This window comes from Vidua chalybeata, chromosome 5 (assembly GCF_026979565.1).
Source record: "Vidua chalybeata isolate OUT-0048 chromosome 5, bVidCha1 merged haplotype, whole genome shotgun sequence".
NCBI classification, from domain to species: domain Eukaryota; kingdom Metazoa; phylum Chordata; class Aves; order Passeriformes; family Viduidae; genus Vidua; species Vidua chalybeata.
Genome location: NC_071534.1, coordinates 15,948,755 through 16,237,112, shown reverse-complemented (window position 1 = coordinate 16,237,112; position 288,358 = coordinate 15,948,755). Strand labels below are relative to the sequence as shown.

The 288,358-nt window shown below is 38.1% G+C and overlaps 7 protein-coding genes and 1 long non-coding RNA gene across 15 annotated transcripts; 3 read left to right on the top strand and 5 right to left on the bottom strand.

The window, feature by feature from the left end:
* Window positions 1-67,113: 67,113 nt before the first annotated feature.
* GAS2L3 (growth arrest specific 2 like 3) lies at window positions 67,114-82,834 on the bottom strand. Of its 2 annotated transcripts, XM_053943106.1 has the most exons (10): window positions 82,817-82,834; window positions 79,849-79,901; window positions 77,586-77,632; window positions 76,464-76,632; window positions 75,957-76,075; window positions 75,120-75,261; window positions 72,497-72,560; window positions 71,680-71,818; window positions 70,719-70,826; window positions 67,114-70,000 (listed from the first exon to the last, which is right to left on the bottom strand). In XM_053943106.1, exons 3-10 carry the CDS (start codon window positions 77,601-77,603, stop codon window positions 68,624-68,626), a joined length of 2,136 nt encoding a protein of 711 aa, XP_053799081.1. In that variant the 5' UTR covers window positions 77,604-77,632; window positions 79,849-79,901; window positions 82,817-82,834; the 3' UTR covers window positions 67,114-68,623. The 2 variants fall into 2 exon arrangements, with proteins under 2 accessions (XP_053799081.1, XP_053799080.1); XM_053943105.1 differs by lacking the exons at window positions 79,849-79,901; window positions 82,817-82,834 and adding an exon at window positions 78,950-79,026.
* Window positions 82,835-83,375: 541 nt separating this feature from the next.
* NR1H4 (nuclear receptor subfamily 1 group H member 4) lies at window positions 83,376-119,727 on the bottom strand. 2 transcript variants are annotated; one of them, XM_053942959.1, is made up of 10 exons: window positions 119,659-119,727; window positions 114,323-114,463; window positions 105,914-106,276; window positions 100,486-100,638; window positions 96,585-96,718; window positions 95,949-96,047; window positions 95,297-95,396; window positions 94,200-94,346; window positions 85,306-85,419; window positions 83,376-84,235 (listed from the first exon to the last, which is right to left on the bottom strand). In XM_053942959.1, exons 2-10 carry the CDS (start codon window positions 114,405-114,407, stop codon window positions 83,997-83,999), a joined length of 1,434 nt encoding a protein of 477 aa, XP_053798934.1. In that variant the 5' UTR covers window positions 114,408-114,463; window positions 119,659-119,727; the 3' UTR covers window positions 83,376-83,996. The 2 variants fall into 2 exon arrangements, with proteins under 2 accessions (XP_053798934.1, XP_053798935.1); XM_053942960.1 differs by having other exon boundaries at window positions 100,498-100,638.
* Window positions 119,728-136,877: 17,150 nt separating this feature from the next.
* Window positions 136,878-161,424, bottom strand: SLC17A8 (solute carrier family 17 member 8). Of its 2 annotated transcripts, XM_053943125.1 has the most exons (12): window positions 161,309-161,424; window positions 154,162-154,414; window positions 151,959-152,077; window positions 148,487-148,601; window positions 147,930-148,017; window positions 145,983-146,069; window positions 144,928-145,067; window positions 143,305-143,454; window positions 140,711-140,843; window positions 139,333-139,443; window positions 137,862-137,989; window positions 136,878-137,262 (listed from the first exon to the last, which is right to left on the bottom strand). In XM_053943125.1, the coding sequence occupies exons 1-12, from the start codon at window positions 161,407-161,409 to the stop codon at window positions 136,924-136,926; spliced, it is 1,764 nt and encodes a 587-aa protein (XP_053799100.1). In that variant the 5' UTR covers window positions 161,410-161,424; the 3' UTR covers window positions 136,878-136,923. The 2 variants fall into 2 exon arrangements, with proteins under 2 accessions (XP_053799100.1, XP_053799101.1); XM_053943126.1 differs by lacking the exon at window positions 143,305-143,454 and having other exon boundaries at window positions 161,309-161,409.
* Window positions 161,425-172,805: 11,381 nt separating this feature from the next.
* Window positions 172,806-205,319, bottom strand: SCYL2 (SCY1 like pseudokinase 2). The gene is made up of 18 exons (XM_053943858.1): window positions 205,223-205,319; window positions 201,970-202,172; window positions 197,935-198,092; window positions 193,908-194,052; window positions 193,136-193,285; window positions 192,305-192,526; window positions 191,336-191,452; window positions 189,850-189,975; window positions 188,229-188,405; window positions 185,940-186,062; window positions 184,567-184,680; window positions 183,988-184,120; window positions 182,090-182,208; window positions 181,382-181,482; window positions 180,770-180,836; window positions 180,558-180,644; window positions 179,339-179,458; window positions 172,806-178,745 (listed from the first exon to the last, which is right to left on the bottom strand). Exons 2-18 carry the CDS (start codon window positions 202,144-202,146, stop codon window positions 178,095-178,097), a joined length of 2,787 nt encoding a protein of 928 aa, XP_053799833.1. The 5' UTR covers window positions 202,147-202,172; window positions 205,223-205,319; the 3' UTR covers window positions 172,806-178,094.
* A 165-nt stretch (window positions 205,320-205,484) lies between these two features.
* Window positions 205,485-226,956, top strand: DEPDC4 (DEP domain containing 4). 4 transcript variants are annotated; one of them, XM_053943861.1, is made up of 10 exons: window positions 205,485-205,576; window positions 206,549-206,975; window positions 207,497-207,651; window positions 208,178-208,364; window positions 209,900-210,126; window positions 210,959-211,101; window positions 211,298-211,423; window positions 212,636-212,714; window positions 225,574-225,746; window positions 226,658-226,956. In XM_053943861.1, exons 1-10 carry the CDS (start codon window positions 205,492-205,494, stop codon window positions 226,697-226,699), a joined length of 1,644 nt encoding a protein of 547 aa, XP_053799836.1. In that variant the 5' UTR covers window positions 205,485-205,491; the 3' UTR covers window positions 226,700-226,956. The 4 variants fall into 4 exon arrangements, with proteins under 4 accessions (XP_053799836.1, XP_053799835.1, XP_053799834.1 ...); XM_053943860.1 differs by lacking the exons at window positions 225,574-225,746; window positions 226,658-226,956 and adding an exon at window positions 215,042-217,261 and having other exon boundaries at window positions 207,500-207,651; XM_053943859.1 differs by lacking the exons at window positions 225,574-225,746; window positions 226,658-226,956 and adding an exon at window positions 215,042-217,261.
* Window positions 219,007-228,409, bottom strand: ACTR6 (actin related protein 6). Its single transcript, XM_053943863.1, has 11 exons — window positions 228,245-228,409; window positions 226,977-227,094; window positions 225,277-225,345; window positions 223,825-223,948; window positions 222,929-223,064; window positions 222,785-222,841; window positions 221,999-222,097; window positions 221,756-221,834; window positions 220,889-221,060; window positions 220,178-220,316; window positions 219,007-219,424 (listed from the first exon to the last, which is right to left on the bottom strand). The coding sequence occupies exons 1-11, from the start codon at window positions 228,310-228,312 to the stop codon at window positions 219,295-219,297; spliced, it is 1,191 nt and encodes a 396-aa protein (XP_053799838.1). The 5' UTR covers window positions 228,313-228,409; the 3' UTR covers window positions 219,007-219,294.
* A 134-nt stretch (window positions 228,410-228,543) lies between these two features.
* On the top strand, window positions 228,544-229,115 carry LOC128788664 (uncharacterized). The gene is made up of 2 exons (XR_008431156.1): window positions 228,544-228,712; window positions 228,889-229,115. It is a non-coding gene; the product is annotated as an uncharacterized LOC128788664 (long non-coding RNA).
* A 3,811-nt stretch (window positions 229,116-232,926) lies between these two features.
* Window positions 232,927-281,423, top strand: BLTP3B (bridge-like lipid transfer protein family member 3B). Of its 2 annotated transcripts, XM_053943856.1 has the most exons (21): window positions 232,940-233,137; window positions 245,972-246,134; window positions 247,235-247,273; window positions 249,750-249,841; window positions 251,201-251,390; window positions 254,330-254,470; window positions 254,990-255,160; window positions 256,422-256,602; window positions 257,978-258,061; window positions 260,196-260,378; window positions 260,477-260,595; window positions 262,312-262,453; window positions 263,199-263,392; window positions 265,732-267,230; window positions 267,701-267,876; window positions 269,175-269,311; window positions 270,018-270,168; window positions 274,093-274,349; window positions 276,491-276,599; window positions 277,488-277,657; window positions 278,311-281,423. In XM_053943856.1, the coding sequence occupies exons 1-21, from the start codon at window positions 233,094-233,096 to the stop codon at window positions 278,434-278,436; spliced, it is 4,368 nt and encodes a 1,455-aa protein (XP_053799831.1). In that variant the 5' UTR covers window positions 232,940-233,093; the 3' UTR covers window positions 278,437-281,423. The 2 variants fall into 2 exon arrangements, with proteins under 2 accessions (XP_053799832.1, XP_053799831.1); XM_053943857.1 differs by lacking the exons at window positions 274,093-274,349; window positions 277,488-277,657; window positions 278,311-281,423 and having other exon boundaries at window positions 232,927-233,137; window positions 276,491-276,562.
* The last annotated feature ends 6,935 nt before the right edge of the window (window positions 281,424-288,358 follow it).

Genomic DNA, 288,358 nt, shown 5'->3' with positions numbered 1-288,358 from the left:
ATTACAAGGTTTCAGGACTTTGTCAAAACCCTATAAATGTTTTATTTGGCCATTCACAGTGAATAATTTAATAATTTCTAAGTATTTCCAATTATTTCCTTGGAACAGCTTATAGAAGAACAAATTCTTTTGTGTCAATTCATAAAAACATAATACAGAAAATGTTCTTTCAGGAGATGTAGACTTGGCTGATACTCAGTCCTGTTGTCAGAAATCTTCATGAATAGATTGCAGTATAGCCAGTATATTATGAACCTTGTATGCCTTATATTGATCATGGATAACTCTTTGTCGTGGGAGTTTGGGGGAGCCAAACTGAAGGTGAATGGGAAAAAAAGAATGAATGAGTAGATGAATCATTCACAATTCTTTAAAGAAAAATAAATATAAAGATGTCAATTAAGAGGATATATGCTGTAATGGAAATTGGAGTTTCTGAGAGATTATGCTGTTTTTCAACAGTTACACTTGCACAAAGAAATCTGGGGGATTTTTTTTAAGCAGATAAATAAAATATTTGCAGAAGTGCCTGAATTTTCATTTTAAGTTTTAGCAATCAGAGAAAAAAATGGAAGGACCAGCTGGCAGAGGGAGTAAGAGAAACATCAGCAGTGCCAAGCTTTCCTTGGCTTCTTTCCCTTATAACCCGTGGCCTTTCTCTGCAAGCACTGTTCTCCCTTGCCAAACAGTGTTACTCACCAAAGCAAGTTGTAAATTTTAGAAGGAAAAAACCAAAAAGGCAATGTCAGGAAGCCCTTACTGAAAGAAAAAAAAAAAAAAAAAAAAAAAAAAAAAAAAAAAAAAAGCAAGGTGAGTCCCTACTGCTGTAGTTAGGGGAGCAGAGGGACAACATAGTGGTGAAATACCACGCTTTCCACTGTGTTTCAGCACACTTCATGGATCAGAATTTGTTTTGCTATTGAGTAAAGGTGAGAAGGAGCTCTGCTGAATTATGGTGCCACTGCTTTAAGTTCTAAAGAGATAAATATATTAAATATATTTAATATATATATAAATATATATTATATATATATAAATATTAAAATTGATTTAAGTTTCCAGCTGATTCAAGTTGCTACTGGTTTTCCTCAGTCCTGCCACAAATACATGATCTGCTCAGAGTATACAGTAGGGTCACCTGGCATTCAAAAATACTGTACTGAAAAGAATATAAGCAGTATCAAAATCTAATAATCTCTTATGCATTAAGAAAGACTTCTCTTTTCCAGTAGTTGCTGCTAAGTTACTCATAATAACATCATTTTAAGTACCTCCATGGTTGCTATCTAGATGCCTTTCCAGCTGGGTGAAGTTCTGCACTGAGTATTATATTCAATATTAACAATAGCAAAGTATTTTTAGCGTTTATTTGTAGCTTGCCTGCAATTTTTACTGCAACCCTTTCTCTTTTTATCCAAATTTCCTATTATTTTGGGCTTTCTTCTGAGTCCAACATCCAGATAAATTAAATTGCTATAAGACCATAGAGTTGAGAAGGCGTTTTGGAGCAGTACAGAATAAGCAAAACATAGGGGAGGGTCGAAACCCAATCTACAGCCCATGGTTCTGTCAATAGGAGCAGCAGCTGATGCACTGCCCTTGTCTTGGGGCACACCTGGGAACAGTCCTGTGGCACCTGGGAACAGCCTGTTTCTGCCTTCACTGGTGGGACTGTCAACTACTTGAGTCACAGTCCACTTGCTGACAGCAGCTGCTACACTTGGACCCTCAAAGCCACGACCCGAAAGTAATTTGTTGTTAACATATAAAAGATAGGACTTTCAGAAAGTAGTCCTAACAGCATTTGCTACAGAGGGATAAGGAAATTCCATCCACTGTGCTGTCCCAGCTACTGCTGATTTTGTCTCCAGTTTCTAGAGATCTGCTTTGGGCATCAGGTCAGCTTACTCAAATATGGGTGAGCAAGGACAAAGGACATAGTGAATATTTGGTACAAAAAACAGCAGGCATTTTCCAACTAGCCTAGGCCTGCAGCATCTTGCAGCAGGAACAGCCAAACAGAAAACACATTTGTATTTTTGTTTTTTCTGCTTCTTAATTTACAGCCTGGTTTGGTGAGTAAACCCAGCACATTCAAAGCTCATTTCTATAAGCAAACAGATACAAAACTGGGAGAAGCAGTTGACTCCCTTGAGGGCAGGGAGGCCCTGCAGGGAGACCTCAACAATTTAGAGGGCAGGGCATCACCAGCTATATGAAGTCCAACAAGGGGAAATGCTGGATTCTGCAGCTGGGATGGGACAGACAGACTGGGGAATGAGACACTGGAAAGCAATGCCAAGGAAATAGACCTGGGGGTCCTGGTTGATGGCAAGTTGAACATGAGCCAGCAGTGCCCTGGGAGCCAGGAGGGCCAACCCTGTCCTGGGGGACATCAGGTACAGCATCACCAGCTTGGGCAAGGGAGGGGATTGTCCCCTCTGCTGTGCACTGGTTGGCCTCACCTCGAGTGCTGTGTGCAGTTTTGGTGCCACAATAAAAAAGATACTAAGAGAACATTGAAACGAGGGCAAGGAAGATGGCGAACTTTGAGGGGAAGACGTATGAGAAGCAGCTGAGGTTACTTGCTCTGTTCAGCCTGGAGAGGAGGAGACTGAGAGCAGACTGCAGCTTCCTCAAGAGGGGAAGAGCAAGGGCAAGCACTCTTCTCCATGGTGACCAGTGACAGGACCCGAGGGAATGACCTGAAGTTGTGTCAGGGGAGGTTTAGGCTGGGTATTAGAAAAAGGTTTTTCACCCAGAGGGTGTCTGGGCACTGGAACAGGCTCCCCAGGGAAGTGGTCACAGCACCAGCCTGACAGATCTCAAGAAGCATTTGGACAATGCTTTCAGGCACACAGTATGACATCCTGACCTCGGGATGGTCCTATGCAGGGCCAGGAGTTGACTTCAATGATCCTTGTGGGTCTCTTCCAACGTAGCATATTCTGTGATTCTTTGAACATGGATCTGTTACACCAATCCCTAAAATTGACACCAAAGTTGCAAAGCAAATGCAAAAGTATTTCCTGAAGAATTCCTTGTCTGTGAGAGGAATTGATGCTGCTCTCCCAATACATGCTGCAAACTAGACAGGTAGGTATTAGCCCTACCTTGCTATTTACATTGAAGACAATGGTCCATTTCCCCTAAGACCCTCTAGCCTCATGGACTTTCCATATACATTCATAAGTCAAATTTTTCTTTCTTAGAAACTGACTCTCAGCTTAAAACCTACAAGTCTGATAAGGCCCTGGGTAACCTGTTCCAGCATATTAACTCCCCACAGGAGTGTTGCCTTCATATGTAGAGCAGGACAGACCAATGCCCACAGCAAAAGAGGCACCATAACAAAAAGCAGAAACTCAGAATTTCCATTCACAGTGCCAGGCAGCAAGGGTTCTGTATATTATCTCCCATCACGTCCGTCTTTTGAATAGGCTTGGTCTTGCAGACTCATAGACACATCAGTAATCTTGGCTAACAAAAAAGCAGAGAAAATAGTCACATGTAGAGGAAATTGCAAGCTCAAGCCCATTATTTACCAAAGTACACAGCTGGTAACAAAATCAGTCATTTTTACATTCATGAAGAAGGCCTTTAAGCACCAGGCCTGCTGATATTAATTTTTTTTTAAATTTTCATGGACTCAGTTTATTTCTTTGAATCGCTTAGCTTTTGAGACTAATTAAATAATAAAAATGTTTTGTTTGCAAAATTGCAGCATGTTGCTCTCACACAATGCGAAGAACCAGATGGGTATTTGTTTGGTTGCTAAAGTCAGTAGTTGTTTTTTGTCTTGCTTTTGCTTAAGAAACTTTTAATATTTAGGACACAGGTTTTTTCAGCCTAAATTTGCATAAGTACTTATTTTCAGACTATAAACTAGGTTTTTGATACCCTCATTACAGAGTTAACCTCTTTCTTGCAGGATAACTCTTAGTGTTTGTCTCTCTTGGGAAAAAGATAATTTATTTAATTTCCAAAGATACAGACCTGAGAGCATTGTTTTTCTAAAATGCTGTCTTAATCAAATAAAAAAAAAGACACCTCTGTTGTTTTCAAAGGCATTTACCAAAATAAACATTTATCCACCTGTTCTTCAGCCTATAGTTTTTACAGTGCTAACACACCAGTGCATTGAGAGAAAAGCCCCGCAGTGTGATGGTGATCCCTGGAAGTACAAATGAAAATGAATACTTTCAAATCAGTATTTGGCATCTGGTATTTTTTGACCAAAGAGTCATAAAAAATTCTTACTCCTGAGAAAAGATGGGAAAACATAATACATGTCTAATGTGAACATAAGAATATAAGAATAGGTGAGATACCTTGTGGACTTTCTAACAACTTATGGTAATCATATTTTTAAAAAGACATCAAAGAATTACTTCAACCTCATGAAATAATGCCATAGAAAGACATACTGCTTTTGTTCCTAGCATTAATCAATCTTAGAGACATATTTGACTCAGCCCCCACAAGAACTGAATATCTTAGAGGCTTTAATGGGTTTACGCTTGTAAAGAAAACATGAGACAGAAAAGTTCCTTGCTTACTTGCGCTGCTAAATGCACACAACCTCAGTGATTCCCCCTTTGGTCACCCTAGAAGAATATGTCCAGAAACATCTACTGTGAAGACCTGTCCATGCAACTTTTTTGAATGTATAATTTTCAACCTATAGATGTAGCAAAGTGAAAATAAATTTATTCAGAAAAGTAGAAAAATTCAACGTTGCCATGCTAATAGCTCATCTACCACAAGAGTCAGTCACAGTCCCACCAATGGAATTAAAGCAGTTCTTGACTCTCAGTTTTAGTGTTATCAGAATGTTAATAAACAAGTACACTTGATCTTACTAGAAATATTTAGCTAATTCTTTGGAATTAACTAAATTTATTGGTGCTTCTGTGTTCAAATAATCCATGGGTACATGTGTGTTTGTATGTCTGTATGTGCAAAACTCCACTTGAATTTTTGATCATTGTCTTTCAAAAACTGTCCTGTATTTCACATTTTTCTTCAACTGGAACCAGTATATTTCCTGAGAAGCCAGGCGGTTCCCTTGAGAACACACTGCATGTCAGGGATGGTGTCAGGACTTGCAGACATCACTTGAAAGTCTGCAGAGGAATTCTCTGTCCATACACATTTCAGCTGTGTTTCTTCTGTTTCTCCTGACCTTATACTTACTTCTGGATTCAGGTGTGGTTTGAAGGATGAATATCAGTGACAAAATTGCTACAGGATATTATGAGTTTGGTATACAAAGCCTATTTCTCGACAGCTCCTTCCCTGTCATCACTGAACATTTAAATGAAATGTGATTAGACCCACAAACAATAAGAAATGTTGGGTGACACTCCTGAAAAAGACCCACCATAAATGGCACAAAATGAAGGCTTAGACAAGAGTCCAAATGCAAAGTAAAAGACTGTCAGCAAATTCAATAGGATCACTGCTTTTCGAGTTTTGCTTGTGCATGTAACTGTGTGGATCCCCACAGACATTTAGATTGGGCAACACATTAAAATCTGGATTTGTTTGCTTTGGGTACCCCTGGTTTCTACCTTTTAGGATCATTTCCTTATCAGTGTGCATGTATACTCAGCAAGAAAAGCAATGTCCAATGTCTCAATCTTACAGGTGCACATAAAGCCAAGTAGAAACTCAATATTTTCTGAGAAGCTCACAGTACATTGCCAAGAGGACTCTTGTTACATCAATAGTGGATGTAATCCAGATTCAACCCCATCTTCTTTTTTGTTATTTTAATGAAATTCTAATTTCACAAGGCATAGTCCAGTTGAGAAAGTAAAGAATTCCTCAATTTTTCTTTTCTGGGCTCCAGTTCAGAAAACAGGAACATAGAGAGGATCCCAATTTTGCTATCTCTTTATTTTCTTTCAGCATTGTCCTTCCATTTGATGATGCATCAGCAATTAGCATTTTGGAAAAAAAGGAGAAAAGCGAAGGAAAAGACATCTTTTGAATTGCTCGATGTTTTCATTATGTTCTGCAGTCTGGTAGCTCTTCAGAAGTAGTAAATTAGCCTGCAGCACTGATTTTTCCCAAGACACCTCTATTACTTTGAATTTGCATCCTTATCATGTATATTATGTATGCCTGTGCGTCACTGTGCCTGAATTAGACTACAAGTTCCTTGTGACAGAATACCTTATTCTGTTCATAGCACTACATTCAATTTTGGTGCTCAAATAATAAAGTTAGCATAAGGAACATTATGGCAAGCAGAATCAACTAAAATATGCCTAATGCAAGACTGACTACGGGTCCAAGAGCTACTAGACAAAAATTAATAGGCAGCACAACCTGAGGTTCACAGCTGAAGACTTCTAAAATTACCCCCACTGACTGGATGATCATTTCTTTCCACAAACACACGTTGTGGGAGCTCTTCTATTAAGGGACAGCAACTCTTTCGAAAATAACTTCCCACATAGAAGTACTTATTCTGAGTTCCTACTAATTCATTACTATCTCCACATTTTCCCGGCTCTCTGCAAGGTTGATGGGGAGAGAGGGGTGACATCCCACCTTGTGGCTGATTTTCAGAAGGAAAGCAATACCCCCTTTGTCACTCACTCAGGAGCTTGTAGGTTTCCATTTGCAGTTCAGTGCAAGGTAGCAGGAAGGAAATATCCCAGGGCTAAGCTCCACGTAAAAGAGAGTCCTTCAAGCTTATGCAAATATGGGACAGTTCATATGAGCTCTGTTATCTTTTCCTACTTCCTCTGTCTTGACTCCTGCCCTTCTGACATTAAGAACTGCTGGTTTGAAGCCACTGGATCAATAACAGGGTTTTGGCTCATTTTAGATCCCTTACATGGACAATATTCTGAGAAACAAGCACCAACAACGGCAACAGCACAAAATTATTCCTACGTCCTGGATCAATGTGTTAGCAATTTTGCAAGTTCTGACAATGAATGCCACATGGGATAATAGACCTTGTCTTTCAGAGAAATAAACTATTCATCTCAAAGAGTAAAAAAGGCCTAATTTTCTTAGGTATCACCATAGTATGATGCTAATCATACAACCTATTATATAACCATAATTTATTCTGAAGAAGCTTCACTCTTCTTTATAGCATTAAGAGCAGTCCATTGCCAACCACAATGATGTAAATGAATAAATAATCTGATTTAGCAGTTTCTGCTCCACTTTGTAATATCCAGAGATTTGCTTAATCTACAGTGCTGACTTGATAGTCTCAAATTTTCCATCAGGACCATGGTTTTTGAAGGTAAAGAGATGTTCTGTAACTACACTGCTGTGTATTACATTACCATTACCCTAAGCAGTGACTGGGATTACTGAAAATGTGCAGAAATAGAGGAAGGAAATGGTATTTTCTGTCTAATTAGTAGTTTTATTCTATTTGCACTGGACAGCTCTCCATGTATGGTTTGTTTCCCAGTGGTGCTGACTCCTTTTTTTCATTAAGTGTTCTTCTGCATAAATATCTTACAAGCTCTGCCTTCCTGGCACAGCTGTTGCTGTCCTGTCTATGACAGAACTGGATGCAGCCTTCTCATTTAGCAAAATGATTTTTTTTAAAATTTATGCCTGTGTAAAGTTTTTATGCATGCTGCAATAATTACGGAGGAAGCACAAGCTGTATTACATGGAAGTAATTCCTTGCACCTCACCAAACACAGAGGAGTCAGGAATTTAAATAGCTGGAAGGATGCATTCTCATTTCCCAGCAATGTTTCCTGCTCTCTCTTCACCTGCTCCTGTGGCTTGCCTGCTTGGAGCTGAGCAGAGCACAGGGACAGGAGAAGGAGCTACATCAGCTGCAAGGTGATACAGCAGTTGTTTCAATGACAGCAATCCTTTCAAAATGGAGATCAGAGCTTAATCAGCAAATAGCTAGTGACCTGGAAAGTCAGGTAATTTAGTGCTTGGCTGCAAGATGAACACTTAATTGAAGCCTTATCAAGTGCTTGCAGAATTTACTCCCAGAGTTTACAAGCAGGCTCAAATGCCCTGTGAAGCAAAAGGGATTGTTGTTATCTTACACCATCCAAACCAGTTGACTTGCATTTCTGAAGAGCCATACAATCCAGATGGAAATAGATGGGGTTTCCTCACACTTTTCTGCTTTCTCCTGCTGTCAGAATTTCCATTGATATCCAATTTGTCACAGACTAAGCACTGCAACATAAGCAGCAAAGCTTGTCTTGAACTTGAGCAATGTTCAAGTTCTTGAGACATGCCAATATCCATGCAGCTCATCAGTTCTTGGTTTAAACATGGCTGCAGCAGAATAAAAACCATCAGTCTGTTTCTCTTCTACCACTAGGAAGGTGACCTCCAGCCTTGGGCAGGCTTCAATGCACAATCAAGCAGCAAAAAAAAAAAAAAAAAAAAAGAACCCAGTGGACATGTGCTGATAATTACTTACTCTGTTAGGCCTACTCACTCTTCTTGTGGACTGGCTTAGAAAACTGGTCTTTGCACTGTGGATGCTTTCATAGGTACTGCCATAATGTCTCCAACTATCTTTGCCTCTAGGATAACACATTAAAACCTCCAAATCAGAAAAAGCAGGAGGATAAAAATCTTGTACCATTTTTCCTGGAGCTTCAACACAGGTTTTTTTTTGCCACAACTATATGTGGGGGGAAAAAGATTTAAAGCATAACTGAGTAAATGCCTCCTTACTTTACTGCCCATAACTCCCTTTTCTTGATGCCTTGTCAAGGTTTGACACAAGACGAATCACTTCCCAGGGAAGATGTTTTGTTTGGAAATTTTGCCAGCGTTTCTTTGCTGATCAGCAAGCAAGGCTTCAGAAAGACGAATATAAAAATCACCAACTGTTATCCAAAACTGAAACATATGTTTATCACATGTGCTATACTCAACTGGAAGCTGAAGATGTGCTCCTTTGTTTGCTCACCCTTGTAAGTATATAAAGAGAAATCAGCTAGCAGCTAACTGCGCCACGTTCTAAGCGATTTTATTTTTGTGTGTGTGCATGCACTGATAAGAGTCCTGAATTTAATTTTTTAATTGACTTTGGGAATGAATAAGAAATGTTTTGAACTATCCCCCAGGGTAGCAGCACTCCCCTGTGGAATAGAGCCCTGTCATCAGTGCTTTCAACCAGAAATGCCAAATGTCAACTATGAGAAATGCCAGGCTTTGCAGTGGTCTTGACCAAACTAATCATAAATCAGTTCTTTCACCTCTACATCATCTGAAAAGTACAAATAGGACATAACTTGGTGCTGGCTGCCAAATGGAGATCAGTAGTGATGGAGGGGATCACTGAGCAGGCAGGAAAGTAGCTGGTGCTGTGCCCTGCAGAGCGGGCAGAGGCAGTGGGTTAAAGCAGAAGGCAGAAATCCTTGCTTGCTCTTTGCTGGTGCTGACCAAACAGAGGCATCTGCTAAGTCAGGTATCAAGAGGCTAGTACAAGAACTGGGAACTGTTGCTCTGACTATTTTTACCCTTCTTCCAAGCAAAGAACAGCATTTAAGAAAATCCAGACTAATACTTTGAATGTTTCCCCTTGTAAAGACAGGAATCCATTTACAATTTAGCAATAGGCTTCACCTGTAAAAGACTTGTTTTGTACATGACCCTGGATATATTCTCCATAATACAACAGTATGATGAAGACAGCTTTAAATATCTTCCTCAGCAAGAATAGTGTAGTAATGGAGGTCTTAGCAACAATATGGACATGAACACCACCTGACTGAGTGAACTTGTAAGAACAACTCAGATATTAAGCTGAAAGTCAAAACAAAACCACATTTTCTGGAGATTCATTAGTTTTAAGACATCATTAAAATCTTGTGGCCTTTCCTTATGATTCTCTCAAATGTGAATTATTGTAGTAATGGATGAGAAACTACACTTGCAGCTCTTCTGAAACTTCTGCTGTTCTTGCAAAATACACAGTCAATTTAGTTTACTGCACTGGATTAGAGATAAACCTGCTGATCTTAAGAAGCGACCTTCAATTTCTTTTTATCAGAAGCTCAGGAAGTCTTGGATGTCATTGGTTTGACAGCATGGCAGAGCATTTCTCTTACTCATTTGCAAACGTAAGTAAAAATGCACTAAAAGTGAGGTGATAAACTCCAGTTTAACTCAAGGATTGTGCTCGGCGCAGCATCCAGTGCTGAATCTGCACACTACATATTGCTGCATCACCAGTGACCTTCTTCTGACTCTCATTCCCATAGCCCACTGCAGATGCTAAATTCTGATCAGGTACAGCTATTACAGATAAACATGCCTGTAGGCAGATAATTAAACTAAACTTGTGCTATTTCCCGCGCAATTTAGAACCAAGTTCTTTTCAATGGAAATTTACAACTCCCAATTTAGACATTTATCCTCTATTTTCAAGCTTTGGCTGATCCATCCTTCAAACCTCTCCCACATAACAAACTTTATTTTACACACAAGAAGACATGAAGGACTGTCTATGCTTCGGTCATCATTGTAGCATTCACCACTAATGAGTGGTGAATGTGTTCTTCTTGTGATTCCACACAAGAAGAACAAGAAAAGCTGCACCTCTCCCACCTGTGCTGCTCATTCCTGTATGGATCTGGTGCAGCTATAGCAGTGTCTGTTACTGAGCCTAATCAGCAAAGCTGTAGTAAGGCCCAAGTGATTTGACCAAAACTCAAATAGCAAAATATTGGCAGAATCAGATAGAAGGTTCCCATCTTTCAGATATGCTATGCTGAGATCAGCCCCATACATAATTTTCTGTATCTCTCCAGAAAAAAATTAAAATAAATGAGCCATTAAATAATTGAGGAGAACCTCAGTGATTCACTAAAGTTCCAAATACTGATCAAATACTGTAATGGGGAATTGATCTAAAGAAATCTACTAGCAATGCATTTTGGTGAAAAGGTAGCCCAAAAAAGCTCATACTTACAATTTGTTATCTTCCTGCAACTACTGATATATTAGGATGGTTTTGTCATCATGCTGCTACTGACACAGCTTTGTGCTGTTTAGTATGACTGTGGTATTAGTGAAGAAGTTTTGCTCAAGTTGATGATGAATCCAGCAGCAATGTAGACTGTCTCTGTGTTCATTGTCTCTGGGAAACAGCACTCAAATAAATTATCTCAACACAACACAAATTAGACAGAGTGGGCAGACATCCACAAGCCAGTGCTTTCTCCCCTAATCTGCAGCCTGTGAAGTGTCCCTGCAGCTCCTCTGGATCTGGGTTTCAAGAACAGAGTAAGGAGTCTGGCTGCTTTGCACTGCAGCTTATCAGAAGCAAACACACACTGCAAAATCCATTGAAACTGATTCAAATAGTAGAAATTTTTTCCTACACTTAGGGGTGGATTTCTGAACAAGAGACAATTTACTGTACCTATAGTTGGATCTCCCTGGCAAGACTCCTTGATTGTTCCATATATCACATCCTAGTGGGTATAGGATTTCCCTCTAAAATCCTATACATCCATTATGTCCCACATGAAACTGCATTAAGCAGTTCAAAAATTCTTCTATCGCTACTTATATTCCTTGCCTAAATCTCAATATTTTGTTTTCTCTTTCTTTTAAAAGTTGCAAACCAGGATTATATACATGGCAATTTTGTTTTCAAATTATAATTCCAAATTATTTCTTTAAGTCAAAAATAAGTCTGAAAAAAAGCAGTTTCTACCAGAAGTGCTCTGTGAACAGGTAGAGAACTACAATTCAATCTAGATTTTCAAGAATACTCCCTTAAAAATTTGTAAGATACTTCATCTTGAAGTTAGCATTCATATTTTATGTTTCCTATACTGTCTTGATATGATTGTGAAAAGGTCACAGTGTGGGAACTGCAGTATTTTAAAAAACTCTATAATTGTCTTCTACTTCTCTCCTTATTTTAGTTCATTCACTGTGTAAGGGAGATATAAAAATGCATAAGTTCTGTCCAGATACTTTAAGATGTTTATGGAAAGAAAACGTTTTTTAATTACTAGCTTTATGACACTTTTTTAGTGTCAGATTTGCCCCTATGTATTTATTTTCACACCAGTATAAAATAAACTGAGAAAGGAAATCCAAATCTTGTTTAGGACAATATTGAAAAAATTACTATGTGGCAAAAAACTTTAAAAAGAGTGCAGCTTCCTGATGAAGCTAAATTATGTTCAAATTAATTCTGTGCAAATTGAACCTGCAAGTTTTGTGCAGGTTTACAGAGGATCTGCACTGACCCTGCCTAGTTTGCATGGTGCTTTTGCCCATGCTAAGGTAGCTTCCCCTGTGGGTTCTCAGCAAATGTTAAGAATGTTTTAGCTAAGCATGGTCAGCACCAATAGGTCTAGAGATGGAAATCTTTTATCTCATTTTCATGCTGTGGTAGAATAATCTCTTTTTTTCCCTTCCAATTTCCTTAAAAATGTTCCTCAGAGACCCCACTGTTACAAGCTCACAGATACGACCATGGCAAGAAACACTTTCCACTTCAATCCTGAATTAAGCATTGGGACTATGGTTCATCTCTGGAAACTGCAAAATGAATGACTGTGGGCTAAATCAGATCATCTCTGAACATTGTCACACCTGAGGTTTCTGCAGTAGAAGCACATTGACTTAAGCCCACTGAAATTGTGTCCCTTCCAGCTGGGAAAGCGCCCAAGGCGAGGATTGCATGAAAACTTTTAAGGTTAGTTTTTGTTAGCAATCCAGAAGCATGTAGGTTTTAGTCCAGAGAAAACAGAATAATTGCTCTTCTCCATCAAAAATTATAACATAGGGTGTCCACAGCACAGAGGACAGCATCAATAAAGTTATCAGTGTGTGAACAAAATTGTCAGGGTCTTTATCTCCAGTGACCAGAACACACATCCAGCAATTCTCCTAGCTAGAACAAAGGCACTCTTTCTGTCTGCAAGTGAATGCCTCACAATAAAAATGAATTGTCAAATTAAGCTGTTGATTAATTCAGGGCTATTTCTATCCAATGATCCTGAAATAATACTATTAAAGCAGAAAAGTAGCTTTTTTCTTTTCTTAGTTGATTGTTCAATAGACTTTAAGAAAGAAATTGTTAATTTCTAGCAATTTAGCCTTCAAACTCAATGTAGAATTTAGAAGCTATAAAATCCATGAGTCTTCTGTGATTATAACATGAAGATTTAGACAATTTATTTGACTAATTACTTATTTTTTTGTGCTGACTTGAGTATGACTCTAAAAGAGAAAAATGTACATCAAGAAGAAGTTAGAGCTTTAAAGCAGTGAACAATGCAATTTTCATTACATTATAGCCTATCCTCATTCACACATTCCACAATTTTTCTGTGCAAATTCTATATCTAAAATATATTCATAGCCTATTTCATTATTCTTTACCTTCAATTCCCTTTTAAAATAAACCACATTTTTTCCTAAAGGAAGAGAAAGGGAAAAAAACCTCCCCTCTCAGCTTGTTATTTATTTTTTCAACCCTGAGGAATAAAAAAGTCTATTTAAACACAAAATGATACAGCATTGATTTTTATAGCCTTATACATTGTTCCTACATCAGGTAACTGCTTGTTTGGACCATCCCTGTATGGACCAGGTATCCTGCCTCTGTACTCCAGAGTGTCCAGGAGGCTGGATGATCTATGGAGTGAGACTAAATCATCACCATGAATAACTGCTAATAAACATCACTAAGTGACCTTTCTGCTGCAGGCAAGAGAATTTTCAAAAAAAACCCAACTCTGCTTGTTTCCCAGGTACCTGACTTGAATGCCCGAAGAAAGATCCAGATTCAAGTTCTCTACATCTGTACTGCTCACAAACTGCAAACTATGCTGAGAAAACTCTTGACCCTGCTGCTCCTCATCATTCACACTTCCACTTGTTACTGTCATTCACTTCTGCTGCATTAGCAGCATCATTCCTTTTCAAACACCAGAAATTAGAATTAGTCAAAAAATTGCATAGAAATGAGGAGATAGTTCATGTCTCAGCTCCACAAAGGATTTCTATCAAGACAACCATTCATTGTCCAAACCAGACACAGAGCTGCTCAATCCTTGCCCCCTCTGTACCAGCTGCTGTGCTGACCTCAGTATTTTATGGGACTTTCTGTAAGAAATGGAGATTTCTCTCTCAGGACTTTGATATTACCCAAAACAGACTAAAGAATGATAGAGCTTAGAAATCTGTACAAGGCACAAAAATTATTCAGTTTCCAACAGGGTCCAAGGTCCCACAATCTCAGGTGCTAGACATCACATGCTTTTAAAAAAACCAAAGATGTCTTGTCTCAAATGATTACTATCTTTGTCTGAAAGAGAAAAAATGAGCAAAAGAATGAAACTAGGGGATACTTAACGTGCCAAGCAGGAATGAGACAAAGCTCATTTGTTCTCACTCACTCCCCATTACTGTTAATTGCATGGATAATTTACTAAAACCTTCAATATGCTGTGCTCTATAAAAACTGATACCCATCCATTAAGGAAGATGTGACTACAATCAAAAATATTACATCAAGCTAGGTTTGAATTTTAAACTTTTTTTTTTTTTTTTTGCTTGTTAATTTATTCTAAAATCAACCAGACAGGTATCAGTGTATGCTGCAAATTTCAGCTACTGGAGTACTGTTGACTACAGATTAGCAGCAGCTTCTCCCTCAGCCAGGCAATACTTTTGCAAGAATGAAAATGGCAAGCATGCATTTTTACTTGTAGTTGATTTCCCAACAAACTGCAGCACTGGATTCTTTCTCACTCACTTTTTCAAAGATTTTCAATTACATCAATTCCTACTGACACACAGAAGATCTGCAATATGTCTTGCACGACTCCATTTTTTGAAAGCACCTGTCTCTGAATTATTTTATCGCACTTGCAGTCTGAGCTTGCTCAGCAAAATGGCAGCACTAGACCCAGAGGATTAACATTGCACCAAAGTGCTCAGCATCTAACAGGGCTGTTAACAGGGTAGAATATTAGTGGTGTGTCAGGCTTTTCATATGAAGAGTAAGGAAAAATTTCTCCAGACTTTCACAAAGCATGAAATTCAACCCAGAGGTGACCCTTGGCTTAGCTATTGAAGGTTGCAAAGCTGGCTTGTCCTAAATCAGCTGATAAATGCCTGCTTATGCTGAAAGGAAATGGTCTGTGTGGGAAAATGAGCATATTATGTATATCCTTTAGAGTAAATCAATAAGTCTCTAATTTCCTTGACACAGAATTAGATGCTTAGTGCCTTAAAGCTGCTATATAGAGTAAATAAACCTACCATCTTTCTCTGCATACTTCTATTTATACAAACAGCTCCCTCCACCTCCTGAGCATTAGTATTTTTGGCTTACAATTGTTAATGTGATTACATGTAAAAGCATTGAAATTATGCATTCAAGTTACACTTCTAGGTGATAAACAATGATTGGAGGAGCATCCTTAGTACTGTTTCCTAAGTTCTGCAATTCTTTGGTTTTGGCTTCAGAGTATATTCAGCCCATAATAGTCCCCCTGATATATCTCAATCCTAAAAGTAATTAAAAGAAATTATTGTAAAGCATGAAAAATTAGCTCATGATTTTCCTTCAGCTGAAGCTAGAGTATGGTGTATACTGGACCCCAACAGAGAGACCAGTTTAGGCCCTTTCCTGGGATTATGCATTATTCTTGTTCTTGCCCTGGGACAGCAAAATGCAGGTGACAAATCACCTCAAAGCCACAGACATTGTAGGGTGCCATGATGTGACATCTTCCTGCCAACAACACTCCAGCAGCATTTAGTAGGCAATTGCTAATTCAAAATTTGCATTCCTGTAGCCTTGGCTCACTGGCCAGATGCTGGCAAAGCTTCTGAAGCAGGACAGTGTCCAGGCTAGTTTCAAGGGCACATGAGCAAAGTATTAGTTGCTTTACACACAGCCCTTAAGACAGAAGATTTTTTGGGGGGGGGGGGGGCTTGATCAATTGCAATTTTACTACTTGTGTAAAGTCCTTTGCTAAAACTATTTTAATGAGAAGGAATGAAAACGCTTCCACAATTTAACCGGATTTACTTATAACACTGAAACTGTAAAGATAGAATTTGTGCTCACATAATACTTAATCAACATCAATTTTTCATTTTAAAAAGCAGCTTTAAAGTATTAACCACATCAATGAATATGCTATAAAATCACTAACCATGCATATACAAACACAGATGCCTCAAGATTTGAAATGCCATTTCTGACTTGGGAAATCTGCTCAGGCGAATTTAAAAGCATCTTTATTGGAAATTCAGAGGGAGAACATTAGGTTTAGGATGGACATTATGACGTTCTTCACAGAAAGAGTAATTGGGCATTAGAATGGGCTGCCCACAGAGGTAGTGGAGTCACCATTGCTGGTGGGAGGTGTTTAAGAAAAGACTGGATGTGGCACTCAGTCCCGTGATCTGGTTGACAAAGTGGAGGTAGGTCACAGGTTAGACTTGATGATCTCCAAGGTCTTTTCTAACCTGATTCTGTGAATATCTATCTATCTATCTATCTATCTATCTATCTATCTATCTATCTCTGAGAGATGGTTATTACTGTAAAAAAATATAAGATTACCTAAAGTTATAGGCTGCCTAATTATTTTTTTTTTTCATTAGCAATAGATGTGGTGTATTTTTCCCCTCTTACAGCTCAAGGGCATCACTGTAATGGTAGAAGAGTAGAGACCTTCTCTCCCAGGGTCTCACGGCTAGCAGATGTCACATCATGAAGGAGGAGGAATGTCAAGAAAAAAAGGTCTGGCAGTAGAGGACACTTAGTTCCATTAAAATGCCATGAACAGGGAGTTTTGTAGCAAAAGATGTACTTCCCACTTCTGACAGTTCTATCAGCCCTGGAATGTCAACCACAGCTACCAAGCTGACCCCTCACTATGCTCAAGAGAAGGAAGATGAAAATTGAAGCTCTCAAATACATTACACATACAGCCAATTTTTTCTCAATATCAGAGGATGAAAATACTGGATTTTATGAAGTCTTTTAAAATATTTAGGTGTTGACATGTAATACAACTATATCAGAAGGCTGTTGAATTTGCAGTGTCAAGTGCCTAAGAAGTGCCAGGATTAAGGCTGCATCTGTGAAATACACTCACCACTTCTGTGCTTATGCAACATGATATGAGTTTTAATTTCAGACCACACAGAAAATTTTATCCTCAGTGTGTACTTAGGATGGACACTTCTGTGATAAGCATCAGCTCCACCTGGCCTCTGCCCAGTCTCTGTGCACAGGAAAAGCCATACAGAAACACGCATTGAAACTGCATGAAGACAAAGGTTGGTCTCAGGATCAAAGAATCTGGGTTTTAATTTGAGGTACTCAACTGCATATCTTCCTTTGCTTTCTATGCTGCTAAGGAAGGGACTTCAGAGGGAGTATTTCACTGTCCGAGCACCCAGCAGACAACACCAAAGTTATGGTACTCATAGCTGCAGTCAGTGACCACTGAAGCCTTATTTTGATTATATAAAATACTATAATGTGATAAAGACATGAAAAAAATCATGCCCTTGATGTTTCACGTTTAGGACCCTAAGCTAATGAGCATTTCTCCCTTTTACATCAAAAACCTCAGCTCCATATTTACAAAGCAGTAAGAACAGATGACACCAAGAACGGAAATAATATCTTCTCATATCACAGTTTCCATGAAGGATAATTATTTGCCATTTAGACATTAGCAGAAGTTTTGGTGATTGCAATAAAAATATAAATATCAGGAAATATTTGGTTTTGGTTTGGATCATAGACAGAATGAAATACTTCACATGGAAAATAAAAAGAAACCAAGGTAACTCAGGGAAAACACCGCATGCGAACATATGACGGAAGTCTCCAGGATATCGCATAATACAGCCAACCAATATTCCAGCATTTAATAATTTTTAAATGCTCAAAGCTGCCTCCTCCCACAGTATTCAGTAAAATAAAACTAGCAGTGCTAGTATCCAAGAGTACAATGAAGTACTCACAAAGCCATACCCAAGGTTTAAAGCTGATTGACAGGCTTACAGATGTTTCGAAAAGTGCAGTTCAAAAGATGTTAAGTGCTGACAGCGTGGCCTCAGAACACGTTTTCCCCTGGACTCCATTCAGCAAACACGACATATGCTTGACAGCAGTGAAAGAGAAATGCACCAATTGCAAGTTACTTAGCCTGGAGTGCACTGCAATCAGAGCACATCAAAAACTAACCAGGCGTCATGGTATGCCCTGGAAACAAACAACTGGAATTTTTAAACAGGCAGTGACAAGCTGCAATGTTATCAAAGCTATTTAGCAAATATCCTAAATATTTCTCCACACCCTGTAACAATACAATTTTGTCTTTAAAAAAAAACTTTTATTTTAAAATAAAACCTTTCATTTTTTAAAAAAATCTTTGAGGTCCCTTACTTGTTTTAGAAACTAGAAGACTGAAAGTTTCTTTCTTTACCTTATGTATTTGAATGTAGCTTATTTAGAATTATCTGTTAATATTAAAATTTTCACTTCCACTATATTGTTACTCTGGGAAAACAGGCTAGCCTGGGATGGGCAGGGGACTGGCACAGGTTTCAGGAGTCCTGGGTTGAACTAAGACATATACCTGTGTGATCTTGAGTGAGGCACTTAAACAAGTTCCTGTGCAGTAATTGCTATGCTATCATATGATAGCTGAAAGCATATAGAAATTCCCAAATGCAGTTTCTTTCATCACAACCTGATTCTGAAGCAAAATGTCATAAAGAAAACAAAACACCCACAAACAAACAAACTAAAAACAACAACAACAAACCAAAAAAAAAAAAAAAAACCAAAAAAAAAAAACCAAACAAAAAAAACCCCAAAAAAACCCAACAAAAAAACCACCGAAACAACCACCAAACCCCAGTGGATATGTGCCACATCCATCTCTCTTTTTTCTTCCCTTGTCCCTCCTGGAACTGAAAGGGAGTACATGTCCTGAACCTATCTCCCTTCTCAACTTAGAAGCAGAGGTGATACCCTTCAGCAACCAACCTCACACAAGGAGAATCAGGACAAGCACAGACCTATTATGCCTCCTCACTGCAACATATATTAAATTTCAATTCAAGCAGTGCATCTTGTAAGGTAAGGAAGTGGCTTAGTAACACTGAAATCTGAGCTCCCACTTCTGCATTGTCATGTCACCTTTAACACCCATTGCATTGTTTCACAAACAATTCACAGAAAGTTTTGTCTGCTGTTGCAAAGAATGGTGACCTGCAAAAGTGCTGCTGAAGTACCACAATTCCATGGTCTGAGTTCATAGTTGCATTAAGGCTCAAAACTTTAACCAAAAAACAAACACCAGTATGTAAGTGGGACACCTGGACACAGTCTGGAGGAGCAGGTAAAGAACAGAAGGAGCAGACAGAGAAATGCTGGAGGCAGAATGGAGCAGAGCTTGGAAGAGGGTCAAAGGACAGGAGGTCCAGCAAGAAGCAGAAGCACAAAGTGCAGAATTGTAAGAAATAAGATCAGACACAGAAGCTGAAATATAAGAGGCAGAATTAAAACCGCAGGAAGAGAGTTACATGAATGCTGATCTTACTGAGTTTTACAGGAAGCAACTGGATAATTTAGACCTAAATTTTGTCACAAAACTTGTGGTATATTAACATAATGTACTAATCACAAAACAATTGAGCAATGTTAGTTTTTAGGTAAAAAAGGAAAATATTTTTCTTACGTAAGAATGCATATATTTTTGCAGAACTATTCCAGGTGACAACAGTGCAATGAGAAGTTACAGTAACAACTTCATCATGGGACCCTGAGTACTGATGGAAACTTGTTTGTATCATCAGAATTGTACCATAATATATTAATCAGAATAGTTCAGAGTCTATAATTATTAGAAATATAAACTACGCAAACATCATGAAGCATGCTGAAGTAGAAGGCTATCCAATCATTTGCCAAGGCATTTCTGAAATCCAAATCACAAATGCTACACTATAAAGGAAAACAGGGAAATTCTGTCTATGGTTCAACAGCAATTTCAGTATGATCAGTTAGAAAGAACTTCTTATGCGTAGGCTCATCTGGTGGTTATCATAAAGAGACAGAGAATAGAACAACTATTAGCAGCACTCAGCATCATTCAAAACAAAAATGAGTTTCTGGGTAGAAACTTGACTACCCTGTATTTAATTTAAATGGGATCAGGAATTTTCACCAGTCTGGAAGAGTTCATTTAAATGGCTTAGGCTAGAAAATCAAATGCTGCAGATGTTTCTCTGGGAACAAAGGACAACAAGAAATTAGAAGAGGTAATACTTTTCCTTCCCCTGAGGGCAGAGGAGCATTTAACTTAATTCATTTTCTCCCCCTCATCTAAAATAAAGAATTTTTATGGCAATAACCTCAAAAACACTAAACATAAACCAAAGCAGCAATGTCTGCATGAAACTGCAGAGAGGTTGAAATAACTCAGAACAGTATCACCTGCTTAATTCTTCTTTGCTATGGTTCTTTTATCTCAGATTCCACAGCTACAAAATATATTATATTCCTGCTAGATTAAGGAAAAGAGTATTCATGTTAACAAGGCTGACATTTTACTTGACTCTTAAGTTCCAGACCTTTTGTCCTGCCAAACCTGTTTGTTGTTGTCTTTTGCTCTCGATTTTTCTATGCATGCTTCACAATATATTGGGACTGCAGACCAAGCTCTTAGAAAACACTGTCTTTAGAAAGAACAGTATTTGCATTTCCCTAGACACTGAATCAGAGCAGTGCTCTGCCTAGATGAAATTCAGCACAGGATGGCAACTAGCATGGTTATAACCCTCCCCACCCCCCCAACACAAAAGAAAACCAAAACTAAGGAAAATATGATGGCAAATCTATATGTAAAAAGGCAAAAAAGTACATATCAGGGGAAAATAGTGGAGAAAGAGTGACACAGAGAACTGAGAAAGAGTGACACAGAGAACAAACAAGAAAAGATTTGAATTGAGGCTGGGGGATAGATGAACAACATGTACAGAGGTTGTATGTCTAGCAGGATACATAAACAAATACCAATGGACTTCACAAAGCTCTGGATTTAAACTGGCATTTTACAGGGAGTGGTTTCCCAAGAAGTATCAAGCCCATTTAGAAAAAGTCTCCAGTGGTCTAATACACCATGTATAAAGTATTATGTTTAATTTTAATGTAAAACCAATTTCTTCAAAGAAAATTATCTGAAATGGGAATATATCTCCTGCTGATCCAAAACAGCTAATCACCAAGCCAGCTAATCACCAGCTTTTCCATAAAGTAAACTGGCTCAGAGGAGATTCTGTCTTTCTCTTCTCAAGTGATTTTGTTAATTAACTTCCTCATCCAAAAATGAAGGGATGCAGAAAAATTTTTCTATATTTGAAGGCTGTAAGCACTATATAAAATAGGCGATTAATGTCAATATTGCAGGGGGTTGCAACAAGAACAAATGGACAACGGTAGAAAAGCTGTTTTGATACAGGCTCTATTTTAATAACCTCCCAGCACTAGTGACATAAACCCTATAGATAAATTATACAGAAGCCTACTCTTCCTAGCTTCATATTAAACAGCAAGAATTTTCTAAAGAAAATTAGGACATATCTTTTAGACATATTTCCAATCACCCTCTGGAAGTGCAAACTTTTGGTATTCTTCCTCTGTAGAGAACACAAGAAACTCATCTCCCATGATCATCATCAATACCTAAATAATCCTGGAATCTTAGAACTCACTTATGTCCAGAGAATGCATTCAGAAGATTTAATTTGTTTATCTTTCAAAAAATACTTATCTACGGTAGTATGGGCTTTTGAGAGACCAAGTTGTCCAAAATTCACGGACAGCAAGCCTCCCTTGGGACAATCAGATTGCAAATGCTGAGTCTGGAAATCTCTGGATTTATGTTCAAAGTTCACCATTTGGTGGGAACTAGTCTTCTCTCAGAGCTGAATTTGGAGGCCAGACTGCTGTAACTCTTCCTGAAGTCATAAAGGGAAACTGTTTTGAAGGATTGGTCTTGTAGCATTATTAGTATCTACATATAGCTCTTAGAAATGTGAGGCTTTTCTGAAAACATTCTCTCAGATCTGTGCTTTCCTAGAGTAGAATCCATGCAAATGCAAAGAGCTGCACGCCATCAGCTCCCTTATTTGGGGATCTAATTGCAGCTTTAGTGATATTCATCTTGCTCAGGGTGTTTTTCACCTTAAGATTAAAACACTTGCATTGCCTGCTCCAGTGCCAAGATCCCTTCTACTAGAATACTGAAGAACTAACCCATAACTCCTAACAAAACTGTTATTTGTCCTTACAATGAGAAGGTCTCGATTCTAATAGATTCCAATCTCGATTCCAATTTCACATTACCAGAATGAGAACACCTAATATTGGTCAAGTCAAACAGGCCTAGTGCTGCTCCATTGTTACCACATTGAGACTGGAATAACACAATTGTGACTTCTGCTATGCAGGAGAAAGTTCTGTAACACACAGAACACCTCTCACTTTATTGTCCAGTGTTTCCTATGCAGAAGTTACATAAGAACAAACCTGCACAACATGAAGTGAAAGACCATTGTTTCCATGAAGCATCAGACAGATCTACACAAAGCACTATGCACTTGTACAAAAGCAGAAAATGCAATCCCCTCCCGAGATATGACAGGCACAGGATGCAAGCACTTATTAAGAAGGCAGGAGACTTATGCACAGGAGACACAGAACACACATAACAATGTCTGAAAGCTAATCCTTCCCCACAGACATAGAGAAAGCATGTAGCACGCACACACCCCCTGCCTAGTACTTCCCCGAAGCACTAAACTTCTGACAGATTATGCAGTACAGTGTTCATACACAGGATTTCCAAACATTCATAAACTGCAAAAGTAGAAACTGCACTGAAGAGAGCTCACCCATTAAAGCTGCAAAACATATAGAGACAGGTTTGTAATACCTGCAACATTAGAGTTACAAAGTCCTTGAAATCATCCTGGACAAAATCTGCAGACTAAGTGGGATAATAAGCCCAGGAACACCTTTAATGTTAGCTCTATGAAAGAGGGAGAAAGCCTAGAAGGTGCAGTCGGCTTTTGATTATTCATGTGGGCTCATTAGTGGGTCAGGATGGATGAAGAAACAGCTGGGTTAAAGCATAATTGATACAGCATGAAAAAAATCACCAGCCAGAGTGCTGCCCGGTACTGATGACTTCAGCTCTGCAACATGCTTATCTCAGTGTTACTTTCCAGTCTGGGGCAGAGAGGGAAGTTGGAGCATGGCTAATTCACTGCCTGAATTCTTCAGCCAGTGATAATCAATAACTGTCTGCATAAGTTTTGTCAGAAAGGATGTGAGCAGATGGAAAGCATAAAATTACTGAAAAATGAGTAAGCTTTCTGTAAAAACATACCAATTTATATTCCCAACATAAATGTATATTTTTGAGTATTTGTGGAGTAAAAAGCTTTAAAAAACTTGCTTCTGTAGACAAGTGGATGAAGAATGCATATTGATCATATACAAGAAAAAAATGCAATGACTTCATCAGACCATTGGGTGATTTTGGCTGGCTAAGGAACAGAGCTTTTTTTTTTTTTTTTCCCTGCAGTTGTTTTCTATGCAGTCTTCAGCCACCCTGCAAAGGAATTAACATGACACCACGCTGTGAAACAAGGAAGTACTATGCATGCATTCCCTATTAGAGCATTCACAGAATTCCCAAGAAATGAACAGCACATCTACCTACTTGAATTTCACGTAATTTGGGGGATTTCACTCTTCTCTATACCTCTCAAGACTGTTACAGAGGACTGCATCTTTATTTTTCAAGCCTTTAGCCTGCAAGAAGCTGTGCTGGCAAGGATTTTAGATGCATAGACTTCTCTGTTGCAGTACACAGATGTTAGGTGCCAAATGCAAACATCCCATTGCAAGCTCATATAGTTTAAACTGGAAAAAATACTTTAGGATCATTTTCTTCTCTTTCTTTTGCCTCAAGGTTATTGAAAAAGCACATTTAATTATGTGCTTTGGCTTTTAAACTTTTATTGGAAAAAACAGATATGATTATGCACTTATGTTCAAAATTAGATTTTACAAGATTATTTTACTTAAACATTAGTAATTTTTGAGTGACAACCACACGTCTGATAAATTGTTGGGTAGGAATGTAGATTATTTTAGGGCAGAGGAATATCTGAATTTACAATAATATTTTAAAACATAATAGCATGCAGTTCTGTAATTAACTGTGAGGTCTTCAGGATATTTTAAGTGGTGCATGCATTTTGCAAAACCTCTTGTTTTTGAGGTTTACAATAATTTTATATGGAGAAAGTGGTAAAAAACTCCAAGTTCAAGTGCATGCACAAAATTACTTTTTACATTTAATCAAGAAAAGCCTAAGCCTAATTCCTCCAAGGCAATATCACAACCTGCAGGTTGTGCAGGGTCTCAGGACTGCTTCTGTGTATGTGTTACCAGGAGACCTGCATATCTTCCACAGCAAAAAGTTTCCTTGCTGCTGTCATAGTGCCAGCACTCTCTGAAACTGGAAGAGAACCAACTCAGGCACCTTCATTAGTGATATAAAAGAGTTAAGTAACACATAGACCAGTCATAGTGCCAAAGTCTTTCTGTAGTAGACAGTGGGGAAGGCTGCTCTAGAGGTAAATGTTTTTGGGCAGTTCCTGGAGCTGCACAACTGCCAAAACTGGCCTGCTCCCAACCAGAGTAGGAGGTTTGCAGCATGTCCTCACTGCATCAGTGAGAAGCGAAACCAGGCTCAGGATCAACTGCACCAGTGGGCTCTACATGATGCCAAAACACAAGATCTGATGGGGGAGATGACTCAGAGCACTGAGATCTGGGTTATGTGCTGGCCATTGCTGCTTGTTCTGAGGGCAATGCAGCAGGTACCTCACTGCACCATGAAGTCCTCTACTTGCAGACCTGGGTAAGCCTTCTCCTTCTCCCAGTGCCTCTTGCCTAACCCGGGCTTCCCCCTCCCCCACCACACACATACATGCTTATCAATACAACGGGACATTACACCCAAGCACAGAAAAGAAATTAAGGGTATTGAAAACAACGACAGTGTTCTAAAGTTTTTACTCATTAGGGAGGGAAAAGGAGGTACACAGACTCTGTTCAACTAATCAGCTCATGTGAAGCAAACTCTCTGAAATACAGGATAAATCAGGAACAAAATTGTTTTATTAAGTCACAGTGTAAGCTATATTAAACCAAGGAAAAAAATCCCAGACACCAGCATATTGCTTGTTAAACCCAGAAAAGGCAATGCAGAGACAGAATAAAAGCTTTATTCTTGTCCTACCTCAGTAAAACAAAGGTATAAGAACACATCTCCTCTTTGCTCTGCTTGAAGTCAGACCACCCTGTGACAAGTTTGAGCCAGTGTTACATCTATCCCTTCAGTGGACCTTTGAAGATGTAGCAGAGTCTTTATTATTCCTGCAGTCTGTAAGGGCTATGCATTAGTCAATCCACATAATGAACCCACAGCATGAAACACATTTAAGTTAAAAGAAATACTTTCGTAGTTCTCTCATACCAAAATCAAAGGAAAACATCTATCTACCAGAAACTGCATATTTGCTTTACTTTAAGAAAAACCAACCAAAACTAAGGGCACAGTTTACTATGGTCTAAATAACAACCTTTCCTATTTATAAAATCAGAGCTGTTAAAATAGCTTAGAGCACAAATTAAGCCAGAACAGATTTTCAGACATTTAAAAGCATTTTTTTTTTCTACTGCAGAGATGTAAAAGCACTTCAAAAAGCTAAGAATTTGCAACTATATAGGGATGAGGGCTATTAGGTTGCCTATTCTGTAACTTGTCCCAGCTAGTGCGCACTTGTAAGATGCAAAAGGTCCAACTTAAAAACACCTGATGACATAGGCATATATAGAAAATGCTGAAAGAGCCCATCTGTCCCATGCCAACGACAGCAAATATCAGTTCAAGCCACATGTGTGCTAACACTTGAACACTGAGGGGCTTCAGAGTTTTCTAGGTGGCTGCTCAAGCAGGAGATATCTGTGCCCTCAGTGCAAGGATACAGACCTAGAGAAACGAGCCAGTCACCTTTACCCAATCTTTATTCCAGTTCCCCAGAAATGCATCCCGTTGGCAATCGGGAGCAAAGGCTCAAGTCTCCCGTTTCAAGGACAAAAAGGCAGTACTCAGCTTGCAGTCAGTACTTCAGTGCTCCGGGTCAGAGGAGGGAAAGAGCAAAATAAAGAGAAAACTTGTATTTTACTTAGCCAGTATCTGCTATGAAGATGCTGAAAATTATGACGAGATATTAAGTGAAGGTCACGAGGCTTATCTAAGACTATAGGGAGAGAAAAACAGATGGGGAAGGGGGAGGGAGAGGGAGAGAGGGAGAGAGCACGAGCACTGCAGCAAAGAAGCTACGCTCAGCCAATATATGCTGGCACTTACCATAAAAATAGAAAGATCCAAAGAGAATCAGATTAAGGATCCTTTTTATCTCTCTTCAGTAGAAAGATTCCCACATGAAGCTCTGAACACAGCTGTCCAGGGGAAAAGCAAGGTAATACGATGATACACAGAAAACACTAACACACGAACGGTAAGTCCTTTCACAGCCTTCGAAAACCTGCAAGCAGTTTGTGCCGAAAAACCAAAGGTAAGAAGTCTGAAGACGACTCCTACATAACACTGCAGCCGAACCAGGCTGCTGGATTTCCAGTCACTCACACCGCACTGTTTTCATCCTCATCTTCTCACCATTACTTACATCCTAGAGGTGGGCTTGGGGGTGGGGATAAGAGATTTCTCCTCCGAGTGGAAAGGATCACAGAAGCGGCATCAGCATTTGTAATCAGTCGCTGGGAGCACCCAATCAGAGGACCTGAGGGGTGGCAGCGTGACAGCTGTCCAAGGCAGGGCAGCCCGACGCGACAGCTGCCAGCACAGTCCTGCCTCGCCTGGGATCACTGCGGGGCTTCTGTGCCAGAATTTCTGCACCCACAGGCAAACGAAGTGCCTTCGAGCACTGTGCCTGCTCCTCCGAGCAGCAGCGCTCAGAAAGGCACAGGCTTCTCTGCTTGCTGCTCTGACGGGCGGTTTGCACGTCTCTGCAGTCCTACAGAGGCAAGAAAAGTTTGGAGGTTTGAATATCAGTGTCATTTACCTTGTGATTTTATTACCTGGTACCTTGCCTATATAAAACGTACATTAATCGTTGCTTCCTCTTCAAAGGTATCTTTTTGAAGGAAAAAGAAGTCTGTAAGAGATTTTACAGGGTTGTCCCGTTGCTGTGAATGGCCTTGTTCGAGCCAGTGCTGGTTTTGACATGACATCACAGACTCCACACAGCATCAAATCCACAGAAAATACACGAGCAAAGTTCCTCTCCCTGAACCTGTCAAGATGACAACTGGATTAAATGTTTTGCTGCTTTCTACCATACTATTTGATGCCAGAAAAGATTTAAAAAAAAAAAAAAAAAGACAGACCTCTACTTAATTTTCAGTAATGATATCTAGGATCGGGGAAGAAATATTCCTATGGTATTTAAACCATTGAACCAAGTCAACAGTAAAGTGATGCAGTCAGATTTAAAGCTGCTAAATACTGTAATTTTCAAGGGATGTTCCTGATTCTAAGATACAAGAGACTGCATTTGACTATGGGGGAGAAATTATTCTGATCCAGCTCACAATGCAGTCCTTAGTGGAGGAAACCTAACTACAGCAAGGAAATTCGTGTTTACTTAAAGTTGACACTCTGCCAGTATAAAAAGTTTGATGCTTACCTTTTCAAAACATTTTTAGAACAGTCAGTCCTGAATTTTTGCTGTATCACAAAGTAATCATGAATATCATACATCTGATATTCACATTTCAAAAGATGAAAAGGCCATGTGGTGTAAGGGGGGAGCATGGGGAAAACAGACATCAAAGCGTTCGCAGCAGTGCTACCCATATTACTTGATCAGTATCAGGTACTTGTAGATCACACTAGGTAACAACATAAGCCCATCAAGGAAAGAGGAGGCCTAACAACAACAACAACAATAGTTTTAAAAAGTAGTAAATCACAGCTTCTACATTTTGAAGCGCAGACTATAAATGTAAAGGCCAATTTAATACAACTAATCTGTTCCAAAATTTTTGAAAGTGTAAATATAGTGCAAGAGCATACAAATTCCACTAGCAATAACAGCAGAACACTAGGCTGTCATCCCATATTGGTCAGAACATATTACCTTTCTGTATATTTTCTTTTTTTTCTCTTTTGTTTTGGTTTGATTTAATCTTTTTTTCCAAGGGGAAAATCTTTTCCCCTTGGATGACAGGACATTGGAAGGCCCATTACTTTCTTACATTTTATTTAGGTTTTAATTAGCTGATTTCATACTGTCAACAGGACATGCGTGATATTTATTCCTCCCTTTTCATAAACATAATTAGCCCAAAAAACACGAGATCTGCTCAAGAGGAATTAAGTACAGGTGAAGGCAGATTAAAAGAGTAAATGACAAAGGAGGGCAATTACCATTTCCAACTAATGTACTAAGATATATACAGATAATAACACATATATAGGTAACCAAAATTAAAAATATAGCCAATATAGGAGCGAACATGAGAAAAGAAGGAAGCAGCAAAAGAAAACACATTTAAACTCTACAGTAAGCTTTCAAAACAGACTGCAATGCTAACTGAAAGATTACTACCTGGCACCTGTGAATGTTCCCAAGCCCAGATCTCGTGGCTGGTGTTGAGGAGGGTGAGGAAAACAACAACTTCCTGCTAACTTAATCTTGCCTGAAAATAACTTAGGAAAATCAGCTCTTGGTACTGCTCAACTTGAACATCCTTCAACTTTCTGAATTTTCTATTTTTGTTATGCATTAAATTGAAGTGCTTTCCGTTATCAGCTTTTTAACCTCTATTTTGATCTATTGAGAATTGCCAAAAATCCCTGCTTAATTGTCATATTGGTAAATGTAGATGTTTTCTGATCTTTTCCTCTGTCACGTGGCTCCTTTGCAATTTTTCAGGACCTTTTTTTAGCTCAATTAGGAATTTAAACAATTATTTTGAAGTACTATAAAAGAAGTTATCTTTCTACTTATTCTAAAATAATTGGTGGTTTCTAATAAGAAACTTTTGAGTGAGCATTGGAATGAAGTATTTCAAGTTATGATATCAGTTTTCCCTTTAAACACAGAACAGAAATATTTACTGAATATTTCTGCTTTTAACATTGTCATGGAAAATTCTGCTTTTCTGCATCAGAACTCTAACAAACCAACACGTTTTGAATAAAAGTTCAACTCCTAACATATTTTTATTTCCATTTATAAGAGAAACTTTATTTATTTTCTAGTGAATTAAACATGCAGTAATATTCATGGCTGTCTATACAGCAATGTTTTTTCTATTTTATCCTTTTTATCTTACAGTTATGAAATTAATATCATTTTATTGTTAAGACTTCATTCTTCAAAATATCATTTCCTTGGAAAACATAAAATGTTCTTAAATGACTTCCAGATAAATTAAAAAATCATAATTATAAAAAACTGACTTCATTTTTCAAATCTCTTAGCCATGAAACAGGAATTATCAATGTCAATTCAAGAAGAAATTTTATCACTCTCTTTTTCAAGAAAAGTGGGTGGTCCACAAGCTTTTGCTCATGTTGCTGCTGAATCATTTGAAATTGCATAAGGGAGGTTCTGAACAACACATGTATATGGAAAGGAAGACAAAAAGTATGATGGACTTCAATAAAAATGTATTAGTTCAGCAAAATCAAAATGACCATTAATAATAAAAAAATCCATACAGCCATTTCTGAAGTACTAAAAATATCAAGATAGAGGAAAAGAGAATAAGTAATCATCTAGAAAGACTTCCATTCCTGCAGTGTAAGTTTAAATCTAATGCAGATGGGAAGCAGTACAGAACTGACAAGACTGCGTGGAGAGAAACGGCTGCTGCTCACTGAGGCATCTTTCATTCTGGTAAGAGAGCTTCTAAGACCTTTGCTGTAACATTTTTTTTGAAAATGGAAAAAACCAAAAAGCAAACAACAAACAAGCTTTTCAATGATAAAGTCAACCCTCTGGCAGAAAAGCTGTTCATAAGAAACCTCCAAAACCTCAAAAAAACCTCACCAAACCAATGTCTCTTAGTCATCTTTTGGCTGAAAAATCAGTAATGGCTCTGTCTGCATTCCAAAGATTTTATCTAAAAGGAATTTATCTAGGAAATAGTAGCAAGATGCTATTTAGGGATTAGGAATTGTATTGAATGTCATATATGAGAGAAATGGCTTCATTGTGGTTATCCATGCACCCACATGTGGCTTATGTACCCACATTTGTCAAACAAAAAGAAAAAAACAAACCCAAAAAGATCCACATCAAAACACCTCAACATTCTACAATTTAGGAACAAAGAGACAGTGAGAATGTTCTCCCCACCTTTTCTCCTCCTTCCTAAAGGGACAGTAAAATCAATGCCATACAGAGGTAGCTGAGTTACACAACTCATACCAAGAGCACCATTACCAGTTCCAATTTCTACAATATCATCTGTCTTCAACTCAGGACCTCACAAGAAGACTTTCCATAAATCAAGTAAGAAAATTATAGACAGGTAGTATTTCTTAAAGCATAAAGAACAGGTTTTGTTAAAGCAACTTCAAGGGGACTCTAGCAAATCAATTGCCGTCTGCAGCCCAAGCTTGTAGGTATAAGCTGTAAACAAACATAGACCAACAAATGGAAGTTTTTATTTAAAGTTGTTCTTTAAAAAAGAAAAAAATATTAAATATTAAATTATTAAATTCATAACTCCATATTAATTATATTTTGTACCATGAACCCTAACAAGAAACAAGTGCCATAACATATGAAACAGTTAAAGCACTCTTAACAGATTCCAATTTAATGGTACAGAATATTCCATTCATTTCTAGCTATTCCCTTAACTAAGTAAATTAAAGTCATAACAGCAAAACAAATTTTATGATAGCCCTAAGAAAACTACCTTTGTGAAAGTTTTTAAGCACTGAACTGCCAGCAGTAGAAGATGGTGAGATAAAATAGTTGGTAAAGACTCAGAAATAACAGCAAGCCTTTAACAAAGCAAGTAAGAAAAGTTACATATATATATATATATATATATATATATGTATTCTTCATATATGGACCATGCAGATCCCTTTCAGACTGTAGACTAGAGAGGAGTTGGTAGGACTTTTCTAGCCTGCAAGGAAACAGGCAGGTTACATCAGGTCACACAGGATGGAGAGGCTGAGATACTGAGGTCCTGAGAGGAATAAGGGGAAAAATGACATCTAGAAAGCAGGGAGCCACCTTGCAGGAACAGACAGGCCCCCAGAGACCTATAAGGGCTCTCTGCCCACTCTTAAAGAAGGTGTCCTAGAGCTGTGTCAGATCTTTAGTTAAATTGCAGGTGACCATATACTAATCCTTCAACTTCTTGGAAGTAAAACATGACCTGAAGTAAATGCTGAAGCAGAGAGGAAGGACCCAGCATGGGTAAATGATCAGAGCAGCCCAAACAGGGCACCCCCTGGTAAATTGTACCCTGTATCCAGGTGTACTGCTGGTTCAGCGACACTGTTTCATAGCAGCATCCAGACCTACTTCTAATACAATTTACAAACTAGATGGTGAGAGGATTTGCAAACAAAACATTAAGAATGTAGCACAGGGATATGGGGGAGAGCATTAGATATCATGAATAGGCCACTGAGATTTGAAGTGCCTTTAGGATCAGATGCCCTGATGTGATGCACACATGTGACAGATATTTGAGAGCTTACAATAGTAGAGAGTGCTGCTGAGCATTTAAACACTTGACATTCACTGCTGACCTTTAAGATGTTTAAATAAAGAATAATTTAAAATAAAACATAATAATTAAAAATGCATGATCTCTGTGAAGAGACAGAGTTTTATTAACTTCTGGTTTGAGGTTTACCATTCCCTTATTAAATAGTAGGAATTAATCTCTTTTGAAACAATAAAAATCTAAACTGAACTAACCTGTTCCTGATATAGGAACTGGACAAGATGATTTCAAGATGCCTTCTAACCTAAATTACTCTACAGCTCTAAAACTCCCCACCAAACTTCAAGAAAAATCAACCAAGGAAATTGCTCAAATAGAAACAAACAGCAGCAAAACTGTTAGTGATAACCACTAAATAATAATGTCCACTGGTGAATATACACACACATATGCACATCATAATCAAAGAGCCTGAATTCCTTTAACAGGTGTTTCAGGCAGAATCAAGAAAAGAAGAGATTTTTATATTGAGTTCTTTCTCCCAGCAAGGAGAGAAGTTTCAAAAGTTGGCTGATCAGACTCTGAAAGTGACTCCATGTGATGCTGACCTTTTAAATACCACCACACCTACCAAGGCTGGGGTGAGTTCCCAATAACTTACTCTCCTTTATTGAAGTTTAAAGGAGTTTTTCTTCTACAGAAAAATTTTAAGTGCATCTTACAAATAATAATGGGATTGTTAAGTGATCTTTCAGAAAGTTATTTTTTAAATTAACTTTCTACCTAATTAGCTGGTTCAGTATTTCAACCCATTCAGAAGCACAGACCATTTTCAGGCATCAACCATTAAAATGTTGGGTATGAAACAAAAACAAAATAACCACAAAATTGATTATTTATCTGAGCTTTCCAGGTTTTCATGAATTTTTAATGTAAGAAAAAGAAATTCTAGAAATGTCACCATTAATAATCCTGTTGGGTCTCTACAATACCAAAAGCAAAAGGGAATGAAAATAGAAATCCTTAAGTAGTGTACATAACTGAAACTATACTTGCAAATGAATCTCTTCAGGACACATTCATAAATACTGCCAGCCACTGACAACAGTAATTCAAAACAACCTTTTAATAACAGCTTGCCTCCCCCTGTAAAATGCCTTGCAAAAGGAGCTCAAAAGAACTGGGCTCCCACCAAGAAATAAATCTTACCACATGGCACTTAGGACCTAATGTAATGGACAAAACGCAATAAAATTAGTATCTATTTGTGACAAACTCAATATTTTGTGTGTATTTACTGATTACTATGCCTGTCTATCCTGACGTGATACATAAAACCTGTGAACTAATGTACACAATATTTTTTAGACCACTGTTGATTCTCCAGTGTAGAAAGAGCCTAAAAATGTCAGCACAATGGTTTCTTCAGCTTGGCAGGTAAACTGAATAGAGTTTATTATAGAGTGAGTTATAGTGAGGACAACAAGACAAAGGTTTTCTGCAATATTTTTACAGATTGTTCTGGTTTAGTTAAGTGAAGAATCTTTATGGGACAGTGTTAGCTATTTTGACTGAAACAAACAGAAGTGCTTTATTTAGTTCTTGCCTTACTAAACCCTTGTATTGATTTCCTCTCTTCTCTGTTAATTTAGATGCATTTCCTTTTTTTTTTTTTTAATTGTGAAAAAAAAATTTAAACAATTTAATTTCAAAACTGTTTTTCCAATTTTCAAAATATATTTTTGTATGAGAGACTCTCTGTATGAAGAGTGTCTCTGTAGTGTAACACTGTGATCTGCCATCCAACTTCAACACCTATAATGGAAGCTCAGTGGGAAATTAGTAACCTCAGGACACCTAGAAGCCAAAGGTGCAGTAAAATAGCTCCTACACATAACAACAGATCTGCTGCTTAGACACACAGGACTAGCCTAGCAAGTTCTGGGAGATCTGCCGTGTATCTAAATTTTAATCTAGGGGGAAAAAAGCACCCAAAATACCAAAATTTTGGGAAATATCAGTATTTCCCAAGTGGAACACCCCCGTCTGAAAGCATGAGGAGCAAAAAGGCACTGACATTGCAACAGTTTTCCTTGAATAATACCATTCACTAGGTTTGATCTGTATTCAATGTTTCAGTTCCCATTTCTCCTCTACATACACACACACATCCAAATCCCTTCTAGTAGAAAACTTATAATTTACTATTTTCTTATTATTTTCGTTGTAACTGCTGTTATATTTAATTTAAAAATATTTCACCCACTCTGGAGTGCTTTCTCCTTTGTAGTGAAGAAAAGGAAGAAGTGCTTGCTGGCAAAATGGAAGACACCTACACATTGATGTGCCAGCCCTGGAAGACAGAAAAAGCACCAAATCCTACACAGGATCAACAGGAAGATTCATGAAAAAAATCCACGTGTAAGCCAACAAAGCTGTTCCTGTAAGGGCCTACAAAGAATTGATATTGATATCTGGAGCTAACATTGCTTAAGTCTTAAGCAAGAGTTGCCTGAGACCCCCATAAATTATATGCAAGGAAAGAAGATTCAAGGGACTTGAATATCCCTGGTGAAAAAAGCTGTTGTGTTACTTAGAGATTTGATAACTGCTGCTATGACATGAAACTACGACTGGATGGAAAGATTGCTGACTTAGGTGCTGATGACTCTGCTGTTAAAGCATCATGCAAGCAGCAGTGTCCAGCTGGCACTAATGATACATCACAACACTCCATCTGCAGCTCCCCATGCACGCTGTGGGGGGAATGTCCTGTGCAAAGTACAAGAGATAATTAGGCAAGAGAGGCTAGAAATACAAACCAAACAAACACTCCTTGCTTATTTTGCTACACTCTCAGCCTCCCCAATACTACCAAAGAATGATGAATGACCAGTGCACACACAGAAGTATTAATTTCCATTTATTATTATGTTTTTTTTCAAATTGAATATTACTATCATCTGTAGAAAACACTGTTTGAAACACTCCTGAAAGCAGGAGTAGGTTTTGTGTGCAGCCATGCTCTGGTTCCCTTTTCCTGTCATCGCCTGAGAAAAGCTCTTTGAAATAAAAAAATTCTCCATATTGACTTTTTGACATGCTCCACGCTTCCTAGAGACACAGATTCAGAACAGCAGTTTTCAAATGTTGCTTTGTTTCTGTTTAATTTTTCTATACAAGAGCTATTTGAGTGCTATTGCAGCCTTGAAAGAAGTAATGGTTTGGTAATTCAGATTAATCTCCACTTCCACACTAAGCAATGACCATCAGGAAGAAAGTGACTTAAGAAAATAGGATCACCACAAGTAGCTGTAGAGCAAGAGGTAATGACAAGGCAGAAAAGAGATCATTTTTCACCTATGCATATGGAACACCAAATGAGACTGATCAATTGGCTGAAATAATCTATGACATGAGAAAATAAATGATTAATATCAACTTTTGCTATAAAGCTCTTTTTTCTTTCCTTGCACCTTCCTTCCTCACATTTCTGTCACTTTGTTGCCTGGGGCTCAGAAAGGAAGATTTTGTTAAATTTCCATAATGCAGCAGAACCATTAGTCTCATAGTCATAGACTCAGGAAAAAAAAAATTGTTAAGTTTACAGGGAGTAAAATTGTTAAGTGTACAGTTAAAGTCAGAAAAACAACTTACATTTATGATTTCATATGTCCCCAGGACAATGTGGGGGTCAGGCTGTCCTGATTGCTGCCACTATAGAGTGGACTGCAAGAAAGTGAGATGGGTTTTGCTCCCCTGTATCTTCCAATTTACCCTTGGTTTCCCTTCAGAGAGCTAGATCAGGCGATAAATTCCTGACTAGATGAAACACCTCAGTTTTCTTGTCCCAGCAGGGATCTGACTAGAGCAATAACAGAACAACCCACCATCACCAAGTCAGGTCAGTGAGGAAGGTGACTGCCCATGCTCTGCTCTTTGGCTGAGCAGAGCTTTCTGCCCCTTGCATGTGCCTGCGTCAAACAGCTGCTTTTGTCATCTCTGTCTGGGCAGGTGGGGGAGTGAGCTGAAGGAGTCTGCCATGGGTCAGCCTGCAGCTTTCATCACAGCAGTGCCAGGCTCAGGTCACCTCAAAAAGCACTGCTGCTCCTTTTCCTGCACAGTCCCTCTTGCCATGCCTGCCCCCCTGGCTGCTCTGCTGAGGCAGCAGCACATTCCCGAGGGAAAAGGGGCTGCAAACCACAAACCCCACTAAGGAGATCCCAATGGCTGTGCCAGAACAGCACAAGTGAATCCTCAGTGCAAAAATCAAATCCTCTCAACAGACCAGCATGGAAGCAAAGCAATTACAGCTTCCACACCACCCTCTTCAAACATGACATGAGGCACCCAAGAAAAGATTGAGCTGGTTTTCCACAACCTCTGCTTGTGAGGACACACTAGTATCTTCCAGACAGGAAGATTTCTCCCTGTAACTTGGCCTCTCATGACACCAGTCCTTAAACTGTCCTTGCAGCTTGGCAGAAGGTGTCCTTTTTACCTCCCAAGTGGCTGCCTATACATACCGACTGTAATTGGAGGAGTAATGTACATTAAGTTTGCCAGCTTCACTGGGATTCATTTTTAATAACGAGATTGAAAAGGTGAAAGCAGTACAATTTTATTCTGTCAGAACCAAAAGCTTGTTTCTGATCACAAATTTGCAGAGGAGAACAAAAGGACCAAACCTATTTTATAAGATGACAGAACCTTCCCAGAGCTATCACTTGAAATTCCTGAAGCACTTTTTTTGCTGTAGGGGGAAAGAAATGGGATAGCTGCATTCCCCTAGAGCTGAGCCCTGTGGGCATTCCAGGGGCTGCTGCATCAAACCACTTTCCTCCTGCCCAAGCAGAGCCTCCCAGCTCCCATATCCACATTTAGTGGCAGCTTCCTGACCTTCTGTTGTTGTTCTCATCTGCTTTTTAACAAGCAGCAAAGCCACTCCTGGCTTCTTTTTCCTTAACAAGTAGAGCTGCCATTTCCCAAGTTTTATCCCCAGACTCTAGAATATCAAAGTGCAGGAGTGAGGTCTCTCTTGGTCCTCCAGGCCCTCTGATCATGGAGTGCCATCATGCTCTCTAATACATTTCTCCAAGCTTAGGTAACTTTTGAGGTATTTTCAGTCCCCTCAGGACCATCTCACTTTTTGATAAATAACAAACCATCTGGAATATTTGTTGCATGCTTGCCTTACAAATTTTTCCATTTTCAGTCTGCTTTCAGCCCTCCACTGGGATCAACCACATTGAAGAAAAAAAAACAAAAAAAACAAAAAAACATAGGAGACAGATCTGGCCTATAAAGGAAGACTTCCAGGTGTCCCTTTGACTCCCAGTTCAGAGAAATTTGTACTCATAGTGGAGACTAACATTCTCAGCACACCTACCTTCGCACACTGTGGAGTCAACCACAGAGTTTCTCAGCTGAAAATTGTTATAAAATACATGAAGAGGTAAAAACCTTCTGAAGCTTCAAAGAGGATGTCAATCATCAGAAGACTTGAGGATTTTTAAATTCATATGTTTCTGCAGCAGCATTGCAGAATGTCAATGTTTCTCAAGAATAAATGTATGAGACTGTTAAGTCCAACCTCTTGGCAAAAAGTTGTGGAATCAGTAAAACTACTTTGTTTCTATTTCAATGAAGACTAAATTATTTCATTACTTCAGCTGCCAAAGCAGTTTTTATAAAGAAAACCTCCCAGAAGACTCCAACTGGCAAGTTTCCTTACAACTAGGAAAGGTGCACTCTGAGGTCATCTGCACAGACAACCAAATCCTGTCCCTGGAGTGGCATCAACCACCCTGACCATTTGAGACTTAATTGATCAAAACATTTGAATGTCAAACCTAAAGCTCATGAAAGCACCACTAAAGTAAAAAGATTGCTTGTATGCTAAAAAATACACATTAGCTAAAATATTTTGCTAGGTCATCCATCATGGTCCCAGCAGTATTTATGATTAATTAGCTTATTCCACTTTTAAAATGCAGGGCCTTTACAGAGGACTGACTGGAAGGTCTAGACCTTAAAAATATGCCTATGTTTTAATTCAGTTACAAAAGCAAAAACAACTATTTAAATAACTTAAAGTAATGTAAATGTGAATAATCAGATATTAGTATTTTCAGACTGGTTTACTAACACATTTACAGTGATTAACCATTTACTTTTTCCAGAAGTGCTCTGTATAAAGATACATTAATACAGAAAATTAGCCCAGCTTACTAAATTAATATATTTGTCACCATCATAAAAAATCCTACATTTATTAAGCAGGAGCTATTTTACCTTGTAAAAGCAAGGAATAGATTGAAAATATTTATGAATTTAACAAAAATCAGTGTTTTATATGCAACAAAACAAATACTATTGCTTATAGAGCTGGAGGGGCTTTTTTGTTTCTTAAAGACAGCCATGCACAGGATCTGCAGAGTCAAATATTTATTTGTCATATAAATGTTGAAACAAGAATTTTTAAATGAAATACCAAAATATCAAAACTGCAACTAATTGCAGTTAACTAAATGCAACTGTGCAAACAATTTCTAGACACTGACATGCTTGGAGTGTTATGCATTGTTAAGTTGCTTCAAAATCTAAATCAATGTAAAACAATATTAAGAAAAAATACTTCTACTAAGACCTTCAAGTCTATGCCAAGTCTCCTCAGTTGCCAAAGAAAATTTTAAACAGTATGCCTGAAAGAAAATATGAGGCTTTTTTTCTCTGAGCCAGACTCTCCTCCATATATGCTATACTTTGAAGAATTAGGAAACAAGGTTCTATAGTCTTCCACTAAAAAAGGTTCTATCAATAAAAGTAAAAATATGTCTGATTACTCTTGAGATAGAGGACATAGGGGCAAGTCATTCTACAGAACCTCAACAGACCCTGTCAACTTCAAAAGAGTAACATGGCAAAATATTGGAGTACTTTCCACAGCTAAAGAAGGAAGATGAGACTTTGAACGTCCACAAGATATAGTGAATGTAGATGCAGTTCTGATCGGAAATATTACCACCTGACCAGGAAATAATACATTAAAAACCCCTTATATTAAATTAAAAGTAGTAAAGCATAGTATTCAAACTATAGTATAAAGAATTAAGATATAAATTAAATAAATTTTGGTAAAGGAATAATAGTTGATAATAAAAATTCCTTATTTAAAGAAAAATATATTAACGGTCACACTTACATGTATGAACATTTAGATTTAATTTTTTTCACAGTTTGTTTTACTATTGTTTTAGTATTCAGTTAAGTTGCTCAAAATAAGAATGAACAGTGTGTTCATGATGCAAGAACATTATCACTTGCTTGCGAGTCTTAGGACAATAGAATGACTGCATCTGAAAAGATGCACTGAAACTACCTCAGTCCTGGATCAGTTCTCCTATATACATAAGTCCCTTAAATGAGAATTTCCCACTCCTATGAAGATGACCTTACATGATGTTATTCTGAAGTGTCTCAGAAGCTGTTTTACTGAACCTTACATCAGTCAATCCCCCAATTTTTGTGTAAAACCATTTTTATTCAGCCATTACACGTTCTTCTGGTTTAGCTTTCAAATATTCACTGCCTGATTCATATACCCGAGCTCAACTGAAAAATTTCAATAATATTTTTAATAAATCTTTTAACACAGCACAAAATTCAGAGTTGCTAAGTTATACAAGATGGTGGTTCTGGACTAAGCCCACATTGTGCATGAATAACTTCACTGAGATCCTGAGACTGTGCTGGATGTCTGGATGTTTACGAATGCAGAGGAATTATTTCTGCAAATGTCTGGTTTTAGGCACTGCCTTATTCACAGAATTTTGGACATATTCTTTGAAGCAATTGGCCTTTAAGCTTGATGCATGTCCAAAGGGTTGTTAAGTCTTGAATTCCTTTGCCATCATTTTCATTTGCATGTTCTAGCCTTATATAAAAACCTTGTTTCAGCAAAATGGATTCCTATTTTGCTGAAATAAGTATTTTTCCTGTACTTTAAAAGCAACTATTTTACAGCTTCTTCCTTTCTATCTTCTAAAAAGTAAATTGTGGAGCAGAAGAGGATGCGAAAGAATTTTTAAATATGTAGATTTTTGTTGTAATCAGAACTCGGTACAAAGTACTACCAGATATACAACCTCTTCATCAAAAGCCTGGTTTCCACGGTGACCAGCACATCGTCTGCTGGTTTGTTTTAGTTTTTAAAAAAACTTGCATTTTAATGTCACCCATCCCCAAAATTAGGATAGAAAATAAGCTTAGAGAAATGTGATTTTTTTTTCCCTACAGTATCTAAACCAAACTGAGGACTTAGATGCCCACACAATACCAGCATAATGCGTCATCCTTTTTATCTAAAGCTCACTCATCCAACACAGGTACTAGTAGCTACTGACAAAAATCAGTACTCTGACAAAAATGTTCATCAAGGATTTTTTTTAAGCCGTATGGATGACAGTGACAAGCAGGTGAACCACTGCACAAGCTCAATGTTTTTAAACTGTGTAGGAACATAACCTAAAATTTGGTGTGCTGGATCAGGCTAGAAGCCTTCTAGTCCACTGGCTGAAGCATTGTGCTCCCAGTAATAGCCAGAGGTCATAATTTCTGCCACCTTTATAATTAAAAGTGACTACTTCTTCCCTCACCCTATGAACAGAACTACTGCATCCCCTCAGCCATGAGAGAAACCCCATTCTAACCAGACATAACTTAAAACCAAGTTGAGTTCATGATTTTCTATATATACCAAAATAGTTGATTTTTACTTTTGCTATTTCCACTTGGCTTATACAGTCAGTTCCCCACTTGCTACTCATGGTATTCAGTATAAAGATAGATTAAAAAGCCTTGTGCCTCATCTCCCTGCCTGGGAAGAAATGCCTATCACTGGACCAGTCAGATGGTCTTGTCCCTTTCTTGTCCCTAGTCACTATGTGTTTATGTAATAATCAACATTAATATAGTATAGACACTGTCTATTTCTCTCTGCGAATTTCATCCTCTATTCAGCTGCCCAGCACATTCAACATTTAATTCAATCCCACATCCTATTTTTAACAATGACTCATTTAATTTCATCCTCACCCTCTTGCAGTCTCAGTTCAAGACTATTATATAACTCAAACCAGTAAAATATACAGCTACAATTTTTTACTGTTACAGCGTCATTGCTTATAATTTCTGCCAAAGATGCCTTTTCTTTTAATGCAACATTGGATGTTTATTAATACAGGTTGTCAACAACCAGCTGTACTGATAACAAGAGATAATACTTTGTTTAACCTGCTAACTTGAAGATCACCTAGAGACATCTGATTTCTGGTTTGACTTGATAAACACTACCTTTGTGATCATGCAGAATAGTTGAATAATGGCTCCACCTTTCTGTTTCTTTCTCCCTTAGCTACTATACACAGAATGGCATAGTGTAATAGCTGCCTAAGGAAAAAATTAATAATAAAATCCTGTTTTCAGCAAGCCTGAGGTATAGCATGTTCTTATCTTTATGCATAGACCTGCATAAACACTCTCCCTTCTCCCACAAAATGAATCTCCAAAAATTTATTTTCACTCTTCAATATTTTCACCTTAAAAGCTGAAGTGCTTCAAGGATATGAATGACAGTATTTTTGGCAAGGGAGAAAAAGGCACCCAGGGGAAGCACTTAGAAAAATAGGAAAGAAATATGTAGGTATTTCTGCATGAGGTGTGTTTGCAGGTTTTAGTCCTGATGTGGAAAAGATTACTGGGCTTTGAGAACTTGTCGTTTGAAAAGCAGCAATTACTTCTGTAACCCTAGAGTGATGTCTGATACGCACCTCATTTTTTTTCTATGCAGACAACAGATAGTCAAGTACGCATTTCAGATTACTGCAGCTTTATTTCCAGGATAGAAGGGAAAAATTATGTAGGAAACAATGGACAAAAGGAAGCACAGACAGAGAAGAGAGAGAGCAGTCGTATATTTGAATAGCAATTTTTTTTATGATAGGTTCAATTACCTTATGCTGCAGTGCGAGTCTTTCCATTGATTCTAATGGAGTTTAAAAAAAGTCCTGACTTGTTTAAACCTTAATCCTGATAAAACTCAGGATTAAGAGGGCTCCAGCAGCCTGGCAATCAGGATTCAACTAGAAGCAAGTCAGTAGACGTAGGAATTCTGTCCAAGAGTTTTTTTTTTGCCTTTTGCAATGAATGCTACTTGGTCTTCTCAACCAAAAGACATGGCTTAGATATAAATGCCATGGCAGAACTGAAAGCAATCAGACATAAGCACTAAGGAGCAAATATTCTACTGGACACCAGATCAATATCTGCCAAATAACCCCTCTGCTTATTTGTTATAGGAAGAGGCTCCCAGCTAGAAGTTAGCCACGGACCAGCTCTCTGGAGTGAGGCGATCCACTCTCCCCTTGGCCCTCAGCAGCAGCCTGCCAGCTCCATGAGCATCTTCCATCCTGAGAGGTACAGGCAACACTGGCTTGCTGTGCTTATCGTCTCAGTTTGAACCTTTCCATTTCCTAAAGGCACAAAGGAAGCAAAGCACCTCACCTGTGATCCAGGCATGGGAAACCGCAGGAAGCGTGAGAGGAAAAGCTACATACATGGAGCTTCCTCCAGCCATCACCTCCGCAGAGCTGAGCAGAAGCAGGCTGAGGGCAAGCAGAGATGCATAGCTGGAAGCTCCTTTTCCCTGGAAATGCTACAAATGAAGAATGAAAAATAGGTAGAAAATGAGGAACAAATTCACAGTATGTACACAGAACAAATAGGTGGGCTGGAAGGAGAAGGAAAAGAGGAAGAGATTTTTGGAGGTATACAATTAGGGGAATGACTGAAGATGAAGAAATGTAAAAACAAACATTAAAAATGAGCAAAAAGGGAAATACAGAAGTTGAAAGGGTAGACAGGATGGCATTTTTCAAACTGGTAACTCCAGTTTTTTTTCCTCGAACTTGATTACTCTTCTTTCAATGAGGGAAGTGATGGGACACAAAGCTTGGTTACCTTAAACCAAGCTTTAAAGACAGGGGGGAAAGAAATAAGGGCTTTACTGGAGCTATTTTACATAGTTCATTCCATTTCAGTTATACAGCTCCTGCTCTCTGTCTCAGTCTTGTGCTGCAGTGCTACGCACGAACGCTTCCCACTTGACATCTGAAACTCTTGACACATCCTTTCTCTTTTAAAGGATCAAGGCTTCATTATCCACAGAAAAATGAAACAACACATTTTAAAAATTGGAAAAAAATAAGGAAAACACATTAGATATTTGGGGTTTTTTTTTTTTTTTGGTTCATGCTCTTTGACGTGACTATCAAAAGTTGATTTATTATAAAGTTGGGGGTTTTTCATAGTTCTCCTGCTCAAGGATATATCAGTTACTTACATATAGAACACTTCAAGGTTTAACTGTGTTATATTCTCTAATGAGAAATAAAATAAAAAGCATTCTATTGTTAGACCCTTAATTTCTCTGGAAGTAAAGTTGGAAAAGTCCTATTTTGATTCTGTGAAGTTAACAAGCAGATACTTAAAAATAATTTTATGCTTATCTTTTAGTAGTGTTTTGGTTATAAAATATGCAAGATAAGTACACTGTTCACAGGGAAAGGCATGTCATTGACAGGAGAATGAAACAGATTGCTGTTCACAAACCCTTCTTTGATTTAAAGAACTAATTAAACATTTCCTTCTTTCACTAAGCCTTGAAGATCCTCTAGCACTAGAAGGCTGCAACTGGAAGAGTGGTATGAAGACACATCTTTAGGTAAAAAGCAGTTCTTCAATTACTGATTCAAACTCCATCCTAACCCTTTTCTTCATTATATGACTAGCTTACGAAACCAAAATACTGCCCAGAGAAAAAGAGTCTCCATGAAATCTGATATTCAAAATAATTCTTATTGCCCCAACGGTTCTCAATGGACAGTGCAGAAATATATTCAAGAAAAAAAAATTAAGGCAATCAAAAAGAATTGAATCTTATAAATCTAACTCTGTGTTAGCTAAGTGGTGATGTGAGGAGGGAATTACAGTCCCTCATCACATCCTCCTGTGATGTGTATTACAGTCGAGGGACTGAGTTTAGGTTAACACAAAGCACCAGCTGTAAGCAAACAGGGATAACATCAGATTCCTGCTTGAACTTGTGCAACGATGTGCCAACCTCAGACCAGCAAAAAGGGCAAATATCCACATTGTAGATAAATAGGAAGGCCAGGTCTTGCAGCTAGTTTCAAAATTAGCTCAAAGAGAACGCAGGAGGATAAATGCACTTCCAGCTCTAAAGATGCTCTCTGAAGACAAGTTTGAAGCACACTGGTACAACAGTTCAGGAGGCACGTTCTAGCATTGCCAGTTTTAAATGCCTTGAACCAACAGCATGATCAGTGCTGGCTGGCATTTCCAAATACATTTTTACAGGAACTACCAGCTCATTGTATTTAGGCAGATTTTAGTTTCTCAATCATAAGTGGTAAGAATAATTAGAGAAGCAGATAAATTGATCTCCATGGCACAACTATCAAGTTCATTAAGCATCTACTTCATTGCTTTGCTGGATCAGAATCAGGAAGTTCAGCAGCTTCTAGACTTGAGCCTACAATAATGTCAGAAGAGTACAGAAGTTTCACAGGTTTTATTGTCTTCCTTTTAAACATGAGTGTTTTAGAGTGGTCTGTGCACTTAATGTCAGCCAGAATTTTGAGTAAACAATATTACACTTTGAATCATAAAAGCAATTCTACTGGTAACCAGAGTTTTGAAACTGATTAAGTACATGCACTTAGATATTTGGAAGTATAGGTTTAATGGCACTCTCTGTCCCAAGAGTCAGCAAGGACATTCTTTGTAAGATCCTAATTTATCATATTAATTGAATGTAGTATGCATTTCAGCCATTTCGGGTATAAACTTAAACACATTTAGTCTCATTTTATTAAAAGGAAAAATGCATATGCTGCATTTCAGAAGCAAAAGATGACATAGCACTGGAAGAAAGGCATTCCGTAGTGCTTAGCACTTCCAAAAGTGCACTCCTCTCATTCTTGAGAAAAGTAGTGAATCATTGCCTTTAACAGTGAAAGATTCTGCTGGTGGCTGAATGAAAGAATTAAGAAGGATAAGTCTCCCCTCTTCATGGCCACAATGATTCATGAACAGAGGCATGATGCTTTCACTGGCAGACAGGAGAGAAGGGTAGGGAAGGCAGGCTGTTTTCAGGGCAACAACACAAGTTTATGTAGTTGTCAACTGAACTTCATTATTTCTTAGATTCAGCTGACTACAGAGTTCTCAAGGAGCATTTTTGCTAACAGTGTTTTTCCTCTTTATAAACCCCACCAGGAGATCTCTATTAGACTGCAATAAAGTGCAGAAACCTGTCTCTCTTTCACTCCTTTCAAGATGCTGTACAGAGAACACCAAGCCAATCTCCAAAAACGGTCCATCCCTTGATGCAAGCACAAAAGGAAAACAGGCACAGAAGCACAAGCAGTCAGCAACACTGTGGGCACAGCAGATTTTGTCCTTAAAAATTCAAGTGAGGATTCTAATCAGAGATAACAAAGATGTGTTTTCTTTCTACTTCTCAATTACATCATTTCATCAAACACTCTGCAACTGAAAGCCAAGCAAAAACGGGTTACAACCTCAGAATTAACCATCATCCTTCTAATTCCTTTCATTCCCTCTTTCCCTCCAATATACTAAGAATGCTTAGGACTTTTTAGCAAAAATCAATGCTTAACCGCAAACTGCAACCTGAAGTGATCCACTGACTTTATTGCTTTAACTTGTTTGCAGGTTAATACACGCCAAACTCCATGGAAATTTTGTCTGGTTACACCCAGGCTGCATATTCTGCTAAATCTCTCACAATGCCTTTAACCACAGTAAGGAGTGTCAGCACCATCTTGTGGCTTTCACTTTTGTACAGAATCCCCAGGAGTTGGTCAGTTTATGACCTCTCCATATCAAGACTTGCAACTGGAACACAAACTGTATGAATTAAAATAAGGAGTTGCATCTCTAGGGTCACTGTGCAGTTTCCTCAGACTCTGAAGGCTGCTGGTCAGGATAATAGAGGATAATGAAGGGTAATGAAGACTGATGTATCAGATGCCTATTCTTCAGACTCAGCTATTGCCCCACATTATACAAACATTAGATTATTAAATAAAGAGAAACCTACTGCTTGGTTTTTCTTTCTTTAAATGGCTTTTGTTTTGCGAGTCTAAACACAGTAAAATTGTTTTACTCTCTTCTCCCATATTGTTTTCGTAGATTTTCCTCTGCTTAAGCTCCAGTAATTTCTACTCTTGTTGAAAATAAGCAGTCAGTTTAGGTAAAAATCTTCTATCTCTCCCTCTGTAGCAAATACTCCACCTGAAACATCCCAGACCTCCATTTGTTTTTTTCATAGCTGCAGTCCACTTCCAATTGGTAGCTGAATTTATCTTGCTCTGCTTTTTTTTTGCTGAGGATTTACAGTTTACTGGAGAAAAAAAAATCCTGCTATTCACAGTAGCAAAACCTGCACCATTATTTTGCATAACTTTTCACAATTCTGTTCCCAAAAGCCATCCATTTCTTCCTGCCTGACATTCTGAATATCCTTTGCAGTTATGACGTCTCCTACCTTAGACTCATCAGCACATCTCATCAATGCACTCCTCCTTTCCAGGCAAAAATCCTCCATAAAAATATTAACCAGGTTTCCAAACCAGTACTGGGAAAACTCCACTATTCATCTTCCTCCTCCCCTCCCAAGACTGTTGTCATGTCCCCCTCAATCATTGCCTTATTCACATTATAATTCTTCTAAGTATCATTTTTCTTCAGGGGAACAAATAAATTCCTAGGCAGACGAATATAACTCCTTTTACAGAATCCAGTTAACATTAGATCTACTTCCTTTGCATCTACCTTATCAAACAGATTTAACTGGAATCCTGTACCACACTAGAAAGCAGGCAATGTCACAAATTATGTCTTTATATAGGTTTTCACTGTCATCACACAATTTAAAACTTAAAAGCTGCTCAAGACAGCTGCAGAATCAAAGAATACATATAAGTATGCACTTGTCTACAAATCAAGAAATACATATATAAATAATTTTATTTTTGCCTATGTCAAATACAGCATTCACAGCAGGTGCAATGTCTTGCAGTGTAGTAACAAAAGGCAAAGATTTCATGCCATGATTGCATATGCAAAATAAAATGAAGAGGTCACAGGAATTAATGTAAATAAAAGAGGGGACATGAGCTGTAGCCAGACTTCCAATAGATTTGAGGAATAAACCTGGAACATTCTTTCAGGTTTACCTTATGGTTGCAAAAGTTGTGTATTATGATCATCATATTATTTTTTCCCAAAGTGTGTGTCTCTGTCTAACTGTAAGACAGGCCCAAATGCATCCCTGAGAAGGGTCCATCTTGAGTCCTCTCCATTTTCCCTGTCTCTGCTGTCAAATACAAGCTCTCCTGAAATAGCTCTGTTCTGGACATTCACACACAAGGGACCAGGCCCAGACCAAGGAAAATAATATAACTGCCTACTTTACTTTTCAGTTGCTTTGCTGGGATTTAGCAGCCTAAATGCATTTTAGGGATTATTCCATTAAAGTAAGGATGGAAAAAGGTCCCGTAACAGTGAAGAAGGGCAAATAAAGTAGTTCAAGTAATTACAGTCCAATCAGCCAAACATCAATATTTGAAAAGAGATAGTGACAAACTAGCAAGTAAGCAATAAATCAAGCTGTCTTTAACCACCTTGAAGAAAACAAGATGATAACAAAGAGTTAACATATTTGTCAGGAACAATTCATGGCAGATCGATATAATTGCTTTCAAAACAGCTGATCTACCATACAAGGGGACAGGTCCCTGTAATGAGCAAACAAGAGAAATACAGTCCAGATGAAGGTGCACTAATTCCAAGTCAAAGCAGTTGAATGAAATTATTCAGATTATTATTGGGAAAATGGGAATACATTTCAAAAAGGCACAGATTTCTTGTTATATCCAGTATTTTAATGAATTATGGTATTTTGTATTTCTTTAAAATTTGTAGCTGACATAAATTTGACAGGTATTGATCAGCTCCTGACTCATTTCTACCCAGTGCAAATCTATTCATCTCAATCCAGCTGGTGTTGTCTATCAAATCTTCTGTATATTCTGGAATATAGTGTTCAATGTAATTAAGCATTGAATAATCATCATAAGAAGAGACAAAGTTAATCAATAGGAACTCCTCTTGACTCAGCTAAAAACCAATATGCATTTATGAAATATTTACCTTAATGACCTTCCTCTCTGGTAGTCCCTCACAAAGTTTTCAGGTTAGAAAATGAGCAAAGAATAATTCATGTTTTGGCTCATTCTAAACAGAAGCCTGGCTTTTATTAACCAGAGCAATCCTCTCAAAACCCCATTATTTCAAATCATAACTAATACTAGAAATTTTAAAATTTCCTTACACAGTCCATGAAATTGATTCATTCTAGTGTCTATTATACTCCTATATCCAAGGACAAAATTTGACACTACTCTGTAAATTATCTAGCATTGCAAAATGCTACAAAACAGCAAAAGCAGTAAATTGAGACTAATGTTTCAAGTAGGATGCAAAGCACCCACTAAAACCAGCTGCAGATTTATCTCTTTCATACTGTGTATCAGAATACATGGAGGTTTTTTACATCGTTATCTTATTTTGAACATTGAAATCCAGCTCAGACATTGCCATGCACAGTTTGTTACAAGATCCCAAACATGCCCTGTTCAAATGGAAGCTGACAGAATTTTTCCACCATCAGTAGTTAAAAAAGAATTCTTTTGAACTATAATGTGTGCGTTGAGTGCATTATATACTGGTGGTTTAGCATAGTTTGTTTATTAAAGAATTTTCTACTAAAATGTTATAGAGAGTTTAATTGTAAATGCACAGATGAGAAGCAGCACAGTAAGCCTGTGGCATTCTTCTGCATTTCAAGTTTTTGTAAATGATCTGATCAAGTAGTCTTGGAAATAAATGAGCATGGATATAACTTTAAGATTTACCCTGCCTCATTAATCTGTCTCTAAGTTACCCTCTGTCTTTTCAAGAATTCCCCCATTTCAGCCAACACTGTACTCCTGCCTGAGCTTCCACAGAAGTGGTGCATGCTGCAAACAAGCTTTTCATCCATGGCAAGACAGACCCTGAAAACTGATGTAGTTTAAAACACTTGAGGAATCTTTGCATTAGTAATGTTATAATGAAGCCCAGGGATAGGGTTTAACACTGGAGTTAGAGACATGACATGCAGCCTTAAGGAGTAGCTGCTGACACAACACTGTTCTATCCCTGAGCAGTGATGGTAAAACACCCTGGTTACATGTAGTACCCTCTACCCTGCTGCAGGATTAGATTTTAAAATTAGATGTTAAAAAATCCCATAGTTTATAAATTGTTTCATTGGATAAAGAAATTAAGATATGAACTATCAGGATGAAGAATGTATCTTCTCATGCTAGAAGTTGTACTTTGAAGCAGCAACACCACCCTGCCCTGCTGAAAATGGACATTACTTGAGTGCTAACCTGCACTGCCACCTGAGTGGCACCATGCTGCCATGCTGCTTTTCAGTATGACATTTTCATAAACATCTCAGTGTGAACTCTTCAAAGACCTTACAGCTTCTTAAATTAGGGTGAAAGTTAGGGCATTTGTATTTGGCTTGCTAATATAATATCCTAATGATGTCTTTGGCTATATGTATCCATACTTTAGAACTGGGAAATTGTTCTGCAATGCCAACAGGTTCTTATCAAGTTTTACTACTGTTTTATTATACTACTACTATTTTCTTTTATTTTAAATTAACACTTCTTCCCTTCTCCACATCACCTCTAGGTGTCAAGTGCCTCCTCACTTGCCACCTCACTGTCCCAAAACCACTTCAAATTAAAACCAGAGTTGTCACTCATCACGTGGAAAAAATATTAAGTGTCTCACAGTATTTGTATTAGTAAAACAGATGGTAATGTAAACCAAGGTGCAAATTGAGCCTCCAGAATAGGCTTATATATAAGTAGGCTTATAGTTACAGAGTTAATGCAATCAACCTTTCACTGAAGAAGGAGGTGCATATTTGCACGGCTCTTAACTGGAAGCAGAAAAAAAGGTAAATAAATGAAAGCCACAACATTTAACCTTCCTGAAGCTGTTCAGCATTTGTCCTTATGCTCTGCTTAGCAAGTGTCACCATCAAAGCAGATATTAGGAATGGTACTTGAAGTGCTGGGACCTGGATTCCAGCTGCCATAAGCATCCAGACAGGTTCAGAAGATGAGCCATTAGATCAGAAAGTTCTGGGAAGGGACAAATGGGTTTTGATTTGATTTCAGCACCACCACAGAGTTTCAGGCCCATTATTTTTTGGCAATATGCAAGTAATGTCTTCATCAGTTACACTAAATTACATTAATGTACTGCAATACTTAAAATGAAAACAGCAGTAATACAAACCACAGTAATATACATATTTGACTATAATTTTTACTACAGATTATATTCAGCCACTGTTGCCAGCAATTATTACAATTTTAAGAACTAGATCAGCACTAGGTATTCATACCAGCTCTCGGTACAAATAGAATATTCAGACTTTTCAGAATATTTAGACTTTTACAGGATTTTGCCTTTCAATACTGGATCTACTAATGCCTCACTCTCCATTTATGCCATTCTTTTACCTGGCACCTAGGAAGAACCTTCTAATTCTTCACTCAGTAACACAGCTTAGGCAGCAGCAATTAAAATCCTTTTACAGGGGTTCAGTTAGGAAGCATATAGATGAGAGACTCATTGATAGCCAGAAAATTTCACTGAGCTCATGACCCACTTCCTATCATCATTGTCATTAAGAGCTCAGAGACAAATGCAACCAGACTGTGGGTCAAGTGACTTGTCCTAACATCATAACTCTTCATCAGCTGTCATCTTTCCATCAGACCCTGAGACCTCCAAACCTCAGTAGGAAAGAACACCACCAGTGATCAGCATATTGCTGTTGCCTTGGATAGCTTCTGATAGCCTTTTAACAGGTTGGGAGCATAAGTGCATTCCCATGGATCTAAGTGGATGTCCCTATTTTGTGATTTGCCAGGTGCTAGCAGCATTTTGAACACAACAGACATATGAGGGCATCCTCCATCATGCAAAGTTTTATGACAGGCACAGAAGAGACTGTCCTCAAATGTCTCCATATGCTAACATGGATGCACCCTTCATCAAACAGCTGGCCTACCAGTTCCAACGAAAACGTACACGAATGGTATTATTGCTTAATAAACCCTTATTGTGCACACACCCTTTCAGGATGTTTCTGTGATCTGATCCTTATTTAGAAGCAATCAAAGCACTCTGGCAGTAGAAACAGCTGTTTATATTGACCATGAAAATTTCTGATCAAACTAAGCTTGGACACATGAAAAACAAAGAATCACTTACCTGTGGAGTCTTGACTCAAAGTTTCTTGACTACTACTGTTGTAAGAAGGTACTGGAGTGATTGAAAGTGATGCTGGACAGGACAATGGACATGAGAAGTCATTCTGTGTAGCAAAACATTGAGACATGGGCACACAGGCATCTTCAGAGACAGTGAGACCGAGTTGAGGGCTCCCATACACACACAGGTTTTTCCAGCGAAGCAGTCCTATTGCAAGAGGGCCAACAGCTTCAGAACCTGACAATAAACACCTGGAGTTAAAACCTCTGTCCTTGTATTGTACAGCTTGTAATTTTGGACAAGGAAGCTATAGCAAGTTAATACTTGCTCCTGTTTTGATCATTAAGTTTGTCTGTCCCCTGGAAAAGAACGCCATATTTTTTTCTGGTCCACTATCAGTAATGTTCTTAAATGCTGGTGTAATGCTGAAAGAATACTTTCATTATGTGGCCTCCTTGTACTGAACAAGATACATTTAACATGAAATAAACCTTCTAATTTCTGTGAGAATTCACAGACTGTGGTGGTCTTGCTCATACATGGATTTCTGCAGGAACTCACACATTACAATCTGTAAGTTTCTCAAGTAAAAGTGGAAATCACATTGAAGTTTTAATTTTTTCCTTTTTTTTAATCACCAGCTTGCTGTGATTTTTTTTGACCCCTGTAAGGTTCAGACCTCGTGGAAATCAGGAAGTGGGAAGCAGCCATCCCACTGTAACAATGCACTTCTCTGTTCTTATGCTATGGTCCTCAGCAATTCTCTTATCTAGCAATCAGTGATTTAGGATTTCTTCTATTTCAGATTTCCTTTTTGCACTTTCTGAAGATTCATATTCCATCTTACTAAAAGATGGATATGACTGTATATGACATCATGACACAAAACCATAGGGCTTATTATGACACTGTACCACAAGACTGTGGAGGAGAGATACCCTGAAGAGATAAGTCTGCTGCACATGATATTACCTCTTCTGCTTCACCAGCATCCCATATACAGCAGCATCCCATATATACATATATCCCAAAATACAGAAAAAGAAAAAAAATACCTATAACTGCAAAATAAGGGGACTTCTATATGTCTCTCCTACAAGTAGTTTCTTACTTTTTAACGCTCATGTTTGTGATACTTGCAAGACTAGCAGCATCTGAATACAAAATGTCCCATCCACAAAACTGGACTTTCAAATGCAGACAAATCAAACCTGTGATGGTTGCACAAGCACCAACAGGCCATTATGGCAACACTCACAACAAGACTACAAGTCTGATGTAGTCTTGGCTGCTGCATCAAGCCAGGACTGAAATACATCACAGAAACTCAGACCTCAGTCATGATCATGCAATGAATTCCTGAATTCACCTGCAGAAAACCAAGTGACAGCTGAGCAGGCCTGAATGGAACTGGTGGCTCAGAAGTGGCTCATAAGTTCTGCAAGAGCAATATGAAAGTATCTAATGCAGGAGTCATTCCACTTGCTCTTACCACATTTCTGTCACTTACTGTAACTGAGCATCAAACTAAGCACCTGAAGAGCAGCAGCTGTCTAATTCTAGATCCCTTAAAAGGGAACAAAAGAACAGAGATTTTTCATCAGTTGTCTCAGAAGAGGAGCCTCTAGGAGTAAGGAAATAATCCCCTTTAAATAAGTGTGTGTGCCCTCAGAGTTATTTGAGTTTCCCACTAGACAGACAGACCCATACATCAAGGACCTTCAAGTGTGTCCACTCCAGAGAAAGAGCTCAATGTCACTGCAAAATTTCAGTGAACTGTAGTAAAATAATGTTCAAGACTAGACAGTATTGCAGTAGACATCACATTTAAAAAAAAAAAGCTCCATTCTCCTTACTTTCATCTTTTCTTTTATATAAAATGTTGGCTCATGGCTTTTTTTAAACATAAATTGATGGATTTTCTAGGGAGTTAGCTGCCAATATATTTTTCTATTTCTCTTACAATCATTCAGCACATTTGAGACCATCAATTTTACTGAACATGGAGTTTTGCCTGGCTAACTTAAAAGGACACAGGTTTTATTCAGCTTTCCTACTTGTAATTTGGGTGTGTTTTAATACAGATACCCACAGACTAAAGACTGTGATTATCCCATAGTGCTTGACTGCTTTATCATGATGGTTCAGGAAAACGGGAGCATTAAAATATATCTGAGTACACAGGATATGAAATTTATGGCTGCTTTTAACTGTTGATAAATTAATGAAAATAGGCATAAAGATTTATGTTCAGATTTTTTAAATACCCTTGCAGTCACTCCTTTGTCTAGTTTAATTTCCTGCAAACATTGATTTTCACTTTTACCAATAAAGAGTCATTACACAAACTCATTTGCCAGTACATGGAATTGATCATTTCTATGGGGGAAAAAACCAAAACACAAACAACAACACAGATACATCACATCAAAGAGACTTTTAGTTGTCTTATTTATCTGTTCACTACTGCAAGGCCATTTTGCCTACACTAAAACCACCAGCCTAATTTTCATTTTTATCTGTAAGAGAGCATATGCTGCAGCTGTAAGCATAATACACACAGAATCTGATGCTGAAAAACTAAGCTAGACTATAAAAAGTTCATAAATAGAACAACTCAGCACTCTTGAGTGAATACAAGCTATCCAAGTTTTTGATTTTGTTTAATCTTATTAGTCACATCAGTAAGGAACAGCTTTCACTGTAACCACTTCTAGTAGCCACATTAAAATAAATGTCTAAATAAAGCAACACATATAAAACACATATATGTGTATATATCAATGATATATATGTGTACCTAGATATGAAAATGTATATAAACACACACATACCCACAAAGGCATGAAAGTGTATGTATGAGAAGTGAATGTAGTTTTAAATTCTTGAATTGCAAAGCCATAACTGTTCTGTTTGCAGAAAATTTTAGTTTCAATTGGGGGTTTCTTTGGAAGGGGGGAAAAAACTCCTTGAACATTTTCCACTCAAAACAAAACGAGTCACTTGAAAAAGTTGTCAGAGTTCAAAGACATGTCTGTCAAGGTAAGTGCAACACCAGGGATCATTGCAAAATGCAAGGAATGTTGGCTAACCCTGCAGCAGTACAATAATGTGTTTAACTGCATGATCCATGCAGAGGCTGTTTCTGCCTGTTTTTTCAACTGACAGCAAACCAGCAGCTGAACCAGAAGAATCTAAAAAAGAGACTTTTGCTGTGGTTCCATACCTTTTAAGTTGTACCAAAAATTTCAATCTTATAACAGCAAGGAAAGCAGTATATAACTCCCAACAGAACTTCACAACATCAAGGCAGGGAAAGGGTTGCCTGAGATGAGCTGCAGGAGACCCTTTAGCAGCCTAATAGAATCGAGGTTAAAAGCAAGAAGACAGCTATGAATCCAGAGAAAATGTTCCAGCCACAAGCTTAATGCCATTCCCAGGTATTTGGATATGCTTTGCAGATAAACAAACGCATGCATCCTCTATTAGCAATATAGAAATTAAATTGCATACCTTGGAACAATTTTTCCAAGTGAAGAGGACTGTAAGGGGCTTGATAGTCCCTCAGAGCATTGCAGAGGAAATGGCCTGAAGAGTAGACCTTAAAGCTGAAACATGGATACAAACCTGGCTACCCTAGTCCCCCAGGTTTTCCTGTCAGGCATCCACTTTTTTTGCACTTGTTCCACTGTTACACAGGTTTCCCTTTCTCTCTGCAGTTTTCTCTGAAGTGGTGGATTTGCATCTCTGAGTTTTCTCTCTGCTGGATTGCCCCCAGCCTTGTTCTCTCACAGACAACACCACACTCAAAAATTCTCCCCAAAAACCTAAACTTTTATATGTCCTCTTGAAGCAGTAATACTCAAAAACAATCCCCTAATGCTCCTCTTACCCCACAAATGCAGTAATGCTATACAGCAAGCACATAACTCCGTAAACTCCTGCTTCTGCCTTATAACGTAACAAGCCAAAACAAAGAGATAAAAAATAACATACCTTGCACGGTCCATGCATTTGCCCTACCTGGGCTCCAGGCTGAGTTTGCTGCAGAGTGCCAGCAGACTGTGTGTCGTGACCTGTGCACCTCCAGCCCGCCTCTGTTTCCTGGGGTCCTGGAATCCCCCATCCTGCTAGGATGCTTCTTTCTGCTGCTGCCCAGCCGGCGCCTCTCACCTGTGCTCCTGCTGCCTCCTGAAGCCTGTATGGCACAAGGTGGCCACATGTTAGAAGGGCAGGCTTGCCATTCAAAGGCTTGGTTTTCTTTTTTTTTTTCTTTTTGTTTCCCCTCCCTCCTCTCCTCTCTTCTCCCACTTCTCCAGCTAATCCTGATCTTCACAATCAGACACACCTTTCCCCTCCTGCAGCTGAAGTGGAGCAGGAGCTGCTGTTCTTTCACATGGCTGCTGCTCCAGTCACGCTGCTCCACAGGGAAACAGTCTCCCTCAGGGAATTTGGAACTGAAAAAGGCACAAACGCATTTACAAAACTCACATATATTTATTCACTTAACTCCCTCTTGCTGCTAAAGCCTCCCTGAGCTGTGGTGGTAAAGCCAGACACAGCCCTTCCATAGAGAAATGAGGCTGCTGCAGGGTGGGACAAATATATCTGCACAAAAGATCGGACATTAAAAGGAAGTGTTTACATGGGGAGAAATATACACACTCTAACAAAACAAATCTAAGTCCAAGAGACTTCACTGGCAAGTTTTACTGCTACAGTTTTTCCACCTGAGACCCTGTCCCACCTCACCTGCTCCTGTTCAGAGCAGGAGGCAGAATGTCCAACAGATTATCTGGGCCTGAGGTTTTACTGCAGGTCAGCGGCCAGCCAGCTCCTCTCCTTGACTGATGCCATGGGAGGCAGACTGTGACCACCCGAGTCACACACCCTGACACTTTGCTCTAAAAGCTTAAGCTGTGAGTGGCCAGCATGCAACTTGCTGGAAACTCCTGAAGGTCCCAGACTATCCCACTTAACCCCTGTAACAGTAACCTGAAATGCCTCAACATGCTAGGGAGGCAAAGCAGGACACCCCTTTTCTCCCAGGGTAAAACTCCCCTAGTTGTATTAACTGCTCTTTTTAGCCCAGGAATCTGATTAAAAGCTCTGCAGTGCAGGGAAGGAGGGCAGAAAAGAGACAGGACCAATCCTGGCATCAGAGCTTACCTTGCTGCTTGCTTGGCTTGCTTATCTGGTCTGAAATACTGCATAGGGTTACCTGCTCTGGAAAAGGTTCTCCAAATTCTCTGACCCTTCAAAGAGGTTAAAGGATTGAGACATCTCATTCCCAAATTTTGCTTCCTTTTTTGAAATAATCTGTTCTGAATAAACCACTTTATTAATTTCTTTCCCTTTAAAATATATATATTGGGAATAGATGACATATAGCTAACATGGCAAAAAAATTCACAGTAACAAACTCAGAGTACCTGTTCTCAAATAACCCCACCCCCCCAAACTATTAAGTCTATATCAGCATTTCCTAGTCTTGCATAATTCTGGTATGTTTATAGGTATATTTAGCCAAATGGGACAACAATAATTGCTTTCAAGAAATTCTGTTCCAGCTAAGCATATTTGACATTCACACACAGCATAAAACTGAAAGTGCATATGTGGGATTTTTTCAAAGTTTAGGTTAAGCAGAAAAACAGCTTTTTGCTTTTTATTATCTACGTGTGCCCCAATTCACACTTTTCAGCTTGACCTCTCCTTGTCCAGGTTTCAAATACTGGTGTTAGCTGGTAGACTGGCTAACACATAACCAGATACAAAGAGCATGTTATATTAACAGGGATTTGACATGACTTAATTATTTTACATCTTAGCAATCACTCTATTCTTTCCCCTTTGTAGAAAGGGAATTATTCTTTAGCTGCCATTCCTTGCAGAAGATAATGCTGCCAAGGGTGAGCCAAACCTTCCATGGCTGTTATTAATTCATATCTGGATTTGACAAGAACTGATATTTATATAAACTTTTAGTAGAAAATAAAAACACATATACATGAAAGTATTCTGTGCAATGTGTTCTCACATTGCATCAGCTGGCATGTGAGTAAATTCCTTTGGTTCATGTCAAGACTATAGATACACATCCAAGGACAGAAATTTGCACTCAACCACAGAAAAGATGCAGACCGTGTCGTACAGCAGAAGGGCATATTCTCACTGCTTAGCTTCACTTAGCTGCTTTAGGAGGTGAGCCTCCCTAAGTTTCTCCCGTAAATGAAGAGAGAAAGATAAACTGGAGTAATCTGTAGTAAGATCAGAAGTCTAGTCTGTGAATAATTCTTGATAAGAGCTTTACTCTTATTTACCATTATGTAATGATACAGCACAAGGAAACTAGATACCTAATTTAGCTGGCTGAATTAGTTTCCTGAAGTAGGAAATGTAAACCATGACCCACTGTATCCATTTTGTCATCCAGTCTCCTTCCATTTTTTTTTTTTTTTTTGGATTCAATAAGCACTTAAGAGTTTATTCCGGGGAGGCAATTCCACAAGTGTGTTGTCTGCTTCTGTGGGAAAGAGCAGTACCAGCCTCCACTACCACAGATTATCTTCCCCTACACAGGGGATGCATCAAGATCAAGACAGATTGTAAATCATAGGCAGATGATGGAGATCACACTGGCTCTCTACAGGTCAAGGCAAAAATAATAAATTATTAAGGACAAGGTATTGCTTCCACCTGTCTCACTGCAGAGCAGTGGGTAGAACACCTGGCAGAGCCAGAACACACAAAGCGCTAAAAGCCACAAGGGGTTTCCTTGTCTTCTTACCTAAGGATTTTGAGACTGCTTCCTGTGGAAGGAGAGAGTGTAAATAACAGTTTTGGAAATATCTAAAAGAAAACAAGACTTTTGCTCTGCTTACACATAGAAGGATCTATGTCACTAACAAAAGCCTTGATCTTCAGATAATTGCATCAGGCTGCTTATCTGTCAGATAACTTCAATTTGATTGAGAGCCCTTGCTGTGACTTTTCATGTTAGTGCAATAAAATACACTGCTATGGATGTCCACTTCATCAGTGGTGTGGTTGACAGGATGGATTTTTTTTTTTTTAGCTACACAAGATGAGGTAGGAGCACTGCAAATCACTGCTTTAGACATACCATAGCAGAGGGGCTGGGGAGAGTTGGAGAATACTGCATGGGAAACAGATTTAATTCACAACAATCACTTATATTTACACTAGGGACTACAACATCATTAAAAATCCCCACTGCAGTAAAAGCCCAGGAGAACAATGACTATAAACATCTTTCCTGAAAAAGCTTGATGCAATGCACTGAAGGCCAAACTCTAGCAGAAAGTATTCAGTGCGGAACCTAGAACTCCTCAAAATGAGGAGTTATGAGTTGTCCCAGTAGTGGACAATAAAATTTTAAGTAATTATTAATTTAATTTTTAAAAAATACATACTGGTGACATATATTGGCATTTTAATGAAAAGACAAGTAGCTCAAGAAGAGACTGGCTTGCTGCATTCTACAGCCTACACAGGAAGAAGTCTTTAAGCTTAACAGCTTCTCTTCCTATCAATAACAGCTAACATTCCAGATGAATAAAATGTAAATAAATCTAAATCTTTAATTTTTGCTATGGAAGTGGAGAATGAAAGATCAGACTTCACAGCAGCATGAAGTTCACCCAGTCCTCTCCATTTAACCAAGTTTTCATATCTGATAAGGGGAATTCTGTTCAGAAAACAGCTTTGTTGCAAGTGCTAACAAATGGATAACACAGAGTTTGCTATAGTCCGTGACAAAAAAATAATTGAGAGCATCAATCACAATCTATTTGGAAAACCTCACTGTGTATTAGATGCAAGTTACAAATGTCTCTTCCTAACTCAAACATTCAGTCAACGGGGTGAAGACTGAGTTGCAGAGTGCCAGCTGCCTGAAATATGTAACCAACATCATCATTCACCAAATGGGTCCTGTCCCAAGAGCCTTGGCATCATAGGTCTCACCTTTGTCTGAAAGTGTGCACGTTCAGAGACACACAGGGGCTTTGAATTCCACAGTAGGGTTTCCTCATTCAAGACACAAGAGACAGAAGTACAAGTTAAGCTTTTAAAGAGAGACCTCTGCTCTGCAAGCAAAGCAGACTGAGTTAAGCCTTCCCATTGCACAGAGTAGAACAAATCCTCTCCTCAGCTCTGTAACTTTTACCAATTTCCTGTCTTACACAGACTCCACAGAGACCTCCACAAGCTCCAAAGTCGATGTTGCCTCCAAAGGCCCAGTATGTCTGCCCCACCTTTGCAGATGCTGATGTTGGAGTGTAGGGTAACCTTGCTCCTCTGCCAGAGGAATATACTCTGAAAGCAGTGGGCTCCATCAGGTGCCACCCAGGTTTGTCAGAATAAAATGAACAATTAGATAGGTAGTAAATGGAGAAGCTTAGTTTTCATTGTCACTGGGTAATGCAGTCTTACTGAAAACTTCATAGAAATTTGAATGATTATTCTCTTTTTCTGAACTCACACCTCACTTCAGCACATAGCCACACAAAGACTCCTAATGTTTTTACTTCTGTTTCAAAACACATATTTCTGTCCTGTTATTTAATTATTTAGCCCTTAATAACTGAGTTATAAGTAGTTTTCATTGTCAAAAAAATCAAAGGATTGTTTTCTGGTTCTTGGTATAGGATTATGAGCAAAAGAACAAGTGCAAAAATAGCTGCTTTCAATTTAACTCTCATTTATTGTTACTGAATTCCACTTGTTGAATTGAATGGCAAGCATAGGTTTTTACTGCATTTTATGAGGTTGCTCATTAAGGTACATTTTTGCAACTTCTTGGGCTTGAGCTTAGCTTAAGGATCCCGTTGGCTTGAGTACAGCTTGAAAATTTATGCTGTATAGGAATAAAGCATGCAGACAGAGAGCCTGAGCCTTGTTTCCTTCCAAAGAGCCTCTCAAACACCACTACATATCCAGGTCCTCTTAAAACACTGAACTCACTTTGCTTTGCGAGACATCACTACATCTCATGATTGTCTTGTACTTTATGAACTGCAGAAATCTGTGAAGATTCAGGCAATGCAAGAGCACATGCCCTTGAATTTTTATGAGCCTATGCAGAATCAGATTTTATAGAGAGCAGTACTTGTTCAGCTAAAACCAAATGCTTTATTGTCACAATACCACTTCATTGTTTTTACAGACACTGCAGTATTTTACAAAACACACATTTCTAATTTGGTTTTTAAAAACTCCTTTGTGGTTATCTGTGTGTCAAGGGAAAGGCAAACTAAGACAAACACGACCACAATTCATTATCTACTAGAACATTTGGTGATGAGAATTTCTCAAGAAGAGCATTCACAGAGAAGTAAAAAGCTGAGCTGAGAATAAGAGTGAGCTCACCTGCAAACCTTGCTTCAGAGATCTTACTGAAGCATCCAGCACTCCAAAGGCAAAGTTCCTGTCATCCAACCCACTGGCAGTCACCTAGTCACCAGGTTGTTCTTGGTGAAAATGTCTTTATTTTTGGGAGATAGATACAGCTTTTTAATCTTCCCAGTGTCAATGCTGCCTGTCCCAAGATGCAGTTGAGGTGGTTGTAGGTTGTGACTGGAGATCTGGGGGTGAAGAGGGAGAAGGCAAGGCCTGAACAATGCTGTTGTAGGAACTTCAGCAAAGGTTTTTGAGACCATAGGTATGACTTCATGACAGCTCAATATAATTTCCTTATTGGGGGAGGGGGAAGCAGTAAAATACCTAAATTAAATTTATGTGCTTTTTTTTTTAAGGTTTATTAAACCCTCCTAACCCAATTCTTGGAAAATCAATCACACAATGTCTTTTTGTGCAGTCACAGCAAGAGTGATACTCTCTCACAAATTACAGTTCTCCAGGCACCTGTTTCCATTAGAATGTTCACAAGAAGTTTGTTGACCAAGGTGGTAGTGACAGGCTAAGAAGATAAATAATAAAAAATGGTAAATAGTGAAGCATCAACTGTATGTTGTATGCAGTTAGTCTTTCTTCATTGTTTTCTTCCCTTCACCTTTGGCATTATACTGTTAGTTTATAGCCCAAACCCAGCTGAATAACTCAAACACTGTTTGAACCAAGCTATATCTTTCACTAGTACAAGCACCTATTTTTGCTTGATTTGAACAGGAGCACTTGTGGTGGTGACATGGAATAGAATAGCTAAATAGGAATGTACCTATGCCATTAATTTAGTTCAATGATACTTAGTGTAGTCCAGAACTTGTGGAACAGAGAGACTTTTGGTTTCATTCTACAGAACAACATACAAAATGGTCAAAAAATTTTGGAGGCAGATATTATAAGTTTAGGAAATTACAGAAAAAAAATAGTCAGAATTGCTTGTAGCTCCTAAACTCAGATCCCTTACATGCATTTAAGATGGGATGAGCTGTAAATTCCTGAAGATTAGTTCTGCATCCTTGGGAGAGGTAGATGGGGAACATGTTGAAGGAATACAGGAACGCTGTATGGTTTTCTCTTGCTTCAGATAAAAAAATTCTCTCTCTAGGAACAGAGAGATTCTATGTCCTCTTTTTTCTTTCTATGTCGCTGCATGATATTAGACAACTGAGATAAGCTCACTGTTTCACAAAGAGCTACTTTACTTTCTTGTTGTAAGTGTCTGACTTAAGCCCATTACTCAAATTTGCAATGTTGCTGAAATTTCAAAGTTATTCAGACCGGTATCATCACACTATCACACTAACTATTTTGAAGTGCAAGTTAATTGACTCAACTGAATGGATACTTTAATCTCAGTGACTTTCAGCCCTGATTTTCCTCAATTTTAAGGAGATAAGCCTCAAGAAACATTCAGGTGCTGGGATAAGATCCTGCAAAGACCCATATGACAATGATTCACTGTCTTCAGCACAGGCTAGAAAATAAGCACTGATGTGCAGAGGGAATCCCCAATACTGAACAACTGCTTATGAAGGCAGAGCTGTCTCTTCTACAGGCTGAGTGAAATGGTATTCTGATGAAATCATAATTGATAAAGGGCATGTGTGTCAAAATGATAGAATCATAGAATGGTTTGGGTTAGAAGGCACCTTAAAGACCATCTAGCTCCAATGTCCCTGTCACAGGCAGGGACATCTTCCATTAGACCAGGTAGTTCAAAGCTCCATCCAGCCTGGCCTTGAACACTTCCACAACTTCTGTGAGCAACCCGTGCCTCACCACTCTCATAGTGAGGAATTCCTTCTGAGCATCCAGTCTAAACCTACCTTCTTCCAGTTTAACATCATTACCCCTTATCCTATCACTCACTACATGCCCCCGTAAAAAGGCTCTCTTCAGCTTTCCTGAAGGCCCTCTTTAGGTACTGAAAGGCTGCAATGGGCTCTCCCCAGAGCCTTCTCTCCTCTAGGCTGAACAACCCCACCTCTCTGAGCAAGTCTTCATAGGAGAGGTGCTCAAGCCCTCTGATCATCTTAGTGGCCCTCCTTTGGACTTGTTCCAACAGGTCCATGTCCTTCTTATGCTGAGGCCCCAGAGCTGAGCACAGTACTCCAAGTATTCCATGTATGCTAGTGAAACAGTTGCACTTACCCATCTGAATTACAACTTTCTCTAAACTGCGAATGTTTGACTTTACAGACCTAATATGTTACTTTTACACACCAGTGTAAATGGACTGTGACTTAAGGACTCAAATCTTGGGGAAACTCATGGGGTTTTAAGAAGGAAATCACAAAGAAACTTCTTAATATTTTTCATTAAACAATTAAACCCATCCATAATCTAGCAGACATTCTTATGGCCATTGTCATGGACATCACTAAAAATGCTCTTCATCAATATATTTGTAAATAATTTGACCTAGCAAAATATCCTACTACAGCTAAGAGTGTTTTAAAATCCAGACTATACAACTATGCAGTCAGAAAAACCTCCCAAATCTAATGTATTATACGGGAGCTTAATACCAGGACTATAGATATAGATACCAGACACAGATATTTAGTTTGATGTTTAAATAAACTCATTCTGCTGCTCTTTTCTTTGGATGCAGCAATAAATAATATCATGGTACTTCAAGGGTCAATGCTGCAATGTGTACACAATAAAAGCAATTTATTATAGTTTTGTTTCACAGGTGTCTATAGAGCAGTGTATTCAGCAAAAAGGAAAAAAGAAGCTGTGAAGCAGCATATTGTTCATCAGGATGACACATCACAGTAATTATTTCTGTTCTTCTGGGAATATAGGTTCTGCTACAAGGCACTTTTTGTTACAGCAGCAGTGCTTCAGAAAAGTAAATAATAATAATGCTTATATAAAAGTTCAGCAAATTAGAAGATTCTCAACAATTACTTTTATATTAAAATGCAAGAGGTAAAGTATATGCTTTCACTGTAAAGATGCACGTAACTGACTTTAACATGGTTCTTATGAGGTGCCCTGAGTATTTTTACAAACACTAATGCATTCCACTTTTCCTGAGTGAATATCCTAACAGGGTGTTTGAGGAAGCATGCAAGTTTGGCTTTGTTTAGTAGGACCTCAGCTTTGAGCAGCACTTTCTGACTCAGCACTAAAGGCCAATTTTACATCAAAGTTCTATGCTGCAATCTTACCTTCTAAAAACTCTTAGCACAACAAATCTGTCAATACTTTCTGCCTAGCTACATTCTTTGGAGGAATGGCCAGCTGCTCCCATTCTGTAAGGTTTTTCTTCCATCTGGAACAAAATGCTTCACACAAAATGCCACAATAGCATTGCTTTAGACATCAGTACCCCTCCCCAAGTAGAAAGCCGTCCACTGCTGGCGCTCCCACCAGGTGACACACCTGAAAGTTCATTTCTCAGTTAATGGAGATTGCTGGCTAGCTAGATGTGAACTGTGAGCAGATCTCACCCCTCAAATATTTTAATGTTTTATTTTTTATTAAAATGTCTGAAAGGTATAGGTGTTGAATTTATTTACATTTCAGACAATTTATTTTTCAAAACTTTTACTACGGAAGTGATCTTCAATCTTGGCTTTTAAAGAAAATAATGAAAACGAGGTTTTCAAGAATGTGTTTGCATGAAATGGTCTTATAGCATTAAATGTCTCTTGCATTACTTATTTCATGCCAAGTCTGGATTTTTCTAGCTAAAAGTTTTATTTGAATCAAAGAGAAAAGTTTTGCCCATGTATTTCTAGAGAAGTTAAGGGGTTTACATTGCCAGAGTCGTCTCTGTAAAATTAACAGACACCAGATGAACCCATAGAACTCACTCACTTAACAAACAGATTTCAGCTTCCCTGTAGGGAAAAAGAAAAGGAGCTGCATAGTTTGATGTTTAAAGTTATGAGTGCTTCAAGTTTTAGAAGGAAAACTGCCCTGAAATTTACCATAGATTGATAGATAAGACAGATAGATAGATATGATTAGGATATATAAAACAGGGTTAGGATACTTACTTGAGAAAAGCTTGGACTGCCTTTGCATTTTATTGGCCAGCTGTAACAGCATCTCAAAAAAAAAAAAAAAAAAAAGCTGCAACTAACACCTATGCAGAGCTTGGTCCTGTAGGAAGGAACAGCAGACAAAGGCAGGCTTTGAAAAGAGTTCTAAAAAAATCAAATAGTGAGGGGGAAAAAATAGTTAATTAGGTGGGCCCAGTGAGAACATCCAATTCTCCACTCAACAAAACTAATTAAATTTCTGTCATTAATGGCAATAGACAGAGAGACAGATCTTTTGTTGACAAGATATAAGCAGGGAAAATATGGCACACAGGTGCTTTATATTTCAAGTAGAGCTGCAAACACAACTTTCTGGTATATCTGAAGCTACTTAGGCTCATTCCTAGAGGAGCCTAGGAAAGGATAGGATGCCCCTTCCACACAATTAGTCACACTGACAACAGGGTCAGAGTAAAAATGTCTTGAACTCCAAACAAAGCAATGGATTAGATTATTGCAGCTATTTATGCCAGAGATGGAATCTACTATTTATGTGGTGGCAGAGGAAAAACATGAGCCTTCTGAAATACATTCTCTTTCCCTCCCTGCAAAAAGATGGCAAAAGAAACATAAAAACATGCATATAAAAAGGTGCAGTGTATGTTTATTTTAAATAAGTACTCATACAGAGGACATCAATATCACATGGAGAATTCAGTCAGATTCTTGCTCCAAATTATCTTTCCCTCACAAAAGGTAATATAAACTGAAGATTAGACTTGCTATTTGGCAACAAACATTGCAAAAATAGTATGTATTTCCATTAGGATGTACTTTGTTACACCTTCTTGGATCACCTCATATTACATGACTATGCAGTTGGCAACTACAATTTCCACAGAAGTTGGATCACGCTCAAATACACTATTTTTATAATAAAACCAAACCAAGTCTACCCATGTGTAACTTCAGATTAGCTGATTAAAGTTTCAGCTGTAAAGTTTCAGTTTATGCATTTTTATTTCAATTTTGAACTTTAAAATTCAGTTTATTACATGACATCATATATCACAAAGATGAAGATATTTGCCTCATTTTCTCTGTAGTTCAGAAAGGTAGATGTTGAAGTTGCCTTACACCGAGATCCAAGAGCTTCAGTGTTTAAACTGATGCTAAGAACCCTGTAAATGGTTTAAAAGGTGCTGTGGGCTGACCCCAAATCAGCAGCCAAGTGCCTGTGCTGCTGCTCACTCCCCTTATCTCTCCTCCCCTCCAGCGAGATAAGGAGAGAGGAGCAGCAAAACTCACTGGCTGGGATAAAGAGTTTAATGAATGAAGAAAAGATATGAAAAGTAAACCACCAAAGGCAATCCTTCACTACTCCCACAGACAGACTGATGCCCAGCCAGCTGGCAAACACCCACCTTAGAAGCCACACAACCTGCATGCCCTTCTTTCTCTACTTCTTCCTTGTTTTTATTGTTGAGGTGATGCTTTATGATATGGAATAGCCCTTTGGCCAATTCAGGTTGGCCAGTTCCCAGCCACGTCACTCCCAATCTCCTGCCTACTCACTGTGGGGGCAGAGAAAAAGAAAGACTTGACCCTGGAAGGGTCGTTCAGCAACAGCCCAAACAACACCGTGTTATCAACATGGGTTTAGATTTTAAATCTAAGACACAGCCCCATATGGGATGCTATGAAGAAAGCTAACTCCATCTCTTCCAGACCCGTTACAGAAAGAAAATCCCAAGAAGTCAGCTATTAATCTGCATGAGATATATCACATGTAACTCACCATTTGGAAGCCCAAAAATAAAAAGCAAGTCATCTACTGTAAAATGCTTTCAGCATATGAAACCATGTGCCAGATTTATCAAACCTGACAGGAAACCACTATAGTCAATACTCTGCCTAACACTGTAGCAGTGGCTTTGACCAGCGTACATATAAAACAAGCAAGCCCAAGGCCTTCCCCAAACATACAACTTTGTATGGGATCTTGTGGGACTTGTGTCCACATTATCAAAACAGATCTGTTTTCCTCTTACAGTTTGGATATTGGCATCTACTGCTTACTCCCAGCAGGTTGTGAGCAGTATTGTACAGTAGATATGCATAAATAGAATCATAAATTAAATAAAATAAGCTAACAAGGTGCTCGGAAAAGCAGCTCTATGACTCTGCCACATCTCATGAGAACTCACTTTATGATGTTTGCTTACTCTAGTTCCAGGGTAAAAAAAAAAAACAAAACCAAAAAAACCCAAAAAAAACCCCAAAAAAACACCAAAAAAAAAAAAAACCCAAAAAACCCACAAAAACAACAACAAAAAAACAAAACAAAACAAAAAACCAAAAAACCCTTAACAACAGAAGCTAAATATTCCATGGAACTCTTCTTTTAAAAAGACTTCCCTGTTCCACCATCCAGGAGCCTCTATGGCAGTGACATCCACTCCTGCCCATAAATAGACTGGGAATGGAGGCCAGAAGTGATGGTCTGTGGAAACCACCAGTGTGTCTTCAAAGACCTTCAGAGCTCCTCAGTGTCTGGAGGGACAACTGTTCATTAACCCAAAAATAACTCCAACAGCACTACTCCCAAAGACAGCAGCTTTCAATCTACCATGAAGCTCACTTCTCAAGGGTAAAGGTGTTGAGCATCACAGATGTTGGACCCACTGAAAGACTTCAGGAGCTGGGTGTAAACAGTGTATAGCTTTCTGGCACTTTAACATGTTTAAAGGCAAATGCAGACTATATTCCTCTTTGGGAAATGACTTCTCCAGAGAGCGATAGAGGAGAGCCAGGAAAGAGGTCTCCATAAATAAAACAAGAAAGGCCACTGCAGACTAGAGTGCCAACAAAAATTAACCTGTAGCACAGAGAAAAGTATTTAGCAATTCAGACTTAAATGCAAAGACCACTCCTGCAGAGCAGCAAAGTTATGCCAGAACAGGTCAGTGCTTGCAGCTCAGTGTTGCTGCAGCAGGAGCTGTTCTGGGGCTCCAACCCAGGAGTAGGAGCTGGTGTGGGGCTCCAGCCCAGGGGAAAGTGTCTTCCCTAGAACTCAGGAGCATCTCTCCATGCAGCAAGAGCTTTCTAGGAAAGCTAGTCAGATTTGAACATGGACCAAACAAGGTTTTCTGACCTGGGTTTTAAAAGTAATAATGCTCACTGGAGAGTTCTGTTCTCAACTTGAGAGGCTAAGGCACAATGAAAGTGAGCAGTCAAGGCCATGATTGTCGGTGTCCAATTTAAAACAAACCAAGCTCCACTTCCAAGTGAGCTGAATCCACTTTAAGGTATATGAACACTGATAACAGCATCTGTCAAATCTAAACAGGACTAGGACTAGAGAATTCTTCTCTTTCCAAAACCTGTGACCTAGATTTGGGCTCTGGGATACTAGTGAACAAAACCCACAGTTTTGTTTGAGGTATTACAAATTTTACAGCTTGTGCACAGCTCTGTTGCTTGCCACACACCTCAATGCAGATGTGCCAGAACCACCAGAGTTCTGCTGCATCAGCCTTAATTCCCCTTTCCTCTCCCACACTTTTTTACAGCAGATCAAGGATATTTGCCATTCCACAGTGCCACACAGCAAGTAAGCTCACTTCTAAACATATCCAAATAGAAGTTTCTAAACTGCAAAATAAACACAGTTCTTACAGTAAGTTAGGCAGCAAAAGGCAGGTTATACCTAATATTTCATATTAAATAGTGTTATTTAACTTTTTTCCCCTCATCCCCAGTGCAGCAGTTACAAGAGGCAGTGTTGAACAAAACAGACTTCCACAGAAAGTAACAAATTAGTTTACTTTCTGGGCTTTTTAGTCCCTGTCATAACAAAATAGTGATCATCTTGCCTGCTCTTCATAAGAGGACCTTTTGATGCACCAGGTGTTCCTTTGTTATATGTCTGCTCCTTTGGGAGTGGCTTCTTGGCTGCTGGGGCTGAGCTTTTGTTTATTTGCAAGCTTTTGGTTGAATGCTGACCTTTTGTGGAAGGCTGTGCTGGCTTTTTGGTCACTGCTGCTTTGGCTGAAGTTTGAGGAAGCCGTACAACAGACAAAGGTGTGCGTTCAGCAGGTTTGGATAAAGAGGGTCCAGCCTGAGGGGGATTACTGGCATTTGGCTGCTTGCTGCCAGCTGATGACACATTTTTGCTTGTAGGTAACAATGGAGGTGGTGACTTTGATGCTTTGCTAACTGCAAGGGAAGGTGCAGAAGCAGAAAGCTTTAGCTCAGAAACAGTCTTCAAGTTCCTTGCTAGGTGAGAAGTTGTTTGTGGGGCTTTCTGAGGATGCTGAGATCCAGCACCTGACATCTGAATATCATTTTCAGAAGGTTTTGCAAGGAGTTGCTGAGAATGTGCAAACTTGGCAACAGCACGCAGATTTGTAACTGGCAGCCGAGCAGCCCTGGGAGCAGCTGAATTTGCCTTGGTTTTAGTGACAGATACAGGTTTGCATTTAGCAGGGACACACTTCTGTTTCGAAGTGGTTGTTCCAGCAGCCCCAGACAAGAGAGATGGTTGTTTTTTAGAGGGTGAGATGGCATGATGGAGTGCTGGTGCTGGGGAACCCTGAGGCAGGGCAAATTTCACCTTGGTAGCATCAGGGGACCGAATACGTTTGCGTAACGTTTCAGAGGGAACAGGAGCTGTTCTTGTTCCTGCACATGAAGAACTTTTGCTTCCAGGCTGTGAAAGAGCAGAAGTTGGTGAGTTGCATGCAGGAGACACCAGTTTCTTTGAGGTGCCAGCTAATGGTTTGAAAGAAGACTGCACACCTGTTGCTGAGGAGCCTTGTAATTTGGACCTGACTGTTGATGACTTGGCAGTGGAAGATGGGGTCACTGGCACTCTTGGTGATGCCAGGGCAGGGGACTGAGGATGTTTAACTAAAGCCTTCTTGGCACTGACCCCAAGACCTAAAGCAGGAGCAGGAGTTTTTGATGGCTGCTTTTGAAACATATTGACAGCTGACATTGGGTTCATAAGAGGAGGCTCCTGATTTCTAGCTGACAAGCTGGGGACACTGTCACTGGTGACCCCTTTCTGAAATGCCAGGATTTTTTGTTCCAGAGTTGCAAACTGAAGCACTCGGCATGGATCATATTTGAGCAGAAAACCTTGAAGAGTGTCCCAGCCTCCACCAACACGTACCATCACATGCTTGCCATGTAGCATCTGAGAATGGGGAAGGGGTGGTGAGAGCAGAACAAGAAGAGAAATTCTTATCTTTTAGTTTTCTTCATCTTAGATTACCACCTATTGAAATTGACTAAAAATGCACTTCCTTTCTAACAGAGAAACATTTTAAAACAGAAATTATGTGATAAACAAGGTTTTTGCTTCCCGATTATTTTATTAGTTAGCTTCTCCTGCAGAGATAGTAATTCTGTGTCAGGAAATAATGGAAATATCTTTACAGAAGACATTTTAACCATTCTGTAAGAATCTTGGTTTAGTATACAGAGTTCTGGGCAAGGGTTTAATTTAAATTATGGATGTCGTTGTAACACAAAGTCTTATGATTGCTGACGAGAGCACTCAACTACCCCGCAAATTATAAACCCCAAGAATCCAGGTTTTGAACAAGCAACAACATTCTCAGGATATTCTATGGCATTATCCTTATTTATGTTGCAAGTCATTTCTGAAATTTTAGAGACACCACAGAGAAACATTATCTTAGTTTAGTGTGGCTGTAAAATCAATGTTTGTGGATCAAAAATCTAAAGAATTGAGTAATTACACCTATTTAGAATAAGGGATTGAATGTCAAGTTGTCCCAACCTAAATAATTCTGTAATTCTAAAACAACTCCATAAAAATGAGGTATTTCACTTAAAAGCATTTATCTCCCCAAAATAAATATAAATTTGAGTTCTAAAAAACTACTTACTCGTATGAAGAGTATTTTATCTCCCAGCCTGTAACGTCCCTCTGACAAGTATTCAATTGAAAATCGATGGGAACAACTGCAGGGAGGATCTTCTGCTATATGTTTTACCTAGTTATTAAATTGAAAGCATTTGTTAGATTCTGACAGAAGCACAAGTTTAACCATTTATTGAGTTAATCTTCTATTAAGATGGAAGACCCAAGAAGGAAACCACTGAAAAAAGGGGAAGAGAGTCCCCAAATAAATGCTGGGTTAGAGAAGATCTGCCTCTAAGAGCCACTCAGAAATGCAACAAATTGGAAGGGTGAGACTATTGCCAAGAAAGAGAAATAGTGAGTTTTCAGAGAAAGTAAGGATCTTGTGGCTGACATTCCCAAAGAAACAGAATTTTTACATTACAACACAGAGGATCTTTAAAACAAATGAATTTTTAAGCAGAATAGGAAAATTGTTCATCATTTCCTCTGGACCAGTTCACAAGCTGTACAAATAATTTCCTTTTCTGCATACATATTCATTTCTAATTGGTACAGCTACAGAGGTTTGATTTAAAAGTCTTCTTTCAAAAGAGTTTCGTCAAAGCCTACTTTAACATCTGATGAAGTTTTATGAAAAGATCAAATTGAAGAGAAACATTCATTGCAGTCATAGAATATTGACACCAGAAAAATTGAATGAGAGCATTTCTTAAACATTTCTTATGTATAAAGAAGCAAGGAGAAGGAAGAGGAGAAAGGAAATCAATGTAGGTTATGTGCACTCCAAAACATATAGAATAGCATTTTATTTACATTTTCAAAACAAACCAAACAAAATTGATAAAAAGATGTGCATACCCTTCTGTTTGAGGAGGCTCACACATATTCAATGAAAAACAGCCTGTCCTTACTGAGACAGATCATACAAGTTCCAAACTCAGTTTAATTTAAAGCCCATATCACACTAAGCAAGTAGCACTTACTGCCTCGTGTAGCTCCCCATGGTGACAACATGACTTTGGTGTGCTAAGAGGTGATGGTGGCCCAGAGGTCATCAGCAGGGTTTCTTCTAGCTCAATTTCCTTCTCTAGTTTTACAAGTACAGGAGGTTCAACTCCATACCTCAAATACCAAAGCAGAGTGTTTAATTACTAATGTAATAAAGAAAACAAAAGGAAATTGATCACAATAAACTTGCAAAATTATAAGTGGCTTGACAGACAAGGACATCTGAATCAATAAAAGGAGTAATTGCCTTGTTAATCCAAAGTGAAGGAGCACCTCTGAGTTTCTAGCAGAAGCCCTTCCTAAGGTAGCCTTGGTGTTATCACAGGATGCAGTACAAATACTGCCAAAACTACACAGTTGAGGTCACATCCAATTTAGATAGACTATCTTAAAGCTTCCAGCTCTGCACTGGAAATAAATTAAGTCTACATTTAGATAATAAAGAGATACCTTTCAAAAAGCTGAAAAATTTAAACCCTTAAAATCATACTTAATGCTCAGTGAATTCTTCCAAGAGGTACACATTATCTATAAGATGAATGTATAACTTAAACACGCAGCTATAGAAACCAGCACGGAACAGCACCTCTCCAAGGAATGGGTCTGATAAATATTTGAAAAAATATTCATATTTTATGACTGTCCTAGAAAAGCTACTCATTACTTTTTGCACAGAATTAACATCCACTGCATTGCACTTAACAGCTGCAAACAGTGTCCTATCTTTGTCCTAGCTTTTACTTAGTAGGATGTGTCCTTCAATTTCTTGTTGGGAGCGTGTGGATCACGTACCCAGATACAATGCGCCCAATTTCCAGCAGACAAAGATACACTTGTCTTGGATCCTTGTGCAACACTAAAAGGGAAGAGAATAAAGAGGAGTTATAGTTCATATTTATTGCAAGAGGCCTATGCAATTAGGTATAGCCAAGAGAAGAGAAGATAAAGTATCCATGACTATAAATTTCCATCATCCTACCCAGAGGCAGGGTACATTATCATTGACAAAGCACTACATGCTTTACAACTCTAATTTTCTATTCCGTAAAGTCTTTAAACCCATCCTGGCACTCCTGAAACCACTCTTCTCTTCCTCCTAAGAGAAATATATTTTATGATCTTCTTTCTTGATGAGAATAGGAAAGAAAGAGACATTAATGCTTCCCTTTTCCTATTCCCAAAAGCAATATCACAGTCTTAAAGATGCAAAGCACTTAACAACTACAAAAAGGAAAATACACACATCTGTTCATGATCATGCTTACAGACACATCTAGGTACATGCACTCTGGAGGTTACCATCCACTGGAGTATACACTGCAAGGGCTCTAGCTCACAAGTGCATGGCTACACAGCCAGTCAGCCTGAGTGGTTTTAAACCTTGTCTGGGAAAGAACAATCTGGGTGACTGTTACCAGAGCAGTAAGCAACAGATGTTTTCTTATCACTACTTCAAAAGTTCCAGCTCTTTATTTACAGATGAAATCCAACATATTTCTGATGTTCAATTTGATATTTAAAATGCCTTTGCTTTAAATGTGTTTCCTAAAGTATAATCCAAATATGAAGTAAGATTTTCTTGTTTACATAATCTACTCCTGTTTCTAAGTCTGCTTTTTAAAAGATTTGATTATGAAGGGTAAATCTAGAATAGAAAGTTGGCACAGCCGTAATCTAAAAGCTACTTTTAGAGGCCAATTAATCTATTTTTAGTGTATGAATATGCATGTGCATATGTGTGTGTGTATTTGCCAGCTGTAACAAAAGTGTTTCAATTTGCTTGAGTCCAAAAGGGAAAAATCCAAATATATCCCTAGCAAAGATCAAGACATTTGTTTTGGCATGATGTCAAAGGGCACCCCATGATGCCTACTCTTCCTTTCTGCTGTCTGAGAAGCGTCTTGATTTATTTCCTTCCCAGTCATCTACACTTTTCAGGAGGTGCTGCTAAATGTACCTGATGGGAAAAAGACAATTGTCAACTTATCCTTCCCCTGTTTCATTCATGAAGACTGGCTTGAAAGTCTGATGGAAAACATCAGTGGAAAGAATGTTTCATCTAGGAGGCTGCAAGTCTGCTCATTTCAACTGCCAAAAAGACTCACAGAAGATATTTATGCCACAAAGCAAGCTTGTGTCAAGAGTTACAGACTTCAAAACACTTCTTTGCAATGAGTGAAAGCCACAGTACTAGGAAATCATGTCTGCTTATCTCAGAGAAGCTAAACAGGTTCTAGTTACTTGTCCACTTACAGGAACAACATGTTTAAGCAATACAATTCATACAAGGAACTAAAAAAAAAAATTAAATTAAAGTGTTATTGTAACTCAGTTCTACTCTGTATTTCCTGGCACTGACAAAACATACACTCACTAATTAATCAAAATGAGACATGCAAATGATGGAGTTTTCTCAACTGGTTTAAAAGATGACTTATCCAGTAGAGATGCATGTGCAGTCCGTGAATGTAACAGCATTTAATAGAACAAAGACTTCAAAATACAGTAAATATTATGACATTTACATATGATTATTGAAAACAAAGATAGTTCTCAGTTTTTTGCTAGTATGCGGACAGGCCGATATTTTGCTTACTAAAAAAAAAAGCCAAACAAAAAACAGAATTTGGCTTGCCATAGAAAGTTTTGTATTAATTAATAAATCAATTAAATTTGTATCAATTAATAAAAATTAATTTACATAATAGCTGGTAGAAGAGCATTTCCTTATTTATTATGTGAAGAAAGTATAATCCTCTTGACTAGCAGTCAAAAAAGTTTTATTCCATCGTATCAGTCTAGAAGATGCTATACAGCATCAGTTGTGCACTGGGGCAGGCATAATCATAGTTGGCAATATTTATTTTTATTACTATCTTCCTAAATGGGAAAATCCAAATGGTTTAGAGTAATGTTGTGTCCTGAAGTAAATGTTAATTACCAACAGGCTGTTGCCACTTCAGACACAATGCCCTGATGTTACCAAATGTAACCATCTTGAATGTATTATTCTGAGGGATTTTTGCAAGAAGAATGGCTGTAATACCAAATAAAGGATCTTATTGTGAGTTGACTCCATGGCCCTGTGGTCTTCCCACACACAGAAAGTGAAACCACACTCTCAGTGGTTCTTTTTACTGAAGAAAAACACAGTATTTTGTTGCACAGCTCTCAGTCCCCACTTCATCCCACACAGTAACTTTCAGAAGTTTAGAAAAGCATCATGCAAGTTATATTAGTCATTGAGCTGATTTTTAAAGGCTTTTACTTGGACACTGCCTTAAAATAAATAAAAGCTTGCACGACACACACAGAGTCAAGAGAAAAAGTTCAAAAGTCTATAACAAGGCATCTCCCTGACCAGGTAGTGATTCATACAAAGATCAAAGCAAATCTTACAAAAAGAGAGAGTTACCTAAGCCTTCAGATTCAAAGAGGTATGTCTCATCAACTCCAATAGCTCTACACCAGTTAAGAAAGTTGGCTGTATTATCTCTGGCAAAAAAAGATCCTGATGGAGCATCCTTCTTACATGGAACTTTTCTCATAGGAAAATTCTGGCAAGAGAAGAAAACAAAAAGTACATTGTACACATCAACATTGCCAACAGAATTCAAAGCATATTTGCAAAGGAAAATACACCCTAAATTCAGAGTACAGAAACAGTTGTAACTATTTTGTGTTCACCTCATTATGTAGTCAATGAGAAAAGCTACACTAATATAGAAGGCATTCTACTTTATCTTTGTGAATAGTCACTGAGTGAGCAGTCCTTAGTTCTGCAGCCAAAGTAAGAGAGACTTCCTTGAGATTCACATTTCAGCTAAGCACTGCCTCTCAATGGAAACACTGAAGCCCATCTCCAGGTTCGGACACTTTTATGGCTGACCTGTACACGTGAGTTCAGCCACCACTTTCTGGCACAAAACATACCAAGTGCCAATGGATGTCTTATTAAAAACCCACACTGGTGTCAGGGGAACAAACTCCAGGCTTGAACTAGATCTTCCTCTGGCAAGACTTCTACTGAAATCAAACTAAAAACCTAGAAAGGACCTTAGGATGTGGCTAAAAAAGCAAGTAATTTGTTGGATGAGTTTATCCATCTATAAAGCCACTTTGTTGTTAATCAGTCTCTGGATACACAGCATACAAAACACTTTGGGAAGCCTCACTCACCTGCTTTCCCTGTAACTACTACTTAAAATTTAGGGCTTTATAGATGTATTTAAAAAATCATGATACAACTCACCCTTAAGTTGTTTGTGTTACAACATTTTTTAACTGTGTTTTGAAGAACATTGATCAACTGGCAAAGCAGTACCCCATTATCAAGTTCTTCTAGTAGTTGTTCTGCTTTGACTTCCATTCCTTTAAGAAAAAGAAGGTCAATCTTACAGTTACTCCACAGAAGGTAAAGAAATTTCTTATGAACTTAAAGACAACTCAAATAGCATTCCAGTGTTAAAGAGTGAAAAATAGAAGAAATATATAAGTGAAATTAAATATTAGTTTAATTAGATTTTAATTAGACTAACAAGATTCAGAAATAGAAATTAGAATTATTAACTGTGCAACCCTTAAGAGGTGGCAGCTAATAAAACTGAAATCAAAGCATGCATTTTAGTGCAATTCTCCCAGCCATTCAAACTCAAATACATCAGATCTTAATAGTACTATAGATATTACATGTCAGTGCTGGCTAGAGTATTGGAAGCACTTTGAAATTAATTAGAGACTGATTTATTTTTAAGCTCACCCAGCAAGCCAGACAGCCAAATGGAGAGATCTTCTTGCATAGGCACCAAAGTGGCTTCGTGCCGCACAGATATCCATTGGTCATACAGGCACACATCTGCCAGGCCCGGCCCGTGCCTCGGAGTCAGAGGACTTCGGGGACTCAAGGGAAGCTCATCTCCAAACCACACCTGCAGAGAGTTCAGTAAGCTGAAGACAGGAAGCTCTAATATTTGCAGTCAGACGACAAAAACTTGTGGCTCTGAATTAGAATAAAAAACTATTATTCAAAGAGTGTTCACTTCCCTTTCAACACATAGAGCAAACCAACAGAGCAGTGAAGTAGTTCTGCTCTTGTTAGTAACCCCTGCATCAATATACCACTGCATTTCTTCTCTTGACTCCCTTGGATTTAAAATCACATACTTTCCTGAATACAGAATAAAGACAACATGCATTAAATGCTTTGGGGTTTTTTTAACTCAGCACATTTTAAGTCATGAAAGCTGCAAATTATCATATAATTTACTACAGACTACTAATTTCTTAATCAAACATTTCAGAGGCATTTTGTGCTTAAATCATTAAAAAATATAGCATTAAAAGATGAAATGTTCTCATGCAAGGACGTAGCACAATTGTTGAACACAAATACTTAGCATTTCTCTTCAGAACTGTGTATCTTGTAAATGAGAGGTAACTTACACTTCAAGAAAAGGACCACACTGAAATTTTTTTAAGAAAAGTTTCCAAAGACAGAATCTTTCTAGCATTCTTAACTATTTCCCTTCAGATCAGTGTGTCTGTAAAATATATTTTGCTTAACTGATTAACTAGAATATAAGGTTATTAAAAAACCACTTCTTAATCATGATGGAAAATTTTCAATAATCTCAGGCTCTGACTTCAAAACCTTCTTAGCTAACAGCACTAAGAAGTGAATGGGTCACCTATCTGATAATAGCAGTGGGTTATCCTTGTCACATTGTTCCTTGGAAAAGGGGCAAATTACTACCTTTTTTTTTTTTTAATCAGAGGTAACTGGGGAATCTCGTATTCCATCTGCTTCAGGGTAGACTTCAGTATTAAAAAAAAAAAGTATTGTACATGTATTCAGGATTTAAACACTTCAAAAGGCGTTTACCTGAACTGCATTCTGCATGGTCACCTGTTTTACATTAGTTTCTCCTCCTAGGGAAAAAGAAGAGATTTTTATTACAGTCTCTCATGCTTTCATGAAAATCCTGAGAAAAACCCATTAGCGCTGTTTTGGAAAAATAAGTCTCATAGGAAGGGAAGGGGAAAGAGGGAAATATCTTAGTAGCTAAAGTTTTGATCCAGTATTCAGTCAACTTTAGTTGTCTGCCCTTAGATAAAAGTGCAGTTATACAGCAAAAGTAGCAACTTTGTATGCATAAACAATGCTCCAAAGTTGGCAATATTTTTAGGAGCTGTATGACATTTATTTTGTCAAAGAGTAATACACACACTTCAAACCATTCTTGGATTTAACACAGTTGGCTCTGATTTTTCCTTCCAAGTTATCACAAGTGTATCTCGTACATGTGTGCAGACAGATATATGCACCCTGAGTTTACATTAAATATTTGGAAGATCATGAAAACCTTAAAACAAAGAAATAATTCTGATGAATAAGATTTTCTCTTACAGAATCATAGAATGGTGTGGGTTGGAAGGGATCTTAAAGATCATCAAGTTCTAGCATAGACATATGTTTTAATAAATCTTAGTTGGGATTGTGACTTTGCAGGCAGAATGCATGCACCAAGTTTTCAACAGAATGCTGCAAACTATTGCAGCAATATAGTTATCTGTACAAATCTCTGGCAAAATGAACATTAAGGAAACTTTGGAGACAAACCAGTCAATGCTTTCTCTCCTGAAGCTAACACTGTATTTTCCAGCAATGCTTTCAACCATGGGAAAATCCAGCACAAGCTCTACACTGGGCTAATGATTAGTAAGTCTTTCCCTGGAGGCTCCAGGTCTAAAGATGTGCAGCATTGCCAGGCTAGCTGCATGCATGGGTACAGAGGGTATTTCTCCATAATAATTTTCCAGTGGTATTTTACAATGTCAGAAAGTTCCTATCTGTGTCTTGAAACCTGTTAAATACAACTTACTTGCTCTGTTACTTAATAGCTGCAATAAAATTTAATCTTGCTGATTAAACTGAAAACCAGATTGCAGACATTATCAGACATTTTAACTCATCTGTTTTCATTTAAAATTAAGTATTTTTTCTCTCCTGTCCCAGCTATTTAGGCTTTGTATATAGATGGCATCTTCTCTCCTGCACAACCTGGCTTTCCTATGACGGAAGGCTGAATAGCCCATCATAGAAAACACAATTCTTATAAAAATTCTCACCCTTTCATCCTACATAGAAAGCAGAGTGGTGTCATTTTCTCCCTCTTGTTCCTTCCCACTGCCTTAAACCTCACAGACTAGTGGGACTAAATGTATCAGGCATTTCAAACAACTTACCTCTACGACTGGCAAATGAGCAACCAGTTTGGTTTCAGGTGAACACACTTCCTTGTAGCAGGATTGCTAGCTTTTCTCAGACCTTATCAGAGACACACCAGTGATATCTTTCCCCTTCCTTTTATTTCTAGGGAGGGAAAAAAAAAAAAAAAACCAAAAGACATCCTCTCCTTGATGTCATTTTTCCTTTTTTCCTTCTATGAATGAACAAGGGAAGGGAAGGGTATATACCAAGCATTACTAATGAGCATGTTATGCTTCCCACAGCTTTGTCCAGGGGAATACGTTTTCCTTTGGCATAAGAAAGCTATTGTCCTAAGAAAAGCTCAATAAGAGGCTTCATTGATTAAAAAAAAATAAATAAAACAACAGCAGAACAGCCAGTAGAGAAGTTGGTCTCATTAAAATAAGGAGTTCCATATAGGCTAACAAGAGCTCTAGCATATTAACTGCCAAGGGAAAACAAAAGACAGCCTAATTCACAGGGAGCACTCAAAACATGAACAAAGCAAAATATTCACACTGCAGCTATCACAGGAATGCTCAGCATCTGCAGTTTTGTGGCATGCCTACCAAAAACTAGTCTTGCCAAAAAAAAATAAAAAAGAAAAATAGAGGAGATTGCGGAAAATTGTGGCACTTGAACTTCAAGGGCCCGCTCTTCTAAAACAAGTTATTTTGTAAGCCCATATGTCAGAGCTCCCTAGAAAGTCAAAAGGCTTCACTTATTATCAGGGCATCTGAAAAACACTTAACAAAAACCCCCTCTGATGATGTGAGCTACACTGCATGGATTTTCAGTTGAAAAGTAATACAGTAACAATTACCCATTTTCGGATGCCAAATGGTTCAGCTCAGAGATTGCAGGGAATACAGATTAATGCAGCCTTATCACTTACTGCGAGAGGCACGCAATGAGAAGACCCAGATCTGCCACCTTCAAGTAGTCAGCCTGTAAATGTGCAGAAGGTGCTGTGGTGAGGTGAATACTGCAGTACCAGGCAGAGTCATAACCAAATCTGACTTCTTCTAAAACCAGTTGGGTTCCCTGCATCAAAAAGCTGTACATAATGAATGAAGTAAGTATCTGATACTGAATTTTGGCAGCTCCAGAGAGGACTGCATCAGTTTCTACACATGCCAGTTTTATCAAATCTCATTCAACAGGCATTTGCTGTTCAGACACTGAAGTTTGTGAAAGAAAGGACCTCAGAATAAAAGTACACTGTACCACGTCCCCCACATAGCTTCAGGCTGTGCCATTCTCATTTCCAGGCAGACCTTGATACCCTCAAGGTCCCTTGGGACAGAAGACTGAATAAACCCATCACAATAGAAACAATTCTTTTAATAATTCTTCCCCTTCCTCCTACTGTTTCTGGTGTTGTTTCTTCTCCATTTTCCCCTTCCTGCTTCACCCCTTAAAACAAGGAAAACACCAGAAACTTGTGAGCTTTTCCCAACCAGGGGGCAACCAGTCCAGTTCCAAGCTCAGTAAGCATAGAGGTCCCCCACTACCAACCCCACTTTCAGGAAACACCTCATTTTTGCTGGTACTTCTGCTGCCAATGGCTTTGTGGGATGGAAGGAGAGGAGCTGTTACTGAGCCACACCTTACAGCTGGATCAATACAGAGACACTGATTTACTGGGAGACAGATGTCAGGCAAAAATTATATATCAGGAGAGGCAAGAATTGCCTTCAGCTGGTTGAGTGCCAAACCTCCAGTGAAGGACTAGAGCTATGGATCAACACCAGGTAAGAGAGATGAGAAAAACATCCCTATCTATTGGCATGTGGCATAGGGACAGGCATTCCTCAGGAAAGGGGGTGCAGACACACCCTAGACATGACCCACACAGACTTGTGAGACCACAGTTTGCCTCTGCTCTCCACAGAGATGCCCAGCACTTTGCCCCCAGACATTCTGAGAAACAGCAGAGTCAGCAAATACTAAAGCACCTTACACAAATACTTTAGGGTGTTAACACATGCTCTTAGATATTCCATGAGATAGCCTGCTTAGGGTCAGTTGTATCAGGATTTATAGATCACTCAGTGGGCCCCAACCAGCAAGACATGCTACACTAATTACAACCCATTCTGTAGCACAAGATGAACCGAGTCCAAATCCCATTTTACTTGACTGATCAGTTTACATATAAACAAACAAACTCCACAATTCTGCAGATAGCTAAAACATTGATGAAGCAGCCATTGACCTAGCTTAAGCGGAACCTAAAGGGATTCACAGGCTTATTAAACTGCCTTCTGTTAACAGGCTCGTTAAGAAAACATCTGGGTAGAAACACTTCTACATCTTCACCCTATATTTAAGATATATAACATCATCTTCTATTCCATCAACACCCAAAGGCAGTCACAACAGTCTAACCCAGAGCAACTGGATTAGTCTTGACAGTACCTACTGAAACCCATGTTTATAAACACACTGAAATGAAAGAAGCTGTCACATCAGTATCTATTGAAACCTACTACAGGATAGACAAGATTTTTTTTACAGACACATCTAGTAACATGCAAAATAAAAGGGGTAGGCACAAGAGACATCCACTGAACGGAGCATTACTCCATCACTACAGCAATTTCAGAGCCTTTTTGTTGCATTACTGAGTCAGCAGGAACTCTGCTTCCCTGGGGAGGCATCAGAGGCACAAAAGAGAAAGAACCAGACTAGTCAGTCCGAGGTGATGGGCTTTAAGGCGGCAACCAACTCCTTACATTAAGGCACGCTGACTGTTCTCCTCAGAGACTGCCCTTCCACGCCTCTCCATGAAGTGCACTCAAGCAGAGGCAGTGAACACGCTCTCCCCTACCAAATGGCAACAAAGGCCCCGGGTACACCTGTTGGAGCAGAGAAACCCACTTGAAATCAGGGAGGAGCACTTCATCTCAACAGCTGCCATCTCCACAGGAGACATGCAGACGGCTGCTGTCCCACAGGAGCATCCAGTTTGGGCAGAGGCTGGTTAACACCAGACACACTGCCCCAGCTGCTCCTCACATACACAGGCAAGCTCTTCTCTCCCTCCCATTTTTAACCCACACTTCTTCCAGCAAAGTAACACGGAGGGGAGCATTTTTCCATGCCAATTAGGCTGCTGGCTGGCCACAGTCAGGAGTAGTTTATTATGACTTAAATATAAAATCGTGTCTTGTTCTGAAAGGTCCACCCAGTACAATTTCAAATGCATTCCCAGTTAGGCCTTATAGCTCCTAAAGGAATACATGTACTTTTTCCCATGTCTTGATCTGATACTATGCCAAAGGTGACACACAGCATCCCTGGAACACGGCCAGCCTTTGGGCAAAGAAAGGATCCAGACGCTTTTCCGCTTATTAAGCAATACGAATGAATGTTTTAGCCAAGAGTACTGGGGCAAATTTCCTACAGAAACAGCGCTGCACCCTCAAACGCCTGCGTAGGGCACAGGAGAGACCGATTTGAAGGCGGTTATGCAAAAACTCTCCCCTCTCCGTTCCCCAGGGTAAGTTTCGAGGCACTTCCCTTCCGACATCCGTGACTGAGACGCTGGATGAACTGCTGCCGCTGGACGCGTGACACTGATCCCAGTGACCGGCTCCGCCCAACACGGGCTCTGCCGGGCTCCCCGACACGCGGGACTCAGCGCATTCCCAGCGCTGCCCCCGCAGACGGGCGGGACCCCCCCGAGTGCCGCCGCTCCGGAGCTGCGTGCCCGAGGCACCGCGGCGAGCGGGACTCCGCCGCAGCGCCCCGCTCCCCGCCCGGGACCGGACCCGCTGCCCCTCAGCCGCCCCACACCTCCCCCGCGGGCCGGGGCCGGGCCACCGCCACCCCCCGGTGTGGGCTGCCGTCACACCCACCTCTCTGCTGCGCTGTGCCGTGCCGTCCTATGCCGTGCCGTGCCGTGCCGTGCTGTGCCTTCACGGCGCAGCGGGTGCCGCCGCGCCGGCCGCTCCTTTCGAAAGCGCCAATCGGCGCCGGGGGCGGGGCCGTGCCCGCCGCACCTGGCCCGGAGCCGCGGCACCGCCCCGCTGCCGGGACAGCGGCCGTGGGCTGGGACACGGCCCCGGGCTGGGACTGCGCCTCCGGGCTGGGACTGCGCCTCCGGGCTGGGGCAGCGCCCGCCTGCACCCCCTGGCTCTGGGAGCCGAAGGGGCTCCCCGGCGGGGCCGGCGTTCTGCCCGCAGCGCTCGGCACAGCGCTGTCCCCGCCGCCTGGGCTCGCGTCGCTGGGAGCGGACCCCGGCACGAAAAGAGCCCCCACCCTGCCTGCAGCCCCCGGCGGCATCCGCATCTCCGCGCGCAGCATCCAGACACGCTTACCTGTCCCAGGGGTGCTGCTGATGGTGTTTTTGAGAGGCATTAAGCACCAGCAATCTAAGTCATAAAGCAAAATAACCTGTGACACACTTTCACAAAGTAAAGATACTCTATAATTTTTACTTCGAAATAATAATGCAATTGAAGTTACATGTTATATTATTAAAAGAGTTTTTGTGTGTATGTGGTTTTTCTCCATTACATAATTTTTCATCTTGTGAAGAAATAACATCTTGCACACCTTAACATGAACACGTTTTGGAGTTGAACAACAAATGACTATGACATGAACCATTTCAGCTGGTTTATTACTGTAACCATCTGGAATATATTCTTTGTCAGATGTAAAGAACAAAAAAACGCTGCAATGAAAAAATATCAATGGAAACTTGCATTTCCCCATTTCTTTACAGAGGAACAGTTACTGCAATCAGCTTAATTGCAGCAGGAATTAATTGGATTCCTCTAAAGAGCTGGTGGGCTCTTTCTGGTCAGAGGGTATAAATATAGAAAAAGTTATACTCACGTGTGAGGATCTGATAGCTATACAATATTTTGTGTATAGTGGACAAAATGACTTTTATGAATCCATGGATTCATAATGTTTCTATAAAAATGCAGTAAAGAAAATATAATGCACTGTGGGCACTTTTCTATGAAAATAAGTGCTGTGTGGTCCTTAAAAAGATATTTCTCCTAAAATAAAATAAAGAAGTATCCATCACTGCACATCCCAGATCTCACAGAGAAGAGGTGTGAATTTGTGATCATTCACTCTCCATGACATCAGCATCTCTGCGTGATGATGGTTAAATGTCCGTAATTCTGTGAGACGACCCAGAAGACATGCAAAGTGTTGAGGGTTATCTGGGTGGTGAAGTTTGCAGACTTTTTGTAGAATATCCAGCAGTGGTTCTTGAAGCCTTTCCACAGAATCTCTGCCCTTTATGTATTGTCGATCTAATTATGGTTTTAAAGAGAAGAAGTGATTAGCAAACATACTCTCTGATACATTGCAAATATTTACACCAATAAGTTAATACAAAAATATTCAAATATTTACAATGGCCACTGATGTTCATACCTACAAAGAATATTTATTTTCAAGTTAATATGAAATAAAAAAATGTTTAATTCTGTATTTTTGCATTAGGGTTTTCATGTGAGCTTCCCACTTCTAGCTAGAGAAAATTTTTAACCTTCTTAAAAACTGAAGTGTTTTAACTCTCCAACGTTTCACTGCAGTTCTGTCATACCTCCACAGTCTAGCTCTGCACCAGAATATGTCTTGCAATGCATTTCAAAAACTGAGCAACACCCTATGTTCTTAGAAGTGTAGTACTCCTGGGGAATTTAGCCAGTAGAGAAGAGTGTAAAAGCAGGTCACCAGGGTGAAATCAAACATCTTCATCCTCAGATTAAATTTCTTTTTTACAAAATACTTGTCTCTTTATTTTGTTCATATGGAAACATCTGTTTGGATACTTGGATTGGGAGGAGAAGAGAAGGATGGGATTTTTGGTGTAAAAAAATTTCCTGAGATACACACTGACTCAAAGAATGATGGAAATGCTTCATCTTCCCATCTTTCTTGAAACCTGGTTTGGAAACCTCCCAATAAAGTCTGAATACCTTCATTGCCATAGTCTAAGTTATTCTAAGTTATAGGGTTTCCCAATTTCCCTTTAAAATATGTGGCATTCCACAATGGTCAGTGTTGATGTGCATGTAGCCACATCTGGGGTTTTTTGAAGGAAGAAGCCTGTTTTGCTAAGCAGTGAAGGAATACCCGTAATTTTTAAAAGCATGTTATTTAAGCAGTTTCTTCCTTGTATTCAAAACCAAATGGTGTAACAGGACATTTGGAGTTTGTATTTCTGTCCTTGTTTTCTGGTTTAACAACTGAATATACAGAATGAGCATGCACATTCACTTACTCTATGTAGAATATAAGTTTTTACAAATCTCATGTCTGTTCCTCATGCCTTCTTTCCAGAACCATTAATACTTAATTCTGGATGAGAAGTTACCTGGAGACAGGATAACTATGGCTGTGAGCAGTGCATATTCTTCTTGTGTCATCTTCAGCTCTCCAATGCTTTTATAAAAATTAAACATGGGAGTTATGAATTCATCTGAGATACCTGTGAGGATGAAAAAATAGTTATAGTATGTCTTAATTATTGAAGCACTCTGGTTTACTGCTACACAGCAATTATTTCATATTGACTGCCTTGGTGGCAGAAATCCACTAGAGAAATCATGATGCAAGACAATTACTACACAAGTGCAAGCACATCCTTCTTTTCCAGAGCAAACGACACAGGCAAACACTGGCATTTTCTTTTTGCATGGTTTCAAAGTCTTTCTTTCAAACAATTCATTTTTCTCTGCAGGTTTGTCCATCTGGATCTTCAGGACAAGTCTCATATGTGGTTACCTTGTCTGCTGATAATCCTCTTTGCAAAGCAGACCCTGTGTTCCCTGTCTCTGCATTAGTTATGTGGAAACCTCTCAGGGTATATGGTTTAATTCCAGCCCAACTGTACAACCAACTGCCTTGGGCAGTTGCTTCAGTTGTCTCCATAAAGACACTTAATTACTCCTTTTATGTAGCCTGAAACTTTCGCTAGGTCTAGGATTACCTGTAGTCCAAGATCAACTTGCTTGCAACTACTATTACCTTAAAGTATAAAATAATGTATGATAAAATATAGAGCCAAAAATAGCTAAACTCCAGGCCTGTTTAAGAATAGGATCATGTGATTCTCTCAGCATCAGCAGAAGCCTTTGGGGTTTCCAAACTAAGGCATGCCAATGGGACTTCTTGCTGATTTTGTCATCAGGTCACAATGTTCTTAGTTAGCCTTAAATTACAGACGCACTCCATCCTGCTCTTGGGTGTAAAAGAGAAGTTCTGTGACATCAAAATTATTCCTTTTTTAAATGATATGTGAGTCACTCAGAGCAGACATTAAACTATTGACAGAGGCTGCTTGCAGCTCTGAAGCAGTGTAGACATCCACAAAACAGTGGTTCTGCAGCAAGAACCTTTTGGCCTTCCTTGACTGAAAGGCTGGAAACCTCCTCGGTTCCCATAGATGAGGGCCATAGGATCTCTTGTAGATTTAATCTTAATTTTGAACTGTTATAGGAGAAGTCCTTATAACTTCCTTTGAAAACCACATGAAGAAGTGCAGGTTTGAGTGCTGTGTACAACACCAAGCTGAAGTCCAGGACTAGTGAGGTTTGGAGTGCCTCCAGTAGGCAAAATTCAAACTGAAACTCAGCATGTGGAACTCAAAGAAAGGAAACATGAAGTCACTTGACTCAACTATGAAACAGCCACATTTTTGCTGTGGCAGTGAATTTACTTCAAGCAGTGGAATAGTTATGTGTCCCAGCAATGAAGGAATGGTCTTGTAGGGTGTGGTTTATTTCACGGCTGAGTCATGATTTTAAACACATGACACGAGCAACCTATGTTCAGTTCAGATTACAAGCCACAAATCTTGTTTCCTTGATGAGTTCAATACTTCTAAGTCAATTAAAGGGATATATATGATGTGGGTCAGCTCATCCTGTAGAAGTTAGTAACACAGCTGACCCTTCTTACAGAGCAAACAATAGTCATAGCATCTAATGTGCTGCAAGGCTTATGTTGTTAGTCATCAGCATTAACTCCTTAAAATTTTAAATACCTGTTATTGCTAACTTTTGGGGAACCACCTGTCTCCCTCTTGGGTGGTTTTAAATGCCAAGGTTCCTTATAACATATAAGTAGCACATATATATGGAACACGAAAATCTTAAAGTTTGCATGAAAGTAGAAAAAAAAAGAAGTGAAAAGCTTCTGAAGAGCAAATGAGCAGAGCAAATGAATTCCTTTCATGGAAATGAGTGGCTCAGCAACAACATGAGAAAAGTCTAAGACAAACTTGATATTTTTAGAAGTCTCTGTGCAAGGTATTGTGCTGCTGGGCACAATCATCTTGACAGGAAACAAGAAATGGTAGGAAGTGGGCTGTGACTGACTCCGATCATTTGTTTCTCATATTCCTAATTTGAAGTTTTTTTCTCTTTTTTCTTTCAAAAGTCAGGTTAGCTTTCAGCTGGATCAATTTATTGCTTTTGGTGACCCCAAACTCCTCAAATCCTATTGTCTATATAGCAGAAGTAGGATGAAAATGGTGCTGGCAAACAGGATATGGAAAAGCTAGTGAGGACCTAAATTCAGGTCCTCACTGCTTCAAACAATGCCTAAGCATGTAGTGAAACAATCCCTGCCAAGAGAGCTTCTAAGCGAATGTTAAGAATGGAAGGGTGAAGCAAAAAATGAATATAGATGTGAAAGCAAATGAAATTACTGCAGAGAACTCTGCATTAGTGTACTGCAAACAAAGAAATAAAACAAAACCATAGAGATGAAAGGGAATTATAAAGGGATGTTTGAGCAATGCAAGTGATTTACCACTTTTCCTAGGGAGAACAGAACTTCAAAATCTTTAAACTGATATATGTCATGAGACAATTATGAAAAAAAGCAGTGAAAAATGAGCAATTTTGGAGCTAGGATAATGGAATATTTTCTCTTAGCAGTTTTGCTGTCTTCCCACCTATGCTGGAGTTTCCCTGCTATTACTTCATCTTCCTGCATGCACGTTACACAAATTGCTTTTCCGTCACAAGAGGGGGCTGTTTTCTAATGTGATTGTAAACGCTTCGGTTTGGATTTAATAAACTCCAACAGAAAGAAAAAGAAAGAAAAAAAAAAAAAAACCAACAACAAAAAAAACCAACAAAACAAAAAAAAAAAACAAAACTAAAAACAAAAACAAAACCAAAAAAACAACTAGGAAAACACAGGAAACAGATGTTTATAAATCTTTTTTTTTTTTTTTAACTAGCTACTGGATGAGATGTTGTTGCCACTTCAATTCAGATTATCAGAACAAGAATTAAAAGTGATTTGGTGCTTGTAACTGGAAAGGCTAGAGAAGAAATGAGTTACATGATTTTCCCAATGTCATTACTACAAGTTATAGCTCAAAAGTGAAAAAAACCCCAAATAGATGAAATTCTATTTCAGGCCTCATTGAGAACAGGAACGTTAGTTCTGCCTAGCCTTCTATATTCAGATCAGATGACAGCCCTGCACAGTGCTGTGCTGAGCTGTGCAGGCAGAGCTTCCTGGTCACTGCTAATAGTGCCTCCTTCCTAACTCTCTTCAACAAGGTTTCAAAAATGTTGTTTCATGCAGCATTATGGCAGTAAGAACATGCTTTTCTTTATGTGATTGGGCATCTTTCTGTGTTATATAGATTCCTACCTAACCCAACTCAGCCACCTGCAGAAGGTGCTGCAGATCATTTGATTATTTTGTTGTGTTCATGCATGTCTGGCTGTAAACCCAAGAGTGGTCACTGGGAAATACAAGCTTTACTGAGAGCAGCTTTGCAGCATCAAACCAGAGCAGATTCAAACCCATGAATATTACTCATTCAACATCCCTTACTTGCACAAGTTCATCCATCCCCATCTGTAGGTCAAGGCACAGTATTACTTTAGACCTTGTCTTTTTTAGAGTTTTGTTGCTATGATTGCTCTTTAAAGGTAAGATGACTGATACCTGGTATCATAAGGTTTGCAGTTTCAGGTCATGAATAATTATCTGTTTAACATAATCCTGGAATACGTGTATTTACTGTGATATCGAGTCAGTATTGCCAACTTTTTGAGACAGCATTCTTTCTTCTATTTTGGCTGTTTTGCAAAACTGAATAATTAATCTATTGCAAGAAGAAATCTTGAGAGTAAATGCTAATTAACAGTAACTAACACTGTGTTATTAATATAGATAGAGATCATTTTTCCTTGATAAACATTGAGGTGTTAGTGAATATTAAACTAAGGGTATATTAGTAGCTGCTTTATGCAAATAAAATATTCCAATTACTCACAAACTTACATTTTATCTTTGTTTTTCATTTTTACCAGAATTGTTTTCATGCTGCTTATTAGCTCTCCCTTCTGAGCTATTCAAATGCATAAATGGCACTTTAAACACTGACCAAATTAACCCCTGAATGCTGAGTGCCAAATCAGGGGAAAATCTAGCCAGGAGAGAAGACACACCAGAGCATGGGCACATTCTTTTCTGTCTGCTATTATCTTGTAGGGGTTAAATGACCAACTTAAATGAGACTTAGCATGTGTTGAGCAGAACTCACAACCAAGTACCAAACCCCCATCTTCTTTCAAGCAATCCATAGGACCTCTGTTAAGCCATAATTGCAAGCAAAGAAACCTTAGTTTAAATAAAAAAAAAACAAACAAACAAACAACAAACCAAGCCTGTAAGGAGGGTGCAAATGACCTTTCCACATACCCTCCTTTAGCAGTGGCCTGAGTGCCTGCAGTCAGAAGAGAGAAATGTGGTCTGGCACATAGTAGCAGCACCTGCACTGCCTTGAGCTAATCTTCATAGGCAGAGTCTAAAAACATTTTTGGCCTGAAGAAGCACACTTATGCAGAAGAAAAGAGATTGGGTTCCTGACATCTGTTCTTGCTTTCATGGGTATAGATCTATTCTGTACATATAATTTAAATAAATTTAGCAACTTTATTTGTACTTCAGATACCTAGCATTGGATGACTCGGTGTGGTAGATTGTGCAGGAAAGGTGTGTAAACAGGAAAGTTCTTTCCTATATTTTGCAATTTAGAGTGGTCTACATTTCTAAATGTTTTGGGCAGCGTGCCAATTTTGCCTTGAGTCACAGGATGATGTGCTTCCTTCCACGAGGATGCACATGACCATTTGGAGGTTAGACACTTTGGACACATCAGTGAAGATCATTTTGTTTCTCTGCACAAACCCCAGCACAAGGGGGGTTTGAAGCACCACCCTTGCTCAGTACTAATAACCAAATTATAAAAGACAAGGGTAATGGAAGTTATTAGATATCCATGTTCCAATACCAAACTTTGCTTTTGGTTGCAGGAGCCTCTTATCCAAAGCAGTGGGAACTTTGTATCCCACATTCAATGGCAAAAGGTGGCCTCTTGCCAATGCTTTGAACATGTGGTTTTTCCTTTTTTTACTTGGATCTGAATGGACTTCAGCACCTGTAACCCATCCAGGATGACAACAGTATGTTTCACAATGTCAGAGGTCCTGCTGCCAACTTAAAAGTTGGGTCCAGATTCTTCCCTTTCCGTCAATATCAGTATTTATTTCCCAATACTCAAATTCCTAGAACTGCTTTGTAGAGTAAAATGACAAAATAAAAATCTCTGTCTTTTCATGACTACTGAAACCTGGTATCTTTAGCAAAACAAACTAGAAATCCTCACAGAGAAAAGTTTCTGTATCTCAGCTCTGTACTGCTCAATAATGGGGAGAATTTGCTTTCAAAATAACAGAAAAACACCAAGCATTAAATTACTAGAATGTCAGCCTTTCACAAAATGAGTCAATCACAATATACTATATGCAGAGTGAAACATCAAATGAGTAAATGGCACCAAATCTCAGTAACATTAAATTTTAAAAGTCTGTATTTCTCATTAAGTCTCAATATTAGGGTGTGTAGGAGAGGATTTTAGTCACAGGAGCACCTAATGCAAGAATTTTCATAATGGCTTATGGAGAAAGACCATCAGGGCTCAAACAAAGGCAGTCTCTGAGATGCAGCAGGACTTGAGCAATATGCACAAGCTGAGAAATAAAAATATGCCTCATCAGCATGAGAATGAAAATGAATGCTGATAATGCTCAAAGGTCATCACCACCAGATCTCTGACTTCTTTATCAGGAAAAAAAACCCCAAACATTTCATACAATCAGGCCAGAGAAGACATAAATATTAATAGATGAGAGCAGCTTCTAAGTGGACATGGTGGCAGGTGACAGAATATGGACAGCTTGTGACTTTTAGGCAGAACCACCACCACCCTCCCTGATTTTATGGATACAGGCATCAAAGCTTGACAATAGAACTTCTGTGACATTCAGATATTAGTCTGTACCTAAAAATATACAGACAGAAATTCTGACTAACAGCAATAATTTGTGGCTGCTGGCATGACAATGTTTAGGACCTCACTAGGAGCCATAAATAATCCTGATGCTGTTTTTTCATTTGTTACCTATAAACTTGGTTTTTAAACTCCCACTCAGCCATCAGCTAATTTCTTCTGAGGCTCTCTGTTGTCTTTGTATGTTTCAGTTTGCTGCATTTAGCCTTTTTTGTTTCTGTGTTTATTTGTTTGTTTGCCAGTGAGGCATATGGAAAAAGAGGGGTTTAATATCTTCTGGCCATTCTTATCTCTTGGACCAGTCTACAGCAGGATAATGGACAGCTGCAGCTTTTAGAAGCATTTGTCCTTACTGGTTAAGACTGGAAAAGATTGTTTACATTTCTACGCTGATGTCACATTTGGTACAGGCTACTGTGAAACCTAGAGCCTGGTGTTGAGTCCTATGACATTCAGGGGTGTGAACTGCATAGTATTTAATATTTTTAATATTGAATATTTCTAATTTTTTTTACTATGATTTATATTACATATTATGGAAATAACATTGAAAGTTCTATGTGTAAACAATGATAACAGAAGAATTTGGATGCTTTTCTTTCATTTTGTTTAAACTTTGACACATTAAAATAAGGAGGATTTAAACCACAAAAATAAGCTGTTTCTGTAGCAGATATTTTAAAACTATTTCAAAGTTTCATTTATTTAAAAGTTAGATAGATCCAGTAGAAGTAATTAAACTAGAAATGCAAAGATTTACAACCTGCTTTTTTAATTGTCACAGCCCCATTAAATGCAGCAAAGGAAAATCTTTTAAAGTAGGTTTGAATATGCACTAAGTAGAGAAATAGCATATATAAGAAAAGTTATTTTATTCTGGCTATTAATAGAAGGAAAAAATGCAGTCAGCAGCAGTAAGCTGAATAATACATTATCCTCTTGTAATACACAGAGGGGGAAGTTGTAACATCAGAATTTCCTCTTATGTCTTCAACTTGATCCTGGCTTGAGGGAAGATGTTTTAGAAAGCTTCTTCCAAGAGCAAGAAGATACATTTGTATTTATACAGGTTTAAAAAGCTATTGTGTTTCATTTCTTGGGAACTATTCAGCCTGGGTTTTTGGTCTAAGAATTTGCTTTTAATTTACCCTGGAGTTTTTTTCCCCACAGGAAAAAAAAAAGAATTGCAGGAAACATACTATATTTGTTACTTGTCTTGAAATTTCGACACAAATTTCTTCTAAATTGTTCAACACAAAATGTTTTTGGTTTTTTTTTTTTTAAATCTGCAACATGACAGGTAAATAATACTAAGGCAGGATACAATGTAATATTCCAGCCAGTTGTATTATCATGAAGTCAAGCACAAACTTGCAAAATATAATATTGCATCTCATCTGTATTCAATAGTTGCAGAGAATTAACAGAATATTTAAAACTTATTACTAAGGAAAATTATTGGTATGACATAAAGGCTTATGCAATGTTCTGGATTAATGTATTTCTTGCTTTTGGTGTTTTGTTTTTAATGAACAGTTGATACCCTGAACAAAGAAGCTTCGTACTCATTGTACAGATTAGAGAAGCTTTCAGTAATCATGTTGCCATATGAATTCATTTCTCCAAAACCTATTTCTATCAAAAATGTGGCTTATAATCCAGTAAAAAAATTGCTTAATGAAGACATTTGGATATGTGACAACTCATTACAGTTTCCAGGAAGAATATCTGGTGTTCTTGGTGTATCTGGTGTTCTCTGCCTGCAGAACCTGGACCGGAAGCAATTCATATCACTCTGGAAGACATTATTTCCAGTCTATCAAATAGTACCCTCTTCTAATCAATCAAAATGAAAGAAATATATAAAACTACTAATTATAAATGAGTGTGCTAAGCCAAAATAAATACATATGCTCATAGTGAATTATTCTCAAGTTTTCTGATTCATTTTCAGTTAATAAAATATGTAAGTATTGGCTTAATTTTGCTTACATTAGTAGTATTTTCTGAACTGAGTTCAAGCTCATTTCCATGACAAATTTTGAGGTTACATGTTCTTCTGTCTCCTCTCCTTCTGATCCTTAAAAATGAAAATCAGAAGGCTGAATCTATAGACTGACTCTCTTATTCAGAATTGTTGATCCATTTGAATATTCATTGATAGGTATCTGAGGGTTGGATAAAACTTGCTGGTTAATACAGAAAAAGGCAAAACATTCAGTATTGCATTGGTGGAGCATAAAGAATGCATAATAATCTACAACACAACTTCACCTGCTCTAAGGAACAAATAATATCTAGCCCCATTTGGCTTTTCATAATTATTTCAATTTATGTCCAGAACCAGAGGAATTCATCAGAATCACTGAACTTTCAATGGACCTTAAGAAGCAGAAAAACACTGAGAACATGCTGTATTTATAATCTTTCTACGCACCATGTTCAGTGCAATTCAATTTTACCACAACAACCCCAAGAATACGTGCTTGCCTTCAGTCATCTTCAGTAACATCCTAGAATCCTTTTTTCTTTTTTTCTTATAGGGATTGTCTAAAATCATAATTACCAATTATGAAAGCATAATTACCAATTCTTTAAGTGAACAATTTGAAATGGTAATAGTTCTTCTTCATCATTTTTTCATACTTATCACTGGAGACATGCACCAGGTTTATTTGATGTAGCATTATTCATAATAGTTGCAATGTACTTTATACTAAGGTAAAGAATCCTTTTCCTTATGAACTTTAGACTCAAGGCTCAGTTAGATTTGTTCTAGTTAATGTAAAGAACATTCAGATAAATCTATCTCAATGCTACTAAACAATCTGACACAGAAGTGGAATGGTCTGGTTTGGTTTTGCCCCATTGAACAAGATACCTACCACTATTGCGAATCCTTTCTTCTAGAAGGACAGTGTGTCCTGTAGGAAGTTTCCTGCTGAAGATCTCAGCTGAACGGAGGAACATGGCTTCTACTGCTGAGCCCTTCAGCAAAGCAATCTGGTCTTCATGATCAAGGGTTTGGAAGCCTAAGGCCACATTAGAGAGAAATCAGGCAGCAAAAGAAACAGTTCCCACTTTTTCTGTCCTGAAATTCCTGCGTGTGAGGTGCCACACACCTGCATAACCTCGATACTGGTGTCAGTAGGGTTGCTAAGTGCTGCAGACATTCAAACCTGGACGTCAGGACATGACACTGATTTGAACCTTCCCAAAGTTTATGAGGATTACACACATATTTCGGTGTTCATGGTATTTTAGAGGATAAGCAAAGTGTGATGATGCATAACCAATAGTGAGAATTTTGTCTAACCTGATGCTGCTCCATAATATCTTCTGTCATGTTTCCACCAGAGCTTTCTACACTCCTTTCCCACTGCCATGCTTCTTTCAGTGTTACAATGCACCTTCCTTAGTTAAAGGGGATCTCTACCATATGCCCAGTGTTCAGTCTTGAGGTAACACAAACTTGAGAATTAAAAAAATGCTAATAAACTCAGATTTTCAGCACTTATCCATAACACACAATGCAAGGACCATAAATATTGGTGCCACCAACTAGAGAAAGTTCTTGTGTGGGACTCACAATTCAGTGAATGTCATAACCTAGAGGCATTGCTAGAAAGGCAGCAAAGGGAATCAAATAGAGTCTAGCAAGTCTTAGTGGTAATTTAGAGGCAGACTATTTGGCACTGCAGCAATATATAAAAAATAAAATCTCTCTACAGACACAATCCCTTCTCTGAGCATTTTGTCAATAGCTAAAGGGTGCCACACCTTGGAGTAGCAGAGTTTGGATTGTTCAGTCTACTATTCTTCTGAGCACAAAGCACTTTTCTTTATACAGTATCTAAACAGTCTGTAGAAGGATCAGGCATTTTTAAATAGTCTTTAAAATATACACAAAGCTTTCCAAAAGGCAACAGAAAGGCATGTAAGCATTGCAATAACAAAATTTTCTCCAACATGCTGGATATACCTGGTAGTTTTTTAGTGAATTCCACAAGAACCTGCACATGACTGGTTGCCATTTCTGTTAAAATCAGAAAATTTCCTTCAGCACTGAATTCCTCGTTCAGCTGTTAAAAATCAAACCAAACAAAATCTATTAATTTTCACTGACATTTCGTATTTAAGAGCATAAAATACATGAATTAGACCGGACCAGGCAAGATTTCTGCCAAACACTGTAATTTCTCTCCAGTGTTGTAAAAACCAAGTATTTTGGAAGGCAACATAAGAAGTAGACAGTATTTTATACTCTAGAAAATATTTTCGAGATTCCAGGCTGGTGTCTTTACTGAAAGGAAGCTTGACAGCAAGTCAAACTCAAATCAATGCCTACACTGACAATGGAAAAAACAAAGCTCCAACCGGCTAAGGTTAGATTTGATTATAAAAGTCTTATTCTAGAGTTGAAAGATTTTTCTTAATATTTAAGTTTTATAAAGATGTGGTCTAATTGTTGACTGAATGGGAGAGATTCTGCTCCTCTTTCAGCATACTTTAAGTGTAAGCCCACAGTTTGCTCTACTTAGTACACCTACTTATGATTACTACCAATATTTTTTGCCTTGTAATCCTTAGCTTCATTATCAGTGTTTTTAAAATGAATTTTTCAATATACTTACTAGTTTTTTTGACACCTCCTGGGGTATTTGTTGTTTACTGTATGAATCCATAATATAATCAAGAAGTTTCTGCTGCTCTGGGGTAAGTTCTACCTTCTCCTATACTGGCAAAAAAAAAAAAAAAAAAAAAAAAAAAAAAAAAAGCCCATCATGAAATGCAGTCATAGTAATGATGTAGCATCTCTTGCTTTAGGCAAAAGCTATACATCCATTTTTCACCATTTGGAGACCAAGGAGATAAGAGGTTTGCTTGTCACTGAGGCTTTTACGGAAGTGTACAGAAGAGAGGTGTATAATGTTTTTAAACCGCATAGGTTTATGTGGTTAATTATCAGAAATAAGGAAATGTTTAGCAAATAACTAGGTAAGTTCAAGTGTTAATATCACACCTCAATGTATGTGATTTATGTACCCCAGAAAAAATACTGCATGGATCTTACAGATGCTTTACAGGGTTTTGACTAAAAATATCAGAACTACTTCTACACTCAAGGTATTTCATTGACTTAGTGGAAGATAGAGTTTTAATCAACACAGGTAGCTCCAGAGGGTTTTCAATACTCTTTATTCACTGTACTAGATGCATTTAACAAAAATCATATCACCAGTAATGAACTATTACAAGAATTCTCTTACCCTATATATTTTAGTTGTAGAAGTTACTTGTTTCACATCATGGCCTTCGTTGTCTTCACTGACTGTCTGATCTGGGGGCTGCTTCACATTTTTCCGTAGCCTTTTTGACTTGCACTGTATTTCTGTTAAGAGACCTAGGACACATAATGCAACACAAAGCAATTGGATTTGTAGATGCCTGAGGCACTAAGGAGGTACTTAGACATGCCCATGAATGCCCCTTACAACAATCAACAACCTTGCTTACCTGTGCAGATCATCTCGTGAACATGTCATTATCTTTGGATTTGAGTCTACCCAGACAAGCTAGGCACACACTATGAGTAGTCTACCCCACATGGAGCTTATCTGCAGACCAAAACAGTTGGTTCTGCTGACCCAGAATCCACACACTGAGCGTGTCAGGGGTCTTGCTTTGGACCAGGTCTAATCTATTCTTACAGGCAAAAAGCCCATTAGTGAGGGGAGTATACTGGACTGTGCCTTTGGTTCAGTGTTATAGAAGAGAAAAGCCTTTCCTGTGCTCCAAGACCTGAACCAAAGTGCAATAAATAGGAACAACTGGAAGACTGTCATCAAAACAATGCTCTTTTGCTCTGATCCAAAACAGTGATCAAGGTGCAGCTGTTCTTACACAAAGGGAATTGGATATTTTCAATAATCTTTAAGCAATATTAGGTCTGTTGTGCAGAATCTTTGGAAAGAAAGCCCACACAGAAGAGGAGGCTCCCAGGTTTTAGTCATTACTGTCTCACTACACAGGTAGACCAACAACTGAAAACGTAGACTCAGAAGTAACTCCGATTGGCAAAAGTACCTTTAAAATGCGTTTAAGAAATTACCCAGCTGGTCTTGTTATTTTGCTTTTCATTGTATTAGAGGAATGTATAAAGCTCTGATTTTATTATAGTTTCACTTGCAAAAAAGGATTTTTGAATTTGTGGAACAGGATTTTTTCCTCAGTTTTTTGTTGTTCTAGAATACATTTCAGTACTTTGAACCAGGAAGCATCCTTATTTGGATGTCCTAAAAACTATCAATTTTCTTGTTCTAACAAAAGAAGGGAAATAGGTACCCTGCACAATCTGTGGAAGACAGTCAGAAATCATAAATGAAAAAGTAAACACCTAAATATTCATCTAAAAATAAACCTATTTATTTTAAGCACAGGATCTTTCTTTCTTTCTTTCTTCTTTCTTTCTTTCTTTCTTTCTTTCTTTCTTTCTTTCTTTCTTTCTTTCTTTTCTTTCTTTCTTTCTTTCTTTCTTTCTTTCTTTCTTTCTTTCTTTCTTTCTTTCTTTCTTCTTTCTTCTTTCTTTCTTTCTTTCTTTCTTTCTTTCTTTCTTTCTTTCTTTCTTTCTTTCTTCTTTCTTTCTTTCTTTCTTTCTTCTTTCTTTCTTTCTTTCTTTCTTTCTTCTCTCAAGTATTCTTCCCATTCTTCACCTTTAAAAATGCAGAGCAGGAAAAGAGGCTCATTCAGTGAGTATATGATGTGGAGGAAGATACCATCATACCAGTGAATCTCGTTGTGAATGTTTTTAATTTCCTGTTTAAGCCCTATATAAAATGACCTACCTGAACTGCTGTGAGAAGAGGAAATTTACATGATTAAAATAAGACCTGCAAAGAATACCTTGAAAGGAGGGAATAGGAATGATAGAGATAATAATTGGTATCGAGCCATGTAATTTGTGGTGCCACACAGCACCACAGATTTCTTTTTCTAAATTATTCAGTGCATCCTTTGGTGCTGTTAATGGGCTTCTGCTGTTTTCCACCAGCTTAGGATCTGGTCTATTGCCTTCCTAGGGAAAATTTGCTTTACATTTGCCTGAAGCATTAAGACAGATTTTTCTCATGCTTCTTGCTACTAAGTATTAGCTTGATATCTTATTCTGTCTCTATTTAAGTCATCTGAAAAACTTGTGAGACAGGATGTCACTTTTTAGCTCAGAGGTAGCTAGGTTTCAATGGGTATTAAATTCCAGGAAGAGTGGCAGAAGCTGGGTCTTCCCTAGGTAGACATTTCACCCAAGAAACTTGCAGTTTAGATCCAAATGACAGCAAAGGACTGAAATTGATGGGTAGTAACTTTGGTCTGTCTGTAGTTTGCACATAAAGGGTAGGAGAAAGATTGTTGAGTAGCTGTGCCATAAATATTTATAATACTTTAGCTCCTTGTTCAGAGGGAAAAAAGAATCCACAGAGTTTGCAATTACAGTCCTACAAAATGAGTAAGTGAAACAAAGTTCAAGGTAACCTTCTATTTCCTAGTCATATTTTTTCAAATAAATGCCCTATACTACTAGAAGTTACATGTTTTACTGTCCTAGATTGCCTTGAACTAAAAGCAATTATACGACACACTCCTACTTTAAAGCCATTAAATGGTGCCTTGCCAAACATCCTCATTGCAGTGCATTAGAGCATACTTATGGTTAAGTCATGAGCAACACAAGATACCCCATGTTTCCATTGCAGAGAGAGTGTCAAATGGCAGCAGCATCCACTGGCTTTTATTTCCCATATGCCAGCTTGTGAAAATGATAGGCCAGCATAAAAGTTTCATGTGGTCCCAGTCAGTATTATTTACGCTGACCTCGTTTTTTTTTTTCAGCAGTGGGTTGTTGGGTTTTTTGCTGCACTGAGTGACTCAAGCTATTTTGAATACTCAAAATTTAGAAGCAATGGATCAGGGATGAGCTCCACAGGGGAGTTATTTTCCTCTGACAATGCAGGGCACATGGAGTTCTTCCATCAAAGTGGGGTCTGCTCATTGCACAAGAATATGTCCTATCTCAGGATCTTTGCAGCCTGTTCAATTTGCAGAATGAAAGATTAATTACATTATGCTGGCAACACCTTCGAAATATTGATGGAGCTTATTGTTTCTCATATAACCAACAGTTACTATAGTATCTTCTGATCAGATTGAAGGATAGAAATATATTAAAAATTCCAAGTAGATTAATTTCCTGTATGAACCTAAATTGATTTCACACATACGTGTATTCTAAAGTGACTGGAGCCATCAAGAAGAATAAATTGTAGTCCTATTCATGACAGGCAAAAGAGCAGATGTTTACAGAGCGTTTTCAGGAGCAGGCTTACAAAAATAGTGCAATAACTCAAAGAGGAGCTTTAAACATGTTCAAAGTTGCACTCTAATATCCCCATTGTTCTAAGTTATCCAGTTTGAAGCTCAATAAAGTTTATAAACTACCTGAATAGAATATTTGTTTTCATTTCTGGAGACCTATGTGTCTATGAGTTCTATCTATGTGCCTACATGCAAGGCAGGAAAATCTATAGCACCATGAGAAAAGCTAATGACACTATAAAAAAGGGCCAGCCCTTACCCGGCTTTGCCTGATTGCTGGGTGAGGTCTGGGAACATACATTTGGCAAGTCCACAGAAACTTCCTGCTAGTGACACTCCTGCTCTTTTCTTGAAAATGGCATTGTGTATGTGCCAAATCTTGGATTTGGCCCACAAGAACTTGACTGGGGGAGCCCCAGAAAGAGGAGGAAATAAAAGCACCAGGACTTCCCTGCTCTGGCTTTCATAACACTGCAAACCCCTGACTCCTGGGGAGCGTCCCACAGACCCACTTCCCCTGCTCCTTCCCACTCAAGCAGACTAATGGCTGTCATCCAGTGCAGGACTGGCCTTCCTTCACCAGTTACTCAGCTCCTATGCCCTCGTATCCCTGACCACCAATTAAATCCCATTGTTTAAAAGTGCATTTGTCTTTCAACAGGATTTGATGCACAGGCACAGCATCTCCTTTCATACACCTTCCACCTGCCAAATGACATCTTCTATAACTTTATTGTCAAAACCAGATCACTCAAGCAAATACAGTATTTAATGCACCCTCTGACTGGGTGATGCAAATACCTGTATACATACATTCAGCCAACATGCCCATCTGCTTGCATTTCCTTAGACGGCACTCCTGGCATTTTCTTCTCATGTACATGTCCATCTCACAGTTGCCTCCATTTTTACACTTATATACTGCATTTTTTGTGATGCTTCTTCTGAAGAATCCTGCACAAAACAGCAGTGACATAGATGAAAGAAAACACTCTGAAGCAAAGTCATCAAGGTGAAGTTCACCCCCATCTGCACTGGATTTTCTGAATGACACATGTTCTGTCAGACCATCAGTTTCTTTCAGTGTCTGGATGACTACAATCTTGATACTTGTGACAACAGTATCCAAGTCATATAATTTAATAAATAAGCCCAAACACTAGACATTAGTCCAAAGTAAAGTCCTGGAATTGTGAATGTTGGGAAAATTCATACCCAAATCTGAAACCTGCCAGTAGCAGGCTGAGCACCAGCACTCAGGGTGATACCATACAAACAGCCAGTGAAAAAAAATGTGAGTCTGTTAAGTCTCTTGAGGTACAGAATGTGCAGAAAGAGAGCTGAGTAACTCTTCACCCTTCTCCCAGCTCCTGGGAGCAACAGAAGCTCCACATACTGGTCTGCTCACCCACTCCCAAGTTTAGTAAGGAAGCTGTGCTGTATCTGCCTATTTTACATGTGGCCTCTGCCCCTGTTTGCAAGATACTCCAGCCTTATTCACTAAGTATTGTCCACTTGATGAGTTAAGTAGCCACCTAATTTCACCTGCACAGGTAGTTCTGCTGGTATCCTCACTGGATTCACTCAAAAATTGCACAGTAATCACTGCAAACAGCAACTGATACAAGAAATTGAGAGGACCCTTCCTAAGTCTGTCCAAATCTCCTATTTGGCTGCTGCCCATCTGTGAGACCAGTACTGTGGGCAAAACATGGGGTACAAAACATAATAAATGTGATTAAATAAGGGTCATCACTAAGCAACAGAATCTTTGCAGTCAATATTTCCTGAATTTTTAGTTTTAGTTACTGTGCCATTATAATCTTCTTACATTGCCCTTCACATGGCAGAGCCTATTTAGCATCAGCTACAGTGGGAATCAGTTTTCCTGCCCATGTGAGGGCAGGTTTCTGAAATAAACACCTGGGAGCTTCTGCTGCCCCATCACTGATTTATACTGTACTTCAAACTAGAGCTCTGTGTACATTTATATTAACCAGAGCTATTCAAAAAGCTTTCGCTTTCTTATCACCACTGCCTGGCACAATAACACTATTGTTTTCCAACCCTAATGCATTAAAACTCTAATGCATTAAAAGAGGGACCAGATAAGAGCCAGTCTCCCATAATCAAAGCATAGAGCACATTCAGTTGTGAATCTAAAGAATTGTCAGTGTGTTTGAAGAATTGTGCATTGTCAGATGACAATTTCCCAAATTTGCCCCATGGTTTTATAGTTGCCTAATCTCTTCCAAGCACCAGTGAGTAGTAACCAATAAAACAATTCCACTACCTGGTCACAAAAAATCTGGCATTTCTCTGAATCTTTAGTAATTCCTGCTTGAAATCTCTTCCATGCTCTCTGTTTTATTGGCTGCTCTTCAAACAAATACAGTTGACTGGCATCAGTCTCTTTTGAAATGCAGATTACTTAGAGCCTCCAGAAGCCCCAGGCATTATTTTTATTCATCACTCACATGGTTTTAATACATTACCATTCACTGGTCAAGGAAGGGAAAAAAAAGCCTGGATTTAAGCTGTAAATTCTTGCTGTCAGTTAAAGGCAACTGAATCTGCTTCATATAATTTATTATTTAATTTGTAAATTTTAAATCCCATGCATTAGTGGTAAATGCTGAAAAGCTCTGCATAAATATTTAAAATAATCTAAGACTGATTGATGACTTTATCACCCACCTATTCACAAGGTGTGCATTTACTTCTTCATGATGAAAGAAAGGAAAAAAAATTTGATAAATATTTTTTTTAAGATGTACAAGAAAGAAAAAGGCAAAAACATGGATGAAAAAGCTAGGAACCAACAAGATTCAAGCAGTCAAATGCTTTCTCTTGAAAGCGAAGGTTTTGAAAAAGTGAAATTATCTGAAATGAAAATCAAAATAATTTTTTTCTTTTTGGCAAACACTAGTTTTAACCCTATTCTTGCTTCAGTTTTCTAACTCTTGGATCATTGTCTTTTTGAACAGACTTCTTCATAGCTAATTTTGAAATTAGCTTTTGGTATTAATTAAATATCTCCATATATTATTCACTACTAATTCAAAATGAACTTACACTACTGGAAATGTGATTTTCTATAACAGGAGGAGTTTTGCTAAAATTTAAAGGTAAGTCTGAAACAACATATGTTAAACTAACAAAGGATTAGTAACCCCAAAAGCTGAAGGTTTTTATGGCACAGTCTAATTTTCATCTAATCTCACCAAATTACAAAAAGCTCATGTTGGCTGGATGTGTTGAATTTGCTTTGTTCTCAGATAGTCATGAATATGATTAATTATGATAGAGCTGCTCCAATGTTACTGATGCTGATTTTTTTCTCATGGAAATTTTGAAAGTTGAAGGAGGGCAGCTGTAAAAAGATTAGATGAAAGCTTTGGAAGTATCTCTGCTTGGCATCCTGATGGGTTTTAAATTTAAAAGTTTTTGAAATTCACAATTGCCAACAAAGTACCTGCTCTGCTCTGTCAGGCTATCAAGACATCTTCCGGCGTTCCTTCGCCCCATGCCCCCGTGGTGGGTGTTAATGTGAGGAGAAGATTAAAGAGAGACCCTTTTTGCAAGAATTCTAGTCTGGTGTGAGACACACCAAGCAGCACAGGAAAAACTCCTACTGCAAGCCTGCATGGAGGGGATGTGTAACTAGCTTTTCATAGAGTCAGAACGGCTGGGGTTGAAAGGGATCTCGAAGATAGGTGCATTTTGTTCCAACAGAATTTATTCTGTGGCTAAATTAAACAAGCACAACATTACTTCATACTTGTTCTGTAACACCTAAGCAATGGCCCTTAAGACCCAGTATAACTATCCAGGCTGAGGCTGTACCAGAATGTCTTTGATGTCAGTCTGCAAAGATTGTTTCAGAAATGGTCTTCACAGTAGCAAGTTTAAACACAGTGTATTGCTCCTTGTAAATAGTATGTAAAATACTAATGAAATAGTTCATACATATTTGTTAATGGATGATAATGTATTAATATATATATATATATATATATCAGTATATACTCCTGCCAATATCTTCAAATGAATATTCTCATGAGGACGACAGATAAGATTCGAATATTGTTCCATCTGCCCAAGAAAGAAAACCAAAGAGAATGGAAAGTGTTGCGGAATGCATTACCCATGAAAGAAATAATAATAAAAAAACTCGAATATGATCATCACAGAGGATTGAATCTCATAAAAATATGTGCAAAGCTTCTTCCTTTGAATAAGAACATCCACTGCATCAATGGAGCAGAGGTGCTGCAAGGTGAGCACTAGTCCTATGGAAAGGGACCTGTGTATTATTTTGGACACACATTGAGCATGAATTAGCAGTCTTGTTGCCAAAAGAAGGGATAATCTCATACTGAGGTTCAAGACACAGACACGTGAGGTAGTTATTATACTGCAGTGATAAGAGCATGACTGAAGTGCCGAGCCTAATTTTGGTCTTCATGTTTTGAAGGTAATGTATACCCACGTGAAAAACTCCACAGATAACAAGAATGATCAAGATCTAGAAAATATAGTGTCTGCTTTGCCTTGTCAGACAGAATAACTATCCTCAGCACGTCTCTTCACTGAATCATCTGGTACTTTAGTCACCTTTAAAATTTATTGTAGAAACAGAATCCATTATCTTTAAGTAATTCAACTTTTACTATGTTTGATCAAGGGTACTATTCTTCGTAATTGGCATTGCAGTCATGAAACAGAACAAAAACATAAAATAGATGATCCCAATAAAGCAGTAAAATTATGGTTACATAGAGTGATTCAAACTGAATCAGTAGGGAAGTGGATGCACTTTTCCTTTCACCATGGGCTTTAGTCTGAATATTTACCTGATAGCTTTAAACTCTCTTCTAGAAACATTCTATACAAATTTCAAAGTTTGTAATTTTAAGTCTCTGAAAAGTTTCTCACACATTTAATACTGCAGTTAATAAAGAGGAGGAACACCTTACCAACAGAATTAAAATGTCATTACTTGAAATCCTCACATCAAAATTGAGTTTAACCTGGTTTATAATGATACCATTAAAATGAGTTAATTCACAATTTTTGACTTGAAGACTATTCATTCAGACAACAGAAAGAAATTAATCTCTTATTTATTGGAATTTTTGAGATAAACTGTGTGAGCCTTGACTGTATTCATATTTAGAGTGTTCAACTATTGTGGTCTGTATTTTCCTCACAAATGATTTTGTGATAGATAAAGAAAAAGCCCCACATTAGGTCCAGGTCCACTCTCTATAAGAGTGAATTCCATATTAAGATATTTTAGTAATTTGGTAGCGATCATGAGTTAGTCTTTATCCATAAAACAGAAATGTTATTGAAATATTTATTCACAGAACGGGATGAAAAAATGGGGCACTACTTTTCTGGCCATAATGTACCTCAGCTCTATCACAGATATATTATGCCACTTCAGGTATGATAGTTAACATAACCTCTTGTCCCTCTCTGCCAAAATATCTGACAGTCATGTTTACCATAACAGCAATGATTTTCTACATTGCATTTATCCTGATAATAATATGTGAATAATATTCTTCTAAGAAGCAGGATATTTGTCCTACAGATACAATCTTCTCCCTGAAGAAGCTCCCCACTTAGAGAAAGGGGCTACCCTTAGAAGAAAGTATAGAACTAGAAATCCTTTAATTTCACAAACCTGAAGACAGCCATCATATCCTTTTGGAGCTGGGGAAAAGAGAATCCCTGGGAAAAACCTGCAGGTGGGGGCTGACAGCTTTTACTTCCCTTCAATGCACACTACATGAGGCACTTGGGCTGGTTTTAGCTATTTCCTAGGGCAACCTAGCACTCAGCTCCCAGGGGCCTCCATGGGCATGTTCCTTCCACAGGCAGAGAATGGCATGAGCAGCTTCCACAGAGAGCAGAGCCAGGCTGCCAATCTCCACAGAGAGCTGTCCTGCAGTTCACCAAAAGCTAATGGTGCTCAAGAACTGTAGGTTTGCCCATTATGCTGTATAACCATAGGACAATGGTAGAAAACACTGCCAGTCTGCCTTGGGAGAAATACAGAACAGGGTATTCAGGATCCAAATGCAGGATCCAAATACAGGATCTGTTTAATAATTTGTATAAAATTAACAAGAAAAAAAAAAAAAAAAACCACACAAAACAAACAACCAAAATTCCCAAGAAGCTGCTGTGCCTGTTAGTTGAACTGATTTCATCCTACCTTTGCATCCTTCACAAGTAAGGGCATTATAGTGATACCCAGAGGCTTTGTCACCGCAGACCACACAGAGCTCCTCTCCTTTCACTCTTCCTGTGGAGTGACCCAGTCTAGGCTTTTTGGCTGCAGGGATATCCATTATCTCTGTCTCTCTTGTGAAAAAGGTCTCTGAGGGTAACCTCCTGAGTTCATACATCCCGGGGGAGTACCATTCCTCATGCTGTGGAGGGTAGAAGCCTAGGTTGGAGTAATAAGGTGGCGATGAGATCTGAGGCTGAACTTGGGGAAATGGCACATTGTTGTACTGTGCATAAGGTGACACATCTGGCTCTTGAACTGGAGAACTCATTGGTTCTGAAAGGACACCTGGAAAATAATAATGCAAAATCAGTTTCTGTTACTACCATGAAATTCTAGTTATCAGAGAAGTTTCCACTTCCAGTCATCTATCTCAAAAACCAGGCACAAACACAAAGACTGCATTATCTAAACTCAGATTTGTTACACAAATACACTGCAAGAAGTTTTAAAAATAATTTATTCATTCTCAGACACTCCTTTATAATTGGTGGAAATGTCTGGCACTGGCAGTTACACTAAAAAAATCTTGAAAAATATTGTGCAGGTAACATATAATTGTTCCATTTATAAGAAAGAGCAACCCCACACCAGAGAAGTTAACAATCCAAATTAGGCCTAAAAGCAGAATGGAAGAAATCCAAGCAAATGGCAAAACTCCCATGATATTGGCGAAGGCTAAATCAAGACTCAAACATCATGTTAATTTGTATTAATTCTGAATGAATACATCATGACAGACAAAAACTGCACTAGGGAAAATGACAGGGGTGAGGCTTAATTAGAAGATTGAAAACATGAAATAAGTTCGAGACGATAATAGGAAAGGTTCATTCCTTGAAATAGGAAGGTGTGGTTACCAGGAAAGAACAAGAAAGATATTCCTAATGTAAGTGGTGAAATGCAACCTTCTCAGCATCCAGCCTCAAGTGGCCAGCCAGCCTCTGCAGCCTGGTCCCCAGCCCCTACAAGCCTGAGTCATTCAGTGCAGCTGTGAGGCTCTCTTAGGAAGCACTTCTGTAAGCCTGTATTAGTCACCTCTGAGCCAGTAACAGACCTGGCAGTGGCACAAGGGGTGGCAACCTTTCCTGCCAGGATCAGCACAGTATCTGGAGGCTACCATAACCTTGCTTATTAAATAGCATATTTAAAATTGCAGGCAACTGAACCCTCATTGCATCTCTGTACTCCAAGCACAGCAATATCTAGAAGTCCCTGCATGGTGTAGGTAAAATCAAGTCCACATCAAACAACTGAAAAGCTGAATTCAAAAGTTATTTGCAAACTATTTCTTATTTTCTGTTGGAGAGAGCCACATCTTGCTGGTTCATGAAAACTCTGACTCAATTCCTTCAATAGTTCCAAGAAGAGAGTCTGAGAAAAATAGCGCATATTTCCAGGAAGATGACCAGTCCAGTTTTATTTGAATCAACAGCAGTATTTACAAAAAAATAATAGATTAATGCTCATTGGTGACCATCACTTAACAGTACTTCAGAAGAACTCCAAAAACATTTTTGCTGACATAAAATTGGTCCCAGACAAGTGCCCTTCTTTTGTGAGGAATCAAAAACAATGAAGAAACTCCAACAGTTAAGAAGAGGGAACATCTGTAATGACAAAAATAATTAAAATCTATCCTGGGGGATCCTTCCCTCTCCTTTGTCTCACTTCAGTTAGTGCCAGAAATGAACCTTTTAATTACACTGGCTTTTTCACTTTCAAGGTCTCTCACTCTGCAGCTTTCTGCCCTTCCTATTTTACCATGCTGCAGAAGCCATGCAAGTGTTCCGAGTTTGTGTGGTCGCTCTATTATTGCCCACAGCACATCATTGCCAGTAACAAGTGTTGAGGCGCCAGTTCCAGAATAAGCAGTGAGATGTATGTCTGGAAAAATGTGACACAAAACCAAATGAAAATAATGGTGCCCTTTTTTACCAACAATTAGTTTAATTATGGTTGCATTTTGTTTCTTTGGAAGAGGTCAGGGCACCAAGTGCTACAGTGGCAGTAGCAAAGTAGCAGAAGGCACTCCCCAAACCCAAGGTTTTGCCATTTAAACAGAGTATGGACACACAGAGGGCATCTGGGGACTCTATGAAAGAGCTTAGAAGTGATGCTTCAGCTTGATGCATCAGATACAAGCTGTCACTGATACCTGCCAGCAACAGTGGTGACAAAACAAGTGAAGGGTGAGCACAGCAAAGATTTCATATCCAGTATAGGTTTAATGAGTGGTATTTTAGCTGTATTTACCACCTATAGAGACTGTTGCTCATGAAGACTGGTCAAGGTACTTCAGGTACCAAAGCTGGGGTTAATTGTGGGATACACAATCATTCAGTCTCTCTTTGGAAAAGAATAATTTCACTGTGGAAACCTAAGTTTTCATTTGCTTGTTGGTAATTAGTTGAGTTTGCTAAAAGAAAGTGGGACAATCCCAAAATGAAAAGGAAGAAGCTGTTGGTTTTTAGCTTTCTGCCATACACAGGAAACTCCACAAAAGCTGTATACCAGCCTCTTGAGCTGCTTGGGCCTCTAAAAGAGCAAGAAAAGAAGGCAAAATTCCTTCAACAGGAAAATATATCAGTGCTTGTTAAAAAATTCAGAGCTATTCAAGGACTGCAGCACATCCTGAGACAATACTGGGGGTTTATTTAAACAACTGTAGAGCCATTTGGGTTCCAAGTATGTTTAGAAAAATCTTCCCAAACATTAATTCTACTCTGCTTCCACAGAAAAAAAAAAAAAAAAAAAAAAAAATCACCAAAACAAAACAAAACAAACAAAAAATAGTCTTAATTAAGTTAAATAAAGGAAAAAAAGCCAAACAGCCCATATCACCTCCTTTTTCCTTTCAGCAGACACAGCGTTAAACAATTTAGCTGAACTGAGTCCATGCTCAGATGCTCAGAGCAATGGAAGGGAAAAGGAAAACCAGACAGATTTGAAAGAGACTGAGAGAACATGGTCTTGTTCTACGTAAAATTCACTAAAACTAAAACTACGTAAGACTCACTGCTTAAATCTGGGAACTGCTCAAAGATCAGTATGATTTTGGAAGATAATTAGCTGGTAACTATGTAGGTTTTCCCCCTTTAGCTTGAAGTTTTGAAGGGTTTTTATTTGGTTTTGTTTTGGTTCGTCTTAAGTAGTCCTGAGCATGACGTACCTGTAGACCTGTACGTGAGAGTCTGGACCAAATAATTTCTTATCGCAAAAGAAAAGTAATCTTATCTTACCAAGCGGAACGTACATAAGCTTTTCTCCAGCTATATATATATTAATAGAGGTCTGGGATGGACTGGTCTCATGCAACTCTACCATGAGCAGCCCAGAAAAATCATTGCAGTTGCAGCAGTATAAGCAGTGAAAGTGAAGTCAGAAATGAGCTCATTGGCTACACCGACCATTTTGTTTGTGTGGTCTTAAATATTTTTAACCATTTATCTCTTTTTCCCTTTGGAAGGATACTATTCCGATTTTTAAGGAAAGACTATTTATGCACACACAAATGTTGAGTTACAGATGCAAATTTTTTCTGTTTGCAAATCTTATATTTTGTAAATAAATGTTTTTCAATTAAAACCTTTTACAAAATATTGAAAGCCTACAAAAAACAAAGTGAAACCTTCACATGCATGTGATCATTGTTTTACAAATATTTTTTTCTACCTGCAACTGAAACTTATTAGAGAGTTTTACTTCTGTTATTTTAAATTTTACACAGAATACTTTACAAGAAACTTCAAAAAATATTTGACTTGTAGAAATATTCCTTGCAGGAATAAAGAACTAGTTTTCAGTTTGCAGAATGATACTGAGATTTTGTGCAAGCTATATGTGTTTTTATGCAGAATATGACAGAAATTACAATGAGATCACATTTTAATGTTAAAGTTATTGTTCCACTAATATAAAGTTCAACAAAGAGAACTAAAGTCTAAGCAGGTTTAAAATATGAACCCGAGGCTCTCCTTCATTATTCATGAAGGAACATAATAAAATAATATTCAGAATTAGGTAATTCGGAAACCATGGCATACATTATCAAAATCCTACTTTCATTCCAACCAATTATTTGTATATCTTTTAAAGTCTTTGTGTATCTTTTGGTGTAAAAAACCTACTAGCATCCTACAATTTCAAGGAAGACTACAAGAATAGATAACAAAAATATCCAAGGGAGAATATGGCAATATCCTACCTTAGGCTGTGTTCAGTCTGACCATTTCTTGATGAAAAATACTCACCTTAAGGTGCCACAGTCCTTGTTTCCATCTTTTTCCTTTTTTACCTCCTAAAGTCTACGTGTACATGAAACTTCTTAATTCTGCTTTGTCTGTGTCCTGTTCACTGTGAGAACTTTCTTTAAGATTAGAAAGGAGTGACACAGACCAGAGGTTATATAGTTTACTAATTAACTTCATTATGAACAACTTGTTTGTAGATGCCGGAAACAATGTCTGTTCCCGGTGTGGATTTACCTGGATAAAATTTGGCTACCAGTTTGAGGGGATGCCTCCAAGTAGCCTAGCCATTGTATTTTTATACCTATTGTGGTTTAGTTACAACCAAATTTTGTATCAATAAATATTTGGTAAGGTCAGGTGGTTCTGTACAATAGATTAACCACTCCAGTATCACAGGAGGAAGGTTTTTCAAGTGGAGAAATGCTGCATTCTCAAAAAAAGGCCAAAGTGCTCAGACCATACTGGACACACCTGTATGACAAGACAGAATGGTTTGGCCTGGAAGGGACCTTAAAGATCATCTAGTTCCAAACCCTGAAATAGGAAGGGACACCTTCCTCATAAGCAGGTTGCTGAAAGCCATATCCAATCTGTCCTCATTAAATTTTTTAGTCACATTTCCACTGTTTGGTTTGGCTCTCTTAATAATTATTATGCATCCAATGTTTTCTGTTTTAATTTGTGCTGGTTTGTTTCTTTTTGATTTAGGGGTCAGTTAAAAGCCTAATTATCTTCTCTGCAGGGATGAAGCCAGATGTTGCATAAACTGCCAGGTGGTACCAAGGACAAGAAGTTACTTAACATATCTTATGATCTTGAGGCTGTTTAATCAGTTTGGACACTTGACTCTACTAGCTTTTTTATTACTAATACTTATTTTTGAAAATACACCAAAAAAAAGAAAAAAAACAAAAACAAAACAAACAAAAAAATAAACCAACAAAAAAAAAAAAAACCAAAACCCCAAAAAAACAATAACAACATCTTAAAAAAAAAAAAAAAAAGAAACAAATAAGCACAAACCAAACCAAACCAAGCCAAGAAAAAAAACAGGAAGAAATGCAGATTTACCTAAAAGGAGTCAGTCTTTTAAGCTCCTCTTAGGCACTGTGTCTACAACAATTGTCAATGGTATTTGTTGTTATTTCATTAAGAAGTTTAGATATTTTGCCTTTTTCTCCCCTTTGTTACATGTAATTTTTTTTTCCTTTATTGTTCCTCATCCTTTTCCATACAGCTTTTAAGAGTGTTCATTCCCCCCAGAAACTTCTTTCCCAGCTAGGGACATATACAGTGAGGCTGGCATTTCTTGTCATGTTATATTTTAATGTCACATTACAAGAAAACATTTTCAGGCCACTAAAAAATACTTGAAATACTTAAAATACTTGAACTAGGTCTTCATTCCAACTAAGCAGTTGATTTTCTTTCCAGGTTCTTAGAAATAATTCAATTTCTGTATCTGAAGTTTCACACTTAGTATCTTGCATACTAGCAACTTCTATATAAGGTGCTTTCACAGAAAATAGCTAGCTACTTGCTTATCATAGAAATGACAGTTTGAGTCACATACTGCATATATGTCAGGTGTCACACAAACATATAACCTTTCTGAATCACCTGAGTAGAGAGTTAGAAAAAGAAAAGCAGTTTTGCAGGAAGACAGGGTGGAAGGGAAGGACCTTGACTTTAAGTAGGTTAAAGATCCTTCCTCATTTGCATTTTGAGACCCTTTTCCCAGGGACTCGTAACTTCAGAAGTGAAAAACTATGGTTAAAACACACTAAAGACATACAGAGATACTTTACCTTAGACATATCCTCTTAAAGTGCCAGCATACAATTTTCATCTACTGAAAGGCAGAGAACTTTTTTTTCTGAAACCTGCTGCATCTAGAAGTCTTGAGACTAAGGATGTAGAATTACCCTGGAATTTTTATGGTGATGTGGCTCAAAGCATGGGCAACTCAGAATTGACAACATTTCTTTTTGAAAGACCTGATCCTGGAGATAATGTTTGGAGAAGCAATTAGATTTGCTTCTGAAGGTCTAAAAACACTCTCTCTGTAGACTGAATAAAGCATGGTGAAAATAAAATGTGTATCCAAGGTTCTTTTACAGAATGTGAGTTTGCATCTTTGAATAAAGGAGACTGGTTGTATAAAGGGTAATGTCTGTAAGCCAACAATTTTTAACTTGTGAGCTGCAATGTATGAGAAGACCAAAAAGAAACATGCATTATAAGAACCATCTAAAAGAAAAGATTTCTTTCTGTTTTCTGGAATCCATAAGTCACTTCCTGCCAAAATGGAATGTCAAAAATTGCAAATAATTTACAAAGATAAAGAATTGAGGGGCAAAGCCACTTCCTACAAGTGTTTTGCAGAGATGGAATCATATTTTCACAATGAGTAACTTTCTCTGCGCACTCAGTTGCATATTATTTCTGATAGGCTTTTTTTCCAGCTATAAAAGCAAAAATGACACCATATTAGAGTGACACCCCAAAAAACAAAAGTCAGCTTAAGTGAAACACAGCAGGAGTGCTAAGTTTTCTTCCTAATGGGACCCCTGATTCAACTCCTTAATACATTATTTCTTTCTGTTACAGAAATATCAGTTTGAATTAAATCTCCATTGTGCTAAGCTCTGAACACCTTTAATGAGAGACACAATCCCTTTTTCAGAAAGCCTCACAATTTGTAAGTAAGATTACCCTGTGGAGGGAAAGTATTTTATATTAACATTCTTCCTTGTATTTTCAAGCAACTTTATCATTACTCCTTGTACTTAATGAAATAATGAATAAAAAGGTAGATATTGAGAGGAAATTTCTTGACAAAAATCTGAAGTAGCTTGGGTATGCTGGAGTTTTGAAAGATGACTGGAAATAAAATCTGGCACCCTAGATTTGAACATCATTCTCCTCTCTGTGTATCATGGCCTGACATTGGAATTAAGAGGTAGCAAAGCAGTTGTTTAGCTGTTAGCATACATTTTTTTAAGAACTCCAAAACATTTCTCCAACCAAACTCCAAACCAAGGAGGGATAAAAACCAGTAACACACAATAATGGAGTGGGTTCTGCTTACCATCAGTGACAATGCTGTAGTTTAATTTTATGGAGCCAGGACACTGCAGGTGGTCTGACTTGTAGAGATGGTCCTGACTTCTAGGAGCTCTGCAGCTGGAGCGGCTCTGGGTGCCAGAGTCCTTCCTTCCAGGCCCCAGGCACTACTCTTGTTTCAGACAGATGAAACTGGAATGTGTTCAATTTTTCCAGCACTCAAAAAGGCAGAATTCTGGTCTTATTTGGACTGCAAACTTCTGAAGTGTTGCAGCATTTTGTGGGGGTTTGTATTGTGTGTGAGGCCCTCAATGCATCATAACTTACACAATGAAGGAACCACACTCTTGTCAAATGAAAGGCTAAAAAAATTTACTATTTTTTTTTTTTTTCTTAGCAGTACATATATCAGAAAACAGCTTGCCCATGCTTATGAAATACTGACCAAGAATTTTTCACTCATTAACAAACTCATGCTTAGCCTTGAAAAATTCAGTGAAACTGGAGCAAGGAGAATCTTCCAGACTGCTTTATAAATTTTCTTGTGCACTGAAGTTAATAGGATAAGTTTTTAATGGTCTTAATGAGACAGAGATTTTAATTTAGGTGAAATTGCATTCATACATTTGCATAATATGGCAATGCAAATACATTGCACTATAATTTCATTACAGATTAAGTGGAAATATACCTGCTCAGCTTGATTTAAGTGACTCACATGAAGTAACAGCCAGCCTCCATACAAAGGTCTGGTCTTGTCAAATGATCTCCAGTATTAGAAGAGTGTCACAAAAACAGCCTACAGGTTCTGCTCTGAGCAGTGATGAGAGCAATAACGTGCAGGATTGCATTAACACCACAGATCTATTGTTTGTTATTCCTCTCATAAGTATTGAAGATTCAAGAAGGTTGGCGCGTTTCAGCCTAATATCCTTGACTTGAAATTTCAGTCCATTTTCTTCTAGGCTTCTGAGTATAGGACAGCTTTCTATTTCAACCTAATTTTGTGACTTACCAAACAAATGAGGACCTTCAGCAAGAGGAAATCCATCAGCAGTGGCTAGCTGATGATGTCCTATTAAATTCATTTCAGATCCCATTTATTCTTCAGTTCAGGAGGAATATTGCTCATTAAACAGGAGGTTGAAAAGAGACCCTGAAATATATGAAGCAAAAAGAATATTTTAAACAAGATAACTAACTTTTGTGTACCTAGTGTAAAGAAGAATGCAGGAGGTTGTTTCAATATTTGCTGTAACAAAAATTGTCTTGAAATTACAAAACCTAATTCAGCCTTTAAATAAAATGCTACATCCAGCCTGTTTGTTTTTCCTTGCTGTGGCATATTTTATTTGCCCTCTTTCTGTTCATTTTAAATTAATAGTGGTTCATGCCCAAATATATTCAAATATTCAGACTGAAGTACTGGCCTGATCTCCTGGGGCATGCTGCCCAGCCCACCTACCATGCAATACCAAGAGTTTGCATTATTTTTCACCACCCTTTCATCATTTCATTGCTTTCACTTACTGAAAAAGTGTAAGTTTGTGGTTAGATCAGAAGAACACAGATGGGAAACTTTAGTTTAACTTCTAGGGACCAGCTCTTTATCTTGCATTCAGTAATTACTGAACAAGATAAATGGTGACAAACACAGAAAGCCAAGCCTTGCTCTGATAACCAGGCTTGCCCACCCGCTCTCTCTGTGGTCTCAAGCAGCCACACAACTCTCCCCTGGGGAGGCTGGGAGAGGTGTGAAAGGGGCTCCCCTGCCCACCTCACCTGGGTGGACTGGGCCAAATCCAGAGTGCATTTGAGGCAGGAGCAAAAAGAGAATATAGAGCTCCAACAAGTAGATGTCTCAAGGGCTTACACAGACACCAAAAGGATTCTGCATAAAGTTGTCACCAATCTGTTTTCCTTTGTTTTACAGTCTTGATTCTTTATTTGGTTTTATTACCGTGGGACTGTCCCTGGGACTGCATTTCCACTCACTGAAGGCATTTGAGAGTTGTAGCCCAGTCTGCTTCCCTGTGAGGGCCCAGCATATTTCTCGAGGAGAAATGAAATCATCTGATAAAAACGTGAATGCTGCAGGAGGCCCCAGTGCTGAGCAGGCTGGGAAGTAGCTTGTGAGAGTAACAAGCACACTCTGTAATTATATTCAGATTTGTCTGTAAGGATTCATTAAGTTCTTTCTTAACATAAACAGAGGCCCTCTAATTAGACTGATGCAGTTTAAATGTCTGCCCACAGATAATTTAAACAGTTTACTTAGAAATGTCAAAAGCTACTTGTATCACAGACCAGATAGGGTTCTTGTGGCAAATGACATATAAACACAGAGTCTCAAATCTAGCACAGAAACATAGTTTTGCAACAGCAGAAAAACTCCATGTAGCTTGGATGGGGTTTGGCAACCAGCTCAGCCACCCCACTAGGTCCACGTTTGCTTGCAACCATTTTATTGCCTTGCTGCCTCCTTTTCCAGGGAAATTATCTGCTGAAATCAAGATGTGTGGCTACTCACATGGTTTTAAGGTCTTAAAATTCCTGACAAACAGATTTCTCATTAAATACCCATGAAAAACCCTTAGGTTGGGATTCCTCTTACAGCCCATTAGAAGTGTTCTGTGATGGGGGAAGGCAGCAGCACAGTCAGGACCATTATAATGCCAGCAAGAAAAACAGTAAAAATTAGGTATTTTCAGAGGGCTAATGAATATTTTTCTGGATTTTCTTGTTGGAGACAAGATAAGAGAGACCATCAGTGCCCTCTCCTCATGTCCCAGCCCTTTAATATCATCCTTAGAGCCCATGGGAGTGCAGCCCTTAGAGTTCCTTGTAGGATCAGCTCTCCTTACAGCCAGACATGAAGACTGGTCCACCACTGTTACTACTACTTCTTGTGTTTCCTCATTAGCCCCTGTTTAAGGGCCTAACACTGCAACACCTAACATCAGCACTGGGATTGTGAATTTCTGTATGTTCATACTGAGCCTAGAATTTATCTTCTTAGGGAATGTTGGAATTTATATCAAAATACTTTAAATACAGTCCCAAGAAGACTTCTATTTAAAAGTATTTACTGCCAGTATATGGTCAGACTTTCAATACATAGATTCTTAGCTGGTAAGTTTTGTATTCTACATCCTGCTAGTTTGTGCTGCAAATAAAGAAGAAAGCAGGCAAGCTATGTTTCTAAAGGCTTATAAAGTGTCTGTATTTTTGCAGCCTCTTTGCTAAGTCTATAAACTTATTTCTTGTTTCTTTGGGGACATTCCATTTTTTAACATATCATTGTATAATGCCCCTCTTTAACCTCAAGATGGACTTCTTAGAATCTATTATTCTTTGCATACACACAAAAAAAAAAAAAAAAGACCCAACCCTCACATTATTAATAGTGCCTTGTTGATAGTAAGAATCCTGAGGACATATTTGTAATAATCTGGGCTATTGTAGGACATTACAGGTTTTGTAACTCTGTGCCTCCTGCCACAGATATTTTTGTCTGGGCGGATTCAGTTCAAGCTAAATGTTCATGATGATTTTACAATTCCCACCATTTTAATATTTCATTTTCTTTAATATATCCAGCTGATGTCAACCATTTACTAGATTTCATGGAAGAGATTTTCTTCTTGGGGTTTCTGCAAGGCACAAGATCACCATAAAAAAGGCCAGAAATTTATTTTCCAATTCATCTAGCTTTGGTACTGTAAATTTCACTGAACACCAAACTCTTCATTAAATACTGATTGATATTTGGCTTTGATTTTCTCCTGAGTCCAGCCAGCTATGAGGTATCTAGTCTAAATTAGATTTATCCATTTAATTAATTCCACATGTATTTAAAAGCAGCCGGTGTTGATTTCCAGCTCTATGACCCACACTAGGTACACAGTACAGAACATTGAAGCTACACTTCCTCTATACATTGCTCAGTTCTGGGAAATAATGTAGGTTACTATAATGGAATGATACTCCATCCTGAGGTAACAACAAAAACAAAGAGCATCTGACATGTAAAAGCTGAAATAAAGGCAATAGAAGCACAGGAAATCAATATTGCTCTCCAAAATAAGAGCCCTTCAAGAGAAAAGAAAAGGCATGTGATAAATTAGAAAGCTTCTTTTTTCCAAATAATTTTTCGTTAACTTTTTAAATAAACCAATTTACTCCACCACCTTTGGAGATTATTTCTTAGGCCAAAATATACAGCAAAGGAAAATAGAGATCAGTATGTATAAAGTAAAATATGTGCCCAACTGCATGAGATTATTATTTTCAACTTCATGTTAGGAGGTTGGAATTGCATAAAATTTTATTACATGTAACCTTTAACATACTTCAGAACAATCAATGTGTGTTTGCATGTTCTATGTTTAACTAAGAAAATTTACAGGTATATTATTATATATGGGGCTTGTTTTTCCACTGTATGGATGTATATACATATTTATTCAGATTTCTTATGGGATACATGTTCATTGAGGTATACAAATATGTATGTATAGACAATTGAACTCTAGGTTTCAGATTTATTGTGCGCTCTTATCTGTGCACTGCCCTGACCTTGCTATGGTCAATAGTAAAGCTTTCCCTGGCTTCTGTGTCAGCAAAGCCAAGTCTCTTACTGAAATAATTAAAGTTAAATCAACTGACTTCACTGAAAATGAAAGCATCATGGCCCCACACTTTCAAGTAAATGTAAAAATATATTTGATCATCAGAAAAGCTCCATGACAGCTCTAACTGTGGTTTACTTTCAGAAGAATGGTTGAATCTATTTCAATTACTCAGCAAAGGAAGATATATCAAAGCACATGCAAAATCTTTCACGAATATTAGAGAAGTACATTTCCTTCCATCTGTCCTATAATATTTTCCTATTCTTCACACATCTGACTGCCTATTGCTCAAAGAGAAATTTCAGTAACATCATTAATCTGTGGCCCAATTCAAACATTGTTAACATCAATGGGAATATAGATTCCTGTCTCATTCACAGGCTTTTGATGTGGCCTCATAGCCTTTCTGTAGAATATTTAATGCAGTACCTCAGTTATTTGAAAAGCTATTTTATTTGCTTACCTCTTTGTTTTAAGTGTATCAAAGGGACCTGGAAGCATTAGGAAGGTGCATGCTCTCTATTTCCAGCCTGTTGCTCTCAGGTCATTTTGGCAAGCACAGCACTACAGGCAACTACACAGCAACTGATGCAAAATGCGAACAACCATTCGAGCAAGTTTGAGAAGCATAGGCAGGACATTTATTACTGTGCTTATTTGAAATTTTCTGTTACATTTCTTAATATGGAGTTTAAAATCCAAGCAGGAAAGAGACACAGGACACAGGAAAAAAAACCCAGAATATTCCTACTTCTTAATTCTGAAGCAAAGCAGGTATCTGAGTCCCAAGTAGAATTGAAAACTCTATGAGAAATATCAATGGCATTTCTGTAAGCAGGTAAGGACTTCAAAGAGTGGGGCCAACTTCTGACTCTGCCTGGGATTACCTCCTAAACACCATTTGTGTGTTTCTTGCTTTCTCCAGCATCTTTTTCATGTCTCATCTGGAAAACCTTCAAGCCCTCCACTTCTAACTTGTTTTTGGACTGCCATTTAGACTAGTGCAATTCCAATATAATTCCCAACCTCTAGGTTCTCTGTAACACAAGCAATAGCAATAAAAATAACAAAAGCGAAATATGTTCCACCACAGTTATAGTTTTCTGAAGATAAATGACTGGCAGGAACACGCAGAGTAGAATTACATTTTCTTAAAAACTAGCAATGGATTCAAATAGTAATCATTTGAAATTTGAAACCCCCTTTTACTTTTCCTAGTTATGTGAAATATATGCTAAAATCTTCAACTTTGGAAGATGCACTTGAAATCTGTACACAGAACTGTGAAAGAAAAAACTGTATGAAAAAAAAAATCCCTTTCTGGATTTTTCTCTGTTCTTCCATTAATCACATTGAAAATATTTCCTTCTTCTAAAAGGAGAAAAAAATCATTTCGCAGCTAATGCACACAATTAACTAGATAGTTCTGTTGCAAGTCTCAATATCAAACTTACACCTTCTGTTCCAGTGACACACAGAAGCCAGCTTCTAAAGACAAATTTCAACATGACCTTATTTTTCACCTTATCATTTTTCCCAAGGGCAATTCCTGCTGTGGAGACAGTTTTGTGGATGAAATGACTTCTTACATTATTATTCACTTTAATTTTTTTTCTGATCAAAAAACCATTAACATCCACTAAATAATTCAGGTGATAAAATTATTTTTATACTACACAACAGTAAGAAGCTATCAGTTTAAGGAATTATTACTTACTGTTCTTTTCTGGAAGACTGCAGATGGCAGGATGTAAGACAGTTCTGCACTCAGTTCAGTATTCTAATGATTCTCACATAGGAACATTTTTGTTTTGTTTTTCTTTCATGTTTAGCAGAAGCCTGTAGTGATAGCACAATGAATCAAAGCTTGGGTTTATTGGCTCAGTGCCCTAATGGACAAGGATTACTCATTAACAATTCTTTCTTTGCGAAACTCTCCAAACATGGGCTGTATTAAAATGTTGTGAATTCCAGCTTGACCATCAGCAGAGATTTGAGATGCTTGTTAATACTCTGATCCAGTGCAGAGGGGAAGTTAACTCAGACAGTGAGGTGATAGTACCTTGTTGCTAATTATAACACTTTCCTTGCACATGTACATTTTTATGACATCCTCAGCCCCCTTGTCTTTCCCATCCAAAGGGCCCAGATGTTATTCCAAGACATAAACTTGATTTTTAAGTCTTTCTGTTATTTTTCACACATTTTAGGGAGACTGAGCATTACACAGAGTACTAAAGCAGAATAGGCTATAAATTACACCATCACAGTGATGTGAGGACATTAAAGTTTAATTCCTGTATCTGCAACAATTTCTAAAAAATTGCATCATTTTGATTTGGGCTCATCCCATAAAGCTTTAGACAAGAAACTGAGTACCCTAAGTTTAAATCTATCAGACTCATGCACTAGGTGTGCACAGGGTGAGAAATTGGTACCTGTAGATGGAAAACCACATCCTTGAGTGGGTTGCACTGTATCTGAAAATGCTGATGTGTTGTCATTGACAGAAAGGGGACCTTGAACTACCACATCCCAATTTACCCTGCAGAGGGAATCAAAGTGAAGACAAATGGATTGAGGCTGTTTTATTTCAACATCCCACCTACACAGGAAGCATAATAATTCCCTGGTTTGCATTGCTAAACATACCCAGTGGGCATGAGTTGATCTGACAGTGGAACTGAGACAAATTTCAGTCAGAGGAGACTACTGACAGCATCACTCATGGTGAGTTCATGATTGCCACGCAGTCTATGATGTCCATCCTTCCCTACATATTTACACTGTCTGAGCAACATTGAATACACAGAGACACAGGCTGTGCCTCCTACTTGAGCAAAGAACGGCATTGGGCAGCAAACACGGTTCTTTCTCTGAGGAAGGTGAGAGCTGCTGGCCCTAAAATTTGCATATAGAATAAAGAATAAAATTCCTTCACTTTGCCTCATTTTAAGAGAAAGAAATAATACTTTAAAAAGGTATATTAATCCTCAAGCTTTTACCAGGGCAACTCAAATTTTCTATACTTCTCATGAAAATATTATTAATAATGAGCCTCTTTTCTGTGTTCTGTCCCTTGCAAATTCACCTGGTAGCCACCCAAACACTCGTGGTCTGACAAATTTCTGAAGAGAGCATTGGGAGAATGATGCTGTAAGGCTGTCACTGGACACTAACTCCCAAGAGACTACTGTTTCCAGGGATTTATGCCTACAACTCATTCCAGCAGGCACTGGACACATGATAAATACATTTAAGACTAAGGCTCTCTCAATCCTCATTTCTGACTCTCTGAACACCATCTCACTTCTGTAAACAATGAGATTTCTCTTTGACAAATTCATATTTAGCAAAATCAACAAAGTACTTTCAAGTAAGGGAATTCTTCCAAAGCAACCCTACCCACAGAAGACAGGTTATGTCTTCAACCAAGCATGTCAACAGCCCATCTGACACTTTCCACTATATGTCCACTCCAGTGGTGACTAGAAAATGTATGCCAAAACCCCAATTTCTTTGGTCACCCAGTGATGAGTTTTATCCCACACCAGGAGAAAAAGCAGAAGTGGAGCCAAGAAGTCCAACAAATGCCATATTTTGTGCCATGGAGCTTTCGGTCTCTTGGTAGGTTCCAAAGATCTGAAATTTCTTTCTCATCATTCAGCTTCCCCCAGCATTGGTCTGATATAGTTGGTGGCACAGAGCAACTGCTTTTTAGAAGTCCCTAGAGACTAACTTTCAATAAATGTTCTTTCCCAAAAAGCATTTTCCTCTATGTGGATGTTGTTTGTCAGACAGCTAAGAGTTTAGCACGAAGGAAATGGAATTTAATGTCCCTATTCACCAACATATTTGTTGCATTAAAACATTTTTCCTTATTTACAATAATAAAGAGGCAAGTGCCAAATTGGTGCTTTGTCTACTAATCAATACATTCAAGCTATTATTGGAAAAAGCAAAGAAATAATCCACATGATCAAAAGAGGAGATGCTGCCTGTAGCAATGACATGTGGCATTACTGGTTAAAGCCAGGTGTTCATATTTATTGTGGTTCATGTACAAATGAGAATTGAATAGAAAGGAATTGGAGCAAATCAAATATATCTTCTGTGGTGTTACATACACAGCATCAGGGGAGAGAATAGAAGGAGGAAATATTCAAACACAGTTACTTATAAATGGAATATCTTCTCAAAGGTAGCATTGCATTCTAAAATTTTTGAAATCTCAGAATATTATCTAACATCCTGAAACTTTTCCAGAGTGTACTGACATTACTTCTGTAATTGACAAAGAATATGTGTTCTACACTACATCTATGTCATTACCAGTCCAAATACATGTTCAACAACAAAACCAGGGATATAGATAACATTCAGAGCTAGAAATCTGTCTGCCTAGAAAATACCACTTCATAAACTTCACACTCCATGAAAGAAAGGGGGTGTTTGCCATAGCTCATTTGCTCCTCCTCTTGCTACTCTGTCTTTTCTCCACTGAAATAAATGCCATTCCATATTTTCATTGACAAGGTACCTCATGGAAAGGCAAGACAAATCCTGACAACAGAGTAGTTTGCCATCAAACACTTTTGATGGCAAAAGTGATGGGTGGGAAAAATCTAGTACAGAAAGAGATAGGGAGGAAAGGAGAAAAAAGTAGGCTGTGTGTTCACCTTCAACTTTTCCTTCTCTCCACATCCAAATGAATGCATCATCACACATTTAAAAAATAAAAACCACTAAAATAATACACCCACAAATAACCAGTACTTGCTCCTTTTTGCTCAGAATTTTCTTCCAGGAGATGAAAAGCTTACTGACTATTCACAGCCAGTTTTCTGAGGCTCCAACAACATTGTACACATGACAACTGTAGAACCATTCAGGCTGAAGAAGACCTCTAAGGCCATTGAGTCCAACATTAACCCAGCACCACCAAGTCCACCAGTAAACCACATCCATAAGTGCCACATCTACACAACTTCTGAATACCTCCAGGGCTGGTGACTCAACCACTTTCCTGGGCAGACAGTTCCAATGCTTGACAACCCTGTTGGTGAGGAAAATTCTCCTAAGATTCAATCTCAATAACCCCCGGCACAACTGGAGGCAGATTCTTTCCTGCATTAGACAGTCATTACCACAGGGAAGGTGAGGATGAGGAGCTAAAGCCAGAAAGATCTCTGCCAATGGATTAATTTCTCTGTTCCCTAAGATGCAAAGGGAGAAACTTCCTGTCTTGCCAGTGGGAAAACATGTCTTCTTGGCCTAGGGATTCCTGGAGACATCTTGGGACAGGTGGGAATTGCAACAAGGAGTAGGTCTGGTCTGGCTGAAAGATAAATCAGCTTTTCCAGCTGGCACCTGGAGCTGTCAATACCCTTAAAACACCTGGGCATTTCTGACAAAAGATCCAATTTGCAGCAGTCACAATGAGTGAGATAGCTCGGATCTGTGTTTGTTTCATAGGCCAAAGGACAGGTGTCGTGGTCAAGATCTTCTTGTGCTCAAGGACTTCTTTTTCTCTGTTCTTACATCTCCTAGAATGAATGCTACTGCAGACACCTGAGACATCATGCAAACTAAATTGTGCCTCGACACAAACCATCAGTTTCAGCTCAGAAAGTGTTCACAACATGACCATAAATGGTCACAACATGACCACTAAACTGCAATCACCCTCAGCTCTACTTTCATCCCTGTGGCACACCTTATTTATCATTGCTACCCAGAGGATACACATCCTCTACACCACTTTGGGCTGTAGTCTGTCTCCTCAAACCAGCCATTTCTTACTCTCAGGCACCCTCATCTTTTCATTTCTGGAAAGATGTCCAAGATTATCGCACACTTACAATAAATTTTATCATCTCAAGATAATTAAGCAAACTTAATAGCTATGGTTGTTTCTGTACAGGCTAAAATATTGGTAAAGAATGGCTGCAAATCTTCAATAAGTTAACTCTTATGTCTGTTAATTTTTTTTTTTTACCTCCTGAATTTCAAAAGTGGAGGAATTACTACATTTAAGATTAGCTTAGTTTGTTGATTAAATCTTTCATTAATCAGAACCCCTTCATTATAAGTTGCTCTCTGATGTTTCAGTTTCTGAGCAGGGCAAAATTTATTCAATAATTTTTTGCCCTGATGAAATAATCTGTCTTTGCCACTTACATAGTTTAAGTGGAATGTCATGAAGGGTAAAATGACCACAGAACAATCTGTCCTTAGAGGGGGAATTCCTCCCTGGTGACAGGCAGTTAATTGTTAGCCAACACGCTCTAGTGAGACCATATATGTAAGATACCATCTTAGAGCAGCCTGGGTGCAAGAGGAGAGCTGGCTATATGTGGAATCAGCTACAGCATCAAAAAGTTGTGTTTCAGTAGGGGAAACTTGGTCTACTTCCCTCCAGCTGACTTAACTGAAATTTTGGATGTGTTTTTTCTATTAATAAGTTCTGGTATTCCACATTAGATTATCTCTCATTATTTTAAATTTTAATTAAGACACTGATATTACATGTTCTTTCCTACCCTTACCCCCTTCTAGAGGTTACAAGTTTACAAGTTCCTAAAGAAATCACAGCTTTAAATTAAACATGTTGGTACAGTATTAGCTGATAAGAAGTTCTCCTAGAGGCCTCGGACTAAATATATACTTTATTCTTACAGTTCTTTTTCTCTTGACATTTTGATGTTTTACAGTGTGATGATGATTGAGTTCAATAAGGGTTAGCCTTCATTTATGTAAATATTTGGAGAGATAAAATTATTAAGAAAAGTTGATCTATTCCAGTAAATGAAAGCACTGTCCTTTCATTAATAAGTAGTTCTCTTAAACTAAATGTCAAAGGTGACAAGTGAAGTATTATTAATAAACAAATAGTAGAATATTTTTAGATGGGTTTTTGAATTGTTAAAATAATCACACTAAGTAAATTAATTCTGCAAACTTTTAAACCTCTCCTTTTTTCTCATACTTTGTCTAGTGTCAAGGAAAAGACAGATGTTTAAAAGGACTAGTTCAGTAGCTAGCAAGAGGCCATTTTTTTCATGAGGGGAGAGGAAGTGTAGACTAGCCATCATATGAATGGACAGTGTAAAGCATTGGAGGTGCAGGACGAGCTCTGCTGATGCTATGTGACAAGGGAGAGTTAACATTAACCTCTTAAACCCTCAGGTGTATAATTTATTGCTCTAGAGGAGGCTCTACCATGCCCTGAAGAATTGTAGGCAGATGACTGCTCTCACTCATTGAGAGGAAGAGCTGCAGAGCTGGCATCAGATGCCCAAGAGGTACCAAGAGGTACCTGGGGGAATCTCCCTATCCTCTCAAGAAGTCCATGATCAACCAGTGAAAAATGGGAATATTGCACACTCAGCAGCTCATGGAGATGTCATTGCATCTGCCTTGACATCTAAGAGGAAAGAGAACATCAGATTCCACTATAAGTAATGCTGCAGTGCTCAGTTTGGGAGAAGTTGCCTTCTTCCTTTGGCAAGGCAGGCTCTTGTACATCAGGAAGGAGCAGGAGCAGGACTGTTCCAGGAGGGGATAAAACGAGCTAAGGACAGCTCCACACTACCTGAGGGGCCAGAGTGCTGATAGCAACAGGAGATGAAAGGGAATGGAAATTAGATAATGCTGGGTCCTGGATATAGCTGAGATATTTCCAAACTCAGAAAAGTAGTTTTGTACCAGGGCACAGGTCAATCCGATCATGCTCTTAGTTTCCACCTAGTAAAGAGTTGGTATTAAGGAAAGAAAGGGGTTTGAAGATCAAGGAAAAGTGTGGTCATTGAAGGGAAAGTTAAAGTGATATTAGAGCAATAGATTTTGGAAGAATTAGTTTATTTTCCTTTCTTTCCTAATCTTCAGTTAACATCATTGCATTCCGAAAACAAATTACTTCCCTTTTAGAAGAAAGAAGTGAAATGTGGTACAAAGCTTATTAAATTTATATAAAGCATATCAGGAAATGGAGAGGTTACTTATCTCACAGCAATATTAGCGTGGGCTCAATCTGAACAAAAGCTTCATTTATCAATATCTAATCTGAATACCATTTTTGTTCAAAATTAGGTCTCATCCCAAAATATGGGATCATTTGCATTGGCAGATCCCTCATTTATGCCAAATCTCACTTGGCTGATGTATTTCATCTTGCCATCTCATCCTGAAACACAAAACATATAATAAAACCATGTTATCTAGAGTAGATTGCATGCATGGGAAGTTTGTCTAGTTCTGTTTCTTGTCTTTTGTGACCCCCTCCTGCAAAACCATAAGGGAGGGAATCTTACAATGAATTTTAGGCATTAACTCTCTCTCTAAGTAAGTGTTTAAGATAAGAAAATTTATGAGGAAAAGGGAAAAGGAAAATAAATTCAAAGCATGGCAGCTCACCTACTCAGCAACTTATTCAGTAACTTAAGCCATTGTTCCTTCCTATGCACTGGCTCCTCACAATTATGGAGCCAAATTAGAGGTATCTATCCTTTCCCTTGAGGTTTCCTCAAAATTGCCTCAAGTTAGTGGGGGACAGTGCCTGCAGTTCTCTGCATTTAGAAGCCTTCAACTAAAACTTGCATTTCTCTTGGTCAATGGGGTTGCCTACTGAGAGAATGTGCTGTGCTCATAAGGAGATGACCCTTTCTCAGCTGATAATCCATGGTGGGATAAGTCCTCACGAGCCTGCGGGATTCATTCCATGTATCACAGCCAATTGCAGCCATATTTGTATTTCTTGGACACAGAAACTGGTTGCCACAAAGGAAATGGGAAAGGAAGGTGTTATCCTTGCAGAAATACCAGCTAGGAAGTTCTTCAGACTGGACTGAGCAACCAGCCCTGGTGTTAACTCTTTTGTCCAGCAGGAACTAGCAAAGAACTGGGCTCCAGTAGGATTCTTTCCTACTTTCTACCAACCTATTTGATGTACAGAGCTGCTTAACAAAAACATCCCTAGTCCACATGAACCAGCCACCATGTAGAATGGAGAGTACAGTTCCAGTTTTTGATCTGTTAAATTTGAGTGAAAAATTAAAACAAGATAGCACCAATAATCGGCGCTGCTGTTCTGGTTATCATGAGGACTACAAGTAAGTCTCAGTTGCAGCAAAATTACACATGAATTTTTTGGGAGGTGAAGTGTGTATATGTCCATGTGTAAGTGTTGTTATTTCTACTCAAAGGAAAGAGAATCTCTACATGTGATTAAATTGACATCACCAACAACTGAGGGGCAACAGTCATACCCTATTCTTTTTCCGGTTGTCTTTCCCCATAACAGCTGCTGCTGATAAACTCAGCAGCAGAAGCTGCTGGAAGCATCAATGGTACCAAATACTGGAATAACAGTGTGATTATTAGATGCAACTTATCTTGTTCTAATATTAATAAACTGATTACTTCCAGTATGTAATGTATACGTCCAGAAAGTCATCCTCATATAAACACAACAACAAAAGGGATTCCTTCCTGTATGCATGAAAATTACCCAGATACAGGCAGATGATTCTGTTTCAGACTGTGTCTCGCTAATATGTAGCTGCTAACATGCATATATACACATGCCAAATAAAAGATTAATAGAGCAAAACAGAAAACATTTTTCTCCTGGATATGTGATATCAATCTGGAAATGTATATAAACCCTGAAATTGCATTCTTTTTTTCTCCACATCCAGTTCATTCCAGAGAGAGCAAAGGAAGAATGTACCTAGCTCTTACCACTTTCAATTTAGTTCAAGGGTGGTAAGTCAAAGTTAGAAAATGTGAGGGAACTGCTATTTTCCCAATGACAGAACTGCTGTTCAAATAGGTGATGAACTGTAACCTTAAACTGTGCAAGACCTTTATGTCACTGCTATTGCATGATACTGTCTATATTCCAAGATATTTGCTCTGAAGAAACATCAAGTCTTAAATCTTTTTGGAAAAGTGAAAAGCATAATTTTTTGAATTGTGAAGCTGATCTATAAATGGAATATGCCAAAAATATGCCTCTCCTCAAATATTAAAAATTATAATAAAATAATTTGCCTAAGAAAGAGAATAATCAATAAATATCAGAGACTTTAGACAAGCAGAACAGAAAAAATTTAGTAGTTCAAATTTCTTACAACTCAGAGAACTGGGTGTTTTTCTTCATACTTTCTAAATATCTTTTTAAACTAGCAGAATTGATATCCATCTTATCCGTTTAATCATTGACTTGTTGCTTAACTTGTCTTGCTACCTAGGCCTTTTAAAATCAACAGATAATAATATGAAATAAACAAAACCTTTGTCACTTATTCCTACACCAAGCTTTATGTAACTCCCCTAAATATGAGTTGCAATAGAAACCTTTGAACACCGTGCCAGTAAAAGGGACTGTATTGCAAAGAAGCTGATAAAATCTTGTTTAGAATACCATCAATTTATTCCAGGAATTAACTATAATTAACCAGATATTTTAGGCTTCTTGAATGTAATAAATCTCTCTTTTGTTAATATACTGTTCCTTGCTTCTTCAGGTGGAAAATCTTGATCCATAATTGCCTGGATACAGTTTTTTGAGATTACCAGTAAAAGCAGGCAGAGACACATGATTTCTCTAATCACAATGTCAGCCAGCAGGTGCTCAAATGAAATGAGACCTTGACTGCCTTTACACCTGACCTTGGATTATTTCAAGGCAATAAGTGAGGTATGGAAAAGCACTCTTTTCCTGTACCTATGCTTGATTGCTCCACTTAATTTCACAATTCAGTAGTATTTTAGCAATCTACTTCCCAGTTCAGAGTTTTTGAAATTAATAAAAAATTTGCTGTGTCTCCATTATTTGCCTTTCGATGGTGGACCATATCTCTGCATAATTCAGCATGTTGAGGACTTCTTTGGAAGAATATCATGGACCATGGCCCTGGAGAGAAGAGTGGTCCAGAAGAGTGGGTCATCGTTCAAAAATCACCTCCTCCAAGTTAAAGAGCAGTCCATCTTTAAACCATGAATCAAGCAAAGTCATCAGGTGGCCCACATGGATGAACAAGGCGTTTCTAACTAAAATCAAACATAGAAATGCAGCGTAGAAGTGGTAGAAGCAGGATCCAGGAGGAATACAGAGCATGCAATGCATGCAGAGATAGTGTTAGCAAAGTTAAAGGCCACACCATTGCACATGGCAAGAAATGTGCACAAGAAGGACTTCTACAGGTGTATAAGCAGCAGAAGGAAAATTAGGGAAAAATTTGGCTTTGCTGCTGAATGGGAAGGGGGACTACCTAACAAACACAGAGAAAACCAAGGTATTCAATGCTGCCTTTGCCTCAGTATTCACCAATAAGAGCAGCCTCCAGGAATTCCAGGTACCTGAAACCTGTATAAAAGTCTAAGAAAGTCTTGCCCTCTGTGGAGTAGAGTCAGTTTAAGGAGCATCTACACAGACTGGACATGCGTAGGTCTATGGGTTCTGATGGAATGTACTAAGAGTGTTGAGGGAGTTTCTGATGCCACTGTAAGGCCACTTTCAATTGCCTTTGGAGGGCTGTAACTACTGGGAGAGATTCCTGATGACTGGGGAAAAAATCAAACATCACTCTGATCTTTAAGAAGGAGGGAAGGAACCTGATAGCCTTCTATGACAAGAAGACAGGCTCAGTGAACAAAGGCAGAGTTTGAACTTAACCGTGGTTGGTGCGACAGCTCCTCATGCCGCCATTCAGAGGGACCTTGACAAGTTATAGAAATGGCTTGACAGGTATCCTACAAACTTCAACAAATTTCCAGTACTGCAGCTGGGGAGGAATAGCCCTGTGAGTAGCCAAATTGACCTGGGTATCCTTCACTAAGACACTAGCTGCAGAAACCTATCTCTCCAAAGAAAATATAGCATCACTAAATAAATTAAAATGTTAAGCCACAATTTGGGGAGAACACCAGGTGTGGAAACTCAAACTCTACGCAAGTTTGGTGTACTTCAGTTGCTCATTCTTATATATTTCATAGTTCTTGGGGGAAGCACTAATGACAATATTACCTGAGGAAATGCTTTGCTTCCTAGTAGGGTTTGTACCAGGCATTCCTGATGAGGAAATCTGCATGTGTGGTGTATTGGGCTGGAAGCCTTGCTGACCTCCAGCTCTTGCAGTAATTCGATGGCTCAAGAAAACATCTTGTGATTTTTTTTTTCAAACTAATATTTGTCTGTGTCCTCTGAAACCAGTTCCAGCCATTGACACAAACAGAGAACAGCCTGTTAGCAAGCTTCTCCTACATGCTTTTTTGAAGAGGCATATCTTTTTGAGGTAAGTCTTTCCCAATAACTGGCATGAGTCAGCACAATATCTTCTCTGAAAGACATAAAGTTGCCCAAGAATCATAGAATAGTTTGGGTTGGAATGGACCTTTAAAAGGTAATCTAGTCTACCCCTGCTGCTCTGAGTAGGGACATATTCAACTAGACCAGGTTTCTCAGAGCCCCATCCACCCTGACCTTAAATGTTTCCCAGGCTGGGGCACCTACCACCACTCTGGGGAAAAAGGAGGGGACAAGAGGGGTGCATGGACCAAAGGTGCAGCTCAAAGGCAGTGAAGGAGGGTCGGACTGGGAGCACTGATGCATAATGAGCTCCAGGCTTCGGATACATCTTGAAAGAGAGGAAGAATTAGCTCAGGGGCTATTCCTTGTCTCAGGTAAATACAACAGCAGAAGATGCCAGTTGACAAGGGGCATTTTAAGCTGCTCACAATTTTCCATTAAATTGGAATAGAGGTGGTTCCTTGAGAATAGTAAGATTGTGGATGAGGAACGCATAAAAAGTCTTAGAAACACCAGATGTTTCTCATGGTCTGACAGTTCCTGTACCCATACAGCCAACAAGGGCAGGAGACAGGGATCCTGACTGCAGCTCCCCTCCCAGCTTTGTCAGCAACTTTGCCCTTCAGCCCCCTACAAGCGTGACAATTTGCTGTGTGCTCTGGCAGAGCAGAGGGAGCAGGACAGGCCAGCGTGGCCTTGACCTTTGGCCAGCCAGGGTAACATTTCAGCTGCCCACCAAGGACCAATGGTTCCAGCCTCTGCTGCCAGGAACCTTGGCAGAGAATTTGCCTCTTCCTAGGAAAATTAAAAGAAAATAAAATTAAAATTAAAATAAAATAAGGAATAGGCTAAAAAGCAAACCCTTGCTAATTCTGGCTTTGGGCTGCCCTGGTGTCTAGTGTACCATTCCATTAGCAAGGGTCAAGGGAAGCAATGAAAACATTCATGAGAAGCCAGCCATGAAAACAAGAAAATACAAGGCAAAGATAGGGGTCTGGTGTGACTGCAACATTTTTCTTCACTCCATCCAAGCATTGTAACAGGTAAACTTGCAGCCAGTGTGGGGCACTGGGAAATGGGAAGTGAACAGTTCAGGACAGAGGTAACTCCATTACATTCCCTTGCTGAGGGAGAACCTACCTGCTGCAGTTACTCCGAGTTGCCTGTTTCCGCCGCACACAGCAGCATTATTCCACAGAAGTAATATTACATCCATTTAGACTGGTTGTCCTTCTCTTGTTTGTCCTTATTGTTAATCTCTTTCACATCTAAATTCAAGTTTCATGTTAGTGCTATAATTTCCCCTTGCCCAATATAAATCAGCAAGGGCCCATAAGCCACTTCCAGCCTCCTGCAGATTTGTCCCAGTACAAACTACACAACTAATCATTGCCAAGGAAAAAATGGGGTCTCTCAGGACTTGCAGACGTTTTTCTTTTGATTGCACACCAGAGAAGGAGCAGAGAACAAGCAGATGGGATCAAAGTCCCCTCCCTAGAAGAAGAGAAAGTCCCATTTTTCTTATCTTAAGCACCGTATCAGCAAGTTTCTCCCATTAATTCCCCTTCTGTTCATTACAGTTATTCCCAGCCAAGAGAAAGCACCTGGCATGTTGCTTCTGGTGATGACTGCCAGCTTCAGAAAGCAGAGGTATCTTTATTGGGGGTACTCAAACACTTCCTATTTCATAAACATCGTTGTCTTCCTGGTTGGTGCTTCAGAGATTTGTCAGACATCTCTGGGCAAACAAAACTCTGAGCCAATGGAGATGTATTTTTCATGAGTTCCAGTGTTTTCCTGACACATATTTAACAAAGCAGACAGCTCAGAGGAGTTCTGAATTTGCCATGCAGACAGAACTAAGTCTAAAACAAGGAGTGAAATAGTTGTCAAAAATTTGTACAGCAAGTGTCTGAGCACTGACTTTATTGAGCAGATAAATATGGTTATACATAAACAAATTTAGTCTGTTAGCTACTGCAGACATCCAATACAGTAATTAAATTGAGGGGCAGTACACGACAACGTGGGACGGAGGCAACAAAATTAATGGGTCGAGTCTTTATTGTGATCAAGACTTAAAATACCCAAATATTCAGTGGAAAAAACATGTTGGCTCTTATTATGCTATAGATAGTTCAGCATGAAGAAGTACAATCTTACTACATTTCTTACATAAATTTCCTTCTTATGTAATTTTACATGCAGAAGAGCTGTAAAAATGATAAATAGTATAAACACAAAACCAAAAAAGTTGAGATAAAAAAGGGACATTTTTTTTTTCTGTCGCAGCTAAACACTGTTATCAAATGGAAGTTAAAAAATAACTGATACCAGTATGTAAGTAGTTGAAAGCATTGTTACTAGGAAGCCTGTTTTCTGCATGGACATACAGAGCTGCAATAGTATTAATAGTGCTACCTTTCCAGCAGTATTATCTAATTCAACATAAGCATTTGGAAGACATAAGAATGAGGAGTTTTTAATCTCTCCATTTATTCCTGACTTCATGAGACTTAAGCTTTGACATGGGACCTGAGTGAATTCCCTGGACCCTAGGATGATGCAGAATATTAGATCTTGGCACATCCTGTACCATCCATTTTTAACTCAAAAATCTAGAGGACTCCAAGTTCTGTTTCCAGTATTTGAAAATTGATTTCTTATCCCTCTTCAGCCTTCTGTCTACATGGCCTTGTGGTGGCAATTTGCTTTCTCTTTTTCTCTATTCCCCTTTCTACTCTTTAACTCAGAAGAAATACTCCTCTTTCTTAAAATACAAATAATTAAATAGCAGTCTGAAATAAAATTCTTCAATGGAAAATAAAAAGAAAAATAAGATAATAAATCTGGTGTTTTACAAAATTTTCCTTAAAATAATGATTAAACTTACAGATCTCTGTAACTGTCAAAAGAAGTCAGCTGGAAACATACATGTGAAGCCTTAACACATTTTGCATTACCTTGACTTAATTTTTACCTACCTGCTTTCAGTTAATTATGTTACACATGAGACTCCTCCTGGCGCTTTGTCAACATCTGGATGCCCTTGTTATATATTTCATCCCAAAGTCTGTACATTCTTTTGGACTAAGTGATCATTTCCCTGGAGAAGTTCCTACTCAGGTGAATTTTTCATAATTTCTGTCATTACTTTGTCCTTTCTCACTACAAGAAGCATTTTGTTTAACTCTTACAAAAATATAAGAGGAGTATTAATTATCATTAAATGTCTACTGGTATTGCCTAAAAAATATAAGCTGTCAAAGAAATAAAAGCTACAGCTTTCTTTGTTAAGAAAGATCAGTAGATAACAACACTGAACATATTCCTGGGACTGTACTGCTTTTTTTCTCCTCAGACTTGAATTCATTCCTGTGGACTATTCTACCATTTCACATTATGGAGAGCTGAATCTTCCTCTGGCTTAATTAAAATCTTTATTCCAGTGTAAAGTAAATTTTGCTTCCTTCTGCAATCAGGAAGCCATTTCCAAATCAAACTCTGACTTGTATGAGCACTGCCATATTTGAAAAATACGCAAAAGTTATTTTGAACATGGGGACAGAAAAATATTCAAACAATGTGATAAATCCTGTGTAATCAAGCTACTATTTCTCCATAGAAAATATCATTTGAATTATTCACATCCACTACTATTTGAGATATGACTTAGAAGTCTGAGTGGGATATGCCAGTCTCACTGATTGTTTAAATGTTCCAAATTCTGAAATATTTTAAGAAGTAATTTTGTAGGAAAAACATCCTCAGTGAGCATATTTCTTTAGACTCCACAAGAAAATTCTATTGGAGCATGTTGCAGATAGAAGCATCCAGCAAAACTGGAGCTACAAAGTCAGTTTGTTCTCAATAGATTGTCTTTATTCTTTGTCATACATGATTGTAGAAGCCATTATGTAAATCAAAGAGTTGATGAAGTACAGAGATTTCCAGGAAAAAAAACCTAGTTTCCAGCCAGTGCTGATGTTTACACTTCATGCAATGCACCTGAAATATTTAAATAAATGAAAAGGAAAGGGAGAAAGCCCAAACATCTCACTGTGAGTGCCTGGAAAAGCACTGTGGCATGTATGTAACTTCAACTGGTAAGAGATGATATATTGGGTTAGTAGACAGTTAAATTTAGACAAAAAAGAAAGGGGGTTTTTAGATGCAAAAGTTTGTCCAGATGTTTTCAAGCCATTTCTTTCAATGTATTAAATAATGGTCAAATGTCCACTGAAGTCAAACTTCCACTGAACTAAATCAGTGCAGTCTGTTTGTGGATACAAAATGATCCTGCTAAACTGAGCTGTGGCTTGTCACTTGTGACAGCTGTGATGCATCTGCAACAGGAAAAAATAGCAGCTACTCACCAGAGAGGCAGCCAAGCTCTCATGAGCCAGCTGGCCATTTCCCAAACTGTTGGGATGTTTGTAGGTCTTTGTCATAACAACAGCATTCACTCCCTTTGTATTCCTCTTAATGACAGGAAAGTTACCCTTCATCATTACTGGAAAAATGATGCTGCTTCTAAGCAAATGTTACCGTTTCTAGAGTTATACATTGTCTGGTCTTCTCTTTTCTCCCTCAGACTATACTCACACAGATTCTTATATTGAATCCTTTCATAATACGGTTTTCCCTATTAGACTTCCTGTAGCAACTATATGAATGTTACATTATTGGAGAGGGAGGAAGAAGCTGTTTGCTTTGCACATATGCAAAATGGTGGACCTCTTTCTTTTGTAAATTGTGGTGAATGTTGCAAAATAGTTTGACAGCAGCTGGTCCTGCTATTGTGATAGACTAATGAGAATATTTGACTAATGAAAATTAAATCCCCAAAAGCTGACTATCACCCAAAAGAAATAAGATATTTTCTTATACCTGTTCTAAATATCAGTAGTGAAATAAGGAACTCTAGTCTTAAATGAGTTTTTGAATTTAAAAAAATATTATTTTCTGACTTAACAGCATAAAGTGACAAGGTGTTTTTTGAGAGGCTTATTAATAAATTGGGTTTTTTAAAAGCAGGATTGAGCTGTACCATAAAACGATCCCTTTCATTAAATTATCTGCTCATATCAAAAGTCTTCACTGTAATCAAATTAGGCATTCAACTCACTTTCCTTCTTACTGATATACAGGTGCAGATTGGATTTTGCTGAGTAGAAGAGACACAAGAGACATGAACAGAGAATTAGCTAACTTCCCAATATACCGTTTTGTAGGGAAGATAAATAATCCAGGGATTCAAATAAACATACAAGTGTAATTGCACTCATGCTATTCCATTGCATTTCAATAAAATAGCAAAATGCATCTGAGAAATGTTCAAATCTTGTGTGCATCACAGTGACTGCACGCTGTACATGAGAACAGTAATACTGAAACATCACAAAGCACAGTGTAGGCTAGACAATTTGAATTTAATTGAATGAGGCAGTAGTCATAAAGAGACAAATTAAATCATTTACTGAAATTATCCTTTCTGAAAATGCCACAACGAGTCTCTGAGTTGCAGCTAACTGAGATGATACAGCATGCTCCAGTGTTGGATTTTAAAAATGGTAGAAAAAGGCTAAAGCCACTTTATACTGTCAAATGTATACCAATGGCAGAGGATAATTACTTTTATACATAGGTACCCTGTTAACTCTCAAATGGTACAGTGCTTCATTCATAGCAAGAACAAGACTTAGGCATTGAAAAGTTACAGATCCAGATCTAAATACTCCTGTAAGTTCATTCACTTAAACGAGGACTGTTGGTGTTGAGAGCAGGAACTCTATCAGTATAATACTAGAAAAATATATTCAAATTACTTCACAATAATGAATTGAGTAAGAATCCTAATCAAAACAGGGCTAAGATTTCCTTTCATAAGGATTATTAATATTGCATCAGTAATGATGATTTTGTATTTAAAATTATTTCATGCCAGCACAAAATCTTTGGAGGGGGAGAAGTTTTGCAAGTATCCATTTTATGGTCTTATCCATACTCTGTGGGGTGTGCCTATAAAGATATCTGCCAATCAGTTTGTAGGAACTGTTGAAGCAATCCTGTGCCACCTCTGCCACATGTTCCTCTTCCCTTTGTTGAGTGACTATTAGTAATTAATTACAGCCTACTGTCATATATCTGCTTTTCCCTCTGCTCTGATCTTTCAGCATGAGTTTGTGATTTGACATGGATTAAGCAGTTCAAATGCCACTCTACAGGAATCCTAAAAAGGCAAAGCAGGGCTGCTCACTACAGACTGTGACACCACTGGAGACCCAGGGATTACACAGATCACCGTGGATCCACCATGTGGTATCACTTGTCCTTTCTCCATTCAGATGCTGAGGGAACTCCTTGCTCCTACAGTAAGTTCTACAGCTTGCATCAAGCATGACCTGCCAGGACTGGTCATCTAACCGGCACAGAAGCTCTCCCAAGGTCATGTAATGGCTGGGAGAGGATTTAGGATCACTTATCCCAGTCCTATTGTTGTTAGCCTTCTTACACACCATTGGGAGGGAACTGTCACCCCTCAAATCTAGCCATGTGGCCAGATGTTATGTAATTGAATAAGACAATAAATGTGAATACCAGATGATTTGGGGCAGCTAGGCAGGAGTCATGGGAGTAGCTGCTATACAAATCTTACAGTTTCAAGTGTTAAGACAAATCTCGAAAATTTTCATTTTCATAATGGTAAGAAGTCTGTTCCTCCATGTCTTGAGTTACTTGCTTTTGCTTCCTCCATTCCCTTCTCTGTACTTCACTATTTTGACTGGTAGCACCATACGTTTTCTTTGGACTTACAAAAGTTTCATTGTTCATCTCTGTTTCCTCAGCCAGTTCATCCTGATCAATTATGCCACATTTCTCTTCATTGAGGTTTTCGGGATCAGCCCATTCCTGCTTCTCCCCAGAAGCAAAGATAGCGTAGAATATCACACCACTGTAATGCACCAGGGCTGCAATCAGAAAGACGTTCTGCCATTCTTCACGGGTCTGAAAGAAAGGTGCAGGTCTCATTAAGTTGCCAGTAATAAGAAATATCGCTTTCTGAATTACGCCATGAATTAGCACATATTGAAGAATGACTGTGATCACTGATTCCTGATGCTGAAGATAGAACAACTTATGAGAACCATTGCAAAGATTTTTTTTATAGATATAATTACAGCAAATATAATAAAACTTTGTCTCTTTGTTGTTTTTTTTTCTCACAGTAAAATTTCACTCTTGCATGTGAAATATTTGTGGAGTTGGAAATGCAGGGATTTCTCTATCAACTACATAAATATTATTGTAGATCAATGTTTGCTTAGAAACTCTACCATGGGGGTATGGAGTTTTTCCAAGCACAGTTGTATGGAGATACTGCAGAGACTTGGGCTCAGGTGGTATTAAATAATATCTGCCTACACAGATAATTAGTTGTAATAGCTGAGAATTAGGCCAAGGTGGTTTTTAAAAAGTAAATGTTTAAGACAAACAAAAAGCAGCTGCAGAGACCAATGAGGAAATGGCATCCCAGGAATCTTTGAAATGTCTTAAATTTGTTGCATTACATAACCCTTTTCCTAGAAAACATGGAGAAATGTTACCTTATGTTTTGTCATTGCACCAACGATGAGTGGGCACACCATTCCCGACAGTGTCCCCACGCCGTTGGAGATCCCCATCAGAATGCTGGCATAACGAGGGGCTATGTCCAAGTGATTCACATTGAAGCCTACATAAAATGAGAGAAACAGCCAACTGTACAGCAGTGCACTACCAGGCCAACAGGGCTTTCTACAGCCATTCTGGCTGAAGAAGACTGAAAAGGTTAGCAACCTCCCTACTGCACCTCTGAAGATTATGTTGTATAGAAAATAAAGTTTACTTTGGCTCTGTTTGAAGTGTCTGTACTTTCCATTTTCTCGTACTGGAACGGTGAACTTGGCAAATATTTTTAATTAAGGAATCAATCCCTCAAATTAGTGAAATATCTTCTATCTTTTTATTTATGTAGTAGTGTTTTTAATTTGTGTTTTAACCACATGAGTGGTTTAAGAGCAGTTTAACAACTTGATAAAAAATATAATATAAACCAGTAAGAAAAACAATTATCCTTACTGTAGTGTGTCTTCTGAGCACATATTTTATTAAGAAATAAAAACAAATGCTAATTATTAGCTCAGATAACTATCATTCATTAGGTAATGAAAATTAGTCATATTAACTGTGGATGATCACAAGAAGTGACGATTAATTCCAAGTGCATGGTAATAAATAAGGTAAGAAATAGACTCCTGGGAAAAATCCTGCTATAAAAGTTGATCAATAGAAATTGCCAGCTATGCAAGGACCTTGTAACTGAGCAGCAAAACCACTTCTCATCTGCAGAATCCTGAAATAACTGAAGACCAGCAGTTACTTTGCTGGTCAATTTTGTTCAATAGATCCATGTTCTTGGCAATCTTCTTGGAAGATCTTCAATCTTAAGAAAATCTTTAATCTTCATAGCAAAGCAGGTTTATTTCAGCGATGCTGGTATTGATGGTGCCACAAAGCAGCTTGAGACTATAAAACGTGGGTGAGACCCATAAAAGTGTTAGAAATAACTTCTGGAGAAGGGCTGGATGTAGAATGCAACAGAGGGAGGGCTGACATAGAGAGCAGAAATTGGGTGCTAGGGTTGGGGACAGGATTGCAACTGATAACCTTTGTGCAACTATTCACTGCATATTCTCTCTCTCCCTCTCTGTCTCTCTCTCTTTCCTTTTAGGCATACAGTTAAATAGGATGAAAAGGTGATTGACAGTGTAAAAGTATATTAGAAAATAACAGCATAAAGCTGATGTAAATTGGAATCAATAAAGAGCAAGTTCTTTTCAAAGCTTCAGGTATTGTGTGCAGCATGTTTCATAGATACCAAAGTGAATTAGTTCTGATATGGGAAGAAATAAAGAACACCCCATGAGTTGCCACATTAAGAGCAAACAAAATAATGGAAATTATGACAGTAAGAACAGTGAGGATAATAACATCAGTTTTATCATTAATAAAAGCAAGAATAAGATTAATTCTTACCTGAAATTGCAAAGCCGCTGAAGCCTACTGCTAACACCAGAAAGGAAATAGCCACACCTTTTGTGTGAGAATAACCAACCACCAAAAGCAAGGTTGCTTCCATCCCAAAGCCTTCCAATGAAACACATGAGAATGAATTACATTTAAAATTCTAGTTGCCATGAAAATACTAATAAGCACTATCCAGAGTAGCAGCTTAAAATGAGAGAAAATTATTTTGTATATTTTAGCTATTCTTGAACACACTTGGGAGCTTTGTGCATTTGCAGAAATATTTGTATATTTATTGTTTGAGAATATATTCCTTTTTTCTCCTCATTCACTGCTGTATACATGACCCAAACAGTTGGTGAAGTTAATTCACTGTATTCACTGAGCAATATAGGAAGACAATTGAGAAAGTGAGTATGTGCAAAGGGCAGAAAAATTCACAAACCCACAAACATTTGAGTGAAAGAAGAAAAACACTTGCCTTTAATTTCTCATGGTTGTAGTGATACAAGATGTTTTTGGTAAATGGAACAAAAGAGTGTTTTACATACAACTGTGCTACCAACACAACAGGACATCCCTGAGCATCACAGGGAACTTCCAGTCTCTGCCATTACTGGAAATTAGTATTTTCTAATATGTGACATTGCAATCCTTCTGTTTTGTTTTGTTTTAATGACATTATTAATATGCCCTGAACATACAATTAATTTAACCATCCTTTCTGAAGATGCATAGCCAAGTTATGTGGTATCACTGACTGCAGGCATCTCTATTTCTAGGAGCCTGTGCCATCTATAAATAATGCAAGCCAGCAATTGGCAGTGGCAGCTAACGACTCCACAGGCTGCCTGGCTTGAAATCTTTTCTTTAATTCAATATCAACCCTACATGTCACTGATTTTTCAGTTTAGTGACTGAATTGGAAACAAATTATTTTGTGCTGAGTTAATATTTTTCTGTTCATCCTTCATTTTTTACCCCCACCCTAACCCTTTCAGCCTTGTCAGTGGGCTCTGCTGGGAGTAGCAAATGGGAACATGGCCAGTGACTTCAAGAATGTATCCACTGGGAAAGGGTGTCTCCAGCACCATGGTACAGGGTTAACTTTGTCTGTATGGGTTTGCAGGATGAGGCCTATTTGATCATACTATGCCCATTCAATTAACCAAACTTCTTGTCTCCTCCCTTTTTTAAAGCATACTCATATGAGTAAGGATTTATGTCATGAGGCATCAGCTCCCCATTTAATGCTTCAGATTAACCAGCTATAAATGCAATCTTGAGTAAATTGTCTCTTGTCACAATTAAACATGGATGAAACTATGATACTTGCATTGACTGCAACACACAATTGAAATGTCATATTTTCAGAATCCAATAGTACCTCCACAGTTCATGACCTTCCTTACAGTGGTAGTGGTTAAGATCTTCCTACTCCGTAAGAAGTCAGCTAGCTGCCCTCCAATGGGCACAATGATTGTCATGACCATGTGAGGAACTGCTGACAAAAGGCCAACCTGCAATTAGACAGATGCGAGCTTTACTGTCATTTCTCCTTCAAGATTTAGGGGCAAGAGAACAGGAACCATAATGTTTCTTCACCTCTTTTCCCCTGAATCACTTTATCTGATTACAGCAGATGCTCAAAACTGGGTGAGGGAAGAAAGATCTCCTTGTGGCCCAGGAGGAGAAATCAGAGCACAAGTGAGAATCTCAACTTAGAAATGCCATGCAATATCCTGTTCATATTAAATTCTATCGTAGACATCACAAAGCCCTGTCATATGTGTCCTGATACTGGCGTGCTCTATCTTGGCTTTCAACTGTGTTTATATATTTTTGTTATTCATGTTCTCAAGGACCTCCTTCCTGAACAACAAATCAATCCCTGTTACCTGCCTCTGTGTAAAGGAAGGAAGCACCTGCACATTGCATAGGGACGGACATCATGAAATAATTTTACAAATAATTAAATAATCATATATGTAAAAACATGGATTTATATTTATTCTTGTGGGATTACAGCCTACAAACTGATGTTCTTCTTTTCATTTTCACAGAATCCCAGAATCCCAAAATGGTTGAGGTTGGAAGGAGCCTCCTTCTGTTCAAGCTGGACTGCCTAGAGAATGTTGCCCAGAACTGTGTCCAGACAACTTCTGAGTTTCTCCAGGAGATTCCACATCCATTCTGGGGAACCTGTTGCAGTGTGCAGTCATCCTTTAGTAAAAAAGTGTTTCCTCATGTTCAGAAGGAACCTCCCATGTTCCAGTTTGTGCCTGCTGAGCACAAAGTTCAGCTCAGAGCACTACTGAAAAGACCCTATTTTAGTCTTCTTTACACTCTTCCTTCAGATATTTGTACATATGGATGAGAACCCTGCTGAGCCATCTCTTCTCCAGGCTAAACAGTCCCAGCTCTCTCAGCCTTTTCTCATAGGAGAAATATTTCTACTCCTTCATGGCACTCCATTGGACTCTCTCCAGTATGTCCACATATCTCTTGTACTGTGGAGCCTGGAACTGGACACAGTACTTCAGGTGCACCCACACCAGTGCTGCATAGAGGGGAAAGATCACCTCCTTCTCCCTGGTGGCCTTTGCATGATGCAGCCCAGAATACCATGAGTCTTTACTGCAAGGACACACTGCTGGCTCATGTCCAGCCTGGTGTTCAGAGGACTCCCGGGTCCTTTTCTGCTAAGCTGCTTTCCAGCTGGGCAGATCCCAGCATGTACTGGTGCATGGGCTTGTTCCTCCCCAGGTGCAGAAACTGCACCTGGGTACACTTTCCCTTACTGGACTCCATGAGGCTCCTGTGAGCCGCTTCACCAGCCTGCCAGGGCTTCTCTGTACAGCAGCACAACCCTGCAGTGTAGCAGCCACTGCTCCTACTTTTTTGTCATCTCCAAACCTGCTGAGGGTACACTCTGCTGCATCATCCAGGTCATTAATGAAGATGTCAAATAGGATCAGATTCAGTACAACCCCTGAGACAGAGTTTTAGTGATCAGCATGTCATCTTCTAGAAGCTTTTCTTTGAAGCAGTAATTTAGTGAGAAGTTTGAGTTTACTTTCAGTGGTGTGCAACCTCGTTACATTGACAGTTGGTTTTACACTGGTTTTAAATTAGTGAGGTTCACAGAGATGCAACTCTAACATTAATGAAAAGCAGCTCAGAATAAATAGATGTACTTTTTCTTAATATCTCTCCTCATGTCCATGCCGTACTTAGACTGTCATTGCTACCATGCCATAACCATTGCTTCTCTTGCAGAACCTGGGCACACAGTGCTCCCAGAATAGATAAATAATTATTTTCTTTGTTATCAGCCTTAGACTTGCTTGAAAATAATTACCACATAGCAAGTATGTATGCTAAATGAAAAAGTTTTAAAACTTTTCTAAAACAATTATTCTGTATTCCTCATTCATGCTCTGAAGAGGAAGTGTAACAATTCTGATTTTAATGAAATGGTGGTGGCACAGAATATAAGAATTTGATCTTCATTGCTAATGAAAAGTCACAAAAATCAAGAAATTAAATGGTTAAATGCTGAACGGTCAACACTAGACAAAATGTACATTTCTAGTTATTTATTTAGTGGTTTTTCATTATATGTGAGGGCTTTTAATCAACTATTTCCCAAAATAACTTCTCCTTTCTTCCTTTTTCTAATAATTTGATGCTCACATACTTTTATTTCTATCAGGTCAGCAGAAGTATGTCATCCCAAATACTGGGAATAATCTACTGTAATGATTCCAGGTCTATCTGGTTCTCCTCAAATAACTAAACCATAGCACTAAGTGCCATGCCCAGTTATTTTTTAACATCTCCAGGTATGATGTTCACCTCCTCTCTGGGCACACCATTCCAATATTTAACTACCCTTTCAGTGAAGAAATTCTTCCTGATGTTCAGCCTGAAGCTCCCCTGCTGCATCTCCTAGGCCACTGCTTACTCTCAGACATTTACCTTGCTTATTGCAAATCCAAAGACTTCTTCAAAGTAAGCAGGCTGACTTATAAGGAGCAAGTAGAAGGTCCAGCTTCTGCAGAAGTTTGCCACAATGATTGCATAAACTGGCATTGAAGTGAAAAATCTCTTCCAGGGAGTATTAAATTTCTAGGGGGAAAAAAACACACAAAATTGGGTAGAGAGAGGCAAAATAAAGAACCAGTATCTTTTATTATCAAGCCTATTAGGTACATTGCATGCAACTTACATCGTAGATCACTTCAAATGCAAGTGAAATATATCTCTTGAATTACTGGCAGAAAAGAGGTAGAGAAATTTTCTTAGAACAGTTAGTATTCTTAAGGTGGATACTGCACTATTGCCCTGCTCACTGAAATTACATGAGGTCTTCTGGAATCCTGCTGTTGGGATAACAGGATCAGTTAAAGAATCAAAGAAAACTAGAGAAAACCTTGTGTCATTCCCCAATTTTTGGCATGATGCAGTTTGAGACATTCTATTGAAAGGAGTGGTAAAAAAGTGTTGTCCAAGCTAAGACACATGCAGTAGCACAGCAACAAGCAAATACCTGCTTCAGCCTAATTAGTTTAATTCAGAAAAAAAAGGCCTGTGGTACAGAATTTAATTTCTTGCTTTTCTGATTTCTTGCTTTTCTGGCATTTTCAATTACTATTATGCTCCAATATTCCAATCAGAAGCTGAAATCTATAGCTATGGCAATATACATTGATATTCTCTTTTTTTTTTTTTTTTTTTTTTTTTTTGAAAAAGATGCTAATTGTGCTCTACGGGCCACTGCATGTGGTTGTGTGTGCACCCATGAGGTTGGTACCAGTTTTCTCTGCAGGAAAACCATCTTACTGCAAGGAAAATCCATAACCTGGAACAAGTGTGTGTGTGTCTCCAGCCAAGACTTGATCAGCCAAATTTCAGATGCATGCCCAAAAAGACAGTCTGGTATTTTACACTCCTAGCAAGGCTGTTACCAAAAACATGTAGAGGAAAGACCTGGAGTTATTTCGTTCAAGAATGTTCAAAACTGAAAGTTAAGAATAAACAAGAAACACCTTTGTTTTTCATTACTGTCAAAAAAAGTTGCCTAAGGGAGCAGAGGGAAGTTTGATGGGAAAATAGGTTTTAACTCAAAGTTTCCAGGATCTTCTCAGAGAGAGGATAAGAAGTCTTAAAGAACCTGAGCTGCTGTGTGAGTGAGCAGGGCAGAAACCCAGTCCTTAAGCTATTAGATTTGCAATTATCCTTAATAGGAATTCAAAAGGCAGCTGGATAATTTAGTGTCTGCAGTCAGATTCTTATTTAGCCAAATCCATGAATATTTTTTAGAACAAGCATGACAGTTACTCAAGAGCAGGAGGCCAGAATGTGTGGTTCCCCCTCCCAACCCTTCCCTTCCCTCACTAGATCAGAGAAGCTCCATAAGCCAAGAGCTTAAACAGCATTATGTGTTTTCCTGTACTCATCGCTCCAGCTGCAAGAGCCTGATTCTGTACTTTTCTTGAAAGGAAAAGCCCATATTTCTGCTAACAGCATCCATCCAGTCATATGCTCATCTTCTGCAAAGTGCTCACAAATGACAACAAGGAAAGCCTTTTTTTTACTTACACTTGCATTAGCTAGGCTGGTTCCTTCTCCTATACTTGTTTCTATATATATCCTTTCTTCATTGGTTATTGTTGGATGCGCAGCAGGACTCTCATAGGCATGAAGCAGCCAAAACATGTACCAAACAATCCCAAACATTCCTGAAGAGGCAGGAAAAGCAACTTGTTTTCAAGGTCAATAAAGCTACACTTCAGTATCTGCAAGCCTTGAAATTTGTTTCAAGTGCCAGTTAAACAAAACCTGCAAAGAAATTATGCCCAGGGAAGTAACAAAATATGGCAACTAACTGTGTATATTGTATGCCTGCTTGCAAAGTATTTGAGCATTTTGTCACTTTTATTACATTATGCATAGGACAAGGAAAAGGCAGGAAGAAAACTCTCTGTAGAACCTAGGAAAAAAAAAAGCAGACGGACCATAAAGTGGTGGCAATCTGCATGAAGGGACTTCACTGTAAGATGGCAATGGCAAATCTTGTGCTGTGTCCTGTATTTCTGGGGAAGACAGAGAAAACCCACTTCAGCTGGGCTGCTGATGTGCAAGGCTGGTTGCAGCCACCTCTGCCACACACTGTGAGGGGAAGAATGAGGCACCACAGATCAGCCACAAGGCCATACCCATGGGACCGCTTTGTAAAGTGGCACTGCTTTATTAAAGATGGACAGCATGGGGAAGATTTCTCAGGGCAGAAGTTTTCAGGTCCATTTGGCTCCCTGTCAGCAGCATTTGCTGTAACTTTTGCTGTTAGTGTGCACTCTGGGGCAGGTCCCACACAAGTGTTTGTGCTGCAGAGGAACCTTTGCAACTGCATCCAATCCTGTCACTGGGTGACCATGGGCCGCAGCCTGGTCATTGCAATTTTACAACCTTCTGTAACAGATGATTACAAAATGAAAGCTCTCATAATCTGCAATAAGTAGGGAATAAATTGGAGCACCCATTTGCAACCTCTCCATTCATGAAAACAACTTTGATTCATCCTTGTTAGACAGGTTTTAGTAAACGACTGGCAGTACTGATCTAGTGGCAGATGTCCTTCATGTTAGGCAACTCACCGTAAATATAAAAGACTGATGACCATCCTATGTACTGCACCAGCACCCCTGCCAGGGGCATGGCCACCACTGCACCTGCGTAAGACCCTGCAGAGAAAACAGATCAGTAAAACATGCCAGCTGTGGTGGGTGTGCCCAGCTGTCAGAGCAGCTGATCCAGACAGGTGCTCATGCGAGCGGAACTGGAGGGATGTGTTTGACTGACTTTTTATGAACTTGGAGAATGGCATGGAAGCTCCAAAATTTTGAGTGGGGTGACAGGAAGAACTGGCCCCTCATGCATCAACAGTCTCATTTTGCAGAGTTGTGCCCTGTATGGAAGTAGGATAGCAGGATTTGCAAATCCAAAACTGATGACAGACAACTACAGAGGCGCATGCTATATGTGTGCTCTTGAATGGGAAATCCCGCCTGGCACTGTGGTGGGTGAGGTGAGTTTTGGAGAAGATAATGGACCAAGTTTCAGAAGCTTCATGGAGGAATCCTGATGAGTGCAGATATGTTGGGAGGCTCTTGTCATGGCCCTAGACCCATCATCACACAAGCACTGGTAGCAGAGAGGGTGCTCAAACCAACCCTGAGTCTGTGTAACCATGCTTAATTCATATCAGCAACATAAACAAACAGCTGGAATAATTAGCCAAATGTCGACAGGGAGATAAAAGAGGATAAAAATGTGGTCTGCGCCAAGTTTTCTGATTGGGAAATACATAATACTGGTGAAATTTCTAAGTGTCTTGTGGAAAGAAATGAGTATTTAAGTGCAATCTAGATAATAGGCTTCAGTGCAAGACAGTGCCAATGGCTTTACATGTTGCTCTGAATTATTCTAGGAAATGAGATACTTATGGTTTTGAGAGTAATACATGTTTTGTTAATAAACATTTGTTAATGCTCTACTCATTAGCAAATACTTCTCTGCAATGAAAAACTTTTCCCTCATCTTCATGTAATTAGTTTTTCATACAGATTTCCTACAGAAAAGCCCTGGGCCAGAATGTAGGTAAAAAGCCCAGGAACTTGCTTAACCTGCATTTTCCTAATTTTTCCATTGCTCCTATGCACCATTCAAGTGAAAGGATCAGTGATCTGTAGCCACTAAAATGGGTGTCAAGCTGAAGGATGAATCTTTCTCTAGAGATCCCATGCTAGGAATTTCAAGGAGGGAAGATTGAGAGTGGAGAGGCTTTTTTTTGGGTGTTTTCTTTTGCAGGAAGTGAAAACACCTAAATAATTAAAACCTGAAGCCATCTGTAGTAAAAACAAAATTCCCATAATATACAAACATGGGGCTTTTTCCATTTGCTTCACTCTTCCTTTTATTCTTTATTTTGTTTTTTAGTGCTGTATTTTCCCCAGCCATACAACTCTACTGCTGATGGACAGAATTTTTTTCCTGTGACTTTTACATTTTTACTGAACATTTTCTCCTACAGACATTCATCTTCAGCTGTCAGCACTGGAAAGGAACACAGAGAAGAGAGTAAAATATATGTCTGATCATAACTCAAAACAGAATGAAGCAGGACAGCTGCTGGCAAGAAGTTACATCACCTCCACTGCAGTATATTGAGCAACCAGCCTAAAGTACTGAAGTCTTTTTCAGATAATTTTAAAATGTGTGCTTGTTTAGGAGCATTCATTGAGTATGCATAATAAATGGAATCCCTAAGGATGATGCAAATAAAAAAAAACCAATATAATTTCCCTCATGTGAACCTCTAGACCCATTTTAGTTTATTATGGGAGCCATTTTAAGTGTTGGCTTTAAATGATAAAATGAAGGCATATTAAACAAAAGAGGACTCACAAGCTCCTAAGCTAAGGGTACAAGGTGATTGTAGCAAAGGGCAGAGGGTCTGTGCAGCTCCTTCAAATAATGAAATTAATAAAATAAATCTCATAAGGATACATGCTTACATAAACCATATAAGCCCATCAACTCACCACAGAATGAAGTGGTAGCCAACCTGCTTCTCTCCAGCGGCGGGGCCCACTTACTCCACATCCCATGGCAGGCTGGGTATGTGACGCCCTGGCAGACATTTCACACATCACATGATTTGTGATTTCACTGCATTCCACTTGAAGTAGTTGCTGATGCTATTCCTACTGCCTAGGTGTTTGTCACCATGGAATGATATAGGAAGGGTAAGGTAAGTCTGGAAGAGCTCGATTGTTTGAGTATGAAGATGTCACACTAATCTGAATTACCTATTACCTGAACAGTAATATGTTCTGAGGTAAAAACACTGTTTAGTATATGCAGTTGATGGCACAAGAAAACTAAAATAATTCAAACTGCAGCACCAGAAACATATATTTTTCTTTAAGTAAACTTAGAAATATAAATCAGGATAATTAAAAATTATCAACTCAAAAGGAGCAGCAAGTAAAATCGTATATTGATCAGAAACCCTGATAGAAAGAGATCTTACAGCTTCTAGAACCAAATCTCAAAATCAAACTCAGTTTGAAAGGACCAAAATCGTGTGTGCTCCTACCTCCACCAAACCTTGAAGAATTCTCACAAACATCACACAGCCATAATGCACTCTTGCTGCAGAAGGGATGATCATGTTCAGTGTAGAAGTTAGAAAGATAGCTGCACCAAATACCCTATGGAGAAAAGTAGCATGAAAGGGAATACAATTATTATCTATTCTTCAGAAGTATTTTCATGTTCAACTTTATAAATATTTATAAACTTATTTTAAAATACATTGTTACTATTTTTTTTCTTTTAATAAGTATTTAAATTGTTTGCATTTCAGTCTCTGAAAACTTGTTCACAGGAAATATATGTGACTTCATTTTTGTGTGTGGTCTTATTCACAGTAGGATTAACGGTTGTGTTATAGCATGAAAAATTTACAGTCAGAGAGCAACACTGTTTTATCTAAATTCTCTACACCTCTTGACAACAGCAACAACCCATGTCTAGAGAGCTCATTATCTGAGTGACAAGAAAGCGCTAAACAGATGAGCACAAAAGCAAAGAAGCTGAGCAGGCTTCTATATAAATCAGTTCCTTTGTCACTTCTCTAAGTGACAAAGGAACTGATTTATATAGAAAACGGTCTGAAAATATGAATTAGAATACAAAGCCCACAGTCATATCTTGACATTTAGGAGACTGCTTTAAAAGCCAAATAAGCATTTAACTGAGAAATAAGTATTATCTCACTGTGGTGATCCCTGAAGAAAAGACTTCTGCCTTTTGCTTTCTTACCACTAATAGAAATATCAGGTCTGTTATCATAACACTATTGACTCAGGGAACTGCAGCAAATCATGTGAATTAATAACCATGTGAAAGAAGAAACTGTAACAAAGAGAACATGTTTAATTATCCAAACAGCTATTGCTAAAGACCGAGTTTCCAATCTCTGCTACTTCTTTTAATGCCAACTCTTAATATGCCTAGGTTGTAAATGCATCATTTATACTGAGTTAGAACCAGTCACTTCTGCTACTATTTAAAGGGTTGAGTATTGTTTCCACAGAGACAGCATCTTTTCATCCATTCACTGCTATTTATCCCAAAAAAGTTTGTCTCAACTTTGACAAGAAATATTCCAGGTTTTTTTAATTCATTCACATATTCTTCTGTCCTCACTACCACGATTCCTGGACAGGTGCCACTTTTGGATCAAGACAGTCTTCTTCAGCTACAGACTCCTCTGTCCAGCAGGGTGCTCCTACTGAAAACTGATATCAAGAGGTGCCTCATGTTTCATGCATCCACCAAGCAATTCTGAAATCACACTTAGATGTGTGTTTGAGGATAAGCAGCAAGTTAAAGGGATGGTGTCAGTAATTAACTTTTTGGTGGAATGCAGATCTACATCAATTTGGGTGAATGTATTGAGTAAATTACATAGTGTTAGAGGGGTTTGGTGCAAACCCGTAAAGCACTCAATATTTTCAGCCATTATGAGATCTATTTGAATCCCACACTATTATAGATAATTATATGCATTAGAGAAGTGCCTGGGGTGGGTCATCCATACATATGTTCAAGGTTGCACAGTTTAAACAAGTGGCAAAGAAGCCTTTGCCTAAATCAGTATTAGCATAGAATCTCATTTCCAGAGTGCAGTTGGGACAAAAGAAAGTTTTTCCTCTTTCTAGGGCTGGTAGGTTCATTGGCCACAGAGCCCCTGTTTTCCTGCCCTGTGTCTTAGCAAATAATCCCTCTGAAACTGAAACTTGGCACCACTGGTGAACCTACCTAAGCTGAAATTGGTTGGGTAAACAAGGAATAAAGAAAAAACATGGACTTAGTGAATCCTATTACTGCAAATAGAAATTCTCTTTGAGCTCAGCTCTTGAGCTATTTTTGTTCCTCAGCAAATTCTACACCTAAACCCAGTTATGATGGGCAAATCCATAATGTAATGTTGTAGTATAGCATTAGATTGAGTTGGAAACTCTCATGGGGATAAATGCAGAGCTTTCTGTGCTTGTGCACAGCCTGTGCTTAAGGAAACACTCTGCTGACAGAACAAATCAAGTTATGGTGTAAATGTAGTTATTTTATGGTTTGCAAGTAAATTAAGGAAGCACAAGCTAAACTAATAATATGCTGAATTATTCAGCCAACAGTGTGCACATCTGTGTTTTGGAGCCCTTCTGCTGCAAAAGCTGGTGGCAAGACTAGAAAGGCTGAAGAAATTATTAAGCTTAGCTAATTTTCTTGGCTTACTTGGCAGACAGGAAAATATTCTGCCTAGGCACTGTTATGTGGTAAAGAAATGAATAATTGAATGAGAACAGTGCTGAAGAAGCAGCGCAAGCCAAACTCTGAGTAACTTCTGGTTATGGACAGAAGAGAGTGGGACTCAAGAGTCTGGGCAATTCTGTGGGATGACTCTGTTCTGGAGAAATTTCCAGAAGGAGATATGGGCGGGAAGAACATCCAGGCGGTCTTGTAACCCCTACAGCACTTTCCAAAATGCAGAAAGCAAAGTACTTTGAACTGGGGCAAAGTACAACATAAAACTGGTCTTAAAGATCCTTTCCAATTCTGACACTATTTGTAGATAAGTCACATCTTGTTTGCAGAGGACAAAGTTAGTACCAGCCATCTTTTTTTTTTTTTTTTTAATTTTAATCTGTAGATCCCAAGTACCCTTAATATGCATATCTCATAAGCTCATTCACAACCAGCTGTCATCAGACAATCTCCCTCTCCCTTGTGATAATATTCAAAGTTCTGAAGACCTTTTGCAGTAAAGTCCAAAATCAAAGTTAATATTGACAAAATTAGCTAAGTTTTTCTTATTCACATTTTCAAAAGCAGTTGATTTAAAAAAAAATAATAAAAATTGGCTGACAAATGCATTGATCATAAAAAAAAAAAAGCCTGTACAGATTCTCAGACTTCACCAAGCAGAAATCAGAAGGCTCTATTAGAAGTTTTATGCAATCTTAATTAAAGTCAGTACTGTATCCAGCCTTGGCAAGGATATATGTGTGCATGAGGATAGATTGGTGACTTCATATCATAAATAATTCTGTAATTCCTTTATTCCCAGCTTCAGTCCACAGGAACTGTGGACTGTTAAAGGAGGAAGACCAAACACTGCTGGAAAACTATTGTTTGGTGTTAAGTTGAGGTAAAAAGCGCTAAGACAACTTCTTAAAGACAAATGTTTCAACCATCATTGGAAGCATTAGGTCTGATTTTCCTTGAACTCTCCAGATAGCATTGTTTAGAGAAGAAATGTGTAAATATTTGAGATGAACAAGTTAAATTGAAAAAATCAGCAACAGACCCATAGTGGAAGTCTTGTCCTCTGAAATAATTTTTGTTTAATTATTATTAATAATAATTCTTGATAAATACTGAATTTTCAGCTTCAGATGTGCATTTCTGAAACATTAATTTGCTATTTTAGTAATTCCCATTTACGTAGCATAAAACAGTGGTCGGGCTCTAAAGTTTAATTCATTAGTTTGTTGTTTTCTTACCTGTTAGCAGCCAATTTGTTTGAGATGAACCCTCCTGGAATTTGTGTCACAATGTAACCCCAGAAAAAAGAGCCATGAATGAGTCCTACAGTCTCTGGATCCCAGTTGAATTGGGCTGTCTGTAAAGGAAATGGGACACATGCTGCAAGATAAAGCATACTCATTGTAAGATAACTGTTGCTTAGAAGTCACATAGAAGTCACCCTGTGCTCCAAATCAAGCCTCTTTACACTGGCTGCTCAGGATTGCTGGGCTTGATAGCCCCCAGTTAAGGCAAAAGGATGTTCAATACCCCTGTGAAATTACTGCTTTTGCTCTTAGAAGTGGGAAAGGTTTCAGCCATAAAGTAGCTAATGTTGGACCTTCAACTTCGCCACTTGCCACTGCTTCCCCCTAGCCTCCTTAAACTTGAAGCCTTTGCTTTCAAGACTGCTCAGAGTTATAAGAAGGACCTTTCAATGTACATATCCATTTTCCCAAGATTATCAAGGTTGTTTAAGTCCTTTGAGTTAATTTGCTTCATGGTCAGATTTGTTCACGGTTCTCCCTGTCAGGGCCCAACTCTGATCATCCACTGTCAGCGTTAAATGGCATGGAGCAGAAAAAAGTTGGGGGCAAGGAGAACATCTGAAGACAAAGCAATCTGAGAATAAAACCAGGTAACACTAGCCAATGACTAGTTTATCTTTTGTTACAAGTGAGGCCAGTGTAGCCAGTTGTCACTAAAACACCACAGAGAACTGGCTACTGTAGTGATAAGCATTAACATCTCTTTTTTTGATATTACTTTCTGCAGGTTAAAAGAAAAACAGGTTTTCCCACTACATTGATTTTTTGCTCACGAAGAAGCAAACTGAAAAACAGCTCATTGTTTGACCTACAGCCAGATGGCATTAATTAGCCAGACATGTTTACAGAAGGCTGAAGGGTTTCCTTCCCCAACAATACGCATTTTAATGTGTCCCACTTTCCTGTGCTGAAGCACTTCTGTTTAAACACCTAACTTTATGCTAGCAATTTCCAGTTGAGTTTTTAGGTAGTGTTAATTTCTGCAGGCAGAAACCATGAGATATGGAAGAAGGTTCCTCCTTATTCAGGAGATGCTCATGCCCAAACACTATGACTTTAGATTTGTGGAAGAAATTTACTTGCATTTTTTGAAATTACCTTTTCTGAGCTTCCCAACCTATGCAGGCACATACTTTCTCTTGCTCAAGGACAGAACCTGGAAGTCCCAGCAGCACCATGGGGAGCAAGGATTAGACTGAATAAATACAAATTCAGCAGGAAATCTAAGCATGGCTCCTATGATCATGAGTTATGGATACAGGCACACTTTTAACATTGGAAATTTACGATAGACATTTTCTGCACTCTTCTTTACCAAAAGTTAAATGATGTAGGAGAAAAGCTGGTGAATATTTGCACAGCATTTCATTCAAGAGTCAAAATTCCTATGAATTTATTAGGCCAAAAACATTCAAAATATAACCAAAAATAAGTCAACAAGTAGAGCAAATGTAGAGATTCAAGTTCATAAAACCCATAAAGAGACACTTGACATCACAGCCAAACACTGAGGGAGGATGGGGAATGCTAAGGTATGGATTGAACCTGCTGGGGTGCATTGATAAAGCTGTGTTGGATCTGCAGTGGACCACATGTCATCCACTGCAAATTTGAAAATAGCTTGGCACCTAGCTCTTAATAGCTCCAGACAACAATCTACGTTGTTGAAAACCTGATGCCTTATTGCCAGTGACTGCTTTAAGATCATGAAAATTATCCACTGATATGAATGTAGTAGCTGCAGCCCTACATAAAATAATTGATAATTCCTTCTGCAGCAGCATCAGAGCACATTTTCCTAAGAGAGAGTAAAGAGCAAAAAATTCTGCCACCACGGCAAAATCTGTCTACAGCTGACAGATCAGGGACCCGGGAGACATGCAAACTAATTCAGTTCACATTTCTGGTACTTATCCTCTCCATGACACTGCAAATCCTCAGCTCTTGAAGATTTTTATGTGACTTCATCACATAAATAGGAATTAAGTGCCTGCACATCTATGCGTATCAAGACTGGTGCATCTCCCTCCTTCTGTTTTTTTAATCTGTGTATACACAGGGCTTTGCTATGTGGCATTTGGGTGATTTCGCAATAGGATCTGCTGAGAGCAGTGGAAGGAAGACGTTTTCTCACCTGCAGCTCTGGCTTTCCATCGACATAGACAGTGCTGTTGTTGACCATCTCCACGATGGCCACGCCCAGGTTGCACCTGATGCCGAAGGAGATGCAGAAGCCCAGGCCGCTCATGATGGCGATGATGTAGCGCTTGGGCAGGCCGCAGCAGTAGCACTCGCACAGCGCGGGCCGGCGGCCGCTCGCCGCCACGGGCCGCCCCTCCGCCGTCAGCTCAAGGGGCTCCTCCTCCACGTTGGTGCCATCGATCTTCCTAAGCAGATGAGGGAAGAAAAAATGAAGGTGGCCTTTCGTCTCAGTAAGATTTGCTGAAACGTGGATGGACAGTTCGATGCTCCGGTCACTGCTGTTGTGAGGTGCTTGTCTCCTGGTAGTGAGGTGAGTTAATGCTGGACAGGCTGTGAAAGGTTAGCAGAGACTACAGTTTTTCCTGAATGACTTCTGAAGGTTGCACATCTGAGCCATCTAGCCAGACAGCCAGCTGCAACAATGTTCACAGGCTATTCATGAGAATCTACCTGGAGGTCTGTTGTGATAAATTCCATTGATTCTTTGGAAAATTTACATTTAAATTAAATTACCTAATTTCTAACTAGATCTACTAAGCAGAGCTGCCAGCATGTTTCAAGAAAAAATACAAATACAACACAAAGCATGGTTTCACTGAGCCCCAAACTTCCTAGAATTTGTTTTCTCCTGTGAGACAAAAATCAGGGTTGTATAGCATAGGAGAAACCTTTCTGGCATTAGATTCCCTTATTAAAGACACAAAAGAGACAGGCCCAGACCTTCTCTGCCTGGAGGCATCTGAAGTCACATGTTCCCTCTTCTCTGAAATATCCTGCCACTACAAGGACTTCATTTGCTCCAAAATGAACCCCTGCAACTCCTATTGTGGAACGTGTCGCCCTTTGTGTAAAATACTTACTATGAACTGAGATCTGAAGGCAGACAGGGGCTTTCTGGGCAGTAAATCCACCATTCCTCATCAGCAGAGGCTGAAATGGCTTTGCCTGGGATCAAATTTGGTGTGGCAACTGCAGTGCAGTTGGGAAGAATTAGGAGGGAAGATGCCAGGGATGGGGCCTGAATGGGAGCAAATGACACTCAGTTATATCAGCCTGTGAGAGGCTGGCCATCAGCTACCATCTAACACAGGAGTGCAGCTCCTCAGGCTTTGCATATCCAGCCTTTCCTTTTCCTACAGGCAATCTACCTGGGATATTCATATTAAAAAAAATGGCACTTCCATGCAATCTGGAATTGCATGATAGGTGCAATTAAAATTTAATTTGGTCTCTCAGTCTGATTAGGGCTATTAACGTCGTGCTGCAGGACCAGGCAAAGTCTGTGGCAGGAAAGGTGAGGTAAGACAGAACTAGACACACCCACCAGCCCAGAGCTAAATAATTCTTTTTCTAACATTACCTTTCTAGGTCTATTTTAAAATGCAGATTATGGTTTTTCTGACAGGCTGAAACACTTAAGGACATGGCTAGCTGTGAATACGTTACTAACCCACTGAACACTAACCATGAGCTTAAGGTTAAGCTTTTACTAAGAGAGGCCTTGATCAGCAGCCTTTCAGTGTTGGGATCACCCTGAAGCAATGAGCTCAGGATCCAGCTCTTTTTGTGCCTGCCATGGAGTACTGTGAAAATATGAACAGTTAATTAACCTAAAGGAAGCCCAGCTTGCCATATAAAATGATGAGATTATTTCATTCACTCTTTTCTGATAAGAAATAACTTATTTCCTTCTTCCACACATCTGGCTGAGTGTATTTGAAACCTAATGTATATATTTGATATGTATTTGAAACATCAGTTTTCAGTATGAAAATCAACTTAAACAAATACTGACAGAGCATACATGGATGGGCTACATCTCACTGGGTTGGCTTTTTTGGGACAGTGTTGGTTAAATCACCACTTTTCCCAGTTGCTTTAGATAGTACTCTGCACTAGACAGTTTGCACATGTTCCACTTAAAAATCTCATCATTTTTAGGCTCTAGAGCTAACTGGAGCATCATTTACTATATTATTCCTTTTTACATGACAATATAAACCCATTATTTCAGCCATAGTCTTAGCAAAAAGAAAATAAGCACGGTACAGTCCATCAGCTCATGTTTTCAAGAAACACTAGAATCACAGTATTTTGGGCCAAAAGGGAACTCCTGGGATTGTTTTATTTAATTCCTTTCTCAAACCAGTGCTCACTGCAAAGTTAGATCCTTAGCTCATTGTCAGACTGGAGCAAAGACTTTCCATTCAAGCAAGGTAACACAGAAAATGTGATGTTACTGTGGTGTTATTGGGGGTGATTGAGATCTTATTATTCACCTGCAGGGAAACAGCATTTGTTAATGAAATGGGAGTACGGAGACTAATTCAGTCAGGCACTTGAAAAAGAAGACACCATATATTCTATGCTCTATGTGTTAATAGAGGTAAGTGTAAACAGAATGAGATACCAAAATAAAGACCTCAGGAAGTAAAAAAACAATTGAATTTTTTAGAACTGTTGTCATCTCCAAAGTGTTATTAACAAGCCAAAAGAAATAATTTTTCTTCCTCTAACCGCATATAAGATATTGATGGAATTAAATCAATTAACAATTTTCCAAATATTACCAGGCTCTATTTATAAGAGAGACATTAGACTTTAGGGGGTGCATTAATTTGGGCAGTTGGCAAAGATTAGACACTTCATGCAAAGCCAAAACATCTGGATGTTTTCAGCTGGCTGTCAATTCAGATAGGCATGAAAACATCCTTCTGCTCCAAATTCAGTGCTAAAAGTGGTGACCTAGGACTAGCACCGTGGACCAATATTGTCTCTGCAGAGAAATTAATTATTCTGCTGTTGTATTTGACTAAGAAAAAGAAGCAAGTTGAGGACTGATCCACCATCCTAAATCCACACAGTTCATTTCCTACTCCCAGAAATTAATTTCAATGCCTCTGTACTGGGTTTGTCTTGGGGAAAATTATTTTTCAGTAGCAGTCCAAACACACAGGTATTAGAGCAGTGCAGACATTCACATAGCCAGTGTCTGCACTGGTTTTTTGGTTTTATTTTATTGAACAGGTACATAATGAAAATATGGCAACTCCATAAAATTATGAGAAATTTATCTTCCAATTGATCCATATATTTTCATAGTGTTGGTGAAAATTTTTACTAGTTGTAGACCAATGACTTAGAAGAAAACTGCTTCAGGGCCAGTGCTCTCCTCTAATTATCAGCCTCATGCAGGAGATGCAGGCATGCATTTTCCTGCACAACAAATGTTCACTCCTTAGATCTGTTTTTCCTTTTCCCAGCAAATATACAACACTTGGCAAGTAAGAAGGGCTAGGTTATTTGAATATGCATCCATATTCTGTGCTCAAATGTCATAATAACTCAATGCAAAATTTCTCTTTTTTTATTGAATGCCTACTCTGGCATATACAGAGTTTTGAAAGCATGAAAGAAAATCCCCATCAGTAATACATAAAATCCCTAAAGCACATATACATTCAGCACTCTGTATTTAAGGGAGTTTTAGCAGAGGAATTAGTTCTTTCTTTAAATGATAAATTAGGTGTACTAGAATTCAATTTCATTTTATTAAAAACTCATTGATTCTATAGTAACAGGCAAATGTTAATATCCATTGTGTTAAAATACATTCTAGAATGGATTTCACCAGATGTTCACAGGCAGCTGGAGCACAATCATACACAGTGTTCAAAGCTCACACCTACAAATCCAGTAACTACAATGATCCCTGCCTAACTTCAGAAACCTATACAGTAATTATCAAAAAATATCATTAATCCAAAAGCAGACACAACCTCCTAAGATCTTATTAATTCTTCAGGGATTTGTCCAGGTGATAATTTTCCATAATAAATCCTGTATTTGATGCATTGGTACCCAGCACAAATCCCAGCACAAATATCCAAACTCTCTCGAGTTATTCAGGGCATGGGACCTCTGTTGCTGGTTTCTGCATGGTATTTCCATGAAACCCACAACAAGGCCCAGACACCGAGGGACTGCATGTCCCAGGTGCTGCACTCCCGGGCTGCAGGGCAGTCTCTCCCCAGTGCAGTGGTGGAGCGCTGCAGGGATGTTTGTCCCTGGGGCGCTGCGGTGCAGCGCTGCACGAGTGCACTGAGCCCTGGCACTAACAGAGCTACAAAGGCACAACTCATGCATCAGCTGGGTCTGCACACCCCACGCTGCGTTCACAGCACTGCACGGTCTGGGAGGCACCAAGCTCCCCCTGTTTTTGCACAAAGGGAAAATCTGAGAGGAATAATTCCATGATCCAGCACAGTCAGAGGAGCCCTGTCCACTGCAAGTGTCTATCACCCAGCTTCAAGCAATTCAGGCTAATTCACCAAGGGACATCTACAGCAGTCAGAACTACGCCTATCAGGGCTACACTTCATACAGCAGCCATGTGGCATAGCCCATATGTTTTTTACATTAAAAGTGACAATACTGGGCTGTAAACCCACTTAGACACTTCCCACTTCTTCAGGAAGCCCACAGTTGCCATTAGCTGATCCTGAAATCCTGACATTCTTGAAGTAGGCAGAGCCTAAGATCTTACTTCAGTCTTTGCCATTTTCCTTGACTTCAGCAAGCTCACAGAAGGACCAAAGTGTTTGTGTCTGTCAAGAAGATCTGCATGAAATCTTTCTTTTCTGAGAAACATAATGATGACAGAGCCATAACTCTGATATTCATTCACCCAAGCCTTGAATTCTCTAATATTTTTTTACCGACCCACTGTATAAAATTAATCAAGAAAAAAAACACTTTTGCATTAAAAAAAATTATACAAAGCATTTACAACATTTTCTAAAACATCTTCTAAGATCTCACAAATTAAACAGCTGCCAACAGCCTAAGGAAAGGATGGATCTTGAGTCTCTCAGTTCAGTCCCCCCAGCCTCCCTTGCGGGATCCAGACACCCTAAAGTCACCTCCTGTGAGCAGAGGTGACTGCTCACAGCACCCACCAAATAAGCACGCCCGTGAGGAGGCAGTAAGCTGCTTTATGATGCTTGTGCTTTAGCACTTGAGCTGGACTGTGGATAATTGCTATGGAGCAGCTGCTCTTGCCAGGCACCCCCTTCTGGGTCTGCTGTCTTGTTTGCAAGACAGAGGAAATGTGGCAGGAAAGCACAGACCAGTCATATTTACCAAAGCTAAAACGTGGTTTTCTACCCATTTTGGCAGTTTTGACATCAACACATCACAGTCAGTGAAATCACAATTGGAGGTCTAATCAAGAATGTGCATTCTAAAAATTCATCAAATTATGATGAATGCTAGAAGAGAAACCAAATTATTTGCTGATTTTCACCACATTAAAGACAATTGGATTGGATGAAGAGCAAAGTCAAGGTTGCAGCTGGTATACAGGTATATGTACCACCATATAAAAGCACAAGTGCAGGCTCTCATTTGTAGACTAAGCTGTAGAGAATGAAGTTCATATTAAAAACATGCATGTTTAATTCATTTATGGAAACTTTCAAATATGACTGCATATTTCCTACAGGACTGCTCAAGTTGCAGCAATTCTTACTTAGATCTGACTCCAGACATAGTAAAAAAATTTAGTTAGGATTATTTCCTCTGCTGATTGGTACATCTAAGGAAGGCTCTGAGACACCTATGTTTAAAACAGAAAATAATTAAGTTCAACAAACTTTCTTGCATCTCAAGTGATATTTGGATTAATTTGATTCAGGTGCAGTGTTGCTGAAGTTGGCTGCCTCTACTATTAACTGTGCAGGAACTAGCATGACAGCTTTAATACATGACTACAAGAGGAGAGCAATCTGGATAATCTGAAGTGAGCCCAGTGTACCTGCCACTTCACATATTCACTTGATACAAACCTTACAGGTATTTGGTAAATTGATCAGCAAAGCCCACAGGAAAGAGAATTTATCATTAAATAAATGACTTGAATCAATGTTCTAAGAGATAAACAGATTTCCTGGAATTACTGTAGAGCATTGCAAAAGTAAAAAAAAAGCAAAACATCAGGCTTCATCTGTAACACTGTAAATTAGAAAAAGTTAAGTAGGAACTGTGTAGAACACAGATACTCTGTTCACATGATAAAGAAACTGAATAAATCTAGTATGATATGTGTAAATTCTTCTAAATTTTCTTGTTATCAAAGGCTTGGTTAGATATACCAAGAACTGTTTCTTGACTCAAAATAGCATTCCAATAGAAGGCAAAGGGGTGGATATGAAAGCAAATACAATTCAGTCACTAGAAAGACCTTCAGCTAAAATGTTGGCCTGATCCACACAAAGATTTAAAACACAACATCAAGCATGGAAGAAATGCCACTAACCCCTCTGGCTCTCATCTATTGATTACACAAATAAGTGTTGTCAGTAGCCATTACAAACAGAAATAATCTTCTATTTAAAGGAGAAATATCTTTCCCTTTATGAAACTGGTAATTTCTTACATCATATTTTCATTTCTCTAAAAATAAGAATCCTCCATTTCTTTTTTCTTCATAAAACTATCAGGTTAAGATGAAAATTTTAAATCTTTTTTTCTGCTTTTGATAGCAAACAGCTGCTTCTCCTTATTCGCTCTCTAATTTGCTAGTGTCAGTAAACTCACACATGCACATCTCTATTGAATACATTTTCTCTTACTGATTTGGAACAAGCTTTAAAAAACCCCAGACCTGTAATTTAGGAACATGAAGTCTAATTTCAAGAGTGGCATCACTGAGAGTGTTAATTCCCATTAAATTATTGCTTTTTCTCATGCAAGCTAAACCACAGAATTAGTCACATTTAATTATTTAAAGGTTTTTTAATTAAACAGTTCTTCAAGCTTTTTCAATATTAGAACATTATTTCATAATTTATTTTCACCTTTCTTGTTTAATATAAATATTCTATGATCTACAGTCATATGCTGTTGTAAATGCTCCTTTTACATCTTCTGTCTTACAGCATGCTGTCTCACTCTCTGTACTCTGATGTTAATTTTGCAACTCAATATTCTGTTTTATGTTTATACATTTTTTCTATACTGCATTTCTGTTAATAAATTGAATCAATGGACCTGTCTGGGAATTTTCTGTTGGGTTTTACCTTCTCAGATTCCCCAGCGAGTCACTAATGGTGTTCTTCACCTCTTCCTTTCCTGGGTTAAAAAATCTTTCTTTCAGTGAACCAAGCCCTTTGAAAGGCATTTTGTCTTTCTTCTTCAGTAAATCCCTTATGTTAACGAGCATTCACTTCTGCTGTCATATTTCCCAATGCCAGAGCCGGGAGCCTCCACCAGTCCCTTCGGTGACCTCTGCAACAACAACCAGTTGCTCAAGAAAGGAGCAGGTAAAAAATAATAATTAAAAAAAATAAAGTCAGATCTTGCAAAGCCAGAAGGGAAAAGCTGTGGAGTGAAGCCCCCCGTGAAGCACTGAGGGCTTGGCAGGCGCTTGGAGCGGCTCTGGCGCGCTGGGTCGGTACCTGTGCGGGGCAGCGGCTCCGAGGCTGCAGCTGGGAGCTGCAGGTGCTGCTCAGGCCAGCGTCCCTGGGCAGGACGTGCTGCCTGCTCCACAGGCAAACCTCAGCGTGGCTCGCTGGGGCTCATCCTCAGTGCATCCCTCCCTCCCTCCCTCCTTCCCTCCCTCCCCTGCCTCTTTCACACCGAGATCCTGTGCAAGGTGGTGCTATAGTAACAGACACAATACCTGTCCTCAAGCCACTCCAGTTCGCTAATAAGACCTCATCTATGGCAAGGGCCAGAAGTTTATTAAATATTTACGAGTCCCTTCTGCAGGGACGGAATTATTGCAAGCTACAGTTCCCATTCACCGTGTACCTCCGCCCAGGGGAGGCCCCCTGCCCCAACACACTTGCTGGTTTGAACCCAAAGCTGCCTTCCCACGCCTGGTCATTTATTATTGATGTTGCTGGGCCCTTGGGCAGACAGACACGGAGGGGCATTGGTGCGATGCTCTTTGAATAAGCAATGAAAGACCAGCCATAAATTGAATCCATTGCATTTTTGAAACACAAAGTGGCTCAAAGAGGTGAGCCAGTCCAACCCAGTGTGACTTCATGACAACAACATTCTTCCTAGCATGGCAGAAAGGACTTAATGAAAACTCTTGTGGAAATGCAGCCTGCCACTCCACTCATCATGCCTGCACATTGGCTGGAGTCAAATGAAGAATTTCTGCTTTTGGCAAGGCCTCAGATATTGGATTTGAGTTATGGACAGTAAAAAAAAAAACCAACCAACCAAACAAACAAAAAAACAGAACAAAACACACACCAAAAAAACCAAAAAAAACCCCCAAAGCCACAAACCATTTCATATATTGCCTCTCCTATTGGTCTCTCTCCCTTTTAGGTGAGGGGGAAGGCAGAAACTCTGTAGACTGTTAGAAAAATGGAGATCTTTGTGTTTGGCACATTACCTCACTCCTACAAGGAAAGTTAAATTAAGAACCTGTCAGTGCCTCATCAGGCTACCAGCACAATAATAATTGACTTCCCCTGGAAGTCCCCATCTGAGAGTTGCTATGTGGAGGGCAGGCAGCTGCCCACCCACCAAACCCAGCTCCTGTTCTGCCACAGGCCACCTGGAGTCCCTGAGCCAGTGGCTGTGACTCTGAAACCTCCCTCCTGCCCTACACTGTCCTTCTCCTTCCAGGCTCAGGGGCCACACTTTCCCCCTAACTTCTGTTCAGAGCTTGGTCTACCCAGACTCTACAAAAATAGAGGAGAAAAAAAGAAACCCAGAAAGCGATTCCTCCAGAGAAACAAACTGGATCTAAGTTCTTTTAACTTAAAAACTCCTCATTTAAATTCACATTAAAACCACCTCATGGGTGTTTGAACTGATTGAGTAGGTTTGAGTGGGATGTAAATCTGGACCAAAGCTGTGCAAGGACTATCCATCCACCACTCCATTCCACTTCTAGCTCCTTGTAAGGGCCCCCAGTCTCTGGGTATTAGAATTCCCCATAATACAAACATCAAATATCTGGATTGTCCCAGCTCCACTTTGAGGAAGGCTATTTTGGAAAACACATTTTCTCAGGGTTATGTGAGGCAGGCAAGCAGCTTCCACTGAAATCCTTTATTCCTAGTATGAACCAGGAGGGAAGAAGAGAGAGAGGGAGCATACTTGGGAGCTGAGAGTTTGGCTTTGCTGCAGTCTCTTTTGTTGCAGCACTGGTTAGAGTTTCCTTCTCCTCTTTGAATAATTCATGTGATGTAGAGAAGCATTGGCTCAGCACAGCCAACACATTTGTCCCTGCAGAACAGTCCTCCCATAGCAAGCATTTAGAACATGAGTACCTCCAGATCTGAGCACTACCTATCCACATGCCTCTGGCAGGGCTTCTCCGGGTGTATTTCTCTCTACCTGGGTTGAACAGCAACTGCTCTCACTGCCAACTCAAGGACTGACCAGTGACCCTCCCTGCAGCACATCCCGCTGCCTTGGGAGCAGCTGCACCTCCTCTTCCTCCTCCTCCCACTGCTCAGGCTTGCATCTGGCCATCTCCAAACTGAGAAAAAAGGAATTCCTCCTGGTTTCTCACTCCAGACCCCTAATCCTGGTTTCCCATTGGGGTGTGTGAACAGGCAAAGCAGCAAGGTCACCACAATGGCAAGGCCCAACACGACCACGTGTGTGCATTAAAGCAGCCTCTCCAATTTTCACACTGAAAATGAACCCCAGCAGGCCAGCTGTCAGACACCAAGAGGTACAAATGGGTTTGGGAATATATACATGTGAAACTACAAAACAAAATTGTCTTCCATGCAAACAAACATGTACTTGCTGGCATTTGAGATAGTATTCTGGATGCTCTTATGGCAGCTGAACACTGGAAACCATGGGAGAACCTGGCTCCAAACTGGAAATGGTGCAAACTCCAGTGCAAGGAATTCACTTTGGCAGATGAACTCAGGTTGGAAAGTGGTGTTCAAAACCCATACCTGCCAGCAGCTTTGGAAAAAAGGGTTTTATCTTGCCCATCTTTCTGGTCTTCTGGTCCTGGTTTGGATAAAGAGAGCACAGAACAAACACAACAAAGGAGTTATGCTTAAAATATAGTGTTTTTTTCACTTATCCACACATTCTCTAGTTGCATGTAGCACAGATATCTGAATTCTGTCCTCCATGCATTTGGGGCTGATTCAAGTGGCTCCCTCAGAGATCTATCTTGGCTGGCCCCTGGCAGAGTATGTTCCCCTCAAGGATATAGAGATCTCTCATTAGCAATGCCACTTGCCTCCCCATTAACAGGTTTACACATTTCTCACAGCAGGTTTCCTCTCTCCCTCCTCTTTACTCTTGGCAATCCTTCACTTCCTGCAGGTCTGCAGTGCTACAGCAGTAGCCCCTTTTGAAAGTCACTGATCCTTTCTGTAAGGTCTAAAGAAAGTGTTACTCACTCCTGCTTCTGTGCAGGGAGGCAGCTCGACAGCAGCAGTGCTGCTTCTCTGCTTCCTCCTCCTCAGGCTCACGGAGTAACAAACTGCCTGGATTTCAAAACACTGCTGCAGAGACTGTCACAGCAGCCTGGCAGTGCCCTGCTCCTGCTGGGGTATCATGCACAGGGGCACTACCCAATTCCCAACAAGAATGTGCTGGATGGGGCCATGGCAACACCTGCAGGACTAATCCCAGCACACATTTTGGAGCATCAGCTGAGGAACTCTTCCTTGATGAGACCTAACAAAGACCCAGCTGTCATTGTTACTGCATTTTTCTTTCCTGTTTTAACCTGTGCCCTAATTTTCTTTTTCAGAAATCACACCATGTTGTGATTCTCCTTTTGCTATCTCAGACCTCCTTAAAACACAATGTATTACATAATTTCATTTTAAGTCTGCTGTTTGCAAGCTGGGGCTAAGCCCAAGACACAGCATTTGACTGCACTTTTAAGGAAATATTTTGCAAAATTAAAACGATATGGCTCACATAGCTTGTAGATACTATTGAAACTACAGACTCCTATCTCCAGAGACAACTAGTAAGTGTATTAAAACCATATTTTAGACCCAATACAGACCTAAACCAGCATGCAGACAGCCACTGCTGAGCACTCATACGCCATCACTACCTCAGGTGTTCAAGAGTGAAGTGAGCTGCAAGAAAACTTGAAACTGGCCAAGTGCACATACAGGAGATGTGCCTTCCTAACAAGAGCTGTGCCTTGCAGGCACAGGGCTTGGTTCAGAGTGGTAGCAAGCTCTTAAGAAAACCAAGCTTGAAAATATCAGAACTAGCAATAAACATAACTTATGTGAAGAGTACTTTCTACAGGTACAAGTAAATGTACACCTAGAGGCTATTTAATTTGTTACATTTATTTCTTTTGTTGAAAAACCTTGAAATACCATCTTTAGGCTGCTCCTACCGATGATTCCTCAACATAATGGATGGGATAAAATCTTTGCCACATTTAAAAGAGATTTTTGCTGCTGCTTTCAATGCAGACTGGATAGCATACACATTTCATGTGCTGATTGTCTTGCAAACAGTCACTTCTCCCAATGCTTGTAAAATATAAAATTTGGATCTCTTTACAAATATTACATTATCACAGTAATTGACACCCTGACATTAACCTCCTGAGAGGGAGGCAGTCAAATTTTAAGTCAATTTAACCTTATGATTTCTCTGCTGAATTAACATAAAGATGCTTCACTTTGTGCTGTGATCAACCTTAACAATAACCAAAGGCTGCTGGGCTCCTCCAGTGGAAATACACAAGAATAACTTTGTCAATTTTTAATCAGTTTCTTTTCAGTTCAAGGCATGTGATCACATCCCTGCTGCTTGTGAGATGATTTTTAGATCATAGTTTGCTCTTGTTATTTGGAGGAACCTTCTTTTATTAAAGTGAGATGACTTTGCCTTTTTAGCTCTTACCAAGAGCTCAAAGGGTAGAAAATCCTGAGTGACCTCTCTTACTAACTGAAGATTTCTTAAATTGAACTTAAAAATTTTGATGTTTCAAAACTAAGTATCTTTGAAAGTTTTAAGTGCTCCATTTCTTGCAAATGGAGCAAAGTAATGAAGCAGAGATAATGAATATTGGTTTCATCTGCACATAGGTCTTAGGGTTGGCAGACTTCAATGTTTACAGCACCAGGAGTTTGACAATGCTTTTCCCAAGAACATGGCCTTGATAAAAGTTGTCTGGTAGATTTCATTGAATCATGGAATCATTCTTTCAGGAAAAGACCTTTAAGATCATCGAGTCCATCTGTTAACCCAGCACTGGCAAGTCCCCCACTAAACCATGTCCTTAGGTGGTGCCTAAGACATCCACTCAGATGATAAGCATATTGTATTGTTAGGCATGAAATTTTGGGCCTAAGCCAATTCTTCCTTTGTATTTGTGCAGTGTCTGGTGTACTGGAGATACTATTTCTGTTGGCACCTGTAGAAGTCATTGTAAAAATTACATTAAAAAGAGGGTACTGTAGGAATTCAGCATTCGAGATCTACAGCATCTGCTGTCATAGAAGAGGTGACCTGGGATCCCATGTTGTACAAGGGTTTAGAGTAAATGATCAATCTGGTCCTCCAGGTCTGGAAACCTATGGCTTTACATCTACAGTTTTATGCCATAAATGAAGATAGATTCAAAGACTTCAGAATCCTGATCTCTATTTTACCACATATGGGAACTGAGTGCTTTCCTGCCAGGTTAAAATGCTTCATGTTGAGTCAGCCCAAATCAAATTGTCAGATGTTATGTTTGTTTCTCCGATAACTGCAGCAAAACCAGCACTAATTCCAAGTGGCTTAAAAAATTCCTCTTTAGTTTCTGCTTCCTGATCAGATCACTGGTAGGAAAGACATCAGATCACAGTTGGACAGAAAATAAAAATAGTGACTCCTAGGATGCTGATAACATATAAAATAAAAATGGACATAAGAATTCCTATTGATAATTTTCCTTACTAAAAGCTGCTAATTAAGTACTCATTTCTTACCTTACACTGTACAAAGGCTTTTAAAGCGTTTCTATGTAGAAAGTGCCTATGTGAAGTATGTCTGTTTTTCCACAAAAAGAAAATGGGCAGAGTTTCTACACCATTGCTCTAATACAGATATATTTGATGATGATTTCTATGCATACAGGAATGCAGTTTGTTAATTAAGAATAGCTCCTTTTTTATGTTCACAAGACTGCATAAAGAAAGTCTTGTAGCTGGACAAGAACAATTCTAAAATGTTTGAAAGTTATTTGAAAATTTCTTGTGTTATAGTGACACCTTATGGCAGTTTTATTGTACCTTACAGATAATTTTGAAATTAACATCTCATAACATTTTACAGCCTGTCACTATCAGTAAGGAACTGCTTTGATGTTTTTCGAAAGCTTTTAGTTACAAGTTACTCAAAGGAACATTCCACCTCTTCAAATTTGTGTTTTCCCTTTTCCTCTTACTAGAAAAATACATTTTACAATCTTTGGTATTATCTTCTCTCCATGTTTAACAGATAATCAATGCCAGGCAGTGCAGTTAAAACATACTATTCATAACTACCTGTGGTGATACCCAATTTGTGAATAGTCTCTTGGTTGATTCACTAAATTATACCATGTAGCTCATTATGTTTCTCTAATCCTAGATCTGAACTCTTTAAAAGAAAACATCATGATAGAAGTTAACATTTTTTTTTTCCTTTTAAATACTGCTGGAAACCAAAACTGTGGGACAAGAAGATAAAACTCACTACTACATGAAGATCAGAATTTATAAAACCTGCCTTCCTGGGGCTCTACCTTACATGAATTTTCCAGTGTCTAACCAGAGCTATCTCTACCTACAGCTCTTCCCTCACCTGAGGTGCAAAGTTGGTCCCTCTACTGAAGCAACAGTTACCATAAAACTTACATTAATTCTTTATCTTTGGTATTTTAATAACTTTCATCAAACAAGGGTGGAAAGTGGGCAACAGGTTTGAAGTTGCAAAGGGCTGAGAAGGAATGAGGGAGAAGGATGACTGAGCAGTCACATTAATTAAAAACAGAGATGAAAATCTACAAATGCTCAAGCTGAATTGTTTATGATGAACTGCAGTTAGGGCTTAGTTATGTTAGAATAAAATAAGCTCCAGAATACCTTTCATGTAACCATTTCTTGTTTTAAAATTGACATAGAGAAGCTTAAAATTATAAACTGTTTTTCTTTGAGCAAGATATTTGTTTTAAATCAATATCTTCAGTGTCAACTGTTCAGTGTATTTACAGATGTCAGTTACTAAATATGTCAAATCTCTTACAATCTATAAATTAAAACATTAAAACCCACATGCTTTTGCCATACTTTTAAAGGTATTTCCATTGCTAATCTAGCTGAAACCACTGGCTAAAACCACCACCTAGCATCATCTGCAGCACTTTTGAAAGAATGGAAAGGAAACCAGTTCTAGTTCAATTTAAACCCACTAGTTTTTCAAAACTAAGAAACTGAACAACATAAAAAGCAAAACCTCTTCCCTCACAATGCCTGCATTAAAATGTACTGAAGAAAAATGAACTTAAAAAACTGTATCTTCTTGAAAGACATGGTGATTAGTAACTCCCAGTTCAGGACAATACTTTTAATTACTATTACTTTTGTTCAAATAAATTTTGTTTTAAAACACACAGATTTAATAAAGTTCCTTTCTAACGTCTCTAATCTTTATGTATATTTACATGCTGAATATTTGGCCTACCTTTCACCAGAAAATGTCTGCTACAGCAAAACAGGGAGTGGGGGGAAAAAAGTGACTTATTCAACTTCCTCATCACAGTCATTCAATTTAACAAAATAATTTACAACAAAAAACAAACACAGAGAAATGAAACATTCTAATAAGAGTGTTAAGACTAGATTAAATCCAAGCTCCAGCAGCTGTCCATCAGCAGCAGCAATAGTTGTCAGGACCAATCAGGCTCTTCCATAAAACAGTATCCACCAGCACTCCCTGTACAGGCCCCAGGAATGTGAAGAGAGCAGGTGGGCAGGGGATACAATTTTAAAGAAAATAGGTCCAACCCTGCAGGGTAGACACTAGATACTCTAGCATTTTGCAGATGACAGTTTCCATTGTCCTTCCTGTTTTGTTTTTTTTCCCCTCAGCAATTCCCTGAACTCTGCCTCTCCGCACTGAAGGGTCGCTGTATCACTGCGGCATCTGGATTCAGTAATCCTTCGGGTCACTCACCTGCAGCTGCTTTTAACATTTCTGCTTCAGGCTCACGCTGCCTGTAGAATAGAAGACAAGGCAAACAGATGCCTGCTCATCAGCCCACTCCACTGGCTTGCCAGAGCTGGACCATCAAGCTGAGATGCAGAGCCTCTTGTTAGGTTCCCTTCTGCAGCCCCTCACAGCTTAGCAACAATCTCCAGCTGAAAAGCAACAAGCACAAAATTCAGGCTGTCACTGTCATAAATTCAACATTCCCTTACCAAGCATCACCAAAAAAAGAAATTGTCAGAAACTCCTGAGTTTCTTCTCCCTTCTACCCCTACAGCCATGCACTGCTTGGAAGCACTGATGCAGGAAAAAATTGAAGAGAAAGTAGATGCAAGAAATGGCTTCATCAGAAAGGGCCTGGAAAAGTAGCAGGCACATGCTCCAAAGGAAAATTCTGACAAAGGAAGTGCTACATGTCGGATTGAGGTCAGTTAAATTGGAAATTATGCGTGAAGAGAGACACAAAATTTAAGACACACTTATTTAATCTCTGTAATGTGCAGGAAATCACAGCTTTGTCCTATCTACATCATGAATAGAATAAGGTAACACTTCCTACCTAGCAGCCAGTTAATGATCTGGTTAGCTTAAGAAATATTTAGTGTTCGCTAAATCAAAGAATTTCAGCTGTATGGCTCCAGTTTGCAAAATGTGGCAATGAAGATATTGCAACAGGTATTTGCTATTTCACTGCAAAACTTTTATTTGTAATGGTTGTAAATCAGTAAGACTCAAGCAATGAATTCCTTAGGAAGCATATAACCAGTAAGGATTTAAACTGAAAAAAAAAAAATAAAAATCAGTTAATTTATCAGTTTCCTGCTTGCCAGATAATAAAAAAGAATAGATAAACAATAATTTAATACTGCACAGAATTATTAAAATGTTAGTACTTTATACTGAAATCACTCCAATTGCAGCAATGACATTTAGTATCTATCAAGTCAGAAAATTACAAAGAAAATACTTCTGTTGATAGTTTTATAGAACAGATCAAGAATATAAGCACAGCTTGCATCAAAATTGTATATAGTTCTACAAATAGTTTAATTTTTTTCCTATTTTGTAGCGAAGTAAAGCCAGGGTTTGTAGCATAAGGCTATTTGAGGAAGGTCTACAATTGACACTCCCATTCAATAACAGAAGTATGAAAATGATATTCTAGTCTAATTTTATTTTTTCCTGATTCTCCTGCTTTGATTTTCTAAGATTTTCATTGTAAATCACAATCATTTTAAGACACAATTATTTTGGGGAATTCTTAAAAAATAAAAATAGTAAAAATATCTATTTGGTGCCAAGTTAGGATAGATTCTTCAAATGAAATTTACAGTAATTACAGAGGCATCCGATTGATTCACTAGCATTTTCTTATTTGCAATATTTGAAGTCATTGCTGTGACATTGGTTAAAATGCTTATTCACAGCTTTGGTGCCATAGGTAAGCATTTATTTCATCTGCATGGCAACAGCAGAGTTGCAATTCTAGGTTTTTTTTAGTTCTCTGCTCTAATATTTGATTTTTCTGTTCAGAAAATAAGCAGTAATTCTTCTGTGTGGTGTTTGGTTCTAAAATCACCTGCTGGAAAGCAAGCTCTTCAAGGTTTTGATTTTGCTTACTCTTAAAAGTACTAGGTTGCATCAAGGAGACACAGAGACTGACATGAACAAAGGCTGCCTGTGTCATAGCTTCAGCTCCCAAACCCCTTGCTTCTCAGGTAAAAGATAACAGTATTTTCATTGATGTAGTTACAAATGGAGGTTCTTCTTTGATTGTTTTTTGGCTAATTATTGCAGGAGAGTGTAAAATCTAGTCTTTTGATGTTGTTCAAAAGGTGAAGCATTTTAAGAAATTCCATCATAAAAAGCCAAATAATAATTAGGGCACAAGCAAGACAATGAAAAAAAAAACTTTAAAGAATTGGTACATAAATATAGGTAGGTCATTAAACTTCTACCATTTCTGAGTTTCCAATCATTCCACACCCACAATAGCTTTAATTTGCAGGAAGAAACTGCAATAGATCTGTAATAGTACAGTTTACAGGCAGGTGTCAAACAGAGGAAAAAATATAAGATTTTTTTTTTTTTTTAAGTCTAGGGTTTAAATTTTATGTCTGGAATACTTACTAAATTATTTCAGAGCTTGAATAACTAGTATTTATTGAGCCGCTCTTGGGATTGTGCATGGGTAAGAGTATAAACTGAATTCCTGCTTTGTCAGTTTGGCACAGGAAATCAGAATTCACCTTGTTACCTTATGAACCATTTTGCAATCCCTGAGCAACTGCAGTAGTCTCCAGCTGGTAACACAGCTCTACAAATGCTGACTTAAAAAAAGATTAATCTAAAGTTCTGGTGTATAACAAATCCAAAGGTTGGACTAGAGATATTTAAGTGATGAAATACAGACAATTAGCTGCCAATATCAAAGGATTCCAGGCAAAGAAAAAAACAACTGCAACTGTCTCCAGCTTCCCTGTTTGAAATCTGGATTCATGAAAGAGTTTATAAAATGTTAACTTTACTCCACAACAAACCAAGCCAGAACATCTGGATTTCAGCACTTGAAACCTTCTAGCTTAAGAAACAGGTAGGAGTTATGGATCCTACCAATATCCAGAAATGGAGAGACAAGGAGAACATTACAAGGGTGAGGGACACACCAGTCAGATCAGGACTGTGATTAGCTGAGCAAATTAAGGCAGGCATTTTCTCAGCAGGGGGCTGGCATATGACAGGACCGTGCTCACTTGATGGATACAGCTGTGGAAGGAAAGGGGCTGCTGTCATCCTCAGCAAGTGAAAACAAAGAGAACTGAAGCCAGCTGATGCTACCTTTCCATTTTCACCTAATCTATCTTTTTGTTATTTTACTCTCTTCTCCCACACCATCTCTGGCCAGCAATGATGCTTCTAATCAGATCAGACATCAGATGTCTTGTACTTGAACGACTTATACCATACAAAAAGCTGAGAACTACATTTCTTCAGAGTGCTGGCAAACTCTAACCTGCCAAAGCAGTGTATCTTGAAACTCAGGTTTAGAGAAAGGGCTGGTTTCTGGGTCAATGAGCTGTGAAAATGCAAACTGAGATCACTATGTGTCATCAGAAAAATTAAATGCTAATTTTAGAGGCATCTAGTGTGGCAATTTTCCCCCAGAACTTTAATCCACTGCATGAAGGCAATATGTGATGACATTTTACAAATATCTGGACAGCAATGTCTAAGAAATGAACTCAAAAGTACATGGGATAAAATGTATTTCAAACAAAATGTACAGGGAAAAAGTTTTCTACAGAAGTTACTGTTAGTTAATTTAATGAAAATTATCAATAAAAATATCTTCCAACATGAAAATATGAAAATTCATTTATTTCCATAGGCAACCTAATTCAGAGTACAAAGTGATGTGTATTTCTCAAAACTGTCACTGTACCTTTTACATAGTTTTAAAGTAACTGATCTAAAAGTTGATACAAGAATAATTTTGGTTTTGAAGAGCTGTCCAATAAACCAGATATACACTAATGCCATGCTATGACAGTTCTATTTATGAATCACAGCTGACACAACAACAGTATCACTATAAATCTCATGAGAATTTTAATGATTTACAATCAGAACATAAAACTGCCACTTGTAACAGAGACTGTACAATTAGACAAATAAACAAGTATTAAATATTTTGCACAAGGCCTGAGTTCACTATAACACATTTTGATTTACAGCTTCATCTCATAAATCTGTACAGCAGTTAGACCTGTTCCAGAGAACTTGAAAGACAATACAACTTCAGGGCTTATTTGTTATGTTGATACAAGGGTGAAGCCTGAAAGGCAGGAGCATTTGGTGTATGAATCCAAGGTTTTACTGCCTCATATAATTTTCTTGAAAAGCAGTCAAAACCTAATGGAAGGTAATGTACAAGGCAGAACCTTACTTGAAAATCAGCTAACTCATCTGAAATTCTCTAGATAGGTTTCCTCACAGCTTTCCAAAGGAAAAGTTCACAATGAATATATAAAATGCAGCATATCTCTTAACAAAGAAAAAGAAGGGTTACATATACAATAGGGTATTTTTTTCTGTACTCCCCTTCCTTATGCTTCTTTCATTGGAAATGGCACAAATCACCAATATCCCACCCAACCCCAATAAAAAAACCCTAATCAATAAGCAAAGGTCACTCCAAAGTCCAAAAACTTCATTGTAATGCAAGATCCAGTGTTCATAAACTTAGGTTTAAAAATATTTTCTTTTCTGCTCAAGTCACACAGGTGTAGGCAGACTAAGCATGTATTATTTATAACAGATAACACAAGTATCCTATAATTCTTAGCCTGTATGGAAGCTTTATGGAATTTGATTCAAATCTAGCTTCTCATTTAATCTCTGTTTTTTTGGGTGCAGTTGAACTGAAAAATCCCCAAATCCTATAATCTAGAATATAATCACACTTATCTATCTACAGACACAGGTAACATTACAACAGAGGTTATAATACAAAAGTCAACATACATTTTTCTTACTTTAAAAGGCAATCAGGGTTTTTGTTAAGGTTCCACATAAATGTGAACCAGTTGTTGCTAAAAAGACAAAACAGAAAAGGAAAGTTTTAAAGAATAAGGCTTGAAATGTTGTGCACCTACACATCCAAAAATTCACCCTTTTACTTGGGGTACTCAACACCTGTGTAAGGCCACAACTTCCCCACAACATTTCTTATTCACAGTGAGGAGAACATAGTACCTTCACTAAAAAAAAAAAAAAACAAAACAAAAAAAAAAAAAAAAAAAAAAAAAACAAAACAAAACAAAAAAAAAAAAAAAAACAAAACAAAAAAAAAACTAGCATCTACCCATGCTCACAGTAAAATTTCTCTCCCCATCTCTCAAGTAATTGGTGGACTCCATTACCTTTCAACAGATTCCACTGGTACTGCTGCCCTCCTGCAAAAGCAAGTTCCAAGGGCTGTTCTGTGCCTTATTCACACCACTTGTGTGATGAAAAGGAACAGAAGATTGGTTCCCTCCTCCAGTGAAACCTGTGCCATTTCGTTCCTGGTTTCTCTCAAGAGTCAGAACAAAGGGTTTCTAAGCTAATCTGAAACTCAGTAGTTTTAAGGTTCTCCATCAGCCCAAGCAGAGAGGGTTTTTCAAGCCTCTTTAATACAATCCTTCCCTCTAGCAGGATTAATTTGTTTTCTGTGACTGAATTTTGAGAGGATGCTTCAGACACTTTCATACTTAAACCCAAATGGAACCAAGAGCTCAGATATGGAAAACACTGCTGTCTTGGTGCAGTCATTTAGATACACCAGAGCAGCCAAAGCGCAACTGATGTAAGATGTGCAGCTATTTTCACTTAGCTTCACCTTCTGTAGAAAACAGAATATAGATGAATCACTTAAAGAATAGGAACTTATGCCCTTCCTTTTACCCCTCCTTTACAAATGAATGTAAACTAGATGGGCTGGGCACTTCAGCCCAGACCCTGTCCTCATTTCCACAGCAGAATGAAGGCATGCTCACAGTGGCTGCTCTGATGATATAACCTGACAGGCTTTCACATTTTTTCCTTTAAATTAGGTTGAATATGAAGGGCAGAAATTTAGTGTAATTTACTGTCTTCCTCAAGGCATTGTAAAGAAAAACTTATTACCAGGTTACTATTTCATTAACAGCATTTGTAGTTTCTTAATCAGGTACCAATTTCAAACCTGTGTTCTCTGCTTTACTTTACATGAGGACTAGGTAGATCCTCTGCTTCAGACCAAGCTAGATGTAGCACTGCTTTCCAACCAAGTTCAGCCATAGTAGGCTCCTGGAATACCCACATTTTGTAACATTGTCCCTTCCCCTTTGTCTTTCCCAAAAACCAACCTGGATGTGAAACACAACTGCTGCTCTCAAACAAGTCGCTCTGGCCACAAAACAAGTCTTCCAGCCTCTTGCATGGCCTCAGAATCACGACTTGTAAGTGGAGAGATCAGTTGGCCAAGGATTCCTAAAGAAAAACTATTGTAGCAGGAGCCAAGTGGCACATGGCCACGGTGACTTATCTCTTGCAAGTCCTCTTTCCATTAAGTTAAGAATAAATAATTCAAGAACTTCAAACACAATGAGTTTTCTGACACACTAAGCAAGAAGCAACTATGGAATTGGAAAAGGGATTGGACCCACTGGTTTTGGTTTTTTTCTTAAATTTTTAAATAACTGGAAGATTTTGTTAGAGCTTTTTTAAGTACCCTTTCTAGTTTTCTTTGTTGCTCTTCTACTCCGGGCATTCTGAAAATTGCAGCAAACAAGAGAAATCAAATTTATGTTTTCAAATATAAATGGAAAAAGGTCCTATTGCTTGAGTCAGAATTCCATTGTATTACCATTTCATAAAAGAGCTTATTTTAATTTGAACCTGTAGGATGTTTTTTTTTTACCTTGTTCTTACAAAATAGATTATGTTCCGGTATAGCCCATGCCAAAAGCACATACCCCAAATCACACAGTTTAGGAGGTCTAGTATATGAAATCATATCATTTTTTTCCACTTTCCCTGCAATAGGTTAAACTAAATCCAGTTGTGAAAAGCTCCCAGTCCAGTGAGATCAGTGACTGAAACCCCAGATCAGGACACTGACTTTAAGAATGCCTTTGCCATACATGTATTAATTTAATACATTGTAGAGTCCTATTAGATGTTTTTAATATAAACTTATTTTCCAAATGATTTAGAGGAATGCAGATTCAAGTAATTCTTCAGAGGCTTCCCTTAGGTTACCCTAACAAAACACAGCTTTGAAGGGTTGACATAAAAGAAGACATGAGTGTGACTGAGTGTGTAGAGTGCCAGCAACCGTAAATGAACTTATATAGTTCAACAGTTCTAGTATTGTACTTACATTTACATGGATATTTTAACATAACCTACAATGTTTACCATGAATATTAACAGCATGTAAGCATCACAATGTTTTCCAGGTACTGTTTTTCAGACCACAAATTTATTGGTCCCAGGTATTTTAAAATAATAGGACTAATGCAGCAGCTATAATACATAAAGAATTCTTTAAGAAATATGCTTGATGCTATCACGGCTTAGAACTGTGGAAGTATAACAAAATACAAGTCATATTTACAGCATAAGGCCCTTTGGTTTCTTAAGCAGCAAACAAAAGTGTTTCTTCAGTGAAAGGCTTGGAAAAATAAAGCAGGTAGGCTTTCCATAAAAAAGGTAACTAGTTCTTTCCTTCTCAAAATAACCATTTATAGTCTTCAAAATATTAGGTAAGAAAGCTCTTGAAATTCTTAGGGAAAAAAAACGTTAAAACTCAACAGTAGTATCTGGCAGAGCAGAGAGTCCACCATGGGCAAGCTGAACATACACCTGAAAGTAGAAGAAACTACTATCTGGATTTCTGGAGACCTTTATTGAATTTAGAATATTACAATAAAAAGGATCTGAAATACCTGTGTATTTATCATACTCTAGAACTTACAAATCCATATCTGAGAAATCACTTCATGTCAATCTATCCTTCATGAGGACTTGATTTAAACAAAAAGTAAAATGAAATAGTTCACTCCAGTCAAGGCAATTTATGGCAGTCTGCTTTTTCAGAAAACCCTGTGCAAATTGTATAAGGCGATCCTTTTTCGTCTCAATTGAGCCAAATATTATTAATTAATTCAAGATATTTCTGTGTAACTATGTAACGTGTTTAGTTACATAGTTGGGGCAGTCAGTATGTGAATTTTACATTTACATTCATTTTTTGAGGTTTCATAACTACAGGGTTTTTTTTCACATCAGTTAGAAGCAGTATCATACTAGCCAAAACAATGGAATATACAGTCAATGTGATGAAATCACCACATGTATTTTAAAATCCTGCTGAAGTGGTATGTTGCTTTTGCTATGGGGCTTGTAACAAGGATCTGGCATTATAAAAGAGATTGTAAACCAGCATGACCTTTGAAGCAGTGTTCTTACTCTGTCCCAACCTTGAATCAAATTTTAGAACAATTTCTTATGCCTGATGAATCTTGTTATAGTTTACTACCACATTCATTACATTAGCTTACATGAGAGAAGGAAGTCAAAATATGCTCCCTTCTTTGTCTCACCCACAGTTATTGGTTAGAGTGCTCTCTGTATAATTTAGCTATCAAAATTTTTAGGCTAGCGTAAGAATTTTCTTTTTGCAAACTGTCATAGGACAAAATGACAGCTTGTGAAAATTCAGGTAACATGAGTAATTCTCCAGGTTTGCATCCAATAGCAGCATTATCCCCTAAACATTTTTGCTGAACTTAAACAAAATTTCGTAGGGAATTTCATTGGACTTGACTGAATTCACCTCTGAATAAATTCTTTTTCAGATGAATATACAAATCCTACCTTCAGCACTCTCATGTTGGTAAAGAGATAGGAAATCTTTAGCATGTAAGATGACTTTGCACTTACACAATTCCACTGCAGTACCAGGTGAATGAAACATCAGCCTTTTTTCCTACCCAAGAGTCTTTACTTTGCTGTGTTGAAAGTTTCCCCAAGTTATATTTTATTAATCAAAACAAGATGTTAATCAGCTTACCCATGATCCAAATTTCATCAATCTTTGAAGGAAGAAAACAAAACACTTTACCCAAAAAGATCTTTTAAGTCATTGCTAGCTGAGCTGCTGTTTGTTATTGTGTTTGCTGGTTGTGCAAAGTTCTGAGGAGAAAAGAAAGGATTACCCTGTATACCAAAGCCTGGCTGTGCTATCATGTTCATCTGAGGTCCCAAGGCTGTATTGCTCGCATTCGGGGACCCTGGTGGTGGCACAAACTGATTAACCCACTGGCTTGATTTCTGTTGAGCCAACTGCTTCATGCTAACTTTGGGTTTTTGAGGACCAAAAAGATTATCTAAAGCAGACATATCTGGGGGTCTGTTTTGTTGTGTCAGTGGAGAGATTGCAGATGCAGCATTCATAGGACTGTAATTTGGCATATTGGCAGGTGGTACCATGTTCATCTTGGTTGCTCCTGCTGCATTTGGACCACTGAAGAAATTCTGAGTAGCGAGACCTGCTCCCATGGTGAATCCAGCAGTCTGAAACCCCATATTTGTATTCAGTCCGTTTGTCATATTTCTCTTTGTGTTGTCAATGGGCGATGAAAATCCCATTCCAACACCCACAGAAGGAACAGAAGAGAAGCTGTTTGAAGATGCAACTTGAGCTTGGTTGATAGGACGGCTGGTCAAAGATGACATATTATCTATCAAGGTATCTGTCAAATCTTTTGTCTGCAGAACACATAAAATGCAATTAAATGTTTTACCTGTACAGACACTTTGGCAACAGTATTTTATCGTTACCCCTGCAGGCCTGGTATTAATTTTTCAGAAATTAGAACTCACTGCACAGAATTGGGCATGAAATGTAATAATACACAAGAGAAATTACATTATTTGTGTTCTTTGCTACTTAGAACTAATTGTTCTGCAGCTTTAATTTGACATCTGAGACTACACACAAAGCATTACTGTGACTATTTTCTTAAATGCCCCATTCCTACCCCCAAATCTTATACATATTTCCTTAATAAACTCCTCAGAGAAAAACCTTTCTTAGTATGTCCTTTTTCCTTATCTAGTACAATGACCTTTCAATAATAATGATACCATTGGAAACTCCAGCAATTTAAAAAGTGGGAATATTGCTAATGATGCAAATGGAAGGCACATGAAAATTTAATTTAGCTGTTCTCAGATGTGTCATTGTACCACCAGAGAAAACAAAAGTGACTCACAGCAGGAAAAAAATGCTAAATGCATACAGCCCTTGAAAAAGCATCAGAGCTCCAATGGAAACAGTGCAGTTGTTTGTTCTCTCTCACCTGCTTCACTGGAGGTGTTATTGTAGTTGCTTGGGGCTTAAGAGGTTGCTGGCTTTTCAGTTTCTGTGCCTGTTCTTGTTCTTTAGCTAACTTTTGCTTCTCTTCCAGTGTAAGTGAGGCCTTTAAAAGGGAAAGTAGTGGTAGTAAATTGCACAAAATGGTTATTCTGACATTCCTATTTTTATTTTATACTAGCACTGTTTCAATAACATGTGGTAAACAATACAATTATTTACACAAAAGAGAAAGGCAATAAGTGAAATCTACTATAATATTTACCATATTGCTAGAAAGTACTTTAAGCAAATAAATATAATATTAAGAGCAGCATAATGACAAATTTGGGCACATCTCAAATAAAAGAGATATATATCAGCAAAACCACATTAGCTTTGTTTCCTTAATATTGGGCATAAGAAAAAGTATTCTTCACAGTTTTTGTTTTTATATGGTTCCTAACTTGATCTAGAAATGCAATTGACCATGGAGTTGAAAAGGTAATTTCATTTTAAAACTGCTCAAGAGTCTTTTGAGGATTTTAACTCCACTTTTAATAATGAATGATGAAATAATTAAATCACTCCCCCTTAGTCTAAAATTAATGCAAGGATTCAGATAATTAGCAGGAGAAATGATAAAGCATATAGATTCTGGGGAGCCATTTCCATAATGACTAGTACGAAAGAATTTTACAATACTTAAAGCTTATGTTTACTGTATTACTGCTTATATATTATGTTCTGCTATGTTTTTCCTTCGCTTCTTGTATTTAACCACATACTGACTGTTTTCACTTAACTTTGAAAGGTACAGTAAAAGTTAGTCTCTGCTACTACTTAAAATTCTACAATTTATCTTCATTTCTCTTTGTCATTTTATCATAAGGATCCCTATTTTGCTTTTCCTACCTATATCCAGTGATGAAGTTTCAGTTTCATTTAAATCTATAATTAAGGAGAAAGAAAATGACCACAAATTTATAATCCTATAATTGCTGCCTACGTCGTACAAAGATATTTTCAAGGAAAGGCTTACATGGAAATTGAAGGATACGATCTGAATGCTTTTCAAGTGACTACATAATGTGGTGTGCTATATATAAAAGTAGTTATTTTTTCTACTAAAGCTTTAAATATGGTACCTATTTACACATTCTTTTTCTGCAACCCTATCAGCCTTGTATTAGACAGAGAAAAAAGAATTACAAAATAAAGCATACCTTTCTCTGTATTGATGACATCTCATTCTCTTTACTATCAGATCCACTAGTTAGAAGGTCAGTTCCGTTATTGAATACCTTGTCAAGCTGTTTAAGTTCAAAGGAAAAAAAATCTTCATTATTTGAAATACTGTAATTTAAGCCTATGTAAATATTGAGTATGTGATTTTAAATTTCAATGTTTAATGTGTAACTTACATATTGTTACTTACCTGATTGCCTGTACCACTAGATCTTGCCTCTTCTGCCCCACTCATTTGGTTGGCTATGTCCAAGGATCTACATAGCGCAGAGAATATTACAACAAGACAACTTTGCAATCACATCCACAACACTAATTTAACAATGTAGATCATTCTTCTGCATTTAAATAACACCAAACAATTGCATTGAGAGCAACTACTTCTATATAATGCCTTCAGGAGACTGGCAAATGTTCCTCTGAGAAACAGTAAACATCTCCTAATAATTTCCCATGGTCTTCATTTCGCCCTTTGAGGAAGGTGACCCAGACTTCAGATATCCCAAATTATTTTGTGTCAGAAATCTCGCCTCATATCAGGCTCCATAAAATAGCTCCAAACACTTCAAAATATCACAGCCTTCTAAAAGGCTGCAATGTTTATGTTTCTCTGTGGTTTATTTCTCAGCAACTACAGGAAAGCAGCTTAGCACATAGAAGTGGATCTTCTGACAACCATGCTTATTTGAGATAATTCTCAACTACTGAACTTAGAATTACCTGACTTATTTATTGCTATGGCTAGATTTCTCTAACATTTGCCAAAAAATTACTACTTCTCCAACACAAACATTACACTTACTTCTGTTGCTCTTGCATGACATGAAGTTGCTCAAGTTTTGTTTTATGCTCTGCTTCCAATCTATTGAGCATATCTCTTATAACACAAATAAAAGAATTGAACTGGAAAAGAAATACATAAGAAATTTGGATTTTGCAGTGATGGAATTCAGATAGGTGTAACTTAGCAGTAATACCTCAAAAACCTACAATACACAATGTAAGACAAAGTGTAGACTTTTAAATAATTTATACTCCACCTTCATTACCGTGCATTAGATAGCAAATTACAACCAGAGTGCATCCTGAACCAGGGAAAAATACATGCTACTAAAAAAAATTGAAATGAGCCAATGCAGACAAAACCTCCACATATGAGTATTACCAGATTAATTTTCAAACAAACAAACCAACCTATTATTCCCTTTCCCAATATTTCATAGCAACACAGCATTTTATTTTAATACTTACTATGTTAGTAGCTAACTGCTTTTGCAGGGTATTTGGAAGGTGACAGTATTAATTTTGAAGTTTTACACTAGATCAGTTAAATACACTAAAAAAAACAAGCTTCAAACACAGAACTACAGTAAAATTGGGAAGAGTTTTTGTATTGCTTATTTTCACAATAGACACAGACATGCAGTAATGTATGAATTTTTTTTTATTACAACAGTTTAAATTTATTCTCTGATAGCTGTCAAAGCATGCAAAACAGTCACGTTCCTACCTGATTGAGATTAAGATTGTTCTCAATACTAAGGGGAATCAGATGGGGCAATACTTTTCCTGCAAGCTGTTCTTTGGTAATTCCCAGCTTCTTGTGAGTAAATGTACATTTGTAAATACCTAACACAGAAGATCAAAATAGGAGAAATTGTTAAGTTTGGTAAACAATGTGAACAAACTCAAAGTAGCACACTCACATATATTGATCATCTGAGTAACCGCTGTGTTTATCTGCAACCAGGGACAAGCGTGACCAAGAGAATCTTAAAGGCTATGTACTGATCCACAACAAACAGCAAGAGGCTTTGCTACAATTCAGAACAAGATGTCCAAATTCATACTTTGCAGCTATGAAACCTGATATTAGGGAATGTATTGTTCTGGCCAATTATCTGAGAATATGCCTCTTTGAATAGATGATGTGCAAGTGATTTGCCACAAACTGACACACTGCCACTTGAGGAATCAAGCTGCATCAACTGAGGATGCGTCCTCTCCTGGCACACTACAAGTAGCTAGGATTAACATTCATCCTGCTCTCTGATTTGTTTTTACAAACACTGTTAGCTAGAAGGTCTGGACTGTTACACACAATATCAGAACTCATGCATAATCTTTATCTGTTTTAAAATCACTGAAAAAAGAATCCTGGCAGGCATGAGAGATCCAGTGTTAAGCCCAAACATTCTGTTCTGTTTCTGACAGGAGGAGTCCTCTGCTTAAATAGTCCAGGTTCTGGTGGGAAACACTGAACATATTAGCATAAAAGACACAGCAGCTTTCCTCACTTTCTATAGTAGTAAAACAGAGCTGTCACCAAGACAAAGATGGTGAAGGATGGCACTGTGATTCTGGAAGAAAGGAGAGCCTGAGTACATAAAACTGGTTTCAGTCCATCATTTCCAAACTAGGATTCACTTACTCACTGTATCCGAGTAGAATTCAGAATTAACACAACTGAAGCAAAAAAACAGAGTCCCTTATTCTTAGATAGCAAATAAAAGTCAAAGCTGCAAGGGTTAAGGGAAACAGGCCGTTTCAGATCAGTACAGATAAGATGCCTTCTTGCTGCTTTTGAGCAAATAAAAATAATGCTGCCATCACATATTAGTACAGTGTTTAATGAGGGTTACTGGCAGTGCAGCTGAGCTGTTATAACTGGTCTACACCACTTTGGTGTCAGGAAGAGAAATAGTCACTCTCTCCCAGACTTGGCCAAGGAGTCACAGCTGCTCCTTGGCAGTGACTCTGGTCATCTAAACTCCTTAAGCCCATTCAATTTGCTAAAATCACACATCCTACAATAGGCAAGCACCAAGTGGCAGTAGGAAAGCTTAAGTGGGAGTGAGTTTCCCCTTCCAGAAGTACCAAGCCATGAGATTTTGTTAGTCATTTTGGGAGACCTCACCCAGACTGTGTTCCATTTCTGCCCACAGGCACAACTGTGTGCCTAAATAGCCAACAAAATGAGTCTAACAAAACCTGCAGTAAAGAACAGGAGATTTTTTACAACATCATTTATAGCATCTGCTGTGCAAGAGTGGCAAAAGAAGGCAACAGTAACAACTCAAAAGGTCCAGCATCTGAAAGATAACAATTCATATATTCCTCTGAAGCAAAGCCTCTCTGACTCTGTGGAGCACCCAGTCCATGCAAGTGTCACAGCCCAAGAACTGCAGTGAGTACTCAGAACTGTACCAGGCCCTGAGGATTGAAAATATATGTACTAGTGCTCAAATGTCATACATAAGGTAACTGAACAGGGACATACTCAAGAACTAGAAAGTGTATCCCTAAAATAACTATTAAAAACTATGTAAACATGTTCAATGGTAACACAGAAAGCTCTTGGATTTACAGTATCAAAGAACAAAAGAGAGAGTTGGAAGTATTAGTTACCTAAAATTCCCATGAGCACCGCAGGTTCCTTTGATGGAATTTGTTGTAGAAAAGGTAAAATATCATCAAGCACAAACCATTTATCCAAGTACTCCAAAATCTTGCCCAAACACACTAGTGAATTTACCCGGACCTGTGAAGTATGATAAGAATTAAACAAGCTCTTTATTTGTAGAAAAAGAAAAACAGAACAAATTTACAAAACTCGTAAGAAAATCTTTGTACTGAAAAATTTAAGACAAGTTAAAAAATGCTTTTGTATCATGAAAGAAAAACGCTTGGTTTTATGCTCACAAAAACTTAGCCTTCTGCATAGCAAACATTGCCAATGTATATCACAGTGGAACTCACTTCAGTAATTTTCACAGTATTACTAACACGGTAAGTTGTTAACAACTTTTAAAATTGTTAGAGCAAAGAAATGGTGCTTTTGCACTTTTAAGAAATTTTTTTAAAAAATTCAGTAAGAAATCAGAACACAATGATCGGCTTTTCCTTAAAGACACAACACTGTAAACCCAAAGTAATTAAAGGTTACAACATTTTCTGAACATTGGAGAATGTTACTATGATACTCACAGCAAGGGAAGAAGTTTGCAAACATGCATTTTTAATTCTTGGAATTAATGAATTTTTCATTGATGGGTAATCTATTAAATTGGCAAACGTGGGAATTATGTTTAGGCAAAGCTCCTAAAAAAAAAATCCACATAAGTTTAAAAAGAAACATGCATATTTTATTATAAAATTAGTACTAATATAACTCAATATCAGTTAGTTTGAAATGTCTTCTTAAGCTTTCCTCTTAAGGAAATATTTAAGGAAATAAGTTCAACTAAGCTGCCCTTAATATATCAGACTCACTTAAAAATAGCTAGAATAATAAAGTATCATGGTATGTATACAGAACTTTCAAAAACAGATTTTAGAAAAAAGAGCATTCAGAAATTAGTAATATTTAAACAGCAAGAATATCTTGCATTTTCACAAGGCTCCTTTATAGAAAACCCAGCTTTTACTACATCAATCAATCTCCTACATAAATCAAGAAAATTTCAATGAGTACTATGAATAATACTGCAGCACAATGATAGACTGAATGATAAAATATCATGTCAAGATTAACTATACTTTAGCAACAGAGAAAAAATAAACACACAATTTCAGCCCAATCTCAAAAAAAAAAAAAAAAAAGAGACAGTAATACTAAGTATATGCTGTAAGTAAAGACCTCAGGAACCAAAGTACTGATGCAGAAAGAAACTCATGACAGGTACTTAGAAACAAAAACCTTTGTCCCTAATATTACAAAGGCTTTGCAAAGGCAGAAGTCACATCTGATTATCCAAAACCATCTTTGAGAAATATTTTGTTTCTTTATCTCTGGCTCCTGAATGTTTTTGGGTAACTGGAATTGCAGTTTAATGATTAAAAAAATCCCCAGAAGAACCTTAGAAAGGTAGAGAAAGCCTAAGAAGAAAAAAAAAAAAAAAACCCATGGATATATAAAATGTCACCAGAATGTACATTAATATGATTTTACAGCACATCAGGTCTCATGAGGCAACTGTCAGCACAGATGTTCTCAGCAGCAGGAGCTCAGAATAAGCCACCTCTCACAGACAGGTACAAGCATGCATGCCTGCATGGTTTCTGCTGCACAGGCAGTGAAATATAAATGCATATCCCACTTTCTGCTATGGTGGCTAGTAGGAATCTAAGATAAGAGCATTAGAACAGTCAAGTGGTTACCTTCCTGGAAAACAAGGGAACTAAATTTTACTTTACCAGAAACAAATGTTCTTTAATAAAGCATTCATCTCTTTCAACATTCAGGCATATTATACAGTTTTATCTTTTCAAGTAAACAAACACATGAGTGTACAAAAAGTTGGCATTGTCAGCTGAAAGAGGAAAAAGAAAGTTTTAAATAAAGGCTGCAACTACTATACCTGGATCTGAATTGAAGGTGCTTCCAAGGCTCTATAAACCATCGGTAGAACGCTGTTCTTTATTTCATCTGGTGGAGTTTTGGTTAGCAGCAAGTCCATTTTTTGCAGGAAGATTAACAGTATCTATTCAAAGAAAGACAATTCAGAAGCCAAAAGTTTTAACTGCTAAGGATATATTTACAATTTAAAGTGTGTTGTATCATATCAAAAAACTTCATAAGTTTTCTTATAACTCAGTAAATGTGATCACTTACCATGTTGCTTGCCTGAAGGCATGGAAGACAAAAAACACTTTGACATGTTATTGCATTTAAGAGCAGCAAATACAAATCAAACAAAATATGCATGTTCTAGACTAATTTTTCTGAAATAACAAATCATAATGAATAACTCAGTAAGGAGTTTTTGTTTCTACTAACAAGAACTTATAAATAGCTCTTCATTCTCTTTATGGTCTTTTGTTAATATACACCCACAGAAAATTTTTATACATGCATCACTGTTACAAAAGCTAAACTTCCAAAAAACTGTAACTCAAATTCTGTCCTCAAAGCACTTGATCACAACTCCACATATACAAGCTGCATTCCATGTGTCTAAAATCAAAATAGGGACATAATTAAAAACAATATTATAGCTATTAGATGGACAAAAAAAGCCTTTATTCTATTTAAGATGGAAATTGTGTATCATAAAATTAAAAAGATCCCAAACAAAACATCACATTAACTTTAAAAAACCCACTAGAATAGCACATACGCATAGTGAGATCCATCTTGCTTAAGATTAGCCATCTAAAGGTTAAACACTATTCTAAATCACTCAGTCAGCTCAGGCTCAAATACAGAACACTATGTAACTCATGAGATTCATATCACAGCTCAGACAGGTGCTAGAGGGGACAGTGAGCATCCATTGATAACAGAACTCCTTTCAGAAAATAGGTTAAAGTAGATGGATAAATTATGTTTAAAAGTATCACATTTAAAACAAAAAGCCAAGTATTTTATAGGAAGACTTAAATTTTTGTCTAAAAATACATGGCGATCAGTGCTTCTATGTCAAATAAACAGCAGCATTGAAGTGTAGAAACAGAAATGTACCAAAATCCCATTACAGATTTCCCCCTTTTATTTATTCCCCCTTCTCTTTACAGAGAAGAAAAATATATTTTTATAGTGCAGCTAATATGTGTTTTCTTACTGGAAATTTGTAATTTCCCAAATTGCACACACACAAAACCATTCATTCATTCCATGAACATTGATTCTGATGTAATATCCCCATATTTGAGACAATCAGGGTGAAATAGACAAGACCAGTTTTAAAGCTACATTTTATGGTTTTCTTCAATACACAGTCTTTGTCCTAAACTTGAGTTTTTAAGACTTACATGCTCTCTTAACACCTGTTCTTCTCTAACAACCCTAACCATGTAATATTGTGGAATTACAGTTTCTAGGTTTAAGCTTCTAGGATCCTATTTGATACTTTTTATCTATTTAGGTAAAAATTAAGAAGGTACAGTCACAAGTGCACACACACCACTTAATAAGCAATTAACAGCAATTGCACTCTAAGTAATAATGCTTCATTCATTAATGCAGAGCCCAGTACTTGTCAGGGAACACTTCTGTGTAGTGAATTAGAAAACTAATTTACAGCACATCCTATGCTGTTTACAGAATCCTGTAGATACAAATTAAGGGTTTGTCTGGGAAATTATGTCAGAGTAAGCTAGGATGTTAATGTACAGCACACATTAATCCACACTAACCCCAAGAATTTTTGCATAATCCTCAAATAAATACTACTCTTAACATGAATAAATAGCACTTAGAGAGTGTCAAAGCTACAATTTTTCCACCCCATGATCCCAGTGTCAGCAAACTGGATTCAAGCAAAAAACCCCAGGTTCATCTACTGGTAGAATATATGCAAACATTGTACTGTACAACCCTGCTCAGATTGCCCAGATATATGTTAAAATGCTTACAAATATATCTTCTACAATCAACCAAAACCAAGTGGTAAATTAAACCTTTTTTGCAAATCTCATCTCACCTATAAATGCAATATACCCTCAGAACCCATCCAAACAAGCAGAGGTAGAAGCTTTGAGAATTTCCTGGAAAATCTATTTTGAATGAATCAAGACTGACTGCCTAGACAACTACAGAGCAGACTGGGCAATGTGTGTGAGGCTGGAAAAGGGAAATAGAACAATTAGTTTTTTCAGGGAAAACAAAACCAAAGATAAAAATTGTAATATGAATAATATTAACATACCTGGATTGGTTCTTGCTGCTTAAAAACAGGACCAAGATCAGGTAGAATGAGCTTGATATATTCTTCTTTGGTGCACTCCTCAGCAATTAAGAGAACATTAGGCAAGACAAAGGGTACCATATCCGGATTCACAAATTCAGAAGTCAAGCAAGGCAAAATTCGCTGAATTATAACACGCTGAAAGAAAAAAAAAAATCCCAAGTATGAATCATGTACTGCACTGCAGTAAGTTACCATTGTGCCAGTTCAGCAGCTTTTGTATTAGCCTGATATTTACAAAAAAGTAGACACATAATTTTCAGTTTTGATCTCTTATTTGCACAGTACACTATAGTTAATTTACACTGTGCTACTCTGCTTAATTTTCTCCGTTTGCAGTCAAAACTAACAACTGTGAAGATCAACAAAAAGCAATTAACTGTACAGAAAATAGGACTTTGAGCCACACGCGAGTTATGAAAACCATACTCCATATGCTTTAGAAATACCCTAACAAGATCCTTAAAAATACCCTATAAACCCTCTGAATTAGTAATTTTTTGTTTCTGTACCCCATCATTCACTGAACAAACAAACACAATCCTACTATACCTTCCTGCAAAATTCCACATACATTCCCTAAATAGGATTCTGAAAACTGTGGATGTCTACTGCAGCATTAGACATCCTTAAATGACTTTGAAGTCAATAAACAGAAATATATGGTTCAAGGCCACAGTCACTTCCCTCATAAAATATATTTTCAAGACAGAAAAAAACCAAAAAGAATGCCCTAAATATGATTTGGTCAATCACTGGCTGTCTAAAGTTAGGTGAAATACATGCCACTTATTTCAGAATTCAAAGCAGCAACCATTTCTGATCAAACAAAAATATTGCTAAATTGAAAAGAACAGAGTATTAACTATGGAGCCTAAATGTTGCACTGTGTAGTGCAAAACAGAAATAAAAATACAGAAATTTAAAGCACTGGTTGAGAAGCTGAGTTATTCTATTATTAAACTAATACTACTTTTCTATCACACATGCATTACAGCTTATATAAATTAAGGTATACCACAAAAGGAAAGGGAGGCAGTCTAGACATATTGCTTAACACTACACAGGAGAAATATGTAATGACAGGCATTTGCCTTTGAGATTTCTGAGCACTGCCAGCACAAGAAAGCACTTAGTCTACTGACAGAAGGAAACTTTGCATCATTCAACATTAAAGTACTGCCTTGCTATGAAAAAACTTGAAGCAATCTTACAGGAAGAAAAGGTGGCAAATTGGCTTCAAAGAGCTATGATGGCTTCTGGAAACACAGGGAAAGCCTTGTAAGTGGAGAGAAGACAACTCCCTTTCAAACTGGCATAAACTACAACAGGACACGCAAATGATGGTTCCTTATTTGGCTTATTTGCCATTTTCCATTTGAAGTATTACTGATTGCTGAGGAATACTTCCAGAATAAATATGTTCTAATCTCCCTTTATTTCCTTCTACTCTATTCTGACAGTGTCACAGCAGTCTGTTATGGTAAAATGCTGCAGAAAGTCCAGCATTCCACAAGTCAAAATGCTAACAGATGTTCCTATATTTTCCAACTTGTTATTGCAAGACATCGTTCAGACATACCTTAGGTAGTTTTGGCAAAACTTTTGGTAGTCCTTTAAAAAACTGTGATTTCTGCAGGTTATCCCTTTGAAATAATGAATCAAAATACTGAAGCGTCATTGCTCCTACATCATCGAAGAATGGTATCTAAAAATAAGATGAAAAGGTTGTGATCTGGAGGGGGACAACACTGACACTGCTACAATAATTCCAAAATATAATCATCTATCTACCCTTTCAGTGCACAACAGTAAGCCTTTACAATGACATGTCTGCAACTAACAATTAGAAAATTAGATTTTTACTTACCAAGTAGTAAAATATTCAGATACAGGTTGATTATTAAGACAGAATTTTCCTAGAATTTTTCAAAAACTCATGCATGTTATGTGTATCTAAGTTAAAACATTATTTCATTATTTCATATACAGTAAGTGGCTTACCAAAAAAAATGCAATGAAAAATAAGAACTTGGAATAAATATTCTTCTAGGAATAATTATGTTGTATTATACTACAACACAGGATTACCTATTAGGTCATCCACATCTGGCCCCCACCCCTGGAAACTCCAGAAAACCCTGGAAGCTCTGATATCTCTACCCTATGATTCAGTGTGCAGATAACAGGTAAAAGAGACTCAACATCTTTATAAAACCATACTGCTTAATACAACCTCTCACAGATTTACTTGTTGTAGTCCTTCAGACAATTGAGTTGATACCTGAGAAATATCTGCCAATTCCCTCACTCCCATCTTTCAGCATATAGGTGGACAAAACCATCACCTGCTCCCTCTCCCTTCTTCACCCACTGTTTCTTTCAACAGTTAAAACACTGATTCCTGTCTCTGCATACCATCTTTTTACACCACAGCAAAAGAATAAAATCCTTTAGCAAAACAAAACTATATGCAGGAATCTGAAAGGCTATCAGATTAGAGAAAATGGGGCATAAGACAAGGGAAGAACAATGCTGCTTTCAGATAGGAAAAGGGAGCAACAGTTTTGCCGAATTAAAACTTACACTATATCCTACTTGAAATTAAGTTTTGCTTTGTTAGGGCAAACAATTTCTGAATATAATTTATTATTTTGCATACTTAAGAATACACCAAAAATCATAGGCCAAAAGTTAATCCTTACATTTACTGCCCTTTATCATTTCCTCACTTTCAAATCCTTCCAATCTAATTTTAAAGACTGAAATGTATAAAACCATAGCACAAAAATCTTTCAATTGCATGGAAAGGAATAAAACAGTGTTGCATTGAATAATTTTTGAATAACTGAGTAATTTTTCTAAATTCTGTCTCAGCACCCACTTTTTCCATATAAATGAATGTCAGCACAAGGATAACTTTTGGTATCAACTAGCATTACATCTAAATGGTTAAAAAATATTTAGCATTAAATAAAATTATTAACAGAAAGCACTTCAAAATAGCTCTACAAACCAAACACTAATTTCTCTCTTTCCTATGGATACTGTATTTTCCATGGACTGACCTTAGTCATTTGATCTGCGTCTGGTCTGACTGCTGGAGCTACGTTTAGGAGTAGCTTTACATGCTCACGCACCTCCTCAGGTATGTTCTCAAGAGTACTGGAGCTTAAACGGCTCAGCTGTGGAAGTATTTCAAGCATGAACACCATGAAGTCAGAAAACCCTGCATGTAACTATTTCCAATATACAGCAGGTCTATACTTTGTTCTCTTGATGGTTTCTCTACCCATACATTTGATACCCCTCCCTTGCTCACAGTCTTCTCTGTTTCCCAAGTCTCTACCTCTTTTAGGTCCCACCCCTGTTTTTCCAACTTCCCACTGTAGTTCAGGTTATCAGAGAACACAAACAGGATATTTTAAACAGGAAAATGTCATTATCTGAGGTGTTGTCTGCACACATTAAAACACAGTACATACTGTGTGGCAATGGGCACCCAAAGAAGTTACAGCCAAGGAAACCTGCACATGAACAGACATTATGTCAGCTGATCCAATTAGCTGAGACACTGTCCTCTGTTAATATTCACAGTCCACAAATAATAGTGGTGAAATTGTGATAGCCAAGTGGATACCAACTGCCATGTCAAGCGATCAAATCACTTTAAACCCAGCCCTCTTCAATGGTCCTAAATCGGTAATTCCCTTCCAGGTGTTTCATACTGTTCACCCCAACAGGTAAGCATTATTTCACAAGACCAGCATTCAACAGGTTAACAGAGAAATCAGCTGAAAAATGCAATTTTTACTTTATAAAGCTGGTACATGTAACCTCATCTAAACATATTTTTATTGCTCATATTTTGCTACAATTCTTTTTCTTCTTGTAAAAACAATATGCAGGGTAAGATGACATTGTCAGATAGTTTATATTGGAGCACTGATAGTGTTCTCAATATTTAAATCTATTTTACAGTAGTAACTTTTCAAGTAAGAAAATCAACAAACAATAACCATAAAAAGAACAAATACCTGGTCCAGCTGTCTACTAAAGCTTTTATAAATATCTTGTTTGTTGACTTCAAAAATTGGTTTCCCTTTATTAAACACTGCATACATAACAGCTCCTAGAGAGTACATATCACTGGCTGCCTCACAGCTCACAGAGAGTATATATTCTGGTGCCAGATACTCAGGATTTGGAAGACACAAGGATGGCAAGTTTGGATCCCATTCCTTACAAGGGAACTTTGGCTACAAGAGAAGTGAAGCAAAGTACATTTATCAAGGATTTTTAAAGACCATTTTCAAAAAGAAACTCAAGCAGCGAAAAATAATTAAGCCACTCAAATTCAATTATGAATCAAACAGCAACACAGTAAGGCAAAACTGTTAAGAATCTCTGTCTGTAGCTTAGAGTGATTCGCTGATGCAATTTTAACTGAATATTAGAGCTGGGAAGTGTAATTTAAAATCAAAGCACTGCTGTAATGGGGAAACATGAGCTATGATGGAATTCAGTTTCAAAGGTAGCAGCTAGGCACTGAATAAGTGGAACACACTAAGTAAGGCTTGCAAGTCATCCAACATGAAGGGGAGCAAAAGTGGCACAGGCTCCAGCCTCTGTTTGGAACCATCACTAGTCTACTGTGACCCCACTGAGCCCACTCAGGCTCTTTGTCTGAGACAATCAAATGCAGCACTTCAATCCAGACCTGTGCCATATGTTCTAACTTCTGGCCAACGAAATACAGAGGTGAGTATTACATAAATGTTTATATACTGGAATGCAAATTCATGAAACTGGTTTCAGGCAAAGACTTGAATTTGAAACTGAATGATGATAAACATAAAGATTATTACCTCCTGTTCGGATGGATTTGTTGATTGGATACAAAAATCAAAGCCCATAATTTTCCATGCTCCACTCTTATTCAAGATTATATTTTCAGGAGTAATATTTCCATGGACCATTTTGACACTGCTATGCAAAAATGACAAACCTTCAGAAACCTGTTCATAAAAGATCATTATTTCAGGTTAAATATTTCCCCAAACATCCTACGAGACATTTACAAAAATTCTGGGTTTATGGTCATGGTGAAATTCCTAACTAAGAAAAAAAATTTCATATTTTAGCCTATGCCTTAAAAATCATGCATGAAGGAAATTAAACAGATGGGTAATCAATGGGTGAGATTACTAATGTTAATTAACTATCACAAGTCTAAGTGTGGTGGTGCATTCCCCTCTCCTGTCAGGCCACACTATCTCAGAAGAACATAATGCTTTATGAAGCTAGTCAACATATTCACCAAACAAAACCTGGGAGCTAATGGTACTCCACAGAACATAAAGATTCACATATGGAAGAGACAGTAGCATAGACATTTACAAGGAAAATAAAAATTAACTGAAGTTTCTATTTTACATGTCAGAACAGTCAAAAAAAGAGTAGCAGCTTAGAGCTCCTAGTGTTTATCCTCTTTTACACTTAGAGTGATCAGGGCACTATTATCTCTCACCTCACTATTGGTTTGATTTACTATAGGCAGACAAAACTTTGGCAGTGTACTGACTTCATTAAAAAAAATCATTAATACTAAAACAGAAAAAAAAACAACCCGTACCATACCTGAAGCAAACCATATTTGGTCTCCACGTCATAAAGTTTGTATTCTTTAATGTCTGATGGTAAAGGAGAAGGTAGGTTGTCCCAGCTGCCAAGAACATTAGCTAAACTTGCACAGACTGGTTCTGTACAAAATGCCAAGCAATCCCTGTATAGGAAATGCATTAAAAATTTCTTGTACATAAATGTAATATATCTCTTGACTGCAAATAAAGAACCATACAAACACCATATATATTGCCAAAGTACCTGGTGCTACCAAAAGCCATGTTGTATTTCAGGTTTTGAATTCTTTTAATATTATACTAAAGAGAAACACATAAATGTCTGAAGTTTAAAAAAATACTAGAATTAGGATATTTTATTCTCTAACATTCACATAAATCGCTAATGGTTCACACAATGTTTCATAATTTTTTTTTAAAACCAATGCTTTCCTTGTCCTGATCCAGGACAAAGTGATAAAATAATTCTTACTCCTATTAAAACTTGTAAAATCAGACTTCTACCTATGCCTAAAACCATCATGTCCCTGACTGAAGCAGTATTAATGAGGTCAGACAACGATCAGAAACTAAATTAATATAAGGGAGCACCTGAATATTCTTTTACTTTGACAACTGATAGAGAAGATCTGCAAACACAAATACACTTGTTATATGAACTGCAGTTTGCATGTGAAGTTACTGTTCTCTAAATTACTTTATTGATTTTTTTTCTTCATGAAAAATTAATGGTCTTGCTTATGCATTTTTGTGTCAATTGTGTTTGAAAAGCACAGAAGAAGCAAACTTCCATACGTAAGGACTGGTCGTAACACTGTCCAAATTTCAAATTTAAAAATTGGTCCTGAAACCAATATATGTCTCAATTCCACAAACTTCATGCGACACAGACAGAGTATTTCTTTACATCCACATTCTTCATACTGCTCTGCACAGCAGTGGAGGCCCTGCACAGCCATTGCAATTCACTCCTTAATTGTTTTAAAGGGCTTTTTTTGAGAAAGCACTACATGGATGGTAGCACACATACCTGCTTTAAGGATCATTAATTCATGAGAACACTAAATACTGCATCAGTATGAACACAGAAAACAAGTAACAGTAACAAAGATACATTTTTGAATATAAAGTAATAGGCAAGAAGACAGAATCTAACTTTTTGATCACTCCATAAAAACATCAGAAGACACATCTCAGCATGAAACTACCATGTATTGTTTTATTATTTCAATAATTAACAAGCTTGACCTTTAAAGTAAAATAACGCCACTGAAACATGCAAACCTCTTACTACCCATCCAGACTTTAGTTTTATCTACTGCCTCTCTAGAAGTAAAACAGCTGAAAAGTAAAATACATTGAATGCTAAGTGTCAGCCAACCTGACAGAATTCTTTTGCTTGGTTTCCTCCCTCCCATTCTGATAATGACATACCTTTGATATTTCTATTAATATAACTAGGGTAATAAAACTTGTTTCTGTTATAAACACAAGTCAAAATGAGAACATAGAAAGACAAAGTACTTTCTTTTCAGTCTGACTTCAACTTTACCACAGAGCTCATCCATTTAGTTAAGGTTAAGGCACAGATGAAAATACCTAGGGAACAGTTATTCCGTGGTTTTCATAACAAACTCTCTGATTACTGCTGTTTTGAGGGAATAAATGATGGCTGTTTATTTTTTACTTTAGGAGGTAATTAAAAAAAGGCCCCAAGCACAGTATTGGAGGGATGCAGTAAATCTAATTAAATAGCAGAACATTGCAAAAGGTGATGTCTGCCATACCGGGCAGCTGCCTTAACAGTTTCCTGAATAATATCAACATGAAATTCAGAGTAATAAGATAAAAACATTTTCAAAATAAAAAGTGACAGCTAAAATTACATATGCTTTCTACAGGGAAACAATGTAAAAAATGCAATGTCTAGTAAATTATAAGGGACAATTCACAGTACTACTATTTTTAAAGGGTAGGAATGATATTATGAATTAACCCACAATTTGGGTTTTTTTATCCTTTTCTTCAATAACAAGCTAAATGTAAATTAAAAATGCTTTCCAGTGCTGTTAATGGAATACAAGACCATTTGTAAATAAATATACTCATATTAAATATTTAGTATAAATAAGGAGTTACTCATATAAATGCATGTTAAGCAGTTTTACATCATTATATGTATTACATACATTTATATTAAATATAACTATGTTGGATACCAATAATTTGTAGTAAAAACATTTGATTAATAGTGGAAAAACTATCTACACACTAGGGTTAGAAATATATGGCCTTTCTTTCCATATCTACTTCAGCCCTCCAGGTGCATAAGTATCTATTTGCATCATAAAGAGGAATATAATAGGTGACCTGCAAGCAGTTCATTACAACTGTCCCTTACTTTGGGGAAACACAAAAGAAGAAAAAAGGAAGAAAAAAAAAAAGATCAGGTACAGTCTAGCTAGAGGCCCATGAGAGATTTCTTCAAGAAAAATCACTCTGGAAATATCTGAAATCCTAAAGCAATCTTACAGCATGCTTGCACAAGGTTACACACATATATATTCTACATAAACCTTCATTTTATTTATCTTCTCCAAAAATCTGTTACATCTGTTTCTGGCACAGCATGCAACTGTACAGGTTTTGTGCTTCTGGTGTTTCTATCAGCAGTTGGGTGTGCTGAGTACAGAAACAAAAACAGCAGAAGCAAAGTGTAAGGCATTACTAAAAACTCACAAACAAGAACTCTGATGTAACTATACTGTTACTTTTACTCAAAAGGCTTAAATGCTTCACAAGAACATCACCAAAGCTTTCTTAAAGGTATGAATCTTGATGTTTTCTTCTGAAGGGCAAAGTTCAGGGGAAAAGTTGCTGAGTCAACTGGAAAACCGTGACAATTTTAGGAAGAAGCCTGAGGTATACTCTGGGATTCACTTGCACTCACCATAATTTGAGATGACCCTAAGGCCATTTAGCACATAATAGTTTATTTACTGTTGTATCGTACTGAGAGCTGACTTCAACTACTTAATTGATTTTCTTTAGGCCATTGTAAGGGACATACTAGATCATAGGTGCAATGACAGCTTTGAACCCCTGTTAATGTGAAATGTGTTTAGATAGATATGAATATGCAAGTGCAATTTAATCTAATAAACCTGTCTCAAAGCAGGCATTGCAAAGATGAAGAAGCATTCCTACAGTATTCTCAGCTCCTAGAAACCATTTGGAAAAAGTCAACACAGAAAGGAAGGACATTATATAATGAATCTTTATCAGGCTACAGCTTAGGATCACAGAATGACTGGAGTTAGAAAGCACCTCTGGAAATATCTAGTCCAACCCCCTTCCTCTTTGGGGAAAAAAACCCTAAAACTTCCCCAATCTTCTTTGGTAGTATCAGGATCAGCTTCCCATTTTAACATGAAACATCCATTTTCTTTGTTAGATTTTAGTGCGCTGTTATCCCTACAGCTGAACAATAAATCTGTAAGACTAACCAGTTATTGTTCCTAGCGACCAATCTTTTATAAATCAAGTAAGCACTAGAAGAACATGCTGAATTTTGTCTCCCTGGATCTGCACTTGAGGGCCTTTTCAACACATATTTATTACAACACATACAATGTATCAAAAATCCCTAATCTCATATGTACGAAATACACCTCATACATGGAACAAAATGTATGAATAAGTAAAGCTATTTTAAGAGAGTTCTTTAAAAGCAAAATTAATTAAAGCACCAAATTTTCATGCTGTAATGGTCATGTGTAGCCTTACAGCTGCAACTGGACTAAAATCAAGCAACAGATTATTAATTTGATTCACACCTGAACTGCATTCTGTGGTGGAGGGGGGGGTTGGGGGAGAATATAAGGGTAGGATGAATACCATGTCATATGAATAAATACACTAAACCTGAATCTCATCACATGTATGTATTGAATGTTCCAGACAGTTTACATCCACTACCAAAACAATGATTAAAAGTAACTGTTCTCTACTTTACTACAGCTTACCTGGACTCTTCTAATGGATGTTGAACAGTAAGTAGTCTAGGGTGTCGAAGCCTAGTTAGCTGTTGAACACCTCGTTTTAAGGAATCAATAATCTGATCTTTTTCAAATTTTTGGTACTTGTCTATTAGCTTCTTATCAAAGACAAAAACAGCCACTTCCTGAAAATAAGCGACAGAATTCACTCAGCATGTAACACAGCCAAAACCTAAGTCTATACACAATTATATACAAATGCTTGTTGATCAACAGTACAATCCCACCAATACAATAACCAAACAAAGAAACTGACTTTTTCTTACTTAGTCCCAGTCATGGGAGAGCTTACTGTAAATAAACCCTTAAATAGACATTTTGAATTAAGGTACTAATGCTCCTTTATTGTATAAATAGTAAAGCGTAAACTATAACCCCTACCTAAATAGTGACAAAGCAGCAGATCCACAGTCAGAAATCAGCTTGATTTTAAGTAGATGAAAGCATTTATATAAACTATGAACAGTTAAAATATTCTGAGTATTAAGTGTTGCTAAAGTGTTGCTTTATTAAACCAGGTCCTGTCTCAGTGTTCTGCTCCAAACCAGTTCAAACTTACAAAACAGTCACAGTCTATTAATCTGATCAGACCATTCATGTGATAAAACATTAAGAATTTTGTAATGCTTAAAGATGTGTAAAAAGAAGTCACAAAAATGTTAAAAACAGAGAAATCCTCTCCAACTTCTGCAACTGGAGCAGGAGATAATTAAGAAATTTGTATGAAAATTTGAAATTACAGAGGTCGATGTAAAATAAAAAATTAGATGACCTCTCCATCTGGGAAGTCGTTAATGCGAAATGTATCAACTGATGGAAAAAAGAAATTAAAAACTTTCATCATGAAACAGACTTTTATATGCTGCTTCAACAGCATTATGAATAATAATAAAGGTTAGAAAGCAGTAGAAAACAATATGAAAATACAGTTAGCAGTCCCCAAGAGGAACTCGATGCTCTTTTGCTGCACATTGTATAACTGTTACTCTAATTAAAATCTCACAGGAACAGCTTCATTATTAATTAAATAAAACCCTATAAACTTTTATAAATAGGCTATCCAAAATATGAAATTCAGCCCAATACACAAAAAATTGTTTTTTAGCTATTTTCATTAAGCCCTCAGCAGGTGAATACTTGTAACTGACTCAGCTAAGTACACTTTTCCTGTCTATTTCCCGCCTCTATCCATATTGGCTCCTTGCTCCAGCTTTTAGGCGTGATGGATCAAACATTAACACAAGGCAGAGAAGAGCAACGACAGGGGATGGAAGGCATACACTGAGCAGTACATGACCAATAACAAAATTTCAAACTAAGGCTGCACTTCTGAAAAAATTCTGTTTGATGACAAGTGAAAAGAACCAGAAAGTGAGTATTTAAATCAGCTGTGGTTTGAATATTTTGTGGTGGGTCTAAGTAAGTGCTATTGATGTTTGCCACAATCCTGCATGGTTTGTTTAGACTCGTAATTCCCTGCACCTGGCAGAAGAGAACACAATTTGTGCTTCAGATCCTTAACCAGACAACTCAAGGCCATTAGCTCCCTCTTGACTGTCTGTAGTCTTGTTGTTGGGACTTACCTTCTGAATTCTGCTAGCTTTACAACTCAGCTGACAAGTGCTTTGTGACCTTAGCCTATCTATTTATGATTGCACTTTCTAAGCAGAAGGACAAGTGCCATATTGTGCCAAAAAAAAGTATAAGTGCATAAAGTCTAAGTTAATAAATCTAAGATGAGCTGAAAGACATACTGTGAAATTATACATCTATATATAACCAGAGTGACTCATAAATCTTTCAAACAAACAACAGCAGATCAGCTATGAAATAGCACCAGACAAACATATGCACAGGTAAGTAATTTCCTCACATTCTGTTAGGTTGTTACTAAGTCACCTAAACAGTATGCAAGAAAAAAAAAGGTACATTAAAAAATTAATAACAGATAAACAGTCAGAAATCCTGGAAAAGCAGCAAGGCATGAACCAGGCAGAACTTGGATAAGAAGAATAAAGTTATAGATATCTACTGTCACCAGAGATTGAATATTTGTAACTGCCCACTCATTCAAAATAGGAACAACCATAATCCTGAAAACAAAGATTTCTGATGGGATCTACTGCTGTAATGTTAAAACCTCCAAATTTAAGTCATTGTAGCCAGATAAAACAACTAAACTATTACTTGTGTTGTGGTAAAGTGACAACAACAGGGGTAATTAAGCCCTTACATCCTGCTCATCTGATTACAATACACATTGCAAAAAAACCTTATAGCTTCAGGTTACACACTTGTAATACAGCAAATATGTGCAACTTCACAAAAGTGACTGCTATCACCTGGCAAATGCAGCCAGCCCAAAGAACATTCAGAAGGTACATGGGAGAGAAATAAAAACTAATGTTAAAGAATATATATTGCAGTACAACACATCATAAGCTGTATCGCTGCACAATTTGTTTTGCAATGACAAAGTGAATGTTGACATGATGTTACCTAACTGGTAATACTAATAATGAATGGTAACTGCATGTCAAATGACCAGCCATCTAAAATTCCATCCAGTACAACTGCTGCTGTGTTTTCAATTACTTATGATGGCATACAACTGCACAGATGTTAGTCAGGGTTTAGATATCCTGCAGAACCACATGGAGCACCTGAACTAAAACTCTGTAAAACTGTTGGTCAGAATACCCATTGAAGGCTTGAAAAATGTGCTTGACAGGAACTTAGTTACATATACTCTGTCAACTATACAGTGAAAGAACAACTCTCCAGACCTTAAGGATATACCTGCTACAGGTCAAATGCTTACTAGGAACATAGATTGTATAAAACCTATCAAAATTACCATGTTTCCAATGTTATCACTGTGTATAGCTGAGTAAGACCAAAAAAAAAAGCCCCAATCAACTGGTATGCTGCGTAAATTCAGTAAATAAAAGATGCACAGAGCTCTGCAACAGCTATAAAAATGCACGAAAACATGGCAAAAGTACCTGATTAAACATTATTCAGACTCTGTAACACAGAATCAGATCACACATTCTTTGCAGATTATTTATTCTGTGTATTATATGTATCTATTTAATAATGTTTATTTGCCTATGATCTAACAGATGGTATAAACATTTTCCAAAGAGATTCCTTTGTGTCCATTTCTTCCTGGTACATGTGCAGCAAGCTGATGCATTGTCTAAATGACTTCACATCACTTAGTATTACATTTACCTCAAGACTGTAACTTATTAACACTTCTATTTACACTTGAAAAATTGTATTTTCTTCCCAAATTTGAAAAGACTTTTCACATTTCTCCAGTGTAACAAAATTATTTTCTGCAATAACAATTCTTAAACTCTGCTTTTGGCAAACCTTCTTCTGAAGTCACAGTCCCATATTCATTTATACATGTGACTTCAAGTAAGTCAAAAGTTTGAGTATTGGTGCTCTAAACCCTAATACTTTAAGGAAACTAAAAAGGAACAATACTGATCTGATAGCAGCACATGGAAAGCATAACTAACTTCCTTCACAACCTCCTCCTCTATCCCATGCCTTCCTGTTACAGTATCTCGTAACTTAATGATGACATACTTCGTGGTTATTTTAAACTGTAAAAAGCCAGAATTGTTACAAAAAAAAAAAAAAAAAGCTGCAAGCTGCAACAAATTGAACAAACTGGGGAACCAATCTATGGTAAAGAGAACTTCTTCCTTCTTGTCAGATCACTTTTAACTCAGATGAATTCTTGATCTTGGTTCCAAATTTTATGCTATTAATGCAGAACCACTTCTTTCTCCAAGAAACCGGCTTAAAACAAGTATCACTTACATAGCCGAGAACAACGTACTTAAATAGTGTTAAGTTCTTAGTGTCGTTTCACTACCCTTACCATGAGTCTGTCCAGTCTGACTTTAACTGCCACTTACCAACTGCTACCAATCAATCTGTCATCTAATGTTTATAAACACAGGTCTTTACTTGATAACTCACCTGCTTTGTTGATTTTTTAGTTCCATTAAATATCTTCCAAGCAAGACCATTACCTCCACTGGCAATATGTCGCCCGACATCAAATTCCCTGGTGACGGGATTTCCCATGACTGCACTGGTGACATCAGCTGTCACCTTTGTGACAGTGCTCTTCAGCTTGTTCAGCATGGACTCCATGGTTTCAATTTGCACCAATGGCTTATCTTATAAAGACAAGAAAACAAAGGTTTCACAGTCCTCTCAATTAAACCATTTCTTGAAAACTGTAATCAAATAATGCAAAGGATTTATATACTGTCCCTCAACAGGAAAGGTTCACAGCCTGTGTACTAGTATCCATCAAAAAGAGAAACATATCTGAAGGAAAACCGACTCCCTTAATTCCAGTGTTCACAGAATTACTCATTTGTCTGAAGCAAAGGATTGCTTAAGATTCCCAGGCCAGCAAAATAATGGATGTGTATTATACAGACAGCAAGTAAAAACCAGAAATATTCTTTGCTACACAATGCTTTTCAAAATACAAGCTCAAAATTCAATATTTTGCCCAATCAGACTGCTGACATTACCATTTGCACAATCCAGCTGTTAATGAACTTAAGTATTAAGTGAAGAGGAAGGAAAAAAGAAACCATCTTTTTATGCTTTACCAAAATCGTGCAAGGAAGCTTTTCTCTTACCACCTTTCAAGTTTTAGAGCTAAAAGACTGTGGCAGCTTCCAATTTACTTCATCTTCCCCTGTAGTGCAGCCTTTCAGAGTTTTCTATATTTTCTTACTAAATCTGACTTGCCTATTCTGCTAGATAAAAAAAGATATATTATTACAAGAAATTAATTTTACTTTATGATTCATGATCTGGAAAGGTACATGCAAGTCCTTACTGTGCAGCCCTACACCAAACTCCTATGAAATCACTGGCTAATATTCCTGTATAAAGAAACTTTTCATTAACCTGATAAATAAGTACAAACAAGGATCATGGATTACTCTAAGAAGATGCTATAGGCATTTCCATCTCTCAGCGATTTTATTCAGCAGATATTCTGTGGGCAAACTCTATATGCTAAAAGACTATAAAATCAATCCTAATGAGTTTAAGATAATCCCAAATCTAATTTACTTGGGTTTAGATCTCATGCTTTTTCCATTGTTTTGCTCACTCCCAGCCATCAAATCTTCTCTAGTACCAATGCAACACCATCTTGTTAGGACTCTCAAAAATAATAAAACACTTTGAAAATTAACTGCAGAAATATTATGAAGAAAATGCATGTGCATGCATGTTCAAATTCCTTTGTGTAAATTTGAAAGGAAGCTTCTCTACAGAGATGGTGGGAAAATGGTGTAGTATTCATTAAATCAGAAGTGTCCTCTGCTGTGGGTGACAGACTTACTGCAGTGAGTAGCCTGTAAAAGCCACTAGGTGAGAATGTCAACAGCATTCCAGTATCTGAAGTGCTAGAATTTAAAATTCAAGCCTAGTAGACCCTGTCCAACCTGTTCCCCTCCAGCTTGACAGTAGGCAAACTATTGTTTAATTTAGCTTCTGAGCAAGCAGTACCAAGAAACTTATTTCTCAATAAGCAGATGGGGTTTAAAGTTTACATCCACCTAACTGAAAATTTGTAGAAATCCTCTTCTCAACATTTGAATGTAAGCTAAAATAGTATATTTTGCTTCATAAAAACAATTGCTATCACCAACCTCAGTAAAAAATCTATATATATCAACAGGAACAATGTACCTAGAAAATCCATGCCCCACCAAAAATATCTGTTTTGGATAGTACCTCTAATACCACAAATCATAACAAATTAACCACATCTGAAATACACAAGTCTAGCTCTTAACTGTAGGAAAACCTGCTTGTTCAGTTAAGACTGGTCTAGTATTTCCAAGTAGCAAAAAAGTCAGTCAACCACAATGAAATTTGCATTTGAAGTTAAAAAGCAATAAATGAGACAAATGCAAAATCTGAAATATAACAGTGTCTGGACAAGCAACATAGGACATGCAATAAATGTTTAAGAACTCTTCCTGTTTGAATTTCATGAGTAATATTAATGCTACTGATTCTGAGTCTGTGAAACCTGGAACTAATCCTAAAAAATTCTGAATGTTCAATATGTTTTGTCATGAATGCCCCTCACAATCAGTAATGGTTTTTATGCTGATGTACATCAACAATTATACAGCAGCATGATGAGAACAATTACTTAGCAAGGTAGTAAGCAACACCAACATTGCATTCAGAAAGGAGGCAAAACATTCAAAATGTTGAAATACAGGCTTGTTGAAATCCAAAGCAAAGACTGTACACAATTTTTCAATTTTCACTTATAAAAAAAAACATAATGCAAATCCAGCAATTTATCCTCAAACTAATTGGTAGCTTCACCTGATGTATGGCTGTGGGTGCACACTTTACAGCAGTACAACATACACTACCACTATTCTGAACTATAACAAGCTGGGATCCCCCTTTGGAACCAAGACCAGCGGGCTGGTGCACAGCTACTTCACGCCATCCAACCGCATCCTATCCACCTGCCCCAAGCACGCATCAATCCACAGAGGTAAGTGCTGGAACAACTGAGTCACAGCCAACAAAAGGACAAAACTCCAGCATTTTTAAAGCACAACCAGTCTTTTGCATTTGTTACAAAAACATCGAGACGGTCAAATGCAATGAAGCACTGTGCAAGGCTGCCCTCGCCGCACGTCACCTTCTTAACTTTCACGCACCATTTCGCTACTGAGCTTCAGCTGAATCCCTACCAAAACCTCACGGAACGAGATCCATGAGCAGGGTTCTGTCTGTCGCCTGGTGACAGGTGAAACCCAGGCCGTGCGCCGCACAAACCCCGGTCAGCCTCCTGCGGGCCAGTCCTTCCGGACGAAGTATTTACTGTTATTTACAGCGAGAGCGGACTCGCACCGCTCTGCAGGGCCGCTGCCTGCGCTCCCTGCTCCGCGGGGCAGCCGGGAGCAGCGCGCCGAGGGGCGGGCGGCGGCCGCGGCCACAGGCGACAGGTGACCGCGATCCGCCGGCTCGGGCAGCTCAGCGGTCCCCTCCCGGCCCTGCCCGCGCGGCCATCGAGCCTCCGGGGCGGCCCTTCCCCTCCAGCCCTCAGCGCCGGGCACCCGGGACCCGAAACCACGGCGCCCGCGGAGCCGGCCGGCCCTGCCCGCCCCGCGCAGCGCCACCAGGCCACGGGCAGCCACTGTCGACCCTGGCCGCGGCCTCTCACCTGAGCCCGCGGGAAGCTGCCGGCGCAGCGCCCGGCTGCCCGTCGCCCTGTGGGCCCGGCGGGCCGCCTGTCACGCCGGCTCCGTCTCTCGCTCAGACTCCGTCCTGCCGCGGCTACTCCATAGTGACGGCGGCAGCCTCGGCGGCGGGGCGGGGGCGGCCGGAGCTCGGCTCACTTCCGACCCGCAGGGGCGGCGCTGGGCGCGGCCGGGGGCGGCGGGCGGGAAGTGATGCGCTCCGCCGGCTTCCGCCAGCGGCCCGGCCGTGGCCATGGCGGGGTATTTGACTCCGCGCTTCAGGAGGATCCGCAGCCAGAGCGAGTTGCAGCCGCGGCGGGGGAGCGGGCGGCGCCGAGGTGGGCGAAGAGCGTCATCCTCGTCTCTCCGTCGCAGTAGCTTTTCCCCCGCAGAGTCGGAGGGGCCGGGAAGGGGAGCGGAGCGGGCTGCGAGGGACCGGCGCTGCCCGTTGTTTTTGTTGGCACCCCCGGCTGCCGGTGCCGCGGGAGGGGGCGCCGGGCAGAACGGGGCTAGGGAGGCTTGGCAGCTGAACCGGGGGGAGAGCAGCTTCCTCCGGCCGTACCCCTGGAGTTGAGCTTACAGCAGACGCCGCTGGTTGGGCTGGGCGTGAGCTGGGCTGGGTGCTCCGAGCGGGAGGCAGGCGCGGTTGATGCACTGCAGACACTCGTTTGTCTTCTGCGCGATGTGTGAGCATAAACTGGGGGCTTCGGAACACCTCCCCCAGTGAGACTGAGCGCGCTGGGCCTGATCAGCCGGGAGAAGAGAAGGCTTGGGGGTGTCTCTGCAAGTATCTAAAGAGAGAGTGCAAAGACGATGGAGGTAGACTCTCTTCAGTGGTACCCAGACAGGTTGTGATATCCTGTGTGGACATCTCGGTATCTGGAGATACTCAAAACCTGGTTCTGGGCGACCAGCTCTGGGTGGCCTTGCTCGAGCAGGGAGGTTGGACCAGGTAGACCCCAGAGGTCCCTGCAAGCCTCGGCTGATTTGTGATTCTCTGATGATTTAATGTGTATGTATGTATGTATGTATGTATGTATGTATGTACCGCATTCATAAAATGTGTGGTCATAACAATGACAAAAAAACCTTCATCACCTGTTTGTAGTGGATTTTTGTTCTCTTCTCTTGATTCTACCATAGTGGGTGTGAGTCAGCATACAAGAAGAACTGAGTCATGAAATATTGTCTTTGTAAAATTCAGCTGATTTCTAAATATTTTTTTAAAAATATAAAACTAAAATCACAGTGTATTTTTTAAGTATTAAAGTTTTGTAAATTTGTAAAACTTTCATATAAATACTTTGCAGACTGCGATGGTCCTTTTCAAGCAACTCAGCTGTGGAATAGTATTATACATGCCCTTCACAATCAAGTGGAAATCAAAAGACGTAGACAGCACCTGAAAACGTATAGAAACTGTTTCACTGGCTCCAACGCTGTTGATGTGGTACTGAGCCATCTTATGCAAAGCATGTACCTAAGCTGCATGGATATTTCTCGGCTGAAGGGGGTCCGTGTATGCCAAGCGTTGATGGATCACAAAGTGTTTGAGCCAGTTGGAGCCAGGCTTTACTTATTCAAGAATGGGAAGGAAACAGAATTTGAAGACACGGATACTAGTCTGTATAGATTTGTAAATAGCAGTCTTGATCCTCTTCTTCCAAGAAAGAATAAGGACAATGTAAGCTTATCTCCTGAGCAAATCTGCAAACAGAAAACAAAACGATGTTCCAAGTGAGTTATTCTGAACTATTCTAACTTTTTTCTTTTTTAAAAAAAGTTAAGGGGGGGGTTACCCTTAAATGAAGTTATGTCTGACTAAACCAGGTCTTGGAGACTTCTGAAGAGTCTGTACCAGTTTTGAGAAATGTCATGTCTAAATTGTAGGTGCTTCCAGATATTTTTGAGTAAAGTATTCTGATCTGCCATTTGTTATTTGGAATAGAGTCTGGCACAGTAGTATAAGCCTAGGAATAATTTGGTTTTGCTATCATTTGTGCTGAAATCTGAGACTTAGCATGAATGAGCTAGTTACTGAAAGCCAGTTAACAAAGTGAAACTAGCAAACAGTATTTGGAATCAATACACTTGCCTTTTCCACAAAGCAGATGTGGATGATAGGAATTCTAGTAGCAGGATAGACTCCAGATATAATGAAGCCCTAAAGTTCTGATTTAAGAGCAATTTAGTAAGTAACAAAAAGACAAATATGTTCTAATAGTATTTGTTATACATCTTTTTTTCCCCTCCCTAAGCAGAACAAAGTGTGGCACAACACTTTCAAACCCCTTAGCATTGGAAGCAGCTGATAAAAAGAGGATTGAAGAGCTTCTTCAATCAATATATGTTCATGCATCTTTACCTCCAAAGATCATGGTTAATGAACCAACTTGCCTGCTTTCAAAAGGAGGTGAGGATTGAATTTTTTCTTTTTAAAACTTGATTGTTCTTCACTGTATCTTGTAGTGAGTGCCCCATTTCTGTTAAACAATGCTCCACAAAGACCTAAATTTAACCTGTCACTAATGACAAAATATCTAAATGAGTGTTAAAGGGGTTAATGCTTGTAGTAACTAAACAGAAGGAAACACAATAGGGTTATGTTTTTGCATAGTGGTGCCAGTTATGAAAACAAACTTCAGAAGGAAGTAGGTCTTAATCTTAAGACTATCTTTATTATGTGTGTCCTTTACTTTTCACTTGTCTCTTTTTCCATTCTGCTAATTAGAGTAGTTTATTCAGAATCCTAATATGATGGGGGAGACTTTTTTTAGCATTCCTATTTTGATCCCTTCTTACCCAACACAGCAACTTCACACTATGCTGTTACTGTGTTTTCTTTGAACACTTAAAAGATCTTTAGTGAGTAAAAACAAAAGTTAGTTGTTTACATAAGATCTTGTTTCTGAGGGTTTTTTGTTTGTTTATGGTATCAGTAATAGAAGATGTCTGGAAACAGCAAACTCTGCTACGACTGCTGCAGTTAATTGATGTTCCCGTTCTAGAAGATATCTTGGTGTCTTCAGTGAAGACAAAATCAGACAGTTTTGGCAAAGAAGAAGACATGATTATCTCAAATACTTTCCTGGACAGAGAGGTTACGTGTAGCTTAAACTTGCCCGAGTAAGTTATATATCTATGAAATGAATTTGTTAGTAAAGGCTTTATTTTACTCTTGATCAAAGATTTGTGTTAAGTGAACAAATAGATATCATTATGTTTGTGTACTTGTAGAAAGAGGTGGCATTAGTGTGATTGACTTCTTTTCAGAAGTGGTGATTTCACAAAAAGTGTATGTTTAGAGTTGGACACTTGAGTATTTTAAGTAAACATTACAACTTTAACCTTGGGTGTTGTAAACACTCCTAGTTTCTAGACCAGATTCTTTACTCTTAGGTCTCCGTAACAGACATCAGAACTTGAAAACTTTATTCTGAGTCTTTTTGTTTGTTTGTCACGGTTCCTAGTGGCTGTGGTGTGAAGATAGAAAGTCAGTAAGGCATCTATTGTTAGCAAGAGAAAAGGAGAAACTAAGCTGTAGCACTGAATAATGCTTATATTATGAGAATATAAAAGTGGCTGCATGTTGTCAGTGTTCTTTTCCTTAAATCTTCTCTTACTTTTGTAGTGTTCTTGTTTAGTGTACTTAGGCTGATTTCTATCTTGCGTATACTTCTAATGAATATGTCAAGGCTTATGTGAATGTCTTAGGAATGACTATTTTTGTCAAATTAATACCGTTTTTATCTGCAATTTCACAATCTTTGCTTCAGTTCTCCATGATAAAAATAAGATTCTGTGGATCTTAAATAATATTTGCAACTTGTGATTGGTTCAGATGAAATTATTGTACATCCAGAATCAGATAAAAGTAATTGTTCATCTGTCCCACACAACACATTTCTATGATTTTATATTCCTTCTGTACAAAATGGTTGAGACTTTTTTCTCCGATCTTCTGGCTTCTTTCAACAATAAATTATGCAGCCGAATTGTAGGTGCATAATTAGGTTACATTTTCTTTCCTTAGTTAAGATATAGAGAAAATAGATGCTTGTGAAAACTCATGCCTTTATAGTAGTTTATATAATAAACTGCTTCTGTAGTCCTCTGGGATTTAACCAACTTTCCCTCTTTTTCAAACGGTCTTTTTCTCTTCTATAGAGATCAGGTTTTTTCACCCTGGTTAGCTCTGGTGGGTTTTCCATGTGTGTGTTGGAGTGATGATAGTGTGGTGTTTGGTTTTTAAATACTAGGTGAATTCCTGGGGTCAGTGACAGTCTGGCATTATTGCATGATACTTGTTTTGATCTGTGTTTATCTCGGGTAGCATAGGAAAAACATGGAAGTTGCTCATTTTGAGCAGGTTCTTGAATGGTTGTAGTGAAATAAGTTACACAAACTGCTTAATACACCAGTTAAGTGTTGTGGTTTATATATGTGACTGTACCTATCTAGTTTTCTTTAAAGGATTAAATGGACCCTGAGATAGCTCAGTTGTTCAGAGCATGGTGTTAATTACAATCTCATTTACTTAAGAATTAGATGCAGTGATCCTTGTGTGTCCCTTCTGACTCAGAATGTTCTATGAATTTGTGAAAATAAAAATAGGTAGAGCATTTTAAGGCAAGCACTAAAACTACCTTTTACTTCTACAGGCTTGACAGATGGCTCTATGCTGCAATTGAATGCTTGGAGTATTTTCCTGACCAATTCCTAGTGATGGTTAGTCAGCAGTTACCTCAAAGCACGAACAACCCCAACAGTCTGAATACATACAAGAAGATTCTTTTTGATGTTATTATGAAGTATTACAGTCAAAAGAAGGATTCTCTTCTTGCCACTCAGGATTTTGATATTCATTCAGGAATTATAGAACTTATAGGTAAGAGCAACCTGGAACAAAACATAAGGATAAAAGCTGTGTTGATGATGTCACTAAGTATCAATTGACTGAATCATGACACCATTTGCAATGCCATTGCAGATGCACTTTTTAGGTTGGAATGCTCAAGATCACTATTACGAACCTCTACTCGAGCCAAGGACAAATTTCAAAGTTAGATGAATTTGCTTAGGGCCTGGTCCAACTGAATTTTGAAAATCTGGAAGGATAGAGATCCACCAGCCTCTGTGGGTAACTTTCAATAGATAACTACTCTCATTGTGGAAGTTACTTACCCCAAGTCAGAATGTGCCTTGTTACTACTACTAAGTAATTACATAAAACTAAAATCATTGCTATGAAGTTTTTCATGTTAACCAGAATAAGATTTTTAAAATTATGGACATAGGGTCCTTTTTTGTAATAGAAGTTATTTAAAATTATTAAAGGGACTGTTGAGAGCTCTCCCATCATATGCATACAAGTAAACCAGACGGGTTTCATTTAAATACAAGTTTAAGATTAATCCTACCTTTATGGCCTTTGTTGCTGCTGCTTCAACCCTACTGGGTTGTTGTGCCTTAACTCCCCACCTGTCAACTAAGTACTACAAAGCTGCTCACTCACTGCCTGCTGCCACACTGCCCCTGGTGGGGGAGTCAAAATTAAAACTTGTGGATTGAGAAAAGAATCTTTTAATAACTGGAACAACATGAAATTTTGTTTGGAAGGAAACACCTCCAAAACTGGAATTATTATTGGGATTTAAATAAGTATTCATAACTCTGAAAATGAATAGTAACATTGGATATGCTGTTTTACTCCATGGCAGAAAAAGGAAAAACAGATCAAGCCCTGGAGGCATTACAACTTTATTTAAAATTATTAGCACCGAATATTAGTGAAGAACTTCACAGGCTCCTGACATTCCTAGCCATTGCATCAGAATCTGAGGGCTACAGATTGCAAAAACAAGTAAGTATCTGTTCTGCTTAATGTGAAAAATAGCAATTTGTCATAGTAAAGCTAAAATTTTTTGTCTCATTAGAAGTATTCTGTTTACTGCCTTTCCATGTGATCTGTTTCCCACTGATAGCGTCCCGTTGTACTTAGTCTTTGCTAGCATACTGCAAGTCAATCTAATGCCAAATCCGGGTACTACTTTTTCTAGTTTGAGAACAGATTTGTGATCATCAAGACTTGTACAAAGTTCATCTTACAAAACAGGACACTGTCAAAACCACAGGCAGAGCTGCTGACTCAGTTTCTGATGGACAATCACTCTGAGCTCTTCAAGGTATCATTCTCCTTACATCATTGGCTTTGTCATTTTGAATGTTAAATGCCATGAACTGCCTTTTTTTGAGTATGACAAGTCTAAGGAACTGTGTTTAATGTTCCATTTGTTACAGTTTAATAGTACAGCCAAACAGGGTGAGAAGCTATTCCAGACTACATAGGACAGATTTTTGAGAGCTTTGCAATCCTTTATAAATTATATCCTCTCTATTTGCATGATTTGTATTAGGAAAATATTTAAAATATTAATAATATTTAATAGGGTCATGTTGGCATGAATGCCTACTAAATACTTAGGTATCTCAGTGTCTTTCTTCTTTAGAAGTTCACTGGCATACTCTGAGTGGTAGAAAAATGGCATGCTCTTGTACCCCAGTGTATAGCTTTGACAGCTCTAAAAGATCCTTAGTATTTTGGAATGTTAACTTCTAAATTAAAGAAAACAAATAGAACCACAAAATGCTAGTAGCCTTTCCCTTAAACTTGATGAGTTGTGTAAATATAGATTTTTATAATCTCCTTAATTTATGTTTCATCATATTGTCACATGTGAAAAGATGAAACTTTACCATACCCTATAAAAATCAGCTTCACAGAAATTTGGTTTCAGTAAAATACTGGTTTTTATTTTTATACAACACATAAATTTCCACTTCTGACTTCAGGTTGCAACATGGAAGAATTTTTTTTTTTTTTAATTAGTTCCAGTTTAGTTTGAAAGCCTTAAGTGGTTAGTGAGGGTTTTGTATTTGTTAGTACACAGCCAACCCCCCCTTTTTTAAATTTGTGTTAAGGGTTCTGAATCAAAGGCTGGGCCTTTGATTCCCCACTGGAGTTAGGGCCAGAACTGTGCTGGAGTAACGGTGAGTGGACGGTGGTTCTCTCTGACAGCTGCCATTGAGAGCCTTGTGTGAAAGCTGAAATTGGCTTGTTTTGCACTGTGGTTTTTGTCGTGGAAAATGGCATCTAGAACTTTTTGCTTCCTATTTCTTTGGCCAGAAATACTAGAAATAAACACATACATCTTAGTAAAACTATGTGTTTTAGTGCAATTCTGTGAGAGACTTTGACTGTGTACCTAAATAAATGTAGCCATAAATTCTTCTGCATTTAATTATGTGTTTTTAAATTGGTTATTTGAAAGCTTTATAGTATCAAAACGCAGAAGTATTGGTTTTGTAATGTTTTCTTTACTGGGTTTTATTTTCAGGCTCCTTTGACTCTTCTGGAACTAACAAGTAGGAGACTTCAGAGTTTGCTAGAAGGACAAGATCCAGATATCAATTCAGGTAGATGATGGGATAAATTTTTATATAAATAATTTTATAAGAACTGATTTATCATCAGTTGCCTATAAGTGCATAGACTTCTTTTCCTTTGTTAGAAGTGAATCATTATGGGGAATAGTGGTCAATGCACTAAGTATTAAATTATATGCAAAACTGGTCTGAATATTGGAGAACAAGGATTCTATTAATATTCTAGTTTGGATACATTACATTTTTTTTACCAAATAATTGCTTCTGGAAATAGTAGTGCAAAAATGTGCTTCCTGAAGTTATTTGGTTCTAATTTGGTTTGTGAATTTAACGGGACATTGTATTTAGGAACAGTATTCTTTTATTTTTGCCACAAGACACAATACAAATTCTCACAGAACTCAGTAGTAGTTCAAGGTTCTGATAGATGACTTGAGCACACTTAGTGTTTTGACTGTTAGGTGTTTTGAAGAACCTCTCCCCTTTTTCTGAGTAAGCATGAAGTTTATTAAGATCTTAGGACTTACGCACCAAGTGTCAAGTGCCTTCCTTTTAGGCTACACTACCCTTCTGTATGTGGGGTTAATGCTTTTCAGCTTATTTCTTTTGAGCTAACATTCCATCTGGCCTTGCTGCCAATACTGATTAAAAGGGTTGGCTTAAATAATTTAATTTCTCTGTGACTCTATCTTCTTTGACTTCTGTATTGCCAGTGCATGGTGTGTTTAAACACTGAAGAGAAACCACTCAGGAAACAAATTACACTGAATTACTCTGCTGTGTAATATTATATTTCATACAGCAGCTGCAAGAGAAGTAGCTTGGTACAGAATCTTTTACCATCTGTTGAGGCCAAATTCCTTCTGGTTCAGTGTTCTGAGAATCACATATTGTGAAGCCAAAGAATACAGAGATGAGCAACAGTGGAAAGAGCTGTAATGTTCTCAGAACCTATGTGGTCTCCATTGACACACTGAAGAGACAACAGAAGTACAAACCCCATGCTCCATTTTTCTTACAAAGTTTTGGGGTTCCAATCTATAAGTGCATATAGGTTCCATCTACTTGTTGAAATAGTTTTGAAATAGTTCCATACTTGTTGAAATAGATTGTAAGCTCTCTGGCATGACATATTCCTGTTTTCCTGTGTGCCGCATATTCTGGTGTAATTTTCCCTTTTCTTTCCAAAATCTTTTCGTAGGCGCTATTGAACATTCTTAGTTGTTGAACTTCTTAAGTCCAGGTGGGAGCAGGAGGGAAGGCTGGGAGACTCGGATAAGAAAAGGGGTCTGCCAATTGCAGGAAGGTAATCCTTAAGTCTGCTGGAAATAAAAAAGACTAAAACCAGCAAGGGAACTCCAGAATTGGTTTTAATCTAGTAAGACACTTGAAACCACAGAACTAAAGATCCATGCTGAAGTTTTAAGGGTTAATCTCTTTGTCAGTTGTTAAGCTTTCCCTTTTGAAGGAGCTGTCTTTTTTCTTCATCTGATTCTTTTAAACCATAGAAGTATTGATGTTTGACAAACTTACTTTAGAAGAAGGAAGGGACAGGACCATGTGAAAACTCTGACAGCTCAGGTTAATACTACTCTCTATGTGAAGCCTAAAGATAGTGTTTGTAAGAAATCTTTCCCCTTTAGGCAACTGACTCTTGTTCAACCAAATTGCTCTCTAATATGTATAGGAAGAAAAAGTATCTGTGGAGTAGCAGTATGCCAGTCCTTCCTCAGGCCAGAACTCACCTGTCCAGTGAGGGGGCTTGAGTCCTTGCAGGGCACTACTTTACTGCAGAGATTCACAGCCTTTTTATAGTTAAGTTGTGCTGAGTTAAATATCTCTCTTGCATCACCTCTGCCTCTGATGCCCAAACCATGCTCAGCTGTCTACTCACGTAGAAGCTCCCAAATTCTGTTCCTAATTTTTGTAGTGTGGTTTAGAGGAAACTTTCTCAAAGTATTTATTCACTTGCATTAGGTACTGAGCCTTGTTACAGATCTGATTTACTCACAGGGAATCTTTGGATCCTGACAAATGCAAGGTGCCATTATTGTGTAATGTTCTTCATTGTGGTTCCTGTGTGAGAACTGTATTTGTTCTTTGTCTTGCAGGCCTGTCTTGCAATACAGAATCTTCTAAGATACTGTACTTGTAACACTGCTTTTCAACTTGATTTTCACAATTCATGTTTAGATTTCTGTCCATTCTCAATGGAGAGCTGTATGTTTCACATTGCTTGTAGGTGTAATCACATATGAACTGGAGTGTCAATATGCCAATGTTTCTTACCATATTTTTTTAACGAGGCTTTTACATGATGCATGAAACTTAATCTGAACCTTTGATTTCTTACAAAGGCTTCACCTTCTGTCAGCGCATTACAACTAAAGAATATGAAGATCAAAAGCAACAAACGAATCAGTATCTTCTAGCACTGATTCAAGAGATGGACAATGACCCTACTGTTCCTTCAAAGCAAAAGAAGAAATTAATCAAAGAATTCCAAAAATACCATTCTTTTGTCTACTGTAGTGGTTGTAAAACTACATGTGAATTTTGTACTCCAAATGGTTAGACTTTAATACAGCCTTTTCTAAATCTTTTTTTAAAAGAGCGAAGGAGGCACATGAAAATTGCTCATAAAAATGTTTTTATCTTACATCTTTACATCTTCAGTTTCAGGAAGCTACAACTATCAAAATTACTATGCTGCTAAAAAGCATTAAATCTAATTAATCTTTTAAGCAAAATATCCTTAATTATTTGTAAATAAGTAATAACAGCTCACTGCTTGGGCTGCCTTGAGTTCAGGGTTTCGCACTTTTTGCCATCTGTCCCACAACTCCATGGCTTTCTATCTGAGCCACATCTATGTTCTAAGCCATGCTTGGGTTGATAATCAGTAGGGGGTTTTAATATTTTCTATCTTTGATTAATAATAACTTAATCTCATCTTAAAGTAGGTTATAACTTCTGTAGGTATTGTAAAAGTGTACAAAGTGTAAAAAGTGTTGGAAACAGGTCAGTGGGTTTTGAATCTGCAGCAGGAATGATTTATTAGGCAGGGGAGCTGTGCATGCTTGCAGTTAGTAATTACAACCTCTTGTTAGTCACTCTGGCAGACTGAGCTGCTGCTAATTCAAGGAAAAAATTACATTTTGAAGAAACCGTCTCCATGTCTCTTTGTAGGCTCCCTTAAGGTACAGGGAAGGCAACAATTAGATCACTCCAAAGCCTTCTCTTTTTCATGCTGTCTCAGCCTTTTTTTATAATAAATAAATATGTGATATAGTGTGATAGGGTTACATTGCTTCTTTCATTCTTGCAACAGACATTTAGTCATGTATTGGACAAAGACTCAAAGAGTTGGTATTGGAAGGGACCTCTGGTCTAGTCTCACCAATCCAGGTTGAAGTGGACTTGATTAGTGCAGGCTGCTCAAGGACTTTTCCAGTTGAGTTTAGAATATTTCCAAAAACAGATCTGTCACAGCCTCTTGGGTGAGTCTGGTCCAGACTTTCACCAGTCTCACAGTATTTAAAAACAAGCAACCAAACCCTACCTCTACACCAAAAAGAAAAAAAAAAAATCAAAATAAACTGCCTTATACTTAGGGAGAATTTCTTGCACTGCCTCCTGTCCTTTCACTGGCACTGCTGCAGTGTCTGGCTCAGTCTTCTTCACTCCCTCCTGTGAGCACTCTCAGGGCTAAACAATCACAGCACTCTCAGCCTCTTCCCTGTGTGACAGATCCTCTACTCATCTATCATTTTCTTGGCCCCAGTGCTGACTAGCTCCACTATAAGCATGATTTTTTTTTTTTTTTTTTGTTATGAGTGTGCTGCTTTAGGTGTCTCCATCCTCCTGTAGGCTTCAAACATAGTCAAGTCAGGATACCAAAGCTTTCTTGAAACAAGTGCTGTTCTGTTTTTAAATTGAAATAGTTACACTCTAAGATATAAACAACACAACTTATTGCCTGTACACTTAGTTAACTTTGCATATTTGAAGTAGCCTTATTTAAATTACCTGGCCCTATTAGAAATTAGGGAATATGGTTGAAACCTCTGTCCATGAATCCCTGTTTATGCACTTGCTATTAAATGTGACTCACTAGTGTGAAATAAATAATTTCTAGAGGAGAAAAAATATCCAAGTTTCCCCTTTCAGAGGTGAATGCCCTAATTCCTATAGTACAGGGCCATGCATTCTTTTTCTAGCCCTATGTAGGGTTTTGGTCATTCTCCCAGAAGAGGGAGCATATATAGAGGCAGGTTGTTGAGACTTGTAAACAGGAAAGTATTTCCTGACTAAGTGCTTCTGGTGTTGAGTAGAAGGAAGAGGTTTTAGTTGTTTGGTTTTTTTTTTTCCTAATCTCTCTCTCTCTGTCTTTAGTCCCTTTACTGTGTCTTACTCAAAATACTAAACCTGGGAGGGGTCATAACGTGGTAATTTGTGGGCTGGGAATTTCTTTGGGGAAAAACTGTCATTAAAAAAAAAAAAACTTGCACTTCGTGACTTGATTTAGAATTTTATTGTGCTAATTTAAATATAATAAATAATTGTATAAAAAGTTATGAGCCTTTCACTTCATACTATGTTAATTGGGAAGAGGCAGTTCAGAGGGTGTAGAAGAGGTGTTAAAACAGTAAGGAAGTGTTCTGAGCAGCAGTTTATAGCTGCCCTGTGGTTCCCTTCAGTTCATGGGACAAGAAGCTAAGATTGATCTAGTTCTGAAAAGGAAAGGAAGAGCTCTTGAGAGCCCTGTTTTATTCACATACCCTAACAGGAGGATCTACTCACCTTTAATCTTCTGTTGACAGAAGCCTGTTATTTTACATATAAGGGTGCACTGAATAGAACAGGTTTGGTCTATAGACTACTGGTTTTCAGTTAAACTCCAAAACTAGAAAAATTTTATTGGACTTTAGAAAGTTCTGTCATGTATTTTTAACAGTATCTGACACAGATGTTGTAGGGAAACTTGGGACCTGTCACTCATTTCTGTTTATGATTTCTAGCATAGACCTATAAAATTAATTGCCAGTATGAATTTGTTTGAAGTAGAGAATATTCAGAGTGAAGAGTTTAGTCGAGGTATTTTTCAGTGCAGTCTTACTGCACAAGTGGTACCACCTTCAAAGGAGGCTTGCTTCTATTCATAGGGTATTCATGTTTGCTCCTACAAAAAAGTTCATTAGTGCTTTCATGAGAATGTGTATGTTTCTTTAAGTCCCAGCTAAAGTATGCTGACACTTACATGAAGCACTTAGTTAAAAAACTAGAGCTTGGACACAAGGGCTTCTCCATGTGGCTGTCAAACTGACAGTGTACCAGACTTACTCATGTCCTACAAAAAGTCATACAATCTGTGTCCAACAAGTTGTAGGTGCTGGTCTCATGCCTTCATACCCTAGCTGCCTCCTGTGTGGCTCACATAGCTGCTAACAGCAGGAGGAAGGTACCCCTTTCATTCCTTTCAGCAGGTTAGACTAGAGGAAAGCAACCTTGAACTTTTTCCAAAGTAAAAAAAGTCACACTTAAGAAGAAAGATAATCTCCCACTTTCTGAAGCACTGGCTGCTGTTTGATGTTGCCCTTATGCAAGGTTGCCAGGTAAGTGCACTGTGTAGGAATATTTACTGGCTTTTCATTAGGACAGACGAGAGAGGGAATATGAGACACAACAGGATACTCCAGTGTCCATTATCCACCCTGTCTGCCCAACTCTGTCTTGGCAAGCATGCAAGTCAGGTGGGGCACCCCCGCTAAGCCTGGCCCTCCAAGCCTTCTGGCTCTTCCCCCAACTGCATGCCATACTGCACAGACTGATGGCAAAGTAACACAGCTTCTGATGGCAGAAACAACACGTTCTGGGGTATTTGTGTTTATCTAGCACGCATGGAGAAGACACAGCTGCAAGCTTTGTTCACCTTTGTGGCACCTCTTTACCAGAACCATGGGAGTGGGAGGAAGCCTATTTGCTCAGTCATTGTTTAAAACAAAAACCAAACAAAAAAACCCCACAGCCTACTAAATTAAAAACTCTTTAGAAAAAGCAATTGTTCAAATTACTCTCTTCTCAAAGCCTAAGCATATTGTCACTAGCAGTGGTCACATTTCAAGTATATTTCTCTCATAGCTACTCACTAAAATAACTAAAAATAAAACTCATGTATTTCTTTTCAGGAGAGGCAACATCAAAGGCTCCTTTTGAGATATGTTTAATGCCCTTTTAGTGGGATATGTGAGTTAGAATAATACTCATTTTGAAAAAAAAAACCAAACCCATTTCTTCTCACTATGTATTAACATCACACCAGTACAAGCACTTGATATTTTTATTGCCTCATGCACTGAGGTGTTCTGCAATAAAAATACAATGAAGCTATCAGAAAAGATACAAACATAATGAAGTTGCAATTAACATATTATTTCATAGTATTACGCTTGTAAAACTTTATTTCTAAACTCTTAAAATTATTTTTTCTCAACCCAATTCAATACAGGAAAGCTAAAACACAATCCTAGCTGATGGAAAAAGAGGTTGTAGTTCAAAGAATTCTATCCTAAGTTAATCAATGGAATGACAACATAACCAACTATGCTACCTATATATCAAATTTTTCTTCACAGATATTGTGTCCATGTTCTTCATAGTCTTCTCTAGTTACTATCATGTCTTCAAAATCATCATTTTCAGAAATGAGTTTCCCACCTTCCCAAGAGTAAGTGATAGGGCTGGAAAATGAATAAAGTTATTGTTACTCCTCTATAGATTCATTTAAAATAGAAATATACAGTGATGATTTCAAAGACTTTTATTTAGCCACACCTAATTAAACTACATTTTTGATTGCTATATCAAACCATCCAGCTCCAGAGAAGTTATGAGACAAAGTTTGAAACTTTAGCAGGACTAGCTGATTTGGTTTTTAAAAAAGGGCCTCTTTGAAGGCAGATGTGAAGAGGGAATGACATGGATCTACCTTTATATTTACTTTGCACAGATAATAACTCTTTAATAGTATTTTAAAATGCTCCTTATTTAAAAAGTAGATTTTTTTTGTATATTCAAAATATACTTGTTTTGTCTCCACTCCTTCTGCAAAGATGTTACCCCTATCCCTGAAGTGGTATGTTAATAATGACATGGCAGCATTCAGATGCTGAAAATTCTAAGTAAAAGATGAAGTTCTAATCTTACATACGTACAATACAGTCATATTTATCTGTTTACAGTAAAAAGGCTGACCCTAAAAACACTTCCTTAACTTTATTAGGTAAAGTACAGAGCAAGCAGGTCATCTCTCTATTTGGTTTGTCTGAAAATACACTGATTTAAAATATTCTTCTTGCACAATTTTTGCTCACTTAATATTTAAATTAATGCCTTTACTCAATCTACCTTCTTAATCAGCAAAAGAAACCCTACTTTATTGTTTGTTCTACTAGAAATATAAAGCCCCTCCTATTTAGTTGTTTAGGACTTACTTTTCAGGAAGAACAACAGAGACATCGTAGTCAGTTGGCGTAAGACATCTAACTTCAGAATAAACCCGATCTCTGAAGCCTGGAAAAAGGGTGTTTCCCCCAGTCAGAACTATGTTCTTGAAGAAATGAGGCTGCATTTCTGTAAAATAATTAAGTAAATCTGTAGATAAGAGATGGAATATATATCTAAAGATTAAAGGTGGTGATTTTTCTAATTTTGTTATGAATTTGAACAGAAGTAAGAAATATACATACAAAAAATTTATGATCATCTAATCAGCATATCAGTTAAATAGAAATATGAGAAGGTGATCAATCACCCTATGTTCTCCCTGATTTCATAATTTGGCTTTGATAACTACTGTTTTCTTGTATTTATTTTCACGTTTGCCAACAAAATTCCCCTTTCAAAAGGGATTTTAAGTGACACAGGCTTTTTAAGAGTACATCAATAGCTTAAATGCTGCCATACTTACATGGCAACATAAAACCTATGAAAGTCTTCTTTGTAGTAATAACAATTACACATACATAATCTATGAAATTAAAGCCTTAGCATTACTTCTGACAAACAGCAGTCAGAAAGGTTTTACTCTTTGATGCTTAAATTACTGACTTTTGGTCAGTTTCACACCAAATGAAAGCAAGCCATTACAACATCCCTCCTTCTCCCATCCACCCTGTCCTTTTCAAAATACTTTCAGGATATACCTTCAGGCAAATTCTGAATAGAGTAAACAATGGCTTCAGGAATTCCCATCTCTTGAATACCAATATCCGAAGGATGGAAAAGTATTTCTGGAACTGCAAATCTTTCATTTGTTAGACGAAGTATTTGTTCACCAGTCTTGTATTTTCCACTTAACACCATCTCTTCCCTTGGCTAAATTAAAGACAGGAATAGTACCCACTGCTTAAGAAAAGAAATCACATCCTGGAATATTCAGTTAATCTATTTCATGTCCTGCAGAAGCAGGCAGTGTGTGCTGCCATTGTCATATTATCTATCAGCAAATCTTTTAAGAATAATGCATACTCCGATATTAAATCTGAAGTGACTTTGCTCTTACCAACTGCAGTTTTGACCAAAGCAAAATAAAACTGGTATGCATAAGAGTGGCCCTAAAGTATAGGACTGCTTTCAAAACTATGGCTGGCTCAGTAAATGAGATAAAACTGTTAAACTGTCTTCACTGGTATTTCAGGCTCCTCTATAACATGACTTTGAACTTTTAACTGTATTTGAGTGTTTAAATGTAATTCAGAGAAACTTACAAAAAACATCAAAGAGGAGAAAACATTTCCTAACAACGTTAAAAAAACTAAATAATGATATGGATAAGTTATATGACAGACCACAAACAGAGAAAGCTATAACTGTTAAATAACAGAACATAAAATGCTATGCTGGAATAACAATAAGTATTTTGTTGTCATCCCAACTTACTGAGGAAAAACTTTACCAATTAATGCATAACAAGAAAGATGTTACAATACAGCAGTAGAAAAAAGGGAGTATTTTTAACCTCTCCACTAGACTTGTGCAGGGGAACAAAAAAACTTCAGAACTATTATTACCTTACAAAATCCTTTTTTGATTGTGCTGAAGTCTGGCAAAACATAATCTACCATTACAGTATTCTCTTCTCCTTTCAATCTGAAAAAGAATGTAAAATTCAAGAGAATAAAGAACAAGTTCTAAATTCCAACTATTTTATACTGACAAGACTTCTTTAACTTAACTGAAAAGTTTCCTGATTAAGGGTATAGTTCTGTTTGTACAAACAGATTATTCTACATTTAGTACCATCACACACGTACTTGGCAATGTCCATGTCTTTGTAAAAGTCTTGAGAAACATAACACACGTCTTCTTTCACTTGATTAATTACATGTGTTTCATCCATAACATGTAGCTGCCTGTGAACAACAAAAACCAAAACCACAGAAGTTTGAGAATAATTAAGTGTTCCCTTTCCTGTCCAGTTTTCTTCTGGAACTGAGCAACCATTGTTTTTCAGCCACAGGAAGCTACTGTCTCAATATCTAAACTTATATTCAATTTACTAAAGCATTCCTGGCCTACTGGAGCTTAATATTGTGCTGTTTCACAATTCAGTAAATACATCAACCTGCATTTGCCCACTGTCTTGCTAACAAGCACAGCTGTAATCCTGACAGTAGCTCTTTGGTAAAGACCTTTACCTAGATAAAGTTCCAAGCTGAAGGATCCCAATGATAGGTTGATCCTACTGCATTTTCTTTATGGTATTGATACAGTCAGTCAACAAACTGACTGATGATCTACTGAGACACCTCAGAAAATATGTTAAGACTTGTATACTTCTGAACACACAGGTAACCTCAACAACTTCAAAAGCACTGGCACTTTGAAAAATAACAGCCTAATTCTTCAATGGGTTTAAACTCTTCTCAATTCATCTTGATCTTAAAGTCAAGATGGTAGCTAGCAGATTATAACAGACAGAAAATTCCCTTCTCCTTTAAACAGCAATTAATATAAAATTCATAGAACCAGTATGAATACCTAATAAACTTATAGCTTATTTCATACCAAGTTTCAGAGTGAAAATCAGCATGCTTTACCTGTAAGAGATGATCTCCTTTAGATGGTTGGTTAAGAGTTTCCCTCCAACATTAATCCTACAGAAAAAGAGTAACATGAGGAATTCTGTTATTATTAACTTCAGGCACAGCAAACACCTCTAGAAAATATATATTTCAATATACCTAATGATTGCCTCTTTCTTCTTTTTACTTCTGCAGTAAGGTACAATGTGGGTAAAAGAGTATCCGCTATCCACGATGATACAACACAGCTCAGATGGATTATCCCGGAAATACCTGTGTGCACTAAGAGCTCCAGCTGAAATACAAAAAATTTAATTCCATTTTTATATGAACAATTATAATTAACATTGATATGAAGGTGTACTTGCTTCATATTTTAAATGCCTTTGACAGACTTTCAAGACCTCAATACATAATAATACTGCCACTGCATTAATTCATTTTGGCAGTGGATAAAATTGTTATATATGGCCCTATTTAATTTTTTTCAGGAACTCCAGTCCATGTTCCCATTTCTTCTAAAGTCTAATCACACTGATCATGCTACAAACTTATCAAAATTATCTAAAGTGTCCAGTTATCTTTCAGAAGGGTGGTATGGTTATTTACACATTCCCTGTGAGACACAATACATTTCATAATTGTAATGCTGCATTTTATTTGCTAACACATAACAAAACCAAACAAGAAACCAATCCTACCCCCCTAAAAAAGGAAAACTATCAAAGACTTCATGCAAAGTTTTGGTAGAATTCTTTAAATGCTATCCTGTTCCAAAATCCATCTGTTATTTCTGTCATCCTTACTCTCCTCAATTTCCTGTAATTATATACCATGACACTCTTTAGGAAGTAGTACAAGAGTACAGCTGAAGTTTGTAAAAGAAATAATTTTTTAAATGTTTAATCTACTTTTAGTCAAGAGCCAGGAAGCAACTGAAGTAATATTTTTTACTATGTATATATATGTGTGTGTGCATGTGTGCTCGCTTATTCATTTATTTAAAGGGTTAACTTCAAAATACATAAATGCAAATGGGAAGAAGACATACTCACCATTTACTCTAAGAACTGCTTGAAATTGATATTCTTCAAATAGAATTTCATTCATAGATTCTTGTATTGAACTAAAGTTAAAATAAGGTTCGGTAATAATAATATTGGTATCTACAAAATCCACCTATAAAAAACACATTAAGATTGTCATTGCATAAAATGTAAAAATTAATAATCCCTTACCACCTTTTGCAACAGTGGAAGATCATGTAAATCTGAAGACATGATTACCACTTGCCATATGTGTTTGTAGAAGCTGGACTTAGAATGTTTTAGCTTTTTTAAAGGCTTCATGATCAGTGATACAAGTTTATCTAATTAATGGGTAAAAAACATAATAGAAGGGAACACTTTCATATGTATCCTGATTCTGTTCCCATCCTTACAAATTGCAATCCAACATTTTAAAGAGACACCACAAAGGAGCACTACAATTTTAATGTAAAATACTTTACACTAATCCTGTCAACTGAAGAAAAATAAGTCTCCTTAACAGCTCAGTACTTGCACCGCAGATTACCTGTCTAATAACCAAAGCCCTGCACAGTGAAGAACAAATAATAAAACTCCCAGTGACCTCTACTGAGGCCAGCAAAAGATCCTGGACTTTCCATGTTTACTGGTATCGCAAACACTCTTTTAGAGAGGACTTAATAGGGTTACTTCAATCATAAGTGGATATGGCCCTAAAAACATTACCAACTGTATGTCTCTGTAGTCTTCATTTGTGAAGAAGAATTAAAAACAAATTCTCAAAACCATGACTACTGTTCCAAAACGAAAATGAAATTTATGTATCAAAATCCAGCACTTTATATTTTAAATATAAAAATGTACAGAGACTAAGTTAATTTGAGGCATTACTTTCATTCTCAGTATGCAGGTGTTAGAAAAAACTCAAGAATTTCCAGTGAATGTAATATTTTTAAAAGAAAAAAAAAAAAAAAAGGAAAGTCTTAATATACTTCCTGTGCTAAATCCAGCTTGTGTGATACAAAAAAAATGAAGTATCAGATATTTATATTTTATACATTTAAGTTATTCAGGGGTAGAAAATGGCTAGCCAAAAATGATTACAAAATGCATAGATATTTTGGCCTACTGACCCAGGTCATCCCTCCCTTTTACATTAACTATTTATTGATCTCTTAACTACGTTGTATCTATCTGGGATTTTTTTTTATTAACTTGACCTCTTAATTTTATTGATATTAATTTCTTATGTGAGCTGCACTCAGTAACAGTATATACCTACAAACTAAAAAATTTAAATATTTTTCAAAATTCTACACCAGAACTCAAAAACGTTTGCAAAAACTTAAATCCCTGTGATTTCTAATTGAAGGCACTTTCAAAGAGAACAGTAAGATCACCTGTCCTACTTAATATTTGTTAATTCCATTAGTCAGTATTTAATATACACAGAATGTGTAATTAAGAAAAGGCTCTTACTTGATACATTTCTTTTCCAAAGAGATAATCCCAAACCTGTCTCTGAACATCCCAGTTCACCAAGTAACCCTGCAGGAATTTAGAAACAAATTTACACTATTTAGAAAAAATAAAATCATACTTAAAAAAATCAACAATTGAGACTGGCAATATAGAAAAAATTGAGTTAAAATGTCTAAATTTACATTTTTAGGCTAATGTGTAAATGTTACATAGGATTAAGGTATGTTACAAATATTCCCCATTGATACATTGATTACTGCACTACAAAAATAATGTACATTGTGTTTTCTGTAGACATTATTCTTTTTGGCAGAAGCTTGTCAATCTTCCTCAGTGCCAGGGAAGCAGATTATGGAGCATATTACCTGGAGTGCCACCACCCAGCATGTAGGGAACATACAAGTGATCGTGTCGAGTCAGCATGGGTTTATTACAGCTGGACTAACTTGTTCTCCTTCTATGACAAGGTGAGCCATTATGTGGAGGAGGCAATGGATGTGAATGTTGTCTATCTGGACTTCACCAAAGTCAGTAAAGTCTTTGGCACCAGTTCCCACAGCATTCTCCTGGAAAAGCTGGCTGCTCACACCTTGAACAGGTGAACTCTTTGCTGGGTAAAAGACTGGCTGGATGTCCAGGCCAGAGAGTGGTGCTGACTGGTGCTACATCCAGTTGGCATCCTGTCACCAGTGGTGTTCCCCGGGGCTCAGTACTGGGGTCCCTGTTAGCAACAGTCTGGACTGGAGGGTAGAAGAGCTCTGTAAAGATTTCTGGATGGGTTGGATTGATGGACTGAGGACAATCTTATGATGTTCAGCAAAGCCAACTGCCAGGTCCTGCACTTGGGTCACAACAACCCCATGCAGCACTACGGGCTTGGGGCAGGGTGGCTAGGACATTGCCCTGTGGAAAAGGACCTGGGGGTGCTGGCTGGCAGCCACTGAGCATGAGCTAGCAGGTGCCCAGGTGGCCAAGAGTATCCTGGCCTGTATCAGCAATAGTGTGGCCAGCAGGACCAGGGCAGGGATTGCCTTCCTGCACCTGGCACTGGGTGAGGCCATCCCTTGAATCCTACTTTCAGTTTTGGCTCCCTCCCAACAAGAAAGACATTGAAGGACTGAAGCAAGAATAGAGAAGGGCAAAAAAGCTGGTGAGGGGTTCAGAGAACAAATCCTGTGAGGACCAGCTGAGGGAGGCTGTTAAGCCTGGAGAAATGGAGGCTCAAGGGGGACTTCATTGCTCTCTGCAGTGACCTGAAAGGAAGTTGTAGTGAGGTGGTGGTTGGTCTCTTCTCCCAGATAACAAGGGACAGGACCAGATGGAATACCTTTAAGTTGCACCAGAGAATTTTAGACTAGAAACATTTTCTCACCAACAGGGCTGTCAACTACTGGCACAGGCTCCCCAGGGAACTGGCTGACTCACCATCCCTGGAGGTATTTAGAAGATGTGCAGAATGTGACACTTACCAACATGGCTAAGTGATGGGCCAGACAGTGCAGGGTTAACTTTTGGACTTGATGATCTTAAAGGTCTTTTTCAACCTAAACAATTCTATGACTGTTAAACTTCACACTCCTGACTGATTCTTGTGTGATACTGCATATAACCCTGCAGTTGGGACATACAGTATGAAAACTATTCCTTAGAACAATTTACATTTGGCTTTAATGTTAAACTGAAGATATCTTACTTACTTTCTGAAAGGGAAGAATATAAAAAAGACCAGAGGGATCCTTAATTTCATCCAGTTGATTTGCCGTAAAGGTTTTCAAGCGTGCAGTCTTTGACCTGAACTGACAGTTGGGAATAACGCTGGAAAAGATTGGGAAGTTTCCTATTAAACATGGTATGAGACATAATTCACTTTCTTTATGCCACTTTCATAAACAGTGTACTTTCAATAATATTTTTGCTGCTGTATTTTGGCTTTAGTCCATTAACTGGAGCCAGTAGTTAGGGAAATCTTTAATTCCTGACAACTCCAGTACAGACGAGACACCTTTCAGAAAAACAAATACCACCCGCCACCTCGGCCACACACTGCACTGAGCTGCAACCGCCACCCCCTGCCCTGGCACAGCAAGAGCACCAGGGGCTCTCCCCCAACCCCGGCCGGTGGGGCATGGTGACACACAGGGACACGGTGTGACACACAGGGACACGGTGTTACAGGAGCACGGTGTGGCACAGAGGGGCACAGTGTTACAGAGGCACGGTGTGGCACAGAGGGGCACAGTGCTACAGAGGCACGGTGTGACAGAGGGGCACGGTGTTACAGGAGCACGGTGTGGCACAGAGGGGCACAGTGTTACAGGAGCACGGTGTGACAGAGGGGCACGGTGTTACAGAGGCACGGTGTGGCACAGAGGGGCACAGTGCTACAGAGGCACGGTGTGGCACAGAGGGGCACAGTGTTACAGGAGCACGGTGTGGCACAGAGGGGCACGGTGCTACAGAGGCACGGTGTGGCACAGAGGGGCACAGTGCTACAGAGGCACGGTGTGGCACAGAGGGGCACGGTGCTACAGAGGCACGGTGTGGCACAGAGGGGCACGGTGCTACAGAGGCACGGTGTGGCACAGAGGGGCACGGTGCTACAGAGGCACGGTGTGGCACAGCGGGGCACGGTGTTACAGAGGCACGGTGTGGCACAGCGGGGCACGGTGTTACAGAGGCACGGTGTGACAGAGGGGCACGGTGCTACAGAGGCACGGTGTGACAGAGGGGCGCGCAGCGCGACGCGCGCCGCAGGGGCGGGGTCCGCAGCAGCCGCAGGGGCGGGGCGGGGCCAGGCCCCGCCTCTCCGCGGCGAGCGCAGGCGCGCTGCGGGCCGGCGCGTCGGTGAGCGGCCGGGGGGCGCGGGGCTGGCCGAGAGCGGCGGCGGCGAAGCCGTGAGGGGACGCCCAACGCCCGCCCCGGCCCGCCCCGCCCCGGCCCGGCCCGGCCCGGCCCGGCCCCTCACCTGACGTTCGCGTGGCTGTAGCCGATCTTGGCGTTGTAGGCGCCGTTATCCAGCACCAGCGTCGCCATGTTCCCCACGGCGCCACGGCCGCCGCCGTCCCAGTATTGATCCGCCACCGCCGTGGATCTCTACGGTGACCATAGAGCGGAGGAGCAGCGCGCGCGTGGCCGCGGGACGCGGGAGTGCCGGCAGCGCTCCGCCTCTGCCGCGCGGCGCGCGCCCTGCCGGTGACGCTCGCGGAGCCGCGGCAGCCATTGGCCGGGCGTGACCCGGCAGCGCTCGTCACTCGGGTGGGCGGGGAGGTGACACGGCGTCACCGCGGACAGCGCCCGGCCCGGAGCCCGCACGGGCGGACGGTTCCCTGCTGCTGTCAGCCCCGCGGGGGCGGCACCGACGGCTGGGGACAAGGCGGGGATGGTAGGGCGAGAGCCCGGTGTGGCGGTGGTCTAAAGTTACAGACTGCCTCGGGTGAGCCTGCCGGCTCGAGACGCTGCGGTGCGGGAGCCCCGCGCCTCGGGATAAAGGTGTTGAGTGACAATCTCATTGAGAAGTGCACAGCAACGCGGGCCTGGGCTATGTAAGAATGTGACACAATGGAAAGGGAGACAACTCTAAATTCCATCATCATTATTTTACTGTTACAGAATCACAGAATCAATTTGGTTGGAAAAGACAAGATCACTGAGTTGAACTTATGACTGAACACGATGTAAACTAGACCATGGCTCCAAGTGCCATGCTCAGCCTTTGCTTAAACACAGGGATGTTTAAGGGATGGTGACTCCACCACCTCCCCCGGCAGTCCTTTCCAATGTCTAATCACCGTTTCTGTGAAACAACAACGACAAGTTCTGGTGCAGTTTAAGCCTAAGTCCTCTCATCCTGTCCCTGGTTTTCTGGGAGAAGAGACCAGCCCTCAACGGGCTACAACATCCCTTCATATAGAAAGTCTTACAAAGCATGCATAATTAACACTTTTATTACAAATGGTATGGAAAACAGTGCTATTGGAATTCTCTGTTCCTGACCAGTTTTTGTTTTACTGAAGTCTGTGTAATATAGCAGCACACACCTTTATAGAATCACAGAATCATAGAATAGCACCAGGTGGAAGGGTGCTGAAAGATCATCTGGTCCAACCTTTCGTAGTAAAGGGAACCATGATGAGATAATCTAACATCCTCTCCAACACCATCTTGAAAAACTGCAGTGGGAACTCCCTGAGGAGAGGGTTTTGCAGTGATTGGTTGTTCTCACTGGGCAGAAGTTCCCTATATCAAGACGAAAGCTTTTCTGGTACAGCTTAACACTTGTTGCCTTTTGTCTTCTTTTAAGAGAAAGCCTCCATCACTATAGACACTCTGTAAGTACCACAATACTGTGATAAGGTCCCCCCAAGCTTCTCTGGGCAGAAAAAACCAAGTCCTTCAGTCCTTCTTCAGGACTTGTGTTCTTGAGCTTTTGATCATCTTTATGGCCTTAATTCGGATGCTCTCTGGTTGTCCACAATTTTTTTTTTTTAACTGCTGGAAGCAGAACTGGACACAATACTCCAGGTGTGGCCTGAAATGCACCAAACAGGGTGGGATGATCAAGTTTCTGTCCCTGCTAGCAATGACTCTGTGGATGCAACCCAGGATCTGCTTTGCGCTCCTTGCTGCAGTGGTGCACTGCTAAGTCCAGTTCAGCCTGGTGTCCACCCAGACCCCCCAGGCCCTTTTCCACAAGGCTGTTTCTGTGCCACACAGCTGTGAGCCTGCACTGGGCTCTGTGGGTGTATCATCTCAGGTGCAGATCCTTGCTCTTGTCTTGGTGATGAATTTTGATCTATTTATATGTTTTAGTTACCATCATTTAGTTCCTTTGTTGTATTCCAGTAAAGCAGAAAGAGAATTACAGTTTTGTATTTGTTTGTAATTGACTTTCCTTAACTTAAAAATAACTGTTACTCTGTATGATGAGTCTCCTCCCTAACAAATATGAAATAGCTTTCCATGAGCAAGGATGTTCATTGGAACACATGGCAATCTGCTTTTAGACAAATCCTCTTTATGTGCTTGTGAAGGAAGTGTGTCTTAAGGACAGTTTCCTTAATCCTGACTGTAGCAGATACATTATTTGATTCTTGAGAAGAGGTCACAGGAAATATCAAAAGCCTGTTTTTCAAGTTCAGGATCTCCTGGGTGCTTTGCTTGAGCTCCAGTTGGTTTTGGTTTTTTCCTCTCAACTCCATTCCAGGTTTTACAGTTAAGAAATCCCCATGAACACATGAAACTGTGAGAGAGTCAAACTCACTCTGCACACCCTCTACAAAGCACAGGTGCTTTTTGGCTCCAATCTGTGGCAACGAGCAGCCTCAGAATGACTGAATGGTGCCAAGTACAAAATTTCCAGGTTGTTTAGAGCATCCAAAGAAAGATATCCTCAAGGAAGAAGTTACTGCACCCTTTGACATAGGGGGTTGTTATCCTGGACTTCACATCAATGAACAGCACTCTATGTACTTGTATTTGGGTGATGGTGAAGGGCAGGGTGGCAGTTGAGATGACTGCCTGAAAACTCTACATCCATGGCTTCTTGGGTGTTCTGTTGAATTCATACATTCTGTTGTGTTCACAAATAGGCCCTAAAAATACCTATGGCAAATATAAGACAAATCTTTTCTTTGAGATCATTTCAGCATCCTGGATATGCTCACAAGTGGGGTTCTTTCGTAGTGACATGAGTGCCAGCTGCTCCAAGAGGGAGAGAATCCAGGAGCTAGGAGGAATACTGTGGTTAGCAGGGTAGGGCCTTGCTAGCCAGGGCCTGTCTCACCACCCCCAGCCAGGGAGCAAGGCAGACAGGCATGGGAGTGAAGCCCAGAGCCCAGGTTATCAAGCAAACGTGACAATGAAGCAGGTGGAACATCAAGCACATAAGACAATCCTCAGGTCACAATCAGGATCAGGACTGGTGGGATTAGCAAGGACCAGACGTAGTCTGGGGATCACCATGCAGGTCCATGGTGATTGGAAGGTCTGAAATCAGCATGGAAAGTTGGTGCCCTTCTACTTGCCTTCTGGGTGAGGAGGGTATGGTGGGTGTTAATCTGTACAGTTTCCCCTCTTCCTCCACACAATATGCTCCAGGACATGGGTATACAACATGAGATCACAACTCAGATCAATCCTGCTGGACAGAAATATTTCTGGTCTTCAGTTCTGACGTCAGTGAAGAGCCTCAGGATTTCCCCCGTTCTTCCAGAGCTATGATTGCAGGACACTTGAAAGAGAATACATGGCATGGGTCCTGCTTTCCTTGCCCCTTGTATTTTCTCTCTTGATGAGAAGCTGACCCATCATGATGATGAGTATTGCTTCTCCATGATACTGGTAGACTTTTTCCTAGTTGAGAAAACTGAATGTAAAACAGGCATAAAAATGTTAGCTTCATACACAGCTCATTCCTACTTTATAAATCTCCTTAAGAATATAATGAGGTCAGTATTACACAACTGACTGATTTTTAAATGTCTGGAAAAATCAATTGAAAATGTTCATCTCCTGACCTATTTTTTCTATTACTGCTTCATATTTCTGACTTAAAGGTCCTTAGGGTTTTGGTTCATCACTTGTAAATTATTAATGTTATGTATATGAAAAGCAGAGAAAATAGTATCTGATGTCTTTCCTCTGCAGCTCAAGCCTCATATGCAGGGGCCCATCCTGCATATGGAGGTCACATCTGAAAAACTTTTTAGCTTTCTTACTGATAATTTTTTTTTCTTTTTCTTTTTCTTTTTCTTTTTCTTTTTCTTTTTCTTTTTCTTTTTCTTTTTCTGTTAATATTTTTAGGGTACTTGGTTACCCACCACTGAAATTCTTCAAGATGCCTTTTATGAATGAGGGAGTGCCAGGGGAAAAGGGTTACAAAACCCTGTTTGGATGAACAGAACATTAATTTCTTAACTGACTTGGAGATTTTACTGCAGCATGAGAGGCTGTTCTCTCAAAAGTAAAATAACTCACAGGCCATATACTTGTTACAGATACCCAGCAAAATATTAGCATCTGAGGGACAACCTGATTTTACAAGTCTCTGGGTTTGAACCATTCAGGTATAGGATATTTATGCGTGTGTGTGTGTGTGTATACATGTGAATTTCTTGCCATAGCATTGTAAGTTTCTGTCGGTGAGCTCTTTCTCTGATCTAGCCTTGTTCCTTTCCTGTGGTGCTGTAGAAACTGCAGCTGTCCTGTCTTTGGGCTTGGCCGAGGTCAGGCCCAGGCAAAGGTGTGATGGTGTTGGGACACGCTCCACAGGCGGGAGAGGGATGGAGCCACAGGCGGGGATGCAGAGACACGCTTCCAGAATTTTGGAGATGGGAGGGCTGAAAAGGGATGAAAGAAACAGCTGGTGGAAGAGAGCGGGGGAAAGGTGGGCGGTGGGCCTGAGACGGGCAGAGGCTTAGGGCGCTGAATGGGGACGGAGATGCTGAGCAGGCGGGCAGGGGCTCTGCGAACAAGCGAAGGGCGGAGGCGCCACTGCCCTTGCCCAAGGCCCTACAAGTGCCCGTGCGCCTATCTGTGTACCTGTTCCCGGCCCGTGCCCCCGTCCCCTGCGCCGCTCAGCCCGCCCGGAGCCGCCGCTCTCCGCGGGGCGGGGGCCCCGGGCCCGTCCCGCCCCGTCTCGCCCCCGTCACCAGGCGATGCTGCGGCCAAGATGGCGCCGGGCGTCGAGTAAGCGCGAGTGGGGATAGCGGCTCTGCTCCCGGCGCTCTCCCCACCTCGGGCAGGGGCGGGCGCAGGGATGAGGCGCGTTCCTGGTCCAGGCTGGTCGTCGTGAGGGACGCGGGCAGGCAGACACCATGGCGGGGATTATCAAGAAGCAGATCCTGAAGCATCTCTCCAGGTCAGTGGGGCGCGGTGCACCGGGCAGGCTGAGGCGGTGCGGGGAGGGGGCGACTGAGGCGGGTCCCTGTCCCGGTGAGCGACCCTCGGTCTGGGCGCTGGGCGGGGAGACCGGGTCCATTCTGCGCGCAGAAGGGGGACTGAAGACGCCTCCTCGTAGTGATTTGGAGGCAGAGGAGGTGGCTGGGTGCTCGTGTGGGGCTGTCCGGAGGCTACAGCCGCTTAGCTGGCCCCTGGCCCCCGGCTCCTTCGCCCGGTGCCCAGCGGCGCAGGCGGGGAGGCGGCTCGGTCTGCCTGGCGCAGGAGGGAGTCACCGAGTGAGTCACCGCCGGGCTCCGGCCGCCTCCCCGCCGGGCTGACGGTGCCCGCCCCCGCTGCCCGAGGTGTGCGGGGGGCAGAGAAGCGGGGGAGACCCGACCCTCGTGATTCCCGGGCGGCGGGGGCGAGCAGCAGCCGCCACCGTGCGCTGGCTGGCCGGGGCTGGGGCAGCTCGGCCTGTGTCCTTGCAGCTCAGCTCGCGATTTCCGAGCTCTTGAGACACCGAGCAGGTGAGGCCGGGCAACAGAAAGGTGCACCCGGAGAGACGAAAATAAGTTCGTGCTTTTCTGGGTGACTGAAGTAATGTCTAAGGTGCCTCGCGGCCTGAAACAAAACAAACAAACAAACCTCCTGTAAATTTCTTAGCTGTCAATGTCGTGTGCTTGAAAGATGAAGAAATCGCAGAAAGTACACAATCTGATTCATACAGTTTAAAAAAGCCGCATCAGGTTTCTTCCATTTTCTAAAGAGAGGCAAAAACCTGTTAGGTATTTGATCTGTCATAATACCATAGTGTTGCTAATTTTTCAGAGCTTACTTTTATATTTTAAAAAATACAACCTGAAATACTTCAATTTTTTTTTCTTCCAAAATGTTCTATTCCACTTTTTTGTATTTTTTCTGAAAAGTGTTTATAGAGAAAATCAAATAAAATGAAGTGACAGGTTGTCATTTGACTAATCTGTTGTTGATGCATACGGAGAACATCATTCTCATTCCAAATCCTTTGTTATCTATCTGCTAAATGTGATGTATGGAGCAGTAGTAAAATAATTTTTCTTCTCTGCCCTGCTCATGAGTTATGTAGCAGGGAATGCTGACAAAGAAATCTTTTCTTCACATGAAAATGACAGAGCACCGTGAGACTGGAAATGCAACGAGAAGATGTCATCAGCCTTGAGTCAGTTTTCTAATCAGCAGTGTGCTTGGAATGGCTGGATTTAGCAGCTTGTTTCCTGTAGTCATGTGTAGCAAGCTGTATGGAAAGAGAAGTGAGCTCTAGTCTCTGTGCTACAGGTTAACAGTTAAATGTGTCTGGGAACTAGGCATGAGTAAGATGAGTTGGTTTTTGTCCAGGTTTTTCAAATGTGCAGCTGAATAGATTAGAACTGAGTACTTTGTCATGTTGGTAAATTTGTGATTCCTCTCTTGTGTGTTGTGATAAGGCTTACTCAACAAGGCTCTGTCAAATGATTATGACAGATTTTATCACTTCTGGAAAGCTTATGGGATATATCCAGTGGTGTGCGGCTTGCAAGTTGAACTTGATGCTCATAATCCATACTATTCAAAGAGTGTGTTTGATACCTAAAATGTAGACAGTATTATTAAGCCCCTTCTTATGGGTGTTCTTTATTACATGTTCAGATAATATCTTTACTTCCTGCAGAACAGGTGTTTCAGTGGTTTCAGAAGTTGATTACTCAGGAAAACAGAATTCAAGTGACATGAGCTTAAATTTCAGGACCTTGATTTTTTAGCAAAAATTATAAAAGTATTAATTCAGGATTTTCATTGATAAGTTTTTTAAGAATGTTACTAAGTAGCCAAATATATAAAGAATTTCCTGTAATAGAGAGAGTGCCAAAGGACGCTTTCACTTTTTACTCTTACTATAATAGTTACTGTTCTGCAGTTTTCACAGTTTCTTGAAACTGCTGCCTGCTTGTCATCTTCAACTAAGCAGGTATTAGTGGCAGGATTAAAATTTATTGGAAGAGGTACATTTGTATAGTGGAAAGAATTACCCTCTCATTTTGATTTATTTTCATTTTTGAATATTTCATTTCCCTTTATGTTTGAACAAAGATATAAATTTGTACCTTAAGTTACAGAGAAATACTTTGATTTTTTGCCACAAACCACAGAACAGTTGAGGTTGGAAGGGATCTTTAGATCTTGTCCAGCTCCCCAAATCATCATTGATTTGGCAATGTTTGCCATGAGGATTACTGCAATATCTGTTAATTGTCTATTTACTCTTTTTCCTATCTAGGTACTGTATTTGCACATTTTGAAACGCTGTGTCATTGAGCAATGCAGTTTCCATTTAGCAGTTCACAGTGCTTTTATTAGATGAACTGATAATGGACACTGGTGTAGAAGGAGCCTCATCATTCTACTTTTGTTAGACAGTGAAAATTTTACATAGGTGTGAGTCTTTAATGTCTGAGAACAAGAAGAAACTGCATTTTGAAATGGTTTTGGTATCCAAATTGCTTTTTACCTTTATAAAGTGTTTTTTTGTTGCTGTGTTATAGTTTAAGAGCAGTGAAGGTAATAAAGCTTATTTTATTCAGTTTGTAACAAGTCTTTATCTCATGTTAGGATGTGGTGATGAGTTTTTTGCTTTTTCAGTCTTTTAAAATTTTAAAAATTGTCCTCTATCTTCAACATGCATTGTTCTTTCCCAAGGCTGTGGTAGAAAACGGGAAGGAGGGAAGGGGTAAGGAACAAACTACGTCTGCTTTTGTTGTACTTCACATTATGTGGTGCTTGGTGTAGGATATGAAACTAAATTTATCCACTAAACTGAAGAGATGAGTTTGCCATTTGGAGGCTTGAAATTTTGACATGTCCATGTTGTGTTAGGTGTGGTTTTACTGAATGCAGTTGATGGAGTGTCTTTATTTCATATGTACCCTGAAATGAAACAAGTGTCTGGATAGCAGCATCATCCATTACAAAGGTAGGAAAGATACACCATCCCTAGGAGAAGTCTACTCTGTAGTGTTGGGATCACTTGTACTGTAAAGGTCTTCCCCAGTGAACCGAAACTTGTGTTGTATCTTCATTTGTGCTGTTACGTATTTTCAGTGGGTGAGAGATTTCTTGTTGAACAGCACCTTTTTATTGCAAGACTTTCTGTTCAGTGCTCTGCTATGATGATTGCAGATATCCTTCAGCGAGATATTCCTTCTTTTTTCTCAGACTTGGTGGACAAGTGTATGAAACAATGGTGGTAAAGATTTCCAATAGGAATCTAGAGTGCCATGTGCAAGTTCACTGTGGGATTACTGTAATACTGTCTCTGTTTTTGAGGAGATCATCTCCATGACAGGGGTTTCAATCTTGGGTTTTTTGGATGGGAGGTACATACAGAGATTGGGCATTACTGACTCAGACATGTATAAGGGTGTTTTCGGGTGTTTTTTAGTTTTGGTTTTTAGTCTCATTGAAATTCAATTGACTTTCTAGTCAATGAGCAGTCTGGTCTTCTGTGTATTTGCATGATCCGTGCCTTTCTGTAAAAAACAGTTTTGTTTATCAGATATGTGTGAGAAGCATGAAGGCAAGCTTATAGACTTTGCCCGTCTGATAAGTAGCCACACTGAATATGACAGTCTTCACTTCAATTGATATTAACTCTTAAGTTTATTAATGATAACACATAGTTCAACTTTAAAAGTTACAGTTTGCATTTTACTCAATATTTTCCACAAAGAAAACAGTAAGACATTTTAAAGTGTTTGGTATGGCAGAAATTGTTTTCAGTTGTGTCATTATTTAATGTTCTGTATGAACTTAGACCTTTGCTTTTGCTTATCTGAATCAATAGATGTGAACATACTAAGATTTCAGTAGAAGAAAATGCAGTGAGTTTTGTGACAATTGTTTTCATCTCATAGTTAGGAAATCATTCTAAAGCTCATATGAAGAATGGTTGTACTTAGAATAGCATCCTAATTGTATGAATATCAAGAATCAGCTGGTACTGATATAAACAGTGATATCCTACCTCATCTGTGGTACAACTGATATGCATCCTACCGAAGTATTTGCCCTCTATATTGACCTGCTTTTATGCCAGTCAGACATGCCTGATTGGTGAGGAATGTTGCCCTCTCAAGAGACCTGAGGTGACTTCTTTTAGAGTAAAGCAGAGTAATGCCTTTATTGGGCTAGAATGGACCATTTCCTTCCTGAAAGTAAATGACCAAAATTATTTGGATGAACTTTGAAAATTCTGATAGTAGCAAAATAAATAGATGTTTGCTTATTTTCAATTTTGTGTGTTCTATTTCTGTTTCTCTTGAGTTCTGTGAAAGTTATCCAATTCCTTTAGCCAGCCAAAGAACACAAAGTGTGTACTTTTCCGCTTCTCTCTTTGCTCGTACTAATTTTGCAGAGTGTATTCTAGGTGATTGGCTTTATTGGCTTGTGTAGTATGTGAGAAAATTGCAAAACACAATATAGACATAGCAATTACTGTTGTTCTAAATGAGTCTGTATTGTATCTGAATGCTTACAGAAAGTGTTAGCATTATGTCTGTCTTAAATGCAACAGGGAAGAACAGGAACATTCTAGGGAAGAATGAGCCTAACAAACTATAGGTAGTAAAGCAGAACTGCTTGAGACAGCAGGCAAGAAGGAGAAACAGCAATTTAAAATTTCACTGTAATCCTCTATTTATTAAATTCCCTTATGTTTGAAAATCAATACTTTTAGTATTTAAGTGGAGACTTTATACCAACAATTTCTTCTGTGTGAATGTGTTGATGTGTTGGTAATTTTCTGATGAGCATGAAGGAATCAATAAATGCTATTTTAAACAGAAATAAAAAACTTTCACTCTCTTCTGTTTTTGTTAGTAGCTTCATGCATCATATTGCATTTTAAGATTCTGTAATAGAACATCTTCCAAAATTCAAACTGAAATTGCTCTAGTGCTTTGTGAAATTATACATGTATACATTTTGGAGATAAATGAGCAGTAATGCATTTTCTGGAAAAACTCTTAATTGTTACCTTTATTAAGATTTGATATTAAATCTTGTGTTACTTCTCAGAAAGGTCTCTTAAGCTTTCAGTAACATTTGGGTTAATAAAATAAACTCACAGAATTTGACTTGTCCTTTTCAGTTTGTTTTACGTTATTTTTGCAAATGTAATATAAATCTAAATGCTAATTCTACAGACATCGTATTTGTATAATTAAAGTCATGCTGAAGCTTTGTTGAAGTCAGACAACTCTTGTGCATACATAATAAAAACTAATACATTTGCACAATCAAGAGGAATTAATCAGCATCATTTTAGTTGTATGTGATAATTTTCTTTAAAGAGTTTTCATAATAGGTTTCACAGTGAAAATGATCTTGAAGATTGCTCTGTTCAAGTATCTGACACACTAGTATGAAGTATTTCATGGGGAAAAAAGGTATTTAAATAAAGCCTGTAAGTAATTAAATTGTCTCTTAAGGTCAAGTGATTATGGAGTATGTAAGAATCAAAACTAGCCCACAGTTACATTTTTTTAAAATTTGTTATTTCTCCTGCCAAAGCCTTAGTGTTTTGAGGTTTTTTTTTTAATATTGAAGCAGAATAAAAGTCGGTAGTAAATAATACCAAGAATGACAGGTGCTTTTTAAAGTGTCTTGTTTTACTTTTTCATTTTTACTACCAGAAGATTGGACAAAGGAGATCAGATAATTTCTGATGAGACATTAATGGAATTATAAGAGCAAAGTGATTTATTTCACAGTTTTTTTTGTGAATCATGAGAATAATTGCTAACAAGTAATTACTCAATTATATCAAGAGTATCTTGGGTTTGGCCACTTGCACAACAACCCAGGCTTCTCAATCCAGCAACTCCTGTAGAAGTACACCTTTGAGGAGCTGGTGCTAAACCATGGTTCAGATCTCCTCATTGTCTCTTTTTTGATTAGGAAACACAGGAGAGGAAAGAGTTCCAGCTAGGCTGTGCTTTTTTAGTTCTTCCAGCCTCCCCTGGATGAACGAGCCTTTCTGGAAGAAGAATGTCCCCAGCACAGATTTCGTGGCAGCTTTGCCATGCATCTTTACCATTTAGCTTGAGAACACCAGAGTTCTGGGATTTTTTTACCTCAGAGGCTCCTTCTGACTCCCAAGGAAGCAACACTTGTATCCAGCTATGCAGGTATCTGAAAGTGTTCGCCTACTTCAGAAACAATTTTCATGTTGTAGTTTCTTTCTTCACTGGAGGTCTGGAGACTTGAGAAGAAGAATAATTTTTAACTAGGTATCTAATTCACTTTAGTGATAAATCTCTTAAATTCTGCTCTGATATCCCAACAAACTGCCTACCAAAGTCATTGTACAAATGTTTGGGTTTTGTTGCACCAAAAAGGGTGAAAGTGTAGGAATGAATTATATTTAAGCTGCAGTACCTCTTTGAAATGAAGACAGTTAGTAGAGAACTTTTTTTTGAGGAGCTTATTGTACTAAAATTTCATAGCCTGCAAAATCAGACCGTCAAACATGTGCAGGTCTTTGTAACACCACCCCAAACACAAAAACAAATCCAGAAGTCCCATTCCCCTACATCTCTAGAGTCAGGTTTCTTTAGTGTGAATTTTGAATAGCTGAGGTTGAGATGCTGTAAATTGGAACAAATAAAGTGAGAAATCTCAGGCTTGGCAAAACAAAACTGAAAAGTTGTTTCCCATTTTAAAATAAAGTAAAACCCTCCTATGCTGCATCTTTGGGCTATCTTCTTCCTCATCTTCCAAATGAACTTACTGAGTGTCTCTGAAACGACTTGGCTATATTATATAGATATTTTCTGCATGGCTCCAGTACTGTAGTATCAGGCAGCAAGGGATACTCTCACAGAAATCTAGTGTTTTACACAGATCTGTTTCCTTTTTAATTCTGTAGTATCATGATATGTAACAAACTGTTGTAACTGCAGTTATCTTCAGCTAAAACTCTCTTACATTATTGTATCACTCCTTCTTCCCTTTGAACTTGATCCCTTGTGTGTCCCCTGTGTCCCATTCCCTGCAGCGATCCCAGCTGGCTCTGGTGGAGATTGGTTTGCTGTGAATATGCTTACTACCAAAATGAGTACCAGAAGCTTCTCAGAAGCCGTGGCAACTGACCACTTGCTTTCACCAGGAATAGGGGCCTTATGTCTGAATACCTTGCCCTCAGGTAACTTTCCCTCTCCCACCTTCGTAGAGTAAATGTAAGAGGTGGTATGTATTTCTATAAATTTAGGAGTGAAGTGAGCTCTATAAAATGTTACTTGGGTTTCCACTCCTATTTCTTTTTGTAATTTAAAATGATACAAAAAATAATTGTTTGTATGCAGCTGTGTGTTTTGGATTCTTTGGGATTTTTGTAAGTCCTAAACTAAATTTGGGGTTGTGAACTAAATCAGCAATCCCATTATAAACATAGCTTGATGTGTGTTTTCTAAATGTAATCTGGGTATTTCCCAACATCTTTAGGCTATATGACATTTACTGTTTATTATTTGCATCTACTTAATTTCTTTTCATTACTTGTTGTGTATTAGCTCTGTGTTGACATATTTGAAGGATCAGTCAGCTCTTTAACTAGTTTACAGAAGAAACTGACTGATTTTATTTATTTTTCTTTTAAATGAAAAGAATTATTGTCGATAATATCAAAAGATCTTATTTTGTTGTGAGATCTGATTGACTAGTATTAAAAAAGATACCTGCTAATGTCATATAAATGAATGATGCCATTTCCAAAAAGCAGGTATTGTTATGCTTTTACACTGTATCATTATTTCATGATTTTAAATATCTAAAGTTATTTTTCATCAAATGGCTTTTTTTTTTAGATACATTAGATACATTAGATACAGAATGTTGTATTTTAAGTGGTATTTAATAGTTATCAAGTATAAGCAAATTAATGTGGTTTTTTTGCTGCCTGCAATGGGGAAGTTGTATATACATTGCCACATATTGTTTGATATATTCAGGATTTTCTATTATCTTGTACTCAATGTATCATTAAGGCATGACATGTATAGTCACGTTTGAATAAATGTCTTTGGGTTTGATCATATTGGCCTTTTCTCTGCTTGATGTGAAAAGACTCATGGAATAGAAAAGCTTAATATTGGTCTGTGTGAGGATTTATCATAAATGAAAGGTAAATTGCTTGAGCAGTGTTTTACTTGCAACATGATTATCATTTGTGCAGTGCAAGCTCCTCATTTATGCACAGTGCTTGGCTGTGTCTGCGCAGATCTGCTTCATGACACATAATTAGATAATAACCATTGATGACAGCAGCTGTCTCAGTTTCTGCCTGTACCCGAAAAGCAAGCAATACAGCTTTTCTAAATGAAAAGAAATAATTTCCTATATGTGTTATTACAGAATTAACTAGGGGAAGCATGCTGCACTTGGTGGGGATGTCAGTATTTGAGAAAGTGTGTAACAGGTCTTGAAGCAAGTAGGAGTGTGCTAAGATGTCTTTAGGAAGTCACCTGGAGTGGGAGTCTTTGCTGAAGTCCTTCTGTGTTGTGATGAAATGGAAGCAATTATTTGGAAGTGTCAGCAAAACAGATGTATTATTCAGGGCTCCTGGTGGTGTGACACTGCTCCAGATGTGTTACACAAACAGGGTTTGCTTGTTGAGCCGATTAATTAGTGATTTCCCTGGAAAGGAAGATTAGTCCTTAGACTATGATAGGTCAAAAAGCGTGATAACTGTTAGGTGCTTGAGGTCCTATATAATAGCCTGAAAAGTCTCACCTGAGGTTGTAGGGTTGTAGGTGCTATTTTGGATTTGTCCAGTGTGCTATAGCTCATGACCAGCCCGAGAGCAGTAGGTCCAGGCTGGGTGTGTAAACAAGGAAATGCCCTGTCCTGCTCCAGAGGGTTGGCCAATGAGCACCTTCACAAAGTTCTTTGCAGCAGGTGACGCAGATCCTCTCCATGCTGGACATCCAACAGGCCATGGAGGGCTCTCCATCTTGCCCTCAGACACCAAATACATGTCTGACAATTCTGCAAATGTTCGAGGTGAGATTAGATAAAGCATGTAGGTACTTGTGTGGAGTGGCCACATTACCAACAGGTAAAGGAGTGATACCTTTCTTGTGTACAAATTGGTGTTGGAGGGTGTAAGAGGGTGCCAGTTGGGTGTCACAGATAGTGAGGGGTGTACTTGATCGAGCCAGTTATTTAAAATCAGCTGTGGTTTGTGGTGTTACGCTGGATGAGAGGAACTCAATTGTAACAGTATACACTGTTGATCCCAATACTTTTTTTCCTGTGGGAAATTTGACAGAGTTAGTTCTATTCCTCTTCTGTACTTGAAGTCTTAAAGTTTGAAGTGGCATAGTGAGCTGAATGGTGGTAGATCTACTCCATTCTGTTACTTAGAGTCATGGGAAGGAAACATCTTCCTGAGAAACTCAATTGAAAAAGACCATTTTTCTTGTTTCAGAAATGGTGTAATATTCCTTAGTCATCAAATAATATGGTTCAGCCAGGTGAAACAGTAAAAAAAACCCCATTTCTGCTGTTCTATTATTGACCCAGTTGCCAGTGCTTAGTAGGTCACGCTTCCCTTTTTCAAAGCTCGTTGTTTAAGCAGTTTGAGTTCATAACAAGGAGATAAGTAAAACTTGCAGCACATACTGTGATTTAATAATTTGTCATGATTAGAGCATACATTTAGAGTCATATCACTGAGGAAATTTTATTTAAAAAAGGAGAGAAGGCACATGGTAGACCTGGGGAAAGCAGTTGTATATTCAGGAGATGTGCAATACAGCTGAGAATCTGTCTCCAAATGTGATCCAGACTTCTCTTATTTCTCTACTAAATCCAGAGGTTGGAGTTTCTGTTGTCAAACTTGACAAGGCACCTGGTATTCACTCCAAACCTTTGGGGAGCATTGCTCTAAGCTTCATGTGATTTGTGGCCTTCTATATACAAACCATAAGCTCATGGCTTCAGAAAAGTGTTTTCCCATCTTCTCTACCTGCTTTGGTTTTTTTTTTTTGTTTGTTTGTTTGGTTGGTTTTTTTTGTTTGTTTCTGTTTTCAACTTCTTGGCCATCTTCTCTGCCACCATGGTACAGCTCCAAGCTGTAGTGTTACAAAAAAACCTTTAGAAAAAAAATGTTTTAGGCAAGGAAATAAATGCATCTTTTATGTAGGTGTTATTTTAGAGGGAGAGAACTGAATGAACTGTTGTGGTCCTGACAAAATACTCCTCTTTAATTCTTAATACTTCACTGTTACTGTACAGTCTTTTATACTTTTCACAAAACTTTGTAAATTGAGGTTGAACCATCTATCTGTAACTGCATAGGAATATTAAACTATTAAAGCTGTATTGAAATCCATACTATCATATAGTAATTCAAACCTCAGATATGTTTTGAGAAAGGAAGTGTAGTTTGTGAAATTGAGACTCAATTGTGAAAACAATTATGCTAAGAATATCTTCTCACAGCTCTCCTGTTGAAAGTTTCCTTCCATGACTTTTGACATGAAGGTTACGGTCTTAACAGGCAGAGATGCTCTTATGTCTGTCTCTTCTGAATGAAGCAGTACTTGGAGCATTTTTCCTTTCACTGACTGCAGGAGAGGAAATAAATGCAAAGCAACACTCTTGGAAGAATTTAAAAAAAAATGTATACAGAAAAAGTGATGGTCCTTCTTGATTTTTTTTCCCTGTCCTTCTGCTCCCTGTTGAGAGAAACTGGCTTCTGTTTTGTTTGTTTGAAGGATATTGAGAGTTATACAAAAATGTTACCATTCTCCTCCTTAATGATATTTTGGTATCTTTCTTGCTCTGGAATTTGAAAACCTCTTTCTGTAGGTCCTGTGTGTTTCACTGTGATGTGTCTGCAGCTGTGACCCAGTATAATGCTTAGATCTCTCTCCAAGCTGAGAGGCATTTCTGGTGTGGTTGAGTGACAGGGAACTCTTGAAGGTGATTTCTTTCACAGAGCATGAGTCTCAGGAGACTTCTGTGTACCTGTGTGTATGTAATGGCAGAATGGTTTTGCATTTGATGTGTAAATGTGACTTTAAAATGACACCAGTTTGTAATTCTTATGTTGCCCCTTACATAGAAAGTCAAGAGTGAGAGGTAATACCAGGTGACTGAAAACACTCAATGGCTGCCTTTTATGTTCTAGGAATTTTGTACTACCTGAGTCAGATGAGACTTTGCAATAGTTTCTGAGATAGGAAGTTTTATATTTTGCAGTTACTGTTAGGTTGTTTTAATGAGGAAGGTTATTTAGCTCTTCTCATTATTCTTTCTTGTTGAAAGCAAGAAAAAAGGGTAACCAGAAAACAAAATAATTCAAGTCCTTTATTCCCCTCATAATGTTTCCAAACAGACCATTTAGAAGTACATTAGTTGCCAAGGAAAATACATTTATCAATAGCCTTATTTCAATATATTTTTTAGTACTGAAATTATGAAACTGTATTATTCACAGATTAAATCTCATTGCTTGTGGATAATTTATGACTGTAAGCAATACAGTAAAAACTGCATCACTTCTGTCATAAGAAATATGTCGAGTATTATTTGCAAATAGGTACTACTTGTATTTTGTAAGGCTAGGTAAATGTATTTTCAAAGCTAACCATCCCAGGAATGGAGCCAGGGAGTTGAACTCAAAAAATGCCTTCTCTGTTTCAAGCTGTATTTGGAAACTCTTAAGAGGAAAAGCTTGCCGACCTTCTTCATCTTCTTCCACCATCTCCTCCAGTATCAGACCTAATGAGGACCTTGTAGTTTAGTTAGAAGTTGCTCTCTTGAATGGAAAGGAAATGCTGGAATTGCACCTCCTGGGGCATTGCTGCAGGGCGATATTCCATCATTGAGGACAGACAAACCCCCTTTGCTCTCTGCCTGGAGAATAGCAGCACCAGGAGATTTCGGTGGGAAAAGTCACAAAGTATACTGCCAACAGCAGTATTTTCTACTACCTAATCTTAGAAAGCTATTCTCAATTCATGAGCAGAAACAATTTTTCATGGCAGATTGAAAGTGTGGTAAAATTTTTAGCTTATGCTAGATACAATGCTGCAGCTGTTGGTTTGAAGGTAGAGAACCCATGGATTCTGTCATATTGTCTCACAAGGATGTGGAGTACCATTTGACACAGTCACACAGATTGTTTCATTGTATCAGCAAATCCTAGTGCATTTGAAATACAAAGTAATTTATATGTATGCTTTAAATAGTGACACATTTACCATATGGATCTCATTTTGGGCTTTCAGGTTTTCATCCAATATATACCTCGCTCTGCTATGTGTGTGTATATGTATTTCTAATTTGTCATTAAATTCTATGACTGCATCTAATTAATATTGTAAATAAAACTTTTTATTGCAAGATTTTAACTATATATATACAAAGATACTGCTTACGACAGTAATTTTAGGGGTTTGGGATTTTTTCTCCTTTAAAAAAAAAAGAGTGAAACAGATTAAATTCTAATAAGTAGTTCAATAGTGAGTCAAGGATCATTTGTTATTCTGGGTGACACAAAAATTAGAAGATATCACACAAAATATTTTTGTTTATATATTTATAAATTGAGCTAATGAATGAGATGAAAAAAATTAGAGAGACAAATCAATTCTATCATACCATTTCTTTTCTGGGTGAAATTTATCAAAGATTTCTTCATCCCCAGACCATTGCTTTAAGCTAAATTGTCACTGATATGCAGGATACCTTTGATTGCTTTGTATGTATTTACTTAAGCTGTGTTTGTTTTTAGGTTCACCAAAAATCTGTCACCTGACAAGATCAACCTGAGCACGTTAAAGGGGGAAGGTCAGCTGACCAATTTAGAGTTGGATCAAGAGGTACTCCAGAACATGCTGGATCTTCCAACATGGCTGGCTATAAACAAGGTGTTTTGTAATAAAGCATCCATTAGGGTGAGTGTTTTATTGTGCTGAAGTGGTAATTAACCAAATCTTTTTTCTTTTTGTTTTGTCTTTGTAAACTTTCAAGCAACTTTGTATTAGTAGGAGATTGTGATAAGTGTTTGATAAAATTTTAAAGAACAAACAAGATTTTATTAGCAACAATTTCTTCCTTAGTTTTGTTTCTTATGTGATGACATCAAATACGTCTGGAAATAATGAAAATAAGAGAAATTATTTAATTTTTTTTTTTCTTCCTGAGTAGAATTCATTCCTGCATGGTTTGAAAATGTGGTAGAAATAAAAGTTTATATTTGTCTGTGGTACTTAGTCTATCATAATTATTTATTATTCTTTTTTTTTGTGTGTGTTCTCTCGTCACTCCTCTTCTTTTATTGCTTTCCCTCTTGTTCTGTTCCTGTTTCCAAAAATACCTTTCAGAGTGCTTCTGATGTCTGTAGCAAATGTGGGAAACACAGTAAATCTAGTAGATGCTGCATTTTTGGTCATTCTGGCTGCTAATAATTGAAACAATGTATATCATCTGTACCACATTTTATGAATGTGGGATTAAGAAATGAAGTGTGGCTTGTTCTTTACTGAGGTTACAATTTGGTCAAACATTAACAGCTCCTTAGTTTTTTGGTAGGGTTTATGGTTTTTTGGTGTTCTTTCTTTGATTTTTTTCCCCACTATGGGAGATTGTCCTGATTTTCCTAAATGTAGTGAACTTGATGTTTTGTTGCAGGCATCCAATCAGTTGTAGGTCAACAGAGGAAATGTATCTTTTCTTTCCTTTTAAAGGAGATAATGTGTAAGGCAGTGATGCTTTTTCTGCTTGACAACCCACTGTTAAAGTGAGAGATTCTACTTTGTTCCTCTGTTTTTCTGCTCAGTGATAAGCAAATTTTGAAGTTCAAAGTTTTTAACACCTAGTGTGGGCATAAAGTTACTATATAGTACGTTGAGATGAGCTTAATATTTTGAAAGTACTATTATGCTGAGTTCAGAAGTTAGAAATATAATTTATATGCCTAAAACACGTTGTGTGTGATTTATTTTACTGTATTTTTAATATTTAATTTGCTTTAGAGTAGTGTTTTCTCTTGCAGATACCATGGACAAAATTGAAAACACATCCCATCTCTCTGGTGAGTTCTGAAATATACTCTGAAATGTACTGTGTGTAGCAGAATTTATATCAAATTTTTATACAGTTCTCTTGATGTGATTCTAGAAATAACTGAAACATTAACAGACCTTTACTAAGTGTCCTCTGGGTAGCAGCAGATCAAGGCAGAATGCCTTAATGTTTTCCTTGGTAGGTTTATTTTCTTAATCTGTGGCTTCAGTGTAATCACTGTAGTGTTTGATTGTTAGCCCACTTCTATCACCTTTTTAGTCATTGCATGTTAATTTAGTTTTACCTGAAGGGTAGTTATTTGTCCAACCAACCCCTTTTACAAGTTCCTGCCTTTTTCTTGAAGCTGTCTTTTCTGGGACTTTTCAATTCTACGTCTGTACTTTACATAGTGATCTCAGCTATAGCGGGTTTGACACACATAGCATTTAATAGGGTTTTTGTAACCGCCTAGGGTTCAGCCTGGATATAAATAGGGGGCAAAATGTGTAAATAGGATTCAACAACAATTAAAAGTCAAATTAGTTCTTGCATTTGTTGTCCTTTGTTCTTTATTTTTAAATATACTAACAATTGTGGTAGCACCTGAAGTAATTTATTTGATGACGAATAAACTTTCTCAATTGCATTTGTTTAAGAGTGACTGTTCCTTTAGCTGTCATGTTTCCCAGTCTTGCAGTGAATGTGCTTGTAATTCCTTCATTCTGAATCAGACTTGGGAAAGACATGTTGTTTTAAATTATTGATGCATTTGCTGGTGACCCAGTTGGAATGTATTTATGTCTGTACTGCTTCTTCCTGACATCCAGAACTTAAAGTCTGGTAATGCCGAGGTGGGATGATTCAACCTCTTGGCTGTGAGATGCAACTGCCAAATTAGGAAATGGGTTTAAGCTCTGCTATTCTTAAACATGACACACTTTGACCTGTGGTAGCAAGGCACTGTTTGCTTTGCTCCTGTTGAACTTACATTAGTTCTCTTTGAGGCTAAGATAACTTTCAAAGTAACCTTTTTTACATAAAGGTGTCCTTGAACAAGTGCATTAAATATGTAACATAAGTTCACTATGCAATGCTAGATTGTACAACAGCCTTTTTGATTTCTAAATAAAAGTGAATTCAGTGGCCCAAGTGCCAAACCTCAGTCCTTCATTACATCACTGAACTTCTGGTATTTTGGCAGGGACAGGGAGAGGGGATATTTTTGCTCCTGAGAGTTGAATTAAGTTGGAGTAGCATCCTCTGTTAGCACAGCTTACTGTCTAGCCAAAGGGACTTGCATTGAGCTGAGTTGCCCTTTGTGGGAATCAGTCTGTTGACATAGTGACATATACTGTTTCTTCATGACCCAGTTCTGGTTTTATATGATAAACAGGATAGTTTTGATGAGTGATTTTGGGCCCCAAGGATAATCTGAAGCAGTTTTTACTCTATCCAAGTACAGAAGTTGCCAGTGAGAAAAGACATAGATCTGCATCCAGGCATTCTTCATTACCTCTTTTTTTATACTGTCCAATCTCCTTGAATCTGTGTCCTACTGTTCTGTACATTAGTCATGTAGTAACGGGAATTTTTAAAAAAGTGGTCAAACATCCAAAACTGTTAGGATAACTAGGAGAAATCTTGGCTTCCCCCCACCATCCTCAAACTAAGGGATTGGGTTTTTCTTGGTTTTTTTCTCTGTTGTTTTCAAGGCAAGATATTATTGAGACAGCTAAAAAAATTGTTTTAAAATGTCCAAATTTACTGTTAGCAGCTATGGCTTCCCTTTAAGCATCAAAATACTTGATGCTTAAAATGAAGTATAAATAAATCCAGACTAGACAGTTCATGAATTTTTTGGTTGTAGTCAGGTTTTCATGGATAAGAGTAGCATGGAAAAATGTTATGCAAGCAGATTATGACAACAAGCATGATTAACACAATATCATAACAATCTAGTAGCTAAGGCAGGTTGAATAATGAAAAATCTAAAATTGAGGACAAAGGGGTTTTTGGTGTTTGTTTGACCTAAGAGCATGAATGGGGGAATTCAGAAGGGGTGGTAGAAAGTTATAATTAGACAGGGGAAAAAGTCTTAACTGCTGTGCTTTGAATCAGCTTGCATTAAGTATTTCATTAAAAGAACAGCCATATAGAAAGAAAATTCAGATAACTACACATTAAAGCATGTCCATTTTGAAATACGATTTTTGAAAATGTATGTGTTGGATAAATAATATTCAGGGATCAAGAATTTCATGGTACAATAATTGACTGGGGATATGTGTTAGAACTCACAAAATGAAAAACAAAAGTTAAAAAAGATAATTCTAGTGCGTAATAAAAGTTTGTGTAAAAATTGACATGGTAGGAAATGGTTTATGTATATTTCAGAAAAGGTTCTCAGGTGACCTTTTTCGTTTGGATTTTGGTTCTCTATATGTCATCTATTATTTTGTTACCTCTAGGGTCTTCAATTTTTTTGTTTTGTTTTGTTTTTCAAGTCCTTGGATAAAGTTGTAATGGAAATGAGCACATGTGAAGAGCCACGTGCCCCTAATGGACCCTCTCCTATAGCAACTGCATCTGGGCAGAGGTCAGTGATGGTACTTAACATGTAATTGGTCAAAAAAGGTTTGGTATTATATAAAACAGATTGACTGCAAGTTTTCACAAGTATATAGGGTTACAGCCTGCCATTCCCATCTCCTCCAAAATTTTATTTTATTAGCAATAAAATATTGTATGTGAAGTAGTGTAGTGATAATGGAGCTATCCTGACCCAAGCCTGGAGAGAAGATGTGAACTAGATATAGAGCTTGCAAGGTACATTTCATAGGGGTGCAACTGCTATGTCAGGTATTTACTGAGTTTAATTGATACTAAGTTTTTTAAAAATGAATGATATCTTGCCTTCATCCATTTTGGAAAATACATATAATGTTCATGTGGGTTTAAATTTTTTTTCTTTTTTATTTGTTTTGTCTGAAGAGTTTTAAGGGTTGTTTGTTAGTGCAGTATTTTAAAGTTCTATTTCTTTAATTGTATCAGCTGATTCTTACTGAGAGATTTCATGTACACTGTATAGCACAAAACTTAAGCAATTTGGTGGGACAACACAACATTACATCAATGATTTTTTGTCTCTCTACACCCCCATAATTTCCTTTATATGGACTCAAAACATTTTTCCATGGTCACAAGGACCTAAATACAGAGAAATAAATTTGATGATACAATATTTTTTCTTGTAGTAACATCTATGCAATGTGTAGAAGTAGTCCATGGGCCTCTGTGTCTCATAAAGTACAGCTTGAAAACCACGGCCAACATTCAGAACATATAAGATTTTTATTTAAAATTTATTTACAACAGCCTAATCTTTTTTAATACTGGAATGCATGTTTATTTGCTGTAGAAGTGTAACCACCATTTAGGATGCCTTTCTTCATAGAACGAAATGATGCAAATACTTTATATTATTTTGAATATCTGAAAGTTATTATTTTTAATGGACGAAATAATTTGGCTTATAGACATAAATACTAACCGGATTGGAATTGTCAAGTAATTAATTTGGCATGTATTACTCCTTATGTATGCATAAAGAAGAATCAGCTTTCTGCATAATGATGTAGACTGCTTTTTCTATATATTTATAATAACATATAATACATACATCCATGTAATTTAAGATCAAAGGATTGTGTTAACTGTTTATACTTTGTGTAGATTGATCTTAGTCAAATATATGTTCTTTAATTATGTAGAGATGAGGATCACAGAGTGAAAATTATTGTAAACTACATCAAGTATATTGAGCAAAAGTTGCTAACTGTAGAATATGTTAGTAACTTCATTTATTTTAATATCTGTTTCATAATTTATGTAATCTGTTTAATTTTATGCCCTTTCATTCGATTTATATTTAATATGTTGGCATTTCACTTTTTAGTGAATATGGCTTTGCTGAAAAAGTGGTAGAAGGCATTTCAGTTTCTGTGAACTCCATTATAATAAGGATTGGTGCAAAAGCCTTTAATGCTTCATTTGAACTTTCCCAGCTGAGAATATATAGTGTAAATGCAAACTGGGAACATGCTGACCTTAGATTTACCAGAATACAAGAAGCTCAACGTGGAGAGGTAAATAATACCTTTTACTAACTTTTTTCCCTTGTTTTTTGTGGTAAAGGAGGAAGTTGAATTGCAATCTTTTGCAGGGTAGAGAACATGCCATTACTGGGATTGGAGACATTCTGTGCTCAGTAATTTCCGTTGTCCTTTAGGAGCACAAATATGTAAAAATGGTGGATGTGAGTCAGATCAAATGGCCAACATGGATGCTTAGGCAAGAACAAGGACCAGAGCAGGCAGGTGTATGGTTTCCCTCCTACGTTCTCCAAGTGAATGACTATTCTAAAATGCAAACTGAGCCAGACTTGAAGAGTACTGAAAGAACAAAGAACAGTATATTAAATATGGAAGGATAAGAAGTTGTGCTGGTTTTGTTGTTGTCGTTAGTAGTGGTAATAATAATAATAACAACAACAACAGGAAATATTTTTTAAAAGTTTTAACTGGTTATTTGTTTGCTTATGAGGGTTTGCCTGATAAAAAATTTTATTTCTTTTTCTAAAGCAATTTTAAATGAAATTTAGTTAAGTTCTTTAGCAAATATTTTCTTGGAATACCTAAATCATATATATATATAAAAAAGTAATAGCAGTAAAATGTATATGTTTCTACTGTCCCAGAGACTAGCACATGGAAGTGCTAGTTTGATGTACACCGTTCATTTGCCTTCTCCCAGCTAACCAATGTTAAATGTATACTGAGTGCAAGGTTGATTCTAAATATTGTATTCAAGACTTGTTTTAGCATCATACATCTGGCCAGCTTACTCCAGAGTTAAGGAGTCCGGTAGTTGGTTGTTATGTAGGGAAAGAAACCCCAAGAGAATATCAGTTAAAAATACCACAAAAGGAAGAAGTTGAAAACTATTTTTCTGACAGTTTTCTTTTTCTACAGCTTATCTGTATGCTTATGCTCCCATGTTAATGAAGTCTGAATGGGAAGAATTAAAGTTTGACTAGATGGAGTTTTGTATTAGCAGATTTTTTGATTTTATGGCTTTTAGGAACAATTTGATTCTGAGCAGTTGACCTGTACACAACAGAGCTTTCCTTGTGAGAGTGTTCCTTTTAATGCAATTAATATTAGAAACAAATTTCCAGATATTGCAGTGAATGATTTGTTTGCAGCAAATTGCATGAAAAGGTGAAAAACCAAAACCAGTGCTGTACTTTGAAGATAACATGTGCTGAACCATATATTTAGAGCATAATCATTTAGCTTTTCACTGTAGCTACATTCTTAATATAATAAGGAATCTCCTTAGAATACTTTTAGAAGCTTTTGATCACACTGCATCTCCTGTATGAGGAGGATATGTACTCTGCTTTTCTGCAAAAAGTGTTTCAGGATGCTTTGCACTGCACTTTCCATCTTGCTCACTTCCAGATGTGCTGGGTATGTTTTATCTAAGTCTCTGTGTATGTTCTCAGGACATAAGGTTTTCAAATTGATAAAAGGAGAATGACACATGAAGAATAAGTCAGATACCTAAAAATTCTTCTGTCTTGCTCTTTACTCATGGCTGATCCTTGTTTCTTCAGAGAGTAATCATAGAATCATGGAATCATTAAGGTTGGAAAAGGCCTGCAAGATCATTGAGTCCAACTGTTGACCAAACATCACCATGCCCACTAAACCATAGCACTAAGTGCTGTGTCCAGTAATTTCTTGAAACTCTCCAGGGATGGTGACTCTTAACACTTCCCTAGGCAGCCCATTCCAATGCTTAACCACCCTTCTAGTGAATAAATTCTTCCTCATGTCCCTACCTTAACCTCCCCTGGTGCAGCTTGAGGCCATTTCTTCTTGTCCTGTTACGAGTCTTGTCTCCTGCCTGGGAGAAGAGACCAACCCCCAACATTGTGCAATCTCCCCTCAGGCAGTTGTAGAGACCAGTAAGGTCACTTCTGGGCCTCCTTTTCTCTAGGCTAAACACACCTATCTCCCTCAGATGCTCCTCATAAGACTTGTGCTCCAAACCCTTCACCTTGTCTGGACACGCTCCAGCCACCTCCATGTCCATGCTGAAGTGAGGGGCCCAGAACTGAATAGGCTCTCTGCCCCCAGCCTGTGGCACTGCCTGCGGTTGTTGTGACCCAAGTGCAGGATCTGGCACCTGGCCTTGTTGAACATCATAAAATTACCCTTGGCCCGTCAATCCAAACTGTCCAGATCCCTCTTCAGCACCTTCCTACCCTCCAGCAGATCAACACTCTCCCAGCTTAGTGTTGTCTGTGAGCTTACTGAGGGAACTTGATCCCATCATCCAAATCATGTAGGAAGGAATTTTAGGTAAACTAGAATTACTATTTTTCCCTATTGATGTCTTGTTCATTTGATGTTCTCCATGATGTTCCTGTTGGACAGTCGCTGATTTTTCCATATTTGATTTGCAGCATCCAGCTGTACTTGATGCTCTTGTGTCATTGTTATTCTAACATTTGCTTGCTGTGTCTTCTAGAAATCCATGTAGTAGATTCAGAGCTTGTGGGGTCTGCATGGCATGAAATGTTCTCAATGTTTAACTTTCTCTTCTAATTGAAATAAAACACGCCAAAAAAACCTCTCCTATCCTGTAGCTTTGCTTCCCTTCCTGCTCTTTCCTTATTTAACATTTTGAAACTCAACTACACAATCGTTTTTTTCCTCTCTCAAAAGCAGCCTAGTATGCAATAGCTGTGACCTTTATTTTCATCTGAATATTTTAAAAGCTTCTTGTTAACTCAGCCTGATTGGAAGTAGCTTAATATTTCTGTGACAAGCAGGGTGAGGGCTTCCTGACACCTTTAGGTGGAATAACAAGTGAGTTGTATTTGTTCTGTCTGCATAGCTCCTGTGAGTTTTTGTGTACATATGTACAGATGTATACATACACATGCACAGGGTTAGGTGCAAGTAACTGTCATATTGCATCAAGGTGTTTTTCTCTTTTTTTTCTGTCTTTAAAGGTTTTGACTTTTAAAGAAATCAACTGGCAGATGATCAGAATAGAAGCTGATGCAATCCAGAGTTCTAAGCATGAAATAATGAGTGCTCCAGTTCGACTGATTACTAACCAATCAAAAATTAGGGTCACGCTTAAAAGAAGGGTAAACTTGAAAAGTTTGAAGTCTTATTTTATTTCTTTAATATGTAACTCATGCTCTTAATGCATACATGTACATAGTAACAGTTTTAAATTTAGGCCATATTGAATGTAGAATTCCCTGAACTACATTTATAATAACATGTAACTGGTAAGACTGTAGAGTTTACAAGAAATACTACAGGCAAGTTTTGAAAATGAAGACCTTATATAGGTCCCATTAATAAAATAGTTTGATCTGCAGAGTTTTGTTTATGATGCTCGTTGTTTTATCTCTCTAGATTCTGGTAATATTTACACTACTTACATTTAGAGAAATGCAGCAGTTTAATATCTGATGCATGCCAAATACATAGAGTGAAGCATAAATATACTCTTAGGTACTTCTTAGTTAATAAGAGGAATCAAATTTAAAATAAAAAAAATGTTTGTTATTGCTTTTTGCAAGCTCTTCTTTACCCCACGCATTTAATATAAGAAATATAAGTACTTAGTTCAACTTCTTTAAATTTTTATTTTACAGTTAAAAGACTGTAATGTTGTGGCATCCAAACTGGTTCTGATTCTGGATGATCTGCTGTGGGTTTTGACTGATTCCCAATTGAAAGCCATGGTGCAGTATGCCAAATCTCTTAGTGAAGCCATAGAGAAATCAGCAGAACAGAGGAAAAGCTTGGCTTCTGAAACAGCCCAGGTATGAGAATTGTCTCACTGTATCATTATCAGGTGTTCTACAACACAACACAGTGTGGTTAGTTGTGTTAATTTGTTTTAGAGAATGTTCAGTTACTCATTTTCATTCAGCTGTATATCTTAAATTATACTGGGAATTAATCATCATTTAAAATGGTCTTTATCTTGCAAGATTTTGTGTATTGATGTTAACTGCAGAAAATAAAAGTAGTTCTATTTCTTTATTCAGGTACAGAGTGTTTAGACTTCTGTATTTACTTAACTCTTTATTGACTGTTCAGTAAATTTGTTCTCCAAATATTTTATGGTTATGAATTTAAATAATTAAGACACATTAAAGTAACCTTAATGGGTGGGTAGATATGCTTACTATAATAATTTAAAGTGCTTGTCCAGCTTGTTCTCATGGTACTGAAAAATTAGCTTTTATTAAGAGTTTACCTTAATGCAGCTCTTGTTGGAATATATAGTGAAAACCAATTCTACTTTAAATATATTTCTGCTGGCATATCTGTGCTGTTGATGCTGCATGTAAATCTTGGTGCTCTTCAGCACATAGTGCAGGCTAGACCAACTGGGCTTTGTGAGTGTGGTGGGGAGGCACCTCTTCTTGTCTGTGAAGAAGCAGGACAAGTACACTTACAGAAGATAAGTGCTATAAAATAAAACATGATTGATTACTGAATACAGTTAGTTGTAGAGAATCTCTTAGAGTAAAGCCAGTGTACTGTAACAGAGAGTTCAGTTCTTTTGCTGGCCCTGATGCCTTATGCTGTGATGTGAAGGTTTAGCAACAGCATGGTTACCTGCTTTTGAGCAGGGAGGTTCTGATTCTTCAGTGCCCTGTACTTGCATCTCACCTGTTCTCTGACACTGGCACTGACTCATGTTTGACCCTATAATGATGTAGCTTGAGGAACTAAATAAGAAGAAAGGGGCCCACTGTTGTGGTTTAATTCCCTGAACAGCTTGCAACAAAAGTTAGAAAAATACCAGTGCTGTGAGTGACAGGGGTGTAAGGAAGTGTGAGGAATGGGGAGAATGGAGGGTGCCCTGGCAGTGCAGTACAGTGCACACATCTCTTAACTCAGCTTTATTCTAAAAGAGTACACTTAAATCTCAGTAATGATCCAAGGGGGAATGCATATCATGCAGATTTTTCCTTGTTTAAAATGCCTGTTTTGTGTAAGGAGACAGATACTTATGCTTGAAAGAAACAATAAACATTATAAATTGATGTGATTGACTAAATATTTTTTCAGAGCTCTGCCCCTGCACCCAGCTCCCAGCAGGTGAAAGCGCATCAGACAACAGCAGCACCTGATCAAAACGATGCAATAGTAAAATTGTTTAATGATTTTGATGTTAAGGAAACTTCTTATCACTTAGTAATTTCCCACTTGGACCTACATATATGCGATGATATCCATTCTAAAGAAAGAGGTACTTTTTTTTTTTTAAAGTTGCATGTCTATGAATCATAATCATTTTCAGGGTAGACATTTTGAGGAATACAATAATGAGAAAATAATAATACAATAAAGTCAAGAGACTTGACTTTAGAGGAATAGTTAGAATAGTCTCCAGTGTCTATGGACTCATGTAAAGCTATTTAGATGGCTCTGTTAGGACAGCATCTCATTTAAAAATGTAATTATTTTAGAATAAGTGCAAAACCTAAGAGTGCTAGTAGCTTCTGTGCTTTTTCTGTCTTCTAGGAACTTATTCTATCAGTCTGATTGTTACTGCTGGGTTTTTTTTCTTTTATAAGTTAACGGGGTTATGAAGAATGCACTGGCAACATTTTTGTGGCTTGAAGGGGTCGCTATACAATCTGTTTCTTTAATACTCTTACAAATACAAACTAATAAAAGAGCAGTCCTCTTTGTGTTACTAATTTAGACAATTTGATATGGTCTGCATCACAATGGAACAAGTGTCCTGTGACCTTAAAATTTTGTGTGTAAATCTTGTACTGCTTCTTTTTAACAAAAGCCTATTGCATGTAGTCACATTTAGAATCAGAAAAAAAAGAAGAAAAATAAGGGCATTTTTCATGCCTTTCAAAAGTGATCATAGGAAGTGAGATATTACTGTATATCTAGTCACTGAAAAATGTATGGAAACATACAAGGTCTGCTGAAGAAGAATATGAAAAACATAGGGTTTAACAAAAATACATTTCCTTGGTTAGGGAAGACACTTTCAGAACAGCAGAGCATAAGGTTCACTGGCTGGAGATGTATTTCCTTACACAGTGTATCTACTGTGGTTGGAATTTATGACTCCTAGTGAGATCTTTTTATTGGTCCTTTATTTTTGGCCATGGAGTTTAAATTCAACAGTGGAAAAAGTTGGAAGAGAAGATTCTCAGAAAACCCCTTCACTGCAATATTTATAATATTTCACTGCAATATTTATAATATTTATAATATAAATAAAATTATATTATGTAGTATTATGTATATTCTTGAAAATAAATGTTGACTTCAAAGACTGATCATAATCATATATTCAGTGTAAAAAGTTTTGTTTCAGAAAAAGTGCAGTAATGTGTTTTCAAGATGTTGTCTTTTTAGTAGCATGGAAAACAGCGCCCAATTTGTAAGTAATGACTGAGTACAGAATTGTGCAAGCTGATCTTTAGAAACCAGTGAAGACTATCTGAATTAAAATTTTGAGGGAAGATAATGAGGTTGTAAGGAGAGACAGTAAAAGGGAAGAAAGTAGGTGTTAGGTGTTTAAAGGATTACAGCAGCATGAGAACTAACATGCTAAATGCAATGTCTACAGGGCCAAGCATTGTTTTGTTTTACAGACCCAAACAGACGTGTTACAGGAGGGGCCATGCAGCTTTCCTTCAGCTATTTAACAGTTGACTATTATCCATTTCACAAAGCAGGTATGAAAGCAAGCATTTTATGAATTACGTGTGACTGTGACTATCTTGTTTGAAAGCTAAAAAAATTTGTGTGTACATGTATACAGCTTGGATAATCATGCTCAAACCATTTGAAATGCACCTTTTTACTTCCTTCTAGATGCAAAAAACAAAGAACAAAAGCAACAATCTGGGAACCAATTTGTGAATGTGAATGAGCTGTTTTAGTCCAAATGCTTTTCACTGTTTTGTTTGGTCAGCAAAACAATGTTTACATATTTCTGACATGAAGAGAATTTTGTGTTGACAGAGGAAGGCAGTATTGCATATTGAGAATTCAGTAATTGGATAGTAGCATGAATCAATCTGTTAGATTTTTTTCATGTATAGAGAACCATCATTTTATGTCTATTTCCAACCAGTGTTCTGCTTTTTACATTATTTTCCTGAACAAGAATCTCAGTGTGTAGAGGTTCAATTGGGTAGCCTTTTGTTAAGAAATGTTACTAAAAAAATGTTAGCAATTTCCAAAGTGTTTCTCATAAATAAAACATTTCTCATGAATAATTTCTAGTAGAAATCTAAAAAATTTAAAAGAAGATACATTACAAAGCATGTGACAACAAAACAGGGTGTGATCATCTTCCTAATCAGATGGTCTGGAGCAGACATCCACAACATCATCATTCATGTTAGTCTGTTCTCTACTTCCAACCTGTAAACACTCAGTTGACTGCTGATCCATCCCAATGCTGAGCTCCATCTGTTGTTCCCACTGGTCTTGCCCTGCATGCCCTCTTGTGCTCCCCAAAATCCCATGTTCATCCCCTGCAGTGTTTCAGTTGTGCGTGCTCTCACCACGTGCCTGTGATCCTACTGAGATCACAGCCATGCAACTGCATACAGGGGTGTGGTTGCCTTGCTCCCACATGATGCTGCATGAGTTCATGTACTTCAGAGAGGCAGTTGCCCAAACTGGCTTCCCAGAAGGCGTGTTAGAGCTTTCCCTGTGGTGTTACTAACAAAGTGCTGTAGGTCCTTCAGAGTCTGTGTGCATGTGCTTGGAGTAAGCCCATGCTGCTAGCCCTGTTTTGGAGAATCCCAGTATCATGGCCTTCAGTCGAATGCATCTTTGTCCTTCTGTTCCCTTTCTGGTTTTTCTCCTGTTCCTTTATCTTCTTTCTTAGCTATAAAAATGATAATAACTGTCAAAGATAACTGTGAAGAAGGGTGGGGAAAAATATCATCACTTGTGATAGGTGCCAGCCTAAGAGTTTATTTAATGCTGCAATATTTGCATTTAGACTTAAAATCACTTTTTTTTCCCCCAAATAATTTTCCTATTTTAATAGCAAACATATTTGCTTATCCCCAGTATAAGTATTCAAAAACTCATTAAGTCCCAAATAAAGTAAATTTTCACATGGTAGTATTTAAAGGGTGATGTACTAACTGATAGAAGTTATTTGTTATTGCATCCTTATTATTGAACAGGTTAGTAGAATGTCTTTACGGGGACTACTTGAAGATATCACTTCTTTCAGAGGTTTGAGTGCTTGGCCAACAGAAACATGTTGGAATTGAAAGCAGGAACAAAAGAATTTCCAGTGTGATTGATTTTTAAGGCTGTGTGTGCTGCAGCACTTCTTGAACTTACCTTGTTGTTTGTGTGCCATAAAGGTGCTAGAGAACCAAGACAAAAAGAATATATTTCTGGAAAGGGACCAGGAACTTCTTAGGACACAGTTCTGGCAGGAAAGATAAGCTTGGAAAAAAGTGAGCATGAGAACATCGTTCTGTTACTTGCTCTCACTTTTTTTTTTCAGTTGAACATTTTTTTGCATGTTCTCACATATGACATTAATGTGTCGTAAGATTTCTCTGAACTGAAAATACTCAATGATGTTTTGAGTGTTAGTGGTGTTATAAGGCAGCTGGCAATGCTATATTCTGAGTGATTTCGTGAAGTGCTGAGACTTGGTTTATGGAATATAACTTCTGTTTTAACGTCTGGTATGACTGCTCTTGTTCTATAATTACAGCATGCAATGAGCTTATAGTTTGAAGAATACTTGTGAAATAGTGGAAACTTGTTATCCTGTTAAAAGCAAAATTTCAAATGAGCTAATATTTTCCCCATTTCTCTTATTTGCAGGAGACAGCTGTGATCATTGGATGCATTATAGTGATGCCACTAAAACCAGAAGTGGATGGGCCAAGGAATTATTAAATGAATTCAAAAGCAATGTTGAATTGCTTAAGCAGGCTGTGAAGGATCAGGTCATAGATTCTCCTCCCAAATCACCACCTGCTGTATCTCCTCAGAACCTACAAACAGGTATTTTGTTTACATCAGTAATTCTCTACTTCCATGAAATTTAAAACTATGAAAAAAAAGACTTTTTTTAATGATTCCATCACTATTCTTTCTTACAGGCAAGGAACAGATACCAAAAGGAACATCTAGGGCTTCCTCTGTATCTTCCCAACAACCAAAGGGCAAACTGATGTCTAGTCCTATTGTGGTTAGACTTGCAGATTTCGATATATATCAGGTACATTTCTTTAAGTTAGTAAAACTGGGGCAACTTCACCCTTGACTGTTATGTAACTGTGGTTCTTAAGGGACAGTATGAAGCCCATTGAAATTAATGAGACTTTCCATTCATTATTGGAGTAGACCTTTATGGACCTGCTTTTGCTTTGTTAAAATTGTGATCCTATCACAATTATGTGTTAGATCTAAGTTCTGTTGTTCTCCAAATTATGAATTTGGAATTCAAATTTAATATTTTCATTGTACTATCTTCGGTCCCCAATATTTTATAATGGTGCTTATCTTATTGTTATATTTTTCAAAGTACATTAAAAACTGTTAAGAGGTTTTATTAAGTTTTAAAATCTTTTTCCAGACACTCCTTCTCCAGTGATATTTTGAGCAGGCACTTACCATTTCCATCCCCCTTCCCTTTGTTAGAATGAGTAGTTTTTGTTGCTGGTTGTGGTCCAGATTGACTGTTCTGAGGCAAGTGAAATAGAGGAGTTTGGCTCCATTAGGCAGAATGGTAATGATATGTAAGGATCGACTCTAAGTTTCAGGTCCTAGCAAAATGTTTAGTGTGTGTCATTGTGATTTCTGCTTGCTCTTTTTCCAATACTTTTCTGCCATATTGCTTCTGGTGTTGTGGGATATTGCAGATTGTTGCTAGGAGTATTCATCTGGATCTGAAGTGGCTTTATACTATTGTTTTGTACTGTTCATATTTCCATTTGCCTTCTGCTCTTGTCTCCTCCTCTCTACACAAACACATTTTCAGTTTTTAAATTGTCATTATTTCTATACAATTTCCTAAAAGCTGTTTTTCTAAATAGATAATTTTACTTGAATTTTTGTGTCTGTTAATGCAGATATGTTTGCCTCTTGAAAACATCTACATAAAGTGAAGCAGGCTTATAAAGGTCATGTATTCATTATTTTCAGAGACATTCTAGTAGTGTGATCATATATTCAATATTAATACATTGGGTAATTTCAAACTAGCAGTTTGACCTACTAACTGTTCAATGGAAAAGCTTTGTTTTGGCAATATGCTTTTTAAACTAGGTCACATTCAATGAATTTAAGGTCAAATATATATCAAATGTTGATTTCATAATTTACATTGTAAGGAAACAGAAATGGAGATTACTGTTCCATAGCATCTTGAGTCTCCTGTGAAGCAGACCTTCAGGCATATCCATTCATACACATCTCTGCCAGATGCAAGCTGAACACCTTGCTTCACACACAGTTTGAAAGTCAGCCTGTGTAGTGGAATTTGTTCTTACAACAATACAAGAACTACCTAACATGTGTAAGAAACTTATCTAGCTTATCTATCCCTTATCTAGACCAGACTGTATGGAAATACCTCCATCCAAGGATAAATGCTTAAACAGGAGCTGTAGTATTTGCAATAAAAATCAGACCATTCTAGGCTTCTGCTGAACACCTTTGAAAGTGACCTGCTGCCTCTTGCCTCATATGAAGGAAGGGGATCTGGTACCTTTAAGACAGTTTTCTTGTGAAACTCTTCTATGCGAGTCATTTCTGCTTCAAGGCAGTAAAGTGTTTGTTGCTGTTTGTCAGCACTTTGTGTTGTGTTGTTTGGGGGCCTACACCCAAGAGCAGTGGAACATTACCTTACTAGGGATAGTACCATGCAACTACAAATGCTTAATCATTCATAAAAATGTAATGTGTTAATGAAATAATCTTTTATCATTTACAGGTTTCAACAGCAGACCAGTGTCGTTCTTCCCCTAAAGCTCTGATCTCTTGCAATAAAAAGTCACTTTATCTTCCACCAGAAATGCCAGCTATTCATATTGAATTCACTGAATATTACTACCCAGATGGAAAGGACTTTCCTAGTAAGACTTTTTTTTTTTTTTTTTTTTTTTTTTTACTGATGCTTAAATTTTGTGTGTTACTTTCACCTTTGTGAAGCTTAAAGCTTGGAAATAGGTAATGGCTTTCTAAAATGAATAGAGCACAAGACTGCTCCATTTCCACAGTGCTTGCTCCTGGCAAACTCCTATTAATACTGTTTTTTATAAACATGGTTGTTCAGTCTGAAATCACTTGCAGCATTTTTACTGGCACATGAATTATTCATTCTCCAACATCCACATATTGTTTCTGCAATTTCACTGTCTGACTACATAAAAGAACTCAAACTATGGCAACAATACCTGAAATGCAATAAAGAGCTGCTGGAGTTATTTGTAGGAATGTGTCCTGTGGCTGGCCTTGTTTTATATACAGAAATGTTAGTGGATTTCTTGGGGATGAAACTTGAGGACAGCAAATTTCTGTGGTCTTCTCTTTCCCCCTGTAATTAGAATATTGTCCCCATGTCTTCAGATTTAATTCTATTCTTAGTTTTTTTTTACACTCAAAAATTCAGTTACTTTCTTGGAGTGAGAGAAAGAAGCATCGCTTCAGGTATCCCCTAACAATTAATTCTTCCTTGAGACTGAAGGACTGGGTTTCTGTTCTTTCTCTGATGAAAAGTACTGGTGAAAATGTAAGTTTGCAATCATTTAAAAACCAAAGAAAACTCAACCCATAAACATTTTACTTATTCTCATGGTTTCGTTTTCTTTTCTCTTTTAGTTCCATGTCCAAATTTGTATGGCCAGCTGAATGCTTTACAATTCACTCTGGATCAGAGAAGTATTCTTTGGCTAAACCAGTTTGTGTTGGATTTGAAACAGAGTCTTATTCAGTTCATGGCCATGTACAAGTTAAATGACAATTCAAAATCAGATGAACATGTTGATGTGAGAGTTGATGGACTCATGTTAAAGGTATGCTGTCATTGAGTAGGGGCTTTGTGGTTCCTTGGAAGACTATTTCTTTTATTCTCTTACAAATACCTAAATGAATGAAAAAACACTTCTCAAAAAAACTCAGCAGAATATGGTTGTTTGAAGACAGACATCTTGTTTCCTGTACTTCTTCATCTGTGTCCTGGTATTTTGGTTTGGGTATTTTGGTTTTGTATTGAAGACCTGAGTGGGAATAATAGCAAATTATTTCCCTGTCAGTGAAATTGACATAGCAGACCTAAAAAGAAATTGAGCACTAAAGTAAAAAAACAAGTGAAAAATTTATATTTGTACTCTATATTAATGCAAGGGCCCTCCCTTGTTCCTGTGGTTGTATTATATGAAAGCTCTTTTGTCTTGTTGGTGAATGCCCTAGAGTAAAGAAAGCAGTTCATCTCTTCCTTCTCCAAAACCCATTCTCACAATTTTCTGTTTCATGCTGGCTGTTGCTGTAATTCAGGTACATGAGTTCTCTGTATGCTTATTCCAGAGGATTAATGCTTGTTAATGCAGCTGAACATCAAATTTTTGCTTTCCTTGTCTTCTCCTCCTTTGTGAAAAAAGGATTATTGAGCAGATGAATTTCCCACCCATGCCCTGTTTGCATTGGGTATTTCATTGTATGGTTTCCAAGGTTCAGTGGTGAACAAAATGAGTCTTTTCAGTGGTGCCCACAGGAGAGGTTTCAAGGGTTCTAAAAAGTCAGCATATGGAGAGATGGTTATCTTTCTAAGCTCTACATTCTTAATGGAACTTTACATGGACATAGTTTGTACTGAATAGAAACAGTTATTAAGAGCAAACAACTGGAAATCTGCAAATATAGATTGATCTGATACTGAATTAATAGATGTGAATAGCCTACTAATCTATGTGACGATAAAAGTATTCTTACATCCCTCAAACCTTGATTTATATTAATTATGTTATCTCTGTATTGACAGCATTATTTTTATTCTAGCAAATGATGACTTGATGTTTACATATCATATAGTTAATTATTTTATTTAGTTATTTGTGGCAGTGCATTTTTCTCTCTCTCAGGATTTTTCATAAAGGTGCACAGAGAGAAAGAAAGAGAAAACAATTTCCATTTCTGCTCCTTGTTTTTCTCATGTAGACTGTGTTTGGAGAATTGTTTACCTGGGGTGATTGCTTGATTGGATTCTGGTGAGAATTGTTTGAGTCTGGTGGCCGATCGGATCTACCTGTGTCTGGACTCTGGCAAACAGGGTCACGAGTTGTTAGTAGTTAGACATGACAGAGAAAGTAGCATGTAGTTTTAGTATCCTCCTTTATATAGTATATTAATGTATTATAGCATAGGTATAATAAAGAAATCATTCAGCCTTCTGAAATGGAGTCGGACATAATTTCTTCCCATTGGGTTCGCCTGCATTTGACAATAGTTATTTTTCTCCGAATCTTTGTATTTAAATGAAGAAGCTTCATAACCTCTATCTTTGTGTCTTTAGGGATGATTTTTTTACTCCTACTTTCTAGATTCAGAATGGAGATATTGTGATAGAAGGCATTGTCCCTGATAGTAGCAAAACTAGAGTGGCCAACGTTCATGTTAACAATTTACGATTCAGGGTTTGGCATAAAATAAGTTTACTTTAAAATGTACACTAAAAATACGCAAGTTAAATACAGTGTGCTGAACTATTTGTTGTTCTTTAGTAGTTGAGGTATATTATTATCTCCTGATGAAATAAATGTATTATAATTATCAGCTAATTGTCAAAAATACCTGATCTATATTCTGAAGTGTTAAGAATATTAGCTGCATTGGCACTCCTAACTGTTTGCTTGTATCTTAACGAAGAAATAAAATACTGTAGTATTTGGTATGGTGAAAAGCCCTATCTGACACACCAGATTGAACTCCAAATTATAATTCTCTGTTTTTCAAAGATGTAAATTTTGGAAACACTTGAAGAAACCTTCTACCAAGCTGCTTGAGTTGAGGAAACAAGCCACTTCAGCCTAATATAGCTGAACTAAATTTAAGACCTTCAGATAAGAAAAGACTGAGACCCTTATGTTTTTGTAAAAATATTGATGAAAAGTCTGAGACCCTTTTGTTTTTGTACAAATATTGATGCCACAGCATCCTTCTTAAAAATGAGAGAGAACATAAATCATAGTCTGTGAGCCTGATTTATCCCTGTTCTGTTTCACTGTACTTGATTTCTCATAAAACTATAATTATATTCCTTTGTATCAGCTGTCATGGCTATTATTTTGTTTCTTTAATTGTTTACCTTCCTAATCTCCACATTTTTAACTTGAAAAAATGTATTTCTCCCTTGCAGATCATCATCCCATTTGAAAACAAACCTGAAATTCATAAAGATCAACCTCGTGCACTTTCCATTCAAAGTTCAGAGATGATTGCTACAAATACCAGATGCTCACCAAACTGCAGACACTCTGATCTAGAAGCCTTGTTTCAGAACTTCAAGGATTCAGAATTTTTCAGTAGAACTTTCACCACTTTTCCTAAGTCCTCCAAAAATTTTAATCTTTTACATCCAATCTTCCAGAGACACGCTCATGAACAAGATACCAAAATGCACGATGTTTATAAAGGTTATATCATCCCAGAATTGAATAAATATGCATTAAAGACATCTGCAGCTACTGATGTTTGGGCCCTGCATTTTTCCCAGTTTTGGATAGATTACGAAGGAACGAAAAGTGGAAAAGGCCGACCGGTAAACTTTGTGGACTCGTTCCCGCTTTCACTTTGGATTTGCCAGCCAATAAGATTTGCAAAGTCACAAAAAGAGCTTGTATCCCGTAATCAAACAGCCTTGAACATTCCAAAAAGTGAATCTAGTGATCTCTCTAATAGATTGCAACGTAAGAAACTTCTAAAGGAGTATTACAGCAGTGAGATGGAGCCCTCGACCAATGGCATTCAAATGTCTGAGACTTCAGGCGTGCTTTCTGAAAGCTCTTCCTCTGATGCAGATGTACATGTTCTTGTCCATGTTCAAAAACATGTAAGCGTGCAGATCAATCACTACCAGTATCTTTTTTTGCTGTTTCTCCATGAATCTCTTGTATTGCTCCTGGAAAACTTAAGGAAGGACGTAGAGGCAGTGACAGGAAAACCTGCAAAGCAAACAGATGTCTGCATTGGGATTCTACTGAAAAGTGCAGAAGTAGCCTTACTGCTCCATCCAGTGACTCAGGGAAACCCTTGTAAATCTCCTGGTGAGGAAGAAGGAAGTCCCGTGGCATCAGAACTCTCCCCTGTGGGAAATGGGGAAACTCTTACTTCAGAGAGTAAATTAGTTGGTAGTAAGATAGTGGAAGCCGGTATTACTGATTTTGGTTATGTAAATGACTGCAAGCCTCTGAATACTGAAGTTAATAAAGGAATTTTAATAGATCCTCTTTTGTTTAAATCAGACAGTAATACGGATTTTCAGAAAGCAATGTCATTTTCCGATGATGCATCAGATAAAGGTTTGGGAGATACAAGTGAAGGAGGAAGCAGTGGACTTTTTAGTAGAAGTGATTCAGAAGAGGTCTGTGGACCTCTAAGTGAGAAAAGTAGTTTGAATCCTAAGGATTCGGTGTCCATTCTAAATAAGAGAGAAGATTCTACTGAATTTTTCATTGATAAGGAGGATGACAGAAACATATTCTCAAATAAGTTAAATGAACAGGAAGGCACAACTGAAGGCTGTCCTAACCAAGTCACTGACTTGGAAACAGAAACTGCCTTAGAATCTGAAGAGCTTGAAATCAACAAAGACAAAGTGGCTTCAGTTAAAATGTTTGCATCCCAGTCTTCTTCAAGGTATACAAAATTAATACTAAAACAGTTTTCTTTCTCTTTGAAAATATTTAGAAATCTTGTTGACCACAGACTTCTAGTACTTTCAGCAGCCAGGAAGGGAACATCTTAAGAGTTGGACTCAATGATCCTTCCAACTCAGGCTGTTCTGTGTTCTAATAGATGAAAATTTTTAAAGCATGTAAAAAGTTATGCAGTATCCAGCATTCAGTGAAAGTTAAAATGAAGTGTTAGTTTAAATCAATTAACTATTTACTTTTAGTTAAAATACTAGGAAATATGTATTGAGAGAAGTATTGGCATAAATACCTAGATGAATATATGTTTCTACATATACCTCTTCTTGTCAAAGGATTATTGAATAATCAGACTTTTTCATTAATATCTTGCTTGGTTTAGAGGATTTTTTAAAGTAATTTCTATGTATTATTTAATTTAAATAGTAATTTCCTCATATCTTTATATTTTAAAAGTGCTAAGCCTAAGGAACGCTGCTCGTCCAACCTCCCTGCATTCTCTGTTTCTTACAAAAATATGAAGAGAAGTCCATCACAAGTCTCTCTGGATACCATCTCTATTGATAGTATGATGCTAGAGGATCATTTGATAGAGAGTGATGGAAGTGATAGTCAGAGCTTTCTGGAGAAAGGTAAGCAGGTTTAGCAAAATATTTTTAAGCAATACATGAAAATGTTGTTTGTTATTAAAGTCATGCTCAAATGGATTCTAGTCCAGCAAATCCTGGATACTTTACAGGACTATTTCTGTTACCTTCATCAGTAATATCAAGTGTATTCACAATGTATAATTTCAGAGGAAAACAATAATGTGCTCTACTTAAGCAGGACTATTTAATTTTACCTCTGCTTAATTTTCCTCTCTTAAGGAAAGTAAGAGCATTGAAGTGCTGTGTTGCAAATCTGAATTAGGCAGAACTTGTTCCTTGCTATGCTTGAAAGCAACTGCTTTGGCTGCAGTACTTACAGGTTGGAGCCTGAATCGATGTTACACTTGAAGTGGTAAAGAAGCTTTCATTTTAGAAGTGGATGAAAAAGAAACAAGTTTCCACTAATGCTCACCGTGCTAATTACCGGCAGATAGGTAGTCTCCTTGCAGCTCACCCCTCAAGGAGTATTTCCCAAGTATTGACTGTCTAATAGCAGTTATTTGTCCTATTTTTGTTCATCTGTGTATATACTGATGAAATAATTTTCCCATGTCAGGAAATAGACTAAGAAAACCTTATTGCTACGTCTTTTTTGATAAGTATAATTTGCATAAGACTGTTTTTTTTTTTTTTTTTTCCTGTGGGATTTCTCTTCAGTCTAGAGCAATAGCGAGAAGACTGCTTCACTTGCAAGCCTGTTATAAGGAGTATTCCTGCATATGCTTATGTGGGAGTATGCCATGAAATACATTTTCCATTTAAATAACCTTTATATGTCTTTTTAGCTTGTTAAACTATTTAACTGCAGGTTAAATAGCTATGCTTTCCAGTTGTCAAGGAAACACGATCATGATTGCTCTAATGAACATGTATGTAACTTACTTCTCTTAAGTATACAAGCATCTGCTCTAAAGGCACTGTGCAGTATTTTAGATACATAACTTGGAATTTTTTTTCCTGGCTGGATCGCATTTATATTATTTGATTTGGAAACCTAAAAAATACCTTCACAGTTTTTTTAACAATGCATGTAGAGTGCTGTTTTGGTTTTGTCACTATATCCTGCTTTACTTTTGATTAGCATCTAGAACTTTGAACTCTCTAAGAGGAATGGATGTGGCAGTTCAATCATAAATATTTGTTTAATAAACCACTCAACTCATGTTAAAAAATGAGTTAATGTGTGCATTCACTAACAGATACTGACTTTATTCATAATGTAGGAGTGATTCAGATTATGCTGTGCTAACTTTGCATTTTTTCTGATGTGTATTTGGAAGGTATTACAGCCACAAACTATCAAAGCCCATCAGAAAATGTCCACGAAGGAGGCAGAGTGATGGAAAATTATGATGGGTCATCTCCAGATGCCATGAGTGCTGCTTCAGAAAATGCCCATGAGACTATTGAAGAAATGGTAATATTATTGCATTCCATTAGAATATATTATTCTGTGAATTAAACCTTACAGCACAACTAAAATGTCTCCTTTTAGAGGTGATTTTTCAAGTTATTAGAAAAATGAACCCAAAATAGTTGTAATGATGATGGATACACATCTTCTGATACCGAAGCTGACTTAAAACTGGTTTCTACTTATTTTTTTAAAATACTGCAACCCAGTACATAGAGAAAAAGGGCCGACTAATATTCAGATAGCCAAAGTTTAGTAGCCTGTCCTAGCTTTTTAACCTGGTCTGATTCAGCACTGCAAGTGCTTGATTGTGCTTATGATATGCATAAAACTGAATGCAATTTTAGGAAATGCCTGATACCTGACATTTCAGGTATCACATAATCATGTGCTTCTCAGACAGAGTAAGGAAGCTCTATCTCACTTCCATGGCTTCTCTAGCCAGTTCTGAATTGGTGTCAGTGGGGTATATAAATACAAGTGTCTGTGTTTGGACAGGCTGTTGAGCAATCCATTATGAAGCCAATGTGTACAAAAAGAAAAGAATAAGGAAATGAGAAAACTTTTTGCTTCTCTGTGAGCAAGGGTTTTAGATGCAAAGGGTTGTTTTCCTTTTGTGATGGAAAAGGTTTAGACATACCTTACAAATAATAATCACTGTAAATTCATTTTATAATTTTGTATTGTTTTATCTGGGTTTTGTTGACAGATGTCTGTTGTGGTTTTCCAAGTATTTGGTGTTAATGGTGAAATTGACATCAGAGGAGAAGACACAGAAATATGCTTACAGGTCAACCAAGTGATACCAAACCAACTAGGAAATATTGGTGTTCGACAATATCTGTGCAACAGAACTGTTGGTAAGAACAATTCAGTGTGTTGAAATTGGAGCTGGAAACATTTGTTCTAAGTAAATAAAAGTGCAAACACAGTTTTATGTTAGACTAGCATCCCTTTTATGCTAGTTTAGAACTCTGATTTATTACTCATTGCCATACATTAAAAAGGAAGAATAAATAAATGGAGCTGTGTATGATGATCATGTGGGTAAAAAGGTGCATTGCAGTGAATTCTGGTCATTAGTTTGCTTTTTTGAAAATGAAATAAGCTGCATTATGTGCTGGTTTTGGCTGGGGTAGAATTAATTGTCTTCATAGTGACTGGTATGGGGCTATGGTTTTGGATTTTGTTTTCTGTATTAAACTGTCTTTGTCTTAAGCCATGAGTTTTCTGGCTTTTACCCTGCCGGTTCTCTCCCTGATCCCACTGGTGTGGGGCCTGGCTGCTGGGAGGATGGAACCACGACATATTGCATTGTGTTATTGTTTTGTGAAGATGGAACTCCTTATGACTCTAATAGTGATTGCTTTATGTACCTTCCTTTGAAGGAATGTTTCTTTTTTTCAAGGTCAGTTTCTCTTGATTAAATGACACACACAGTTTAAACAGGCTTATAATATGTGGTTTAAGAAAATTTTTTACATTTCCTCTGTCAGGAAATAGGAGCTTTAAAGACAGACAACTGTTTTTAGTTTGCTTTGGGTTGGGTTTTTTTGTTTGTTTTGGTTTTTTGGGGGTTTTGTTGCTTGGTTGTTTTTGGTTTTTTTAAGCTTAATACAAAGAGTGTAATTTCATGCCAAGTACAGCTAGATCAACCGGTGTCTTATCAGAGCTGTTCTTGGGCATAAGTACAATATATACACTCTTTGCCAGAAAAAAACGAGTTCTCATGGATGAGGTGTTTTCCTTGGCATGATGCATTGGCGTGGCAGCTCATGTCACAGTCTGCTTTGCTCCCTTCTGCCAGCCTTCTACATGGATTGCTGGATGTAAACTCTTTTGTACTATAGGCTTTTTGGGACAGATCCCTGACACACCTGCTTCTGGTTCAGCTCATTTCCAAGGAAATATCTATAGCAGCTGTTGGCTGCCATCTTTTTATTCCAACCTTCTATCAGCATGGCTTTTGTTCAGGCGGTGCTTCAGCTTCAGAGGTGGCACAGCCTCTGATCCCCTGGCTAAAGAACACATTTACTGGTAAGCTGAGCCACTGCCAGCAGCTGCTGCCTGAGCAGCTGTTGCACGGTGTTGTAGTCAAGCATCTGAAGGCTAGGAAAAGGTCCAGCAGGGAGGACTCATGGCTGACCTTCAGTTGATAGAGCAGGCAAATTGACTTCTGGTTATCTGCCATATCCTCTGTAAAAGCTGTAGGGAGTAAATAATATGATCATGGCACCTTCCTGCTCTTGTTTGTATCTACAACTTGAGCCTCTGATAATGATAATGCTTCTCAGTTGATAATGAGAGGCTTGTGCACTAATTATTTTGTGGATAGGAAAGGTATAACATGATTGGAATCTCCAAAAACTTCCACATTGTATCTCTTCCTTTCTGTCTCTGGAAGATACCTGAATGGATGAGCCAACAACACTTTTTTTGGTTTTTTATGCATTACTGGTCACTCTATTCTGTAATGTACATCTCTCCACTGATCTTTTCTCTCCACTGTGATTTCTGTACTGTCAGGAATCTTCTGCTGCTGTTCCCTGTGTCCCATAATCATTCCTATTAGAACTAAAAGAGAAAAAGTTTGGAAAAAGCTTGAGAATCAGATCAAAAGAGACTGTTTAAAAGAGTTAATGGTAACAAAATACAACCAAAAGAACAGGTGAGCAAATGCATATGATAATAACCCAATAAAAGCAACCTCCCTCTTCAAGACCTTTAATAAAACTTTCTCAAGTGCTGCATTAACAAATTGAAACCAGTAATCTGAGGAACCATGCAATGCAGTGAATACTCAGCTTTATAATTACAGTCTACAAGATGTTCTGGATGAAAATAACCATTTAAAATCTAGTACACTGTTAATGCAGTAGATGTAAAATGGGAAGAATGTGGCTAAAAGCGGGACTAAGTTGAGGTCTACATGGCAGCTGTGTAATTTCCTGCAGGGCTGGATGCAGGACTGCAAATTTATCTGATCTTGCCTGGCAGCAAAACCAAAAGAAGGAGGGATGGAGTATGGCAGAGGTATTGTGGGAGGGCTGTGCTTTTTTACTGAGATATTACCATGCTGAACATGCTTCTTAGAAGGCAACAGCAGTTCACAGCAGCTTCCAAATTTTTTGATGCATTTTTTTCTCCATCTTCCCTTGACTCTGCCCCTTTCAGGCATCTGCAAGATAACTAAAATTGACTCAAGGCTGAGACTGAATGTATGTTCTTTTCCTCTGCTCTTTTTCTGTACTTTGGATCCTTCCAGCAATGATGCAGGCACTCTTTTCGGGTGCAGAAATACTTAGGGCACCTACTACTTATTTCTTTATCTGTATGTGTGGGAAGTATATGGATCATTGAGGGAAGCAAAGTTTCCTGAACCAGTTACAGAGATTCATTGAACAGAGTGGTCATTGTTCTTCTGTCTGGAGAGTGTCCCTTCTTCTCCTGGGCTGCTGGTAGTTTATTCACTTTTGTCTGGACTGAGCCTAAAAAGATAGTTGATACTTGCGGTGTGGTTTTGGTTGGTTGCTTGGTTTTTGGGGTGGGTTTTTGTGGGGAAAGGGAATATGAGATTTAGCACTTCTTAAACATTGGCAAGATGGAAGGATGGAGTCGTGGCTGTCAGTGTTGTGGAAACTTCAATTCACAGAGGTAACAAAGGGAGGGATTCTGGTTCACAGCAGAGGCTGAAGATTCTCATGTTCATCTTGCCATTGGTCTTTGTCAGCCCAGATCAACAGTGTGTCCATCTATCCTGACTCTAGTGCCAGTAGATAAGTGCACAAGTCCTGACTCTGCTGCTGTGCCACATCATCCATGGACTGGTACACTATACAGGAAGAGGAACCCAATTAATGTACAAATAGGAAAGCAAATCAGTTACGATGCCAGGCTGCTGTAGCTCTAGGCACTGTCTGTTGCATGATGAATTGACATAATTTGGTTGATTTTTCTTGAGTTTCTTTCTTGAGGTATCTTTCAACTTTCAATGCTTGTTTTTTCTGTTACTGTGATTGTACTTCTTGTCATGGAGATAATTTCTGTAGGTCAGCCATCACAGTGATGACATGACTTGACAATCCCATGGGGTAACTATTTTATACAAAAAATAGTTACTCTTCACTGCCCCCCACCCCAATCTGGTTACCTTAAATTTTTATTTTAGTTTACTTTAGTTTAGTTTATTATGGTTTTTAGAACTTTTTAGGTTGAATGTTACAATTGTCCTTACTGATTAAAGATACTGAAATTAGCAAGAAAGTGTCAAAGTTTATTAGTGTTCAAGTCTATTGCCACTCAAGTAATACATATGTGGTCATACTCTCTATCTTACTGCATTGCTGTTTATGGTTCCTAAGTCAGGAAGTTCAGCCTTTCCAAGAAAATACCTGGTCTCCTGAGAGAGTGAAGTGACTTTAATATTTCTTCGAATTGAGATTTAATGACTTAGTGGAAAAGTATGCAAAATAATTGGTTATCCATTGTCAAGGCACCAAGGAAACAATTTCTTTTTTGTGGATAGTGATACTTCTGCATTGTCTTTTCTCTTGTCACAGTGAGGTACTAGCCCTTATATGTACTCTTTATTTTTGTACTTTGAAGTGCTATACTTAGAAATTTACTCTGAAGTTCTGTATTTGCAACACTGCCTTTTATGAATAATAACTCTATGGTACTTTTTGGAAAATCAGTTGGACAATAGAGGCAGAAATAATTACATTATAATTGATTTTCTGTACACTGCAAAATTTTAATGCAAATTTGTTTTCTTTTTGCAACAGGTTCTGACTGTAAATCTGTGGCTGGACCTGTTAATTCATCACCTGAGATTAGTCTGAGATGGGAAAGCGGGCCTAGTGCTGTTGTACATTCCCTGCTAGCTGTAAAAAATGGGTTTCTTCAGTGTCATGTGGAGAACTTCAGTGCTGAATTTCTAACATCTTCTCTTACAAACATTCAGCATTTTCTAGAAGATGAAACTGTCGCAGAAGTGATGCCTATGAAGATAAAAGTTTCTAATGCAAGGATTAATTTAAAAGTATGTTAACAATGAGATACTTGGCTGCTCTAAAAAATTGTTCTTCTTTCTTTGATGATAAACTACTAATCTGGATACAGTTAACTTCAAAGAAACTGCTATCATACTCTGAAAGGTCTTTAGATAACACTAAAACAATTCTAAAATCTATAGCTTTGGTTAGCTCTGTGGTATGCCTGGAGGGCAATTTTCTGCATGAACCAGCTATTTGTATGAGTTAATATTTTATACTTTTTCCCCCCTCTCTCAAATCTTTCTTGTAGAGTGATGGTCTCTGGGAATTTTATATGTAAGGTTCTAGAGGCACAATGTGGGTTTTTCTGGTTAGGCTTTTTTTGCTTAGCAAAGGCTATGGTTTTCTAATTACAAACCATGTATTTTAAAGGTTATTTCTCTCTCTCTCCTAGTTGGAGGGTAGTTCTTGCAATGAAAGTTCTGTACAAAATAAGGAGAAAGGTTATGGAATTCCAGTACAAACCACTTGAACACAACCCAGATTTCATGTTCTTCTCTACCTAGAAACAGATACTGAACAGTGCAAGCATTTTTCAGCACCATATCTTAAAATAGTAACATTAAGAGGACACTTCTGCTCAAGTCTCCTAGGGGACTTTCTTTCAGACATTTAAAGAAGATGGTGAGTTCTGTGCTGCACAACCACTGAGTATAAAGATAAGGACACTTTTTTGAGGGATGTAGAACAACAGAAAAACAAATAAACGAACATAAAGATAATTATTACATTGCTTTGGACAGTAATAGTCACCCATACAAATTTTGAACAAGGTGAGGATTGGAAGAGTAGCTCCAGTTCTACATCTGGGGCTAAGGTCTTGATTCTGCCAAGATCATTATTAACTGGAAGGGCAATTGTCTTGTGTTCTACTCAAAATGCATCAGTATTCCTTCCCTCAGTGATACAGCCCTTCCATCCCCTGAGGATCTTTGGGCACTCTTAGAGCTGTTCCTCCTCTACAGGATTAACACAAGCATTTTCTGTAAGAGCTGTGAATCTGTTCCTCAGATTTCAGTGGATCACAAACATGAATGCCCAAATGCAAATAGCAAAGTCTTTACACAGTCACTTGCATTTAAAACCAGGATTGTGCTGGTTTATTGGCAAGAAGGCAGACTTAAGCAAAATGTTCTTGAGAAAGCAGCTGTTTGAGATGGGGAATGTACAATAAACTGGCAACAAGATTCTACTTGGCAGCAAAAGCACCAAAGTGCTCACTCAGGAGTGCACACAAGTCATGGTGAAATTACTCATGATGGTTGACAAACTGCATATTTGACATAGAGATGATTCATTTCTATAGAGTTGTTGGGTATTATAGAGTGAGAAGATATGATTCAAATGTGTGCTGCATTGCCTATTCAATGCAGTATGTTCTTTTATTTCTTCTGCATGAGACTTCATGCAGTGTTTTTCATGGCAGGAGAGGAATTTGAGAAAGATTATTTTATTGTTTGGATTTTCTGCTGCAATCTCAATGCTGTTTCAAGAAGCTTTGGAAGCTATACCTCAACAACTTTCTTGGTACACATTTAATGCTGATATGTATAGTTTCTGATTATACTGGCTGTGTTATTCTATTTGACAGGGAAAACGAACTATAAAGACTTCCTGGGGAGACCCCAAAGAAGTAATTTGTGAAGTTTCTCTTCTGTTAAATACAGTAGTACAACTAAACTGCAGCTGGTGTCGTCCCAAACTAAATTCTGAAAAGACAAAATCTGCTCAAGAATGATAGTTGTACCCATTCAATCTTTAAATAGTTCAAGGGAAAATTAGACACTATACAGCACAGGCTTCTTATCTGTGACTCAGCTCCTGAGCTAACAAATGTCTTGAGTTGGGGTATAATCTTATTGAGATGTCTGTAAAAACACTTTGAAGTATTTTAGTTGGACTATATATTGAGTTCAGCAGACTTACTCCAGAGATAATTTTGAGCCTTTAAAATGATCCCTGGGGGAAAAAAAAAGGGAGCCAAAGTTGAGTGGAGATTGCATTAGAAAATTCTGCTCTGAAACATTCCCTTTCAAGTTTCATTAAATGCACTTATGTTTAAATAATCATCCTAATTATCTATTTTGATTTCCTTGTAAACTCATTTTTTATTATGTGTATTTTTTAGGATGACAGTCCACGTGAAAATCTTAAGGCATCTGAGCTGGTACCCATAAAACTGCATATTGATATACTCTGGATAGAAAGAAATGATGATGGCACTTTTCTCATTAGAGGTTTGTATGCTGCTGCACCTTGATATCTCAATTCAATAATCCTGTTGTTTTTTCCTTTGTGCATACTTGTGACTAATTGTGAAAAGATAAGTGGTGATAATTTGTGTAAGCTGTGTTGCCATATGCCATAATTCTAAGTGTAGTCACAAAAAGGAAGATGACCTTTTTTGAATAGTGTATTGGCTGTGATAACCCACAGTTGGATCAACCTGGAAGAAATAAAAAATATGCTTATAATGTCATCAGGATATGCTTCATCAGTGCATATCACTTCATCATGATGAGTTTAGGGTTCCTTTGTTGTTACAAAGCAAACAAAAAATTGCCTTTCTTCACAGATTTCCAAGATGTCTTTGTTGTTTTGTGTTGCAGGTAGTAGTAGAAGCTACTGTAAAACTATGATCCTGACTTCTTCCCTTGATGTACAACAGTATATTTTAACAGGTGTACTTCAGTTACAAATGCTAGAAAGTTTCTTTAATGACAAGCAATTAAGGTTATTTTCTAATTTAAAAACTTGATTCTGCAGGTTTATCTCACTGTGTCTTTAAATGTAAATGCAGTCTTCAGAGGGACCTGGAGACAGTATGTTAATAGCACTATTATAAGTTCTCAAATTTCTGATGATTCAGAGTGCATATTCTGTGGTGATGATACAGGTTGGTATAAAAATGTGTTTATTTTCTTCAGGCTGGAAGTTACATATTGTTTCTTTCTTCCTCTAAAAGGTTGAGTTTTAATTAAATTTTATTCTTAAATTTGATTTTGAGAGGCAAATATCAATGTACTTCATATTATATTTGTTTTAGGTGGGTTTAATTTTGTACTGATAAGAATAAAGCTTAATTTTTTTTGACAAAACCCCTGCACACTATTTCTGTAATACAGACAATCAAAAAGTAAATGATGTGTCAAAGATGAAGAATTCAAGCAGCACATTGCAGCAAGCAGTGGGATCTATTGAACGTAAAACACAAGACCAAGCCACGCAAACTACTTGGGAAACACCCAGACTTTCTAAATCAAGCAGGGATTCATCTGGCTTCTTTAAAAATGAGGTATAAAGAACTCATTTTGACTTCACCTTGCCCCCTCAAAATTAGGTTACAATCATTATTAATCATAATTGTAAGGCTGTGATGCACTTCTGTTTAGAAATCTGTTTGAGATGGAAAATATGGAATGTGGATATTATGGTGTGGTTCAGCAATTTAACAGTGCTTCCTAAATAGTGTAATAATACACTGCACACTGACTCTTTTACGTCAGAGGGAATTTTATAAAGGAGTTTTCTTCGCCCCATCTCCCTCATTCCTGTACAACACAGCTACCAAAGGCAAGGGACTTACCTATTTGGTCAGATCCATACTGATCTATCAGTCATACCCAGATTTTGAATGATGATGACAGAACCCACACATTAATTTGGCTGTTTTTCTCACTGGTCCTAGAGCTCAGAAACTTGGGTCATTTCCATTCCACTCCAGAACAGAAATGGCATAGCTGAAACACTGGCTTTTGAGCTAATTGCATTAACTCTCTCCATGTTCTACACTTACTGACTGAGAATGAGTTGCAATTGACTCAGCCTCAGCAAACCTCTGCCCAGCAGTGAACGGGAGCATTTGGTTTTTTAAAAGTTACTGAAATGGAAAAAGTCATCAGTATGGAGTTATACTAATAGCTTTCTTTTCTAACCTGTTCATTTCAGCTTATTGAAGAAAATGAATGTCTCAAACAGGAACTAGCCAAAGCCAAAACGGCTCTTGCTGAGGTCCAGATGGAAAAAGATGCCCTGCTTCATCGCATGAAGAAGATGAATGTTGATCATCAGTAGGACACTGTTCTCTTGGTACAAAGCATCATCATCATAATTGCAGGTGGTGGCGGCATCTAAAATACTGTCTGCAAATCACTTGAAAATGTGGTTTTCTCATTAAAAAAAAAAATGTTTGTGAACCAGGTACTCTTCTGAAATTATCATTAAACATTGTAACTTTTCTCAGCCCATTTTAAACTGAAATGACTTTGGAAAAAATCAGTTTTTACTGTACTTTATTAATTTATTGAGGAAAAAATCATATAATCTACTTTTAATATTATCAAAGGAAATGTTATTTTTAAAATGTTTTCTGAAAAGTGGATGGTTCAGCAATGAAAGAAGGTGCCTGGGTACATAACAGAGTACATGTACCATGCCTCACTAACAAGGTGTACCTCTCTTTCTAAGGTTATGTTATTTGATTGTTGCCAGAAGATACCTATAGAAGAGGTTACATTTGCACTATGATGATACAGGCTAGATTCTCTAGAATAGTATAGCTACTGAAAATTAAAATACCACCCCTAAACTGGCCCTACATTCAGTGTAATTTGCCCCGAGAGGATTTTAACTATAATCCTCTGGTGCTATAGAGTTCCATGTATCCTTTCCATATGCACTCCTAAAATAAAACAGTAAATGCTGGAGAATTTAAATAAGAGGGCATACTTCTGGGCTTTCCTTCTGCTTGAGGGTCCACTGTATCTGTACAGCTGATGTAATTTAGACATTCACACTTTATTTTTCCTTTCTCTGTGAAGAGGATATAGCCCTGATATAGGATCTGGCCCTTTGTGACAGATGAGCTTTGAGCCATTCTGCATGCATGTCTGATTCCAGCACAACTCATCAGACATGCCCAAGGATTTGGTTCAATATGTTTAAATAAATAATGTCAGTGCTTGTGAGGGGGGAAAATCCTACTGGGATTCATTAGTTGTATATTGCTCTTTTTTTTTTTTTTTGATAAAAAAGCTGTAGAGAATCACTTAATTACCCAAAGAAACTGTGAGATTACATGAAATGTAATTATACAGTTTAAATTATGGGCGATTTGTACAAATTGAACAATAATTTTCAGCTAAAAACTGGTACAGATGAATAAGTAAAAAAGCACAACACCATAAAATAGAGACTGTAAGAGTGTGCTTCTAAACAATTTAGGAAACAACGTACAAAACCATACATGCCTGTAAGAGATTGTCTTTGCTGGAAGTAAAACTGACTGAATAATTTAACTAGTGACCTTGAATCTGACAAATGAAAATCTTTTAATTGCTACCACAATTGTTTCTGCTCCATGGGATGTTGGAGGGAATTTCTGTTTGTAGATTAGCAAACAAATCTCAAAAAGTATTTAGTATCTTGTGGTTTGACTTTGCATACTCAGGTTGTCAAACCAGTTTTAATTAAATTGTTTTCATTAAAAATTTTTGGAGGACACATAATTTGCACTGCTGGAAATAGTTATTGAAAGTGTGTAGATTTTAACGAAGAACTGGTTCAGGTACTATTTTAAAGCCTGCCATATGAAATCCTAGTTCAAACTCTTAATTCCCATGGAAATTTTTATTTTATTATTCTGAATTAGATGAAAAAATATACACACAGTGTTTCTATCAAGAAATTAAATATTTGTATTTAAATAGTTGTATAAGACAACACAGTATTAAATATGAGTGGTGCAATTTCACATAAATATAATGTCAGATTCAGGGGAGGATTTCTCCTTTGGTTTAACTCTGGTTGGTACTATTAAAATAATTCTTATTTGGTTTATCCTTGCCAAGATCTAGTTGGAATTATTTTGAAGAAGGAATGTATAGAGTGCTTAGTAGCATGTTGCTAGAATATTATATTGAGAATTATCTAATTTTTAAAAAGAAATAAATAGCAATATCAAATGTCTGGGGTTTTTTTTACTGCATAAACTAAACTTGCTTGTTTTGAGAAAAACCAATTGCAAACCAAATCCAAAATAACAGGTCAAACCAGCCCTTCTCAGTACAGTTGTTGAAATTCAGGGTACCATTTCCTAGCACTTCATTATAACTGGATACATTTCTACTTCATGGCCGTTGTGCAGTATTGAATATCACCTGTGGACAGTTCAGAGGAGATGAGTGTGCTTGGTTGTGAGCTTGACAATACTGAGAGTGATAGTACAGTGTCATTCTGAAATGTGTTTTGCTATCAATGTTTGAAAGTACAAAGTTAAACTAAGCCCTAATAGGTTATACTAAACATAGTTACAAAAAGCCTTAGAATTTAAAAAAAAAAGGCTTAAAGGCTTAATTCATCCTCAAGGCTCTGCTGGTGTTCATAACCTCCTAGATAGTAAATTTGTACTATCAGTAGAGCCTCTTGCTTTTATTCTGCAAATACCTAAATGGAAGATAGTTTGGAGAACTTCATTGTATATAGAAAACTGACTTAAGAAGTCTCGTAGGAAAACTGTTTCCATATTTTGTTTTACATTGTCTATAGAAATTTTAACTGGTCTATGGTTTAGCTTAACACTCTTCATCTTGTTTGGAAATGCTGGTTTAATATCTAATGAAGCTTTCACACCAGCTCACCTGAAAGAGGCTGTGCCCTTTCTCAGGTTTGGTCACTGAATCTTTCTGGCATGTGCTATTCCAGTTCTCACTGCAATTCTAACTTTGTTGGTAAGCACCAGTTTTAAATCAAAATTCTGTGGCCTTACAGTATTACTTATAAAATGCCTGGTGAAGAGGAGTTTTGTAGAGATCATACCTGCTTGGGACCCTTCTGCCTAAGTCCTTTATTTCCCAGTTCCATTAGCCGTGTTCTGTTTGTACACTGTCTCACTTAGGTATTTATTTGGGAGTCTTAATCTGGGATCACAAATTATCTCTAAAGGGTAACTGCTAGCTGCAGAACATTTCCTATGTCTGCCATGATAATGGTTACCTTTATTCAAAATAATTTTATAATAAATGTAAGGAGAATGTGATAATAAACTTGACTTGCATCAAGCATCTGCAATTCCAAGAGTACCAAATGTATGTAAGCATTGCAGAAGCAAACTCCTTGCAGTGACCAGATTTCAGGTAAGTAATGATGGACACAATGGCTTCTATATAAAATAATGTGCTCGCATTGGTCTAGTTCTTAAAACATTCATCACAAAATGTTTCAAGTGGACTTTCAGCTCACTGTTGTCATCTGCACATTTTAGAGTGTACATGAGATTCCAATTCAGCTGCTGGTATAAATGAATGTCTTTTTTCTCTGCCGTAGGAACAGAGCATCACCTTGCTGATATATTAAGTACCAATGAAATTGTGGGTACTTGCTGAGAAATTCACTAATTCACTCCTCCCAACAGGGAAATTAGTTTTTTGACAGCCCTGCAATAGAACCTTACCTTTTTTAAATTCCAACCCATGCCACTTCACTTTTGCTGGCTGGCTTTTGAATAGCAGCCCCAGCTCCTGTGCCTCATTGTGAACCCATTGGCAGGCTCTGTAGTGCTGAAGCACAGCTCTTGTGCTTCATGGCTCCCAGTGGTGCAGCACCAAGCAGCGTGCTCAGCTCACTCAGCTGAGTTCCCTGGCAGTGACATCCTCATCTTAGTAACAGCAGGAAACCTAAGAGCACAAGCAGCACCAAGATCGTGCTAATTGGCGTTAAGGGATGCAAAACTTGCACAGGAATAGTGGTCTTTGCTGGAGGAACAAAGCTTTGTTTCTCAATAAAATTAGGGGAAAGCATAAAGATTGCTGGTAAATAAAAGCTTTGTAGTTACAGTTGTTTACAGTTTTAGGTGTTTTTAACATGCTTATATAAAAACTTTATTAAAATTGTTCTGATTTTAAAGTTTATGGAAGATATTTCAAGAACACTTTAATATTTCAAGAACTTTTTTGCAACTCTCAGCATCTCAAATACTATAGAATGTCTTGCAAGTATGTGTCATGCTACTTGCCAGCTGAAACAAGTTGCAGGAATTAAATCTTCAAAAATCAACTAAACTCTTGATAGCCTGTGTTCTCTCCCAAATTAAGGGATAACTTCTGCATCCCAAAGAGATTAATATTTCATATTGCCACCTATTTAATGGGTAGATAATAACTTTTTTAAAAGGACATTTTTTTGGTTTTGTCTGCCACTGCCCAAGCCACTCCTAAGCAGTTACATTAAAGTATCTGTATTTTATTATTCCTTCACTATCTCTTGCCTTTTTTTTTTGTTGCCATCACTCATTTTAGTATGAGCGGAAGTGGAATATATGTGTTTCCTAAAGCTTTCTGCCATGTAATCTCAGTATTAAATCTTAATGTTGTCTTAACAATCTCTGAGAACATTGTTTTGGAAGTAAAAGTAAGATGTACTTATGCTGTATCTTCTTTGAGAGTAAGATAGTGTGTAGAGCATAATGCAAGAACTGGTTAATGCAGTTTTCCTAGGACAGAGTCTGTTTGAAACCACTATGATTTAATTTGAGTTAGATAATTGGTAAGTACTTTAAACATTTGACAGAGACATGGACAAAAGAGTGCTTCGGAAGTGGTATTCTGAGGCAGTAAGTGCTGAATAAAGAGGCAGCCTCTACACAACCTATCTGTGGAACAAATCTGCAAACCTCATTCTACCACTACCACGGAAGGTCCAGATGTTGCCAGAAACAACTTCTGTCAGTGTAATTATATTGTTCTAGTAAGGTGGAGGTTTTGAGCACTGGAAAACGCTTTTGCAGTGAGAATTACCATGCTGCAGTCCATGACGGTGAGTGTCTTGCCGGTCAGAACAGCCGTGCTCAGCTGCGAGCGTTGCGGCGGAGGTCGGTGTGAAGCCGCGCCTCCCCGCGCTGAGCAGCGCTGCCGACAGGGGGCAGAGCGGGAGCCGCCACACTGGGAAGGGTCACCGGACAGGCTGGAGCTTCCAGCAACTAATGATGCTCCATTTCATAACACGACTTTAAATCAGGGTTGTTTTGTTTTCAAATTTAGGTAACTTGGCTTTGTTTCTATTGCCTTCTTTATGGCATATGTCATTCTCTTTAAGTAAATCACATGAACTGCCTGAACAGCGTCTGAAGAAAGATTTTCTTCCCCCTTTTAGCTTTAAATAAATTATATAAACTTATTTTTCTACATATTGTCCCTTTATGGTAAATTTTTTAACAGATTTCTTGTGCTTCATCATTATCTTTTAGAAATGTAAAATAAATTTTTCTGGTTTTCCTATCATTGTATAGATGAAAAGCTCCACCTTGATATCAACAATTTATTTGTTTAATTTCCTCACTAACTAGAAAAAACCCTCATTTTTTATAAAAGGAACATATAGAGGTTTGCTGTATTTCTTTGGGAATAACCAAATGTAATCCTTTACAAATGCTTACCTTACGCACCTTTGCCAGATCGTAATCTAACATGACAGTTTATATTAACACCATAGTGTGTGGTAAGTGATCTGTAGTTATTTCTTTTTATATCCTGTTTGGCTATTCAAAAATTTACAGGCAGAATGACTAAGCAGAGAGAAAAGCAATTTATATAAAATTTACTGTAGGAATGGGGTTGCTTTATTTTTGTCAAATAGAGAAAATAGCATAGAAAGCAGCTGTCTCTTCATTCCTCTGGAATCTTAATGTAGTTTTTTCCTTCCACTTATTTTTAATTCTAACAAGAGCCTGCAACTCAGGATAGGTACAATGGAGAGTTTTTTAAGATGTCATCCTGCAGTGCCAATACTAGAACATGTTGCAGAACATGACAATATACTGGACACCAGCAAAATCACAGCTGCTTACCTGAACTGAGTTTTATGTAGAAATGAGGTTTCTCTGCTCAGACTTAGCAGGAAGATAGCAGGAACTCTCCTGAAAAATCACTTCCTTCTAAACATGAGATTTGCTATTGTGCAGTATTCACACAAAAAAAAAATATCTATTTACAGACTTTTTGCGTTTGCATGTGTGTGTGTATTTATATTTAAAAGTATTTATACCACAGCTTTCTTTAAGAATTATAACAAATATGTCACCCCCAGCATTTAATTTCCTATCCAGAAGTAATGTAAGAAATATGGTAAGTTGCAAACAGTCCTTGAGAAATCCTTTAAAGCAGTATCAGAGCTATTTCCTTTAACTGGGTCCTAAATCTTCCCAAATCCCTAACAGCTGGCAATGTAACTCATGGAAACTACAAGTTAAGTTTCAAACTCATGCTCATCTGAAGATATATCTGAGAAGGGTCATGACCTGAATGCTGTTCTTAAACCTTCCTTTGCTATTATCAGAAGCATTCTCAGCTTATGCAACAGGAAAGAATTCCTTCAAAGTCATAACATTAAGAAGATTTTTTAAAAGACTCCTTGAAATGGGACTTGACAAAATATTTCAGCAGGCAAAGGCAACCTAGAGTTAATCTCTTTTGCCTTTTCATTATGCAAAACATGTCTCTTATTTAGCTACTAAGTCAAGGAGGAAAAAGGGAGAGTGTTTGAACTAAGCATAGGGAAAACAACACATTAGAAAAAATTCTGAGCACCTTATTCATGAAAACATGTTCCTATGTGGCTGAATAGCTGTCATCCTTAATGTCAGTGTGGCAGCCTTTAAATCCACAGCTGCTGGAATCAAAAGGAATATTTTTACTTAGCAGCAAATAGTAATGTATAGGCAGTAACAGATTTATTTTTTTTTCTTCTCCATCTGGTGATAAAACTCATATATGGAGCAACATCATCCTGCATGTGTTAGCTGGATATTAACTGACAAACACTGTCATAATCTCCCACTTTGCTGATGTCCTTTCACTTTAAGGACCCTTGGAAAATTCTTATGCCAATAAGGAGACCCTACATCAAGTGGGATTTATGAATAACAGGAAATTAGATATCAGATACTCAGTATCCAATCTCATCCACTCAAACATTCCTGATATCCACTGGAAATGGTCCTGCCAGAAGAATCTGAGCCCAAAACACTGGAGGTGATTACTGTGAGAACTTCATTGAAGCTGTGTGTAACTAAATAAAGATATGGCAGAGCTATAGTGATGTACATTTTCACTACAACCATCCTAATAGGGATGTAAGAAAGACAGGCTTGTATTATAGAAGGAAGTAGAAATGAGAGACTGAGAATTTCTATGAAAGGAAATTTTAAAATTGCAGCAAGAGACAAAACACAATAAACATTCCTGAATATTAGTTAAATCAGGTGCTATGAATGTTTAGTTACTGTATACACAATGTGCATTAGATCAGGTACATTACAAAATGTATCAAAACATTCAAAATAATTAGAAAACATGATTTTATGTAAAAACAATTCTACCAGAAAAAAAAAAGAAATTGACTTGTCTTCCAGAGCAAATCTGAACCGTTGTTTCCCTGCTGAAATGGTGGTGGTAGTGAAATGTTTCAGTCTCTACTCACCGGAAAGAAGTCACACTAGGGAAGGTTTAGGTTGGACATTAGGAAAAATTTCTGGACTAAAAGGGTTGTCAAGCACTGGAGCAGTCTAGCCAGGAAAGTGGTGGAGTCACCATCCCTGAAGGTATTTTAAAGATGTGTACATGTGGCACTTAATGGACACAGTGCAGTGGTGAACTTGGCAGTGATGGGGCAAAGGTTGGGCTCAATGACCTTAAAGGTTTCTGTGAAAAGAGATTGGGCTAATGCAGGGTAGTGTCTGGGAAAAGTCTTGGGGTATTGCTGAGAAAAGCAATATTTGATGAAATGCTAACATCAAAATAAAAGTGGGCAGTTCCATATTTTGATGTTTCAAATTTAAATATGTTTTATTGTATCTTCAATATAAAAAGGAATGATGTGATAAAATAGTAGTGTCATAGAAGCTCATTAATTTGCCATTACTAAGTCTATTTTCAGAAAACTACAGTGTGTGGTAGGTCCAGAGGTCTGAAAAGAGGAAACAAATGTAAGAAAACAGCAGTTATCAGATTTATGTGACTTCAGAATTTTCCTACTTGAATTATTCATCCTACTTTACTTATTCACCCAGCTTTATTGGAGGCGGATTTTTTAGCTCCAATTTGTTGTATACTTAATTATTTGATTAAAGATTACTTTGCATTAATTATTGCAAATTTTTCTAGGATTATGCCAGCCTATTTGCATATCCATAGCCGTGTGTGTCTCTGTACTTTCTATTCTCTTATTAGAATATGGAAATAGAACTTCTATCCCAAATAGCTGCACCAGTTTTCTTCCAATGGAAAAGAATGCAAAGATTAATTCCTAGATCTGTTTTTCTGAATCAGCTCCAGTTAGAAGAGCGTCGTGGATACGCTGGTATTCCTGTAATCCTCTCTGCTACCTTTGCTACTGATGCTCTGGGGTAGGTCAGTACACTATTATGTTCTTGAAACATTAATCTTACATGGAATATTTTTTTGTGCATGGTTCTTCCTTTGTGACCTTAGCTTTTACTTAGCTGCTGAAATAAAATCAGGGCTTTTTGCCTGGGGTTGATAGTCACCTTCAGTTCAGATGATTAAGTGTAAATCAAATTAATTGGCTGGTTTAGCTATAGATTTTACCAATTATTTTTTTAGACCAAGACTTATTGTATTGTTAGAAGGCTCAAAATGAGGGAGTTGCACATCAGCAAACAAATTACTCATGTTAATATTTTCCTCTGTAATCTAGTTACACAAGAGGTAATGGAGATTAAGAAATTCACTGCATAACCATGTCCTCATGCAAAAAGCAATAACTTTCTTCCCTAGGTAGTACAGGACTAGCTGTCTAATTTTAATAAACACTCTAGAATGTTGTTTTGTGGGGCTTGAATAAGTAATTAAGAATGAAGAACATTTTTACTGTTGGGCTAACTGAATAAAATATGTTGAGGCCCTAATCTTGTGCTTGGAGCAAAGTACCAGCTTCACAAAATCACAATTTCTGACAAATTTTATATTAATTGGGTTTTTTTTGACAGACAGCAGTAGTACCCTTAACGTTAGAATAACTGTGTGGTTGTATATGTACTGTACAAAACCACAGTAAACACTGTGCTGTGTATTTTAGTTTACATATGAAGACTCCATTAAACTACAGTCATACACAAGGCAGTAACGTGAGATAAAACAAATTAGCAAGACAATGAGGAAAGGTTACATACCTGTTAGTTGTGGTGTGTTGCTATCAGTGTGCGCACATACAGGTCCATGCTAACATGTAATTTCTCAGAATAAAAGCATGTGTTTCCAAGTGGAATACAAAGCAACCCCAAGCCTACTCTAAATTAAAATATTTGAATGAAAACAATATATTAACTTGGTTTAAGTCTCTCCCCTGACCACTGTGATTCCTAAGTTCTTCTTTAGGAAAAATAATTGGTTTATATTTACTTTTTCCATGTCATGTATTTAATATATTTCTATTTATAGCTCCCTATGGTTATAATTCTTTTAAAGCTGAAGTGGCCTGGTCTATTTAAGCTTTACAAAGACTGTATATACTATACATCTGATCATAGCTCTTTGCTTTTACTTACTTGAATTTGCCTTGCTTAGTTCTGATGCAATGTTTTTGAGACAGGACAAAATCAGTGGTTTTATACGCCAACATATTGATGCTCATTTCCTTTCCTAATAATTCCCAATAATTGTATTTGCTGTTTTGATTACCATATAGCATTAAATGGACATTTTTATAGACATGTATGGAGATGTCATAGCAGTTTTGGAATTGTAAAAGGGGAATTTAAAATATCCTCCACTAAAGCATTATTCCTTTCTTTTGACAATGTTGAGTTCCACCTTCTGTTTTACTATCTACTAGAACAATGTACTCTTGCATACTCAGTTTTAGTCCAAGCTATCCTGAAACCTGTTGTTTTGCTACTTTATTTCACTTTTTATTCTCTTCAGAGGCTCTTTATGAGCCTGCTGGACAGTGCAGGTCCTAGGAGAGACCTCTACATAGCTGTACT

Coding starts and splice junctions, on each gene's coding strand:
- GAS2L3 (XM_053943106.1), bottom strand. Junction 72,561..75,119: donor CTTTGAATCTGAAGGCTTAG/GTAACTCTCTCT, acceptor CTTCCCTTTTAG/TGTTGCACAAGGATCCAAGA. Junction 70,001..70,718: donor ATAAAATACTCTTCATACGA/GTAAGTAGTTTT, acceptor CCCCATTCTCAG/ATGCTACATGGCAAGCATGT.
- NR1H4 (XM_053942959.1), bottom strand. CDS start 114,407: ATGGGATCTGAAATGAATTTAATAGGACATCATCAGCTAGCCACTGCT. Junction 96,719..100,485: donor GGCTGAATGTATGTATACAG/GTATTTGCATCA, acceptor TATGTGTCCTAG/GTCTCTTAACAGAAATACAG. Junction 84,236..85,305: donor CATAGTTATCCTGTCTCCAG/GTAACTTCTCAT, acceptor AACCATAATTAG/ATCGACAATACATAAAGGGC.
- SLC17A8 (XM_053943125.1), bottom strand. CDS start 161,409: ATGCCTTTCAAAGGGCTTGGTTCACTGAAAGAAAGATTTTTTAACCCA. Junction 146,070..147,929: donor GGCTACCACTTCATTCTGTG/GTGAGTTGATGG, acceptor TTTTCTCTGCAG/GGTCTTACGCAGGTGCAGTG. Junction 137,263..137,861: donor GTGCAATGACAAAACATAAG/GTAACATTTCTC, acceptor CCTTTCTTTCAG/ACCCGTGAAGAATGGCAGAA.
- SCYL2 (XM_053943858.1), bottom strand. CDS start 202,146: ATGGAGTCCATGCTGAACAAGCTGAAGAGCACTGTCACAAAGGTGACA. Junction 192,527..193,135: donor CAAATCCATCCGAACAGGAG/GTAATAATCTTT, acceptor CTTCTCTTGTAG/CCAAAGTTCCCTTGTAAGGA. Junction 184,681..185,939: donor CACCTTCAATTCAGATCCAG/GTATAGTAGTTG, acceptor TTTTTTTTTTAG/GAGCTTTGCCTAAACATAAT.
- DEPDC4 (XM_053943859.1), top strand. CDS start 205,492: ATGGCGGGGTATTTGACTCCGCGCTTCAGGAGGATCCGCAGCCAGAGC. Junction 208,365..209,899: donor TGTAGCTTAAACTTGCCCGA/GTAAGTTATATA, acceptor TTACTTCTACAG/GCTTGACAGATGGCTCTATG. Junction 211,102..211,297: donor GCTACAGATTGCAAAAACAA/GTAAGTATCTGT, acceptor TACTTTTTCTAG/TTTGAGAACAGATTTGTGAT.
- ACTR6 (XM_053943863.1), bottom strand. CDS start 228,312: ATGGCGACGCTGGTGCTGGATAACGGCGCCTACAACGCCAAGATCGGC. Junction 223,065..223,824: donor AGCAGTTCTTAGAGTAAATG/GTGAGTATGTCT, acceptor TTTGTATTTCAG/CTGGAGCTCTTAGTGCACAC. Junction 219,425..220,177: donor TCTGTTGTTCTTCCTGAAAA/GTAAGTCCTAAA, acceptor TTCATTTTCCAG/CCCTATCACTTACTCTTGGG.
- BLTP3B (XM_053943856.1), top strand. CDS start 233,094: ATGGCGGGGATTATCAAGAAGCAGATCCTGAAGCATCTCTCCAG. Junction 255,161..256,421: donor TGGCTTCTGAAACAGCCCAG/GTATGAGAATTG, acceptor ATATTTTTTCAG/AGCTCTGCCCCTGCACCCAG. Junction 256,603..257,977: donor TATCCATTCTAAAGAAAGAG/GTACTTTTTTTT, acceptor TTTGTTTTACAG/ACCCAAACAGACGTGTTACA.